Below are 283308 nucleotides of genomic sequence, written 5' to 3' on the forward strand. Positions count from 1 at the left end.
TCTGGACTCTTCAGCCAGGGGAAGCAGCCTTTTGGCATTTACCTTGTCAAGCCCTTTCAGAATCTTATATGTTTCAATGAGATCATCTCTCATTCCTCGAAACTCCAGAGAGTATCGGCCCATTGTACTCAATCTCTCATCATTGGACAACCCTCTCATCCCAGGAATCAATCTAGTGAACCTTCGCTGCACCATCCCCAGGGCAAGTATATCCTTCCTGAGGGAAGGAGGCCAAAACTGCACACAGTATTCCAGGTGAGGTCTCCATAAGCCCTTCTACAATTGTAGCAAGACTTCCTCACTCTTGGACTCCAACCCCCTTTGCAATAAAGGCCAACATACCATTTGTCTTCCTAATTGCTTGTTGTACCGGCATGTTAACTTCCTGTGTTTTGTATACCAGGACACCCAATTCTCTCTGAACATCAACATTTAATAGTTTCTCTCCATTTAAAAATTTTCTGTTTTTCTATTCTTCCGACCAAAGTGAATAACCTCACATTTCTCCACATTATAATCCATCTGCCACCTTCTTGCCCACTCACTTAACCTCTCTATATCCCTTTTTGTGCCCTCCTCACAGCTGACTTTGCCCCAACTACTCCTTGTGGGAGCAAATTCCACAGAAGTAACAGATGTCAGGGCAGCAATCTGACTCCCAACGGTACTAAAATCAAGTAAAGCAATGACCCTCCGTTCCCCTCTCCCTCTATCCAGGAGTCTGTCCTGCACCAGCTTAAGTTCGTACCGGCAAAGTGAGACCCTGCCCGTTCCTCTCTCCCTCAGTCCAGGAATCTGTTCCGCACCAGCTTGAGTTTGTACCGGCTGCTATCATTTCCACCTGATGCAAAACAGCATTTTAAAACATCCGAGATCTTTTTAAACATTCTGTGGAATCTTTTTAATTTTAGGAGGAAGCAAACACTCCCATTCACTCCCTCCCTATCATTAAAAATTAACTGGGAGAAAGTGGAGCTCTGCACCAGCATCCATCCAGACATGCACAGTACTCCTTTACAGCTGATATCAGTGTAACTTTGGTCTGGCGACTCTGTACCGCACTCGGCAGAGACTGGTAGCTGCAGCATATCTGCAGCCTTAGTGATGAAAGGTAAAGTAAAAGGCAAATTTACCACTGATATCAGGGAGTTCAAAGAGTGATCAACAGATGGAATGAATTCCCAGATCCGGTAGATGGGACGAAAATCCGAGGAATCATTTAAATAGCAACTGAATGCAACAATGGGGTGGAGATTTGGGAGTTTTCTGGATGGGCCGAGTGGCCTGCCTCGTAATTATCTTGTGTGTACATTAAATTTGATAACATTGTACGACTGCGTCACATTTGTCTTGAATTCCTCTGAGCATCAGTCAACTGTGATATTAACCCACTTATTTTGTGCCTGAGTTAAAATAGAGCGAAATACCTTCAAGAAAGAACTTGCATTTATATAGCACCTTTCATGCCCTCAGGACATCTCAAGTCAATTTGCAGACAATGAATAACTTTTTGAAGTGGAGTCACTGTCTTTTTGTCGGCAAAATTTCGGCCACCTATTTTGTTCACCGCCGAGGTCCAACAAACAGCAAATGAGATAAATAACCAGTTATAAATGAGTCCTGGTCAAATTCTATCCCTCAACCAACACCGAAACAAAAACCAGATTATCTGGTCATTTATTTTATTGCTGTTTGCGCGAGCTGACCGTGTGCAAATTGGCTGTCGCTTTTCCTACCTTTACAACAGTGATTACGCTTCATGAGCACTTCATTGGCTGTGAACAACAATAACAACTTGCATTGAAATAGCGCCTTTAATGTAGTAAAACGTCCCAGGATGCTTCACAAGAGCGATTATCAAACAAAATTTGAGATATAGCCACATAAGGAGATATTAGGACAGGTAACTAAAAGCTCGGTCAATGAGGTAGTTTTTTTGATTCGTTCATTCGGTGTGGGCGTCGCTGGCCAGGCCAGCATTTATTGCCCATCCCTAATTGCCCTTGAGAAGGTGGTGGTGAGCCGCCTTCTTGAACCGCTGCAGTCCGTGTGGTGAAGGTTCTCCCACAGTGCTGTCAGGTGGGAAGTTCCAGGATTTTGACCCAGCGACGATGAAGTCACAGTGATATATTTCCAAGTCGGGATGGTGTGTGACTTGAAGGGGAACGTGCAGGTGGTGTTGTTCCCATGTGCCTGATGCCCTTGTCCTTCTCGGTGGTAGAGTTCGCGGGTTTGGGAGGTGATGTCGATGAAGCCTTGGTGAGTTGCTGCTGTGCATCCTGTAGACGGTACATACTGCAGCCACAGTGATGAAGGGAGTGAATGTTTAGGGTGGTGGATGGGGTGGCAGTCAAACAGGTTGCTGTGTCCTGGATGGTGTCGAGCTTCTTGAGTGTTGTTGGAGCTACACTCATCCAGGCAAGTGGAGATTATTCCATCACACTCCTGACTCGTGTCTTGTAGATGGTGGAAAGGCTTTGGGGAGTCAGAAGGTGAGTCACTCGCTGGAGTGTCTTCAAGGAGGAGAGAGAGGGAGAGAGGCAAAAAGGCTGAGGGAGGGAATTCCAGAGCTTAAGGCCGAGGCAGCTGAAGGCATGGCCGCCAGTGGTGGAGCGATTAAAATCGGGGATGCGCAAGAGTCCAGAATTGGAGGAACACAGAGTTGTCGGAGGGTTGTATAGCTGGAGGCATTTGCAGAGATAGGGAGGGGAGAGGCCATGGTGGGATTTGAAACAAGGATGATTGTAAAGGTTAGAAACGCGGCAGCCAATTCGCGCACAGTAAGATCCCGCAAACAGCAATAAAATTAATGACCAAATAATCTGGTTTACATTTCGTTGTTGGTTGAGGGATAGATTTTAAATTCGAGGTGTCGGTGGACTGGGAACCAATGTAGGTCAGCGAGCACAGGTGTGATTGGTGAATGGGAATTGGTGTGAGTTAGGATACGGGCAGCAGAGTTCTGGATGAGCTCAAGGTTTTGGAGGGTGGAAGATGAGAGGCCGGTGGGGCAGCATTGGAATAGTCAATTCTTGAGGTATCAAAGGCATGGATGAGGATTTCAGCAGCAGATGAGCTGAGGCAGGGTCGGAGAAGGCAACGTTATGGAGGTGGATGTAGGCAGTCTTGGTGATGGAGAGGATTTGTGGTCAGAAGCTCATATCAGGGTCAAATAGGACTCCAAGTTTGCAAACGGTCTGGTTCAGCCTCAAACTGTGGTCATGGAGAGGGATGAAGCACTTTGAGACATTCTGAGGTCATGAAAGGCGCTAAAAAATGCAAGTTCATTCTTTTTCCTTTATTAGTTTCTCTGTTTGCTGTTGGCCAAGATTTGGAGGAAGGGGGAGAAGAGAACGTCCCTGTAAATGTTGCATTTCAGAGTATGAAGATTGTGTCAACATTTCACGATTGCCACATCCACCAACACAGAGAGAGAGAGAGAGAGACTCAGGAGGTGTCATCATCAGTCACATCCGGGTGGATGTAAATAAATGATCTTGCTGCATCTGGTGGATCTTCATATCGGGCAGAGCTCAGGCGGAGAGGATGCGCTGGAGTTTGGAATTGGTGCAGGCCCTGGTCGTGCTCGTGCTGTGGGTCTGCTGCGGCTCTGGGACTGGCTGTCCATGTTCGGATCGGATTCTGTGCGAACCCGTGACCGTGGAGCATGAGTTCGAGGTGGGTGTTCGGGGCTTGGGGTGGGTGTTTGGGGGCTGGGGGTGGGTGTTCGGGGGCTGGGGGTGGGTGTTCGGGGGCCGGGGGTGGGTGTTCGGGGGCTGGGGGATGGTGTTTGGGGGCCGAGGGTTGGTGTTCGTGGGTCGTGGGTGGGTGTTCGGAACAGTCTGAGGGGTGTGGGTCAGGGTGAGGGACAGGTGGAGCTATTGGGATGGGGGTAGAGTCGGGGGGGGGAATGTCCGATTATTGTTGAAATGCAAAGTGTCTCATATTATAATACGTATGTTAAAGTGTTAATATTGGTACAGTTACAGTTTGTATAAAATAGGACGAACAGTAGTATTGAGCAGTGCAAAGATATTTTAACAAGTGCAGCTTCCATAAAATGTGTTTTTTAAATATATTTCTCCAATGTGCAGAGTCTTAAATGATGTGTGATCTAACTCCTGCAGTGTGTCTGTCTAATACCATGGTTAAGGTCACCAGTTTGTTGTTTCCACAGAATATTGAAAATCCTGGAATCTCATGTCATAAAAATGACATTTGACTTTTTCACTCATTGTAAAACTGGGACCTTGGCCACGATTAAACTGAATACAACATAACAGATCTTTAAAAAATACATTGGTTGCAAAATGACTCTGTAACTGCTGACTGTATTGATGAGGTCAGTATTTACTTCAGAGCAATGTTACTAAGTGGGCAGTGTGGCAGCAACAAGAGCACCACCAATATAACCTGCAGGCTCGATGTGTTCATTCTGCTTTTATCCCACTTCCCCCACCTTCCCACCAACAAAACATTCTTCTGACAGATGGGTGGGATAAAAGTTTCCTCTGTCTGTTGGTTCCAAGAATGAATAAACTTGAATTTATGTCGCACCTCATGTCCTCAGGATGTCCCAAAGAACTTCACATGAAATGAATTACTTTTTGAAGTGTTGTCGGCAAACTCAGCGGCAATTTTTAAAAATTTGTTCATGGGATGTGGGCGTCGCTGGCAATGCCAGCATTTATTGCCCATCCCGAATTGCCCTTGAGAAGGTGGTGGTGAGCCGCCTTCTTGAACCGCTGCAGTCCGTGTGGTGAAGGTTCTCCCACAGTGCTGTTAGGTAGGGAGTTCATGATTTTGATCCAGCGACGATGAAGGAATGGCGATATAATTCCAAGTTGGGATGGTGTGTGACTTGGAGGGGAACGTGCATGTGGTGTTGTTCCCATGTGACTGCTGCCCTTGTCCTTCTAGGTGGTAGAGGTGGCGGGTTTGGGAGGTGCTGTCGAAGAAGCCTTGGACAGTTGCGACAATGCATCCCGTGGATGGTACACACTGCAGCCACTGTGCGCCGGTGGTGAAGGGAGTGAATGTTTAGGGTGGTGGATGGGGTACCAATCAAGCGGGCTGCATTGTCCTGGATGGTGTGGAGTTCTTGAGTGTTGTTGGAGCTGCACTCATCCAGGCAAGTGGAGAGTATTCCATCACACTCCTGACTCGTGCCTTGTAGATGGTGGAAAGGTTTTGGGAGTCAGGAGGTGAGTCAATCACCACAGAATACCCAACCTCTGACTTGCTCTTGTAGCCACCGAATTTATATGGCTGGTCCAGTTCAGTTTCTGGTCAATGGTGACCCCCAGGATGTTGATGATAATGCCGTTGAATGTCAAGGGGAGGTGGTTAGACTCTCTCTTGTTGGAGGTGGTCATTGCCTGGCACTTGTCTGGCGTGAATGTTACTTGCCACTATTCAGCCCAAACCTGGATGTTGTCCAGGTCTTGCTGCATTGGGGCTCGGACTGCTTCATTATCTGAGGGGTTGAGAATGGAACTGAACACTGTGCAATATTCAGTGAACATCCCCATTTCTGACCATATGATGGAGGGAAGATCATTGATGAAGCAGCTGAAGATGGTTGGGCCTTGGTCACTGCCCTGAGGAACTCCTGCAGCAATGTCTTGGGGCTGAGATGATTGTCCTCCAACAAGCACTACCATCTTCCTTTGTGCTAGGTATGACTCTAGCCACTGGAGAGATTTCCCCCTGATTCCCATTGACTTCAATTTTACTCGGGCTCCTTGGTGCCACACTCGGTCAAATACTGCCTTGATTTCAAGGGCTGTCACTCTCACCTCACCTCTGGAATTCAGCTCTTTTGTCCATGTTTGGACCTAGGCTGTAATGAGGTCTGGAGGCGGGAACCAAACTGAGCATCGGTGAGCAGGTTAATGGTGAGTAAGTGTCGTTTGATAGCATTGTCGATGACACCTTCCATCACTTTGCTAATGATTGAGAGTAGACTGATGGGGCAGTAATTGGCCGGATTGGATTTGTCCTGCTTTTTGTGGACAGGACGTACCTGGACAATTTTCCACATTGTTGGATAGATGCCAGTGTTGTAGTTTCACTGGAACAGTTTGGCTGGAGGCGTCGCGAGTCCTGGAGCACGAGTCTTCAGCACTACAGTCGGGATGTTGCCGGGGCCCATAACCTTTGATGTATGCAATGCACTCAGCTGTTTCTTGATATCACGTGGAGTGAATCGAATTGGCTGAAGACTGTCTTCTGTGATGGTGGGGATGTCAGGAGGAGGTTGAGATGGATCATCTACTTGGCACTTTTTGCTGAAGATGGTTGCAAATTCTTCAGCCTTGTCTTTTGCACTCACGTGTTGGACTCCGCCATCATTGAAGATGGGCATGTTTACAGAGCCTCCTCCTCCCGTTAGTTGTTCAATTGTCCACCACATTTCATGACTGGGTGTGGCAAGACTGCAGAGCTTTGATCTGAACCGTTGGTTGTTGTGGAATCTCTTATCTATGTGTATAGCATGTTGCTTCCGCTGTTTAGCATGCATGTAGTCCTGTGTTGCAGCTGCACCCAGTTGGCACCTCATTTTTAGGTACGCCTGGTGCTGCTCCTGACATGCTCTTCTGCACTCCTCAATGAATCAGGGTTGATCCCCTGGCTTTTTGATAATGGTAGAGAGTGGAATATGCCGGGCTATGAGGTTACAGATTGTGCTGGAATACAATTCTGCTGATATGTGCAGAGCAAGGTCCCACAAACAGCAAGTTGCATGAATGAACAGTTAATGTGTTTCTGCTGATGTTGGTTGAGAGATAATTGTTGGCCAGGACACCAAGAGAACTCCCTGCTCTTCAATATTGCCAGCGTTCTATTAGATCCACTTTAACATCTCATCCAAAAGACAACCCCTCCAACAATGCAGCACTCTCTCATTACTGCACAAAAGTGTCAGCTCAGATGATGCATGTTTGATAGTCTCAGTCCAACTCAAAGGGCCCAAATCACAAAACTGTGATGAACTAAACTGCAGCACTAAACAGGCAGTCTCATTTGAGAACACAGGATGGTTGGTGTGGGAAATGGAAAAATGTCACACTGGTGCAGTATGCGCTGTTTCTCTTTCTCGGGAACTATATTCTGATCTAGTCTTGCTGGTCTCATGGTAGAAATGCTTGATTTGACACCAGGTACCTTGAATGCAAAATTTTTTAAACTGGAACACTAAAATCCCTTGTATAAAGAGTTTATTTAGTTTAAGTTGTCCTTTTGAAGTGTATTGAGCACCAACACTTGGAATGGAGTATTGGGATGTGAGCTCCGTTTCCTCATGTTGTTCAGTTCCTCTCACCTGCACTATTGTGGAGATGGAAGTTCTGAGAGGTTGTTGCTCTTTAGCATATTCTTTTTTTCTGGTGGCTGCATTTAGATCGACATTGGTGGTAACCTGAGAATCAGTTCACCAGCCGTTCCTTACCCCGTAACCTGGGGAAATGATAATGGGCCAAATTTTGCTCTAACAGGGCATCTAACGGTGCTTGCCGTTACTTGGACCTGCCCTTGCACGTTTTTGAGTGGCAAGTTGCTGAAAGTGCGAACTGATAACGGGGCAGTGAGTGAAACAGGGCATTTGGGAGCTGAGTGAACAGGCCAAGAAACAGGGTATCTCCTTAACCAATGAGATTGAAGGTAGTGAAATTAACAGTGCAAGGATTGAGAAGTGAGTGAAAGGGGAAGTGAAAAAAAGTTTTAATTTTAAAATTGACATTTTTAAAATCTCCAACAGCAATTAAATCCTGAAGGAATGAGACTCCACTCTTGTAATAGTTAATTATCAGTGCCAGAGATCTTGATTGCCGATAATGAACACATTCACCGTCGTTAAAAAGTTACTTAGACTGGAATGGAAAAGACGTAACTTTCCATGGCGAGTTCAGTTTGAATCTCCTGCACAAATACATGAACTTCACGTCGTTCAATGCATTTTAAGGTTGAGCAAGATAGCTGGATGCTGTTTTCGTGAAGCTAACAGCGGAGCAGCCCAACTCGGTCAGCAACTTGTGGATGTTTGAGTTTAACTGCGTATCTGCCCCTCGCCTGAAGTTGCTGTACCATTTACACATAAATAAAACGAGCCCCATTCGCCTCACCGTTATTTTGTCAACAAAATCTGGGCCATTGATTGTGAAAATATCTATTTTTAAATGGCAGTTTTCTGCCCTTCATTACTGCAATTGACTGCTTTATTTTGTACTAGGTCTTTGTCTTTGATGTTGGAGGAAAGGATTGGAAGTATTATGACTGGTTTAAGGTCACGACTATTGCAGCCTTTGGACCATACGATCCTGAGCTTTTGTGTTATGCTCATGCGAATCAAGTTCGAGTTGTCCTGAGAGGTAAGTAATTTTATCACAGAAAAAACAAATGTCCTTCTGTCTTCCAATGCAAGCTGTATTATTGAAAACCACATAAAAGGACATTCAGTGCACAGCCTTGAATTGCTATTTTTGACATTACAGTGCTGAAATTCCCCTCCAGCTCCGGTACAGCTCTCGCAAATTATTCTACATTCCATCTATTGCATGTGAAAAATCTTATATCCACACACACCTCCTGTCAACAAAACCTTACTTTCTGTTCTCAAGTTTTTCACACTTTTGTTGCAACTTTTTCCATTTATAAATTCCTCTGTCCACATTTATAATGGGAACTGTCTCCGTAAACTTGATGCACTGTAATTACATCCTCCCCACCAGTGGTGGCACTGTAGCACCTCTGTTTTGCATCTTTCAGCTCAAATTGCCATTTAAATAAAAATTACAATTGATCAAAGTATTATATTAAATATCAGGACAAAATTCATGATTTCACAATGGGGACTGAGTTACATCTGAACACCCTGGTTGAATTATCCCCCACACTCCAATCCTGCTTCATCTGAATACTACACAAGTCAGGACTCTCTTTGTCCATTGCCATGGGAGATTGACTGGTGATGTATTTTTATTCTACTTTTCACCTCCCAAACTTGCTGGATTCGTGAGCACTGAGTGGGAGTCTTCTGATCTAGGAGTAGGGGAGGGGGAGAATTCTGAGGAGGGAGATTGTGGGATCCAGCAAGGACTCAGGAGATGGTCAGGGATTGCTGGGATCTGGCAGTATTGGGGAGATCGGGGAATGGAGGGTCTAACATGTCTTGTTGGGGAGGAGGGTGGTCTAATGGAATGCGACCAAACTGCTATTGACATCTTTGGAAGCATCAGTCCCTCACCCCTCACATGTTCCTGCAAGTTCGGTGCCCGAACCACCGCTTCCCTCATCGTCGCCCTATTCCGATCTTCTGTACTTGCCTGGAGCATTTCAGCAGAAATGCTTGGTTAAGAAAGCCGTAAAAAGCACAAACAAATCATTGGGATTCATTTCTGGAGGAAAATAATTCACAGCAGAGAAGTTATGTTAATCATGTATAGGTCCTTGGTTAGAAAACACTGAGAGTACTGTGCACAGTTCTGGTCTCCATACTACAAAAAGATACAGAAGTACTGGAGAAAGTGCAAAAAGGATTTACAAGGATTATATCAGAACTGAGAGAGTATAACTATCAGGAAAGACTGAACAGGCTGGGGCTCTTTTCTCTAGAAAAGGGAAGACTGAGTGGTGATCTGATAGAGGTCTTTAAAATTATGAATTGGCAAGATGTAACGAGTGCCACAGGAATCAGTGTCCGAGTACATGAATCACAAAAAGTTAGTATGCAGGTACAGCAAGTGATTAGGAAGGCAAATGGAATATTGTCATTTATTGCAAGGGGAATGGAATATAAAAGTAGAGATGTTTTGCTACAGTTGTACAGGGCATTGGTGAGACCACATCTCAAATACTGTGTGCAGTTTTGGTCTTCTTATTTAAGAAAGGAAATAATTGCTTGGAGGTAGTTCAGAGAAGGTTCACTCGACTGATTCCTCAGATGAGGGGGTTATCTTTTGAGGAAAGGTTGGATAAGTTGGGCCTGCATACACTGGAATTTAGAAGAACGAGAGGTTATCTTATTGAAACATATGAGATCCTGAGGGGACTAGAAGGGTAGATGATGAGAGGAGGTTTCCCTTTGTGGGAGATACTAGAACTAGGGGCCACCAGTTTAAAAATAATGGGTCTCCCATTTAAGACGGAGGTGTGGAGGAATTTTTTCTCTCAGAGGGTCGTGAGTCTGTCGAACTCCCTTGCCAGGGAGCGGTGGAGGCAGGGTCATTGACTATTTCTAAGGCTGGGTTAGATAGACTCCTGATTAACAAGGGAGTCAAAGGTTATAGTCGGTAGACAGGTAAGTGGGGTTGAGGTCACAATCAGATCAATCATGATCTTACCAAATAGCAGAGCAGGCTCGAGGAGCCGAATGGCCTACCCCAGCTCTCGTATGTTCATATGTTCATAATTTTCCATTTGTGGGCAAGTCGAAAACTAGAGGTCATCCAAAACTATAAGATAGTCACAAATAAATCCAATAGGGAATTCAGGAAAAACTTCTTTCGTCAGTGAGTGGTAAGAATGTGGAACTTGCAACCACATGGAGTGGCTGATGCAAATGACATAGATGCATTTAAGGGGAAGCTGCAGAAGTATATGAGGGAGAAGGATATGTCCAGGCTTTGGAGACAGGCTGAGGCCTTCAAATAAAAACTGTTCACACCATCACTTGATGGCCGTCGTGTGGAACTATATAACCACAGGCCACATTATAGGCAAAATTCAATTACAAAGGTGACAGGACGGGCGTCACCAGATGTGAACACAATTAAAATAGAAAAACAAAAGATACTGTTGACAAAGAATTTTTGAACAGAAAGATGACAGGACATACTGTTTTTAATAACCTATAAATAGATAGGTGGAACTTTTATTCCCTGGCACAGCAGCAGTCTGCCACTGATGCCAGGATTTAGAATGAAGAATGCAGTTTAATGAAAGCCCGACCCAATTGTGTCCAGAGCCCAGCACACACGCTCCATTCTTCCGACTCTGGGCCGCTGAGATTTCTCCTCTTCCTCCATCAATGGCAGAACCTTCAGCTGTGACCCTCTTGAACTCCAGATTCTTCTTCTTCAACCTCTTTGTCTTGCTATTTCTCTTCCTATCTTCGAAAGCCTCATCAAAACCGACCTGTTTGACTGCGCCTTTGGTCTCTTCCCTCACGTGTCAGCATGGCTCAGCTTTAGCACTGTGTCTCTCCTCCTGGGTCAGAAGGTTTTGGGTTTACTCCAGGACTTGACACATAAGTGCAGTACTGAGGGAATGCTGCATTGCCAGAGGTGCTGTTGTAAACAATTTTACAACACCAAGTGAAAATTGGAACCAAGTCCAACGATTTTATTTGAAAATCACAAGCTTTCGGAGGCTTCCTCCTTCCTCAGGTGAATGTTTCAGAGGTGCTGTGATTCAGATGAGACCTTAAACAAGGGCTCCACCTGCCTATTCTGTTGGATGTAAAAGATCCCATTGGCACAATTCAAAGAACAGGGAGTTCTCCTGGTGTCCTGGACAACATTCATCCCTCAACCTACATCACCAAATCAGATGAACTGGCCATTTATCTAATTTCCTATTTGTGGGGCCTCTCTGGGTACAAATTAGCGACCACATCTGCTTACAAAGCAACAGTGATTATGCTTCAAAAATAATTAATTGGCGATGAAGCATTTAAGGACATCCTGAGGATGTGTCAGGCACTATGTAAATACAAATTCGAGCTAAATCTTTCTCTACTACTTCCTACCTGATGTTGGCAATTCTGTCCTGCAAAGTGTCTTGGGACACAATGTTGTGCGAATGATGCTCTATAATTGGAAGTTGTTTCTTCACCCTTCACCAGGAGTTTTTTCACTATGGAACACTGTATACAAACAACGCCGAGAAAAGTGGGTCGATAAGCAATTGCAGTTGGCAAAAAGGCAATTTATGGATGGAATCAATTTGGATGTGAACATTGCTGTTAAAAAACCATCTCGAGGTTATTTCAAGATCCCTCAACTGGTTTCCGAAACCATGGATGTGTTCCACCGTGAAATACCTGGGTCTCAGGTAAAGAAGCCATTTTTTAAATTAAATGGGGATAAGCAATTTACTTTCTACTTAATCATAAAGGAAGATTGATATTTTTCTGGATAAGTGAATTGAAATCATGATTTTTCGCTGCTGTTTATCAGTGCATCATCTTGTTACAAAGCTGCTTTGACAATTGCTGAGGTTAGAAATTTTAGATTGAATCAGTTTAAGCTGGATATACAGCAAACTTGATGCTGCATCACTTGTAGCCCAGAATGATACAAGTGACTTGAGTTCCAGCTTCCATGGATGGCATAGTTCGAACTGTAATTTTCACATAGGTTCTCAGAAGGTTCCAGCACAGTAGGAGGCCGTTCGGCCCAGCGTGCCTGTGTTGGCTCTTTGAAAGAGCTATCCAATTAATCCCACTCCCCTGTTCATAAGAACATAAGAACATAGCCCTGGAATTTTTTCCCCTTCAAGTATTTATCCAATTCCCTTTTGAAAGTTACTGTTGAATCTGCTTCCACCACCCTTTCTGGTTTTATATTCCAGATCATAACAACTCTCTGTGTAAAAAAAATTCTCCTCATCTCCCCTCTCATTCTTTTGCCAATCTCCTGAAAGCTGTGTCCTCTGGCTATCAACCCTCCTGCCACTGGGAACATTTTCTCCTTATTTACTCCGTCAAAACACTTCTTCAAAGGAAGAAATGTTTGTCTTAATGTCAAGCCCTATAACATCCTTCAGAAATGTCCCACAGTTTATATCTAATGAGTTACTTTGAAATAAAGGGACCATTAAGTAGGCAAAAAAGGAAATCACTCTCTGCATTTTTATTGGGTAAAGTTTGAAGCAGACTTTCACTGCTGAGAAGTTTGCACATAACGGACTTTGCTAACTCAGATTACAGTGATTTAATTCTTGACCTGAGGCTCCCGAATGCCTTCTTGTTCAGGCAGTGACTACATGAGCCATGCAAATCCTGGTTCGTGCTGAGTTATCTGATTTCAGCTGGGATGTTGGAGGGCACAATTTACCCCGAGTGCCACTGGGTCGGGGAAGGTCAAATGAACCATCTGATCATTATCTGGAAACCTCCCACTGGAAGTGTGACCGTGCAGATGGCCACCAATTGGGTTAGTCCCCCCACCCATGTTAAAATTGCCTGCCAGCACTCAATGTCTGGCCTCGCGTAAAAGAACTTTGGCCACTTTGACTCGGTATTGGAGTGTGGCTGGCCCTTTTGGGACTACAATTTGGTTACAACTTAATGCCTTTTGGAGAGGAGGAGAGAAAACTGACAGAAAATTGGAGGAAGAAGGTGAGTGAGCAGTGGGGAATTGAACCTGATTAATATTTGATAACCGAGGATCCTATTAATTCTAACTCACAATTTGCCCCAACTTTATCCTGTTCCTTTTTATACAGTCATGAACACTGTCGAACTCCTAACCTGTTAAATTCACAGTTCCCATGGACCATGTGCGAGTGCATATAAAAACCATATAACTACTAGTGATATCCAACATAAGGTATGAGATGAAACTAACTTCTTCTTGTTACTCTTTGGCCCTTAGGTCACATTTAACATGCCTTGGTCTCCAGACTGCATTGATGGCCGATGCTATGACTTTTTGAGAATTGCAAATTCCTGTGACTTTTTATTTGTGATGTCCTATGATATGCAGAGTCAAATGTGGGACAATTGCTTTGCAAAGGCAAATGCTCCCTATTACCAGACTTTATCAGGTATGTACAATAAGACCATCTGGTTCAGGGTCTACCTGCCCGATATCAATGTGAGTCTAAGACCCTCATTATTTTTTTTCGCCATTTAGGTTACTCCGCTTATATCAATCTGGGAATTGATTCCAGAAAGCTCGTGTTGGGAGTTCCATGGTATGGTTATGACTATCCTTGCACACAGTTTTTTGAGGTAAGGTTTTGTCATTATCTGGCTTTCAGTAATCCGAATTATTTAGAATAGACTATTGTAAACCATTACAAAAGAGCCAGAGGTGATCTGGGGAAACATTTTTTTTACGCAGCGAGTTGTTATGATCTGGAATGCACTGCCTGAAAGGGTGGTGGAAGCAGATTTAATATTCACTTTCAAAAGGGAATTGGATAAATACTTGAGGGGAAAAATTTACAGGGCGATGGGGAAAGAGCAGAGGAATGGGACTAATTGGATAGTTCTTGTGACGAGCCAGCACAGGCATGATGGGCCGAATGACCTCCTCCCTTGCTGTACTTACTATGATACTATGATGTTATGATTGTCTTGTTGCTGTGCAAAATATCCCATTGATTCACTGTTCTGGAGAAATTATTTGTTTGCAGTGCTTGCTCTCTGGGCTTACCTTATCTGTGCTATTTAACATTTTATTCCACTGAGGCCTCCCCTTAACTGCATTCTTCTCGGCTGTAAATCTTAAGCTTCTCTAATCTTTTCTCAAAGCTCATCCTTTTAACACAAGGGATCATAAGAACATAGGAACAGGAGGAGGCCATTCAGCCTCTCAAGCTGTTCCGCCATTCAATTAGATCATGTCTGATCTGTATCTTCATTCCATCTACACACCTTGGTTCCATAACCCTTAATACCCTTCCCTAACAAAAATCTATCAATTTCAGTTTTGAAGTTTTCAATTGACCGAGCCTCAACAGCTTTTTGGGGGAGAGAATTCCAGATTTCCACGGCCCTTTTCGTGAAGAAGTGCTTCCTGACATCACCCCTGAACAGCCTTGCTCTAATTTTAAGCTGATGTCCCCTTGTTCTGGACTCTCCCACCAGAGGAAATACTTTCTCTCTATCTACCCTATCAACTGCTTTGATCATCTTAAACACGTCAATTAGATCACTCCGTAATCTTCTATATTCAGTCTTGTTGCTGTCTATTTGAAATTACAACCTTGTCCTTGTCTATAAATGTACTATTTAATTTTATATATTTCAGTGAGAGACCCTCCTGTCCAAATTGTAAAGCTTATTTTTCTCTAATTGTTCCTCTTTACACTTAGAGATCAGTCATGTTGTTACTGCATTTTTGAAGTTCCCAAAGTAACTATATTTTCATCCTTTTGTATTTTCAGACTGGTAGGTGTGTATTGGAAAAGATTCCTTTCCGAGGTGCCCCTTGCAGTAATGCAGCTGGACGTCAGGTCCCATACAAAGAGATCGTACAGCATGTGCACAAATCAATTACTGGCAGATATTGGGATGATGAGCAGAAAGTCCCGTCTTATATCTACATGGTAAGACTATCAATCAAAACACAATGGAGAGTTGTGCATTGTCCATTCTTTGCAGAATGCAAAGCTTGCAGTATTTCATGATTCAATATTCCCTGTGTACAGGATTCAGCACAGTTCAGAATGTACAGTTTATACAGTAGAAAATGTGTGTAGTTGGAGAATAGCCAAGAAAATGGGAGTTGACAGACAAAGCACCAAACCCAGTTCCGTTTGTTAAGACATTGTGTATGACCAGTTGCAAAAAATGAGATGAGCTGTGGTCTTTTCAAATCGATCACTTTGCACAACCCATATTGACCCTCCTGTGAAAATTAGCGATTGTTTGGTTTGTGAAATGTGTGCCCCTGTCTCCCATTTGATGATCAATTTAGCACAAAAGATTGACGGTAGCGTGCCCTGTACATAAGAAAACTGCACAGTAGCAAATACCACACACTCTCGACCTACTGCGTTCTAATGTCCTTCAGGAAAGGAAACCTGCCGTCCTTACCCGGTCTGGCCTATATGTGACTCCAGACCCACAGCAATGTGGTTGATTCTTAATTGCCCTCTGAAATGGCCTCGCAAACCACTCAGTTGTAAAATCCAGATACGAAAAGTCATAATGAGAATAAAACCGGATGGACCACCCGGCATCGGACCACTAGGCACCGGACACGACAACGGCAAACCAAGCCCAGTCGACCCTGCAAAGTCCTCCTCACTCACATCTGGGGACTTGTGCCAAAATTGGGAGCGCTGTCCCACAGACTAGTCAAGCAACAGCCTGACACAGCCATACGCACATATCTTTCAACCAACTTCCCAGACTCTTCCATCACCATCCCTGGGTATGTCCTGTCTTCATCAATGACCTTCCCTCCATCATAAGGTCAGAAATGGGGATGTTCGCTGATGATTGCACAGTGTTCAGTTCCATTCGCAACCCCTCAAATAATGAAGCAGTCTGATCCCGCACGCAGCAAGACCTGGACAACATCCAGGCTTGGGCTCATAAGTGGCAAGTAACATTCGCGCCAGATAAGTGACAGGCAATGCCCATCTCCAACAAGAGAGGCTCCAACCACCTCCCCTTGACATTCAACGGCATTACCATCACCAAATCCCCCACCATCAACATCCTGGGGGTCACCATTGACCAGAAACTTAACTGGACCAGCCATATAAATACTGTGGCTACGAGAGCAGGTCAGAGGCTGGGTATTCTGCGGCGAGTGACTCACCTCCTGACTCTCCAAAGCCTTTCCACCATCTACAAGGCACAAGTCAGGAGTGTGATGGAATACTCTCCACTTGCTTGGATGAGTGCAGCTCCAACAACACTCAGGAAGCTCGACACCATCCAAGATAAAGCAGCCGCTTGATTGGTTCCACCACCCTAAACATTCACTCCCTTCACCACCGGCGCACAGTGGCTGCAGTGCGTACTATCCACAGGATGCACTGCAGCCACTCGCCAAGGCTTCTTCGACAGCACCTCCCAAACCCGCGACCTCTACCATCTCGAAGGACAAGAGCAGCAGGCACATGGAAACAACACCACCTGTATGTTCCCTTCCAAGTCACATACCATCCCGACTTGGAAATATATCGCCGTTCCTTCATCGTCGCTGGGTCAAAATCCTGGAACTCCCTTCCTAACAACACTGTGGGAGAACCGTCACCACACGGACTGCAGCAGTTCAAGAAGGCGGCTCACCACCACCTTCTCAAGGGCAATGAGGGATGGGCAATAAATGCCGGCCTCGCCAGCGACGCCCACATCCCATGAACGAATATAAAAAAATACCTAGTCACATGTCTAATTGACGTTGGCCAAGTTTGCTGAGATACTTGATGCACTGCAGTCAAAGGCTGTGATGCTTGAGCTTTCAGCAGTAACATTGAAATCATGTTTTCCACCTTTCGATTGCAATATTTTGTTACTTTGAGCAATTTGAAAAGATTATTTTGAAATGATAGAATGTTCCACATTGAGTTAAATCAGACCTTGGATAATTCGATTTATTTTTTTAAATCATTTTCTCTGGAGGCCCATGCTAACTCTGACTTGCAAGTCATCTATCTCTTTCTATTTCCCCCAAATCATTTTTTTCCCAATCAAACACCATAATCTTTTGACTTGTTGCATCCGAATTGACATCTGGGCTGTTCATGTGGATTTTTCGAAGTTGCTGTACTGAGGGAGTGCTGCACTGTCGGAGGTGCCGTCCTTCAGATGACACGTTAAACTGAGGTCCCGTCTGTGCTTTCAATGTGTGCCTTATGTTCATGTGTTGCACAGCATCCAGATGAGTTAATTGGTTTGGGTGTTAAAAAAGATAGACTTGGAGCTGCTCCTGCTCCGTTCCCGTTACTTGTGTGGACGTGCAGCGGAAAACCGCGTTTGTGCACGGAAATGGAGTTTCTGCCGATGGTCAGGGGACGGAGTGGGAGAAGCCCTGAGGAAATTGCCGGCCGTAGCCGTAAGTCCCTAATTTTTGAGATTGTTTTGCTCATTTGTCATTGTGCATTTTCTCATCGTACATTTCAGTCCATTCTGTCTTCTGCTGATGAAGATTTTCAGCATAGTGTCTCGAACTGAGCATTGACCCAAACCCCTCGCTCCTATCTGTGTAACTCTTTATTTTTTTATGGCAGGTTAATAATACATTTCATGAGGTCTGGTATGACGATCCACAGAGCATTTCAATTAAGTCAGCGATCATGAAGAAATTGAGACTCCGTGGCATAGGCATGTGGAATGGAAATATGCTGAACTACAGTGATGATCATTTCATAGTAAAGCAAACTGAAGACATGTGGAATGCTCTTTGCCCTTTGTGAGGAAAACGGCGACGTTGAACCATCTCATCTTAACAGAATGTAATCATTTAATTTTGCAAGTAAACTCAGCAAAAAGTGAGCTAGCTTCCAACATTAGAAATTAAAGATAACGCAGATCTAGGGAACAGATTTAACATTTTGTCGAGCTAACGAATTTCTATTCAATGAAAAGAAAATGTACGAATACAATTTGTACTCCAAGATCTGGTCACTTCAGGCATCTCAAGTTGTTTACAAAATGCATCAAATCTGTATTGACTTTCATAATGCTTAATGATAGTGCAGGTTAAAACATCTCGCCGCTAATTATTTACAATTCAGAAAACAAGTCAGCTTTCCCGTTGGGTAATAATCCAATTCTGATATGCACACGCGTGTTGTCTGTTTTATGCACATCTTAATTCTTGACAATGATTTTGATGATTTTATTTTGATTGGTTATCATTTTGAACCAAGATAACTTTAATTTTCAACTTTCCTCCATTAAGGGGGGGTGAACGGACCAGATAATAGTATCCTGTGTACTGCTAGTATTTTTATTTAATTGTAATATTACAAGACAATGTAACCATTTGAATTTTATTCCACCTGAGTGCTTTACAATTGTCTATTCTTGAAAGGCAATTTAAATTTTTACGGGAACACGTATTTCACAAAATAAAATGTGATGTTTCCAAAGTAAGTGTTTTAGTTGTGTTGCTCCAGGAAAGTGGGGTTTGTGTAAATATAAAACAGTTGTGGTACCGGTTAAAAAAATTCCCCTCAAGTCTAATCTTGGCACATATATTTAGTAGTCCTTAGTCAATCACTTGCCCTCCTCGTTGCCAACATGTGAAACTCAGTGTTGGGGGGAGGGAGGTCTGTGTCCCATTTTATCTTTATTTACTTTGTAATATTACCCAGCAAGAATTGTCCTGGTCTTTATTCCTGACACAGTTTTCTTCATTCACAATATTGTTTGACGAACTCTGTGCGTGAGATTATGGTCTAACCATCTCATAGATGAAAATAATAAGACAAAGAAGGCAATAAAATTGGTGCTGTCATTAAATAATACGTAAGTAAGACCATACTTGATCTTTAATATCTTTAACTGATTTCTCGAGGTAAAGTGATCGTTTCGTCGAACAGGAAGCAAAGTTGTCAGAATGGGGGACGGCGAATCAGTCCACTGATCTAATCTTTCCATGTTAGCAGACTGGAGCCCGCTGGCAATTGTACCAATGGGCACAGGAACCAGTTTAGAGCAGGCACTGAATTGGCAATGCAGAGAGCTGTCAGGGAGATCACACTGCTCAATAGGACCCGTGAACATCATTAAAGCTGAAAGAGCTGGAAACATGACTTCATCTTATCAAGTTAATCATGGGCTGGGTGAGAAAAGGAAACTTTCTTTTTTTCTTTTCCCTTTTTTTCTTGAGAATGATAAGGCAAGTTCTTTCCTTTCTTTCCTTTCCTCTTTTTTCTTTTTCGATCTTTTCTCTTTTTCTTTTCTGTTCTCTTTTTTCTTTTCTTTCTTCTAGTTTCCGTTATCCTGTGCTCTCGAGCATTTCCAGCTGTTTCAATAGGATTTGTACGTTTGCTTTAAAACAAAAGCATTGAAGCAATTCCGACCCAAAATGGAATAAGACTCTTAGTTAATGGTGTAGAAAGACCTCTGAACCAGCAAGTTCCAAGTCCAAGTGATGAGTGGCCTTTCCACTCCTAAAGGGATATTGGTGACAGATTTACATTTCAGTAACCTCTTCACATTCCTGCAAACCCGTTAACTTGCCTATTCTGCATTACTTATCAGGTAACAAGCAATAAAGACTTCAGATCCTGAATTTCTTCTTTTACTTAATTTAGGATAAATGTTCGGATCATTTTAGAGTGGTGAATTGCACAAATAGAGTCATTTCTTTTCTACAAATGTATTTATTTGAGAAAATAGCGCAATATATATATGTGAGAATACTGAGAAAATCCGACTTCTGAGAAAGAGGAAAGGATATCACACCACGGTTTCCCGAATTTCCCTCTGTCGACGAGGGTTGGGCAGGTTGCTGAGGCCTAAGCAAGGTACATTCTTGGGGTCTGGGCAGAGGGAGAGTTGCCCACTACCGGGGCCCTGACCCTCCAAAAGAGGCTTCATCAGGTCTTCAGCTGCTGCCCAGGGAGAACCACCACCCCTCTCCTGGTGACCTCTGTGGTCAGCAGTGCTAGGTGGGTTGCATTACCAGTGGCAGTGCGGCCAAGGATCTGCTGGAGGCCTTCCCTGATGTGATGGGAGGTGGAGAGGGTGGGAATATCCAGGTCGCTGGGAATGCTGCAGTCGGCATCATCGCAAGATATTCCTTGATTCATTATTGTGCAACTCACTGCAGGCAGACTTTGAAAGTTGCTGCAACAAAATATAGTTCAGAATTTGTTAATATGTGACAGTGGAATACCCTAATATAGAATCATAGAAATTTACGGTACAGAAGGAGGCCATTCGGCCCATCATGTCTGTGCCGACCAATAAAGAGCCATCTCGCCTGATCCCACTTTCCAGTTCCTGTTCCATAGCCCTGTAGGTTGTGGCATTTCAAGTGCATATCCAAGTACCCTTTAAATGCAATGAGGGTTTCTGCCTCTACCACCCTTTCAGGCAGTGAGTTCCAGACCCTCACCACCCTCTGGATGAAAACATTTTTCTTCAACTCCCCTCTACCAATTACTTTAAATCTATGCCACCTGGTCATTGATCCCTCTGCTGAGGGAACGAGGTCCTTCCTATCCACTCTCGCTCGGCCCCTCATGATTTTATACACCTCATTTAAATCTCCCCTCAGCCTCCTCTGTTCCAAAGAAAACAACCCCAGCCTAACTAATTTTTCCTCTTAGCTAAAATTCTCCTGTCCTGGCAACATCCTCATAAATCTCCTCTGTACCCTCTCGAGTGCAATTACATCTTTCCTGTAATGTGATGAACAGAAATGTATGCAATACTCCAGCTGTGGCCTAACTAGTGTTTTATACAGTTCAAGCATAACCACCTTGCTCTTAAATTCTATGCCTCGGCCAATAAAGGAAAGTATCCCATTTGCCTTCTTTGCGAGAACCAGGCTGAATATAGAAAGTTCAGAGGGAAAGTGAGAAAGGAAATAAGAGGGGCAAAGAGAGAATATGAGAATAGATGGGCGGCCAACATAAATGGGAATGCAAAAGTCTTCTATAGGCATGTGAACAGTAAAGGGGTAGTAAGAGGAGGGGTGGGGCCATTAAGGACCATGAAGGAGAACCACTCATGGAGGTAGAGGGCATGGCTGAGGTACTAAATGAATACTTTGCATCTGCCTTTACCGAGGAAGAAGATGCTGCCAGGGTCTCAGTAATGGAAGACATAGTTGAGATACCAGATGGATTAAAAATTGATGAAGAAGAGGTACCAGAGAGGCTAGTGAAACTTAAAGTAAATAAGTCACCCGGTCTGGATGGGATGCACCCTACGTTGCTGAGGGAAGTAAGGGTGGAAATTGCGGAGGTACTGGCCATAATCTTCCAAACATCGTTAGATACGGTGGTGTTGCCAGAGGACTGGAGAATTGTAAATGTTCACCCTTGTTCAAAAAAGGGTGGAAGGATAAACCCAGCAACTATAGGCCAGTCAGTTTAACCTCGGTGGGGGGAAACTTTTAGAAACGATAATCTGGGACAGAATTAGCAGTCACTTGGACAAGTGTGGATTGATGAGGGGAAGCCAGCACAGATTTGTTAAAGGCAAATCGTGTTTAACTAACTTGATCGAGTTTTTTGATGAGGTAACAGAGAGGGTAGATGAGGGCAATGCAGTTGATGTGGTGTATATGGACTTTCAAAAGGCGTTTGATAAAGTGCCACATAACAGGCTCGTCATCAAAATTGAAGCCCATGGAATAAAAGGGGCAGTAGCAGCATGGATACAGAATTGGCGAAGTGACAGGAAACAGAGGATAGTGGTGAACGTTTATTTTTCGGATGGGAGGGAGGTATACAGTGGTGTTCCCCAGGGGTTGGTACGAGGACCACTGCTTTTCTTGATTATATTAATGACTTGGACTTGGGTATGGAGGGCACAGTTAAAAAATTTGCAGATGATACAAAACTTGGAAACGTAGTGAACAGTGAGGAGGATAGTTATAGACATCAAGAGGATATAGACAGGCTGGTGGAATGGGCGGACACGTGGCAGATGAAATTTAATGCAGAAAAATGCAAGGTGATACATTTTGGTAAGAAGAACGAGGAGCGGCAATATAAACCAAAGGACACAATTGTAAAAGGGGTGCATGAACAGAGAGATCTGGGGGAGTGTGCACACAAATCTTTGAAGGTGGCAGGGCAGGTTGAGAAAGTGGTTAAAAACCATATGGAGTCCTGGGCTTTATAAATAGAGGCATGGAGTACAAAAGCAAGGAAGTCATGATGAACCTTTATAAAACCCTGGTTCGGCCACAGCTGGAGTATTGTGTCCAGTTCTGGGCACCGCACTTTTGGAAAGATGTGAAAGCCTTCGAGAGGGAGCAGAAGAGATTTACTGGAATGATTCCAGGGATGAGGGACTTTAGTTACGTGGATAGACTGGGGAAGCTGGGGTTGTTCTCTTTGGAACAAAGAAGGTTGAGAGGAGATTTGATAGAGGTATTCAAAATCATGAAGGGTCTCGACAGAGTAGATAGGGTTGGCAGAAGGGTCAAGAACCAGAGGACATATATTTAAGGTGATTGGAAAAGAACCAAAGGTGACATGAGGAAAAGCTTTTTCACACAGCGAGTGGTTAGGATCGGGAATGCACTGCCCGAGGGGGTGGTGGAGGCAGATTCAATTATGGTCTTCAAAAGGGAATTGGAAAAGTACTTGAAAGGAAAATGTTTGCAGGGCTACGGGGATAAGGCGTGGGAGTGGGACGAACTGGATTGTTCTTATGTAGAGCCGGCACGGACTCAATGGGCTGAATGGCCTCTTCCATGCTATAACCTTTCTATGATGCTGTGATTCTCTGATTCTAACCACCTTATCTACCTGACCTACCTTCAGGGATCTGTAGACATGCACTCCAAGGCCCCTCTGTTCTTCTACACTTCTCAGTATCCTCCCATTTATTGTGTATTCCCTTGCCTTGTTTGCCCTCCACAAATGCATTACCTCACACTTCTCCGGATTGAATGCCATTTGACACTTCTTTGTCCACCTGACTGGTCCATTGATATCTTCCTGCAGTCTACAGCTTTCTTCCTCACCATCAACCACACGGCCAACGTTTGTGTCATCTGCAAACTTCTCAATCATACCCCCTACATTTCAGTCAAAATCATTGATATATACCAGAAAAAGCAATGGTCCTAGTGCTGAGTCCTACGGAACCCCACTGGAAAGAGCCTTCCAGTCACAAAAACACCCGTCGACCATTACTCTTTGCAACTCACCAAGGCTTCTTCGACAGCACCTCCCAAACCCGCGATCTCTACTACCGAGAAGGACAAGAGCAGCAGGCACATGGGAACAACACCACCTGCACGTTCTCTTCCAAGTCACACACCATCCCGACATGGAAATATATCGCCGTTCCATCATCGTCGCTGGGTCAAAATCCTGGAACTCCCTACCTAACACCACTGTGGGAGAAACTTCACCCCTCGGACTGCAGCGGTTAAAGAAGGTGGCTCACCACCACCTTCTCAAGGGCAATTAGGGATGGGCAATAAATGCTGGCTTTGCCAGCGATGCCCACATCCCATGAACGAATAAAAAAAAAGCCAATTCTGGATCCAACTTGCCACTGTCCCTTGGATCCCATGGGCTTTTACTTTTCTGACCAGTTTGCCATGTGAGATCTTGTCAATAGCCTTGATAAAATCCATGTGGACGATATCAAACATGCTACCCTCATAGACCCTCTTTGTTACCTCCTCAAAAAATTCGATCAAGTTGGTCTGACACGACCTTCCCTGAACAAATCCATGCTGACTGTCCTCGATTAATCCGTGCCTTTCTAAATGAGGTTAGGCTGACTGGTCTGTAATTACTCGGTCTATCCCTTTCTCCCGTTTTAAACAATGTTACAACGTTAGCAGTCCTCCAATCCTCCAGCACCAGGCCTGGAACCAGACAGGATTGGAAAATGATGGTCAGAGTCTCCGCTATTTCCTCCCTTGCTTCACGTAACAGCCTGGGATACATTTCATGCTGGCCTTGTGATTTATCTACTTTCAAGGATGCTAAACCCCTTAATATTTCCTCTCTCACGATGCTTATCCCGTCCAATATTTCACACTCCTCCTTAACTACAATGTCTGCATCGTCCCCCTCTTTTGTGAAGACAGACGCAAAGCATTCAGTCAGAGCCATGGCAGATGTCTTTGAGCCTCTCTCCTTGCATTTCTTTCAAGTCCATGCCAAAGTAAACAACTGTCCACTTTGACTGTGGAAAGTTTTCTGAACAAACATTTTTTTAAAAGCACAGCATAATAGACAGTCATCACCTGCTGACACATCACTGCAATCTGTGAGTCTGAGTTTTTTCCTCCATACATCACTCAATGTACAGATCTGTCCAGATACTTTCGAGGTGAAAATCATAACAATGGTATTGAAATGCAGAGGGGAAAATCATCACTTTTAAAAATATCTCCATTTTCTATCGTGGTTCTGTCATTAATCCCATATTTTTCTATTTACAGATTTCACCGTTCCTGACGTTACGATCTTCAATAAGAATTCTGTGGACCTCAGTCGCTCAGTAGATTCCCAGAGTGATTGTTTGTGCAGGTGTACTGAAGCATAAAGACATACGGCTACCTTGTCTTTAAGGAGGATGCAAAGTGTATACATTAACTTTATATTCATTTGTGAATTTAGAATAATGTGAAAATTCTGAACTACAGTGTTCATAACATGATGGACTAACTGTCCAGGAAATTCAACATTCTGAAATGTTCTTTCAAATAGGCCAATAAGTTTTTATTTCTTAGCAACAAATTGTTTGTGAATCATTTATGTCGATAGGAATAAACAATTACTGAAAGTATTCTGTCAGCAACTGAATATGACCCCGGATCTTTTTCTAGTTTCTCCCTTGTCTTCCCTCAAGCCCTTTCTGAGCCCATCTTGTCAACGAGACCCACCTCCTGCTCCATTTACCCCTAAACTGCTGACCACCCAATTTTACTTCATGGCCCCCATGCTAGCTGACATTGTAAATGGTTCCCTCTCCTCAGTTTACTGCCCCCACCCCGCTCCCTATCAAAACCAACATCATCACTCCTCCTTCTCAAAAACTCACCCTCGACCCCTCCGTCCTTGCAAACTACCACCCCATCTCCAACCCCTGCTTGATCTCCAAATTCCTTGAGCGTGTTGTTGCCTCTCAAATCTCAACTCACCTTTCACGCAACTCCATGGTTTAATCCCTTCAATCAGGTTTCCACTCCTGCCACAGCACAGAATCTGCTCTAATCAAAGTCACAAATAACACATAAATGCCGTGGCGACAAGAGCAGGTCAGATGGTGGGTAATTCAATTGAGGGATCTGTGTATTCTACTTTTTAAACTCGAGAAATGACCAGATGGTCCAAAATAGGCTTTTTCTCTCCTGTACATTCCTGTGTTCCTACAAGTAGAGTCCCACAAAGGTTGAATCCCTGTGTCCTGCCTCTGTACCATAATTGGTGAGCTTCATACAGTCTGTTGTGTCAGTGTGAGAAGAGCACTGTTCTTTATTGGTGGTTGTCATGGAACTTTCTGGGAGTCCTGCAGGGAAAGGAGAGGGTGGATCCGATCGGGTAGTCCCTGACCAGATGGTCGATACCATTTGGCAGAACCCCTTGTCACCAGAACTGACCAACATGCACCAAGATGTAGCCTGGATGGTGGTGAGAAGGGGCCTCCGAGTGCGGTCTTTCCAACACGCACGAAATCTCCGTGCCACCGCGAGCTGCCCTCGAGGATGCAGCGGGGACAAGACCGTCGTCAACCTCCTGATGGACTGCCCCTTCGCGCAGAAGGTATGGAGAGAGATGCGTTGGTATCTGTCCCGATTCATCCCCAACAGCTGGGTAATACAGGACGCTGTGCTCTATGGCCTGTTCCCAGGGACACACACCGAGACAGATATCAACTGCTGCTGGAAAACTATCAACTCGGTGAAGGAGGCCCTTTGGTTGGCCCGAAATCTGTTGGTCTTCCAGCTGAAGGAGCTGTCCACGACCGAGTGTTTCTGACAGGCACATTCCAAGGTCCAGGAGTAGATGCTGCGGGATGCACTGAAGCAAGTACAGCCCAAGCAAAGGCTCTATGGGGAAAGGCCACCGAGTAAGGCCATCCCACTTTGTATTGTACAAAATGTATTCGATGCTATGTACTGTGTTTTGAATTGTAATAATGAGATCATAGTGTGTACGATCAGCATTGTATTGGTTCGAACTACATTGATTGAAATTGTGTCTTTTTACGTTGAACTGTGTGTATCTTTAAATATGATGAAATAAAGTGTATTTTGAAATAGAAAAAAAATTGTCAAGTTTCTTAAAGTCTGTTGTGTCAGTGTGAGTGGAGCACTGTTCTTTATTGGTTTGATGGTTGATGAGGTCACTAAGGGAGTGAAGCTCTTCTCTGCTGCCGTCATTGGAGTTTTTCACAAACATTTCATTCATTATGCTCGATACAAAATTTCCCCGTAAACTGTGGATTCAGTATCTGTTGCCATTTTGTAACAACGTGAACTACTTTCAGTTGCATATCAACAAGGTTTTACATAGAATTACACACATAGAATGGACAGCACCGAAACAGGCCATTCGGCCCAAATGATCGATGCCTCCTCCCACCCCTCTTCATCTAACCCTATCAGTATATCCTTCTAGCGCTTTCCCCCATGCGTTTATCCAGCTTCCCATTAAATGCATCTATGCTATTTGAACATAAGAACATAAGAAATAGGAGCAGGACTAGGCCATGCAGCCCCTCGATCCTGCTCCGCCATTCAATAAGATCATGGCTGATCTTCGACCTCAACTCCACTTTCCGGCCCGATCCCCATATCCCTTGATTCCCCTCGATTCAAAAATCTATCCATCTCAGCCTTGAATGTACTCAACGACTGAGCATCCACAGTCCTCTGGGGTAGAGAATTCCAAAGATTCACAACCCTCGGAGCGAAGAAATTGCGCCTCATCTCAGTCCTGAATGGCTGACCCCTTATCCCGATATTGTGCCCTCAAGCTCTTGACTCTTCAGCCAGGGGAAGCAGCCTCTTAGCATTTACCTTGTCAAGCCCTCTCTGCATCTTATATGTTTCAATGAGATCATCTCTCATTCCTCTAAACTCCAGAGAGTATAGGCCCATTGTACTCAATCTCTCATCATAGCACAACCCTCTCATCCCAGGAATCAATCTAGTGAACCTTCGCTGCACCGTCCCCAGGGGTCAAGTATATCCTTCCTCAGGTAAGGAGGCCAAAACTGCACACAGTATTCCAGGTGTGGTCTCCATAAGCCCCTGTACAATTTGTAGGGGGTGGTGGTGTGTGTCAGCTTCGCCTCTGACTTTTGAGTGGTTTGAATCGCTCCCACTCCCTGGGTTCTCAACCTTGGACTTAGTTGTGACAAAGTGCAGCAGACAACTGGTTTTGGTGCAAGAAACATTGACCTTTATTCAAGAGAGAAAATACAACACAACAATCTTAACACTCTACTAAAATGGGGAACACTTCGGTACACATGAGGGAAATTACAGTGGAATGATACCTCACCCCTCCAAATCCCACTATACTAGCTAAGTTGGACACTAAAGGGCCAGAGTTTATGGTTGGTGGCAATATTCGGTTGGTTGTTTCGTAAGGCCCTTGTTGCCGCGAGGTGTCTGATGGTCACTGGGGCTGTTGCTCTGGTTTCTTCTTGTGTGTCAGCCTGCTTCTGGAGCTACTGACCTTCCCTGTCGAACTGCTTTCCTGTTGCCCCCTCGCCTTGTTGTTCGCTGAAGCTGCTCTTCCTTCTAGACACAGCCAGAACAAGACAAGCAGCACACAAGCGCCAGCAAGAACCAGAGAGAGAGAGAGAGAGAGGTTTTGAGTTTCCACTTCTATATCCCTCTCTTACAATGGTCTTCGTCACTTTAAAAAAAAACACTTCATGCCTGTTTAAACAGTTCTGACAAAGTCCTTAAGAATCTCTGATGGCTTTTTGATGGTCCCTCATCATGTTGCAATTGCTTCTCCCGATGGGTCATTGTTAATTCCAATTTTTCGAGCTTGTCACTCAAGGCTTCCTTTTGTATCCAACGTCCTAGAAATTGATCGGTTTTGCTTTAAAACAAAGACGTGGCCCCACCTAAGTCTGGAGCAGTTGCCTCTTTCAATGGCAGTGAGTGTTGACCACCTGCTGTAGGTTTTGCATTAAAACAGAGACATGTCTGAAGCAGTAATTCTCCCACATTCCACAGTGTTAGTTGTGGATTCGTCTGGTGACCTCTCACCTATCCTTCCATCTCAGGATTTTAGTCAATGGTCAAAGTTTTCCATACTCAGGGAAAAGATAAATTCCAAAGACCTTTTCTTTCGGGTTTTTCTCCGAGTTTTGGGAGATCTGTGAATTTTGAGAATCTTACAATTGTAGCAAGACTTCCTTACTCTTGGACTCCAAACCCCCTTGCAATAAAGGCCAACAGACCATTTGACTTCCTAATTGCTTGTTGTACCTGCATGTTAACTTCCTGTGTTTTGTGTACCAGGACACCCAATTCCCTCTGAACACCAACATTTTACAGTTTCTCTCCATTTCAAAAATATTCTGTTTTTCTATTCTTCCTATCAAAGTGAATAACCTCACATTTCTCCACATTATAATCCATCTGCCACCTTCTTGCCCACTCACTTAACCTCTCTATATCCCTTTTTGTGCTCTCCTCACAGCTTACTTTGCCCCAACTACTCCTTGTGGGAGCAAATTCCACAGAAGTAACAGATGTCAGGGCAGCAATCTGACTCCCAACGGTACTAAAATCAAGCAAAGCAATGACCCTCCGTTCCCCTCTCCCTCTATCCAGGAGTCCGTCCTGCACCAGCTTAAGTTCGTACCAGTAAAGTGAGACCCTTTCCGTTCCCCTCTCCCTCAGTCCAGGAATCTGTTCCGCACCAGCTTGAGTTTGTACCGGCTGCTATCATTTCCACCTGATGCAAAACAGCATTTTAAAACATCCGAGATCTTTTTAAACTTTCTGTGGAATCTTTTTAATTTGAGGAGGAAGCAAACACTCCCATTCATTCCCTCCCTATCATTAAAAATTAACTGGGAGAAAGTGGAGCTCTGCACCAGCATCCATCCAGACATGCACAGTACTCCTTTACAGCTGATATCAGTATAACTTTGGTCTGGCGACTCTGTACCGCACTCGGCAGAGACTGGTCGCTGCAGCATATCTGCAGCCTTAGTGATGAAAGGTAAAGTAAAAGGCAAATTTAGCACTGATATCAGGGAGTTCAAAGAGTGATCAACAGATGGAATAAATTCCCAGATCCGGTAGATGGGACGAAAATCCTAGGAATCATTTAAATAGCAACTGGATGCAACAATGGGGTGGGGATTTGGGAGATTTCTGGATGGGCCGAGTGGCCTCCCTCATCTGTAATTATCTTGTGTGTACATTAAATTTGATAACATTGTACGACTGCTTCACATTTGTCTTGATTTCCTCTGAGCATCAGTCAACTGTGATATTAACCCATTTATTTCAAGGGGAGTTAGTGCCTGAGTTAAAATAGAGCGAAATACCTTCAAGAAAGAACTTGCATTTATATAGCACCTTTCATGCCCTCAGGACATCTCAAGGCACTTTGCAGACAATGAATAAATTTTTGAAGTGGAGTCACTGGGCCCGATTTTACCAGGGGTGGGGGTTCCCTGCGGGTCGGCCTGCGGGCACGTACCAAACGCGCCCGGTGAAATCAGTGGGTTTTCCCCGTTATCGCAGCAGGCAATTCACTAATTGGATCCACTTACCTGCTCCTCCGGGTTCCGCGCTGCTGATCTGCGCGTCGGGTGGGCTGCGCATGCGCAGTGCGATCTGTCAGCTGGAGGCGCTCTATTTAAAGGGGCAGTCCTCCACTGACAGATGCTGCCACAAAAAGTAAAAATTACAGCATGGAGCAGCCCAGGGGGAAGGCTGCTCCCAGTTTAATGACGCCTCACCCCAGGTATCATTAGATGGGGTGAGGAGGAGGGGGAGGACAGAGATCTTCCCCCCAGCGGCCGGGAGGAAGCGGCCTGCCTCTGCCACCAAGAAGGCCTGGCCCGAGGTGGCAGAGGGGGTGAGCTGCGCCACCAACATATCGCCCACCTGCATACAGTGCAGGTGGCGCACCAATGACCTCAGTAGGTCAGCCACAGTGAGAACACGTAGTCTTTCCCCTGCACTCCGCCTGCCACATCACTGCCCCCACCCCACATCTCCTTCGGCACTGCCAACACTACTCTGTCACATCACCCTTCATACCCACTCAAACCCCATCCTCATCTTACCTGCACCTACTCACCTCGCGAGTACTCACCCCGCCACTACCACACAACCCAATCCTCATACAATCTCATGGCTCTATCCCATACTCACCCTCTCGTGCATCTCTCTCACGGCCAGCCTCACTCAACCTGCCACCACCTGTGCTGCAGCCACAGGGCATGCATCACATATGTGCAGTAGGCAGCGTAAGGCAAACGTGCCGTGAGCATGAAGGGGATGCACAAGGGTGTTTGAGGGTCTGTCATGGTTCGTACTTCTATTGAATTAAATAACAACTCACATCACACATTATATTGGCTCCACTAGTGCCATGTCTTCGCGAATCCTGTCCGGTTTGTGCAATAATGCCCGCTCCTGGGTATCCCTATGAGGACCCACCACTGATGCCACCCAGTGTGTCACTGCAGAGTGGGTGTAGGTGTATTTGCAGGGCTCATCCGCGCAGACGACTGAGAGACACCGGGGATGTCCCCGGTTGCAGCCTGGAAGGCTGTGGAGGTGCCCTCACGGGCACCGAAACACAGGGGGCGCCGGCCCAAAGCATCTACCAGGTCAGGGCATGAACAGGAGCAACCTGCCACCACCTCTGCTGGAGCCACAGGGGTAGCACCACGTAGGGGTACCAGGAAACGAGAACCCAAAGTTCTGTGAGCACACAGGGATTGCACCAGGGTGTTTGTCTATTTGTTATCTTTTTATTTCCAGTCTTTGAATGGCAACATGAAATAAAGTCACTTTTTCTCACCAATGCTGCCACCTCTTGTCCATAATTCTGCGGCTTGTGCAATATGTCCCTTCCGTGCGCCTCATCATCACGACGACCACCCCGTCCCACCCATTGGGCATAATACAGTGGGTGCAGGTGTACAGGCACCACTCTTCTGTGGAGGGAGCCTGTATGGACCCTTGTCTGTGCACGTTATGACATGTGAACGCCTCACACAGTGTGATGTTAGGAGAACCGTTGGCATATGAGTGCCTCCCTGGCCTGACGAGCACGCAGGTGAGCCGGTGTTCGGGCCATGGGTCGTTCCTCCTCCTTTCGCTCGTACTCCTCCTCTTCCTCCTCCCCCTCCTCCTCCTCCTCATTGTCGTCCTCAATGTGGGTGGCGGGTGTGCATGGGGCCTCCTCCAGCGGCACCCCTCTCTGTAGTGCCATGTTGTGCAGGGCACAGCAGACAACTATAATTCGTCCCACTCGGAGTGGCGTGTATTGGAGCGCTCCCTCGGAACGATCAAGGCACCTGAAGCGGATCTTGAGCAGCCCTGTGGCCTGCTCAATTGTAGACCTGGTAGCAATGTGGCTGTCATTATATCGACGATGCGGCTCGGTAATGGGGTTCCTCAGAGGTGTCATAAGCCACGTGTGCAGGGGATATCCCTTGTCGCCGAGGAGCCAGCCGTTGCCGGCGTTGGGTGCGTGGAAGAGGGGCGGGACGGTGGACTCCCTGAGGACGAAGGCATCGTGGCAGCTGCCAGGGTATCTGGCGCACACGTGTAGGAATCTCTGGCGGTGGTCACAAATGCGCTGAGCGTTCATGGAGTGATACCCTTTCCTGTTGATGAACAGCCCTGGCTCATGTGGAGGTGCCCGTATTGCTATGTGGGTGCAATCGATTACACCCTGCACCCGTGGGAAGCCAGCCACATCATGGAATCCCACCGCCCTCTCCATCTGGCTGCGCTCATCCATGGCGAAGTTGATGTAGGTCGAGGCCCTGCGGAACAGCCCATCGGTGACCTGCCTTATGCACTTGTGTGCAGACGACTGAGAGACCCCGGTGATGTCCCCCGTGGCACCCTGGAAGGATCCGGAGGCGAAGAAGTTGAGGGCAGTGGTGACTTTGACGGCAACGGGTAAGAAGATGCTGCTTGGTGCATCCGGGAGCAGCTCGTCATTAAGGAGGCTGCGGATGTCGGCGACGACCTGGCGAGTGACTCTGAGCCTCCGTATGCACTGCTGCTCAGAGAGGTCCATGAAGCTGAGCCTCGGTCTGTAGACCCTGTGCGGAGGGTAGTGCCTCCTGCGACGCATCTCTCTCTGCGGTTGCCCTCCCTCCTGCTGTGCAGGTGGGTGTGCCGCAGCAACGTGTTGGTGGGCTCCACGTCGATGAGGCGGACGGCGTGGACTGCGAGGCTGCTGGGGCTGGTGATGCTGTTCGTCCTCCGAGGATGTCGAAGCGGCATCAATCTGGCAGGTGTTGGTTTGAGGGGTTGTGCACGTAGGTCGGTGTTTCCTCGCACTGGGGCTGTGGTTCCACGTCGGGGTTTCCTCTGGCTCGGAGCAGGGTGGTGGAGGGCAGGCGTTGCCCTATGTGACGGAGTGGCCTCCTGCGTGGGTGAGGGGTCTCCCCACCCCCCCCCTGTGGAGTGCACCTTGGCAGCTGCCACAGGCTGCTGGCTGCAACACGTCCGGTTGAAGTGAGACTGTTTCCCCCAGTGTGTGAAACAGTCTGCGTTGAAGGTAAAATCCCACACTTCCGATTAAGACAGCTGAATCAGGTCATTTAATGACCTCAACAAGCAAGGTAAATACACTCAAGTGGCATCCCGCTGGCTTTAATTGCCTGCGGGATTCCCACCAGTGGGGCCTGCGCACGCAGCCCCGCACGTCAGCGTGGAACCCGGAATTGGCCGGGATCGAGGCGCGATCCGGTGACACACCTGGATATCGCGATTTTCGACGCTCCCCTGCCGGGAACGCACCCGGAACCCGCTGGTAAAATCGAGCCCACTGTCTTTTTGTCGGCAAAATGCAGCCACCTATTTTGTTCACCGCCGAGGTCCAACAAACAGCAAATGAGATAAATAACCAGTTATAAATGAGTCCTGGTCAAATTCTATCCCTCAACCAACACCGAAACAAAAACCAGATTATCTGGTCATTTATTTTATTGCTGTTTGCGCGAGCTGACCGTGTGCAAATTGGCTGTCGCTTTTCCTACCTTTACAACAGTGATTACGCTTCAAGAGTACTTCATTGGCTGTGAACAACAATAACAACTTGCATTTATTTTGCGCCTTTAATGTAGTAAAACGTCCCAGGACGCTTCACAAGAGCGATTATCAAACAAAATTTGACATTGAGCCACAGAAGGAGATATTAGGACAGGTAACTAAAAGCTCGGTCAAAGAGGTAGTTTTTTTTAATTCGATGTGGGCGTCACTGGCAAGGTCAGCATTTATTGCCCATCCCTTATTGACCTTGACAAGGTGGTGGTGAGCCGCCTTCTTGAACCGCTGCAGTCCGTGTGGTGAAGGTTCTCCCACAGTGCTGTTAGGTGGGGAGTTCCAGGATTTTGACCCAGCGACGATGAAGGCACGGTGATATATTTCCAAGTCGGGATGTTGTGTGACTTGAAGGGGAACGTGCAGGTGGTGTTGTTCCCATGTGCCTGATGCCCTTTTCTTTCCAGGTGGTAGAGTTCGGGGGTTTGGGAGGTGCTGTCGAAGAAGCCTTGGTGAGTTGCTGCAGTGCATCCTGTAGATGGTACACACTGCAGCCACAGTGATGAAGGGAGTGAATGTTTAGGGTGGTGGATGGGGTGGCAATCAAACGAGTTACTTTGTCCTGGATGGTGTCGAGCTTCTTGAGTGTTGTTGGAGCTACATTCATCCAGGCAAGTGGAGATTATTCCATCACACTCCTGCCTCGTGTCTTGTAGATGGTGGAAAGGCTTTGGGGAGTCAGGAGGTGAGTCACTCGCTGGAGTGTCTTCAAGGAGGAGAGAGAGGGAGAGAGGCAAAAAGGCTGAGGGAGGGAATTCCAGAGCTTAAGGCCGAGGCAGCTGAAGGCATGGCCGCCAGTGGTGGAGCGATTAAAATCGGGAATGCGCAAGAGTCCAGAAATGGAGGAACTCAGAGTTATCGGAGGGTTGTGCAGCTGGAGGCAGTTACAGAGATAGGGAGGGGAGAGGCCATGGTGGGATTTGAAACAAGGATGATTGTAAAGGTAGGAAACGCGGCAGCCAATTTGCGCACAGTAAGCTCCCGCAAACAGCAATAAAATAAATGACCAAATAATCTGGTTTACATTTAGTTGTTGGTTGAGGGATAGATTTTAAATTTGAGGTTTCGGTGGACTGGGAGCCAATGTAGGTCAACGAGCACAGGTGTGATTGGTGAATGGGACTTGGTGTGAGTTAGGATATGGGCAGCAGAGTTCTGGATGAGCTCAAGGTTTTGGAAGGTGGAAGATGAGAGGCTGGTGGGGGAGCATTGGAATAGTCAATTCTTGAGGTATCAAAGGCATGGATGAGGGTTTCAGTAGCAGATGAGCTGAGGCAGGTTGGAGATGGCAACGTTATGGAGGTGGATGTCGGCAGTCTTGGTGATGGAGAGGATTTGTGGTCAGAAGCTCATATCAGGGTCAAATAGGACTCCAAGTTTGCAAACGGTCTGGTTCAGCCTCAAACTGTGGTCATGGAGAGGGATGAAGCACTTTGAGACATTCTGAGGTCATGAAAGGCGGTTTGCAAATGCAAGTTCTTTCTTTTTCCTTTTTTAGTTGCTCTGTTTGGTGTTGGGCTGAGGGTTGGCCAAGATTTGGAGGAAGTGGGATAAGAGAACGTCCCTTTAAAAGTTGCATTTCAGAGTATGACGATTGTTTCAAAATTTCACTGTTGCCACATCCACCAACACACAGAGAGAGAGAGAGAGAGAGACTCAGGAGGTGTCATCATCAGTCACATCCGGGTGGATTTCAATAAATGATCTTGCTGCATCTGGTGGATCTTCATATCGGGAAGAGCTCAGGCGGAGAGGATGCGCTGGAGTTTGGAATTGGCGCAGGCCCTGGTCGTGCTCGTGCTGTGGGTCTGCTGCGGCTCCGGGACCGGCTGTCCATGTTCGGATCGGGCTCTGTGCTCACCCGTGACCGTGGAGCATAAGTTCGAGGTGGGTGTTCGGGGGCCGGGGGTGGGTGTTCGGGGAGCTGGGGTGGGTGTTCGGGTCCGGGGGTGGGTGTTCGGGGAGCGGGGGTGGGTGTTCGGGGGCCGGGGGTGGGGGCCCCTGCTCATGGGCTTGTTTACCACGGTGGGTGGTGTTTGTTAAAATATTGGAGCCAAAGGCGTCTGGGGAGTGAGGTGAATTTAAAGGTCACGGGCTGGGCTGAGTTGGGTTGGGGGACACGGGCTGGGCTGAGTTGGGTTGAGGGGCACAGCCTTTCTTGGAATTGGGGCACGGGCTGGGCTGGGGGCCGGCGGTGGAACAGAGAGCTGCAGCCTGGAGCATGGGTGAGAGATGGGCTGCAGAGGGGTCGTTGATATGGTCCAAATGTCAGGAACAGTCTGAGGGGTGTGGGTCAGGGTGAGGGACAGGTGGAGCTCTTGGGATGGGGATAGTGGGGGGAGGAATGTCCGATTATTGTTGAAATGCAAAGTGTATCATATTATAATCCGTATGTTAAAGTGTTAATGTTGGTGTAGTTACAGTTTGTATAAAATAGGACCAACCGTAGTATTGAGCAGTGCAAAGATATTTTAACAAGTGCAGCATCCATAAAATGTGTTTTTTAAAATATTTCTGCAATGTGCAGAGTCTTAAATGATGTGTGATCTAACTCCTGCAGTGTGTCTGTCTAATACCATGGTTGAGGTCACCGGTTTGTGGTTTTCACAGAATATTGATCCCCAAAACACCAGTTAAAAATCCTGGAATCCCATGTAATAAAAATGACATTTGAGTTTTTCACTCATTGTAAAACTGGGACCTTGGCCACGATTAAACTGAATACAACATAACAGATCTTTAAAAAATACATTGGTTGCAAAATGACTCTGTAACTGCTGACTGTATTGATGAGGTCAGTATTTACTTCAGAGCAATGTTACTAAGTAGGCAGTGTGGCAGCAACAAGAGCACCACCAATATAACCTGCAGGCTCGATGTGTTCATTCTGCTTTTATCCCACTTCCCCCACCTTCCCACCAACAAAACATTCTTCTGACAGATGGGTGGGATAAAAGTCTCCTCTGTCTGTTGGTTCCAAGAATGAATAAACTTGAATTTATGGAGCACCTCATGTCCTCAGGATGTCCCAAAGAACTTCACATGAAATGAATTACTTTTTGAAGTGTTGTCGGCAAACTCAGCGGCAATTTTCTTTTATTCGTTCATGGGATGTGGGCGTCGCTGGCAAGGCCAGCATTTATTGCCCATCCCTAATTGCCCTTGAGAAGGTGGTGGTGAGCCGCCTTCTTGAACCGCTGCCGTCCGTGTGGTGAAGGTTGTCCCACAGTGCTGTTCGGTCGGGAGTTCCATCATTTTGACCCAGCGATGATGAAGGAATGGCGATATATTTCCAAGTTGGGATGGTGTGTGACTTGGAGGGGAACTTGCAGGTGGTGTTGTTCCCATGTGACTGCTGCCCTTGTCCTTCTAGGTGGTAGAGGTCGTGGGTTTGTGTGGTGCTGTCGAAGAATCCTTGGTGAGTTGCTACAGTGCATCCTGTGGATGGTACACACTGCAGCCACTGTGCGCCGGTGGGGAAGGGAGTGAATGTTTCGTGTGGTGGATGGGGTACCAATGAAGCGGGCTGCATTGTCCTGGATGGTGTGGAGTTCTTGAGTGTTGTTGGAGCTGCACTCATCCAGGCAAGTGGAGAGTATTCCATCACACTCCTGATTCGTGCCTGGTAGATGGTGGAAAGGCTTTGGGGACTCAGGAGGTGAGTCACTCGCCACAGAATACCCAGCCTCTGACTTGCTCTTGTAGCCACAGAAATTATGTCACTGCTCCAGTTAAGTTTCTGGTCAATGGTGACCCCCAGGATGTTGATGGTGGGGGATTCGGCGGTGGTTATGCCGTTGAATGTCAAGGGAAGGTGGTTAGACTCTCTCTTGTTGGAGATGATCATTGCCTGGCAGTTATCTGGCACGAATGTTACTTGCCACTTATCAGTCCAAACCTGGATGTTGTCCAGGTCTTGCTGCATGCGGACACGGACTGCTTCATTATCTGAAGGGATGCGAATGGAACTGAACACTGTGCAATCATCAGTGAACGTCCCCATTTCTGACCTTATGATGGAGGGAAGGTCATTGATGAAGCAGCTGAAGATGGTTGGGCCTAGGACACTACCCTGAGGAACTACTGCAGCAATGTGTTGGGGCTGAGATGATTGGCCTCCAACAACCACTTCCACCTTCCTTTGTGCTCGGTATGGCTCCAGCCACTGGATAGTTTTCCCCCTGATTCCCATTGACTTCAAATTTACTAGGGATCCTTGGTGCCACACTCGGTCAAATGCTGCCTTGATGTCAAGGGCAGTCACTCTCACCTCACCTCTGGAATTCAGCTCTTTTGTCCATGTTTGGACCAAGGCTGTAATGATGTCTGGAGCCGAGTGGTCCTGGCGGAACCCAAACTGAGCATCGGTGAGCAAGTTTTGGTGAGTAAGTGTCGTTTGATAGCATGTCGACGACACCTTCCATCACTTTGCTAATGATTGAGAGCAGACTGATGGGGCAGTAATTGGCTGGATTGGATTTGTCCTGCATTTTGTGGACAGGACATACCTGAGCAATTTTCCACATTGTTGGATAGTTGCCAGTGTTGTAGCTGTACTGGAACAGTTTGGCTGGATGCATCGTTAGTCCTGGAGCACGAGTCTTCAGCACTAAAGTCAGGATGTTGTCGGGGCCCATAACCTTTGAGGTATCCAATGCACTCAGCTGTTTCTTGATATCACGTTGAGTGAATCGAATTAGCTGAAGACTGGCTTCTGTGATGGTGGGGATATCAGGAGGAGGCCGAGATGGATCATCTGCTCGGCACTTCTGGCTGAAGATGGTTGCAAACGCTTCATGCCTTGTCTTTTGCACTCACGTGCTGGACTCTGCCATCATTGAGGATGATGTGGAGATGCCGGTGATGGACTGGGGTGGACAAATGTATGGAATCTTACAACACCAGGTTATAGTCCAACAATTTTATTTTAAAATCACAAGCTTTCGGAGATTATCCCCTTCGTCAGGTGAATGAGTGAAAGATTCTCAAATTGCATATCTTATATTAGGCTGGGACAGCATCACACCAATCAAAAGGTGTCGTTGTTGTTCAAACAGGCCAGTCACAGAGAACAGCACATCCCAGTACACTGGATATTCATTGTGTCAATTGCACAGACAGAAAGAAAGAGACCCAAATGGCAGTGAGAGAGAGAGGGAATATTAAAACACATAACTTTTTTTCTTTTTTTGCTGGTGGGGTTACGTGTAGCGTGACATGAACCCAAGATCTCGGTTGAGGCCGTCCTCATGGGTGCGGAACCTGGCTATCAACTTCTGCTCGACGATTTTGCGTTGTCGTGTGTCTCGAAGGCCGCCTTGGAGAACGCTGACCCGAAGATCAGTGGCTGAATGTCCTTGACTGCTAAAGTGTTCCCCGACTGGGAGGGAACCCTCCTGTCTGGCGATTGTTGCGCGGTGTCCGTTCTTCCGTTGTCGCGGTGTCTGCATGGTCTCGCCAATGTACCATGCTCTGGGGCATCCTTTCCTGCAATGTATGAGGTAGACAACGTTGGCCGAGTCACAGGAGTATGAACCATGTACCTGGTGGGTGGTGTCCTCTCGTGTGATGGTGGTATCCGTGTCGATGATCTGGCATGTCTTGCAGAGGTTGCTGTGGCAAGGTTGTGTGGTGTCGTGGACGCTGTTCTCCTGAAAGCTGGGTAAATTGCTGCGAACGATGGTCTGTTTGAGGTTGGGTGGCTGTTTAAAGGTGTGTCGTGGAGGTGTGGGGATGGCCATAGCGAGGTGTTCGTCGTCATCGATAACATGTTGAAGGCTGCAGAGAACATGGCGTAATTTCTCCGCTCCGGGGAAGTCCTGGACGACGAAGGGTACTCTGTTGGTTGCGTCCCGTGTTTGTCTTATGCGATTTGAGAATCTTTCACTCATTCACCTGATGAAGGGGATAATCTCTGAAAGCTTGTGATTTTAAAATAAAATTGTTGGACTATAACCTGGTGTTGTAAGATGCCTATCATTGAGGATGGGGATATTTACAGAGCCTCCTCCTCCCGTTAGTTATTTAATTTTCCACCACCATTCACGATTGGATGTGGCAAGACTGCAGAGCTTTGATCTGATCCGTTGGTTGTTGTGGAATCACTTAGCTCTGTGTATAGCATGTTGCTTCCGCTGTTTAGCATGCATGTAGTCCTCTGTTGCAGCTTCACCCGGTTGGCAACTCATTTTTAGGTACGCCTGGTGCTGCTCCTGGCATGCTCTTCTGCACTCCTCAATCAACCAGGGTTGATCCCCTGGCTTGTTGGTAATGGTAGAGAGTGGAATATGCCGGGCTATGAGGTTACAGATTGTGCTGGAATACAATTCTGCTGATATGTGCAGAGCAAGGTCCCACAAACAGCAAGTTGCATGAATGAACAGTTAATGTGTTTCTGCTGATGTTGGTTGAGAGAAAAGTGTTGGCCAGGACACCAAGAGAACTCCCTGCTCTTCAATATTGCCAGTGGTCTATTAGATCCATTTTAACATCTCATCCAAAAGACAACCCCTCCAACAATGCAGCACTCTCTCATTACAGCACAAAAGTGCCAGCTGAGATGATGCATGTTTGATAGTCTCAGTCCAAATCAAAGGGCCCAAATCACAAAACTGTGATGAACTAAACTGCAGCACTAAACAGGCAGTCTCATTTGAGAACACAGGATGGTTGGTGTGGGAAATGGAAAAATGTCACACTGGTGCAGTATGGGCTGTTTCGCTTTCTCGGGAACTATATTCTGATCTAGTCTTGCTGGTCTCATGGTAGAAATGCTTGATTTGACACCAGGTACCTTAAATGGAAAAGTTTTTAAACTGTAACACGAAAGCCCCTTGTAAAAAGAGTTTATCTGCCCCTCGCCTGAAGTTGCTGTACCATTTACACATAAATAAAACGAGCACCATTAGCCTCACCGTTATTTTGTCAACAAAATCTGGGCCAATGATTGTGAAAATATAAATTTTTAAATGGCAGTTTTCTGCCCTTCATTACTGCAATTGACTGCTTTATTTTGTACTCGGTCTTTGTCTTTGATGTTGGAGGAAAGGATTGGAAGTATTATGACTGGTCTAAGGTCACGACTATTGCAGCCTTTGGACCTTACGATCCTGAGCTTTTGTGTTATGCTCATGCGAATCAAGTTCGAGTTGTCCTGAGAGGTAAATAATTTTATCACAGAAAAAACAAATGTCCTTCTGTCTTCCAATGCAAGCTGTATTATTGAGAACCACATAAAAGGACATTCAGTGCACAGCCTTGAATTGCTATTTTTGACATTACAGTGCTGAAATTCCCCTCCAGCTCCAGTACAGCTCTCGCAAATGATTCTACATTCCATCTATAGCATATGAAAAATCTTATATCCACACACACCTCCTGTCAACAAAACCTTACTTTCTGTTCTCAAGTTTTTCACACTTTTGTTGCAACTTTTTCCATTTATAAATTCCTCTGTCCACATTTATAATGGGAACTGTCTCCGTAAACTTGATGCACTGTAATTACATCCTCCCCACCAGTGGTGGCACTGTAGCACCTCTGTTTTGCATCTTTCCACTCAAGTTGCCATTTAAATAAAAATTATAATTGATCAAAGTATTATATTAAAAATTAGGACAAATTTCATGATTTCACAATGGGGACTGAGTTACATCTGAACACCCTGGTTGAATTATCCCCCACACTCTAATCCTGTTTCGTCTGAATACTACACAAGTCTGGACTCTCTTTGTCCATTGCCATGGGAGATTGACTGGTGATGTATTTTTATTCTACTTTTCACCTCCCAAACTTGCTGGGTTCGTGAGCACTGAGCGGGAGTCTTCTGATCTAGGAGTAGGGGAGGGGGAGAATTCTGAGGAGGGAGATTGTGGGATCCAGCAAGGACTCAGGAGATGGTCAGGGATTGCTGGGATCTGGCAGTATTGGGGAGGTCGGGGAATGCAGGGTCTAACATGTCTTGTTGGGGAGGAGGGGGGTCTAATGGAATGCGACCCAAACTGCTATTGACATCTTTGGAAGCATCAGTCCCTCACCCCTCACATGTTCCTGCAAGTTAGGTGCCCGAACCACCGCTTCCCTCATCGTCGCCCTATTCCGATCTTCTGTACTTGCCTTGAGCATTTAAGCAGAAATGCTTAGTTAAGAAAGCCTTAAAAAGCGCAAACAAAGCATTGGGATTCATTTCTGGAGGAAAATAATTCACAGCAGAGATGTTATGTTCATCTTGTATCGGTCCTTGGTTGGAAAACACTGAGAGGACTGTGCACAGTTCTGGTCTCCATATTACAAAAAGATACCGAAGCTCTGGAGAAAGTGCAAAAAGGATTTACAAGGATGATATCAGAACTGAGAGAGTGTAACTATCAGGAAAGACTGAACAGGCTGGGGCTCTTTTCTCTGGAAAAGAGAAGGCTGGGACGTGATCTGATAGAGGTATTTAAAATTATGAATTGGCAAGATGTAACGAGTGCCACAGGAATCAGTGTCCTAGTACATGAATCACAAAAAGTTAGTATGCAGAAACAGCAAGTGATTAGGAAGGCAAATGGAATATTGTCATTTATTGCAAGGGGAATGGAATATAAAAGTAGAGATGTTTTGCTACAGTTGTACAGGGCATTGGTGAGACCACATCTCGAATACTGTGTGCAGTTTTGGTCTTCTTATTTAAGAAAGGAAATTATTCCTTGGAGGTAGTTCAGAGAAGGTTCACTCGACTGATTCCTCAGATGAGGGGGTTATCTTTTGAGGGAAGGTTGGATAAGTTGGGCCTGCATACACTGGAATTTAGAAGAACGAGAGGTTATCTTATTGAAACATATGAGATCCTGAGGGGACTAGAAGGGGTAGATGATGAGAGGAGGTTTCCCTTTGTGGGAGATACTAGAACTCGGGGCCACCAGTTTAAAAATAATGGGTCTCCCATTTAAGACGGAGGTGAGGAGGAATTTTTTCTCTCAGAGGGTCCTGAATCTGTGGAACTCCCTTGCCAGGGAGCGGTGGAGGCAGGGTCATTGAATATTTCTAAGGCCGAGTTAGATCGACTCCTGATTAACAAGGGAGTCAAAGGTTATAGTCGGGAGACAGGTAAGTGGGGTTGAGGTCACAATCAGATCAATCATGATCTTACCAAATAGCAGAGCAGGCTCGAGGGGCTGAATGGCCGACTCCAGCTCTCGTATGTTCATATGTTTGTAATTTTCCATTTGTGGGCGAGTCCAAAACTAGAGGTAATCCAAATCTATAAGATAGTCATTAATAAATCCAATAGGGAATTCAGGAAATACTTCTTTAGTCAGTGAGTGGTGAGAATGTGGAACTTGCTCCCACATAGAGTGGCTGATGCTAATGACATAGATGCATTTAAGGGGAAGCTGCAGAAGTGCATGAGGGAGAAGGATATGTCCAGGCTTTGGAGACAGGCTGAGGCCTTCAAATAAAAACTTCACTTGTCTTCAATGTCTTCACTTCAAGCAAAGACACTGAAAGAAAATTCGGTGAATAAATATAAACATGTTATTGTGAAATGTCATTTTTTGAATTTGTATTTTATTTTAGAAACTCTTATTTTATAAATTAAATATTGCAGTTACTGAGGAAAAACATGGTCCATGAAAAACAGTTTCAGCTGCAGGTTGAGAAATCTGTACCACACCATCACTTGGTGGCCGTAGTGTGGAACTGCATCACCACAGGCCACATTATGGGCAAAATCCTATTGCAAAGGTGACAGGACGGGCGTCACTGGATGGGAACACAATTAAAATAGAAAAACAAAAGATAGTGTTGACACAGAATTTTTGAATAGAAAGATGACAGGACATAGTGTTTTTAATAACCTATAAATAGATAGGTGGAACTTTTATTCCCTGGCACAGCAGCAGTCTGCCACTGATGCCAGGATTTAGAATGAAGAATGCAGTTTAATGAAAGCTCCACCCAATTGTGTCCAGAGCCCAGCACACACGCTCCATTCTTCCGACTCTGGGCGACTGAGATTTCTCTTCTTCCACCATCAATGGCAGAACCTTCAGCTGTTACTGTCTTGAACTCCAGATTCTTCTTCTTCAACTTCTTTGTCTTGCTATTTCTCTTCCTATCTTCGAAAGCCTCATCAAAACCGACCTGTTTGACTGTGCCTTTGGTCACTTCCCTCAAGTGTCAGCTTGGCTCAGTGGTAGCACTGTGTCTCTCCTCCTGGGTCAGAAGGTTTTGGGTTTACTCCAAAACTTGACACATAAGTGCAGTACTGAGGGAATGCTGCATTGCCAGAAGTGCTGTGTTTCAGATGAGACCTTAAACAAAGGCTCCACCTGTCTGTTCAAGTGGATGTAAAAGACCCCATTGGCACAATTCAAAGAAGAGCGAGTTCTCCTGGTGTCCTGGACAACATTCATCCCTCAACCTCCATCACCAAAACAGATTAACTGGCCATTTATCTAATTTTCTATTTGTGGTGCCTTGCTGGGCACAAATTAGCTACCACATCTCCTTACAAAACAACAGTGATTACGTTTCCAAAATAATTAATTGGCTATGAAGCATTTAAGGACATCCTGAGGATGTGAAAGGCACGATGTAAATGTAAATTCTCGCTATATCTTCCTCTACTACTTCCTACTTGATGTTGGCAGTTCTGTCCTGTAAAGTGTCTTTGGACACAATGTTCTGTGAATGATGCTCTGTAAATGCTCTGTAAATCGACCTCCATCTGAACTTGCAGCACTCCGTTCTCTCAGTTCCAACCTTGACATTGTCATTAAACCTGCTGACAAGGGCGGCTCTATTGTAGTTTGGTGAACAGACCTCTACCTCGCAGAGGCTGAATGGCAACTCTCCAACACCTCCTCCTATCTCCCCCTGGACCATGACCCCACCGCCGAACATCAAGTCATACTTTCCCAGACTATGACTAACCTCATCTCCTCTAGAGATCTTCCCCCCATGGCCTCCAACCTCATAGTCCCCCAACTCTACACAACCCACTTCCACCTACTCCCCAAGATCCACAAACTGGCCTGCCCCGGTAGACCAATTGTTTCAGCCTGTTCTTGCCACATTGAACTTATTTCTTCCTCTTCCAATGTCCTCTGTAGCTTTAACAGTTTCCAGTTTCCCGGCCCTATCCATCTCTTTTTCACCCTGGGCGTCCAGTCCCTCAACACCTCCATCCCTCACCACGACGGCCTGCGGGCCCTCCGCTGCTTCCTTGAACGGAGACCCAATCAGTCCCCATCCACCACCACCCTCCTCAGCCTGGCTGAACTTGTTCTTATGTTGAACAACTTCTCCTTTGATTCCACTCACTTCCTCTAAATAAAAGGTGTTGCTATGGGAACTCATACGGGGGCTGGCTATGCCTGCCTTTTTGTCGGATATGTGGAATACTTTTGTTCCAGTCCCACTCAGGACCCCTCCCTCACCTCTTTTTCCGGTACATTGATGACTGTATCGGTGTTGTTTCCTGCTCCCGCCCTGAACTGGAATATTTGATCAACTTTGCTTCCAATTTCCAGCCTCCTCCTGCCTTCACATGGTCCATCTCTTTCCCTTCCTCGACTTCTCTATCTCCATTTCTGGGGATAGGCTGTCAACCAACATCTATTATAAGCCCACTGACTCCCACAGCTACCTTGATTACCTCTGACCACACTTCCTGTAAGAACTCTATTCATTCTCCTGGTTTCTCCGTCTCTGTTGCATCTGTTCTGACGATGCCACCTTCCACATCAGTGCTTCCGATAAGTCTTCCTTTTTCCTCAACCGAGGATTCCCCTCCACTCTAGTTAATGGCCCTCGACCATGTCCATCCCATTTCCCGTACTTCTGCCCTCACCCTTTCCCCTCCCTCCCAGAACCATGATAGGGTCCCCCTTGTCCTTACCTTTCACCCCTACTAGCCTCCACATTCACTGTATCATCCTCTGCCATTTCCACCACCTCCAGCGCGATCCCACCACCAAACGCATCTTCAACTCCCCCCTGTTTCAGCATTCTGAAGGGACCATTCCCTCTGCGACACCCTGGTCCCCTCTTCCATCATCCCCAAAACCCACTCCCCTTCCCACGGCACCTTCCCGTGCGAGCGCAGGAGATGCAACACCTGCACTTTCACCTCCTCCCTTCCCACCGTCCAGGGTCCCAAACACTCCTTCCAGGTGAAACAGCGATTTACTTGAACTTCTTTCAATTGAGTTCTCCATGCAGCAGAGAAGGTTGAGAGAAGATTTAATCGAAGCGTTCAAAATCCTGAAGAGTTTAGATAAAGTAAATAAGCAGAAAATGTTGCCATTGGCAAAAGGGTCAAGAACCAGAGGACACAGATTTAAGATGATTGGCAAAAGAACCGAAGGCGACATGAGGAAAAGCTTTTTTACGCAGCGAGTAGTTATGATCTGGAACGCTCTGCCTGAAAGGATGGTGGAAGCAGATTCAATCATGGCTTTCAAAAAGGAATTGGATAAATACTTGAACGGAAACTTTTGCAGGGCTACGAGAAAAAAGCAGGGAAATGGGACGAACGGGATTGCTCTTTCAATGAGCCGGCAGTGGCTCGATGGGCTGAATGGCCTCCTTCTGTGCTGTAACCATTCTATGATTCCATGATTGTATAGTATACTGTATTTGCTGCTCACGATGCAGTCTCCTCTACACTGGGGAGACCAAACGCATGTTGGGTGACCGCTTTGCTGAACACTTCCGCTCAGTCCGCAAACGTAACCCTGACCTTCCGGTCGCTTTCCTCTTTAATTCTCTGTCCCACTCCCACTCTGACCTCTCTGTCCTCGGCCCCTTACACTGTTCCAATGAAGTTCATAGAATGATAAGGGACAGGAGGAGGCCCTTCAGCCCATCGTGTCTTTACCTTTCCCATTCCCACCCTCCTTGACTTGCACCATCATCCCTTTTGTCATTTGATCTCTCTTGCCCTCCACCCATCACAGACCTTCCCTTTTGTTCTTTTGTCCCCTCCCCTTCCTTCCCCACCCCCCCTTTCTCTGCCTCTGCACTTGCTTAAAAACTGTTCAATCTCGAACTTCTTCCAGTTCTGAGGAAAGGTCATCGACCTGAAACATTAACTCTGTTTCTCTCTCCACAGATGTTGCCCGGATTGCTGAGTATTTTCAGCATTTTCTGTTTTTATTTCTGTATAAATGGACATTGTTTGTTCACCAGGAGTTCCAACATACAAAGACATTATGGACAGAAATCACCAAAGAAAATGGATCAATCACAGAGTCAACTCTGTAAAAAGACAATTTATGGATGGAATCAATTTGGACCTGAAGTTTTCTGCTGAAAATAATTCTGCCATCAAATTGTTGATAACTGACCTGGTTGCCGAAACCACGAAGAAATTTCACATTTTAATACCTGGGTCTCAGGTAAAGGAGCCGTTATTTATTAAATGGGGATAAGCAATTTAGTTTCTACTTAATTGTAAAGACCATTGATATTTTTCTGGATAAGTGAATTGAAATCCTGATTTTTAGCTGCTGTTTATCAGTGCATCATCTTGTTCCAAAGCTGCTTTAACCATTGCTGAGGTTAGAAATTTTAGATTGAATCAGTTTAAATGGATATACAGCAAACTTGATGCTGCACCACTTGTAGCCCAGAATGATACAAGTGACTTGAGGCCCGGCTTCCCGGACCAGCATTGTTCGAACTGTAATTTTAACATCGGTTCTTAGAATGTTACAGCACAGAAGGAGGCCATTCGGCCCATCATGCCTGTGCCAGCTCTTTGAAAGAGCGATCTAATTCGTCCCACTCCCCTGCTCTTTCTCCATTGACCTGCAATTTTTTCCCTTCAATTATTTATCCAATTCCCTTTTGAAAGTTACTATTGAATCTGCTTCCACCGCCCTTTCAGGCAGTGCATTCCAGATCATAACAATTCACTGTGTACGAGGACACCCAAGTCTCTCTGAACACCAACATTTAATAGTTTCTCACCATTTAAAAATATTCTGTTTTTCTATTCTTCCTACCAAAGTGAATAACCTTACATTTCCCCACACTGTACGCCACCTTGGATCACTATTATACTCTCTGGAGTTTAGAAGAGTGAGAGATGATCTCATTGAAACATATAAGATTATGAGGGGGCTTATGAGGTTGTTTCCCATGGCTGGAGAGTCTCGAACAAGGGGCATAGTCGCAGGATAAGGGGTCGGCCATTTCAGACTGAGATGAGTTGGAATTTTTTCATTCAGAGGGTTGTGAATCTTTGGAATTCTCTTCCCCAGAAGGCTGTGGATGCTGAGTTGTTGATTATATTCAAGGCTGAGATAAATAGATTTTTGGACTCTTGGCAGAATCAAGGGATATGGGGATTGGGCTGGAAAGTGGATTTGAGGTCAAAGATCAGCCACAATCTGTTTGAATGGCGGAGCAGGCTCAAGGTGCAATGTGGCCTCCTCCTGCTTCTGTTTCTTATGTTCTTCTGTTCTAAGACCTTGTTAACTCAGATTGCAGTGATTTAATTCTTGACCTTAAGTCCTACACTCAAATAGCCTGCCAGCACTCAATGTCTGGCCTCGTGTAAACAAACTTTGGCCAATTTGACTAGGTATTGGAGTGTGGCTGGCCCTTTTGGGACTGCAGTTTGGTCACAACTTAATGCCTTTTGAAGAGGAGGAGAGAAAACTGACAGAAAATTGGAGGAAGAAGGTGAGTGAGCAGTGGGGAATCGAACCTGATTAATATTTGATAACCGAGGATCCTATTAATTCTAACTCACTATTTGCCCCAACTTTATCCTGTTCCTTTTTATACAGTCATGAACACTGTCGAACTCCTAACCTGTTAAATTCACAGCTCCCATGGAGCCTGTGCGAGTGCATATAAAAACCATATAACTACTAGTGATATCCAACATAAGGTATGAGATGAAACTAACTTCTTCTTGTTACTCTTTGGCCCTTAGGTCACATTTAACGTGCCTTGGTCTCCAGACTGCATTGATGGCCGATGCTATGACTTTTTGAGAATTGCAAATTCCTGTGACTTTTTATTTGTGATGTCCTATGATATGCAGAGTCAAATGTGGGACATTTGCTTTTCAAAGCCAAATGCTCCCTATTACCAGACTTTATCAGGTATGTACAATAAGACCATCTGGTTCAGGGTCTACCTGCCCGATATCAATGTGAATCTAGGACCCTCATTATTATTTTCCCCATTTAGGTTACTCCGCTTATATCAATCTGGGAATTGATTCCAGAAAGCTCGTGCTGGGAGTTCCATGGTATGGTTATGACTATACTTGCAGGCAGTTGTTTGAGGTAAGGTGTTGTCATTATCTGGCTTTCAGATATCCTAATTATTGAGAATTAACTTTAGTAAACCGTTGTCTTGTTGCTGTGCAAACTATCCCATTGATTCCCTTTTCTGAGGAAATTAATTGTTTGCATTGCACAAGAAATGAGAGTGAAGTCAGTTCACCTGAAACTCATCCCTCTGGTACATTATCTGTCCGAACAGGGCATCGAATTATATTTTGGAACAGTCCAGTATTTTTGCCTCTGTTCACTTGCTTGTAGACTATTTCAAAAACTTCTCTTTACATAAAGAAGATTTTTGATATCTGTTCTATGTTTACTTTTCACTAATTTCCACATGCATCCATTGGCTGGGCTTACCTTACCCGTGCTATTCAACATTTTATTCCACTGAGGCCTCCCCTTAATTGCATTCTTCTGAGCTACAAATCTTAAGCTTCTGCTAATCTTTTCTCAAAACTCATTCCTTTACAATTTTTTTTATTTGTTCATGGGATGTGGGCATCACTGGTAAGGCCAGCATTTTTTGCCCATCCTTCACTGCCCTTGAGAAGGTGGTGGTAAGCCACCTTCTTGAACCGCTGCAGTCCGTAGCAAAGATTGTACAACTGAGTGGCTTGCTTGGCCAATTCAGAGGGTGATTAAAAATCAACTATATTGCTGTGGGTCTGGAGTCACATATCGGCCAGAGTGGATGAATTCGTGAACAGATGAAATACAACAATCCCATAGTCTCATGGCCACCATTACTGAAAATAGTTTTTTTAAATTTCAGATTTTATTTAGTTGAAATTAAATTTCCCAGCTGCTGTAGCAGAATTTGAACTCATGATTCCAGATTATTCGTCCAGGTATCTGGTTCATTCGTCCAGTAACATAACAACAATGCTACCATACCCAGTGGGAGACATTGGAATATAGGAACAGGAGTAGTCCATTCTGCCCCTCGAGCCTGTTCCACCAATCGATCATGGCTAATCTGGATCTTAACTCCATTTACCCACCTTGGTTCTGTAACCCTTAATACCCTTACCGAATAAAAATCTATCAGTCTCAGCTTTGAAATTTTCAATTGACCGAGCCTCAACAGCTTTTTGAGGTCCAGAGTTCCAGATTTCCACCACCCTTTGTGTGAAGAAGTGCTTCCTGACAACACCCCTGAATGGCCAAGCTCTAATTTTAAGGTTATGTCCCCTTGTTCTGGACTCTCCCACCAGAGGAAATAGTTTCTCTCTATCTACCCTATCAACTGCTTTGATCAATTCAAACACATCAATTAGATCACCCCTTAATCTTCGACATTCAGTCTTGTTGCTGTCTATTTCAAGTTACAACCTTGTCCTTATCTATAAATGTACTATTTAATTTATATATTTCTGTGAGAGACCCTCCTCTCTATATTGTAAAGCTTATGTTTCTCTAATTGTCCCTCATAGCCTTTACACTTAGAGACCAGTCATGCTGTTACTGCATTTTTGAAATGACCAAAGTAACTCTATTCACAAGTGTTATTTTTTCATCCTTTCGTACTTTTCAGGGTGGTAGGTGTGTATTGGAAAAGATTGCTTCCCGAGGTGCCCCTTGCAGTGGTGCAGCTGGACGTCAGGTCCCATACAAAGAGATCGTACAGCACGTGCACAAATCAATTACTGGCAGATATTGGGATGATGAGCAGAAAGCCCCATATTATATCTACATGGTAAGACTATCAATCAAAACACAATGGAGAGTTGTGCATTGTCCATTCTTTGTAGAATGCAAACATTGCAGTGTTTCATGATTCAATATTCTCTGTGTACAGGATTCAGCAAAGTTCAGAATGTACAGTTTCTACAGTACAAAATGTGTGTAGTTGGAGAATAGCCAAGAAAATGGGAGTTGACATACAAAGCACCAAACCAATTCCGAGCTGTGGACTTTTCAAATCGATCACTTTACACAACCCATATTGACCCTCCTGTGAAAATCATCATAGTTTAGTTCGTGAAATGTGTGCCCCTGTCTCCCATTTGATGATCAATTTAACACAAAAGATTGACGGTAGCGTGCCCTGTACATAAGAAAACTGCACAGTAGCAAATACCACACACTCTCGACCTACTGCATTCTACCTAGTCACATGTCTAATTGACATTGGCCAAATCTTGCTGAGATACTTGACGCACTGCAGTCAAAGGCTGTGATGCTTGAGCTTTCAGCAGTAACATTTAAATCATGTTTTCCACCTTTCGATTGCAATATTTTGTTACTTTGAGCAATTTGAAAAGATTATTTTGAGATGATAGAATGTTCCACATTGAGTTAAATCAGACCTTGGTTTATCCTATTGTTTTAAATTGTTTTCTCTGGAGGCCAATGCTAACTCTGACTTGCAAGTCATCTATCTCTTTCTATTTTCCCCCAAATCATTTTTTTCCCCAATCGAACACCATAATCTTTTGCCTTGTTGCATCTGAATTGACATCTGGGCTGTGCATTGGATTTTTCTAAGTTGCTGTACTGAGGGAGCGCTGCACTGTCGGAGGTGCCATCTTTCAGATGACACACTAAACTGAGGTCCCATCTGCGCTTTAAATGTGTGTCTTATGTTCATATGTTGCACAGCATCCAGATGAGTTAATTGATTTGAGTGTTAAAAATGATAGATTGGGATTTCCTTGGAGCTGCAGGGGCACAATTTCAAAATTTGCAGATGGCCCAAAACTTGGAAGTGTAATGAACAGTGAGGAGGTTAGTTATAGACTTCAAGAGGACATAGACAGGCTGGTGGAATGGGCGGACACGTGGCAGCTGAAATTCAACGCAGAAAAGTGTGAAGTCACACATTTCAGTCGGAAGAAAGGTGAGGCAATGTAAACTATGGGATGCAGGAAAGGAGAGATCTGGGGGTTGATGAGCACAAATCGTTAAAGGTGGCAGGGCAGGTTGAGAAAGCATACAGGATGCTGGGCTTTATAAATAGAGGCATAGATTACAAAAGCATGGAGGTTATGATGAATACTTATAAAATGCTGGTTCGGCCACAACTGGAGCATTGTGCCAGTTCTGGGCACCGCACTTTTGGAAGGATGTGAAGGCCTTAGAGGGGGTGCAGAAGAGATTTATGTGAATGATTCGAGGGATGAGGGACTTCAGTTACGTGCATAGACTGGAGAAGCTGGGGTTGTTCTCCTTCGAGCAGAGAAGGTTGAGAGGAGATTTGATAGAGGTGTTCAAAATCATGAAGGGTCTGGAGAGAGTAGATAGAGAGAAACTGTTCCCATTGGTGGAGGAGTCAAGAATGAGGACATAGATTTCAGGTGATTGGCAAAAGAACCAAAGGTGATATGAGAAAAAACTTTTTTACAAAGCGAGTGGTCGTGGTCTGGAATGCACTGCCTGAAGATGTGGTGGAGCAGATTCAATAGTGGCTTTCAAAAGTGAATTCGATATAATATCGCCATTCCTTCATCGTCGCTGGGTCAAAATCCTGGAACTCCCTACCTACAGCACTGTGGGAGAACCTTCACCACACGGACTGCAGCGTTTCAAGAAGGCGGCTCACCACCACCTTCTCAAGGGTAATTAGGGATGGACAATAAAGCTGGCCTTGCCAGCGATGCCTACATCCCATGAACGAATAAAAAAAAACTTTCAAAAGGGAATTCGATACGTACTTGAAAGGAAAAGCTTTCCAGAGCAAAGGGGCGAGGGCGGGGGAATGGGACTAGCTGGATTGCTCTTGCAGGGAGCTGGCATGGATGTGACGGGCTGTATGGCCTCCTTCCGTGTTGTAACCATTCTATGATACTATGATTCTGCATCTTCAGCAAAGCTAATCCACTGTAATCAGAAATGTGTGCTTGAGTGTGAAGCATTGTTTCCGACATAGACTGTTGGATTTCATATTAAAAATTAAGCTGACAGTTTGGGCAATTTGGCTTGAATCTAAGACGGAGATCCTCTTTTTGATGCTTTCCTGTCAGGACACCTGTATTTAAATGTCAAGCCCATGGAGGAACTTCGGCTCATTTTCAAAGCTTCGTTGTTTGAACAGAGAGTTAGTCCACAATGACAAAACGTTGGAATTTTAAAAACAAAATCTCTACACTACAGGTAGGAAATAAAAAGCCGGTATCAGTAAAAGTTAAAGAATGGCATTTATATTGTGCTTTATCGATTGTCTCTCTGAATCGTCCCAAAGTGCTTCTCACAATAAGTTACTTTGAAGTGCAGTAACATCGTTATATCACTGACTTGAAATTAAGCTGTGGGATGTTAACGGATGAACGCTTAATTCAATCAGTGAACAGTCTCACGATATTTTAATGATGACATTAACCTATTAAATCATTTGTACTCTATCCCACGCTGTCATTTTTAGAACAACATTTTCATTGATTTTTCCAATTTTAGTAATTTAAAGAATTCAAAAAGTTGACATTTATTCAGATTCGATGTTCTGTTATCATAGTGAAGGCTCAGTGGTCAGATTCTTTCTAAAATTAGTTTCTATTTTGATTCCTAATCAGGTGTGATGTGTAAATGTACTCAGACACTTTACAGATTACTTACAGTTCATGTAATGTTACAGTGCTTTTCACAATCCGTTTCAACTAAGGTTTGGAACAATCCACCTCTTTACCTTTCTTCTCCTCAGCCCACCTGAGCTTGTCTTTTCATGCAAGCATTTTAAATAGTGCTGCTGAAGATTTTCAGCACTGTGTCTCGAACTGTGCATTGACCTAAACCGCTCGCTCCTATCTGTGTAACTCTCTTTTGTTTTCTTATGGCAGGTTAACAATACTTATCATCTGGTCTGGTATGACGATCCGCAGAGCATTTCAATTAAGTCTGCAATCATGAAGAAATTGAGACTTCGTGGCATAGGCATGTGGAATGGAAATATGCTGAACTACAGTGATGATCATTTCATAGTAAAGCAAACTGAAGACATGTGGAATGCTCTTTGCCCTTTGTGAGGAAAATGGCAACCTTGAACCATCTCACCTTAACATAATGTAATCATTTCATTTTGCAAATAAACTCAGCGAAAAGTGAGCTAGCTTCCAACATTAGAAATTAAAGATAACGCAGATCGAGGGAACAGATTTAAAATTTTATCTAGCTAACGATTTCCAATTCAATGAGAAACAAATGTACTAATGTGATTTGTACCACAAGATCTGGTCGCTTCAGGCTTCTTAAGTTGCTAACAAAGTGCGCCAAACCTGTATTGACTATCATAATGCTTAATGATAGTGCAGGCTAAAACTTCTTGCCACTAAATACTTAATATTCAGGGAACAATTCAGCTTTCCCGTTGGGTAATTATGCAGTTCTGACATGCACATGTGTGCTGTCTGTTTTATGCACATTTTAATTCCTGAATGTTCATTTTTATGATTTTTTTGTCTTGGGTTCTCATTTTTAAGAAAGGAGAGAGAGGGAAACCAGGGAATTATAGACCAGTTAGCCTAACATCTGTTGTGGGGAAAATGCTGGAGTCTATAATTAAGGATAGGGTGACTGAACACCTCGAGAATTTTCAGTTAATCAGAGAGAGCCAGCATGGATTTGTGAAAGGTAGGTCGTGCCTGACAAACCTGATTGAATTTATTGAAGAGGTGACTAAAGTAGTGGACAGGGGAATGTCAATGGATGTTATTTATATGTGCTTACAGAAAGCATTTGATAAGGTCCCACCTCAGAGACTGTTAGCAAAGATAGAAGACAATGGAATCGAGGGAAAAGTACGGACTTGGTTCAGAAGTTGGCTGAGCGAAAGGCGACAGAGAGTAGGGATAATGGTAAGGTACTCACATTGGCAGGATGTGACCAGTGGAGTCCCGCAGTGATCTGTCTTGGGGCCTCAATTATTCACAATATTTATCAACGACTTAGATGAAGGCATAGAAAGTCTCATATCTAAGTTTGCCGATGACACAAAGATTGGTGGCATTGTTAGCAGTGTAGATGAAAACATAAAATTACAAAGTGATATTGATAGATTCGGTGAATGGGCAAGACTGTGGCAAATGGAATTCAATGTAGACAAATGTGAGGTCATCCACTTTGGATCAAAAAAGTATAGAACAGGGTACTTTCTAAATGGTAAAAAGTTGAAAACAGTGGATGTCCAAAGGGACTTCGGGGTTCAGGTACATCGATCATTAAAGTGTCATGAACAGGTGCAGAAAATAATCAATAAGGCAAATGGAATGCTGGCCTTTTTATCGAGAGGACTAGAGTACAAGGGGGCAGAAATTATGCTGCAGCTATACAAAACTCTGGTTAGACCGCACCTGGAGTACTGTGAGCAGTTCTGGGCTCCGCACCTTTGGAAGGACATATTGGCCTTGGAGCGAGTGCAGCGTAGGTTTACTAGAATGACACGCGGACTTCAAGGGTTAAGTTACGAGGCTCTAAGCTCTGGAATTCCCTCCCTAGACATGTCTGCCTCTCCAACTCTCTCACCTCCTTTAAGGTGCTCCTTAAAACCTACCTCTTTGACCAAGCTATTCGTCACCTGTCCTAATATCTCCTTATGTGGCTCAGTGTCAAATTTTGTTTGATAATCGCTCCTGTGAGTACTTTGGGACTTTTTACTACATTAAAGGCACTATATAAATGCAAGTTGTTGTTGTTATTCATAGACAATGAATCACTTTTGTAGTGCAGTCGCTGTTGTAAAGATGGGAAACGCAGAAGCCAATTTGTGCACAGCAAGCTCCCGCAAACAGCAATGAAATAAATGACCAGATAATCTGGATCATGTTTAGTTGTTGGTTGAGGGATCGACGTTGACCAGGACACATTGAGAACTGGTTATTTATCTCACTTGCTGTTTGTTGGACCTCGGCTGTGCGCAAAATTGGTGGCTGCATTTTGCCTGCATAACAACAGTGACTCCACTTCAAAAAGTTATTCATTGGCTGCAAAGTGCCAAGGGCATGAAAGGTGCTATAGAAATGCAAGTTCTTTCTTGAAGGCATTTAGCTCTATTTTAACACAGGCACTAACCCCTTTTAAAATAAGTGGGTGAATATCACAGTTGACTGATGGTCAGAAGAATTCGCTACAAATATGAAGCATTCGTACAATGTTATCAAATTTAATGTACACAAAAGAGAATTGCAGATGAGAGAGGCCACTCGGGCCATCCAGAAAACCCTCAAATCCCGACCCCATTATTGCATCCAGTTGCTACTCAAATGAATCCAAGGATTTTGTCCCAGCTACTGGATCTGGGAATCCATTGCCTCTGTTGATCACTCTTTGAACTCCCTGATACCAGTGCTAATCCCTTTTACTTTGCATCTCATTACTAAGGCTGCAGATATGCTGCAGCTACCAGTCTCTGCCCAGTGCGGTACAGAGTCGGCACCCCAAAGTTATATTGAGTTCAGCCGTAAAGGAGTCCTGTGCATGTCTGGATGGATGCTGGTGCAGAGCTCCACTTTCTGCCAGCTAATGTGTAATGATAGGGAGGGAGTGAATGGGAGCTCCTGCTTCTTCCTAACATTAAAAAAATTCCACAGAAAGTTTGAAAAGTTCTCCGGAGTTTTAAAAAGCTGTTTTGCATCAGGCTGAAATTGTAGAGCAGCCGGTACGAACTTAAGCTGGTGCAGGACGGTCCCCTGGACTGAGGGAGAGGGGACCGGTGGGGGTCTCACTTTACTTGCTTTAAGTACCGTTGGGAGTCAGATTGCTGGCCTGACATCTGAGTTATGCGACTACTACTGTGGATCTTGCTATCACAAGGAGTAGTTGAGGTGAATACCACAGATGCATTTAAGGGGAAGCTGGATAAACACATGAGGGAGAAAGGAATAGAAGGAAATGCTGTTAGGGTTAGATGAGGAGGGGTGGGAGAAGGCACCTGTGGAGCATAAACAGGGGCATGGACCAGATGGGCCGAATGGCCTGTTTCGGTGCTGTACATTCTATGTATGTAATTCTATGTAATACCTTGTTGATATTCATCTGAAAGTGGTTCACATTTTAGCAAAATGGCATCAGATACTGAATCCATAGTTTACGGGTATATTTTGTATCGAGAATAATGAATGAAATGTTTGTGAAAAACTTCATTGACGGCAGCAGATAAGAGCTCGAATTATTGGCCGCTCAAGACCTTGAGCCACGTGAGTAAGTTCCTCTCGTCCCCCCTCCCCTTCACTCCCTTAGTGACCTCATCAACCATCAAACCAATAAAGAACAGTGCTCAACTCACACTGACACAACAGACTGTCAGGAACTTGACAATTTTTTTTGATATTTGAAAATAGACTTTATTTTATCAAATTTAAAGATACACACAGTTCAATGTAAAAAGACACAATTTCAAGCATTGCAGTTCGAACCAATACAGTGCAGATCGTACACACTATGATCCCATTATTAGAAAACACAGTTTTTTTTTTATTCGTTCATGGGATGCAGGCATCGCTGGCGAGGCCGGCATTTATTGCCCATTCCTAATTGCCCTTGAGAAGGTGGTGGTGAGCCGCCTTCTTGAACCGCTGCAGTCCGTGTGGTGACGGTTCTCCCACAGTGCTGTTAAGAAGGGAGTTCCAGGATTTTGACCCAGCGACGATGAAGGAACGGCGATATATTTCCAAGTCGGGATGGTGTGTGACTTGGAGGGGAACGTGCAGGTGGTGTTGTTCCCATGTGCCTGCTGCTCTTGTCCTTCTAGGTGGTAGAGGTCGCGGGTTTGGGGGGTGCTGTCGAAGAAGCCTTGCCGAGTTGCTGCAGTGCATCCTGTGGATGGTACACACTGCAGCCACTGTGCGCCGGTGGTGAAGAGAGTGAATGTTTAGGGTGGTGGATGGTGTGCCAATCAAGCGGGCTGTTTTATCTTGGATGGTGTCGAGCTTCTTGAGTGTTGTTGGAGCTGCACTCATCCAAGCAAGTGGAGAGTATTCCATCACACTCCTGACTTATGCCTTGTAGATGGTGGAAAGGCTTTGGGGAGTCAGGAGGTGAGTCACTCACCGCAGAATACCCAGCCTCTGACCTGCTCTCGTAGCCACAGTATTTATATGGCTGGCCCAGTTAAGTTTCTGGTCAATGGTGACCCCCAGGATGTTGATGGTGGGGGATTCGGTGATGGTAATGCCGTTGAATGTCAAGGGGAGGTGGTTAGACTCTCTCTTGTTGGAGATGGTCATTGCCTGGCACTTATCTGGCACGAATGTTACTTGCCACTTATGAGCCCAAGCCTGGATGTTGTCCAGGTCTTGCTGCATGCAGGGTCGGACTGCTTCATTATTTGAGGGGTTGCGAATGGAAGTGAAGACTGTGCAATCATCAGCGAACATCCCCATTGCTGACCTTATGATGGAGGGAAGGTCATTGATGAAGCAGCTGAAGATGGTTGGGCCTAGGAAACTGCCTTGAGGAACTCCTGCAGCAATGGCCTGGGGCTGAGATGATTGGCCTCCAACAACCACTACTATCTTCCTTTGTGCTAGGTATGACTCCAGCAAATGGAGATTTTTCCCCCTGATTCCCATTGACTTCAATTTTCCTCGGGCTCCTTGGTGCCACACTCGGTCAAATGCTGCCTCGATGTCAAGGGCAGTCACTCTCACCTCACCTCTGGAATTCAGCTCTTTTGTCCATGTTTGGACCAAGGCTGTAATGAGGTCTGGAGCTGAGTGGTCCTGGCGGAACCCAAACTGAGCATCGGTGAGCAGGTTATTGGTGAGTAAGTGCCGCTTGATGGCACTGTCGACGAAACCTTCCATCACTTTGCTGATGATTGAGAGTAGGCTGATGGGGCGGGAATTGGCCGGATTGGATTTGTCCTGCTTTTTGTGGACAGGACATACCTGGGCAATTTTCCACATTGTCAGGTAGATGCCAGTTTTGTCGCTGTACTGGAACAGCTTGGCTAGAGGCGCAGCTAGTTCTGGAGCACAAGTCTTCAGCACGACAGCTGGGATGTTGTCGGGGCCCATAGCCTTTGCTGGATCCAGTGCACTCAGCCGTTTCTTGATATCACGTGGAGTGAATTGAATTGGCCGAAGACTGGCTTCTGTGATGGTGGGGATATCGGGAGGAGGCCGAGATGGATCATCCACTCGGCACTTCTGGCTGAAGATGGTTGCAAACGCTTCAGCCTTGTCTTTTGCACTCATGTGCTGGACTCGACCATCATTGAGGAAGGGGATGTTTGCAGAGCCTCCTCCTCCCGTTAGTTGTTTAATTGTCCACCACCATTCACGACTGGATGTGGCAGGACTGCAGAGCTTTGATCTGATCCGTTGGTTGTGGAATCGCTTCGCTCTGTCTGCAGCATGTCGCTTCCGCTGTTCAGCATGCATGTAGTCTTGAGTGGTTGCTTCACCAGGTTGGCACCTCATTTTTTGGTACGCCTGGTGCTGCTCCTGGCATGCTCTTCTACACTCCTCATTGAACCAGGGTTGATCCCCTGGCTTGTTGGTAATGGTAGAGTGAGGAATATGCCGGGCCATGAGGTTACAGATTGTGCTGGAATACAATTCTGCTGCCAGCAGATTTCATGAGGTCCAGAGTCAATGTTGAGGACTCCCAGGGCCACTCCCTCCTGACTGTGTGTCACTGTACCGCCACCTCTGGTGGGTCTGACCTGCTGGTGGGACAGGACATCCCCAGGGATGGTGATGGAAGAGTCTGGGACGTTGGCTGAAAGGTATGATTCTGTAAGTTTGGCTATGTCAGGCTGTTGCTTGACTGGTCTGTGGGACAGCTCTCCCAATTTTGGCACAAGTCCCCAGATGTTCGTCAGGAGGACCTTGCAGGGTCGACTGGGCTTGGTGTTTTTTTGCCGTTGTCGTGTCCGGTGCCGAGTGGTCCGTCCGGTTTTATTCTTGTCATGACTTTTCGTAGCGAGATTTTACAACTGAGTGGCTTGCTGGGCCATTTCAGAGGGCAATTAAGAATCAACCACATTGCTGTGGGTCTGGAGTCACATGTCGGCCAGACCGGGTAAGGACGGCAGGTTTCCTTCCCGAAAGGACATTAGTGAACCAGATGGGTTTTTAGGACAATCCGGTAGTTTCATGGCCATTATTACTGATACTCGTATTTTAATTCCAGATTTTTATTTAATTAATTAAATTTAATTAATTGAATTTAAATTCACCAGCTGCCGTGGCGGGATTTGAACTAATGATTCTGGATTTTAATCCAGGCCTCCGGATTACTAGTCCAGTAACATAACCACTATGCTACCGTACACATTGTGGTAACAAGTTCCACATTCTTACCACTCACTGACTAAAGAAGTTTTTCCTGAATTCCCTATTGGATTTATTTGTGACTATCTTATAGTTTTGGATTACCTCCAGTTTGGCACTCGGCCACAAGCGGAAAATTACGAACATATGAAGATACGAGAGCTGAAGTAGGCCATTCAGCCCCTCGAGCCTGCTCTGCTATTTGGTAAGGTCATGATTGATCTGATTGTGACCTCAACCCCACTTACCTGTCTACCGACTATAACCTTTGACTCCCTTGTTAATCAGGAATCTATCTTCCTCAGCCTTAGAAATATTCAATGACCCTGCCTCCACCGCTCTCTGGCAAGGGAGTTCCACAGACTCACGACCCTCTGAGAGAAAAAATTCCTCCTCACCTCCGTCTTAAATGGGAGACCCATTATTTTTAAACTGGTGGCCACTAGTTCCAGTATCTCCCACAAAGGGAAACCTCCTCTCATCATCTACCCCTTCTAGTCCCCTCAGGACCTTGTATGTTTCAATAAGATAACCTCTCGTTCTTCTAAACTCCAGTGTATACAGGCCCAACTTATCCAACCTTTCCTCAAAAGATCACCCCCTCCTCTGAGGAATCAGTCGAGTGAACCTTCTCTGAACTACCTCCAAGCAATTATTTCCTTGCAGCATATGCTAAAGAGGAACAACCTCTCAGAACTTCCATCTCCACAATAGTGCAGGTGAGAGGAACTGAACAACATGAGGAAACGGAGCTCACATCCCAATACTCCATTCCAAGTGTTGGTGCTCAATACACTTCAAAGGACAACTTAAACTAAATAAACTCTTATTACATGCAACTTTAGAGTTACAGTTTAAAAAAATTTCCATTCAAGGTACCTGGTGTCAAATCAAGCATTTCTACCATGAGACCAGCAAGACTAGATCAGAATATAGTTCCTGAGAAAGAGAAACAGCCCATACTGCACCAGTGTGACATTTTTCCGTTTCCCACACCAACCATCCTGTGTTCTCAAATGAGACTGCCTATTTAGTGCTGCAGTTTAGTTCATCACAGTTTTGTGATTTGGGCCCTTTGAGTTGGACTGAGACTATCAAACATGCATCATCCAAGCTGACACTTTTGTGCAGTAATGAGAGAGTGCTGCATTGTTGGAGGGGTTGTCTTTTGGATGAGATGTTACAGTGGATCTAATAGAACGCTGGCAATATTGAAGATCAGGGAGTTCTCTTGGTGTCCTGGCCAACACTTTTCTCTCAACCAACATCAGCAGAAACACATTAACTGTTCATTCATGCAACTTGCTGTTTGTGGGACCTTGCTCTGCACATATCAGCAGAATTGTATTCCAGCACAATCTGTAACCTCAGAGCCCGGCATATTCCACTCTCTACCATTACCAACAAGCCAGGGGATCAACCCTGGTTCATTGAGGAGTGCAGAAGAGCTTGTCAGGAGCAGCACCAGGCGTACCTAATAATGAGGTGCCAACCGGGTGAAGCTACAACACAGGACGACATGTATGCTAAACAGCAGAAGCAACATGCTATACACAGAGCTAAGTGATTCCACAACAACCAACGGATCAGATCAAAGCTCTGCAGTCTTGCCACATCCAGTCGTGAATGGTGGTGGACAATTAAACAACTAACGGGAGGAGGAGGCTCTGTAAACATCCCCATCCTCAATAATGGCAGAGACCAGCACGTGAGTGCAAAAGACAAGGCATGAAGCGTTTGCAACCATCTTCAGCCAGAAGTGCCGAGTAGATGATCCATCTCGGCCTCCTCCTGATATCCCCACCATCACAGAAGACAGTCTTCAGCTATTTCGATTCACTCAACGTGATATCAAGAAACAGCTGAGTGCATTGGATACATCAAAGTTTATGGACCCCGACAACATTCTGACTGTAGTGCTGAAGACTCGTGCTCCAGGACTAACGACGCCTCCAGCCAAACTGTTCCAGTACAGCTACAACACTGGCAACTAACCAACAATGTGGAAAATTGCTCAGGTATGTCCTGTCCATAAAAAGCAGGACAAATCCAATCCGGCCAATTACTGCCCCATCAGTCTGCTCTCAATCATTAGCAAAGTGATTGAAGGTGTCGTCGACAATGCTCTCAAACGACATTACTCACCAAAACTTGCTCACCGATGCTCAGTTTGGTTCCCGCCAGGACTACTCAGCTCCAGACCTCATCACAGCCTTGGTCCAAACATGGACAAAAGAGCTGAATTCCAGAGGTGAGGTGAGAGTGACTGCCCTTGACATCAAGGCAGCATTTGACCGAGTGTGGCACCAAGGATCCCGAGTAAATTTGAAGTCAATGGGAATCAGGGGGAAAACTATCCAGTGGCTGGAGTCATACCTTGCACAAAGGAAGGTGATAGTGGTTGTTGGAGGCCAATCATCTGAGCCCCAAGACATTGCTGCAGGAGTTCCTCAGGGCAGTGTCCATGGCCCAGCCATCTTCAGCTGCTTCATCAATGACCTACCCTCCATCATAAGGTCAGAAATGGGGATATTCACTGTTGATTGCACAGTGTTCAGTTCCATTCGCAACCCTTCAGATAATGAAGCAGTCCTGGACAACATCCAGGTTTGGGATCATAAGTGGCAAGTAATATTTGTGCCAGATAAGTGCCAGGCAATGACCATCTCCAACAAGAGAGAGTCTAACCACCTCCCCTTGGCATTCAACTGCATTACCATCGCGAAATCCACCACCATCAGCATCCTGGGGGTCAGCATTGACCAGAAACTTAACTGGACCAGCAACATAATTTCTGTGGCTTCAAGAGCAAGTCAGAGGCTGGGTATTCTGTGGCAAGTGACTCACCTCCTGACTCCCCAAAGCCTTTCCACCATCGACCAGGCACGAGTCAGGAGTCTGATGGAATACTCTCCACTTGCCTGGATGAGTGCAGCGCCAACAACACTCAAGAACTCCACACCATCCAGGACAAAATGTTGGTGTTCAGAGGGAATTAGGTGTCCTGGTACACAAAACACAGGAAGTTAACATGCAGGTACAGAAAGCAATTGGTATGTTGGCCTTTCTTGCAAGGGGGATGGAGTCCAAGAGTAAGGAAGTCTTGCTACAATTGTAAGATTCTCAAAATTCACAGATCTCCCAAAACTCAGAGAAAAACCCTAAAGAAAAGGACTTTGGAATTTACCTTTTCCCTGAGTATGGAAAACTTTGACCATTGACTAAAATCCTAAGATGGAAGGATAGGTGAGAGGTCACCAGACGAATCCACAACACACACTGTGGAATGTGGGAGAATGACTGCTTCAGACATGTCTCTGTTTTAATGCAAAACCTACAGCAGGTGGTCAACACTCACTGCCATTGAAAGAGGCTACTGCTCCAGACATGGTGGGGCCACATCTTTGTTTTAAAGCAAAACCGATCAACACCTAGGATGTTGGATACAAAAGGAAGCCTTGAGTGACAAGCTCGAAAAATAGGAATTAACAATGACCAATTGGGAGAAGCAATTGCAACATGATGAGGGAGCATCAAAAAGCCATCAAAGATTCTTAAGGACTTTGTCAGAACTGTTTAAACAGGCATGAAGTGTTTTTTTCAAAGTGACGAAGGCCGTTGTAAGAGAGGGATATAGAAGTGGAAAATCGAAACCTCTCTCTCTCTCTCTGGTTCTTGCTGGCGCTTGTGTGCTGCTTGTCTTGTTCTGGCTGTCTCTGGAAGGAAGAGCAGCTTCAGCAAACAACAAGGCGAGGGGGCAACAGGAAAGCAGTTCGACAGGGAAGGTCAGTAGCTCCAGAAGCAGGCTGACACACAAGAAGAAACCAGAGCAACAGCCCCAGTGACCATCAGACACCTCGCGGCAACAAGGGCCTTACGAAACAACCAACCGAATATTGCCACTAACCATAACTCTGGCCCTTTAGAGTCCAACTTAGCTAGTATAGTGGGATTTGGAGGGGTGAGGTATCATTCTACTATAATTTCCCTCGTGTGTACCGAAGTGTTCCCCATTTTATTAGAGTGTTAAGATTGTTGTGTTGTATTTTCTCTCTTGAATAAAGGTCAAAGTTTCTTGCACCAAAACCAGTTGTCTGCTGCACTTTGTCACAACTAAGTCCAAGGTTGAGAACGCAGGGAGTGGGAGCGATTCGAACTGCTCAGAAGTCAGAGGCGAAGCTGACACACACCACCACCCCCTACAAATTGTACAGGGGCTTATGGAGACCACACCTGGAATACTGTGTGCAGTTTTGGACTCCTTACCTCAGGAAGGATATACTTGACCCCTGGGGATGGTGCAGCGAAGGTTCACTCCATTGATTCCTGGGATGAGAGGGTTGTCCTATGATGAGAGATTGAGTACAATGGGCCTATACTCTCTGGAGTTTAGAGGAATGAGAGATGATCTCATTGAAACATATAAGATACAGAGAGGGCTTGACAAGGTAGATGCTAAGAGGCTGCTTCCCCTGGCTGAAGAGTCAAGAGCTCGAGGGCACAATATCGGGATAAGGGGTCAGCCATTAAGGACTGAGATGAGGAGCAATTTCTTCGCTCCGAGGGTTGTGAATCTTTGGAATTCTCTACCCCAGAGGACTGTGGATGCTCAGTCGTTGAGTACATTCAAGGCTGAGATGGATAGATTTTTGAATCGAGGGGAATCAAGGGATATGGGGATCGGGCCGGAAAGTGGAGTTGAGGTCGAAGATCAGCCATGATCTTATTGAATGGCGGAGCAGGATCGAGGGGCTGCATGGCCTAGTCCTGCTCCTATTTCTTATGTTCTTATGTTCAAATAGCATAGATGCATTTAATGGGAAGCTGGATAAACGCATGGGGGAAAGCGCTAGAAGGATATACTGATAGGGTTAGATGAAGAGGGGTGGGAGGAGGCATCAATCATTTGGGCCGAATGGCCTGTTTTGGTGCTGTCCATTCTATGTGTGTAATTCTATGTAAAACCTTGTTGATATGCAACTGAAAGTGGTTCACATTGTTACAAAATGGCAACAGATACTGAATCCATCGTTTATGGGGAAATTTTGTATCGAGCATAATGAATGAAATGTTTGTGAAAAACTCCAATGACGGCAGCAGAGAAGAGCTTCACTCCCTTAGTGACCTCATCAACCATCAAACCAATAAAGAACAGTGCTCTACTCACACTGACACAACAGGCTGTAAGAAACTTGATAATTTTTTTTCTATTTCAAAATACACTTTATTTCATCATATTTAAAGATACACACAGTTCAACGTAAAAAGACACAATTTCAATCAATATAGTTCGAACCAATACAATGCAGATCGTACACACTATGATCTCATTATTACAATTCAAAACACAGTACATAGCATCGAATACATTTTGTACAATACAAAGTGGGATGGCCTTACTCGGTGGCCTTTCCCCATAGAGCCTTTGCTTGGGCTGCACTTGCTTCAGTGCATCCCGCAGCATCTACTCCTGGACCTTGGAATGTGCCTGTCAGAAACACTCGGTCGTGGACAGCTCCTTCAGCTGGAAGACCAACAGATTTCGGGCCAACCAAAGGGCCTCCTTCACCGAGTTGATAGTTTTCCAGCAGCAGTTGATATCTGTCTCGGTGTGTGTCCCTGGGAACAGGCCATAGAGCACAGCGTCCTGTATTACCCAGCTGTTGGGGATGAATCGGGACAGATACCAACGCATCTCTCTCCATACCTTCTGCGCGAAGGGGCAGTCCATCAGGAGGTTGACGACGGTCTTGTCCCCGCTGCATCCTCGAGGGCAGCTCGCGGTGGCACTGAGATTTCGTGCGTGTTGGAAGGACCGCACTCGGAGGCCCCTTCTCACCACCATCCAGGCTACATCTTGGTGCATGTTGGTCAGTTCTGGTGACAAGGGGTTCTGCCAAATGGTATCGACCATCTGGTCAGGGACTACCCGATCGGATCCACCCTCTCCTTTCCCTGCAGGACTCCCAGAAAGTTCCATGACAACCACCAATAAAGAACAGTGCTCTACTCACACTGACACAACAGACTGTATGAAGCTCACCAATTATGGTACAGAGGCAGGACACAGGGATTCAACCTTTGTGGGATTCTACTCGTAGGAACACAGGAATGTACAGGAGAGAAAAAGCCTATTTTGGACCATCTGGTCATTTCTCGAGTTTAAAAAGTAGAATACACAGATCCCTCAATTGAATTACCCACCATCTGACCTGCTCTTGTAGCCACGGCATTTATGTGTTATTTGTGACTTTGATTAGAGCAGATTCTGTGCTGTGGCAGGAGTGGAAACCTGATTGAAGGGATTAAACCATGGAGTTGCGTGAAAGGTGAGTTGAGATTTGAGAGGCAACAACACGCTCAAGGAGTTTGGAGATCAAGCAGGGGTTGGAGATGGGGTGGTAGTTTGCAAGGACGGAGGGGTCGAGGGTGAGTTTTTGAGAAGGAGGAGTGATGATGTTGGTTTTGATAGGGAGTGGGGTGGAGGCAGTAACCTGAGGAGAGGGAACCATTTACAATGTCAGCTAGCATGGGGGCCATGAAGTAAAATTGGGTGGTCAGCAGTTTCGGGGTAAATGGAGCAGGAGGTGGGTCTCGTTGACAAGATGGGCTCAGAAAGGGCTTGAGGGAAGACAAGGGAGAAACTGGAAAAAGATCCGGGGTCATATTCAGTTGCTGACAGAATACTTTCAGTAATTGTTTATTCCTATCGACATAAATGATTCACAAACAATTTGTTGCTAAGAAATAAAAACTTATTGGCCTATTTGAAAGAACATTTCAGAATGTTGAATTTACTGGACAGTTCGTCCATCTTGTTATGAACACTGTAGTTCAGAATTTTCACATTATTCTAAATTCACAAATGAATATAAAGTTAATGTATACACTTTGCATCCTCCTTAAAGACAAGGTAGCCGTATGTCTTTATGCTTCAGTACACCTGCACAAACAATCACTCTGGGAATCTACTGGGCGACTGAGGTCCACAGAATTCTTATTGAAGATCGTAACGTCAGGCACGGTGAAATCTGTAAATAGAAAAATATGGGATTAATGACAGAACCACGATGGAAAATGGAGATATTTTTAAAAGTGATGATTTTCCCCTCTGCATTTCAATACCATTGTTATGATTGTAACCTCGAAAGTATCTGGACAGATCTGTACATTGAGTGATGTATGGAGGAAAAAACTCAGACTCACAGATTGCAGTGATGTGTCAGCAGGTGATGACTGTCTATTATGCTGTGCTTTTAAAAAAATGTTTGTTCAGAAAACTTTCCACAGTCAAAGTGGGCAGTTGTTTACTTTGGCATTGACTTGAAAGAAATGCAAGGAGAGAGGCTCAAAGACATCTGCCATGGCTCTTCCTGAATGCTTTGCGTCTGTCTTCACAAAAGAGGGGGACGATGCAGACATTGTAGTTAAGGAGGAGTGTGAAATATTGGACGGGATAAGCATCGTGAGAGAGGAAATATTAAGGGGTTTAGCATCCTTGAAAGTAGATAAATCACAAGGCCAGCATGAAATGTATCCCAGGCTGTTACGTGAAGCAAGGGAGGAAATAGCGGAGACTCTGACCATCATTTTCCAATCCTGTCTGGTTCCAGGCCTGGTGCTGGAGGATTGGAGGACTGCTAACGTTGTAACATTGTTTAAAACGGGAGAAAGGGATAGACCGAATAATTACAGACCAGTCAGCCTAACCTCATTTAGAAAGGCACGGATTAATCGAGGACAGTCAGCATGGATTTGTTCAGGGAAGGTCGTGTCAGACCAACTTGATCGAATTTTTTGAGGAGGTAACAAAGAGGGTCTATGAGGGTAGCATGTTTGATATCGTCCACATGGATTTTATCAAGGCTGTTAACAAGATCTCACATGGCAAACTGGTCAGAAAAGTAAAAGCCCATGGGATCCAAGGGACAGTGGCAAGTTGGATCCAGAATTGGCTTTTTTTTTATTCGTTCATGGGATGTGGGCATCGCTGGCAAAGCCAGCATTTATTGCCCATCCCTAATTGCCCTTGAGAAGGTGGTGGTGAGCCACCTTCTTTAACCGCTGCAGTCCGAGGGGTGAAGTTTCTCCCACAGTGGTGTTAGGTAGGGAGTTCCAGGATTTTGACCCAGCGACGATGATGGAACGGCGATATATTTCCATGTCGGGATGGTGTGTGACTTGGAAGAGAACGTGCAGGTGGTGTTGTTCCCATGTGCCTGCTGCTCTTGTCCTTCTCGGTAGTAGAGATCGCGGGTTTGGGAGGTGCTGTCGAAGAAGCCTTGGTGAGTTGCAAAGAGTAATGGTCGACGGGTGTTTTTGTGACTGGAAGGCTCTTTCCAGTGGGGTTCCGTAGGACTCAGCACTAGGACCATTGCTTTTTCTGGTATATATCAATGATTTTGACTGAAATGTAGGGGGTATGATTGAGAAGTTTGCAGATGACACAAACGTTGGCCGTGTGGTTGATGGTGAGGAAGAAAGCTGTAGACTGCAGGAAGATATCAATGGACCAGTCAGGTGGACAAAGAAGTGTCAAATGGCATTCAATCTGGAGAAGTGTGAGGTAATGCATTTGTGGAGGGCAAACAAGGCAAGGGAATACACAATAAATGGGAGGATACTGAGAAGTGTAGAGGAACAGAGGGGCCTTGGAGTGCATGTCTACAGATCCCTGAAGGTAGGTCAGGTAGATAAGGTGGTTAGAATCAGAGAATCACAGCATCATAGAAAGGTTATAGCATGGAAGAGGCCATTCAGCCCATTGAGTCCGTGCCGGCTCCACACAAGAACAATCCAGTTCGTCCCACTCCCACGCCTTATCCCCGTAGCCCTGCAAACATTTTCCTTTCAAGTACTTTTCCAATTCCCTTTTGAAGACCATAATTGAATCTGCCTCCACCACCCCCTCGGGCAGTGCATTCCCGATCCTAACCACTCGCTGTGTAAAAAAGCTTTTCCTCATGTCACCTTTGGTTCTTTTCCAATCACCTTAAATATATGTCCTCTGGTTCTTGACCCTTCTGCCAACCCTATCTACTCTGTCGAGACCCTTCATGATTTTGAATACCTTTATCAAATCTCCTCTCAACCTTCTTTGTTCCAAGGAGAACAACCCCAGCTTCCCCAGTCTATCCACGTAACTAAAGTCCCTCATCCCTGGAATCATTCCAGTAAATCTCTTCTGCTCCCTCTCGAAGGCTTTCACATCTTTCCAAAAGTGCGGTGCCCAGAACTGGACACAATACTCCAGCTGTGGCCGAACCAGGGTTTTATAAAGGTTCATCATGACTTCCTTGCTTTTGTACTCCATGCCTCTATTTATAAAGCCCAGGACTCCATATGGTTTTTAACCACTTTCTCAACCTGCCCTGCCACCTTCAAAGATTTGTGTGCACACTCCCCCAGATCTCTCTGTTCATGCACCCCTTTTACAATTGTGTCCTTTAGTTTATATTGCCGCTCCTCGTTCTTCTTACCAAAATGTATCACCTTGCATTTTTCTGCATTAAATTTCATCTGCCACGTGTCCGCCCATTCCACCAGCCTGTCTATATCCTCTTGATGTCTATAACTATCCTCCTCACTGTTCACTACGTTTCCAAGTTTTGTATCATCTGCAAATGTTTTAACTGTGCCCTCCATACCCAAGTCCAAGTCATTAATATAATCAAGAAAAGCAGTGGTCCTCGTACCAACCCCTGGGGAACACCACTGTATACCTCCCTCCCATCCGAAAAATAAACGTTCACCACTATCCTCTGTTTCCTGTCACTTAGCCAATTCTGTATCCATGCTGCTACTGCCCCTTTTATTCCATGGGCTTCAATTTTGATGACGAGCCTGTTATGTGGCACTTTATCAAACGCCTTTTGAAAGTCCATATACACCACATCAACTGCATTGCCCTCATCTACCCTCTCTGTTACCTCATCAAAAAACTCCATCAAGTTAGTTAAACACGATTTGCCTTTAACAAATCTGTGCTGGCTTCCCCTCATCAATCCACACTTGTCCAAATGACTGCTAATTCTGTCCCAGATTATCGTTTCTAAAAGTTTCCCCACCACCGAGGTTAAACTGACTGGCCTATAGTTGCTGGGTTTATCCTTCCACCCTTTTTTGAACAAGGGTGAACATTTACAATTCTCCAGTCCTCTGGCAACACCACCGTATCTAACGATGTTTGGAAGATTATGGCCAGTACCTCCGCAATTTCCACCCTTACTTCCCTCAGCAACGTAGGGTGCATCCCATCCAGACCGGGTGACTTATTTACTTTAAGTTTCACTAGCCTCTCTGGTACCTCTTCTTCATCAATTTTTAATCCATCTGGTATCTCAACTATGTCTTCCATTACTGAGACCCTGGCAGCATCTTCTTCCTCGGTAAAGGCAGATGCAAAGTATTCATTTAGTACCTCAGCCATGTAGGTACCTACCTCCATGAGTGGTTCTCCTTCATGGTCCTTAATGGCCCCACCCCTCCTCTTACTACCCCTTTACTGTTCACATGCCTATAGAAGACTTTTGCATTCCCATTTATGTTGGCCGCCCATCTATTCTCATATTCTCTCTTTGCCCCTCTTATTTCCTTTCTCACTTTCCCTCTGAACTTTCTATATTCAGCCTGGTTCTCGCAAAGAAGGCAAATGGGATACTTTCCTTTATTGGCCGAGGCATAGAATTTAAGAGCAAGGTGGTTATGCTTGAACTGTATAAAACACTAGTTAGGCCACAGCTGGAGTATTGCATACATTTCTGTTCATCACATTACAGGAAAGATGTAATTGCACTCGAGAGGGTACAGAGGAGATTTATGAGGATGTTGCCAGGACAGGAGAATTTTAGCTAAGAGGAAAAATTAGTTCGGCTGGGGTTGTTTTCTTTGGAACAGAGGAGGCTGAGGGAAGATTTAAATGAGGTGTATAAAATCATGAGGGGCCGAGCGAGAGTGGATAGGAAGGACCTCGTTCCCTCAGCAGAGGGATCAATGACCAGGTGGCATAGATTTAAAGTAATTGGTAGAGGGGAGTTGAAGAAAAATGTTTTCATCCAGAGGGTGGTGAGGGTCTGGAACTCACTGCCTGAAAGGCTGGTCGAGGCAGAAACCCTCATTGCATTTAAAGGGTACTTGGATATGCACTTGAAATGCCACAACCTACAGGGCTATGGACCAGGAACTGGAAAGTGGGATCAGGCGAGATGGCTCTTTATTGGTCGGCACAGACATGATGGGCCGAATGGCCTCCTTCTGTACTGTAAATTTCTATGATTCTATATTAGGGTATTCCACTGTCACATATTAACAAATTCTGAACTATATTCGTCAAACAATATTGTGAAAGAAGAAAACTGTTTCAGGAATAAAGACCAGGACAATTCTTGCTGGTAATATTACAAAGTAAATAAAGATAAAATGAGACACAGACCTCCCTCCCCCCAACACTGAGTTTCACATGTTGGCAACGGGGAGGGCAAGTGATTAACTAAGGACTACTAAATATATGTGCCAAGATTAGACTTGAGGGGAATTTTTTTAACCGGTACCACAATTGTTTTATATTTACACAATCCCCACTTTCCTGGAGCAACACAACTAAAACACTTACTTTGGAAACATCACATTTTATTTTGTGAAATACGTGTTCCCGTAAAAATTTAAATTGCTTTTCAAGAATAGACAATTGTGAAGCACTCAGGTGGAATAAAATTCAAATAGTTACATTGTCTTGTAATATTACAATTAAATATAAATACTACCAGCACACAGGATACTATTATCTGGTCCGTTCACCCCCGCTTAATGGAGGAAAGATGAAAATTAAAGTTATCTTGGTTCAAAATGATAACTAAGCAAAATAAAATCATCAAAATCATTGTCAAGAATTAAGATGTGCATAAAACAGACAACACGCGTGTGCATATCAGAATTGGATTATTACCCAACGGGAAAGCTGACTTGTTTCCTGAATTGTAAATAATTAGCGGCGAGATGTTTTAACCTGCACTATCATTAAGCATTATGAAAGTCAATACAGATTTGATGCATTTTGTAAACAACTTGAGATGCCTGAAGTGACCAGATCTTGGAGTACAAATTGTATTCGTACATTTTCTTTTCATTGAATAGAAATTCGTTAGCTTGACAAAATGTTACATCTGTTTCCAAGATCTGCGTTATCTTTAATTTCTAATGTTGGAAGCTTGCTCACTTTTTGCTGAGTTTACTTGCAAAATTAAATGATTACATTCTGTTAAGATTAGATGGTTCAAGGTCGCTATTTTCCTCACAAAGGGCAAAGAGCATTCCACATGTCTTCAGTTTGCTTTACTATGAAATGATCATCACTGTAGTTCAGCATATTTCCATTCCACATGCCTATGCCACGGAGTCTCAATTTCTTCATGATCGCTGACTTAATTGAAATGCTCTGTGGATCGTCATACCAGACCTCATGAAATGTATTATTAACCTGCCATAAGAAAATAAAGAGTTACACAGATAGGAGCGAGGGGTTTGTGTCAATGCTCAGTTCGAGACACTATGCTGAAAATCTTCATCAGCAGAAGACAGAATGGACTGAAATGTACGATGAGAAAATGCACAATGACAAATGAGCAAAACAAACTCAAAAATTAGGGACTTACGGCTACGGCCGGCAATTTCCTCAGGGCTTCTCCCACTCCGTCCCCTGACCGTCGGCAGAAACTCCATTTCCGTGCACAAACGCGGTTTTCCGCTGCACGTCCACACAAGTAACGGGAACGGAGCAGGAGCAGCTCCAAGTCTATCTTTTTTAACACCCAAACCAATTAACTCATCTGGATGCTGTGCAACATATGAACATAAGGCACACATTGAAAGCACAGACGGGACCTCAGTTTAACGTGTCATCTGAAGGACGGCACCTCCGACAGTGCAGCACTCCCTCAGTACAGCAACTTCGAAAAATCCACATGAACAGCCCAGATGTCAACTCAGATGCAACAAGTCAAAAGATTATGGTGTTTGATTGGGAAAAAAATGATTTGGGGGAAATAGAAAGAGATAGATGACTTGCAAGTCAGAGTTAGCATGGGCCTCCAGAGAAAATGATTTAAAAAAATAAATCGAATTATCCAAGGTCTGATTTAACTCAATGTGGAACATTCTATCATTTCAAAATAATCTTTTCAAATTGCTCAAAGGAACAAAATATTGCAATCGAAAGGTGGAAAACATGATTTCAATGTTACTGCTGAAAGCTCAAGCATCACAGCCTTTGACTGCAGTGCATCAAGTATCTCAGCAAACTTGGCCAACGTCAATTCGACATGTGACTAGGTATTTTTTTATATTCGTTCATGGGATGTGGGCGTCGCTGGCGAGGCCGGCATTTATTGCCCATCCCTCATTGCCCTTGAGAAGGTGGTGGTGAGCCGCCTTCTTGAACTGCTGCAGTCCGTGTGGTGACGGTTCTCCCACAGTGTTGTTAGGAAGGGAGTTCCAGGATTTTGACCCAGTGACGATGAAGGAACGGCGATATATTTCCAAGTCGGGATGGTATGTGACTTGGAAGGGAACATACAGGAGGTGTTGTTTCCATGTGCCTGCTGCTCTTGTCCTTCGAGATGGTAGAGGTCGCGGGTCTGGGAGGTGCTGTCGAAGAAGCCTTGGCGAGTGGCTGCAGTGCATCCTGTGGATAGTACGCACTGCAGCCACTGTGCGCCGGTGGTGAAGGGAGTGAATGTTTAGGGTGGTGGAACCAATCAAGCGGCTGCTTTATCTTGGATGGTGTCGAGCTTCCTGAGTGTTGTTGGAGCTGCACTCATCCAAGCAAGTGGAGAGTATTCCATCACACTCCTGACTTGTGCCTTGTAGTTGGTGGAAAGGCTTTGGAGAGTCAGGAGGTGAGTCACTCGCCACAGAATACCCAGCCTCTGACCTGCTCTCGTAGCCACAGTATTTATATGGCTGGTCCAGTTAAGTTTCTGGTCAATGGTGACCCCCAGGATGTTGATGGTGGGGGATTTGGTGATGGTAATGCCGTTGAATGTCAAGGGGAGGTGGTTGGACCCTCTCTTGTTGGAGATGGGCATTGCCTGTCACTTATCTGGCGCGAATGTTACTTGCCACTTATGAGCCCAAGCCTGGATGTTGTCCAGGTCTTTCTGCGTGCGGGATCAGACTGCTTCATTATTTGAGGGGTTGCGAATGGAACTGAACACTGTGCAATCATCAGCGAACATCCCCATTTCTGACCTTATGATGGAGGGAAGGTCATTGATGAAGACAGGACATACCCAGGGATGGTGATGGAAGAGTCTGGGAAGTTGGTTGAAAGATATGTGCATATGGCTGTGTCAGGCTGTTGCTTGACTAGTCTGTGGGACAGCGCTCCCAATTTTGGCACAAGTCCCCAGATGTGAGTGAGGAGGACTTTGCAGGGTCGACTGGGCTTGGTTTGCCGTTGTCGTGTCCGGTGCCTAGTGGTCCGATGCCGGGTGGTCCATCCGGTTTTATTCTTATTATGACTTTTCGTATCTGGATTTTACAACTGAGTGGTTTGCTAGGCCATTTCAGAGAGCAATTAAGAATCAACCACATTGCTGTGGGTCTGGAGTCACATATAGGCCAGACCGGGTAAGGACGGCAGGTTTCCTTCCCTGAAGGACATTAGAATACAGTAGGTCGAGAGTGTGTGGTATTTGCTACTGTGCAGTTTTCTTATGTACAGGGTACGCTACCGTCAATCTTTTGTGCTAAATTGATCATCAAATGGGAGACAGGGGCACACATTTCACAAACGAAACAATCGCTAATTTTCACAGGAGGGTCAATATGGGTTGTGTAAAGTGATCGATTTGAAAAGACCACAGCTCATCTCATTTTTTGCAACTGGTCATACACAATGTCTGAACAAACGGAACTGGGTTTGGTGCTTTGTCTGTCAACTCCCATTTTCTTGGCTATTCTCCAACGACACACATTTTCTACTGTATAAACTGTACATTCTGAACTGTGCTGAATCCTGCACACAGGGAATATTGAATCATGAAATACTGCAAGGTTTGCATTCTGCAAAGAATGGACAATGCACAACTCTCCATTGTGTTTTGATTGACAGTCTTACCATGTAGATATAAGACGGGACTTTCTGCTCATCATCCCAATATCTGCCAGTAATTGATTTGTGCACATGCTGTACGATCTCTTTGTATGGGACCTGACGTCCAGCTGCATTACTGCAAGGGGCACCTCGGAAAGGAATCTTTTCCAATACACACCTACCAGTCTGAAAATACAAAAGGATGAAAATATAGTTACTTTGGGAACTTCAAAAATGCAGTAACAACATGACTGATCTCTAAGTGTAAAGAGGAACAATTAGAGAAACATAAGTTTTACAATTTAGACAGGAGGGTCTCTCACTGAAATATATAAAATTAAATAGTACATTTATAGACAAGGACAAGGTTCTAATTTCAAATAGACAGCAACAAGACTGAATATAGAAGATTACGGAGTGATGTAATTGATGTGTTTGAGATGATCAAAGCAGTTGAAAGGGTAGATAGAGAGAAAGTATTTCCTCTGGTGTGAGAGTCCAGAACAAGGGGACATAACCTGAAAATTAGAGCAAGGCTGTTCAGGGGTGATGTCAGGAAGCACTTCTTCACGAAAAGGGCCGTGGAAATCTGGAATTCTCTCCCCCAAAAAGCTGTTGAGGCTCGGTCAATTGAAAACTTCAAAACTGAAATTGATAGATTTTTGTTCGGGAAGGGTATTAAGGGTTATGGAACCAACGTGTGTAGATGGAATGAAGATACAGATCAGACATGATCTAATTGAATGGTGGAACAGCTTGAGAGGCTGAATGGCCTCCTCCTGTTCCTATGTTCTTATGATCCCTTGTGTTAAAGGGATGAGCTTTGAGAAAAGATTAGAGAAGCTTAAGATTTACAGCCGAGAAGAATGCAGTTAAGGGGAGGCCTCTGTGGAATAAAATGTTAAATAGCACAGATAAGGTAAGCCCAGAGAGCAAGCACTGCAAACAAATAATTTCTCCAGAACAGTGAATCAATGGGATATTTTGCACAGCAACAAGACAATCATAACATCATAGTATCATAGTAAGTACAGCAAGGGAGGAGGTCATTCGGCCCATCATGCCTGTGCTGGCTCGTCACAAGAACTATCCAATTAGTCCCATTCCTCTGCTCTTTCCCCATCGCCCTGTAAATTTTTCCCCTCAAGTATTTATCCAATTCCCTTTTGAAAGTGAATATTAAATCTGCTTCCACCACCCTTTCAGGCAGTGCATTCCAGATCATAACAACTCGCTGCGTAAAAAAAATGTTTCCCCAGATCACCTCTGGCTCTTTTGTAATGGTTTACAATAGTCTATTCTAAATAATTCGGATTACTGAAAGCCAGATAATGACAAAACCTTACCTCAAAAAACTGTGTGCAAGGATAGTCATAACCATACCATGGAACTCCCAACACGAGCTTTCTGGAATCAATTCCCAGATTGATATAAGCGGAGTAACCTAAATGGGGAAAATAATAATGAGGGTCTTAGATTCACATTGATATCGGGCAGGTAGACCCTGAACCAGATGGTCTTATTGTACATACCTGATAAAGTCTGGTAATAGGGAGCATTTGCCTTTGCAAAGCAATTGTCCCACATTTGACTCTGCATATCATAGGACATCACAAATAAAAAGTCACAGGAATTTGCAATTCTCAAAAAGTCATAGCATCGGCCATCAATGCAGTCTGGAGACCAAGGCACGTTAAATGTGACCTAAGGGCCAAAGAGTAACAAGAAGAAGTTAGTTTCATCTCATACCTTATGTTGGATATCACTAGTAGTTATATGGTATTTATATGCACTCGCACATGGTCCATGGGAACTGTAAATTTAACAGGTTAGGAGTTCGACAGTGTTCATGACTGTATAAAAAGGAACAGGATAAAGTTGGGGCAAATTGTGAGCTAGAATTAATAGGATCCTCGGTTATCAAATATTAATCAGGTTCAATTCCCCACTGCTCACTCACCTTCTTCCTCCAATTTTCCATCAATTTTCTCTCCTCCTCTCCAAAAGGCATTAAGTTGTGACCAAATTGTAGTCCCAAAAGGGCCAGCCACACTCCAATACCGAGTCAAAGTGGCCAAAGTTCTTTTATGTGAGGCCAGACATTGAGTGCTGGCAGGCTATTTTAACATGGGTGGGGGGACTAACCCAATTGGTGGCCATCTGCACGGTCACACTTCCAGTGGGAGGTTTCCAGATAATGATCAGATGGTTCATTTGACCTTCCCCGACCCAGTGGCACTAGGCGTAAATTGTGCCCTCCAACATCCCAGCTGAAATCAGATAACTCAGCACGAACCAGGATTTGCATGGCTCATGTAGTCACTGCCTGAACAAGAAGGCATTCGGGAGCCTCAGGTCAAGAATTATATCACTGTAATCTGAGTTATCAAAGTCCGTTATGTGCAATCTTCTCAGCAGTAAAAGTCTGCTTCAAACTTTACCCAATAAAAATGCAGCGAGTGATTTCTTTTTTTGCCTCCTTAATAGTCCCTTTATTTCAAAGTAACTCATTGGATATGAACTGTGGGACATTTCTGAAGGATGTCAAAGGGATCTCCATTAAGACAAGTTTTTCTTCCTTTGAAGAAGGGTTTTGATGGAGTAAATAAGGAGAAAATGCTCCCAGTGGCAGGAGGGTTGATAGCCAGAGGACACAGGTTTAAGGAGATTGGCAAAAGAATGAGAGGGGAGATGAGGAGAATTTTTTTTACACAGAGAGTTGTTATGATCTGGAATGCAAAACCAGAAAGGGTGGTGGAAGCAGATTCAACAGTAACTTTCAAAAGGGAATTGGATAAATAATTGAAGGGGAAAAAATTCCAGGGCCGTTGGGAAAGAACAGGGGAGTGGGATTAATTAGTTAGCTCTTTCAAAGAGCCAGAACAGGCACGCTGGGCCAAATGGCCTCCTACTGTGCTGTAACCTTCTGAGAACCTATGTGAAAATTACAGTTCGAACCATCCCATGCATGGAAGCTGGAACTCAAGTCACTTGTATCATTCTGGGCTACAAGTGATGCAGCATCAAGTTTGCTGCATATCCAGCTTAAACTGATTCAATCTCAAATTTCTAACCTCAGCAATTGTCAAAGCAGCTTTGTAACAAGATGATGCACTGATAAACAGCAGCGAAAAATCATGATTTCAATTCACTTATCCAGAAAAATATCAATCTTCCTTCATAATTAAGTAGAAAGTAAATTGCTTATCCCCATTCAATGAAAAAAATGGCTCCTTCACCTGAGACCCAGGTATTTCACAGTGGAACACACCCATGGTTTCAGAAACCAGTTGAGGCATGAAGAAATAGCCGACAGATGCATTTCCAGCAGCAATGTTCACACAGGTAGGTTTTGATGAGGCTTTCGAAGATAGGAAGAGAAATAGCAAGACAAAGAAGTTGAAGAAGAAGAATCTGGAGTTCAAGACAGTAACAGCTGAAGGTTCTGCCATTGATGGTGGAAGAGGAGAAATCTCATTAGCCCAGAGTCGGAAGAATGGAGCGTGTGTGCTGGGCTCTGGACACAATTGGGTCGGGCTTTCATTAAACTGCATTCTTCATTCTAAATCCTGGCATCAGTGGCAGACTGCTGCTGTGCCAGGGAATAAAAGTTCCACCTATCTATTTATAGGTTGTTAAAAACAGTATGTCCTGTCATCTTTCTATTCAAAAGTTCTGTGTCAACAGTGTCTTTTGTTTTTCTATTTTAATTGTGTTCCCATCCAGTGACGCCCGTCCTGTCTCCTTTATAATAGGATTTTGCCCAGAATGTGGCCTGTGGTTATGCAGTTCCACACTACGGCCACCAAGTGATGGTGTGGAACAGATTTCTCTGCCTGCAGCTGAAACTGTTTTTCATGGACCATGTTTTTCCTCAGTAACTGCAATATTTAATTTATAAAATAAGAGTTTCTAAAATAAAATACAAATTCAAAAAATGACATTTCACAATAACATGTTTAAATTTATCCAACTCATTTTCTTTTGTGTCTTTTCGTGTCTTTGCTTGAAGCAAAGACTTTAAAGACAAGTGAAGTTTTTATTTGAAGGCCTCAGCCTGTCTCCAAAGCCTGGACATATCCTTCTCCCTCATATACTTCTGCAGCTTCCCATTAAATGCATCTATGTCATTAGCATCAGCCACTCCATGTGGTAGCAAGTTCCACATTCTTTCCACTCACTGACGAAAGAAGTTTTTCCTGAATTCCCTTTTGGATTTATTTGTGACTATCTTATTGATTTGGATTACCTCTAGTTTTGGACTCGCCCACAAATGGAAAAATACGAACATATGAACATACGAGAGCTGGAGTAGGCCATTCAGCCCCTCGAGCCTGCTCTGCTATTTGGTAAGGTGATGATTGATCTGATTGTGACCTCAACCCTACTTACCTGTCTACCTACTACAACCTTTGACTCCCTTGTTAATCAGGAATCTATCGCACTCAGCCTTAGAAATATTCAATGACCCTGCCTCCACCGTTCTCTGGCAAGGGAGTTCCACAGACTCACGACCCTGTGAGAGAAAAAATTCCTCCTCATTTCCGTCTTAAATGGGAGACCCATAATTTATAAACTGGTGGCCACTAGTTCTAGTATCTCCCACAAAGGGAAACATCCTCTCATCATCTACCCCTTCTCGTCCCCTCAGGACCTTGTATGTTTCAATATGATAACCTCTCGTTCTTCTAAACTCCAGTGTATACAGGCCCAACTTGTTCAACCTTTTCTCTCAAGATACCCCCTCTTCTGAGGAATCAGTTGAGTGAACCTTCTCTGAACTACCTCCAAAGCAATTATGTCCTTTCTTAAATAAGAAGACCAAAACTGCACACAGTATTCCAGATGTGGTCTCACCAATGCCCTGCACAACTGGAGCAAAACATCTCTACTTTAAGATTCCATTCCCCTTGCAATAAATGACAATATTCCATTTGCCTTCCTAATCACTTGCTGTACCTGCATACTAACTTTTTGTGATTCATGTACTAGGACACTGATTCCTGTGGCACTCGTTACATCTTGCCAATTCTTCTCTCCATATGCCCGATCGAACCCATTCATAATTTTAAATACCTCTATCAGATCACGTCCCAGCCTTCTCTTTTCCAGAGAAAAGAGCCCCAGCCTGTTCAGTCTTTCCTGATAGTTATACTCTCTCAGTTCTGATATCATCCTTGTAAATCCTTTTTGCACTTTCTCCAGTACTTCTGTATCTTTTTGTAGTATGGAGTCCAGAACTGTGCACAGTCCTCTCAGTGTTTTCTAACCAAGGACCTATACAAGATTAACATAACTTCTCTGCTGTGAATTATTTTCCTCTAGAAATGAACCCCAGTGATTTGTTTGCGCTTTTTAAGGCTTTCTTAACCAAGCATTTCTGCTTAAATGCTCAAGGCAAGTACAGAAGATCGGAATAGGGCGACAATGAGGGAAGCGGTGGTTCGGGCACCTAACTTGCAGGAACATGTGAGGGGTGAGGGACTGATGCTTCCAAAGATGTCAATAGCAGTTTGGGTCCCATTCCATTAGAACCCACTCCTCCCCAACAAGACATGTTAGACCCTCCATTCCCTCATCTCCCCAATACTGCCAGATCCCAGCAATCCCTGACCATCTCCTGAGTGCTTACTGGATCCCACAATCTCCCTCCTCAGAATTCTTCCCCTCCCCTACTCCTAGATCAGAAGACTCCCGCTCAGTGCTCACGAATCCAGCAAGTTTGGGAGGTGAAAAGTAGAATAAAAATACATCACCAGTCAATCTCCCATGGCAATGGACAAAGAGAGTCCAGACTTGTGTCGTATTCAGACGAAGCAGGATTGGAGTGTGGGGGATAATTCAACCAGGGTGTTCAGATGTAACTCAGTCCCCATTGTGAAATCATGAATTTTGTCCTAATTTTTAATATAATACTTTGATCAATTATAATTTTTATTTAAATAGCATTTTGAGCTGAAAGATGCAAAACAGAGGTGCGACAGTGCCACCACTGGTGGGGAGGGTGTAATTACAGCGCATCAAGTTTACGGAGACAGTTCCCATTATAAATGTGTAATTTCAAATAAAATTGCTGGACTATAACTTGGTGTTGTAAAATTGTTTACAATTGTCAACCCCAGTCCATCACCGGCATCTCCACATCATTATAAATGTGGACAGAGGAATTTATAAATGGAAAAAGTTGCCACAAAAGTGTGAAAAACTTGACAATAGAAAGTAAGGTTTTGTAGACAGGAGGTGTGTGTGTGGATGTAAGATTTTAATATATTATAGATGGAATGTGGAATTATTAGCTCGAGTTGTGCAGGAGCTGTAGAGGAATTTCAGCACTGTAAGGTCGCAATTCAAGGCTGTGCACTGAATGTCCTTTTATGTGGTTTTCAATAATACAGCTTGCATTGGAAGACAGAAGGACATTTGTTTTTTCTGTGATAAAATTATTTACCTCTCAGGACAACTCGAACTTGATTCGCATGAGCATAACACAAAAGGTCAGGATCGTATGGTCCAAAGGCTGCAATAGTCGTGACCTTAGACCAGTCATAATACTTCCAATCCTTTCCTCCAACATCAAAGACAAAGACCTAGTACAAAATAAAGCAGTCAATTGCAGTAATGAAGGGCAGAAAACTGCCATTTAAAAATATATATTTTCACAATCAATGGCCCAGATTTTGTTGACAAAATAACGGTGAGGCTAATGGCGCTCGTTTTATTTATGTGTAAATGGTACAGCAACTTCAGGCGAGGGGCAGATACGCAGTTAAACTCAAACATCCACAAGTTGCTGACCGAGTTGGGCTGCTCCGCTGTTAGCTTCATGAAAACAGCATCTCGCTATCTTGCTCACCGTTAAAATTCATTGAACGACGTAAAGTTCATGTATTTGCGCAGGAGATTCAAACTGAACTCGCCATGGAAAGTTACGTCTTTTCCATTCCAGTCTAAGTACCTTTTTAACGACGGTGAATGTGTTCATTATCGGCAATCAAGATCTCTGGCACTGAAAATTAACTATTACAAGAGTGGAGTCTCATTCCTTCAGGATTTAATTGCTGTTGGAGATTTAAAAATGGAAATTTAAAATTCAAACTTTTTTTTACTTCCCCTTTCACTCACTTTTTTCTCTCTCTTTTAATCCAATCTTTCTTTTCCTCTCTTTATTTCTCTTTCTGTACCTGATTTGACATTGAATTCGCCCACTCTAATTTACACTTCCTTCTCAATCCTTGCGCTGTTAATTTCACAATCCTTCAATCTCATTGGTTAAGGAGATACCCTGTTTCTTGTCCTGTTCACTCAGCTTCCAAATGCCCTGTTTCACTCACTGCCCCGTTATCAGTTCGCACTTTCAGCAACTTGCCACTCAAAAACGTGCAAGGGCAGGTCCAAGTAACGGCAAGCACCGTGAGATGCCCTGTTAGAGTAAAATTTGGCCCATTATCATTTCCCCAGGTTACGGGGTAAGGAACGGCTGGTGAACTGATTCTCAGGTTACCACCATTGTCGATCTAAATGCAGCCACCAGAGAAAAGAATATGCTAAAGAGAAACAACCTCTCAGAACTTCCATCTCCACAATAGTGCAGGTGAGAGGAACTGAACAACATGAGGAAACGGAGCTCACATCCCAATACTCCATTCCAAGTGTTGGTGCTCAATACACTTCAAAAGGACAACTTAAACTAAATAAACTCATATTACAAGCAACTTTAGAGTTACAGTTTTAAAACTTTTCCATTTAAGGTACCTGGTGTCAAATCAAGCATTTCTACCATGAGACCAGCAAGACTAGATCAGAATATAGTTCCCTCGAAAGAGAAACAGCCCATACTGCACCAGTGTGACATTTTTCCGTTTCTCACACCAACCATCCTGTGTTCTCAAATGAGACTGCCTGTTTAGTGCTGCAGTTTCGTTCATCACAGTTTTGTGATTTGGGCCCTTTGATTTGGACTGAGACTATCAAACATGCATCATCCAAGCTGGCACTTTTGTGCAGTAATGAGAGAGTGCTGCATTGTTGGAGGGGTTGTCTTTTGGATGAGATGTTAAAGGGGATCTAATAGACCGCTGGCAATATTGAAGAGCAGGGAGTTCTCTTGGTGTCCTGGCCAACACTTTTCTCTCAACCAACATCAGCAGAAACACATTAACTGTTCATTCATGCAACTTGCTGTTTGTGGGACCTTGCTCTGCACATATCAGCAGAATTGTTTTCCAGCACAATCTGTAACCTCATAGCCCGGCATATTCCTCTCTCTACCATTACCAACATGCCAGGGGATCAACCCTGGTTGATTGAGGAGTGCAGAAGAGCATGCCAGGAGCAGCACCAGGCGTACCAAAAAATGAGGTGCCAACCAGGTGAAGCTACAACACAGGACGACATGCATGCTAAACAGCGGAAGCAACATGCTATACACAGAGCAAAATGATTCCACAACCAACGGATCAGATCAAAGCTCTGCAGTCTTGCCACACCCAGTCGTGAATGGTGGTGGACAATTAAACAACTAACGGTGTGGAGGAGGCTCTGTATAGATGCTCATCCTCAATGATGGCAGAGTCCAGCATGTAAGTGCTAAACAAGGCTGATGTGTTTGCAACCATCTTCAGCAAGAAGTGCCAAGTTATGGGCCCCGACAACATCCCGACTGTAGTGCTGATTCGTGCTCCAGGACTAGCAATGCCTCCAGCCAAACTGTTCCAGTGCAGCAACAACACTGGCATCTATCCAACAATGTGGAAAATTGCTCAGGTATGTCCTGTCTACAAAAAGCAGGACAAATCCAATCCGGCCAATTACTGCCCCAGCAGTCTACTCTCAATCATTAGCAAAGTGATGGAAGGTGACATCGACAAAGCTATCAAACGACACTTACTCACCAATAACCTGCTCACCGATGCTCAGTTTGGTTCCCGCCTCCAGACCTCATTACAGCCTTGGTCCAAACATGGCCAAAAGAGCTGAATTCCAGAGGTGAGGTGAGAGTGACAGCCCTTGAAATCAAGGCAGTATTTGACCGAGTGTTGCACCAAGGAGCCCGAGTAAAATTGAAGTCAATGGGAATCAGGGGAAAAACTCTCCAGTGGCTGGAGTCATACCTAGCACAAAGGAAGATGGTAGTGCTTGTTGGAGGCCAATCATCTCAGCCCCAAGACATTGCTGCAGGAGTTCCTCAGGGCAGTGTCCAAGGCCCAACCATCTTCAGCTGCTTCATCAATGACCTTCCCTCCATCATAAGGTCAGAAATGGGGATTTTCACTGAATATTGCACAGTATTCAGTTCCATTCGCAACCCCTCAAATAATGAAGCAGTCCGTGCCCGTATGTGACATGACCTGGACAACATCCAGGTTTGGGCTGATAAGTGGCAAGTAACATTCACGCCAAGTGCCAGGCAATGTCCATTTCCAATGTGAGAGAGTCTAACCACCTCCCCTTGATATTCAACGACATTATCATCAACATCCTGGAGGTCACCATTGACCAGAAACTTGACTGGACCAGCCATATAAATTCTGTGGCTACAAGAGCAAGTCAGAGGCTGGGTATTCTGTGGCGACTGACTCACCTCCTGACTCCCCAAAGCCTTTCCACCATCTACAAGGCACGAGTCAGGAGAGTGTGATGGAATACTCTCCACTTGCCTGGATGAGTGCAGCTCCAACAAGACTCAAGAAATCCACACCATCCAGGACAAAGCAGCCCGCTTGATTGCTACCCCATCCACCACCCGAAACATTCAATCCCTTCACCACCGGAGCACAGTGGCTGCAGTGTGTCCCATCCATGGGATGCATTGTCGCAACTCACCAAGGCTTCTTCGACAGCGCCACACAAACCCGCAAACTCTACCAACTCGAAGGACAAGGGCAGCAGGCACATCGGAACAACACCATATGCACGTTCCCCTCCAAGTCACACACCATCTCAACTTGGAAATATATCAACGTTCCTTCATCGTCGCTTGTCAAAATCATGGAACTCCTTACCTAACAGCACTGTGGGAGAACCTTCACCACACGGACTGCAGCGGTTCAAAAAGGCGGCTCACCACCACCTTCTCAAGGGCAATTAGGGATGGGCAATAAATGCTGGCCTTGCCAGCGACGCCCACATCCCATGAACGAATTTTTAAAAATTGCTGTTGAGTTTGCCGACAACACTTCAAAAAGTAATTCATTTCATGTGAAGTTCTTTGGGACATCCTGAGGACATGAGGTGCTCCATAAATTCAAGTTTATTCATTCTTGGAACCAACAGGCAGAGGAAACTTTTATCCCACCCATCTGTCAGAAGAATGTTTTGTTTGTGGGAAGGTGGGGGAAGTGGGATAAAAGCAGAATGAACACATCGAGCCTGCAGGTTATATTGGTGGTGCTCTTGTTGCTGCCACACTGCCCACTTAGTCACATTGCTCTGAAGTAAATACTGACCTCATCAATACAGTCAGCAGTTACAGAGTCATTTTGCAACCAATTTATTTTTTAAAGATCTGTTACGTTGTATTCAATTTAATCGTGGCCAAGGTCCCAGTTTTACAATGAGTGAAAAATGTCATTTTTATTGCATGAGATTCCAGGATTTTCAATATTCTGTGAAAACCACAAACCGGTGACCTTAACCATGGTATTAGACAGACACACTGCAGGAGTTAGATCACACATCATTTAAGACTCTGCACATTGGAGAAATATATTTAAAAACACATTTTATGGAAGCTGCACTTGTTAAAATATCTTTGCACTGCTCAATACTACTGTTTGTCCTATTTTATACAAACTGTAACTATACCAATATTAACACTTTAACATACGGATTATAATATGATACACTTTGCATTTCAACAATAATCGGACATTCCCCCCCCCACGACCCCCATCCCAATAGCTCCACCTGTCCCTCACCCCGACCCACACCCCTCAGACTGTTCAGAACACCCACCCACGACCCACGAACACCCACCCTCGGCCCCCAAACACCATCCCCCAGCCCCCGAACACCCACCCCCGGCCCCCGAACACCCACCCCCAGCCCCCGAACACCCACCTCGAACTCATGCTCCACGGTCACGGGTTCGCACAGAGCCCGATCCGAACACGGGCAGCCAGTCCCGGAGCCGCAGCAGACCCACAGCACGAGCACGACCAGGGCCTGCGCCAATTCCAAACTCCAGCGCATCCTCTCCGCCTGAGCTCTGCCCGATATGAAGATCCACCAGATGCAGCAAGATCATTTATTTACATCCACCCGGATGTGACTGATGATGACACCTCCTGAGTCTCTCTCTCTCTCTCTCTCTCTCTGTGTTGGTGGATGTGGCAATAGTGAAATGTTGAAACAATCTTCATACTCTGAAATGCAACATTTAAAGGGACGTTCTCTTCTCCCCCTTCCTCCAAATCTTGGCCAACAGCAAACAGAGAAACTAATAAAGGAAAAAGAAAGAACTTGCTTTTGTATAGCGCCTTTCATGACCTCAGAATGTCTCAAAGTGCTTCATCCCTCTCCATGACCACTGTTTGAGGATGAACCAGACCGTTTGCAAACTTGGAGTCCTATTTGACCCTGATATGAGCTTCTGACCACAAATCCTCTCCATCACCAAGACTGCCTACATCCACCTCCATAACGTTGCCTTCTCTGACCCTGCCTCAGCTCATCTGCTGCTGAAATCCTCATCCATGCCTTTGATACCTCAAGACTTGACTATTCCAATGCTGCCCCACCGGCCTCTCATCTTCCACCCTCCAAAACCTTGAGCTCATCCAGAACTCTGCTGCCCGTATCCTAACTCACACCAAGTCCCATTCACCAATCACACCTGTGCTCGTTGACCTACATTGGCTCCCAGTCCACCAACACCTCGAATTTAAAATATATCCCTGAACCAACAACTAAATGTAAATCAGATTATCTGGTCATTTATTTTATTGCTGGTTGCGGGAGCTTTCTGAGCGCAAATTGGCTGCCGTGTTTCCTACCTTTACAATCATCCTTGTTTCAAATCCCTCCATGGCCTCGCCCCTCCCTATCTCTGTAACTTCCTCCAGCTGTACAACCCTCCGACAACTCTGAGTTCCTCCAATACTGGACTCTTGCGCATCCCCGGTTTTAATCGCTCCACCACTGGAGGCCGTGCCTTCAGCTGCCTCGGCCTTAAGCTCTGGAATTCCCTCCCTCAGCCTTTTTGCCTCTTTCCCTCTCTCTCCTCCATTAAGACACTCCGGCGAGTGACTCACCTCCTGATTCCCCAAAGCCTTTCCACCATCTACAAGGCAAGAATCAGGAGTGTGATGGAATACTCTCCACTTGCCTGGATGAGTGCAGCTCCAATAACACTCAAGAAACTCGACACCATCCAGGACAAATCAGCCCGTTTGATTGGCACCCCATCCACCACCCTAAACATTCATTCCCTTCATCACCGGTGCACCTTGGCTGCAGTGTGTACCATCTACAGGATGCACTGCAGCAACTCGCCAAGGCTTCTTCGACAGCAGCTCCTGAACCCGCGACCTCTACCACCTAGAAGGACAAGGACTGCAGTCAGATGGGAACAACACCACCTGCACGTTCCCCTCCAAGTCACGCACCATCTCGACTTGGAAATATATCACCGTGCCTTCATCGTCGCTTGGTCAAAATCCTGGAACTCCCCACCTAACAACACTGTCGGAGAATCTTCACCTCACGGACTGCAGCGGTTCAAGAAGGCGGCTCACCATCATCTTCTCAAGGGCAATTAGGGATGGGCAATAAATGCTGACCTTGCAAGTGACACCTGAAAGAGGAGATGGTGTTTGTCAGCTTCACCTCTGACTTCTGAGCGGTTCGAATCGCTCCCACTCCCTGGGTTCGAGACCTTGGACTTAGTTGGGGGTTGTGACAAAGTGCAGCAGACAACTGGTTTTGGTGCAAGAAACTTTGACCTTTATTCAAGAGAGAAAATACAACACAACAATCTTAACACTCTAATAAAATGGGGAACACTTCGGTACACACGAGGGAAATTACAGTAGAAAGATACCTCACCCCTCCCAATCCCACTTTACTAGCTAAGTTGGACTTCTAAAGGACCAGAGATAATGCTCACCAAATGAATCCTTGGCAGTAATTCACCCAGATGTAAGTCAGGAATAGATCGTAGAGTGGAAACTTTGCGGATCTTCGATTATCTCCCGAGTTGGTTTTCTTTGGTCGCGGTGGCTCAATATTACCCGGTTGATTGGTGGCAATATTCGGTTGGTTGTTTCGTAAGGCCCTTGTTGCCGCGAGGTGTCTGATGGTCACTGGGGCTGTTACTCTGGTTTCTTCTTGTGTATCGGCCTGCTTCTAGAGCTGCTGACCTTCTCTCTGTTGCCCCTCGCCCAGTTGAACTGTCGCCTCCCGAGCTGTCGAACTCCTGGCTGAACTGAACTGAACAATCCTTTGCACTGGAAGGTCTGGCTGAGCGTTTCTCTCACGTAGGGTTCGTTGGTTTCACTGGAAGCTGCTCTCCTTCCAGAGACAGGCAGAACAAGAGAAGCAGAACACAAGAGCCAGCAAGAGCCAGAGAGAGCGAGAGAGGTTTCGAGTTTCCACTTCTATATCCCTCTCTTACAATGGTCCTCGTCACTTAAAAAGAAAGCACTTCATGTCTGTTTAAACAGTTCTTACAAATTCCTTAACAACCTTTGATGACTTTTGATGGTCCATCATCATGTTGCAATTGCTTCTCCCGATGGGTCATTGTTTTAATTCCGATTTTCTGATCACCTGGTATACAGGCTTCAATTAGTATCCAACGTCCTAGGTGTTGATCGGTTTTGCTTCAAAACAAAGACATGGCCCCATCATGTCTGGAGCAGTTGCCTCTTTCAATGGCCTACTGCCTTTCGAATTAGTGCTGAGTGTTGACCACCTGCTGTAGGTTTTGCATTAAAACAGAGACATGTCTGAAGTAGTAATTCTCCCACATTCCACAGTATGTGTTGTTGATTCCTCTGGTGACGTCTCACCTATCCTTCCATCTTAGGATTTTAGTCAATGGCCAAAGTTTTCCATACTCAGGGAAAAGGTGAATTCCCAGAAATCTTACAGTCGCCCCTACGAGGAAGCGAGTCCCTTAAAGGACGTGGATTCCTCAAAAAGTACTTTTCCCTGTTGATGCTTCCTGGTGTGGCGCGTGTGTGAGTTGTCCCAATATTTCATCACCCTGAAATGGTTAGAAAAGAGTCCAAAGTCCTTTTCTTTAGGGTTTCTTTTTTCCTCCGAGTTTTTGGGGGATCTGTGAATTTTGAGAATCTTACACTCCCCACTGTGATACTTTACTTGCTAGAGAATCATACTGGGTGAGCAAAATTCTCGATCCTCGAGAGTCAACCTTCCCCTGTAGTTTACCTATCTAAGACCTGAAACATTCATTCCCCTTTAGGTGCAGTGTTCAGATGCAGGCACAGGTAAGAATTAACATTCACCACCAAGCACGGAGGGGGTCCAACACCCCTGCACCACTTGGAAAATATGGTACACACATAGAAAAATAATACACGGTCACAAAACTTTATCGACCTCGACTCAATACAAACACTCTTCAACAATAATACTGAAACTACCAACCACCTTGTTTAAAATGTAACTAAAACACCCAAACTTAACAATCTGAAAATTAAATAACAGAAGCTATGTGCATCCGCCTCCCGTCCCCGGGGGGCCAGGCTAATCCCTGTTCGGGCTACAGCACACTACTCCCTTCGGTCTGGCCGCCCTGTCCTTTACCTTTGGATCCTCGCAGCCTGCGGCTGCTGGCTGGGGACCTCTGTCCTCAGATCGATCCCTGACTTGAGGGGCTGCCCTGATAAACTGGGGAGACGGTGACCACGGTTTCTTTGGCCGTGGCGTTCGTGGGGACCTTTTAGGGACTCTGGCTGGTGGGGGTTTTCTGGCTGGTGGGTCTTCAACCCGAGCCACTGTCCCCTCTTGTGCTGTCTGTGGAATCTCCACTGCTGCTGGCTGGGGATTTCTATCCTCAGGCTGTACCTCTTCTAAACCTGTGTCAGAGGCAGGTAACTCTCTGCCCTCAAGTCCCACCTCGTCTGAGTCCCAGATGAGCGGGGGAGTGTCCCAAACGGTGGGTGGGATGGCCCTTCCCTTAAAACAAGCCACTGCACCTGCTTGTGCAGTCTGTGAGTTTGCTCCTGCTGCAGTCTGAGGATTTTTAATCTCAGACCTTCCCCCAACTGTCTGTTCCCTTCTCTCGGATTTAAACAACTTACATTGTCCCATCTTACATTGGTCAGAGAGGGACTGGAAGAGCTTACTCTCCAGGGAGAATAGCAGCATTTTGGCCTGTTCAGCATCATTACACTCGTTGATGCTTGCTGCTTGTTCCACTTCCCTGAAGTGGACCGAGGGGGTCCCCATTTCCGCAAGTTTAGTTAAATGGCTTACCATGGCCCTAAACTGTTGGGTGCCGTGGGGAACTAAGAACTGGTTTTGGAGGGCTCCCTCATCCCCGTTATCAGCGGGCAGGCCGAACCTTTGCTGCCGGGCCGCGCACATCGGCCCCGGTCCCAGCCTCTCTTGCTGGGGGTTTTCCTCCTCAGCTTCTGCCCCTAATTCCACCCCCCACTCCTGCCAGATTTCGCTAAAGCTTGGCGCTACGGGTGGTGGTCGTGGGCCTTCCTGCTCCTCAACCGGGTCGTCCCTTTGGCACTACCTGTGGTGTCTGAACCGTTCTCCCCAGGTTCCCTGTGAAGTTGACCTGGGCTGCCTTCGGGCTTATGAGGCACACCATGCCTTTTCCCGTCCTTCGAGCAAGGTTCAGACTCTCTATCTGCTTCTGGCAGGGGCCATGGTCTGCATCCTCAAACCCCTGTGCGCTCACTATCTTATAGGCTGCCTGTAAGCCTTTTACTTTCTCCTCCTGCTCTCTTACTTGTCTTGCTAGGCGGGCATTCTTTTCCCGCAACCTCAGCTCATTGTTCTTGGCCTCGGTGACCTGACACTGTAAATATTCCTGCCGGGTCTTATGCTCCCCCACTAACTGCACCCTTTCCTGGTTCAGAGCCTGCAATGCTAACAGTAACTTCTCCCCTACTAGGGCCTTTGTTTGGACTTCCAGGGCTGACTCCTGAATCTCAGCTGCCTGTGCTTCAACGAGCCTGTCCAAAAGCTGGATCTGTTTCTTGAAGCACATCAGCCAGACTGCCTTTTCTATGGATTTTTTATGATCCTTCCCTTCTGTCCATTTCTCTGCAGCATCTACCGGGCGCCCAGCCTTTAACAGATCAGTGACCCATTTTTTTTCCATATTCACCTTACTGAACACATCATCTGAAATCCTCTCTTCCATTACAGTGTGTCAGCTTCACCTCTGACTTCTGAGCGGTCCGAATCGCTCCCACTCCCTGGGTTCGAGACCTTGGACTTATTTGGTGGTTGCAACAAAGTGCAGCAGACAACTGGTTTTGGTGCACGAAAAACTGGGTTTATTGAAGTCACAAACTTGTAACATTCGGTTTACACTGAGATTATACAGAACTACAAAAGTACACTTAGTTAAGAATGGGGAACACACGGCATAATGAGGGAAAATCACGCTACTAATCCCCTTACCCTTGTCCCACCCCCAAAACCTAACTAAATTGAACTAGGAGAGGTCAGGGATCATGCTCACCAACCAGGGTTCCTTGACAGTTCGAAATCCAGCCAGGTAAGCCGGTTGCAGTTTTGGGATACGCTCTTTGTGTCCTTTGGGGCCTGCCGTCCCCACGTGGTCCTGGTCTGTGGAATCTGCGAAGGTTCTTCTGTTGGGTGGAGTTCGCTGATGCGGTAAGGCGCGGTTGTGGGTGGTCGATCTTCGTGGAGGGCTGCGGTTGCGGCCTTGTTGTCTTCGGTTGAGCCTGCCACACCGTGCCCCTCGCCGTGATGTTGCCTGCGGGCCTGCGAACCTCTGGATCTCCTTCCTCCGCTCAGCTCAGCTATCTCTCCCTGCTTAAACTCTGCTTAAAACTGCTTAAAACCTGCTTAAAACCTGCCCCCTTCGTAACTGGTGGCCCATTTATTCTGTTTTTTAAAAATTTCTTATCTGAGCGCCAAATCAAGGTTCGTTCTTTGTCTGATTTAGGTGGGCTTCTTGAGGTGATTATATTTTTTCACCTTAACTGATTTTGGGGCAGTTGTCTCGTTGTTTTTAATGGGCTCTCATAATGTTTATCGTTGCCTTCCTGCCCCCGGAACTAGTCTTGAACTGAAAGCCATTGTATATGTGAAGTCTTGATGGGCTTGCATAATTGCTCCATTGTTGCCTTCCTGCCTTAGTGATTATTTATGCAAGGTTTTGATGGGCTTTAGTTTCGTGTAAGATGAAGTCTTTCTCTGGGTTGATTGTTTTAAAGGGACGAATGCATATTCTGTCTCCTCTCGTTGTCTGGTTTCAGGCAACAATCCACACTGCACCCAACAAGCCCGGGCATGTCAAGTCCCAGGCCCTCATGGGCCTAACCTCCTGTCTGCAGGGTTCCACATTTAACCCAGCAGTTGGGTCCTCTGCCATTAAAGTCCAAAAGTCATATCCTTGTTGATGATATGAAAAATGTGGGAATTTTGAGAACCCTTCAACCACCAAAAGAAACTGGCCCAGAAATTGCAATGAGTGGAGAGTGAACCTCGCCCACTGCTCGTTAGTTATAAATTCGCCCACTTGCTTTAACGGTGAGCTGCAAAAAGTGCAGTGGGCTTTCCCGGGCTTCTTTGAGGTGTGAGAGTGGGGAAAGGATCTATTTTTCCCCCAACCTATCAGTTTGAAGCGTCCTTGACAAGCTGCGCAGTCAGAACCAGAGAGTGAAAGCTCCAACAGTGAATTAATTTTAAAATCAGTTAGAGAGAGCGAGATAAAGAGAGGGTAAGAAATATCGAATTAAAAGCCAGAGATAAAAGAGACAGATAGAAAAAGTTTCAAACATTATAAATGTCCAACAACAATTAAAATCGGAAGTAATGAAACTCCTCATTTTTAAACATTAATTTTCAGTGCCAGCGAGATTTGTTGGCAGACATTAAGACTTCCCACACTGCTAAAAGTTAGTTTAGGCCTAAAAAACACAGCGTACCTTTTTTATGGAGAGATTAGTTTGTTTCCAGTTGGGCAGTGCAGCAAGTTCACGCTGGTCCATTTATTCAGCCGACGAGCTGTCTCTCCCGCGCAGCTTTCAAGCGAACAGGGCAAACGGGAGAGCAATTTCCAGATTTCCGCGGTTAACTGCGCATGTACGCTCGCCGGAACTTGCTCTTCTACTTGGCCTGAAATTACGGTGAGACCTGTTACCCTCGCCATTATTTCATGTGCAATTTCCAGGGCCATTCGCTGATAATTTATCTCACTGCAGTTTGTAGGACTTTGCTGTGACGACATTGGCTGCTGTATTTGTCTCCATAACATTAGTGAGTGCATTTCAAGAGTAATTCTCTGGCTGTGAAGTGCTCTGGGAAGTCCTGAGGATGTCAAAGGCACGATGTTAATGTTCATTTGTTCTTTCTTTCTTACGGGATGGAGCTCAAAAGAGGAAATACATGGATAGATTGGATTGAACAATTCCACACATAGAGTGATAAATGTTTGGAATGGACTGCCCAAGACTGGTAACATGATCAATTTTAAGAGGAGGTTGGAGAGGCAGATGGTGAGAAATCCAATTGAGGGATCTGCGTATTCTACTTTTTAAACTCTAGAAATGGCCAGAAGGATCAACATGGGCTTTTTCTCTCCTGTACATTCCTGTGTTTCTACGAGTAGAGTCCCACAAAGGTTGTATCCCTGTGTCCTGTCTCTGTACCATAATTGGTAAGTTTCTTCCAGTCTGTTGTGTCAGTGTGAGTAGAGCACTGTTCTTTATTGGTTTGATGGTTGATGAGGTCACTAATTCGAGCTCTTATCTGCTGCCGTCATTGGAGTTTTTCACAAACGTTTCATTCATTGTGCTAGATACAAAATATACCCGTAAACTATGGATTCAATATCTGATGCCATTTTGTAACAAAGTGAACCACTTTCGGGTGAATATCAACAAGGTATTACATAGAATTACATTCATAGAATGTACAGCACAGAAACAGGTCATTCGGCCCATCGAGTCTGTGCCGGTGTTTCTGCTCCACACGAACCTCCTCTCACCCCTCTTCATCCAATCCAATCAGCATTTCCTTCTATTCCTTTCTCCCTCATGTGTTTATCCATCTTCCCCTTAAATGCTTCAATGATATTCACCTCAACGACTCCATGTGATCGCGAGTTCCACAGTAGCAGCCGCATAACTCAGATGCCAGGCCAGCAATCTGACTCCCAACGGTACTAAAATCAAGTAAAATGAGACCTCCCTCCCTTCCCCTCTCCCTCAGTCCAGGAGTCTGTCCCGAACCTTTTTGAGTTCGTATCGGTAAAGTGAGACCCCCTCCATTCCCCTCTCCCTCAGTCCAGGAGTCTGTCCCTAACATAGGAACATAGGAACAGGAGTAGGCCATTCAGCCCCTCATGCCTGCTCCGCCATTTGATAAGATCATGGCTGATCTGTGATCTAGCTCCATAAACCTGCCTTTGGCCCATATCCCTTAATACCTTTGATTGCCAAAAAGCTATCTATCTCAGATTTAAATTTAGCAATTGAGCTAGTATCAATTGCTGTTTGCGGAAGAGAGTTCCAAACTTCTACCATCCTTTGTATGCAGAAATGTTTTCTAATCTCACTCCTGAAAGGTCTGGCTCTAAATTTTTGACTGTGCCCCCTGCTCCTAGAATCCCCAACCAGCGGAAATAGTTTCTCTCTATCAACCCTATCTGTTCTCCTTAATATCATATAAACTTCGATCAGATCACCCCTTAACCTTCGAAACTCCAGAGAATACAACCCCAATTTGTGGAATCTCTCCTCGTAACTTCACCCTTGAAGTCCAGGTATCATTCTAGTAAACCTACGCTGCACTCCCTCCAAGGCCAATATGTCCTTCCCAAGGTGCAGAGCCCAGAACTGCTCACAGTACTCCAGGTGCGGTCTAACCAGGGTTTTGTGTAGCTGCAGCATAACTTCTGCCCCCTTTACTCCAGTCCTCCAGATATAAAGGCCAGCATTCCATTTGCCTCATTGATTATTTTCTGCACCTGTTCATGACACTTCAATGATCTATGTACCTGAACCCCTAAGTCCCTTTGGACATCCACTGTTTTTAACTTTTTACCATTAAGAAAGTACCCTGTTCGATCCTTTTTTGATCCAAAGTGGATGACCTCACATTTGTGTACATTGAATTCCATTTGCGACAGTTTTGCCCATTCACCGAATCTATCAAGATCACTTTGTAATTTTATGTTTTCATCTACACTGCTTACAATGCCACCAATCTTTGATGTGGACAACAACCCGGACGTCCTATCGTATCAGGCAATGGAACCCTGTGTGAGAACCTCTCTGGATGCATCGAGGGCATCCTGAAACCCATCGTGCAGGGAACCCCCAGCTTCTGTCGCGACACTACAGACTTTCTACAAAAACTCAGTACCCACGGACCTGTTGAACCATGAACACTTCTCACCACGATGGACGTCTCGGCACTCTACACCAGTATCCCCCACGATGACGGCATCGCTGCAACAGCATCAATACTCAACACCAACAACAGCCAATCTCCAGTCGCCATCCTACAACTCATCCGCTTCTTCCTGGATCACAATGTCTTCACCTTCAAAAACCAGTTCTTTACCCAAACACACGGAACAGCCATGGGGACCAAATTCGCACCCCAATACGCCAACATTTTCATGCACAAGTTCGAGCAGGACTTCTTCACTGCACAGGACCTCCAACCAACGCTATACACCAGATACATCGACGACATTTTCTTTCTATGGGCCCACGGTGAGGAATCACTAAAGAGACTACACGATAACATCAACAAATTCGATCCCACCATCAAGCTCACCATGGACTACTCCTCAGAATCAGTTTCTTTCTTGGACACACGAATCTCCATCAAAGACGGGCACCTCAGCACCTCACTCTACCGCAAGCCCACGGACAACCTCACGATGCTCCACTTTTCCAGCTTCCACCCTAACCACGTCAAAGAGGCCATCCCCTATGGACAGGCCCTGCGAATACACAGGGTCTGCTCAGACGAGGAGGAACGCGATGGACACCTACAGACGCTGAAAGACGCCCTAGTAAGAACGGGATATGATGCTCGACTCATCGATCGACAGTTCCGACGGGCCACAGCGAAAAATCGCGTAGACCTCCTCAGAAGACTAACACGGGACGCAACCAACAGAGAACCCGTCGTCATCCAGTACTTCCCCGGAGCGGAGAAACTACGCCATGTTCTCCGCAGCCTTCAACATGTCATCAATGATGACGAACACCTCGCTATGGCCATCCCCACACCTCCACTACTCGCCTTTAAACAGCCACCCAACCTCAAACAAACCATCGTTCGCAGCAAATTACCCAGCCTTCAGGAGAACAGCGTCCACGACACCACACAACCCTGCCACGGTAACCTCTGCAAGACATGCCAGATCATCGACACAGATACCACCATCACACGAGAGGACACCACCCACCAGGTGCATGGTTCATACTCCTGTGACTCGGCCAACGTTGTCTACCTCATACGTTGCAGGAAAGGATGCCCCAGAGCATGGTACATTGGCGAGACCATGCAGACGCTGCGACAACGGATGAACGGACACCGCGCAACAATCGCCAAACAGGAGGGTTCTCTCCCTGTCGGGGAACACTTCAGCAGTCAGGGACATTCAGCCACCGACCTTCGGGTAAGCGTTCTCCAAGGCGGCCTTCGAGACACAAGATAACGCAAAATCGTCGAGCAGAAATTGATAGCCAAGTTCCGCACCCATGAGGACGGCCTCAACCGGGATCTTGGGTTCATGTCACACTACACGTAACCCCACCAGCGAACAAATGTTATCTGTTTTTAATATAACGGGTCATTGACTGTCTTCCTTATCTCTCTCTCTCTCTTTTTTTGGGGGTTTGTATATTCGGTGGCCTTTTTAGGTGACACCTTTCTGTCTGCTCACTGTGATTGCCTTGGCAACGGGCCGTAATCACCAGGCATTGTTCTGCATTTTTAAAATGCGAAGGATTCGAAAATGTCATTTCCACACCGCCTGAGGAAGGAGGAAGCCTCCGAAAGCTTGTGGGATTAAAAATAAAATTGTTGGACTATAACTTGGTGTTGTAAAATTGTTTACAATTACCAATCTTTGTGTCATTGGCAAACTAAGATATGAGACTTTCTATGCCTTCATCTAAGTCGTTAATAAATATTGAGAATAATTGAGGCCCCAAGACAGATCCAAGACAGGTCTGGCTCTAAAAATTAGAGCCAGACCTTTCAGGAGCGAGATTATCCTATCCAATATTTCACATTTCTCCTCCTTAACTACAATCTTTGCATCGTCCCCCTCCTTTGTGAAGACAGACGCAGACAGGGTACAATTTCAAAATTTGCAAATGACACAAAACTTGGAAGTGTAGTGAACAGTGAGGAGGATAGTGATAGACTTCAAGAGGATATAGACAGGCTGGAGGAATGGGCTGACACGTGGCAGATGAAATTTAACGCAGAGAAGTGCGAAGTGATACATTTTGGCAGGAAGAACGAGGAGAGGATATGCTAAATGGTTCGATTCTAAAGGGGGTGCAGGAACAGAGTGACCTGGTGGTATATGTGAACAAATCTTTGAAGGTGGCAGGACAGGTTGAGAAAATGGTTGAAAAAGCATATGGGATTCTGGGCTTTATAAATAGAGGCATAGAGCACAAAAGCAAGGAAGTTATGGTGAACCATTATCAAACTATGGTTCGGCTACAACAGGAGTGTTGTGTCCAATTCTGGGCACCGCACTTAAGGAAGGATGTGAAGACCACAGAGAGGGTGCAGAAAAGATTTATTAGAATGGTTCCAGGAATGAGGGACTTTGGTTACGTGGATAGACTGGAGAAGCTGGTATTGTTCTCTTTAGAGCAGAGAAGGTTGAGAGGAGATTTGATAGAAGTGTTCAAATCATGAAGGGTTTAGGTAAAGTAAATAAAGAGAAACTGTTCCAATTGGTAGAAGGGTCGAGAACAAGAGAACACAGATTTAAGGTGATTGGCAAAAGAACCAACGGCAACATGAGGAAAAACTTTTTGACGCAGCGAACAGATATGATCTGGAATGCGCTGCCTGAAAGGGTGGGAGAAGCAGATTCAATTGTGTCTTTCACAAAGGAATTGGATGAATACCAGAAGAGAAAAAATTTGCAGGGCTACGGGGAAAGAGTGGAGGAATGGGACTAACTGGATTGCTCTTACAAAGAGTCAGCGCGGGCTCGATGGGCCGAATGGCCTCCTTCTGTGTTCTAACCATTCTATGATTCCATGATCTAAACAACCGCAAACGTAACACCCCAATTCAAGAAGGGAGTGAGACAGAACGTAGGTAACTATCGACAAGTTAGCCTAAAATCTGTCATTGGGAAAATGCTAGAATCCATTATTAAGGAAGTACTAGCAGGACATTTGGAGACTCAGAATACAATCAAGGAGAGTCAACATGGTTTTATGAAGGGGAAATCATGTCTGACAAATTTATTCGAGTTCTTTGAGGAAGTAATGGTCAGGGTGGATAAAGGGGAACCAATGGATGCAGTATATTTGGATTTCCAAAAGGCATTCGAGAAGGTGCCACTTAAAAGATTACTGCACAAGATAAGAGCTCATGGTGTTGGGGGTAATATACTGGCATGGATAGAGGATTGGCTAACTAACAGAAAACAAAGAGTCGGGATAAAAGAGTCATTTTCAAAATGGCAATCTGTAACTAGTGGGATGCTGCAGGGATCAGTGCTGGGGCCTCAACTATTTACAATATATATCAATGACTTGGATGAAGGAACAGAGTGTCTTGTGGCCAAATTTGCTGACGATACAAAAATAGGTGGAAAAGCAAGTTGCGATGAGGACACAAAGTGTCTGCAAAGGGATATTGACAGGTTAAGTGAATGAGCAAAAATTTGGCAGATGGAATACAATGTGGGAAAATGTGAAGTCATCCATTTTGGGAGGAAAAATAAAAAAGCAAAATATTATTTGAATGGAGAAACAACACAAAATGCTGCGGTACAGAGGGATCTGGGTGTCCTCGTACATGAAACACAAAAAGTCAACATACAGGTGCAGCAGGTAATTCGGAAGGCAAACGGAATATTGGCCTTTCTTTCTAGGGGGATGGAGTATAAAAGCCGGGAAGTCATGCTACAACTGTACAGGGTGCTGGTGAGACCACACCTGGAGTACTGCGTACAGTTCTGGTGCCCTTATTTAAGGAAAGACATACTTGCATTGGAGGCACTTCAGAGAAGGATCACAAGGTTGATTCCGGGTATGAAAGGGTTGTCTTATGAGGAAAGATTGAACAGGTTGGGTCCGTACTCATTGGAGTTTAGAAGAATGAGAGGAGATCTTATTGAAACATACAAGATTCTGAGGGGACTCGATCGGGTAGATGCTGAGAGGATGTTACCCCTCATGGGGGAATCTAAAACTAGGGGGCATAGTCTCAGAATAACGGGTCGCACGTTTAAGACGGAAATGAGGATGAATTTCTTCTCCCAGAGGGTCGTGAATCTTTGGAATTCTTTACACCAAAAAGCTGTGGAGGCTGAGTCATTGAATCCATTCAAGACTGTGTTCGACAAATTTTTGATCAGCAAGGGAGTCAAATGGATATGGGCAAAGGGCGGGAAAGTGGAGTTGAGGTAAAAATCAGATCAGCCATGATCTCATAAAATGGCGGAGCAGGTACGAGGGGCCGAATGGCCTACTCCTGCTCCTATCTCTTATGGTTCACAGGAGGGTCAATATGGTTTGTGTAAATTGATCTATTTGAAAAGTTCACAGCTCATCTCATTTTTCTGCAAATGTTCATGCACAATGTTTTAACAAACAGAACTGGGTTTGGTGCTTTGTATGTCAGCTCCCATTTTTTGGCAATTCTCCAACTACACATATTTTCTACCATACAAACCATACGCACCGTACAAACCGACTGCAGTTATACGGCGCCTTGGTGAGACCACACCTGGAGTATTGTGTTCAGTTTTGGTCTCCTTACCTTCGAAAGGATATGCTTGCCACAGAGGGAGTGCAGTGAAGGTTCACCAGATTGATTCCTGGGATGGCAGGACTGTCGTATGAGGAGAGATTGGGTCGACTCGGCCTGAATTCACTCGAGTTTAGAAGAATAAGAGGGGATCTCATGGAAACATATAAAATTCTGACAGGGCTAGACAGACTGGATGCAGGGAGGATGTTTCCCTTGGCTGGGGGGTCGAGAACGAGGGGTCACAGTCTCAGGGTACGGGGTAGGATATTTAGGACTGAGATGAGGAGAAATTTCTTCACTCAGAGGGTGATGAACCTGTGGAATTCTCTACCACAGAAGGCTGTGGAGGCCAAGTCACTGAATATATTTAAGATGGAGCTAGATAGATTTCTAGACACAAAAGGCATCAAGGGGTATGGGGAGAGAGCGGGAATATGCTATTGAGATAGAGGATCAGCCATGATCATATTGAATGTTGGAGCAGGCTCGAAGGGCCGAATGGCCTACTCCTGCTCTTATTTTCGATGTTTCTATGTTCTGAACTTTGCTGAATCCTGTACACAGAGAATATTGAATCATGAAACACTGCAAAGTTTGCATTCTACAAAGAATGGACAATGCACAGCTCTCCATTGTGTTTTGATTGATAGTCTTACCATGTAGATATAATACGGGGCTTTCTGATCATCATCCCAAGATCTGCCAGTAATTGATTTGTGCACTTGCTGTATGATCTCTTTGTCTGGGACCTGATGTCCAGCTGCATCACTGCAAGGGGCACCTCTGAAAGGAATCTTTGGCAATGCACATCGACCAGCCTGAAAAATACAAAAGGATGAAAATATAGTACTTGTGAATATAGTTACATTGGCAACTTCAAAATTGCAGTCACAGCATGACTGATCTCGAAGAGTCAAGGCTGAAGAAACATAAGCTTTACAATTTAGAGAGGAGGGTCTCTCACTGAAATATATAAATTAAATAGTACATTTACAGGTAAGGACAAACAGACAGCAACAAGACTGAATATAAAAGATTAAGGGGTGATCTAATTGATGTGTTTAAAATGATTAATGGAATTGATAGGGTGGATGGAGAGAAAGTAATTCCTCTGGTGGGAGAGTCCAGAACAAGGGGGCATAACCTTAAAATTAGAGCTGGGCCATTCAGGGGTGATGTCAGGAAGCTACAAGTGTGGTGCCGGAGGATTGGAGGACTTTTAATGTTGTACGGTTGTTTAACAAGGGAGAAAAGGATAGACCGAGTCATTACAAGCCAGTCAGTCTGACCTCGGTGGTGGGCAAATTACTGGAAACAATTCTGAAGGACAGCTTTAATCGTCATTTAGAAAGGCACGGATTAATCAAGGACAGTCAGCATGGATTTGTGAAGGGAAAGTCGTGTCTGACTAACTTGATTGAAATTTTTGAGAAGGCAACAAGGAGTTTGATGAGGGTAACGCATTTGATGTCGTCTACATGGATTTTAGCAAGGCTTTTGACAAGTTCGCACATGGCAGACTGCTCAGAAAAGTAAAAGTCCATGGGATCCAAGGGAAAGTGGCAAGTTGGATCCAAAATTGGCTCAGTGGCAGGAAGCAAAGGGTAATGGTCAACGGGTGTTTTTGTGACTGGAAGGCTGTTTCCAGTGGGGTCAGTACTAGGTCAGTAGGTCTCAGTACGAGGTCTCTTGCTTTTTCTGGTACATATCAATGATTTAGACTTAAATGTAGGGGACGTGATTAAGAAGTTTGCAGATGATACAAAAATTGGCCGTGTGGTTGATGGTAAGGAGGAAAGTGATAGACTACAGGAAGATATCAATGGACTGGTCAGGTGGGCAGAAAAGTGTCAAATGGAATTCAATCCAGAGAAGTGTGAGGTAATGCATTTGGGGAGGACAAGCAAGGCAAGGGAGTACACAATAAATGGTAGGATACTAAGAAGTGTAGAGAAACAGAGGGACCTTGGAGTGCATGTCCACAGATCCCTGATGATAGCAGGACAGGTAGATAAGGTGGTTAAAAAGGCATAAGAGATACTTTCCTTTATTAGCCAAGGCACAGAATATAGGAGCAGGGAGGTTCTGCTCGAACTCCATAAAACATTGGTTAGTCCACAACTTGAGTACTGCATGCAGTTCTGGTCACCACATTACAGGAAAGATCTGATTGCATTGGAGAGGGTACAGAGGAGATTTATGAGGATATTGCCAGGACTGGAGAATTTTAGCCATGAGGAAAGATTGGATAGGCTGGGGTTGTTTTCTTTGGAACAGAGAAGGCTGAGGGGTGATTTAATTGAGGTGTATAAAATTTTGAGTGGCCTCGATAGAGTGACAATTGTAAACAATTTTACAACACCAAGTTATAGTCCAACGATTTTTATTTGAAATCTACAAGCTTTCGGAGGTTTCCTCCTTCCTCAGGTAAATGTTCAGGAGCTCCTTGAAGCCTACGCATTTATACATCACAGAACAATACATGGTGTTTACAGACTGCCCCTGCAACTGCCCGTTGCCAAGGCAATCACCGTGTTCAGACAGAGAGGTGTCACCTACAGAACCCCCGAATACACATTCAACAAAAAAACAAACAGGAAAAAAAAACAGAGAGAGAGAGGCAGAAACATCCGGAAGGCAGAGAAAGCCAGCAAATGACCCATTATATTAAAAACAGATAGCTTTTGTTCGCTAGTGGGGTAATGTGTAGCGTGACATGAACCCAAGATCCCGGTTGAGGCCGTCCTCATGGGTGCGGAACTTGGCTATCAATTTCTGCTCGACGATTTTGCATTGTCGTGTGTCTCGAAGGCCGCCTTGGAGAACGCTTACCCGAAGATCGGTGGCTGAATGTCCCTGACTGCTGAAGTGTTCTCCGACTGGGAGGGAACACTCCTGTCTGGCGATTGTTGCGCGGTGTCTGTTCATCCGTTGTCGCAGTGTCTGCATGGTCTCGCCAATGTACCATGCTCCGGGGCATCCTTTCCTGCAGCGTATGAGGTAGACAACGTTGGCCGAGTCACAGGAGTATGAACCATGCACCTGGTGGGTGGTGTCCTCTCGTGTGATGGTGGTATCTGTGTCGATGATCTGGCATGTCTTGCAGAGGTTACTGTGGCAGGGTTTTGTGGTGTCGTGGACGCTGTTCTCCTGAAAGCTAGGTAATTTGGTGTGAACGATAGTATGTTTGAGGTTGGGTGGCTGTTCAAAGGCGAGTAGTGGAGGTGTGGGGATGGTCATAGCGAGGTGTTCGTCGTCATTGATGACATGTTGAAGGCTGCAGAGAACATGGCGTCGTTTCTCCGCTCCGGGGAAGTACTGGACGACGAAGGGTACTCTGTTGGTTGCGTCCCGTGTTAGTCTTCTGAGGAGGTCTATGCGATTTTTCGCTGTGGCCCGTCGGAACTGTCGATCGATGAGTCGAGCGTCATATCCCGTTCTTACCAGGGCGTCTTTCAGAGTCTGTAGGTGTCCACCCCGTTCCTCCTCGTCTGAGCAGACCCTGTGTATTCGCAGGGCCTGTCCATAGGGGATGACCTCTTTGACGTGGTTTGGGTGGAAGCTGGAAAAGTGGAGCATCGTGAGCTTGTCCGTGGGCTTGTGGTAGATTGAGGTGCTGAGGTGCCCGTCTTTGATGGAGATTCGTGTGTCCAAGAAAGAAACTGATTCTGAGGAGTAGTCCATGGTGAGCTTGATGGTGGGATCGAACTTGTTGATGTTATCGTGTAGTCTCTTTAGTGATTCCTCACCGTGGGTCCATCGAAAGAAAATGTCGTCGATGTATCTGGTGTATAGCGTTGGTTGGAGGTCCTGTGCAGTGAAGAAGTCCTGCTCGAAATTGTGCATGAAAATGTTGGCGTATTGGGGTGCAAATTTGGTCCCCATGGCTGTTCCGTGTGTTTGGGTAAAGAACTGGTTGTTGAAGGTGAAGACATTGTGATCCAGGATGAAGAGGATGAGTTGTAGGATGGCGTTTGGAGATTGGCTGTTGTTGGTGTTGAGTATTGATGCTGTCGCAGCGATGCCGTCATCGTGGGGGATACTGGTGTAGAGTGCCGAGACGTCCATCGTGGTGAGAAGTGTTCCTGGTTCAACTGGTCCGTGGGTACTGAGTTTTTGTAGGAAGTCTGTAGTGTCGCGACAGAAGCTGGGGGTTCCTTGTGTACAGGGAAGAGTATAGAGTGTACAGGAAGGATCTGTTTCCCTTAGCAGAGAGGTCAATAACCAGGAGACATAGATTTAAAGTAATTGGTAGAAGAATTAGAGGGGAGATGAGGAGAAATCTTTTCACCCAGAGGGTGGTGGGGGTCTGGAACTCACTTCCTGAAAGGGTGGTAGAGGCAGAAACCCTCATCGCATTTAAAAAGTACTTGGATATGCACTTGAAGTACCGTAACCTACAAGGCCACAGACCAAGAGCTGGAAAGTGGGATTAGGCTGGATAGCTCTTTTTCAGACTGCACAGACACGATGGTTCGAATGGCCTCATTCTATGCCTTAATTTTCGATGATTCGATGCATTGTGATTTTCACATTGAACTGTGTGTATCTTTAAACTTGATGAAATAAAGTACATTTTGTAATTTAAAAAAATGATTGGAAACTTTCTTCGAGTCAGTGTGAGTGGAGCACTGTTCTTTATTGGTTTGATGGTTGATGAGGTCACTAAGGGAGTGAAAGGGGAGGGGGGACGAGAGGGACTTACTCACGTGGCTCAAGGTCTTGAGCGGCCAATAATTCGAGCTCTTATCTGCTGCCGTCATTGGAGTTTTTCACAAACATTTCATTCATTATGCTCGATACAAAATATACCCGTAAACTGTGGATTCAGTATCTGTTGCCATTTTGTAACAACGTGAACCACTTTCAGTTGCATATTAACAAGGTTTTACATAGAATGACAAACAGAGAATGTACAGCACAGAAACAGGCCATTCGGCCCAAATGATCTCTGCCTCCTCGCACCCCTCATCATCTAACCCTATCAGTATATCTTTCTCGTGCTTTCTCCCCCATGCGTTGATCCAGCTTCCCCTTAAATGCATCTATGCTATTTGAACATAAGAACATAAGAAATAGGAGCAGGACTAGGCCAGACGGCCCCTCGATCCTGCTCCGCCATTCAATAAGATCATGGCTGATCTTCGACCTCAACTCCACTTTCCCGCCTGATCCCCATATCCCTTGATTCCCCTAGATTCCAAAAATCTATCCATATCAGCCTTGAATGTACTCAACGACTGAGCATCCACAGTCCTCTGGGGTAGAGAAATCCAAAGATTCACAACCCTCAGAGTGAAGAAATTGCTCCTCATCTCAGTCCGAAATGGCTGACCCTTTATCCCGATATCAGAGCCAGACCTTTCAGGAGTGAGATTGGAAAACATTTCGACACACAAAGGGTCGTAGAAGTTTGGAACTCTCTTCCACAAACGGCAATTGATACTAGCTCAATTGCTAAATGTAAATGTGAGATGGATAGCTTTTTGTCAACCAAAGGTATTAAGGGATATGGTCCAAAGGCAGGTCTCTGAAGCTGGATCACAGATCAGCCATGATCTTATCAAATTGTGGAGCAAGCATGAGGGGCTGAATGGCCTACTCCTGTTCCTATGTTCCTATATTGTGCCCTCTAGCTCTGGACTCTTCAGCCAGTGGAAGCAGCCTTTTGGCATTTACCTTGTCAAGCCCTTTCAGAATCTTATATGTTTCAATGAGATCATCTCTCATTCCTCGAAACTCCAGAGAGTATCGGCCCATTGTACTCAATCTCTCTTCATTGGACAACCCTCTCATCCCAGGAATCAATCTAGTGAACCTTCGCTGCACCATCCCCAGGGCAAGTATATCCTTCCTGAGGGAAGGAGGCCAAAACTGCACACAGTATTCCAGGTGTGGTCTCCATAAGCCCCTGTACAATTGTAGCAAGACTTCCTCACTCTTGGACTCCAACCCCCTTTGCAATAAAGGCCAACATACCATTTGTCTTCCTAATTGCTTGTTGTACCGGCATGTTAACTTCCTGTGTTTTGTATACCAGGACACCCAATTCTCTCTGAACATCAACATTTAATAGTTTCTCTCCATTTAAAAATTTTCTGTTTTTCTATTCTTCTGACCAAAGTGAATAACCTCACATTTCTCCACATTATAATCCATCTGCCACCTTCTTGCCCACTCACTTAACCTCTCTATATCCCTTTTTGTGCCCTCCTCACAGCTGACTTTGCCCCAACTACTCCTTGTGGGAGCAAATTCCACAGAAGTAACAGATGTCAGGGCAGCAATCTGACTCCCAACGGTACTAAAATCAAGTAAAGCAACGACCCTCCGTTCCCCTCTCCCTCTATCCAGGAGTCTGTCCTGCACCAGCTTAAGTTCGTACCGGTAAAGTGAGACCCTGCCCGTTCCTCTCTCCCTTAGTCCAGGAATCTGTTCCGCACCAGCTTGAGTTTGTACCGGCTGCTATCATTTCCACCTGATGCAAAACAGCATTTTAAAACATCCGAGATCTTTTTAAACTTTCTGTGGAATCTTTTTAATTTGAGGAGGAAGCAAACACTCCCATTCATTCCCTCCCTATCGTTAAAAATTAACTGGGAGAAAGTGGAGCTCTGCACCAGCATCCATCCAGACATGCACAGTACTCCTTTACAGCTGATATCAGTATAACTTTGGTCTGGCGACTCTGTACCGCACTCGGCAGAGACTGGTAGCTGCAGCATATCTGCAGTCTTAGTGATGAAAGGTAAAGTAAAAGGCAAATTTACCACTGATATCAGGGAGTTCAAAGAGTGATCAACAGATGGAATAAATTCCCAGATCCGGAAGATGGGACGAAAATCCGAGGAATCATTTAAATAGCAACTGAATGCAACAATGGGGTGGAGATTTGGGAGTTTTCTGGATGGGCCGAGTGGCCTCCCTCATCTGTAATTATTTTGTGTGTACATTAAATTTGATAACATTGTACGACTGCTTCACATTTGTCTTGAATTCCTCTGAGCATCAGTCAACTGTGATATTAACCCACTTATTTTGTGCCTGAGTTAAAATCGAGCGAAATACCTTCAAGAAAGAACTTGCATTTATATAGCACCTTTCATGCCCTCAGGACATCTCAAGTCAATTTGCAGCCAATGAATAACTTTTTGAAGTGGAGTCACTGTCTTTTTGTCGGCAAAATGCGGCCACCTATTTTGTTCACCGCCGAGGTCCAACAAACAGCAAATGAGATAAATAACCAGTTATAAATGTGTCCTGGTCAAATTCTATCCCTCAACCAACACCGAAACAAAAACCAGATGATCTGGTCATTTATTTTATTGCTGTTTGCGCGAGCTGACCGTGTGCAAATTGGCTGTCGCTTTTCCTACCTTCACATCAGTGATTAAGCTTCATGAGCACTTCATTGACTGTGAACAACAATAACAACTTGCATTGAAATAGCGCCTTTAATGTAGTAAAACGACCCAGGATGCTTCACAAGAGCGATTATCAAACAAAATTTGACATTGAGCCACATAAGGAGATATTAGGACAGGTAACTAAAAGCGCGGTCAAAGACGTCGTTTTTTTTTATTCGTTCATTCGATGTGGGCATCGCTGGCAAGGTCAGCATTTATTGCCCATCCCTAATTGCCCTTGAGAAGGTGGTGGTGAGCCGCCTTCTTGAACCTCTGCAGTCCGTGTGGTGAAGGTTCTCTCACAGTGCTGTTAGGTGGGGAGTTCCATGATTTTGACCCAGCGACGATGAAGTCATGGTGATATATTTCCAAGTCGGGATGTTGTGTGACTTGAAGGGGAACGTGCAGGTGGTGTTGTTCCCATGTGCCTGATGCCCTTTTCCTTCGAGGTGGTAGAGTTCGGGGTGCTTGGGAGGTGCTGTCGAAGAAGCTTTGGTGAGTTGCTGCAGTGCATCCTGTAGATGGTACACACTGCAGCCACGGTGATGAAGGGATTGAATGTTTAGGGTGGTGGCTGGTGTGGCAGTCAAACGGGTTGCTTTGTCCAGGATGGTGTCGAGCTTCTTGAGTGTTGTTGGAGCTACACTCATCCAGGCAAGTGGAGATTATTCCATCACACTCCTGACTCGTGTCTTGTCGATGGTGGAAAGGCTTTGGGGAGTCAGGAGGTGAGTCACTCACTGGAGTGTCTTCAAGGAGGAGAGAGAGGTAGAGAGGCAAAAAGGCTGAGGGAGGGAATTCCAGAGCTTAAGGCCGAGGCAGCTGAAGGCATGGCCGCCAGTGGTGGAGCGATTAAAATCGGGGATGCGCAAGAGTCCAGAATTGGAGGAACTCAGAGTTATCGGAGGGTTGTACAGCTGGAGGCAGTTACAGAGATAGGGAGGGGAGAGGCCATGGTGGGATTTGAAACAAGGATGATTGTAAAGGTAGGAAACGCGGCAGCCAATTTGCGCTCAGTGAGCTCCCGCAAACAGCAATAAAATAAATGACCAAATAATCTGTTCACATTTCGTTGTTGGTTGAGGGATAGATTTTAAATTCGAGGTGTTGGTGGACTGGGAGCCAATGTAGGTCATCGAGCACAGGTGTGATTGGTGAATGGGACTTGGTGTGAGTTAGGATACGGGCAGCAGAGTTCTGGATGAGCTCAAGGTTTTGGAGGGTGGAAGATGAGAGGCCAGTGGGGGAGCATTGGAATAGTCAAGTCTTGAGGTATCAAAGGCATGGATGAGGATTTCAGCAGCAGATGAGCTGAGGCAGGGTTGGAGAAGACAATGTTATGGAGGTGGATGCAGGCAGTCTTGGTGATGGAGAGGATTTGTGGTCAGAAGCTCATATCAGGGTCAAATAGGACTCCAAGTTTGCAAACGGTCTGGTTCAGCCTCAAACTGTGGTCATGGAGAGGGATGAAGCACTTTGAGACATTCTGAGGTCATGAAAGGCGCTAAAAAATGCAAGTTCTTTCTTTTTCCTTTATTAGTTTCTCTGTTTGCTGTTGCCAAGATTTGGAGGAAGGGGGAGAAGAGAACATCCCTTTAAATGTTGCATTTCAGAGTATGAAGATTGTAACAACATTTCACTATTGCCACATCCACCAACACAGAGAGAGAGAGAGAGAGAGACTCAGGAGGTGTCATCATCAGTCACATCCGGGTGGATTTCAATAAATGATCTTGCTGCATCTGGTGGATCTTCATATCGGGCAGAGCTCAGGCGGAGAGGATGCGCTGGAGTTTGGAATTGGTGCAGGCCCTGGTCGTGCTCGTGCTGTGGGTCTGCTCCGGCTCTGGGTCCGGCTGTCCATGTTCGGATCGGGCTCTGTGCGAACCCGTGACCGTGGAGCATGAGTTCGAGGTGGGTGTTCGGGGGCCGGGGGTGGGTGTTCGGGGGCCGGGTGTGGGTGTTCGGGGGCCGGGGGTGGATGTTCGGGGGCCGGGGGTGGGTGTTCGGGGGCCGGGGGTGGGTGTTCGGGGGCCGGGGGTGGGTGTTGGGGGGCCGGGGGTGGGTGTTCGGCGGCCGGGGGTGGGTGTTTGGAGTCAAAGGTGCCTGGGGAGTGAGGTGAATTTAAAGGTCATGGGCTGGGTTGATTTGGGTTGGGGGACACGGGCTGGGCTGAGTTGGGTTGAGGGGCACAACCTTCGTTGGATTGGGGGTGTGTGCTGGACTGGGGTGGAGGGAGCATCCGCAGGGCTCGGGGCCGGCGGTGGAACAGAGAGCTCCAGCCTGGAGCATGGGTGAGAGATGGGCTGCAGAGGGGTCGTTGATATGGTCCAAATGTCAGGAACAGTCTGAGGGGTGTGGGTCAGGGTGAGGGACAGGTGGAGCTATTGGGATGGGGATAGTTGGGGGGAGGATTGTCCGATTATTGTTGAAATGCAAAGTGTATCATATTATAATCCGTATGTTAAAGTGTTAATGTTGGTATAGTTACAGTTTGTATAAAATAAGACCAACCGTAGTATTGAGCAGTGCAAAGATATTTTAAGAAGTGCAGTATTCATAAAATGTGTTTTTTAAAATATTTCTCCAATGTGCAGAGTCTTAAATGATGTGTGATCTAACTCCTGCAGTGTGTCTGTCTAATACCATGGTTGAGGTCACCAGTTTGTGGTTTTCACAGAATATTGAAAATCCTGGAATCTCATGTCATAAAAATTATATTTGACTTTTTCACTCATTGTAAAACTGGGACCTTGGCCACGATTAAACTGAATACAACGTAACAGATCTTTAAAAAAATACATAGGTTGCAAAATGACTCTGTAACTGCTGACTGTATTGATGAGGTCAGTATTTACTTCAGAGCAATGTTACTAAGTGGGCAGTGTGGCAGCAACAAGAGCACCACCAATATAACCTGCAGGCTCGATGTGTTCATTCTGCTTTTATCCCACTTCCCCCACCTTCCCACTCACAAAACATTCTTCTGACAGATGGGTGGGATAAAAGTTTCCTCTGTCTGTTGGTTCCAAGAATGAATAAACTTGAATTTATGGAGCACCTCATGTCCTCAGGATGTCCCAAAGAACTTCACATGAAATGAATTACTTTTTGAAGTGTTGTCGGCAAACTCAGCGGCAATTTTCTTTTATTCGTTCATGGGATGTGGGCATCGCTGACAAGGCCAGCATTTATTGCCCATCCCTAATTGCCCTTGAGAAGGTGGTGGTGAGCTGCCTTCTTGAACCGCTGCCGTCCGTGTGGTGAAGGTTCTCCCACAGTGCTGTTTGGTCGGGAGTTCCATCATTTTGACCCAGCGATGATGAAGGAATGGCGATATATTTCCAAGTTGGGATGGTGTGTGACTTGGAGGGGAACATGCAGGTGGTGTTGTTCCCATGTGACTGCTGCCCTTGTCCTTCTAGCTGATAGAGGTCGTGGGTTTGGGAGGTGCTGTCGAAGAATCCTTGGTGAGTTGCTACAGTGCATCCTGTGGATGGTACACACTGCAGCCACTGTGCGCCGGTGGGGAAGGGAGTGAATGTTTCGTGTGGTGGATGGGGTACCAATGAAGCGGGCTGCTTTGTCCTGGATGGTGTGGAGTTCTTGAGTGTTGTTGGAGCTGCACTCATCCAGGCAAGTGGAGAGTATTCCATCACACTCCTGACTTGTGCCTGGTAGATGGTGGAAAGGCTTTGAGGACTCAGGAGGTGAGTCACTCGCCACAGAATACCCAGCCTCTGACTTGCTCTTGTTGCCACAGAAATTATGTCACTGGTCCAGTTAAGTTTCTGGTCAATGGACCCCCAGGATGTTGATGGTGGGGGATTCGGCGGTGGTTATGCCGTTGAATGTCAAGGGATGGTGGTTAGACTCTCTCTTATTGGAGATGATCATTGCCTGGCAGTTATCTGGCACGAATGTTACTTGCCACTTATCAGTCCAAACCTGGATGTTGTCCAGGTCTTGCTGCATGCGGACACGGACTGCTTCATTATCTGAAGGGATGTGAATGGAACTGAACGCTGTGCAATCATCAGTGAACGTCCCCATTTCTGACCTTATGATGGAGGGAAGGTCATTGATGAAGCAGCTGAAGATGGTTGGGCCTTGGACACTGCCCTGAGGAACTCCTGCAGCAATGTGTTGGGGCTGAGATGATTGGCCTCCAACAACCACTAACATCTTCCTTTGTGCTCGGTATGGCTCCAGCCACTGGATAGTTTTCCCCCTGATTCCCATTGACTTCAAATTTACTCGGGATCCTTGGTGCCACACTCGGTCAAATACTGCCTTGATGTCAAGGGCAGTCACTCTCACCTCACCTCTGGAATTCAGCTCTTTTGTCCATGTTTGGACCAAGGCTGTAATGATGTCTGGAGCCGAGTGGTCCTGGCGGAACCCAAACTGAGCATCGGTGAGCAAGTTTTGGTGAGTAAGTGTCGTTTGATAGCATGTCGACGACACCTTCCATCACTTTGCTAATGATTGAGAGCAGACTGATGGGGCAGTAATTGGCTGGATTGGATTTGTCCTGCATTTTGTGGACAGGACAGACCTGAGCAATTTTCCACATTGTTGGATAGTTGCCAGTGTTGTAGCTGTACTGGAACAGTTTGGCTGGAGGCATCGTTAGTCCTGGAGCACGAGTCTTCAGCACTACAGTCAGGATGTTGTCGGGGCCCATAACCTTTGAGGTATCCAATGCACTCAGCTGTTTCTTGATATCACGTTGAGTGAATCGAATTAGCTGAAGACTGGCTTCTGTGATGGTGGGGATATCAGGAGGAGGCCGAGATGGATCATCTGCTCGGCACTTCTGGCTGAAGATGGTTGCAAACGCTTCATGCCTTGTCGTTTGCACTCACGTGCTGGACTCTGCCATCATTGAGGATGATGTGGAGATGCCGGTGATGGACTGGGGTGGACAAATGTATGGAATCTTACAACACCAGGTTATAGTCCAACAATTTTATTTTTAAATCACAAGCTTTCGGAGATTATCCCCTTCATCAGGTGAATGAGTGAAAGATTCTCAAATTGCATATCTTATATTAGGCTGGGACAGCATCACACCAATCAAAAGGTGTCGTTGTTGTTCAAACAGGCCAGTCACAGAGAACAGCACGTCCCAGTACACTGGATATACATTGTGTCAATTGTACAGACAGAAAGAAAGAGACCCAAATGGCAGTGAGAGAGAGAGGGAATATTAAAACACATAACTTTTTTTCTTTTTTTGCTGGTGGGGTAATGTGCAGCGTGACATGAACCCAAGATCCCGGTTGAGGCCGTCCTCATGGGTGCGGAACCTGGCTATCAACTTCTGCTCGACGATTTTGCGTTGTCGTGTGTCTCGAAGGCCACCATGGAGAACGCTGACCCGAAGATCAGTGGCTGAATGTCCTTGACTGCTAAAGTGTTCTCCGACTGGGAGGGAACCCTCCTGTCTGGTGATTGTTGCGCGGTGTCCGTTCTTCCGTTGTCGCGGTGTCTGCATGGTCTCGCCAATGTACCATGCGCTGGGGCATCCTTTCCTGCAACGTATGAGGTAGACAACGTTGGCCGAGTCACAGGAGTATGAACCATGTACCTGGTGGGTGGTGTCCTCTCGTGTGATGGTGGTATCCGTGTCGATGATCTGGCATGTCTTGCAGAGATTGCTGTGGCAAGGTTGTGTGGTGTCGTGTACGCTGTTCTCCTGAAAGCTGGGTAATTTGCTGCGAACGATGGTCTGTTTGAGGTTGGGTGGCTGTTTGAAGGCGAGTAGTGGAGGTGTGGGGATGGCCATAGCGAGGTGTTCGTCATCATCGATGACATGTTGAAGGCTGCGGAGAACATGTTGTAGTTTCTCCGCTCCGGGGAAGTACTGGACGACGAAGGGTACTCTGTTGGTTGCGTCCCGTGTTTGTCTCATGCGATTTGAGAATCTTTCACTCATTCACCTGATGAAGGGGATAATCTCTGAAAGCTTGTGATTTTAAAATAAAATTGTTGGACTATAACCTGGTGTTATAAGATGCCTATCATTGAGGATGGGGATATTTACAGAGCCTCCTCCTCCCGTTAGTTGTTTAATTGTCCACCACCATTCACGACTGGATGTGGCAAGACTGCAGAGCTTTGATCTGATCCGTTGGTTCTTGTGGAATCACTTAGCTCTGTGTATAGCATGTTGCTTCCGCTGTTTAGCATACATGTCGTCCTGTGTTGTAGCTTCACCCGGTTGGCAACTCATTTTTAGGTATGCCTGGTGCTGCTCCTGGCATGCTCTTCTGCACTCCTCAATGAACCAGGGTTGATCCCCTGGCTTGTTGGTAATGGTAGAGAGTGGAATATGCCGGGCTATGAGGTTACAGATTGTGCTGGAATACAATTCTGCTGATATGTGCAGAGCAAGGTCCCACAAACAGCAAGTTGCATGAATGAACAGTTAATGTGTTTCTGCTCATGTTGGTTGAGAGAAAAGTGTTGGCCAGGACACCAAGAGAACTCCCTGCTCTTCAATATTGCCAGTGGTCTATTAGATCCACTTTAACATCTCATCCAAAAGACAACCCCTCCAACAATGCAGCACTCTCTCATTACTGCACAAAAGTGCCAGCTTGAATGATGCATGTTTGATAGTCTCAGTCCAAATCAAAGGGCCCAAATCACAAAACTGTGATGAACTAAACTGCAGCACTAAACAGGCAGTCTCATTTGAGAACACAGGATGGTTGGTGTGGGAAATGGAAAAATGTCACACTGGTGCAGTATGGGCTGTTTCTCTTTCGAGGGAACTATATTCTGATCTAGTCTTGCTGGTCTCATGGTAGAAATGCTTGATTTGACACCAGGTACCTAAAATGGAAAAGTTTTTAAACTGTAACACGAAAGTCCCTTGAAAAAAGAGTTTATCTGCCCCTCGCCTGAAGTTGCTGTACCATTCACACATAAATAAAACGAGCACCATTAGCCTCACCGTTATTTTGTCAACAAAATCTGGGCCAATGATTGTGAAAATATAAATTTTTAAATGGCAGTTTTCTGCCCTTCATTACTGCAATTGATTGCTTTATTTTGTACTAGGTCTTTGTCTTTGATGTTGGAGGAAAGGATTGGAAGTATTATGACTGGTCTAAGGTCACGACTATTGCAGCCTTTGGACCTTACGATCCTGAGCTTTTGTGTTATGCTCATGCGAATCAAGTTCGAGTTGTCCTGAGAGGTAAGTAATTTTATCACAGAAAAAACAAATGTCCTTCTGTCTTCCAATGCAAGCTGTATTATTGAGAACCACATAAAAGGACATTCAGTGCACAGCCTTGAATTGCTATTTTTGACATTACAGTGCTGAAATTCCCCTCCAGCTCCAGTGCAGCTCTCGCAAATGATTCTACATTCCATCTATAGCATATGAAAAATCTTATATCCACACACACCTCCTGTCAACAAAACCTTACTTTCTGTTCTCAAGTTTTTCACACTTTTGTGGCAAATTTTTCCATTTATAAATTCCTCTGTCCGCATTAATAATGGGAACTGTCTCCGTAAACTTGATGCACTGTAATTACATCCTCCCCACCAGTGGTGGCACTGTAGCACCTCTGTTTTGCATCTTTCCACTCAAATTGCCATTTAAATAAAAATTACAATTGATCAAAGTATTATATTAAATATTAGGACAAAATTCATGATTTCACAATGGGGACTGAGTTACATCTGAACACCCTGGTTGAATTATCCCCCACACTCCAATCCTGCTTCGTCTGAATACTACACAAGTCTGGACTCTCTTTGTCCATTGCCATGGGAGATTGACTGGTGATGTATTTTTATTCTACTTTTCACCTCCCAAACTTGCTGGATTCGTGAGCACTGAGCGGGAGTCTTCTGATCTAGGAGTGGGGGAGGGGGAGAATTCTGAGGAGGCAGATTGTGGGATCCAGCAAGGACTCAGGAGATGGTCATGGATTGCTGGGATCTGGCAGTATTGGGGAGATCGGGGAATGGAGGGTCTAACATGTCTTGTTGGGGAGGAGGGGGGTCTAATGGAATGCGACCCAAACTGCTATTGACATCTTTGGAAGCATCAGTCCGTCACCCCTCACATGTTCCTGCAAGTTAGGTGCCCGAACCACCGCTTCCCTCATCGTCGCCCTATTCCGATCTTCTGTACTTGCCTGGAGCATTTAAGCAGAAATGCTTAGTTCAGAAAGCCTTAAAAAGCACAAACAAATCATTGGGGTTCATTTCTAGAGGAAAATAATTCACAGCAGAGATGTTATGTTCATCTTGTATCGGTCCTTGGTTGGAAAACACTGAGAGGACTGTGCACAGTTCTGGTCTCCATATTACAAAAAGATACCGAAGCTCTGGAGAAAGTGCAAAAAGGATTAACAAGGATGATATCAGAACTGAGAGAGTATAACTATCAGGAAAGACTGAACAGGCTGGGGCTCTTTTCTCTGGAAAAGAGAAGGCTGGGACGTGATCTGATAGAGGTATTTAAAATTATGAATTGGCAAGATGTAACGAGTGCCACAGGAATCAGTGTCCTAGTACATGAATCACAAAAAGTTAGTATGCAGAAACAGCAAGTGATTAGGAAGGCAAATGGAATATTGTCATTTATTGCAAGGGGAATGGAATATAAAAGCAGAGATGTTTTGCTACAGTTGTACAGGGCATTGGTGAGACCACATCTCGAATACTGTGTGCAGTTTTGGTCTTCTTATTTAAGAAAGGAAATAATTGCTTGGACGTAGTTCAGAGAAGGTTCACTCGACTGATTCCTCAGATGAGGGGGTTATCTTTTGAGGGAAGGTTGGATAAGTTGGGCCTGCATACACTGGAATTTAGAAGAACGAGAGGTTATCTTATTGAAACATATGAGATCCTGAGGGGACTAGAAGGGTAGATGATGAGAGGAGGTTTCCCTTTGTGGGAGATACTAGAACTGGGGGCCACCAGTTTAAAAATAATGGGTCTCCCATTTAAGACGGAGGTGAGGAGGAATTTTTTCTCTCAGAGGGTCCTGAATCTGTGGAACTCCCTTGCCAGAGAGCAGTGGAGGCAGGGTCATTGAATATTTCGAAGGCCGAGTTAGATCGACTCCTGATTAACAAGGGAGTCAAAGGTTATAGTCGGTAGACAGGTAAGTCGGGTTGAGGTCACAATCAGATCAATCATGATCTTACCAAATAGCAGAGCAGGCTCGAGGGGCCGAATGGCCGACTCCAGCTCTCGTATGTTCATATGTTTGTAATTTTCCATTTGTGGGCGAGTCCAAAACTAGAGGTAATCCAAATCTATAAGATAGTCACAAATAAATCCAATAGGGAATTCAGGAAAAACTTCTTTCGTCAGTGAGTGGTAAGAATGTGGAACTTGCTACCACATGGAGTGGCTGATGCAAATGGCATGGATGCATTTAAGGGGAAGCTGCAGAAGTATATGAGGGAGAAGGATATGTCCAGGCTTTGGAGACAGGCTGAGGCCTTCAAATAAAAACTTCACTTGTCTTCAATGTCTTCACTTCAAGCAAAGACACTGAAAGAAAATTAGGTGAATAAATATAAACATGTGATTGTGAAATGTCATTTTTTGAATTTGTATTTTATTTTAGAAACTCTTATTTTGTAAATTGAATATTGCAGTTACTGAGGAAAAACATGGTCCATGAAAAACAGTTTCAGCTGCAGGTTGAGAAATCTGTTCCACACCATCACTTGGTGGCCGTAGTGTGGAACTGCATCACCACAGGCCACATTATGGGCAAAATCCTATTATAAAGGTGACAGGACGGGCGTCACTGGATGGGAACACAATTAAAATAGAAAAACAAAAGATAGTGTTGACACAGAATTTTTGAATAGAAAGATGACAGGACATAGTGTTTTTAATAACCTATAAATAGATAGGTGGAACTTTTATTCCCTGGCACAGCAGCAGTCTGCCACTGATGCCAGGATTTAGAATGAAGAATGCAGTTTAATGAAAGCCCGACCCAATTGCGTCCAGAGCCCAGCACACACGCTCCATTCTTCCGACTCTGGGCGACTGAGATTTCTCCTCTTCCACCATCAATGGCAGAACCTTCAGCTGTTACTGTCTTGAACTCCAGATTCTTCTTCTTCAACTTCTTTGTCTTGCTATTTCTCTTCCTATCTTCGAAAGCCTCATCAAAACCGACCTGTTTGACTGTGCCTTTGGTCACTTCCCTCAAGTGTCAGCTTGGCTCAGTGGTAGCACTGTGTCTCTCCTCCTGGGTCAGAAGGTTTTGGGTTTACTCCAGGACGTGACACATAAGTGCAGTACTGAGGGAATGCTGCATTGCCAGAGGTGCTGTGTTTCAGATGAGACCTTAAACAAAGGCTCCACCTGCCTGTTCAGGTGGATGTAAAAGACCCCATTGGCACAATTCAAAGAACAGGGAGTTCTCCTGGTGTCCTGGACAACATTCATCCCTCAACCTACATTACCAAAACAGATTAACTGGCCATTTATCTAATTTCCTATTTGTGGGGCCTTGCTGGGCACAAATTAACTACCACATCTCCTTACAAAACAACAGTGATTACGTTTCCAAAATAATTAATTGGCTATGAAGCATTTAAGGACATCCTGAGGATGTGAAAGGCACTATGTGAATGCAAATTCTAGCTAAATCTTCCTCTACTACTTCCTACTTGATGTTGGCAGTTCTGTCCTGTAAAGTGTCTTTGGACACAATGTTCTGTGAATGATGCTCTGTAAATGCTCTGTAAATCGACCTCCATCTGAACTTGCAGCACTCCGTTCTCTCAGTTCCAACCTTGACATTGTCATTAAACCTGCTGACAAGGGCGGCTCTATTGTAGTTTGGTGAACAGACCTCTCCCTCGCAGAGGCTGAATGGCAACTCTCCAACACCTCCTCCTATCTCCCCCTGGACCATGACCCCACCGCTGAACATCAAGTCATACTTTCCCAGACTATGACTAACCTCATCTCCTCTGGAGATCTTCCCCCCATGGCCTCCAACCTCATAGTCCCCCAACTCTACACAACCCGCTTCGACCTACTGCCCAAGATCCACAAACTGGACTGCCCCGGTCGACCAATTGTTTCAGCCTGTTCTTGCCCCACGGAATTTATTTCTTCCTCTTCCAATGTCCTCCGTAACTTTAACAGTTTCCAGTTTCCCGGCCCTATCCATCTCCTTTTCACCCTGGATGCCCAGTCCCTCTACACCTCCATCCCTCACCACGACGGCCTGCGGGCCCTCCGCTGCTTCCTTGAACGGAGACCCAATCAGTCCCCATCCACCACCACCCTCCTCAGCCTGGCTGAACTTGTTCTTACGTTGAACAACTTCTACTTTGACTCCACTCACTTCCTCCAAATAAAAGGTGTTGCTATGGGAATTCATACGGGGGCGAGCTATGCCTGCCTTTTTGTCGGATGTGTGGAATACTTTTGTTCCAGTCCCACTCAGGACTCCTCCCTCACCTCTTTTTCCGGTACATTGATGACTGTATCGGTGTTGTTTCCTGCTCCCGCCCTGAACTGGAATATTTAATCAACTTTGCTTCCAATTTCTAACCTTCTCCCGCCTTCACATGGTCCATCTCTTTCCCTTCCTCGACTTCTCTATCTCCATTTCTGGGGATAGGCTGTCAACCAACATCTATTTTAAGCCTACTGACTCCCACAGCTACCTTGATTACCTCTGACCACACTTCCTGTAAGGACTCTATTCATTCTCCTGGTTTCTCCGTCTCTGTTGCATCTGTTCTGACGATGCCACCTTCCACATCAGTGCTTCCGATAAGTCTTCCTTTTTCCTCAACCGAGGATTCCCCTCCACTGCAGTTAATGGCCCTCGACCATGTCCATCCCATTTCCCGTACTTCTGCCCTCACCCTTTCCCCTCCCTCCCAGAACCATGATAGGGTCCCCCTTGTCCTTACCTTTCACCCCTACTAGCCTCCATATTCAATGTATCATCCTCTGCCATTTCCACCACCTCCAGCGTGATCCCACCACCAAACACATCTTCAACTGCCCCCCCTTTCAGCATTCTGAAGGGACCATTCCCTCTGCGACACCCTGGTCCCCTCTTCCATCATCCCCAAAACCCACTCCCCTTCCCACGGCACCTTCCCGTGCGAGCGCAGGAGATGCAACACCTGCACTTTCACCTCCTCCCTTCCCACCGTCCAGGGCCCCAAACACTCCTTCCAGGTGAAATAGCGATTTACTTGTACTTCTTTCAATTGAGTTCTCCTTGGAGCAGAGAAGGTTGAGAGAAGATTTAATCGAAGCGTTCAAAATCCTGAAGAGTTTAGATAAAGTAAATAAACAGAAAATGTTGCCATTGGCAGAAGGGTCAAGAACCAAAGGACACAGATTTAAGATGATTGGCAAAAGAACCGAAGGCGACATGAGAAAAAGCTTTTTTACGCAGCGAGTCGTTATGATCTGGAACCCTCTGCCTGAAAGGATGGTGGAAGCAGATTCAATCATGGCTTTCAAAAAGGAATTGGATAAATACTTGAAGGGAATCATTTGCAGGGCTACGAGGAAAAAGCAGGGAAATGGGACTAACTGGATTGCTCTTTCAATGAGCCGGCACAGGCTCGAAGGACTGAATGGCCTCCTTCTGTACTATAACCATTCTATGATTCCATGATTGTATAGTGTACTGTATTTGCTGCTCATGATGCAGTCTCCTCTACACTGGGGAGACCAAACGCATGTTGGGTGATCGCTTTGCTGAACACTTCCGCTCAGTCCGCAAACGTGACTCTGACCTTCCGGTCGCTTTCCTCTTTAATTCTCTGTCCCACTCCCACTCTGACCTCTCTGTCCTCGGCCCCTTACACTGTTCCAATGAAGTTCATGGAATGATACAGCACAGGAGGAGGCCCTTCAGCCCATCGTGTCTGTGCCGGCTCTTTGAAAGAGCTATCCAATTAGTCCCACTCCCTTGCCCCAAGTCACAAATGCAAAATTTTATGACCAGCTGCCAGTGATTTTAATTCTCCTCTAATGTCACTCCTCCATTAATTAGACCTCTAACCTCTGAATACATGAGTCTGTCAAATTAATCAAAGTCAAGCATCACCTTTTAATCTCAAATCAACGGCAGCGGCAAAGACCACAGAGAAAATGAAATGAAAAAAAAATTCTAATTCGAAGCATCCAAAATTTTCTACGCAAATCAAGCTTCTGAATTAGATCATGTAATTCAGTAATAAAAGAAATAACTAGTTTATCCTTCCACATCTGCATATGAAATATATCATGAAAACAGAATTGATACAGAATTTGTCCAGATGCTGTCAATGTCAACTTAGCAAAAGAGATAGAGAGAGACAGAGTGAGGCAGCGAGAGAGCGAGCGAGCGAGACAGACAGAGAGCGAGCGAGCCAGACAGAGAGCGAGCGAGTGAGCCAGACAGACAGGGAGCAAGCGAGCGAGCGAGCCAGACAGACAGAGAGCGAGTGAGCGGGTGAGACAGAGAGCAAGCGAGCAAGCGAGCCAGACAAGAGAGCGAGCCAGCCAGACCGACAGAAAGCAAGTGAGCCAGCCAGACAGACAGACAGAGAGTGAGTGAGCAAGCCAGTCAGGCAGAAAGTTAGAGAGCGAGCGAGCCAGCCTGCCAGCAAGCCAGAGAGCGAGGGAGCCGGTGAGCGAGCCAGACAGAGAGCGAGCCAGACAGAGAGCGAGCCAGACAGAGAGCGAGCGAGCCAGAGGAACAGCACCTCACCTTTCGACTCGGCACCTTACAACCTTTCAGACTCAAGAGTGATTTCAATAACTTCAGATCATATCCACTCCTCCCATTTTTTCGGACAGCAGGAGCTGGTGTTGGTTCTGCTGTTACCAGTTACCGTTCCTCGAGACCCATCTTTTGTTTCTTTACCTGTCCCATTCCCACCCTCCTTGACTTGCACCATCATCCCTTTTGTCATTTGATCTCTCTTGCCCTCCACCCATCACAGACCTTCCCTTTTGTTCTTTTGTCCCCTCCCCTTCCTTCCCCACCCCCCCCTTTCTCTGCCTCTGCACTTGCTTAAAAACTGTTCAATCTCGAACTTCTTCCAGTTCTGAGGAAAGGTCATCGACCTGAAACATTAACTCTGTTTCTCTCTCCACAGATGTTGCCCGGATTGCTGAGTATTTTCAGCATTTTCTGTTTTTATTTCTGTATAAATGGACATTGTTTGTTCACCAGGAGTTCCAACATACAAAGACATTATGGACAGAAATCGCCGAAGAAAATGGATCAATCACAGAGTCAACTCTGTAAAAAGACAATTTATGGATGGAATCAATTTGGACCTGAAGTTTTCTGCTGAAAATAATTCTGTCACCAAATTGTGGATATCTCAACTGGTTGCCGAAACTACGGAGATGTTCAACAATTTAATACCTGGGTCTCAGGTAAAGGAGCCGTTATTTATTAAATGGGGATAAGCAATTTAGTTTCTACTTAATTGTAAAGACCATTGATATTTTTCTGGATAAGTGAATTGAAATCATGATTTTTAGCTGCTGTTTATCAGTGCATCATCTTGTTCCAAAGCTGCTTTGACCATTGCTGAGGTTAGAAATTTTAGATTGAATCAGTTTAAACTGGATATACAGCAAACTTGATGCTGCACCACTTGTAGCCCAGAATGATACAAGTGTCTCGAGGCCCGGCTTCCCGGACCAGCATTGTTCGAACTGTAATTTTCACATCGGTTCTTAGAATGTTACAGCACAGAAGGAGGCCATTCGGCCCATCGTGCCTGTGCCGGCTCTTTGAAAGAGCGATCTAATTAGTCCCATTCCCCTGCTCTTTCCCCATAGCCCTGCAATTGTTTCCCTTCAAGTATTTATCCAATGCCCTTTTGAAAGTTACCATTGAATCTGCTTCCACCACCCTTTCAGGCAGTGCATTCCAGATCATAACAAATCACTGCGTAAAAAAAAAATCCTCATCTCACCTCAGGCTCTTTTGCCAATTACCTGAAATCTGTGTCCTCTGGTCACTGACCCTCCTGCCACTGGGAAGGTTTTCTCCTTATTTACTGTCAAAACCCTTCTTAAGGGGAAGAAAAACTTGGATTAATGTAGAGCCCTAAAACATCCTTCAGAAATGTCCCACAGTTTACATCCAAGGAGTTACTTTGAAATAAAGGGACCATTAAGTGGCCAAAAAAGAAATCACTCACTGCATTTTTATTGGGTAATGTTTGAAGGAGACTTTTATTGTTGAGAAGTTTGCACATGACAGCCCTCTGGGTTAGAGATTTCCAAAGATTCACAACCTTGTGCTGATTGTCCAAGTTTGCTGATGACACAAAGCGAGGTGGGAAAGTAAGCTGTCAGGAGGATAAAAGGCTCCGATATTAGTGTGGAGGGGAGATGGCAGTGGTGGGGGGGTCGGGGGTGTGAATGGGCGCGTGGGTAACCCGAACAATAAAAGATGTCCGTTTCCCACGCGATCTCAATTCAATTGGTGCCACTTAACGTGGATTACGGATTTGCCGTCAGAAAGCTGCGCAGCGGGCGGACTGCGCACTTCCATCACGGGCTGTCAGCTGCAGGAGCTCGATTCAAAGGGCCATTGCACCAAAGGCTTTTGCTGGAGCAAAGATCCTGAAACCACAATGGAGCAGCACAGGGGCAAGGCTGCTCAACGGTTCAATGGTGCCTCACTCCAGGAGGAAGTGCCCTGCCTCTGCCACCAAGAAAGCCTGGCTCAAGGTGGCAGAGGAGGTCACCAGCAGCAGCAACAGTGGGTGTATGTGTAGTTGTAGGACTGTTTTGTGCAGGGAGGAGTGGTGAGGCTGATGATGTTACTCGTCCTCGGATGTAGTGGTGAATGGAGCCATGGCACTCCCCATCCTGATGGTGTGAGTTTGAGGCGGTCCGAATAGTTGTTCAATATGTGTGAACAGGAGAACTGTGAGTGGAAAGTAAGAATTTTCAGTGAAAACACAAAGATCTCGCAGCCAAAAGTTTGTGTGAAAGAACTCACCTTTTATCCCCATCTGTCAAACAAGAATTTGAATGTCCAATAGGACAACCCTCTCATCCCAGGAATTAATCCAGTAAACCTTCGCTGCACCGCCTCGAAGGCAAGTGCATCTTTCCTTCGATAAAGAGACCAAAACTGTACGCAGTACTCCAAGTGAGGTCTCACCAGAGCCCTGTACAATCGTAGTAAGACTTCCTTACTTTTGTACTCCAACACCCTTGCAATAAAGGCAAACATTCCATTTGACTTCCGAATTGCTTGCAGTACCTGCGTGCTAACTTTTTGTGTTTCTTGTACGAGGACACCCAAGTCTCTCTGAACACAAACATTTAATAGTTTCTCAACATTTAAAAATATTCTGTTTTTCTGTTCTTCCTACCAAAGTGAATAACCTCACATTTCCCCACACTGTACGCCATCTTGGATCACTATTATACTCTCTGGAGTTCAGAAGAGTGAGAGATGATCTCATTGAAACATATAAGATTATGAGGGGACTTATGAGGTTGTTTCCCATGGCTGGAGAGTCCAGAACTAGGGGCATTGTCGCAGGGTAAGGGGTCGGCCATTTAAGACTGAGATGAGCAGGAATTTTTTCATTCAGAGGGTTGTGAATCTTTGGAATTCCAGAGGGCTGTAGATGCTGAGTTGTTGAGTATATTCAAGGCTGAGATAGATCGATTTTTGGACTCTCGGGGGAATCAAGGGATATGGGGATTGAGCAGGAAAGTGGATTTGAGGTCAAAGATCAGCCACGATCTGTTTGAATGGCGGAGCAGGCTCAAGGTGCAATGTGGCCTACTCCTGCTTCTGTTTCTTATGATGTGGAGATGCCGGTGATGGACTGGGGTTGACAATTGTAAACAATTTTACAACACCAAGTTATAGTCCAGCAATTTTATTTTAAATTCACAAGCTTTCGGAGGCTTCCTCCTTCCTCAGGTGAACGTTGTTGGAAATGAAATCCTCGAAATGAAATCGCATTTATAAATCACAGAACAATGCTTGGCGATTACAGACAGTTTTTTCAACTGCCCGTTGCCAAGGCAATCAGTGTGCAGACAGACAGGTGTTACCTGCAAGGTCTCCGAATATAGAAATCACCAAAAAAAAACAAAAAAAAAACTGAGATAGAGAGGTAGAAACATAGAAAAGACAGCAACTGACCCGTTATATTAAAAACAGATAACATTTGTTCGCTGGTGGGGTAACGTGCAGCGTGACATGAACCCAAGATCCCGGTTGAGGCCGTCCTCATGGGTGCGGAACTTGACTATCAATTTCTACTCGACGATTTTGCGTTGTCGTGTGTCTCGAAGGCCGCCTTGGAGTACGCTTACCCGAAGGTCGGTGGCTGAATGTCCTTGACTGCTGAAGTGTTCCCCGACTGGGAGGGAACCCTCCTGTTTGGTGATTGTTGCGCGGTGTCCGTTCATCCGTTGTCGCAGCTTCTGCATGGTCTCGCCAATGTATCATGCTCTGGGGCATCCTTTCCTGCAACGTATGAGGTAGACAACATTGGCCAAGTCACAGGAGTATGAACCATGCACCTGGTGGGTGGTGTCCTCTCGTGTGATGGTGGTATCTGTGTCGATGATCTGGCATGTCTTGCAGAGGTTACCGTGGCAGGGTTGTGTGGTGTCGTGGACGCTGTTCTCTTGAAAGCTAGGTAATTTGCTGCGAACGATGGTCTGTTTGAGGTTGGGTGGCTGTTTAAAGGAGAGTAGTGGAGGTGTGGGGATGGCCATAGCGAGGTGTTCGTCGTCATTGATGAGATGTTGAAGGCTGCGGAGAACATGGCGTAGTTTCTCCGCTCCGGGGAAGTACTGGACGACAAAGGGTACTCTGTTGGTTGCGTCCCGTGTTAGTCTCCTGAGGAGGTCTATGCGATTTTTCGCTGTGGCCCGTCGGAACTGTCGATCGATGAGTCGAGCGTCATATCCCGTTCTTACTAGCGTCATATCCCGTTCTTCCAGATTCTGTTTCTTATGTTCCTATGTTCTTAGAACTTGTTAACTCAGATTGCAGTGATTTAATTCTTGACCTTCGGCCCGACAGTCAAATAGCCTGCCAGCACTCAATGTCTGGCCTCGTGCAAACAAACTTTGGGCACTTTGACTCGGTATTGGAGTGGGGCTGGCCCTTTTGGGACTGCAGTTTGGTCACAACTTAATGCCTTTTGAAGAGGAGGAGAGAAAACTGACAGAAAATTGGAGGAAGAAGGTGAGTGAGCAGTGGGGAATTGAACCTGATTAATATTTGATAACCGAGGATCCTATTAATTCTAACTCACTATTTGCCCCAACTTTATCCTGTTCCTTTTTATACAGTCATGAACACTGTCGAACTCCTAACCTGTTAAATTCACAGCTCCCATGGACCATGTGCGAGTGCATATAAAAACCATATAACTACTAGTGATATCCAACATAAGGTATGAGATGAAACTAACTTCTTCTTGTTACTCTTTGGCCCTTAGGTCACATTTAACGTGCCTTGGTCTCCAGACTGCATTGATGGCCGATGCTATGACTTTTTGAGAATTGCAAATTCCTGTGACTTTTTATTTGTGATGTCCTATGATATGCAGAGTCAAATGTGGGACATTTGCTTTTCAAAGCCAAATGCTCCCTATTACCAGACTTTATCAGGTATGTACAATAAGACCATCTGGTTCAGGGTCTACCTGCCCGATATCAATGTGAATCTAGGACCCTCATTATTATTTTCCCCATTTAGGTTACTCCGCTTATATCAATCTGGGTATTGATTCCAGAAAGCTTGTGCTGGGAGTTCCTTGGTATGGTTATGACTATACTTGCAGGCAGTTGTTTGAGGTAAGGTGTTGTCATTATCTGGCTTTCAGATATCCTAATTATTGAGAATTAACTTTAGTAAACCGTTGCCTTGTTGCTGTGCAAACTATCCCATTGATTCCCTTTTCTGAGGAAATTATTTGTTTGCATTGCACAAGAAATGAGAGTGAAGTCAGTTCACCTGAAACTCATCCCTCTCGAGATTGTAAAGCTTATGTTTCTCTAATTGTCCCTCATAGCCTTTGCACTTCGAGATCAGTCATGCTGTTACTGCATTTTTGAAATTACCAAAGTAACTCTATTCACAAGTATTATTTTTTTCATCCTTTCGTACTTTTCAGGGTGGTAGGTGTGTATTGGAAAAGATTGCTACCCGAGGTGCCCCTTGCAGTGGTGCAGCTGGACGTCAGGTCCCATACAAAGAGATCGTACAGCACGTGCACAAATCAATTACTGGCAGATATTGGGATGATGAGCAGAAAGCCCCGTATTATATCTACATGGTAAGACTATCAATCAAAACACAATGGAGAGTTGTGCATTGTCCATTCTTTGCAGAATGCAAACATTGCAGTGTTTCACGATTCAATATTCTCTGTGTACAGGATTCAGCAAAGTTCAGAATGTACAGTTTATACAGTAGAAAATGTGTGTAGTTGGAGAATAGCCAAGAAAATTGGAGTTGACATACAAAGCACCAAATCAATTCCGAGCTGTGGTCTTTTCAAATAGATCACTTTACACAACCCATATTGACCCTCCTGTGAAAATTAGCGATTGTTTGGTTCGTGAAATGTGTGCCCCTGTCTCCCATTTGATGATCAATTTGACACAAAAGATTGACGGTAGCGTGCCCTGTACATAAGAAAACTGCACAGTAGCAAATACCACACACTCTCGACCTACTGTATTCTACCTAGTCACATGTCTAATTGACATTGGCCAAATCTTGCTGAGATACTTGATGCACTGCAGTCAAAGGCTGTGATGCTTGAGCTTTCAGCAGTAACATTTAAATCGTGTTTTCCACCTTTCGATTGCAATATTTTGTTACTTTGAGTAATTTGAAAAGATTATTTTGAAATGATAGAATGTTCCACATTGAGTTAAATCAGACCTTGGTTTATCCTATTTATTTTTGAAAATTGTTTTCTCTGGAGGCCAATGCTAACTCTGACTTGCAAGTCATCTATCTCTTTCTATTTTCCCCCAAATCATTTTTTCCCCAATCGAACACCATAATCTTTTGCCTTGTTGCATCTGAATTGACATCTGGACTGTGCATTGGATTTTTCTAAGTTGCTGTACTGAGGGAGTGCTGCACTGTCGGAGGTGCCATCTTTCAGATGACACGCTAAACTGAGATCCCGTCTGCGCTTTAAATGTGTGTCTTATGTTCATATGTTGCACAGCATCCAGATGAGTTAATTGATTTGAGTGTTAAAAAAGATGGACTGGGATTTTCTTGGAGCTGCAGGGGCACAATTTCAAAATTTGCAGATGGCCCAAAACTTGGAAGTGTAATGAACAGTGAGGAGGTCAGTTACAGACTTCAAGAGGACATAGACAGGCTGGTGGAATGGGCGGACACGTGGCAGCTGAAATTCAACGCAGAAAAGTGTGAAGTCACACATTTCAGTCGGAAGAACAAGGTGAGGCAATATAAACTATGGGATGCAGGAAGGGAGAGATCTGGGGGTTGATGAGCACAAATCGTTAAAGGTGGCAGGGCAGGTTGAGAAAGCATACAGGATGCTGGGCTTTATAAATAGAGGCATAGATTACAAAAGCATGGAGGTTATGATGAATACTTATAAAATGCTGGTTCGGCCACAATTGGAGCATTGTGCCAGTTCTGGGCACCGCACTTTCGGAAGGTTGTGAAGGCCATAGAGAGGGTGCAGACGAGATTTATCTGAATGATTCGAGGGATGAGGGACTTCAGTTACGTGCATAGACTGGAGAAGCTGGGGTTATTCTCCTTCGAGCAGAGAAGGTTGAGAGGAGATTTGATAGAGGTGTTCAAAATCATGAAGGGTCTGGACAGAGTAGATAGAGAGAAACTGTTCCCATTGGTGGAGGAGTCAAGAATGAGGACATAGATTTCAGGTGATTGGCAAAAGAACCAAAGGTGATATGAGAAAAAACTTTTTTACACAGCGAGTGGTCGTGGTCTGGAATGCACTGCCTGAAGATGTGGTGGAGCAGATTCAATAGTGGCTTTCAAAAGTGAATTCGATATAATATCGCCGTTCCTTCATCATCGCTGTGTCAAAATCCTGGAACTCCCTACCTACAGCACTGTGGGAGAACATTCACCACACGGACTGCAGCGGTTCAAGAAGGCGGCTCATCACCACCTTCTCAAGGGCAATTAGGGATGGGCAATAAATGCTGGCCTTGCCAGCGATGCCTACATCCCATGAACGAATCAAAATAAACTTTCGAAAGGGAATTTGATAAGTACTTGAAAGGAAAAACTTTCCAGAGCTAAGGGGCTAGGGCGGGGGAATGGGACTAGCTGGATTGGTCTTGCAGGGAGCTGGCACGGACTTGACGGGCCGTATGGCCTCCTTCCGTGTTGTAACCATTCTATGATTCTATGATTCTGCAGCCTCAGCAAAGCTAATCCACTATATTCAGAAATGTGTGCTTGAATGTGAAGCATTGTTTTGACATAGCTTAATTTTTGATATGAAATCCAACAGTCTGACAGTTTGGGCAATTTGGCTTGAATCTAAGACGGAGATCCTCTTTTTGATGCTTTCCTGTCAGGACACCTGTATTTAAATGTCAAGCCCATGGAGGAACTTCGGCTCATTTTCAAAGCTTCGTTGTTTGAACAGAAAGTTCGTCCACAATGACAAAACGTTGGAATTTTAAAAACAAAATCTCTACACTACAGGTAGGAAATAAAAAGCCGGTGTCAGTAAAAGTTAAAGAATGGCATTTATATTGTGCTTTATCGATTGTCTCTCTGAATCGTCCCAAAGTGCTTCTCACAATAAGTTACTTTGAAGTGCAGTAACATCGTTATATCACTGACTTGAAATTAAGCTGTGGGATGTTAACGGATGAACGCTTAATTCAATCAGTGAACAGTCTCACGATATTTTAATGATGACATTAACCTATTAAATCATTTGTACTCTATCCCACGCTGTCATTTTTAGAACAACATTTTCATTGATTTTTCCAATTTTAGTAATTTAAAGAATTCAAAAAGTTGACATTTATTCAGATTCGATGTTCTGTTATCATCGTGAAGGCTCAGTGGTCAGATTCTTTCTAAAATTAGTTTCTATTTTGATTCCTAATCAGGTGTGATGTGTAAATGTACTCAGACACTTTACAGATTACTTACAGTTCATGTAATTGTAAACAATTTTACAACACCAAGTTATAGTCCAGCAATTTTATTTTAAATTCACAAGCTTTCGGAGACTTCCTCCTTCCTCAGGTAAATGTTCAGGAGCTCCTTGAAGCCTACGCATTTATACATATAGAACAATACATGGTGTTTACAGACTGCCCCTGCAACTGCCCGTTGCCAAGGCAATCACCGTGTTCAGACAGAGAGGTGTCACCTGCAGAACCCCCGAATACACATTCAACAAAAAAACAAACAGGGAAAAAAAACAGAGAAGAAAAACAGAGAGAGGCAGAAACATCCGGAAGGCAGAGAGAGCCAGCAAATGACCCATTATATTAAAAACAGATAACATTTGTTCGCTGGTGGGGTAACGTGTAGCGTGACATGAACCCAAGATCCCGGTTGAGGCCGTCCTCATGGGTGCGGAACTTGGCTATCAATTTCTGCTCGACGATTTTGCGTTGTCGTGTGTCTCGAAGGCCGCCTTGGAGTACGCTTACCCGAAGGTCGGTGGATGAATGTCCATGACTGCTGAAGTGTTCCCCGACTGGGAGGGAACCCTCCTGTTTGGCGATTGTTGCGCGGTGTCCGTTCATCCGTTGTCGCAGCGTCTGCATGGTCTCGCCAATGTACCATGCTCTGGGGCATCCTTTCCTGCAACGTATGAGGTAGACAACGTTGGCCGAGTCACAGGAGTATGAACCATGCACCTGGTGGGTGGTGTCCTCTCGTGTGATGGTGGTATCTGTGTCGATGATCTGGCATGTCTTGCAGAGGTTACCGTGGCAGGGTTGTGTGGTGTCGTGGACGCTGTTCTCCTGAAAGCTAGGTAATTTGCTGCGAACGATGGTCTGTTTGAGGTTGGGTGGCTGTTCATGTAATGTTACAGTGCTTTTCACAATCCGTTTCAACTAAGGTTTGGAACAATCCACCTCTTTACCTTTCTTTTCCTCAGCCCACCTGAGCTCGTCTTTTCATGCAAGCATTTTAAATCGAGCTGCTGAAGATTTTCAGCACTGTGTCTCGAACTGTGCATTGACCTAAACCGCTCGCTCCTATCTGTGTAACTCTCTTTTGTTTTCTTATGGCAGGTTAACAATACTTATCATCTGGTCTGGTATGACGATCCGCAGAGCATTTCAATTAAGTCTGCGATCATGAAGAAATTGAGACTTCGTGGCATAGGCATGTGGAATGGAAATATGCTGAACTACAGTGATGATCATTTCATAGTAAAGCAAACTGAAGACATGTGGAATGCTCTTTGCCCTTTGTGAGGAAAATGGCAACCTTGAACCATCTAACCTTAACATAATGTAATCATTTCATTTTGCAAATAAACTCAGCAAAAAGTGAGCTAGCTTCCAACATTAGAAATTAAAGATAACGCAGATCGAGGGAACAGATTTAAAATTTTATCTAGCTAACGATTTCCAATTCAATGAGAAACAAATGTACTAATGTGATTTGTACCACAAGATCTGGTCGCTTCAGGCATCTTAAGTTGCTAACAAAGTGCGCCAAACCTGTATTGACTATCATAATGCTTAATGATAGTGCAGGCTAAAACTTCTTGCCACTAAATACTTAATATTCAGGGAACAATTCAGCTTTCCCGTTGGGTAATTATGCAGTTCTGACATGCACATGTGTGCTGTCTGTTTTATGCACATTTTAATTCCTGAATGTTCATTTTTATGATTTTTTTGTCTTGGGTTCTCATTTTTAAGAAAGGAGAGAGAGGGAAACCAGGGAATTATAGACCAGTTAGCCTAACATCTGTTGTGGGGAAAATGCTGGAGTCTATAATTAAGGATAGGGTGACTGAACACCTCGAGAATTTTCAGTTAATCAGAGAGAGCCAGCATGGATTTGTGAAAGGTAGGTCGTGCCTGACAAACCTGATTGAATTTATTGAAGAGGTGACTAAAGTAGTGGACAGGGGAATGTCAATGGATGTTATTTATATGCGCTTACAGAAAGCATTTGATAAGGTCCCACATCAGAGACTGTTAGCGAAGATAGAAGCCCATGGAATCGAGGGAAAAGTACGGACTTGGTTCAGAAGTTGGCTGAGCGAAAGGCGACAGAGAGTAGGGATAATGGTAAGGTACTCACATTGGCAGGATGTGACCAGTGGAGTCCCGCAGTGATCTGTCTTGGGGCCTCAATTATTCACAATATTTATCAACGACTTAGATGAAGGCATAGAAAGTCTCATATCTAAGTTTGCCGATGACACAAAGATTGGTGGCATTGTTAGCAGTGTAGATGAAAACATAAAATTACAAAGTGATATTGATAGATTCGGTGAATGGGCAAGACTGTGGCAAATGGAATTCAATGTAGACAAATGTGAGGTCATCCACTTTGGATCAAAAAAGTATAGAACAGGGTACTTTCTAAATGGTAAAAAGTTGAAAACAGTGGATGTCCAAAGGGACTTCGGGGTTCAGGTACATCGATCATTAAAGTGTCATGAACAGGTGCAGAAAATAATCAATAAGGCAAATGGAATGCTGGCCTTTTTATCGAGAGGACTGGAGTACAAGGGGGCAGAAATTATGCTGCAGCTATACAAAACTCTGGTTAGACCGCACCTGGAGTACTGTGAGCAGTTCTGGGCTCCGCACCTTTGGAAGGACATATTGGCCTTGGAGCGAGTGCAGCGTAGGTTTACTAGAATGACACGCGGACTTCAAGGGTTAAGTTACGAGGCTCTAAGCTCTGGAATTCCCTCCCTAGACCTGTCTGCCTCTCCAACTCTCTCACCTCCTTTAAGGTGCTCCTTAAAACCTACCTCTTTGACCAAGCTATTCGTCACCTGTCCTAATATCTCCTTATGTGGCTCAGTGTCAAATTTTGTTTGATAATCGCTCCTGTGAGTACTTTGGGACTTTTTACTACATTAAAGGCACTATATAAATGCAAGTTGTTGTTGTTATTCATAGACAATGAATCACTTTTGTAGTGCAGTCGCTGTTGTAAAGATGGGAAACGCAGAAGCCAATTTGTGCACAGCAAGCTCCCGCAAACAGCAATGAAATAAATGACCAGATCATCTGGATCATGTTTAGTTGTTGGTTGAGGGATCGACGTTGACCAGGACACATTGAGAACTGGTTATTTATCTCACTTGCTGTTTGTTGGACCTCGGCTGTGCGCAAAATTGGTGGCTGCATTTTGCCTGCATAACAACAGTGACTCCACTTCAAAAAGTTATTCATTGGCTGCAAAGTGCCAAGGGCATGAAAGGTGCTATAGAAATGCAAGTTCTTTCTTGAAGGCATTTAGCTCTATTTTAACACAGGCACTAACCCCTTTTAAAATAAGTGGGTGAATATCACAGTTGACTGATGGTCAGAAGAATTCGCTACAAATATGAAGCATTCGTACAATGTTATCAAATTTAATGTACACAAAAGAGAATTGCAGATGAGAGAGGCCACTCGGGCCATCCAGAAAACCCTCAAATCCCGACCCCATTATTGCATCCAGTTGCTACTCAAATGAATCCAAGGATTTTGTCCCAGCTACTGGATCTGGGAATCCATTGCCTCTGTTGATCACTCTTTGAACTCCCTGATACCAGTGCTAATCCCTTTTACTTTGCATCTCATTACTAAGGCTGCAGATATGCTGCAGCTACCAGTCTCTGCCCAGTGCGGTACAGAGTCGGCACCCCAAAGTTATATTGAGTTCAGCCGTAAAGGAGTCCTGTGCATGTCTGGATGGATGCTGGTGCAGAGCTCCACTTTCTGCCAGCTAATGTGTAATGATAGGGAGGGAGTGAATGGGAGCTCCTGCTTCTTCCTAACATTAAAAAAATTCCACAGAAAGTTTGAAAAGTTCTCCGGAGTTTTAAAAAGCTGTTTTGCATCAGGCTGAAATTGTAGAGCAGCCGGTACGAACTTAAGCTGGTGCAGGACGGACCCCTGGACTGAGGGAGAGGGGACCGGTGGGGGTCTCACTTTACTTGCTTTAAGTACCGTTGGGAGTCAGATTGCTGGCCTGACATCTGAGTTATGCGACTACTACTGTGGATCTTGCTATCACAAGGAGTAGTTGAGGTGAATACCACAGATGCATTTAAGGGGAAGCTGGATAAACACATGAGGGAGAAAGGAATAGAAGGAAATGCTGTTAGGGTTAGATGAGGAGGGGTGGGAGAAGGCACCTGTGGAGCATAAACAGGGGCATGGACCAGATGGGCCGAATGGCCTGTTTCGGTGCTGTACATTCTATGTATGTAATTCTATGTAATACCTTGTTGATATTCATCTGAAAGTGGTTCACATTTTAGCAAAATGGCATCAGATACTGAATCCATAGTTTACGGGTATATTTTGTATCGAGAATAATGAATGAAATGTTTGTGAAAAACTTCATTGACGGCAGCAGATAAGAGCTCGAATTATTGGCCGCTCAAGACCTTGAGCCACGTGAGTAAGTTCCTCTCGTCCCCCCTCCCCTTCACTCCCTTAGTGACCTCATCAACCATCAAACCAATAAAGAACAGTGCTCAACTCACACTGACACAACAGACTGTCAGGAACTTGACAATTTTTTTTGATATTTGAAAATAGACTTTATTTTATCAAATTTAAAGATACACACAGTTCAATGTAAAAAGACACAATTTCAAGCATTGCAGTTCGAACCAATACAGTGCAGATCGTACACACTATGATCCCATTATTAGAAAACACAGTTTTTTTTTTATTCGTTCATGGGATGCAGGCATCGCTGGCGATGCCGGCATTTATTGCCCATTCCTAATTGCCCTTGAGAAGGTGGTGGTGAGCCGCCTTCTTGAACCGCTGCAGTCCGTGTGGTGACGGTTCTCCCACAGTGCTGTTAAGAAGGGAGTTCCAGGATTTTGACCCAGCGACGATGAAGGAACGGCGATATATTTCCAAGTCGGGATGGTGTGTGACTTGGAGGGGAACGTGCAGGTGGTGTTGTTCCCATGTGCCTGCTGCTCTTGTCCTTCTAGGTGGTAGAGGTCGCGGGTTTGGGGGGTGCTGTCGAAGAAGCCTTGCCGAGTTGCTGCAGTGCATCCTGTGGATGGTACACACTGCAGCCACTGTGCGCCGGTGGTGAAGAGAGTGAATGTTTAGGGTGGTGGATGGTGTGCCAATCAAGCGGGCTGTTTTATCTTGGATGGTGTCGAGCTTCTTGAGTGTTGTTGGAGCTGCACTCATCCAAGCAAGTGGAGAGTATTCCATCACACTCCTGACTTATGCCTTGTAGATGGTGGAAAGGCTTTGGGGAGTCAGGAGGTGAGTCACTCACCGCAGAATACCCAGCCTCTGACCTGCTCTCGTAGCCACAGTATTTATATGGCTGGCCCAGTTAAGTTTCTGGTCAATGGTGACCCCCAGGATGTTGATGGTGGGGGATTCGGTGATGGTAATGCCGTTGAATGTCAAGGGGAGGTGGTTAGACTCTCTCTTGTTGGAGATGGTCATTGCCTGGCACTTATCTGGCACGAATGTTACTTGCCACTTATGAGCACAAGCCTGGATGTTGTCCAGGTCTTGCTGCATGCAGGGTCGGACTGCTTCATTATTTGAGGGGTTGCGAATGGAAGTGAAGTCTGTGCAATCATCAGCGAACATCCCCATTGCTGACCTTATGATGGAGGGAAGGTCATTGATGAAGCAGCTGAAGATGGTTGGGCCTAGGAAACTGCCTTGAGGAACTCCTGCAGCAATGGCCTGGGGCTGAGATGATTGGCCTCCAACAACCACTACTATCTTCCTTTGTGCTAGGTATGACTCCAGCAAATGGAGATTTTTCCCCCTGATTCCCATTGACTTCAATTTTCCTCGGGCTCCTTGTTGCCACACTCGGTCAAATGCTGCCTCGATGTCAAGGGCAGTCACTCTCACCTCACCTCTGGAATTCAGCTCTTTTGTCCATGTTTGGACCAAGGCTGTAATGAGGTCTGGAGCTGAGTGGTCCTGGCGGAACCCAAACTGAGCATCGGTGAGCAGGTTATTGGTGAGTAAGTGCCGCTTGATGGCACTGTCGACGAAACCTTCCATCACTTTGCTGATGATTGAGAGTAGGCTGATGGGGCGGGAATTGGCCGGATTGGATTTGTCCTGCTTTTTGTGGACAGGACATACCTGGGCAATTTTCCACATTGTCGGGTAGATGCCAGTTTTGTCGCTGTACTGGAACAGCTTGGCTAGAGGCGCAGCTAGTTCTGGAGCACAAGTCTTCAGCACTACAGCTGGGATGTTGTCGGGGCCCATAGCCTTTGCTGGATCCAGTGCACTCAGCCGTTTCTTGATATCACGTGGAGTGAATCGAATTGGCCGAAGACTGGCTTCTGTGATGGTGGGGATATCGGGAGGAGGCCGAGATGGATCATCCACTCGGCACTTCTGGCTGAAGATGGTTGCAAACGCTTCAGCCTTGTCTTTTGCACTCATGTGCTGGACTCGACCATCATTGAGGAAGGGGATGTTTGCAGAGCCTCCTCCTCCCGTTAGTTGTTTAATTGTCCACCACCATTCACGACTGGATGTGGCAGGACTGCAGAGCTTTGATCTGATCCGTTGGTTGTGGAATCGCTTCGCTCTGTCTGCAGCATGTCGCTTCCGCTGTTTAGCGTGCATGTAGTCCTGAGTTGTAGCTTCACCAGGTTGGCACCTCATTTTTTGGTACGCCTGGTGCTGCTCCTGGCATGCTCTTCTACACTCCTCATTGAACCAGGGTTGATCCCCTGGCTTGTTGGTAATGGTAGAGTGAGGAATATGCCGGGCCATGAGGTTACAGATTGTGCTGGAATACAATTCTGCTGCCAGCAGATTTCATGAGGTCCAGAGTCAATGTTGAGGACTCCCAGGGCCACTCCCTCCTGACTGTGTGTCACTGTGCCGCCACCTCTGGTGGGTCTGACCTGCTGGTGGGACAGGACATCCCCAGGGATGGTGATGGAAGAGTCTGGGACGTTGGCTGAAAGGTATGATTCTGTAAGTTTGGCTATGTCAGGCTGTTGCTTGACTGGTCTGTGGGACAGCTCTCCCAATTTTGGCACAAGTCCCCAGATGTAAGTCAGGAGGACCTTGCAGGGTCGACTGGGCTTGGTGTTTTTTTGCCGTTGTCGTGTCCGGTGCCGAGTGGTCCGTCCGGTTTTATTCTTGTCATGACTTTTCGTAGCGAGATTTTACAACTGAGTGGCTTGCTGGGCCATTTCAGAGGGCAATTAAGAATCAACCACATTGCTGTGGGTCTGGAGTCACATGTCGGCCAGACCGGGTAAGGACGGCAGGTTTCCTTCCCGAAAGGACATTAGTGAACCAGATGGGTTTTTAGGACAATCCGGTAGTTTCATGGCCATTATTACTGATACTCGTATTTTAATTCCAGATTTTTATTTAATTAATTAAATTTAATTAATTGAATTTAAATTCACCAGCTGCCGTGGCGGGATTTGAACTAATGATTCTGGATTTTAATCCAGGCCTCCGGATTACTAGTCCAGTAACATAACCACTATGCTACCGTACACATTGTGGTAACAAGTTCCACATTCTTACCACTCACTGACTAAAGAAGTTTTTCCTGAATTCCCTATTGGATTTATTTGTGACTATCTTATAGTTTTGGATTACCTCCAGTTTGGCACTCGGCCACAAGCGGAAAATTACGAACATATGAAGATACGAGAGCTGGAGTAGGCCATTCAGCCCCTCGAGCCTGCTCTGCTATTTGGTAAGGTCATGATTGATCTGATTGTGACCTCAACCCCACTTACCTGTCTACCGACCATAACCTTTGACTCCCTTGTTAATCAGGAATCTATCTTCCTCAGCCTTAGAAATATTCAATGACCCTGCCTCCACCGCTCTCTGGCAAGGGAGTTCCACAGACTCACGACCCTCTGAGAGAAAAAATTCCTCCTCACCTCCGTCTTAAATGGGAGACCCATTATTTTTAAACTGGTGGCCACTAGTTCTAGTATCTCCCACAAAGGGAAACCTCCTCTCATCATCTACCCCTTCTAGTCCCCTCAGGACCTTGTATGTTTCAATAAGATAACCTCTCGTTCTTCTAAACTCCAGTGTATACAGGCCCAACTTATCCAACCTTTCCTCAAAAGATAACCCCCTCCTCTGAGGAATCAGTCGAGTGAACCTTCTCTGAACTACCTCCAAGCAATTATTTCCTTGCAGCATATGCTAAAGAGGAACAACCTCTCAGAACTTCCATCTCCACAATAGTGCAGGTGAGAGGAACTGAACAACATGAGGAAACGGAGCTCACATCCCAATACTCCATTCCAAGTGTTGGTGCTCAATACACTTCAAAGGACAACTTAAACTAAATAAACTCTTATTACATGCAACTTTAGAGTTACAGTTTAAAAAAATTTCCATTCAAGGTACCTGGTGTCAAATCAAGCATTTCTACCATGAGACCAGCAAGACTAGATCAGAATACAGTTCCTGAGAAAGAGAAACAGCCCATACTGCACCAGTGTGACATTTTTCCGTTTCCCACACCAACCATCCTGTGTTCTCAAATGAGACTGCCTATTTAGTGCTGCAGTTTAGTTCATCACAGTTTTGTGATTTGGGCCCTTTGAGTTGGACTGAGACTATCAAACATGCATCATCCAAGCTGACACTTTTGTGCAGTAATGAGAGAGTGCTGCATTGTTGGAGGGGTTGACTTTTGGATGAGATGTTACAGTGGATCGAATAGAACGCTGGCAATATTGAAGATCAGGGAGTTCTCTTGGTGTCCTGGCCAAGACTTTTCTCTCAACCAACATCAGCAGAAACACATTAACTGTTCATTCATGCAACTTGCTGTTTGTGGGACCTTGCTCTGCACATATCAGCAGAATTGTATTCCAGCACAATCTGTAACCTCAGAGCCCGGCATATTCCACTCTCTACCATTACCAACAAGCCAGGGGATCAACCCTGGTTCATTGAGGAGTGCAGAAGAGCTTGTCAGGAGCAGCACCAGGCGTACCTAATAATGAGGTGCCAACCGGGTGAAGCTACAACACAGGACGACATGTATGCTAAACAGCAGAAGCAACATGCTATACACAGAGCTAAGTGATTCCACAACAACCAACGGATCAGATCAAAGCTCTGCAGTCTTGCCACATCCAGTCGTGAATGGGGGTGGACAATTAAACAACTAACGGGAGGAGGAGGCTCTGTAAACATCCCCATCCTCAATAATGGCAGAGACCAGCACGTGAGTGCAAAAGACAAGGCATGAAGCGTTTGCAACCATCTTCAGCCAGAAGTGCCGAGTAGATGATCCATCTCGGCCTCCTCCTGATATCCCCACCATCACAGAAGACAGTCTTCAGCTATTTCGATTCACTCAACGTGATATCAAGAAACAGCTGAGTGCATTGGATACATCAAAGTTTATGGACCCCGACAACATTCTGACTGTAGTGCTGAAGACTCGTGCTCCAGGACTAACGACGCCTCCAGCCAAACTGTTCCAGTACAGCTACAACACTGGCAACTAACCAACAATGTGGAAAATTGCTCAGGTATGTCCTGTCCATAAAAAGCAGGACAAATCCAATCCGGCCAATTACTGCCCCATCAGTCTGCTCTCAATCATTAGCAAAGTGATTGAAGGTGTCGTCGACAATGCTCTCAAACGACATTACTCACCAAAACTTGCTCACCGATGCTCAGTTTGGTTCCCGCCAGGACTACTCAGCTCCAGACCTCATCACAGCCTTGGTCCAAACATGGACAAAAGAGCTGAATTCCAGAGGTGAGGTGAGAGTGACAGCCCTTGACATCAAGGCAGCATTTGACCGAGTGTGGCACCAAGGATCCCGAGTAAATTTGAAGTCAATGGGAATCAGGGGGAAAACTATCCAGTGGCTGGAGTCATACCTTGCACAAAGGAAGGTGATAGTGGTTGTTGGAGGCCAATCATCTGAGCCCCAAGACATTGCTGCAGGAGTTCCTCAGGGCAGTGTCCATGGCCCAGCCATCTTCAGCTGCTTCATCAATGACCTACCCTCCATCATAAGGTCAGAAATGGGGATGTTCACTGTTGATTGCACAGTGTTCAGTTCCATTCGCAACCCTTCAGATAATGAAGCAGTCCTGGACAACATCCAGGTTTGGGATCATAAGTGGCAAGTAATATTTGTGCCAGATAAGTGCCAGGCAATGACCATCTCCAACAAGAGAGAGTCTAACCACCTCCCCTTGGCATTCAACTGCATTACCATCGCGAAATCCACCACCATCAGCATCCTGGGGGTCAGCATTGACCAGAAACTTAACTGGACCAGCAACATAATTTCTGTGGCTTCAAGAGCAAGTCAGAGGCTGGGTATTCTGTGGCAAGTGACTCACCTCCTGACTCCCCAAAGCCTTTCCACCATCGACCAGGCACGAGTCAGGAGTCTGATGGAATACTCTCCACTTGCCTGGATGAGTGCAGCGCCAACAACACTCAAGAACTCCACACCATCCAGGACAAAATGTTGGTGTTCAGAGGGAATTAGGTGTCCTGGTACACAAAACACAGGAAGTTAACATGCAGGTACAGAAAGCAATTGGTATGTTGGCCTTTCTTGCAAGGGGGATGGAGTCCAAGAGTAAGGAAGTCTTGCTACAATTGTAAGATTCTCAAAATTCACAGATCTCCCAAAACTCAGAGAAAAACCCTAAAGAAAAGGACTTTGGAATTTACCTTTTCCCTGAGTATGGAAAACTTTGACCATTGACTAAAATCCTAAGATGGAAGGATAGGTGAGAGGTCACCAGACGAATCCACAACACACACTGTGGAATGTGGGAGAATGACTGCTTCAGACATGTCTCTGTTTTAATGCAAAACCTACAGCAGGTGGTCAACACTCACTGCCATTGAAAGAGGCTACTGCTCCAGACATGGTGGGGCCACATCTTTGTTTTAAAGCAAAACCGATCAACACCTAGGACGTTGGATACAAAAGGAAGCCTTGAGTGACAAGCTCGAAAAATAGGAATTAACAATGACCAATTGGGAGAAGCAATTGCAACATGATGAGGGAGCATCAAAAAGCCATCAAAGATTCTTAAGGACTTTGTCAGAACTGTTTAAACAGGCATGAAGTGTTTTTTTCAAAGTGACGAAGGCCGTTGTAAGAGAGGGATATAGAAGTGGAAAATCGAAACCTCTCTCTCTCTCTCTGGTTCTTGCTGGCGCTTGTGTGCTGCTTGTCTTGTTCTGGCTGTCTCTGGAAGGAAGAGCAGCTTCAGCAAACAACAAGGCGAGGGGGCAACAGGAAAGCAGTTCGACAGGGAAGGTCAGTAGCTCCAGAAGCAGGCTGACACACAAGAAGAAACCAGAGCAACAGCCCCAGTGACCATCAGACACCTCGCGGCAACAAGGGCCTTACGAAACAACCAACCGAATATTGCCACTAACCATTAACTCTGGCCCTTTAGAGTCCAACTTAGCTAGTATAGTGGGATTTGGAGGGGTGAGGTATCATTCTACTATAATTTCCCTCGTGTGTACCGAAGTGTTCCCCATTTTATTAGAGTGTTAAGATTGTTGTGTTGTATTTTCTCTCTTGAATAAAGGTCAAAGTTTCTTGCACCAAAACCAGTTGTCTGCTGCACTTTGTCACAACTAAGTCCAAGGTTGAGAACGCAGGGAGTGGGAGCGATTCGAACTGCTCAGAAGTCAGAGGCGAAGCTGACACACACCACCACCCCCTACAAATTGTACAGGGGCTTATGGAGACCACACCTGGAATACTGTGTGCAGTTTTGGACTCCTTACCTAAGGAAGGATATACTTGACCCCTGGGGACGGTGCAGCGAAGGTTCACTCCATTGATTCCTGGGATGAGAGGGTTGTCCTATGATGAGAGATTGAGTACAATGGGCCTATAGTCTCTGGAGTTTAGAGGAATGAGAGATGATCTCATTGAAACATATAAGATACAGAGAGGGCTTGACAAGGTAGATGCTAAGAGGCTGCTTCCCCTGGCTGAAGAGTCAAGAGCTCGAGGGCACAATATCGGGATAAGGGGTCAGCCATTAAGGACTGAGATGAGGAGCAATTTCTTCGCTCCGAGGGTTGTGAATCTTTGGAATTCTCTACCCCAGAGGACTGTGGATGCTCAGTCGTTGAGTACATTCAAGGCTGAGATGGATAGATTTTTGAATCGAGGGGAATCAAGGGATATGGGGATCGGGCCGGAAAGTGGAGTTGAGGTCGAAGATCAGCCATGATCTTATTGAATGGCGGAGCAGGATCGAGGGGCTGCATGGCCTAGTCCTGCTCCTATTTCTTATGTTCTTATGTTCAAATAGCATAGATGCATTTAATGGGAAGCTGGATAAACGCATGGGGGAAAGCGCTAGAAGGATATACTGATAGGGTTAGATGAAGAGGGGTGGGAGGAGGCATCAATCATTTGGGCCGAATGGCCTGTTTTGGTGCTGTCCATTCTATGTGTGTAATTCTATGTAAAACCTTGTTGATATGCAACTGAAAGTGGTTCACATTGTTACAAAATGGCAACAGATACTGAATCCATCGTTTATGGGGAAATTTTGTATCGAGCATAATGAATGAAATGTTTGTGAAAAACTCCAATGACGGCAGCAGAGAAGAGCTTCACTCCCTTAGTGACCTCATCAACCATCAAACCAATAAAGAACAGTGCTCTACTCACACTGACACAACAGACTTTAAGAAACTTGATAATTTTTTTTCTATTTCAAAATACACTTTATTTCATCATATTTAAAGATACACACAGTTCAACGTAAAAAGACACAATTTCAATCAATATAGTTCGAACCAATACAATGCAGATCGTACACACTATGATCTCATTATTACAATTCAAAACACAGTACATATCATCGAATACATTTTGTACAATACAAAGTGGGATGGCCTTACTCGGTGGCCTTTCCCCATAGAGCCTTTGCTTGGGCTGCACTTGCTTCAGTGCATCCCGCAGCATCTACTCCTGGACCTTGGAATGTGCCTGTCAGAAACACTCGGTCGTGGACAGCTCCTCCAGCTGGAAGACCAACAGATTTCGGGCCAACCAAAGGGCCTCCTTCACCGAGTTGATAGTTTTCCAGCAGCAGTTGATATCTGTCTCGGTGTGTGTCCCTGGGAACAGGCCATAGAGCACAGCGTCCTGTATTACCCAGCTGTTGGGGATGAATCGGGACAGATACCAACGCATCTCTCTCCATACCTTCTGCGCGAAGGGGCAGTCCATCAGGAGGTTGACGACGGTCTTGTCCCCGCTGCATCCTCGAGGGCAGCTCGCGGTGGCACGGAGATTTCGTGCGTGTTGGAAGGACCGCACTCGGAGGCCCCTTCTCACCACCATCCAGGCTACATCTTGGTGCATGTTGGTCAGTTCTGGTGACAAGGGGTTCTGCCAAATGGTATCGACCATCTGGTCAGGGACTCCCCGATCAGATCCACCCTCTCCTTTCCCTGCAGGACTCCCAGAAAGTTCCATGACAACCACCAATAAAGAACAGTGCTCTACTCACACTGACACAACAGACTGTATGAAGCTCACCAATTATGGTACAGAGGCAGGACACAGGGATTCAACCTTTGTGGGATTCTACTTGTAGGAACACAGGAATGTACAGGAGAGAAAAAGCCTATTTTGGACCATCTGGTCATTTCTAGAGTTTAAAAAGTAGAATACACAGATCCCTCAATTGAATTACCCACCATCTGACCTGCTCTTGTAGCCACGGCATTTATGTGTTATTTGTGACTTTGATTAGAGCAGATTCTGTGCTGTGGCAGGAGTGGAAACCTGATTGAAGGGATTAAACCATGGAGTTGCGTGAAAGGTGAATTGAGATTTGAGAGGCAACAACACGCTCAAGGAGTTTGGAGATCAAACAGGGGTTGGAGATGGGGTGGTAGTTTGCAAGGACGGAGGGGTCGAGGGTGAGTTTTTGAGAAGGAGGAGTGATGATGTTGGTTTTGATAGGGAGCGGGGTGGGGGCAGTAACCTGAGGAGAGGGAACCATTTCCAATGTCAGCTAGCATGGGGGCCATGAAGGAAAATTGGGTGGTCAGCAGTTTAGGGGTAAATGGAGCAGGAGGTGGGTCTTGTTGACAAGATGGGCTCAGAAAGGGCTTGAGGGAAGACAAGGGAGAAACTAGAAAAAGATCCGGGGTCATATTCAGTTGCTGACAGAATACTTTCAGTAATTGTTTATTCCTATCGACATAAATGATTCACAAACAATTTGTTGCTAAGAAATAAAAACTTGTTGGCCGATTTGAAAGAACATTTCAGAATGTTGAATTTCCTGGACAGTTAGTCCATCTTGTTATGAACACTGTAGTTCAGAATTTTCACATTATTCTAAATTCACAAATGAATATCAAGTTAATGTGTACACTCTGCATCCTCCTTCAAGACAAGGTAGCCGTGTGTCTTTCTGCTTCAGTACACCTGCACAAACAATCACTCTGGGAATCTACTGAGCGACTGAGGTCCACAGAATTCTTATTGAAGATCGTAACGTCAGGCACGGTGAAATCTGTAAATAGAAAAATATGGGATTAATGACAGAACCACGATAGAAAATGGAGATATTTTTAAAAGTGATGATTTTCCCCTCTGCATTTCAATACCATTGTTATGATTGTAACCTCAAAAGTATCTGGACAGATCTGTACATTGAGTGATGTATGGAGGAAAAAACTCAGACTCACAGATTGCAGTGATGTGTCAGCAGGTGATGACTGTCTATTATGCTGTGCTTTTAAAAAAATGTTTGTTCAGAAAACTTTCCACAGTCAAAGTGGACAGTTGTTTACTTTGGCATTGACTTGAAAGAAATGCAAGGAGAGAGGCTCAAAGACATCTGCCATGGCTCTTCCTGAATGCTTTGCGTCTGTCTTCACAAAAGAGGGGGACGATGCAGACATTGTAGTTAAGGAGGAGTGTGAAATATTGGACGGGATAAGCATCGTGAGAGAGGAAATATTAAGGGGTTTAGCATCCTTGAAAGTAGATAAATCACAAGGCCAGCATGAAATGTATCCCAGGCTGTTACGTGAAGCAAGGGAGGAAATAGCGGAGACTCTGACCATCATTTTCCAATCCTGTCTGGTTCCAGGCCTGGTGCTGGAGGATTGGAGGACTGCTAACGTTGTAACATTGTTTAAAACGGGAGAAAGGGATAGACCGAGTAATTACAGGCCAGTCAGCCTAACCTCATTTAGAAAGGCACGGATTAATCGAGGACAGTCAGCATGGATTTGTTCAGGGAAGGTCGTGTCAGACCAACTTGATCGAATTTTTTGAGGAGGTAACAAGGAGGGTCTATGAGGGTAGCATGTTTGATATCGTCTACATGGATTTTATCAAGGCTTTTGACAAGATCTCACATGGCAAACTGGTCAGAAAAGTAAAAGCCCATGGGATCCAAGGGACAGTGGCAAGTTGGATCCAGAATTGGCTTTTTTTTTATTCGTTCATGGGATGTGGGCATCGCTGGCAAAGCCAGCATTTATTGCCCATCCCTAATTGCCCTTGAGAAGGTGGTGGTGAGCCACCTTCTTTAACCGCTGCAGTCCGAGGGGTGAAGTTTCTCCCACAGTGGTGTTAGGTCGGGAGTTCCAGGATTTTGACCCAGCGACGATGATGGAACGGCGATATATTTCCAAGCCGAGATGGTGTGTGACTTGGAAGGGAACGTGCAGGTGGTGTTGTTCCCATGTGCCTGCTGCCCTTGTCCTTCTCGGTAGTAGAGATCGCGGGTTTGGGAGGTGCTGTCGAAGAAGCCTTGGTGAGTTGCTGCAGTGCATCGAAGCAAAGGGTAATGGTCGACGGGTGTTTTTATGACTGGAAGACTGTTTCCAGTGGGGTTCCGTAGGACTCAGCACTAGGACCATTGCTTTTTCTGGTATATATCAATGATTTTGACTGAAATGTAGGGGGTATGATTGAGAAGTTTGCAGATGACACAAACGTTGGCCGTGTGGTTGATGGTGAGGAAGAAAGCTGTAGACTGCAGGAAGATATCAATGGACCAGTCAGGTGGACAAAAAAGTGTCAAATGGCATTCAATCCGGAGAAGTGTGAGGTAATGCATTTGTGGAGGGCAAACAAGGCAAGGGAATACACAATAAATGGGAGGATACTGAGAAGTGTAGAGGAACAGAGGGGCCTTGGAGTGTATGTCTACAGATCCCTGAAGGTAGGTCAGGTAGATAAGGTGGTTAGAATCAGAGAATCACAGCATCATAGAAAGATTATAGCATGGAAGATGCCATTCAGCCCATTGAGTCCGTGCCGGCTCTGCATCAGAACAATCCAGTTCGTCCCTCTCCCACGCCTTATCCCCGTAGCCCTGCAAACATTTTCCTTTCAAGTACTTTTCCAATTCCCTTTCGAAGACCATAATTGAATCTGCCTCCACCACCCCCTCGGGCAGTTCATTCCCGATCCTAACCACTCGCTGTGTGAAAAAGCTTTTCCTCATGTCACCTTTGGTTCTTTTCCAATCACCTTAAATATATGTCCTCTGGTTCTTGACCCTTCTGCCAACCCTATCTACTCTGTCGAGACCCTTCATGATTTTGAATACCTCTATCAAATTTCCTCTCAACCTTCTTTGTTCCAAAGAGAACAACCCCAGCTTCTCCAGTCTATCCACGTAACTAAAGTCCCTCATCCCTGGAATCATTCCAGTAAATCTCTTCTGCTCCCTCTCGAAGGCTTTCACATCTTTCCAAAAGTGCGGTGCCCAGAACTGGACACAATACTCCAGCTGTGGCCGAACCAGGGTTTTATAAAGGTTCATCATGACTTCCTTGCTTTTGTACTCCATGCCTCTATTTATAAAGCCCAGGATTCCATATGGTTTTTAACCACTTTCTCAACCTGCCCTGCCACCTTCAAAGATTTGTGTGTATACACCCCCAGATCTCTCTGTTCATGCACCCCTTTTACAATTGTGTCCTTTAGTTTATATTGCCGCTCCTCGTTCTTCTTACCAAAATGTATCACCTTGCATTTTTCTGCATTAAATTTCATCTGCCACGTGTCCGCCCATTCCACCAGCCTGTCTATATCCTCTTGATGTCTATAACTATCCTCCTCACTGTTCACTACATTTCCAAGTTTTGTGTCATCTGCAAATTTTTTAACTGTGCCCTCTATACCCAAGTCCAAGTCATTAATATAATCAAGAAAAGCAGTGGTCCTCATACCAACCCCTGGGGAACACCACTGTATACCTCCCTCCCATCCGAAAAAATAAACGTTCACCACTATCCTCTGTTTCCTGTCACTTAGCCAATTCTGTATCCATGCTGCTACTGCCCCTTTTATTCCATGGGCTTCAATTTTGATGACGAGCCTATTATGTGGCACTTTATCAAACGCCTTTTGAAAGTCCATATACACCACATCAACTGCATTGCCCTCATCTATCCTCTCTATTACCTCATCAAAAAACTCGATCAAGTTAGTTAAACACGATTTGCCTTGAACAAATCTGTGCTGGCTTCCCCTCATCAATCCACATTTGTCCAAGTGACTGCTAATTCTGTCCCAGATTATCATTTCTAAAAGTTTCCCCCCACCGAGGTTAAACTGACTGGCCTATAGTTGCTGGGTTTATCCTTCCACCCTTTTTTGAACAAGGGTGAACATTTACAATTCTCCAGTCCTCTGGCACCGCCACCGTATCTAACGATGTTTGGAAGATTATGGCCAGTACCTCCGCAATTTCCACCCTTACTTCCCTCAGCAACGTAGGGTGCATCCCATCCAGACCGGGTGACTTATTTACTTTAAGTATAACTCGCCTCTCTGGTACCTCTTCTTCAACAATTTTTAATCCATCTGGTATCTCAACTATGTCTTCCATTACTGAGACCCTGGCAGCATCTTCTTCCTCGGTAAAGGCAGATGCAAAGTATTCATTTAGTACCTCAGCCATGCCCTCTACCTCCATGAGTGGTTCTCCTTCATGGTCCTTAATGGCCCCACCCCTCCTCTTACTACCCCTTTACTGTTCACATGCCTATAGAAGACTTTTGCATTCCCATTTATGTTGGCCGCCCATCTATTCTCATATTCTCTCTTTGCCCCTCTTATTTCCTTTCTCACTTTCCCTCTGAACTTTCTATATTCAGCCTGGTTCTCGCTAAGAAGGCAAATGGGATACTTTCCTTTATTGGCCGAGGCATAGAATTTAAGAGCAAGGTGGTTATGCTTGAACTGTATAAAACACTAGTTAGGCCACAGCTGGAGTATTGCATACATTTCTGGTCATCACATTACAGGAAAGATGTAATTGCACTCGAGAGGGTACAGAGGAGATTTATGAGGATGTTGCCAGGACAGGAGAATTTTAGCTAAGAGGAAAAATTAGTTCGGCTGGGGTTGTTTTCTTTGGAACAGAGGAGGCTGAGGGAAGATTTAAATGAGGTGTATAAAATCATGAGGGGCCGAGCGAGAGTGGATAGGAAGGACCTCGTTCCCTCAGCAGAGGGATCAATGACCAGGTGGCATAGATTGAAAGTAATTGGTAGAGGGGAGTTGAAGAAAAATGTTTTCATCCAGAGGGTGGTGAGGGTCTGGAACTCACTGCCTGAAAGGGTGGTAGAGGCAGAAACCCTCATTGCATTTAAAGGGTACTTGGATATGCACTTGAAATGCCACAACCTACAGGGCTATGGACCAGGAACTGGAAAGTGGGATCAGGCGAGATGGCTCTTTATTGGTCGGCACAGACATGATGGGCCGAATGGCCTCCTTCTGTACCGTAAATTTCTATGATTCTATATTAGGGTATTCCACTGTCACATATTAACAAATTCTGAACTATATTTTGTTGCAGCAACTTTCAAAGTCTGCCTGCAGTGAGTTGCACAATAATGAATCAAGGAATATCTTGCGATGATGCCGACTGCAGCATTCCCAGCGACCTGGATATTCCCACCCTCTCCACCTCCCATCACATCAGGGAAGGCCTCCAGCAGATGCTTGGCCGCACTGCCACTGGTAATGCAACCCACCTAGCACTGCTGACCACAGAGGTCACCAGGAGAGGGGTGGTGGTTCTCCCTGGGCAGCAGCTGAAGACCTGATGAAGCCTCTTTTGGAGGGTCAGGGCCCCGGTAGAGGGCACCTCTCCCTCGACCCAGACCCCAAGAATGTACCTTGCTTAGGCCTCAGCAACCTGCCCAACCCTCGTCGACAGAGGGAAATTCGGGAAACCGTGGTGTGATATCCTTTCCTCTTTCTCAGAAGTCGGATTTTCTCAGTATTCTCACATATATATATTGCGCTATTTTCTCAAATAAATACATTTGTAGAAAAGAAATGACTATATTTGTGCAATTCACCACTCTAAAATGATACGAACATTTATCCTAAAGTAAGTAAAAGAAGAAATTCAGGATCTGAAGTCTTTATTGCTTGTTACCTGATAAGTAATGCAGAATAGGCAAGTTAACAGGTTTGCAGGAATGTGAAGAGGTTACTGAAATGTAAATCTGTCACCAATATCCCTTTAGGAGTGGAAAGGCCACTCATCACTTGGACTTGGAACTTGCTGGTTCAGAGGTCTTTCTACACCATTAACTAAGAGTCTTATTCCATTTTGGATAGGAATTGCTTCAATGCTTTTGTTTGATAGCAAACGTACAAATCCTATTGAAAGAGCTGGAAATGCTCGAGAGCACAGGATAACGGAAACTAGAAGAAAGAAAAGAAAAAGGAGAACAGAAAAGAAAAAGAGAAAAGATCGAAAAAGAAAAAAGAGGAAAGCAAAGAAAGGAAAGAACTTGCCTTATCATTCTCAAGAAAAAAAGGGAAAAGAAAAAAAGTGTCCTTTTCTCACCCAGCCCATGATTAACTTGATAAGATGAAGTAATGTTTCCAGCTCTTTCAGCTTTAATGATGCTCACGGGTCCTATTGAGCAGTGTGATATCCCTGACAGCTCTCTGCATTGTCAATTCAGTGCCTGCTCGAAACTGGTTCCTGTGCCCATTGGTACAATTGCCAGCGGGCTCCAGTCTGCTAACATGGAAAGATTAGATCAGTGGACTGATTCGCCGTCCCCCATTCTGACAACTTTGCTTCCTGTTCGACGAAACGATCACTTTACCTCGAGAAATCAGTTAAAGATATTAAAGATCAAGTATGGTCTTACTTACGTATTATTCAATGACAGCACCAATTTTATTGCCTTCTTTGTCTCATCATTTTCATCTATGAGATGGTTGGACCATAATCTCACGCACAGAGTTCGTCAAACAATATTGTGAAAGAAGAAAACTGTGTCAGGAATAAAGAGCAGGACAATTCTTGCTGGGTAATATTACAAAGTAAATAAAGATAAAATGGGACACAGACCTCCCTCCCCCCAACACTGAGTTTCACATGTTGGCAACGGGGAGGGCAAGTGATTAACTAAGGACTACTAAATATATGTGCCAAGATTAGACTTGAGGGGAGTTTTTTTAACCGGTACCACAATTGTTTTATATTTACACAATCCCCACTTTCCTGGAGCAACACAACTGAAACACTTACTTTGGAAACATCACATTTTATTTTGTGAAATACGTGTTCCCGTAAAAATTTAAATTGCTTTTCAAGAATATACAATTGTGAAGCACTCAGGTGGAATAAAATTCAAATGGTTACATTGTCTTGTAATATTACAATTAAATAAAAATACTAGCAGTACACAGGATACTATTATCTGGTCCGTTCACCCCCCCTTAATGGAGGAAAGTTGAAAATTAAAGTTATCTCGGTTCAAAATGATAACCAATCAAAATAAAATCATCAAAATCATTGTCAAGAATTAAGATGTGCATAAAACAGACAACACGCGTGTGCATATCAGAATTGGATTATTACCCAACGGGAAAGCTGACTTGTTTTCTGAATTGTAAATAATTAGCGGCAAGATGTTTTAACCTGCACTATCATTAAGCATTATGAAAGTCAATACAGATTTGATGCATTTTGTAAACAACTTGAAATGCCTGAAGCGACCAGATCTTGGAGTACAAACTGTAGCAGTACATTTTCTTTTCATTGAATAGAAATTCGTCAGCTCGACAAAATGTTAAATCTGTTTCCAAGATCTGCGTTATCTTTAATTTCTCATGTTGGAAGCGAGCTCACTTTTTGCTGAGTTTACTTGCAAAATTAAATGATTACATTCTGTTAAGATGAGATGGTTCAACGTCGCCGTTTTCCTCACAAAGGGCAAAGAGCATTCCACATGTCTTCAGTTTGCTTTACTATGAAATGATCATCACTGTAGTTCAGCATATTTCCATTCCACATGCCTATGCCACGGAGTCTCAATTTCTTCATGATCGCTGACTTAATTGAAATGCTCTGTGGATCGTCATACCAGACCTCATGAAATGTATTATTAACCTGCCATAAAAAAATGAAGAGTTACACAGATAGGAGCGAGGGGTTTGGGTCAATGCTCAGTTCGAGACACTATGCTGAAAATCTTCATCAGCAGAAGACAGAATGGACTGAAATGTACGATGAGAAAATGCACAATGACAAATGAGCAAAACAAACTCAAAAATTAGGGACTTACGGCTACGGCCGGCAATTTCCTCAGGGCTTCTCCCACTCCGTCCCCTGACCGTCGGCAGAAACTCCATTTCCGTGCACAAACGCGGTTTTCCGCTGCACGTCCACACAAGTAACGGGAACGGAGCAGGAGCAGCTCCAAGTCTATCTTTTTTAACACCCAAACCAATTAACTCATCTGGATGCTGTGCAACATATGAACATAAGGCACACATTGAAAGCACAGACGGGACCTCAGTTTAACGTGTCATCTGAAGGACGGCACCTCCGACAGTGCAGCACTCCCTCAGTACAGCAACTTAGAAAAATCCACATGAACAGCCCAGATGTCAATTCGGATGCAACAAGTCAAAAGATTATGGTGTTTGATTGGGAAAAAAATGATTTGGGGGAAATAGAAAGAGATAGATGACTTGCAAGTCAGAGTTAGCATGGGCCTCCAGAGAAAATGATTTAAAAAAATAAATCGAATTATCCAAGGTCTGATTTAACTCAATGTGGAACATTCTATCATTTCAAAATAATCTTTTCAAATTGCTCAAAGTAACAAAATATTGCAATCGAAAGGTGGAAAACATGATTTCAATGTTACTGCTGAAAGCTCAAGCATCACAGCGTTTGACTGCAGTGCATCAAGTATCTCAGCAAGACTTGGCCAATGTCAATTAGACATGTGACTAGGTATTTTTTTTTATTCGTTCATGGGATGTGGGCGTCGCTGGCGAGGCCGGCATTTATTGCCCATCCCTCATTGCCCTTGAGAAGGTGGTGGTGAGCCGCCTTCTTGAACTGCTGCAGTCCGTGTGGTGACGGTTCTCCCACAGTGTTGTTAGGAAGGGAGTTCCAGGATTTTGACCCAGCGACGATGAAGGAACGGCGATATATTTCCAAGTTGGGATGGTATGTGACTTGGAAGGGAACATACAGGTGGTGGTGTTTCCATGTGCCTGCTGCTCTTGTCCTTCGAGATGGTAGAGGTCGCGGGTTTGGGAGGTGCTGTCGAAGAAGCCTTGGCGAGTTGCTGCAGTGCATCCTGTGGATAGTACGCACTGCAGCCACTGTGCGCCGGTGGTGAAGGGAGTGAATGTTTAGGGTGGTGGAACCAATCAAGCGGCTGCTTTATCTTGGATGGTGTCGAGCTTCCTGAGCGTTGTTGGAGCTGCACTCATCCAAGCAAGTGGAGAGTATTCCATCACACTCCTGACTTGTGCCTTGTAGATGGTGGAAAGGCTTTGCAGAGTCAGGAGGTGAGTCACTCGCCACAGAATACCCAGCCTCTGACCTGCTCTCGTAGCCACAGTATTTATATGGCTAGTCCAGTTAAGTTTCTGGTCAATGGTGACCCCCAGGATGTTGATGGTGGGGGATTTGGTGATGGTAATGCCGTTGAATGTCAAGGGGAGGTGGTTGGACCCTCTCTTGTTGGAGATGGGCATTGCCTGTCACTTATCTGGCGCGAATGTTACTTGCCACTTATGAGCCCAAGCCTGGATGTTGTCCAGGTCTTGCTGCGTGCGGGATCAGACTGCTTCATTATTTGAGGGGTTGCGAATGGAACTGAACACTGTGCAATCATCAGCGAACATCCCCATTTCTGACCTTATGATGGAGGGAAGGTCATTGATGAAGACAGGACATACCCAGGGATGGTGATGGAAGATTCTGGGAAGTTGGTTGAAAGATCTGTGAGTATGGCTGTGTCAGGCTGTTGCTTGACTAGTCTGTGGGACAGCGCTCCCAATTTTGGCACAAGTCCCCAGATGTGAGTGAGGAGGACTTTGCAGGGTCGACTGGGCTTGGTTTGCCGTTGTCGTGTCCGGTGCCCAGTGGTCCGATGCCGGGTGGTCCATCCGGTTTTATTCTTATTATGACTTTTCGTATCTGGATTTTACAACTGAGTGGTTTGCTAGGCCATTTCAGAGGGCAATTAAGAATCAACCACATTGCTGTGGGTCTGGAGTCACATATAGGCCAGACCGGGTAAGGACGGCAGGTTTCCTTCCCTGAAGGACATTAGAATGCAGTAGATCAAGAGTGTGTGGTATTTGCTACTGTGCAGTTTTCTTATGTACAGGGTACGCTACCGTCAATCTTTTGTGCTAAATTGATCATCAAATGGGAGACAGGGGCACACATTTCACAAACCAAACAATCGCTAATTTTCACAGGAGGGTCAATATGGGTTGTGTAAAGTGATCGATTTGAAAAGACCACAGCTCATCTCATTTTTTGCAACTGGTCATACACAATGTCTGAACAAACGGAACTGGGTTTGGTGCTTTGTCTGTCAACTCCCATTTTCTTGGCTATTCTCCAACTACACACATTTTCTACTGTATAAACTGTACATTCTGAACTGTGCTGAATCCTGTACACAGGGAATATTGAATCATGAAATACTGCAAGGTTTGCATTCTGCAAAGAATGGACAATGCACAACTCTCCATTGTGTTTTGATTGATAGTCTTACCATGTAGATATAAGACGGGACTTTCTGCTCATCATCCCAATATCTGCCAGTAATTGATTTGTGCACATGCTCTGCGATCTCTTTGTATGGGACCTGACGTCCAGCTGCATTACTGCAAGGGGCACCTCGGAAAGGAATCTTTTCCAATACACACCTACCAGTCTGAAAATACAAAAGGATGAAAATATAGTTACTTTGGTAACTTCAAAAATGCAGTAACAACATGACTGATCTCTAAGTTTAAAGAGGAACAATTAGAGAAAAATAAGTTTTACAATTTGGACAGGAGGGTCTCTCACTGAAATATATAAAATTAAATAGTACATTTATAGACAAGGACAAGGTTGTAATTTCAAATAGACAGCAACAAGACTGAATATAGAAAATTACGGAGTGATGTAATTGACGTGTTTAAGATGATCAAAGCAGTTGAAAGGGTAGATAGAGAGAAAGTATTTCCTCTGGTGGGAGAGTCCAGAACAAGGGGACATAACCTGAAAATTAGAGCAAGGCTGTTCATGGGTGATGTCAGGAAGCACTTCTTCACGAAAAGGGCCGTGGAAATCTGGAATTCTCTCCCCCAAAAAGCTGTTGAGGCTCGGTCAATTGAAAACTTCAAAACTGAAATTGATAGATTTTTGTTAGGGAAGGGTATTAAGGGTTATGGAACCAAGGTGTGTAGATGGAATGAAGATACAGATCAGACATGATCTAATTGAATGGCGGAACAGCTTGAGAGGCTGAATGGCCTCCTCCTGTTCCTATGTTCTTATGATTCCTTGTGTTAAAAGGATGAGCTTTGAGAAAAGATTCGAGAAGCTTAAGATTTACAACCTAGAAGAATGCAGTTAAGGGGAGGCCTCAGTGGAATAAAATGTTAAATAGCACAGATAAGGTAAGCCCAGAGAGCAAGCACTGCAAACAAATAATTTCTCCAGAACAGTGAATCAATGGGATATTTTGCACAGCAACAAGACAATCATAACATCATAGTATCATAGTAAGTACAGCAAGGGAGGAGGTCATTCGGCCCATGATGCCTGTGCTGGCTCGTCACAAGAACTATCCAATTAGTCCCATTCCTTTGCTCTTTCCCCATCGCCCTGTAAATTTTTCCCCTCAAGTATTTATCCAATTCCCTTTTGAAAGTGAATATTAAATCTGCTTCCACCACCCTTTCAGGCAGTGCATTCCAGATCATAACAACTCGCTGCGTAAAAAAAATGTTTCCCCAGATCACCTCTGGCTCTTTTGTAATGGTTTACAATAGTCTATTCTAAATAATTCGGATTACTGAAAGCCAGATAATGACAAAACCTTACCTCAAAAAACTGTGTGCAAGGATAGTCATAACCATACCATGGAACTCCCAGCACGAGCTTTCTGGAATCAATTCCCAGATTGATATAAGCGGAGTAACCTAAATGGGGAAAATAATAATGAGGGTCTTAGATTCACATTGATATCGGGCAGGTAGACCCTGAACCAGATGGTCTTATTGTACATACCTGATAAAGTCTGGTAATAGGGAGCATTTGCCTTTGCAAAGCAATTGTCCCACATTTGACTCTGCATATCATAGGACATCACAAATAAAAAGTCACAGGAATTTGCAATTCTCAAAAAGTCATAGCATCGGCCATCAATGCAGTCTGGAGACCAAGGCACGTTAAATGTGACCTAAGGGCCAAAGAGTAACAAGAAGAAGTTAGTTTCATCTCATACCTTATGTTGGATATCACTAGTAGTTATATGGTTTTTATATGCACTCGCACATGGTCCATGGGAACTGTGAATTTAACAGGTTAGGAGTTCGACAGTGTTCATGACTGTATAAAAAGGAACAGGATAAAGTTGGGGCAAATTGTGAGTTAGAATTAATAGGATCCTCGGTTATCAAATATTAATCAGGTTCAATTCCCCACTGCTCACTCACCTTCTTCCTCCAATTTTCCATCAATTTTCTCTCCTCCTCTCCAAAAGGCATTAAGTTGTAACCAAATTGTAGTCCCAAAAGGGCCAGCCACACTCCAATACCGAGTCAAATTGGCCAAAGTTCTTTTATGTGAGGCCAGACATTGAGTGCTGGCAGGCTATTTTAACATGGGTGGGGGGACTAACCCAATTGGTGGCCATCTGCACGGTCACACTTCCAGTGGGAGGTTTCCAGATAATGATCAGATGGTTCATTTGACCTTCCCCGACCCAGTGGCACTAGGCGTAAATTGTGCCCTCCAACATCCCAGCTGAAATCAGATAACTCAGCACGAACCAGGATTTGCATGGCTCATGTAGTCACTGCCTGAACAAGAAGGCATTCGGGAGCCTAAGGTCAAGAATTGTATCACTGTAATCTGAGTTATCAAAGTCCGTTATGTGCAAACTTCTCAGCAGTAAAAGTCTGCTTCAAACTTTACCCAATAAAAATGCAGCGAGTGATTTCTTTTTTTGACTCCTTAATAGTCCCTTTATTTCAAAGTAACATCCAAATTGATTCCATCCATAAATTGCCTTTTTGCCAACTGCAATTGCTCATCGATCCAATTTGCTCGGCGTTGTCTGTATACAATGTTCCATAGCATAAAAACTCCTGGTGAAGGGTGAAGAAACAACTTCCAATTATAGAGCATGTTTCGCACAACATTGTGTCCCAAGACACTTTGCAGGACAGAACTGCCAACATCAAGTCGGAAGTAGTAGAGGGAGATTTAGCTCGAATTTGCATTGACATCATGCCTGACACATCCTCAGGATGTCCTGAAATGCTTCATTGCCAATTAATTATTTTTGAAGCGTAATCACTGTTGCTTTGCAAGCAGATGTGATAGTTAATTTGTGCCCAGAAAGGCCCCCAAACAGGAAATTAGATAAATGGCCAGTTAATCTGTTTTGGTGATGTCGGTTGAGGGATGAATGTTGTCCAGGACACCAGGAGAACTCCCTGTTCTTTGAATTGTGCCAATGGGGTCTTTTACATCCACCTGAACAGGCAGGTGGAGCCTTTGTTTAAGGTCTCATCTGAAACACAGCACCTCTGGCAATGCAGCATTCCCTCAGTACTGCACTTATATGTCAAGTCCTGGAGTAAACCCAAAATCTTCTGATCCAGGAGGAGAGACACAGTGCTACCACTGAGCCATGCTGACACTTGAGGGAAGTGACCAAAGGCACAGTCAAACAGGTAGGTTTTGATGAGGCTTTCGAAGATAGGAAGAGAAATAGCAAGACAAAGAGGTTGAAGAAGAAGAATCTGGAGTTCAAGACAGTAACAGCTGAAGGTTCTGCCATTGATGGTGGAAGAGGAGAAATCTCAGTCGCCCAGAGTCGGAAGAATGGAGCGTGTGTGCTGGGCTCTGGACACAATTGGGTCGGGCTTTCATTAAACTGCATTCTTCATTCTAAATCCTGGCATCAGTGGCAGACTGCTGCTGTGCCAGGGAATAAAAGTTCCACCTATCTATTTATAGGTTGTTAAAAACAGTATGTCCTGTCATCTTTCTATTCAAAAGTTCTGTGTCAACAGTGTCTTTTGTTTTTCTATTTTAATTGTGTTCGCATCCAGTGACGCCCGTCCTGTCTCCTTTATAATAGGATTTTGCCCATAATGTGGCCTGTGGTGATGCAGTTCCACACTACGGCCACCAAGTGATGGTGTGGAACAGATTTCTCAACCTGCAGCTGAAACTGTTTTTCATGGACCATGTTTTTCCTCAGTAACTGCAATATTTAATTTATAAAATAAGAGTTTCTAAAATAAAATACAAATTCAAAAAATGACATTTCACAATAACATGTTTGTATTTGTCCAACTAATTTTCTTTTGTGTCTTTTAGTGTCTTTGCTTGAAGCAAAGACTTTAAAGACAAGTGAAGCTTTTATTTGAAGGCCTCAGCCTGTCTCCAAAGCCTGGACATATCCTTCTCCCTCATATACTTCTGCAGCTTCCCCTTAAATGCATCTATGTCATTAGCATCAGCCACTCCATGTGGTAGCAAGTTCCACATTCTTTCCACTCACTGACTAAATAAGTTTTTCCTGAATTCCCTGTTGGATTAATTTGTGACTATCTTATTGATTTGGATTACCTCTAGTTTTGGACTCGCCCACAAATGGAAAAATACGAACATATGAACATACAAGAGCTGGTGTAGGCCATTCAGCCCCTCGAGCCTGCTCTGCTATTTGGTAAGGTCATGATTGATCTGATTGTGACCTCAACCCAACTTACCTGTCTGCCTACTACAACCTTTGACTCCCTTGTTAATCAGGAATCTAGCGTACTCAGCCTTAGAAATATTCAATGACCCTGCCTCCACCGCTCTCTGGCAAGGGAGTTCCACAGACTCACGACCCTGTGAGAGAAAAAATTCCTCCTCATCTCCGTCTTAAATGGGAGACCCATTATTTTTAAACTGGTGGCCACGAGTTCTAGTATCTCCCACAAAGGGAAACATCCTCTCATCATCTACCCCTTCTCGTCCCCTCAGGACCTTGTATGTTTCAATATGATAACCTCTCGTTCTTCTAAACTCCAGTGTATACAGGCCCTACTTGTTCAACCTTTTCTCTCAAGATACCCCCTCTTCTGAGGAATCAGTTGAGTGAACCTTCTCTGAACTGCCTCCAAAGCAATTATGTCCTCTCTTAAATAAGAAGACCAAAACTGCACACAGTATTCCAGATGTGGTCTCACCAATGCCCTGCACAACTGTAGCAAAACATCTCTACTTTAAGATTCCATTCCCCTTGCAATAAATGACAATATTCCATTTGCCTTCCTAATCACTTGCTGTACCTGCATACTAACTTTTTGTGATTCATGTACTAGGACACTGATTCCTGTGGCACTCGTTACATCTTGCCAATTATTCTCTCCATATGCCCGATCGAACCCATTCATAATTTTAAATACCTCTATCAGATCACGTCCCAGCCTTCTCTTTTCCAGAGAAAAGAGCCCCAGCCTGTTCAGTCTTTCCTGATAGTTATACTCTCTCAGTTCTGATATCATCCTTGTAAATCCTGTTTGCACTTTCTCCAGTCCTTCTGTATCTTTTTGTAGTATGGAGACCAGAACTGTGCACAGTCCTCTCAGTGTTTTCTAACCAAGGACCTATACAAGATTAACATAACTTCTCTGCTGTGAATTATTTTCCTCTAGAAATGAACCCCAGTGATTTGTTTGCGCTTTTTAAGGCTTTCTTAACCAAGCATTTCTGCTTAAATGCTCCAGGCAAGTACAGAAGATCGGAATAGGGCGACGATGAGGGAAGCGGTGGTTCGGGCACCTAACTTGCAGGAACATGTGAGGGGTGAGGGACTGATGCTTCCAAAGATGTCAATAGCAGTTTGGATCCCATTCCATTAGAACCCACTCCTCCTCAACAAGACATGTTAGACCCTCCATTCTCTCATCTCCCCAATACTGCCAGATCCCAGCAATCCCTGACCATCTCCTGAGTCCTTGCTGGATCCCACAATCTCCTTCCTCAGAATTCTCCCCCTCCCCCACTCCTAGATCAGAAGACTCCCGCTCAGTGCTCACGAACCCAGCAAGTTTGGGAGGTGAAAAGTAGAATAAAAATACATCACCAGTCAATCTCCCATGGCAATGGACAAAGAGAGTCCAGACTTGTGTAGTATTCAGACGAAGCAGGATTGGAGTGTGGGGGATAATTCAACCAGGGTGTTCAGATGTAACTCAGACCCCATTGTGAAATCATAAATTTTGTCCTAATTTTTAATACAATACTTTGATCAATTATAATTTTTATTTAAATGCCAATTTGAGCTGAAAGATGCAAAACAGAGGTGCTACAGTGCCACCACTAGTGGGGAGGATGTAATTACAGTGCATCAAGTTTACGGAGACAGTTCCCATTATAAATGTGTAATTTCAAATAAAATTGCTGGACTATAACTTGGTGTTGTAAAATTGTTTACAATTGTCAACCCCAGTCCATCACCGGCATCTCCACATCATTATAAATGTGGACAGAGGAATTTATAAATGGAAAAAGTTGCCACAAAAGTGTGAAAAACTTGAAAATAGAAAGTAAGGTTTTGTAGACAGGAGGTGTGTGTGTGGATGTAAGATTTTAATATATTATAGATGGAATGTGGAATTATTAGCTCGAGTTGTGCAGGAGCTGTAGAGGAATTTCAGCACTGTAAGGTCGCAATTCAAGGCTGTGCACTGAATGTCCTTTTATGTGGTTCTCAATAATACAGCTTGCATTGGAAGACAGAAGGACATTTGTTTTTTCTGTGATAAAATTACTTACCTCTCAGGACAACTCGAACTTGATTCGCATGAGCATAACACAAAAGCTCAGGATCGTAAGGTCCAAAGGCTGCAATAGTCGTGACCTTAGACCAGTCATAATACTTCCAATCCTTTCCTCCAACATCAAAGACAAAGACCTAGTACAAAATAAAGCAGTCAATTGCAGTAATGAAGGGCAGAAAACTGCCATTTAAAAATATATATTTTCACAATCAATGGCCCAGATTTTGTTGACAAAATAACGGTGAGGCTAATGGCGCTCGTTTTATTTATGTGTAAATGGTACAGCAACTTCAGGCGAGGGGCAGATACGCAGTTAAACTCAAACATCCACAAGTTGATGACCGAGTTGGGCTGCTCCACTGTTAGCTTCACGAAAACAGCATCTCGCTATCTTGCTCACCGTTAAAATTCATTGAACGACGTAAAGTTCATGTATTTGCGCAGGAGATTCAAACTAAACTCGCCATGGAAAGTTACGTCTTTTCCATTCCAGTCGAAGTACCTTTTTAACGACGGTGAATGTGTTCATTATCGGCAATCAAGATCTCTGGCACTGAAAATTAACTATTACAAGAGTGGAGTCTCATTCCTTCAGGATTTAATTGCTGTTGGAGATTTTAAAAAATAATTTAAAATTCAAACTTTTTTTTACTTCCCCTTTCACTCGCTTTTTTCTCTCTCTTTTAATCCAATCTTTCTTTTCCTCTCTTTATTTCTCTTTCTGTACCTGATTTGACATTGAATTCGCCCACTCTAATTTACACTTCCTTCTCAATCCTTGCGCTGTTAATTTCACAATCCTTCAATCTCATTGGTTAAGGAGATACCCTGTTGCTTGTCCTGTTCACTCGGCTCCCAAATGCCCTGTTTCACTCACTGCCCCGTTATCAGTTCGCACTTTCAGCAACTTGCCACTCAAAAACGTGCAAGGGCAGGTCCAAGTAACGGCAAGCACCGTTAGATGCCCTGTTAGAGCAAAATTTGGCCCATTATCATTTCCCCAGGTTACGGGGTAAGGAACGGCTGGTGAACTGATTCTCATGTTACCACCAATGTCGATCTAAATGCAGCTACCAGAGAAAAGAATATGCTAAAGAGGAACAACCTCTCAGAACTTCCATTTCCACAATAGTGCAGGTGAGAGGAACTGAACAACATGAGGAAAAGGAGCTCACATCCCAATACTCCATTCCAAGTGTTGGTGCTCAATACACTTCAAAAGGACAACTTAAACTAAATAAACTCATATTACAAGCAACTTTAGAGTTACAGTTTAAAAACTTTTCCATTTAAGGTACCTGGTGTCAAATCAAGCATTTCTACCATGAGACCAGCAAGACTAGATCAGAATATAGTTCCCGAGAAAGAGAAACAGCCCATACTGCACCAGTGTGACATTTTTCCATTTCCCACACCAACCATCCTGTGTTCTCAAATGAGACTGCCTGTTTAGTGCTGCAGTTTAGTTCATCACAGTTTTGTGATTTGGGCCCTTTGATTTGGACTGAGACTATCAAACATGCATCATCCAAGCTGGCACTTTTGTGCAGTAATGAGAGAGTGCTGCATTGTTGGAGGGGTTGTCTTTTGGATGAGATGTTAAAGTGGATCTAATAGACTGCTGGCAATATTGAAGAGCAGGGAGTTCTCTTGGTGTCCTGGCCAACACTTTTCTCTCAACCAACATCAGCAGAAACACATTAACTGTTCATTCATGCAACTTGCTGTTTGTGGGACCTTGCTCTGCACATATCAGCAGAATTGTATTCCAGCACAATCTGTAACCTCATAGCCCGGCATATTCCTCTCTCTACCATTACCAACAAGCCAGGGGATCAACCCTGGTTGATTGAGGAGTGCAGAAGAGCATGCCAGGAGCAGCACCAGGCGTTCCAAAAAATGATGTGCCAACCAGGTCAAGCTACAACACAGGACGACATGCATGCTAAACAGCGGAAGCAACATGCTATGCACAGAGCGAAATGATTCCACAACCAACGGATCAGATCAAAGCTCTGCAGTCTTGCCACACCCAGTCGTGAATGGTGGTGGACAATTAAACAACTAACGGTGTGGAGGAGGCTCTGTATAGATGCTCATCCTCAATGATGGCAGAGTCCAGCACGTAAGTGCTAAAGACAAGGCTGATGTGTTTGCAACCATCTTCAGCAAGAAGTGCCAAGTTATGGGCCCCGACAACATCCCGACTGTAGTGCTGATTCGTGCTCCAGGACTAGCAATGCCTCCAGCCAAACTGTTCCAGTGCAGCTACAACACTGGCATCTATCCAACAATGTGGAAAATTGCTCAGGTATGTCCTGTCTACAAAAAGCAGGACAAATCCAATCCGGCCAATTACTGCCCCATCAGTCTACTCTCAATCATTTGCAAAGTGATGGAAGGTGTCATCGACAATGCTATCAAACGACACTTACTCACCAATAACCTGCTCACCGATGCTCAGTTTGGTTCCCGCCACCAGACCTCATTACAGCCTAGGTCCAAACATGGACAAATGAGCTGAATTCCAGAGGTGAGGTGAGAGTGACAGCCCTTGAAATCAAGGCAGTATTTGACCGAGTGTGGCACAAAGGAGCCCGAGTAAAATTGAAGTCAATGGGAATCAGGGGGAAAACTCTCCAGTGGCTGGAGTCATACCTAGCACAAAGGAAGATGGTAGTGCTTGTTGGAGGACAATCACCTCAGCCCCAAGACATTGCTGCAGGAGTTCCTCAGGGCAGTGTCCAAGGCCCATCCATCTTCAGCTGCTTCATCAATGACCTTCCCTCCATCATAAGGTCAGAAATGGGGATTTTCACTGAATATTGCACAGTATTCAGTTCCATTCGCAACCCCTCAAATAATGAAGCAGTCCGTGCCCGTATGCAACAAGACCTGGACAACATCCAGGTTTGGGCTGATAAGTGGCAAGTAACATTCACGCCAAGTGCCAGGCAATGTCCATTTCCAATGTGAGAGAGTCTAACCACATCCCCTTGACATTCAACGGCATTACCATCAACATCCTGGGGGTCACCATTGACCAGAAACTTAACGGGACCAGCCATATAAATTCTGTGGCAACAAGAGCAAGTCAGAGGTTGGGTATTCTGTGGCAATTGAGTCACCTCCTGACTCCCCAAAACCTTTCCACCATCTACAAGGCACGAGTCAGGAGTGTGATGGAATACTCTCCACTTGCCTGGATGAGTGCAGCTCCAACAACACTCAAGAACTCCACACCATCCAGGACAAAGCAGCCCGCTTGATTGCTGCCCCATCCACCACCCGAAACATTCAATCCCTTCACCACCGGAGCACAGTGGCTGCAGTGTGTACCATCCATGGGATGCATTGTCGCAACTCACCAAGGCTTCTTCGACAACGCCTCACAAACCCGCAAACTCTACCACCTAGAAGGACAAGGGCAGCAGGCACATGGGAACAACACCACATGCACGTTCCCCTCCAAGTCACATACCATCTCAACTTTGAAATATATCAACGTTCCTTCATCGTCGCTGGTCAAAATCATGGAACTCCTTACCTAACAGCACTGTGGGAGAACCTTCACCACACGGACTGCAGCGGTTCAAGAAGGCGGCTCACCACCACCTTCTCAAAGGCAATTAGGGATGGGCAATAAATGCTGGCATTGCCAGCGACGCCCACATCCCATGAACACATTTTTAAAAATTGCTGCTGAGTTTGCCGACAACACTTCGAAAAGTGATTCATTTCATGTGAAGTTCTTTGGGACATCCTGAGGACATGAGGTGTGACATAAATTCAAGTTTATTCATTCTTGGAACCAACAGGCAGAGGAGACTTTTATCCCACCCATCTGTCAGAAGAATGTTTTGTTGGTGGGAAGGTGGGAGAAGTGGGATAAAAGCAGAATGAACACATCGAGCCTGCAGGTTATATTGGTGGTGCTCTTGTTGCTGCCACACTGCCCACTTAGTAACATTGCTCTGAAGTAAATACTGACCTCATCAATACAGTCAGCAGTTACAGAGTCATTTTGCAACTAATGTATTTTTTAAAGATCTGTTACGTTGTGTTCAGTTTAATCGTGGCCAGGGTCCCAGTTTTACAATGAGTGAAAAAGTCAAATGTCATTTTTATGACATGAGATTCCAGGATTTTTAACTGGTGTTTTGGGGATCAATATTCTGTGGAAACCACAAACCGGTGACCTCAACCATGGTATTAGACAGACACACTGCAGGAGTTAGATCACACATCATTTAAGACTCTGCACATTGGAGAAATATTTTTAAAAACACTTTTTATGGAAGCTGCACTTGTTAAAATATCTTTGCACTGCTCAATACTACTGTTCGTCCTATTTTATACAAACTGTAACTAGACCAATATTAACACTTTAACATACGGATTATAATATGAGACACTTTGCATTTCAACAATAATCGGACATTCCCCCCCGCCCCACTACCCCCATCCCAATAGCTCCACCTGTCCCTCACCCTGACCCACACCCCTCAGACTGTTCCTGACAGTTGGACCATATCAACGACCCCTCTGCAGCTCACCTCTCACCCATGCTCCAGGCTGGAGCTCTCTGTTCCACCGCTGGCCCCCAGCCCTGCGGATGCTCCCTCCACCCCAGTCCAGCCCACACCCCCAATCCAACGAAGGTTGTGCCCCCCAACCCAACTCAGCCCAGCCTCAGCCCCTAACCCAACTCAGCCCAGCCCGTGCCCCCCAACGCAACTCAGCCCAGCCCGTGCCCTTTAAATTCACCTCACTCCCCAGGTGCCTTTTGCTCCAATACTTTAACAACCTCCACCCACCGTGGTAAAGAAGCCCATGAGCCAGGGGCCCCCACCCCCAGCACCGAACACCCACCCCCGGCCCCAAAACAACCACCCCCGGCCGGCAAACACCCACCCCCGGCACCCAAACACCCACCCCCGGCACCCAAAACAACCACCCCCGGCCCCCGAACACCCACCCCCGGCCCCCGAACACCCACCCCCAGCACCGAACACCCACCCCCGGCCCCAAAACAACCACCCCCGGCCCCCGAACACCCACCCCCGGCCCCCGAACACCCACCCCCGGCACCCAAACACCCACCCCCGGCACCCAAACACCCACCCCCGGCACCCAAACACCCACCCCCGGCACCCAAACACCCACCCCCGGCCCCCGAACACCGACCCCCCGGCACCCAAACACCGACCCCCCGGCCCACGAACACCCACCCCCGGCCCCCGAACACCCACCTCGAACTCATGTTCCACGGTCACGGGTTCGCACAGAGCCCGATCCGAACATGGACAGCCGGTCCCGGAGCCGCAGCAGACCCACAGCACGAGCACGACCAGGGCCTGCGCCAATTCCAAACTCCAGCGCATCCTCTCCGCCTGAGCTCTGCCCGATATGAAGATCCACCAGATGCAGCAAGATTATTTATTTACATCCACCCGGATGTGACTGATGATGACACCTCCTGAGTCTCTCTCTCTCTCTCTCTCTCTGTGTTGGTGGATGTGGCAATCGTGAAATGTTGTTACAATCTTCATACTCTGAAATGCAACTTTTAAAGGGACGTTCTCTTCTCCCCCTTCCTCCAAATCTTGGCCAACAGCAAACAGAGAAAATAATAAAGGAAAAAGAATGAACTTGCATTTATATAGCGCCTTTCATGACCTCAGAATGTCTCAAAGTGCTTCATCCCTCTCCATGACCACAGTTTGAGGCTGAACCAGACCGTTTGCAAATTGGAGTCCTATTTGACCCTGATATGAGCTTCTGACCACAAATCCTCTCCATCACCAAGACTGCCTACATCCACCTCCATAACGTTGCCTTCTCCGACCCTGCCTCAGCTCATCTGCTGCTGAAATCCTCATCCATGCCTTTGATACCTCAAGACTTGACTATTCCAATGCTCCCCCACCGGCCTCTCATCTTCCACCCTCCAAAACCTTGAGCTCATCCAGAACTCTGCTGCCCGTATCCTAACTCACACCAAGTCCCATTCACCAATCACACCTGTGCTCGCTGACCTACATTGGCTCCCAGTCCACCGACACCTCGAATTTAAAATCTATCCCTCAACTAACAACTAAATGTAAACCAGATTATCTGGTCATTTATTTTATTGCTGTTTGCGGGAGCTTACTGTGCGCAAATTGGCTGCCGCGTTTCCTACCTTTACAATCATCCTTGTTTCAAATCCCTCCATGGCCTCGCCCCTCCCTATCTCTGTAACTTCCTCCAGCTGTACAACGCTCCGACAACTCTACATTCCTCCAATACTGGACTCTTGCGCATCCCCGATTTTAATCGCTCCACCACTGGAGGCCGTGCCTTCAGCTGCCTCGGCCTTAAGCTCTGGAATTCCCTCCCTAAGTCTTTTTGACTCTTTAAGTCTCTCTCCTCCTTTAAGACACTCCGGCGAGTGACTCACCTCCTGATTCCCCAAAGCCTTTCCACCATTTACAAGGCGCGAATCAGGAGTGTGATGGAATACTCTCCACTTGCCTGGATGGGTGCAGCTCCAATAACACTCAAGAAACTCGACACCATCCAGGACAAAGCAGCCTGTTTGATTGGCACCCCATCCACCACCCTAAACATTCACTCCCTTCATCACCGGTGCACCTTGGCTGCAGTGTGTACCATCTACAGGATGCACTGCAGCAACTCGCCAAGGCTTCTTCGACAGCACCTCCTGAACACGCGAACTCTACCACCGAGAAGGACAAGGACTGCAGGCAGATGGGAACAACACCACCTGCACGTTCCCCTCCAAGTCACACACCATCCCGACTTGGAAATATATCAACGTGCCTTCATCGTCGCTGGGTCAAAATCCTGGAACTCCCCACCTAACAACACTGTCGGAGAATCTTCACCACATGGACTGCAGCGGTTCAAGAAGGCGGCTCACCATCATCTTCTCAAGGGCAATTAGGGATCGGCAATAAATGCTGACCTTGCCAGTGACATCTGAAAGAGGAGGTCGTGTTTGTCAGCTTCACCTCTGACTTCTGAGCGGTTCGAATCGCTCCCACTCCCTGGGTTCTAACCCTTGGACTTATTTGGGGGTTGTGACAAAGTGCAGCAGAGAACCGCTTTTGGTGCAAGAAACTTTGACCTCTCACGTGGGGTTCGTTGGTTTCGCTGGAAGCTGCTCTCCTTCCAGAGACAGGCAGAACAAGAGAAGCAGAACACAAGAGCCAGCAAGAGCCAGAGAGAGCGAGAGAGGTTCCGAGTTTCCACTTCTATATCCCTCTCTTACAATGGTCCTCGTCACTTAAAAAGAAAGCACTTCATGTCTGTTTAAACAGTTCTTACAAAGTCCTTAACAATCTATGGTGGCTTTTGATGGTCCTTCATCATGTTGCAATTGCTTCTCCCGATGGGTCATTGTTTTAATTCCGATTTTCTGATCACCTGGTATACAGGCTTCAATTTGTATCCAACGTCCTAGGTGTTGATCGGTTTTGCTTCAAAACAAAGACATGGCCCCACCAAGTCTGGAGCAGTTGCCTCTTTCAATGGCCGACTGCCTTTCGAATTAGTGCTGAGTGTTGACCACCTGCTGCAGGTTTTGCATTAAAACAGAGACATGTCTGAAGTAGTAATTCTCCCACATTCCACAGTATGTGTTGTTGATTCCTCTGGTGACGTCTCACCTATCCTTCCATCTTAGGATTTTAGTCAATGGCCAAAGTTTTCCATACTCAGGGAAAAGGTGAATTCCCAGAAATCTTACAGTCGCCCCGACGAGGAAGCGAGTCCCTTAAAGGACGTGGATTCCTCGAAAAGTACTTTTCCCTGGTTGATGCTTCCTGGTGTGGCGCGTGTGTGAGTCGTCCCAATATTTCATCACCCTGAAATGGTTAGAAAAGAGTCCAAAGTCCTTTTCTTTAGGGTTTCTTTTTTCCTCCGAGTTTTTGGGGGATCTGTGAATTTTGAGAATCTTACACTCCCCACTGTGATACTTTACTTGCTAGAGATTCATACTGGGTGAGCAAAATTCTCGATCCTCGAGAGTCAACCTTCCCCTGTAGTTTACCTATCTAAGACCCGAAACATTCATTCCCCTTTAGGTGTAGTGTTCAGATACAGACACAGGTAAGAATTAACATTCACCACCAAGCACGGAGGGGGTCCAACACCCCTGCACCACTTGGAAAATATGGTACACACTTAGAAAAATAATACACGGTCACAAAACTTTATCGACCTCGACTCAATACAAACACTCATAAACAATAATACTGAAACTACCAACCACCTTGTTTAAAATGTAACGAAAACACCGAAACTTAACAATCTCAAAATTAAATAACAGAAGCTATGTGCATCCGCCTCCCGTCCTCGGGCGGTCAGGCTAATCCGTGTTCGGACTACAGCACACTACTCCCTTCGGTGTGGCCGCCCTGTCCTGTACCTTTGGACCCTCGCAGCCTGCGGCTGCTGGCTGGGGACCTCTGTCCTCAGATCGATCCCTGACTTGAGGGGCTGCCCTGTTAAACTGGGAAGCCGGTGACCACGGTTTCTTTGGCCGTGGCGTTCGTGGGGACCTTCTCGGGACTCTGGCTGGTGGGGGTTTTCTGGCTGGTGGGTCTTCAACCCGAGCCACTGTCCCCTCTTGTGCGGTCTGTGGAATCTCCACTGCTGCTGGCTGGGGATTTCTATCCTCAGGCTGTACCTCTTCTAAACCTGTGTCAGAGGCAGGTAACTCTCTGCCCTCAAGTCCCACCTCGTCTGAGTCCCAGATGAGCGGGGGAGTGTCCCAAACGGTGGGTGGGATGGCCCTTCCCTTAAAACAAGCCACTGCACCTGCTTGTGCAGTCTGTGAGTTTGCTCCTGCTGCAGGCTGAGGATTTTTAATCTCAGACCTTCCCCCAACTGTCTGTTCCCTTTTCTCGGATTTAAACAACTTACATTGTCCCATCTTACATTGGTCAGAGAGGGACTGGAAGAGCTTACTCTCCAGGGAGAATAGCAGCATTTTGGCCTGTTCAGCATCATTACACTCGTTGATGCTTGCTGCTTGTTCCACTTCCCTGAAGTGGACCGAGGGGGTCCCCATTTCCGCAAGTTTAGTTAAATGGCTTACCATGGCCCTAAACTGTTGGGTGCTGTGGGGAACTAAGAACTGGTTTTGGAGGGCTCCCTCATCCCCGTTATCAGCGGGCGGGCCGAACCTTTGCTGCCGGGCCGGGCACATCGGCCCCGGTCCCAGCCTCTCTTGCTGGGGGTTTTCCTCCTCAGCTTCTGCCCCTAATTCCACCCCCCACTCCTGCCAGATTTCGCTAAAGCTTGGCGCTACGGGTGGTGGTCGTGGGCCTTCCTGCTCCTCAACCGGGTCGTCCCTTTGGCACTACCTGTGGTGTCTGAACCGTTCTCCCCAGGTTCCCTGTGAAGTTGACCTGGGCTGCCTTCGGGCTTATGAGGCACACCATGCCTTTTCCCGTCCTTCGAGCAAGGTTCAGACTCTCTATCTGCTTCTGGCAGGGGCCATGGTCTGCATCCTCAAACCCCTGTGCGCTCACTATCTTATAGGCTGCCTGTAAGCCTTTTACTTTATCCTCCTGCTCTCTTACTTGTCTTGCTAGGCGGGCATTCTTTTCCCGCAACCTCAGCTCATTGTTCTTGGCCTCGGTGACCTGACACTGTAAATATTCCTGCCGGGTCTTATGCTCCCCCACTAACTGCACCCTTTCCTGGTTCAGAGCCTGCAATGCTAACAGTAACTTCTCCCCTGCTAGGGCCTTTGTTTGGACTTCCAGGGCTGACTCCCGAATCTCAGCTGCCTGTGCTTCAACGAGCCTGTCCAAAAGCTGGATCTGTTTCTTGAAGCACATCAGCCAGACTGCCTTTTCTATGGATTTTTTATGATCCTTCCCTTCTGTCCATTTCGCTGCAGCATCAACCGGGCGCCCAGCCTTTAACAGATCAGTGACCCATTTTTTTTCCATATTCACCTTACTGAACACATCATCTGAAATCCTCTCTTCCATTACAGTGTGTCAGCTTCACCTCTGACTTCTGAGCGGTCCGAATCGCTCCCACTCCCTGGGTTCTAGACCTTGGACTTATTTGGTGGTTGCAACAAAGTGCAGCAGACAACTGGTTTTGGTGCACGAAAAACTGGGTTTATTGAAGTCACAAACTTGTAACATTCGGTTTACACTGAGATTATACAGAACTACAAAAGTACACTTAGTTAAGAATGGGGAACACACGGCATAATGAGGGAAAATCACGCTACTAATCCCCTTACCCTTGTCCCACCCCCAAAACCTAACTAAATTGAACTAGGAGAGGTCAGGGATCATGCTCACTAACCAGGGTTCCTTGACAGTTCGAAATCCAGCCAGGTAAGCCGGTTGCAGTTTTGGGATACGCTCTTTGTGTCCTTTGGGGCCTGCCGTCCCCACGTGGTCCTGGTCTGTGGAATCTGCGAAGGTTCTTCAGTTGGGTGGAGTTCGCTGATGCGGTAAGGCGCGGTTGTGGGTGGTCGATCTTCGTGGAGGGCTGCGGTTGCGGCCTTGTTGTCTTCGGTTGAGCCTGCCACACCGTGCCCCTCGCCGTGATGTTGCCTGCGGGCCTGCGAACCTCTGGATCTCCTTCCTCCGCTCAGCTCAGCTATCTCTCCCTGCTTAAACTCTGCTTAAAACTGCTTAAAACCTGCTTAAAACCTGCCCCCTTCGTAACTGGTGGCCCATTTATTCTGTTTTTTAAAAATTTCTTATCTGAGCGCCAAATCAAGGTTCGTTCTTTGTCTGATTTAGGTGGGCTTCTTGAGGTGATTATATTTTTTCACCTTAACTGATTTTGGGGCAGTTGTCTCGTTGTTTTTAATGGGCTCTCATAATGTTTATCGTTGCCTTCCTGCCCCCGGAACTAGTCTTGAACTGAAAGCCATTGTATATGTGAAGTCTTGATGGGCTTGCATCATTGCTCCATTGTTGCCTTCCTGCCTTAGTGATTATTTATGCAAGGTTTTGATGGGCTTTAGTTTCGTGTAAGATGAAGTCTTTCTCTGGGTTGATTGTTTTAAAGGGACGAATGCATATTCTGTCTCCTCTCGTTGTCTGGTTTCAGGCAACAATCCACACTGCACCCAACAAGCCCGGGCATGTCAAGTCCCAGGCCCTCATGGGCCTAACCTCCTGTCTGCAGGGTTCCACATTTAACCCAGCAGTTGGGTCCTCTGCCATTAAAGTCCAAAAGTCATATCCTTGTTGATGATATGAAAAATGTGGGAATTTTGAGAACCCTTCAACCACCAAAAGAAACTGGCCCAGAAATTGCAATGAGTGGAGAGTGAACCTCGCCCACTGCTCGTTAGTTATAAATTCGCCCACTTGCTTTAACGGTGAGCTGCAAAAAGTGCAGTGGGCTTTCCCGGGCTTCTTTGAGGTGTGAGAGTGGGGAAAGGATCTATTTTTCCCCCAACCTATCAGTTTGAAGCGTCCTTGACAAGCTGCGCAGTCAGAACCAGAGAGTGAAAGCTCCAACAGTGAATTAATTTTAAAATCAGTTAGAGAGAGCGAGATAAAGAGAGGGTAAGATATATCGAATTAAAAGCCAGAGATAAAAGAGACAGACAGAAAAAGTTTCAAACATTATAAATGTCCAACAACAATTAAAATCGGAAGTAATGAAACTCCTCATTTTTAAACATTAATTTTCAGTGCCAGAGAGATTTGTTGGCAGACATTAAGACTTACCACACTGCTAAAAGTTAGTTTAGGCCTAAAAAAACACAGCGTACCTTTTTTATGGAGAGATTAGTTTGTTTCCAGTTGGGCAGTGCAGCAAGTTCACGCTGGTCCATTTATTCAGCCGGAACTTGCTCTTCTACTTGGCCTGAAATTACGGTGAGACCTGTTACCCTCGCCGTTATTTCATGTGCAATTTCCAGGGCCATTTGCTGATAATTTATCTCACTGCAGTTTGTAGGACTTTGCTGTGACGACATTGGCTGCTGTATTTGTCTCCATAACATTAGTGAGTGCATTTCAAGAGTAATTCTCTGGCTGTGAAGTGCTCTGGGAAGTCCTGAGGATGTGAAAGGCACGATGTTAATGTTCATTTGTTCTTTCTTTCTTACGGGATGGAGCTCAAAAGAGGAAATACATGGATAGATTGGATTGAACTATTTCATACATAGAGTGATAAATGTTTGGAATGGACTGCCCAAGACTGGTAACATGATCAATTTTAAGAGGAGGTTGGAGAGGCAGATGGTGAGAAATCCAATTGAGGGATCTGCGTATTCTACTTTTTAAACTCGAGAAATGGCCAGAAGGATCAACATGGGCTTTTTCTCTCCTGTACATTGCTGTGTTTCTACGAGTTGAGTCCCACAAAGGTTGCATCCCTGTGTCCTGTCTCTGTACCATAATTGGTAAGTTTCTTCCAGTCTGTTGTGTCAGTGTGAGTTGAGCACTGTTCTTTATTGGTTTGATGGTTGATGAGGTCACCAAGGGAGTGAAGGGGAGGGGGGACGAGAGGAACTTACTCACGTGGCTCAAGGTCTTGAGCGGCCAATAATTCGAGCTCTTATCTGCTGCCGTCATTGGAGTTTTTCACAAACGTTTCATTCATTGTGCTAGATACAAAATATACCCGTAAACTATGGATTCAATATCTGATTCCATTTTGTAACAAAGTGAACCACTTTCGGGTGAATATCAACAAGGTATTACATAGAATTACATGCATAGAATGTACAGCACCGGACCAGGCCATTCGGCCCATCTGGTCCGTGCCGGTGTTTCTGCTCCACACGAACCTCCTCTCACCCCTCTTCATCCAATCCAATCAGCATTTCCTTCTATTCCTTTCTCCCTCATGTGTTTATCCAGCTTCCCCTTCAATGCTTCGATGATATTCACCTCAACGACTCCATGTGACAGCGAGTTCCACAGTAGTAGCCGCATAATACAAATACAGAAAGGGCAAAAGAGTAACTAGGGAGAGAGTAGGGCCTCTTAAGGATCAACAAGGTCATCTATGTGCGGAACCACAAGAGATGGGTGAGATCCTGAATGAATATTTCACATCGGTATTTACGGTTGAGAAAGGCATGGATGTTAGGGAACTTGGGGAAATAAATAGTGATGGCTTGAGGAGTGTACATATTACAGAGAGGGAGGTGCTGGAAGTCTTAACGCGCATCAAGGTAGATAAATCTCCGGGACCTGATGAAATGTATCCCAGGACGTTATGGGAGGTTAGCGAGGAAATTGCCGATCCCCTAGCAGAGATATTTGAATCATCCACCGCTACAGGTGAGGTGCCTGAAGATTGGAAGGTAGCAAATGTTGTGCCTTTGTTGAAGAAGGGCGGCAGGGAAAAGCCTGGGAACTACAGACCGGTGAGCCTGACATCTGTAGTGGGTAAGTTGTTGGAGGGTATTCTGAGGGACAGGATCTGCAGGCATTTGGAGAGGCAGGGACTGATTAGGAACAGTCAGCATGGTTTTGTGAGAGGAAAATCATGTCTCACGAATTTGATTGAGTTTTTTGAAGGGGTAACCAAGAAGATAGATGAGGGCTGTGCAGTAGACGTGGTCTACATGGACTTCAGCAAAGCCTTTGACAAGGTACCGCATGGTAGGTTGTTACATAAGGTTAAATCTCATGGGATCCAAGGTGAGGTAGCCAATTGGATACAAAATTGGCTTGACGACAGAAGACAGAGGGTGGTTGTAGAGGGTTGTTTTTCAAACTGGATGCCTGTGTCCAGCGGTGTGCCTCAGGGATCGGTGCTGGGTCCGCTGTTATTTGTTATTTATATTAATGATTTGGATGAGAATTTAGGAGGCATAGTTAGTAAGTTTGCAGATGACACCAAGATTGGTGGCATTGTGGACAGTGAAGAAGGTTATCTAGGATTGCAACGGGTTCTTGATAAATTGGGCCAGTGGGCTGATGAATGGCAGATGGAGTTTAATTTAGATAAATGTGAGGTGATGCATTTTGGTAGATCGAATCGGGCCAGGACCTACTCCATTAATGGTAGGGCGTTGGGGAGAGTTATAGAACAAAGAGATCTAGGAGTACAGGTTCATAGCTCCTTGAAAGTGGAGTCACAGGTGGATAGGGTGGTGAAGAAGGCATTCGGCATGCTTGGTTTCATTGGTCAGAACATTGAATGCAGGAGTTGGGATGTCTTGTTGAAGTTGTACAGGGCATTGGTGAGGCCACACTTGGAATACTGTGTACAGTTCTGGTCACCCTATTATAGAAAGGATATTATTAAACTAGAAAGAGTGCAGAAAAGATTTACTAGGATGCTACCGTGACTTGATGGTTTGACTTATAGGGAGAGGTTGGACAGACTGGGACTTTTTTCCCTGGAGAGTAGGAGGTTAAGGGGTGATCTTATAGAAGTCTATAAAATAATGAGGGGCATAGATAAGGTCGATAGTCAAAATTTTTTCCCAAAGGTAGGGGAGTCTATAACGAGGGGGCATAGATTTAAGGTGAGAGGGGAGAGATACAAAAGGGTCCAGAGGGGCAATTTTTTCACTCAAAGGGTGGTGAGTGTCTGAAACGAGCTGCCAGAGGCAGTAGTAGAGGCGGGTACAATTTTGTCTTTTAAAAAGCATTTGGACAGTTACATGGGTAAGATGGGTATTGAGGGATATGGGCCAAGTGCAGGCAATTGGGACGAGCTTCGTGGTATCAACTGGGCGACATGGACATGTTGGGCCGAAGGGCCTGTTTCCATGTTGTAACTTCTATGATTCTATGATGATAACTCAGATGCCAGGCCAGCAATCTGACTCCTAACAGGACTAAAATCAAGTAAAGTGAGACCCCCTCCGTTCCCCTCTCCCTCAGTCCAGGAGTCTGTCCCTAACATAGGAACATAGGAACTTCGGAACAGGAGTAGGCCATTCAGCCCCTTGTGCCTGCTCCGCCATTTGATAAGATCATGGCTGATCTGTGATCTATCTCCATAAACCTGCCTTTGGCCCATATCCCTTAATACCTTTGGTTGCCAAAAAGCTATCTATCTCAGATTTAAATTTAGCAATTGAGCTCGTATCAATTGCCGTTTGCAGAAGAGAGTTCCAAACTTCTACCATCCTTTGTGTGTAGAAATGTTTTCTAATCTCACTCATGAAAGGTCTGGCTCTAAATTTTAGACTGTGCCCCCTACTCCTAGAATCCCCAACCAGCGGAAATAGTTTCTCTCTATCCACCCTATCTGTTCTCCTTAATATCATATAAACTTCGATCAGATCACCCCTTAACCTTCGAAACTCCAGAGAATACAACCCCAATTTGTGCAATCTCTTCTCGTAACTTAACCCTTGAAGTCCAGGTATCATTCTAGTAAACCTACGCTGCACTCCCTCCAAGGCCAATATGTCCTTCCGAAGGGGCAGAGCCCAGAACTGCTCACAGTACTCCAGGTGCGGTCTAACCAGGGTTTTGTATCGCTGCAGCATAACTTCTGCCCCCTTTACTCCAGTCCTCTAGATATAAAGGCCAGCATTCCATTTGCCTTATTGATTATTTTCGGCACCTGTTCATGACACTTCAATGATCTATGTACCTGAACCCTTCGGTCCCTTTGGACATCCACTGTTTTTAACTTTTTACGATTCAGAAAGTACCCTGTTCTATCCTTTTTTGATCCAAAGTGGATGACCTCATATTTGTCTACATTGAATTCCATTTGCCACAGTTTTGCCCATTCACCTAATCTGTCAAGATCACTTTGTAATTTTATGTTTCCATCTACACTGCTTACAATGCCACCAATCTTTGTGTCATTGGCAAACTTAGATATGAGACTTTCTATGCCTTCATCTAAGTCGTTCATAAATATTGAGAATAATTGAGGCCCCAAGACAGATCAGGAGCGAGATTATCCGATCCAATATTTCACATTTCTCCTCCTTAACTACAATCTCTGCATCGTCCCCCTCCTTTGTGAAGACAGACGCATACAGGGCACAATTTCAAAATTTGCAGATGACACAAAACTTGGAAGTGCAGTGAACAGTGAGGAGGATAGTGATAGACTTCAAGAGGATATCGACAGGCTGGAGGAATGGGCTGATACGTGGCAGATGAAATTTAACGCAGAGAAGTGTGAAGTGATACATTTTGGCAGGAAGAACGAGGAGAGGATATGCTAAATGGTTCGATTCGAAAGGAGGTGTCGGAACCGAGTGACCTGGTGGTATATGTGCACAAATCTTTGAAGGTGGCAGGACAGGTTGAGAAAACGGTTGAAAAAGCATATGGGATTCTGGGCTTTATAAATAGAGGCATAGAGTACAAAAGCAAGGAAGTTATGGTGAACCATTATCAAACTATGGTTCGGCTACAACAGGAGTGTTGTGTCCAATTCTGGGCACCGCACTTAAGGAAGGATGTGAAGACCACAGAGAGGGTGCAGAAAAGATTTATTAGAATGGTTCCAGGGATGAGGGACTTCGGTTACGTGGATAGACTGGAGAAGCTGGGGTTGTTCTCTTTAGAGCAGAGAAGGTTGAGAGGAGATTTGATAGAAGTGTTCAAATCATGAAGGGTTTCGGTAAAGGAAATAAAGAGAAACTGTTCCAATTGGTAGAAGGGTCGAGAACAAGAGAACACAGATTTAAGGTGATTGGCAAAAGAACCAACGGCAACATGAGGAAAAACTTTTTGATGCAGCGAATAGATATGATCTGGAATGCGCTGCCTGAAAGGGTGGGAGAAGCAGATTCAATTGTGGCTTTCACAAAGGAATTGGATGAATACCAGAAGAGAAAAAATTTCAGGGCTACGGGGAAAGAGTGGAAGAATGGGACTAACTGGATTGCTCTTACAAAGAGTCAGCGCGGGCTCGATGGGCCGAATGGCCTCCTTCTGTGTTCTAACCATTCTATGATTCCATGATCTAAACATTCGCAAATGTAACACCCCAATTCAAGAAGGGAGTGAGACAGAACGTAGGTAACTATCGACAAGTTAGCCTAAAATCTGTCATTGGGAAAATGCTAGAATCCATTATTAAGGAAGTACGAGCAGGACATTTGGAGACTCAGAATACAATCAAGGAGAGTCAACATGGTTTTATGAAGGGGAAATCATGTCTGACAAATTTATTCGAGTTCTTTGAGGAAGTAATGGGCAGGGTGGATAAAGGGGAACCAATGGATGCAGTATATTTGGATTTCCAAAAGGCATTCGAGAAGGTGCCACATAAAAGATTACTGCACAAGATAAGAGCTCATGGTGTGGGATGAAGGAACAGAGTGTCTTGTGGCCAAATTTGCTGACGATACAAAGATAGGTGGAAAAGCAAGTTGCGATGAGGACACAAAGTGTCTGCAAAGGGATATTGACAGGTTAAGTGAATGAGCAAAAATTTGGCAGATGGAATATAATGTGGGAAAATGTGAAGTCATCCACTTTGGGAGGAAAAATAAAAAAGCAAAATATTATTTGAATGGTGAAATACTACAAAATGCTGCGGTACAGAGGGATCTGGGTGTCCTCGTACATGAAACACAAAAAGTCAACATACAGGTGCAGCAGGTAATCCGGAAAGCAAACGGAATATTGGCCTTTCTTTCTAGGGGGATGGAGTATAAAAGCAGGGAAGTCATGCTACAACTGTACAGGGTGCTGGTGAGACCACACCTGGAGTACTGAGTACAGTTCTGATGCCCTTAATTAAGGAAAGACATACTTGCGTTGGAGGCAGTTCAGAGAAGGTTAACTAGCTTGATTCAGGGCATGAAAGGATTGTCTTATGAAGAAAGATTGAACAGGTTGGGTCTATACTCATTGGAGTTTAGAAGAATGAGAGGAGATCTTATTGAAACATACAAGATTCTGAGGGGACTCGATCGGGTAGATGCTGAGAGGATGTTACCCCTCAAGGATATGGGCAAAGGGTGGGAAAGTGAGTTGAGGTAAAAATCAGATCAGCCATGATCTCATAAAATGGTGGAGCAGGTACGAGGGGCCGAATGGCCTACTCCTGCTCCTATCTCTTATGGTTCACAGGAGGGTCAATATGGTTTGTGTAAAGTGATCGATTTGAAAAGTTCACAGATCATCTCATTTTTCTGCAAATGTTCATGCACAATGTTTTAACAAACGGAACTGGGTTTGGTGCTTTGTATGTCAGCTCCCATTTTTTGGCAATTCTCCAACTGCACACATTTTCTACCATAAAAACCGGACAAATCGACTGCAGTTATACGGCGCCTTGGTGAGACCACACCTGGAGTATTGTGTTCAGTTTTGGTCTCCTTACCTTCGAAAGGATATGCTTGCCATAGAGGGAGTGCAGTGAAGGTTCACCAGATTGATTCCTGGGATGGCAGGACTGTCGTATGAGGAGAGATTGGGTCGACTCGGCCTGAATTCACTCGAGTTCAGAAGAATAAGAGGGGATCTCATGGAAACATATAAAATTCTGACAGGGCTAGACAGACTGGATGCAGGGAGGATGTTTCCCTTGGCTTGGGGGTCGAGAACGAGGGGTCACAGTCTCAGGGTACGGGGTAGGATATTTAGGACTGAGATGAGGAGAAATTTCTTCACTCAGAGGGTGATGAACCTGTGGAATTCTCTACCACAGAAGACTGTGGAGGCCAAGTCACTGAATATATTTAAGATGGAGCTAGATAGATTTCTAGACACAAAAGGCATCAAGGGGTATGGGGAGAGAGCAGGAATATGCTATTGAGATAGAGGATCAGCCATGATCATATTGAATGTTGGAGCAGGCTCGAAGGGCCGAATGGCCTACTCCTGCTCTTATTTTTGATGTTTCTATGTTCTGAACTTTGCTGAATCCTGTACACAGAGAATATTGAATCATGAAACACTGCAATGTTTGCATTCTACAAAGAATGGACAATGCACAGCTCTCCATTGTGTTTTGATTGATAGTCTTACCATGTAGATATAATACGGGGCTTTCTGATCATCATCCCAAGATCTGCCAGTAATTGATTTGTGCACTTGCTGTATGATCTCTTTGTCTGGGACCTGATGTCCAGCTGCATCACTGCAAGGGGCACCTCTGAAAGGAATCTTTGGCAATGCACATCGACCAGCCTGAAAAATACAAAAGGATGAAAATATCGTACTTGTGAATATAGTTACATTGGCAACTTCAAAATTGCAGTCACAGCATGACTGATCTCGAAGAGTCAAGGCTAAAGAAACATAAGCTTTACAATTTAGAGAGGAGGGTCTCTCACTGAAATATATAAATTAAATAGTACATTTATAGATAAGGACAAGGTTGTAACTTCAAATAGACAGCAACAAGACTGAATATAAAAGATTAAGGGGTGATCTAATTGATGTGTTTAAAATGATTAATGGAATTGAGAGGGTAGATGGAGAGAAAGTAATTCCTCTGGTGGGAGAGTCCAGAACAAGGGGGCATAACCTTAAAATTAGAGCTGGGCCATTCAGGGGTGATGTCAGGAAGCTACAAGTGTGGTGCCGGAGGATTGGAGGACTTTTAATGTTGTACGGTTGTTTAACAAGGGAGAAAAGGATAGACCGAGTAATTACAAGCCAGTCAGTCTGACCTTGGTGGTGGGCAAATTACTGGAAACAATTCTGAAGGACAGCTTTAATCGTCATTTAGAAAGGCACGGATTAATCAAGGACAGTCAGCATGGATTTGTGAAGGGAAAGTCGTGTCTGACTAACTTGATTGAAATTTTTGAGGAGGCAACAAGGAGTTTGATGAGGGTAACGCATTTGATGTCGTCTACATGGATTTTAGCAAGGCTTTTGACAAGTTCGCACATGGCAGACTGCTCAGAAAAGTAAAAGCCCATGGGATCCAAGGGAAAGTGGCAAGTTGGATCCAAAATTGGCTCAGTGGCAGGAAGCAAAGGGTAATGGTCAACGGGTGTTTTTGTGACTGGAAGGCTGTTTCCAGTGGGGTCAGTACAAGGTCAGCAGGGCTCAGTACGAGGTCTCTTGCTTTTTCTGGTACATATCAATGATTTAGACTTAAATGTAGGGGACGTGATTAAGAAGTTTGCAGATGATACAAAAATTGGCCGTGTGGTTGATGGTAAGGAGGAAAGTGATAGACTGCAGGAAGATATCAATGGACTGGTCAGGTGGGCAGAAAAGTGTCAAATGGAATTCAATCCAGAGAAGTGTGAGGTAATGCATTTGGGGAGGACAAGCAAGGCAAGGGAGTACACAATAAATGGTAGGATACTAAGAAGTGTAGAGAAACAGAGGGACCTTGGAGTGCATGTCCACAGATCCATGATGATAGCAGGACAGGTAGATAAGGTGGTTAAAAAGGCATAAGAGATACTTTCCTTTATTAGCCAAGGCACAGAATATAGGAGCAGGGAGGTTCTGCTAGAACTCCATAAAACATTGGTTAGTCCACAACTTGAGTACTGCATGCAGTTCTGGTCACCACATTACAGGAAAGATGTGATTGCATTGGAGAGGGTACAGAGGAGATTTATGAGGATATTGCCAGGACTGGAGAATTTTAGCCATGAGGAAAGATTGGATAGGCTGGGGTTGTTTTCTTTGGAACAGAGAAGGCTGAGGGGTGATTTAATTGAGGTGTATAAAATTTTGAGTGGCCGAGATAGAGTGACAATTGTAAACAATTTTACAACACCAAGTTATCGTCCAACGATTTTTATTTGAAATCTACAAGCTTTCGGAGGTTTCCTCCTTCCTCAGGTAAATGTTCAGGAGCTCCTTAAAGCCTACGCATTTATGCATCACAGAACAATACATGGTGTTTACAGACTGCCCCTGCAACTGCCCGTTGCCAAGGCAATCACCGTGTTCAGACAGAGAGGTGTCACCAACAGAACCCCCGAATACACATTCAACAAAAAAACAAACAGGGATAAAAAACAGAGAGAGAGAGAGGCAGAAACATCTGGAAGGCAGAGAAAGCCAGCAAATGACCCATTATATTAAAAACAGATAGCTTTTGTTCACTAGTGGGGTAATGTGTAGCGTGACATGAACCCAAGATCCCGGTTGAGGCCGTCCTCATGGGTGCGGAACTTGGCTATCAATTTCTGCTCGACGATTTTGCGTTGTCGTGCGTCTCGAACGCCGCCTTGGAGAACGCTTACCCGAAGATCGGTGGCTGAATGTCCCTGACTGCTAAGTGTTTCCCGACTGGGAAGGAACCCTCCTGTCTGGCGATTGTTGCGCGGTGTCCGTTCATCCGTTGTCGCAGTGTCTGCATGGTCTCGCCAATGTACCATGCTCCGGGGCATCCTTTCCTGCAGCGTATGAGGTAGACAACGTTGGCCGAGTCACAGGAGTATGAACCATGCACCTGGTGGGTGGTGTCCTCTCGTGTGATGGTGGTGTCTGTGTCGATGATCTGGCATGTCTTGCAGAGGTTACCGTGGCAGGGTTGTGTGGTGTCGTGGACGCTGTTCTCCTGAAAGCTGGGTAATTTGCTGCGAACGATAGTCTGTTTGAGGTTGGGTGGCTGTTTAAAGGCGTGTCGTGGAGGTGTGGGGATGGCCAGAGCGAGGTGTTCGTCGTCATTGATGACATGTTGAAGGCTGCAGAGAACATGGCGTCGTTTCTCCGCTCCGGGGAAGTACTGGACGACGAAGGGTACTCTGTTGGTTGCGTCCCGTGTTAGTCTTCTGAGGAGGTCTATGCGATTTTTCGCTGTGGCCCGTCGGAACTGTCGATCGAAGAGTCGAGCGTCATATCCCATTCTTACCAGGGCGTCTTTCAGAGTCTGTAGGTGTCCATCCCGTTCCTCCTCGTCTGAGCAGACCCTGTGTATTCGCAGGGCCTGTCCATAGGGGATGGCCTCTTTGACGTGGTTAGAGTGGAAGCTGGAAAAGTGGAGCATCGTGAGGTTGTCCGTGGGCTTGCGGTAGATTGAGGTGCTGAGGTGCCCGTCTTTGATGGAGATTCGTGTGTCCAAGAAAGAAACTGATTCTGAGGAGTAGTCCATGGTGAGCTTGATGGTAGGATGGAACTTGTTGATGTTATCGTGTAGTCTCTTTAGTGATTCTTCGCCGTGGGTCCATAGAAAGAAAATGTCGTCGATGTATCTGGTGTATAGCGTTGGTTGGAGGTCCTGTGCAGTGAAGAAGTCCTGCTCGAACTTGTGCATGAAAATGTTGGCGTATTGGGGTGCAAATTTGGTCCCCATGGCTGCTCTGTGTGTTTGGGTAAAGAACTGGTTGTTGAAGGTGAAGACATTGTGATCCAGGATGAAGAGGATGAGTTGTAGGATGGCGTTTGGAGATTGGCTGTTGTTGGTGTTGAGTATTGATGCTGTCGCAGCGATGCCGTCATCGTGGGGGATACTGGTGTAGAGTGCCGAGACGTCCATCGTGGTGAGAAGTGTTCCTGGTTCAACTGGTCCGTGGGTACTGAGTTTTTGTTGGAAGTCTGCAGTGTTGCGACAGAAGCTGGGGGTTCCCTGTGTACAGGGAAGAGTATAGAGTGTACAGGAAGGATCTGTTTCCCTTAGCAGAGAGGTCAATAACCAGGGGACATAGATTTAAGGTAATTGGTAGAAGAATTAGAGGGGAGATGAGGAGAAATCTTTTCACCCAGAGGGTGGTGGGGGTCTGGAACTCACTTCCTGAAAGGGTGGTAGAGGCAGAAACCCTCATCGCATTTAAAAAGTACTTGGATATGCACTTGAAGTACCGTAACCTACAAGGCCACAGACCAAGAGCTGGAAAGTGGGATTAGGCTGGATAGCTCTTTTTCAGACTGCACAGACACGATGGTTCGAATGGCCTCATTCTATGCCTTAATTTTCGATGATTCTATACATTGTGATTTTCACATTGAACTGTGTGTATCTTTAAACTTGATGAAATAAAGTACATTTTGTAATTTAAAAAAATGATTGGAAACTTTCTTCGAGTCAGTGTGAGTGGAGCACTGTTCTTTATTGGTTTGATGGTTGATGAGGTCACTAAGGGAGTGAACGGGGAGGGGGGACGAGAGGGACTTACTCACGTGGCTCAAGGTCTTGAGCGGCCAATAATTCGAGCTCTTATCTGCTGCCGTCATTGGAGTTTTTCACAAACATTTCATTCATTATGCTCGATACAAAATATACCCGTAAACTGTGGATTCAGTATCTGTTGCCATTTTGTAACAACGTGAACCACTTTCAGTTGCATATTAACAAGGTTTTACATAGAATGACAAACAGAGAATGTACAGCACAGAAACAGGCCATTCGGCCCAAATGATCTCTGCCTCCTCACACCCCTCTTCATCTAACCCTATCAGTATATCTTTCTCGTGCTTTCTCCCCCATGCGTTGATCCAGCTTCCCCTTAAATGCATCTATGCTATTTGAACATAAGAACATAAGAAATAGGAGCAGGACTAGGCCAGACGGCCCCTCGATCCTGCTCCGCCATTCAATAAGATCATGGCTGATCTTCGACCTCAACTCCACTTTCCCGCCTGATCCCCATATCCCTTGATTCCCCTAGATTCCAAAAATCTATCCATATCAGCCTTGAATGTACTCAACGACTGAGCATCCACAGTCCTCTGGGGTAGAGAAATCCAAAGATTCACAACCCTCAGAGTGAAGAAATTGCTCCTCATCTCAGTCCGAAATGGCTGACCCTTTATCCCGATATCAGAGCCAGACCTTTCAGGAGTGAGATTGGAAAACATTTCGACACACAAAGGGTCGTAGAAGTTTGGAACTCTCTTCCACAAACGGCAATTGATACTAGCTCAATTGCTAAATGTAAATGTGAGATGGATAGCTTTTTGTCAACCAAAGGTATTAAGGGATATGGTCCAAAGGCAGGTCTCTGAAGCTGGATCACAGATCAGCCATGATCTTATCAAATTGTGGAGCAAGCATGAGGGGCTGAATGGCCTACTCCTGTTCCTATGTTCCTATATTGTGCCCTCTAGCTCTGGACTCTTCAGCCAGGGGAAGCAGCCTTTTGGCATTTACCTTGTCAAGCCCTTTCAGAATCTTATATGTTTCAATGAGATCATCTCTCATTCCTCGAAACTCCAGAGAGTATCGGCCCATTGTACTCAATCTCTCATCATTGGACATCCCTCTCATCCCAGGAATCAATCTAGTGAACCTTCGCTGCACCATCCCCAGGGCAAGTATATCCTTCCTGAGGGAAGGAGGCCAAAACTGCACACAGTATTCCAGGTGTGGTCTCCATAAGCCCTTGTACAATTGTAGCAAGACTTCCTCACTCTTGGACTCCAACCCCCTTTGCAATAAAGGCCAACATACCATTTGTCTTCCTAATTGCTTGTTGTACCGGCATGTTAACTTCCTGTGTTTTGTGTACCAGGACACCCAATTCTCTCTGAACATCAACATTTAATAGTTTCTCTCCATTTAAAAATTTTCTGTTTTTCTATTCTTCCGACCAAAGTGAATAACCTCACATTTCTCCACATTATAATCCATCTGCCACCTTCTTGCCCACTCACTTAACCTCTCTAATCCCTTTTTGTGCCCTCCTCACAGCTGACTTTGCCCCAACTACTCCTTGTGGGAGCAAATTCCACAGAAGTAACAGATGTCAGGGCAGCAATCTGACTCCCAACGGTACTAAAATCAAGTAAAGCAACGACCCTCCATTCCCCTCTCCCTCTATCCAGGAGTCTGTCCTGCATCAGCTTAAGTTCGTACCGGTAAAGTGAGACCCTGCCCGTTCCTCTCTCCCTCAGTCCAGGAATCTGTTCCGCACCAGCTTGAGTTTGTACCGGCTGCTATCATTTCCACCTGATGCAAAACAGCATTTTAAAACATCCGAGATCTTTTTAAACATTCTGTGGAATCTTTTTAATTTTAGGAGGAAGCAAACACTCCCATTCACTCCCTCCCTATCGTTAAAAATTAACTGGGAGAAAGTGGAGCTCTGCACCAGCATCCATCCAGACATGCACAGTACTCCTTTACAGCTGATATCAGTATAACTTTGGTCTGGCGACTCTGTACCGCACTCGGCAGAGACTGGCAGCTGCAGCATATCTGCAGTCTTAGTGATGAAAGGTAAAGTAAAAGGCAAATTTACCACTGATATCAGGGAGTTCAAAGAGTGATCAACAGATGGAATGAATTCCCAGATCCGGTAGATGGGACAAAAATCCGAGGAATCATTTAAATAGCAACTGGATGCAACAATGGGGTGGGATTTGGGAGTTTTCTGGATGGGCCGAGTGGCCTCCCTCGTAATTAACTTGTGTGTACATTAAATTTGATAACATTGTACGACTGCGTCACATTTGTCTTGAATTCCTCTGAGCATCAGTCAACTGTGATATTAACCCACTTATTTTAAGGGGAGTTAGTGCCTGAGTTAAAATAGAGCGAAATACCTTCAAGAAAGAACTTGCATTTATATAGCACCTTTCATGCCCTCAGGACATCTCAAGTCAATTTGCAGCCAATGAATAACTTTTTGAAGTGGAGTCACTGTCTTTTTGTCGGCAAAATGCAGCCACCTATTTTGTTCACCGCCGAGGTCGAACAAACAGCAAATGAGATAAATAACCAGTTATAAATGTGTCCTGGTCAAATTCTATCCCTCAACCAACACCGAAACAAAAACCAGATTATCTGGTCATTTATTTTATTGCTGTTTGCGCGAGCTGACCGTGTGCAAATTGGCTGTCGCTTTTCCTACCTTTACAACAGTGATTACGCTTCAAGAGTACTTCAATGGCTGTGAACAACAATAACAACTTGCATTGAAAGAGCGCCTTTAATGTAGTAAAACGTCCCAGGACGTTTCACAAGAGCGATTATCAAACAAAATTTGAGATACAGCCACATAAGGAGATATTAGGACAGGTAACTAAAAGCTCGGTCAATGAGGTAGTTTTTTTGATTCGTTCATTCGGTGTGGGCGTCGCTGGCAAGGTCAGCATTTATTGCCCATCCCTAATTGCCCTTGAGAAGGTGGTGGTGAGCCGCCTTCTTGAACCGCTGCAGTCCGTGTGGTGAAGGTTCTCCCACAGTGCTGTCAGGTGGGAAGTTCCAGGATTTTGACCCAGCGACGATGACGGCACGGTGATATATTTCCAAGTCGGGATGGTGTGTGACTTGAAGGGGAACGTGCAGGTGGTGTTGTTCCCATCTGCCTGATGCCCTTGTCCTTCTAGGTGGTAGAGTTCGCGGGTTTGGGAGGTGATGTCGATGAAGCCTTGGTGAGTTGCTGCAGTGTATCCTGTAGATGGTACATACTGCAGCCACAGTGATGAAGGGAGTGAATGTTTAGGGTGGTGGATGGGGTGACAATCAAACGGGTTGCTGTGTCCTGGATGGTGTCGAGCTTCTTGAGTGTTGTTGGAGCTACACTCATCCAGGCAAGTGGAGATTATTCCATCACACTCCTGACTCGTGTCTTGTAGATGGTGGAAAGGCTTTGGGGAGTCAGAAGGTGAGTCACTCGCTGGAGTGTCTTCAAGGAGGAGAGAGAGGGAGAGAGGCAAAAAGGCTGAGGGAGGGAATTCCAGAGCTTAAGGCCGAGGCAGCTGAAGGCATGGCCGCCAGTGGTGGAGCGATTAAAATCGGGGATGCGCAAGAGTCCAGAATTGGAGGAACGCAGAGTTGTCGGAGGGTTGTATAGCTGGAGGCATTTGCAGAGATAGGGAGGGGAGAGGCCATGGTGGGATTTGAAACAAGGATGATTGTAAAGGTTAGAAACGCGGCAGCCAATTCGCGCACAGTAAGATCCCGCAAACAGCAATAAAATTAATGACCAAATAATCTGGTTTACATTTCGTTGTTGGTTGAGGGATAGATTTTAAATTCGAGTTGTCGGTGGACTGGGAACCAATGTAGGTCAGCGAGCACAGGTGTGATTGGTGAATGGGAATTGGTGTGAGTTAGGATACGGGCAGCAGAGTTCTGGATGAGCTCAAGGTTTTGGAGGGTGGAAGATGAGAGGCCGGTGGGAGAGCATTGGAATAGTCAATTCTTGAGGTATCAAAGGCATGGATGAGGATTTCAGCAGCAGATGAGCTGAGGCAGGGTCAGAGAAGGCAACGTTATGGAGGTAGATGTAGGCAGTCTTGGTGATGGAGAGGATTTGTGGTCAGAAGCTCATCTCAGGGTCAAATAGGACTCCAAGTTTGCAAACGGTCTGGTTCAGCCTCAAACTTTGGTTATGGAGAGGGATGAAGCACTTTGAGACATTCTGAGGTCATGAAAGGCGCTAAAAAATGCAAGTTCATTCTTTTTCCTATATTAGTTTCTCTGTTTGCTGTTGGCCAAGATTTGGAGGAAGGGGGAGAAGAGAACGTCCCTGTAAATGTTGCATTTCAGAGTATGAAGATTGTAACAACATTTCACGATTGCCACATCCACCAACACAGAGAGAGAGAGAGAGAGAGAGACTCAGGAGGTGTCATCATCAGTCACATCCGGGTGGATTTCAATAAATGATCTTGCTGCATCTGGTGGATCTTCATATCGGGCAGAGCTCAGGCGGAGAGGATGCGCTGGAGTTTGGAATTGGTGCAGGCCCTGGTCGTGCTCGTGCTGTGGGTCTGCTGCGGCTCTGGGTCCGGCTGTCCATGTTCGGATCGGATTCTGTGCGAACCCGTGACCGTGGAGCATGAGTTCGAGGTGGGTGTTCGGGGCTTGGGGTGGGTGTTTGGGGGCTGGGGGTGGGTGTTCGGGGGCTGGGGGTGGGTGTTCGGGGGCCGGGGGTGGGTGTTCGTGGGCTGGGGGATGGTGTTTGGGGGCCGAGGGTGGGTGTTCGTGGGTCGTGGGTGGGTGTTCGTGGGTCGTGGGTGGGTGTTTGGGGGCTGGGGGATGGTGTTTGGGGGCCGAGGGTGGGTGTTCGTGGGTCGTGGGTGGGTGTTCGGAACAGTCTGAGGGGTGTGGGTCGGGGTGAGGGACAGGTGGAGCTATTGGGATGGGGGTAGTGGGGGGAGGAATGTCTGATTATTGTTGAAATGCAAAGTGTCTCATATTATAATACGTATGTTAAAGTGTTAATATTGGTATAGTTACAGTTTGTATAAAATAGGACGAACAGTAGTATTGAGCAGTGCAAAGATATTTTAACAAGTGCAGCTTCCATAAAATGTGTTTTTTAAATATATTTCTGCAATGTGCAGAGTCTTAAATGATGTGTGATCTAACTCCTGCAGTGTGTCTGTCTAATACCATGGTTAAGGTCACCAGTTTGTGGTTTCCACAGAATATTGAAAATCCTGGAATCTCATGTCATAAAAATGACATTTGACTTTTTCACTCATTGTAAAACTGGGACCTTGGCCACGATTAAACTGAATACAACGTAACAGATCTTTAAAAAATACATTGGTTGCAAAATGACTCTGTAACTGCTGACTGTATTGATGAGGTCAGTATTTACTTCAGAGCAATGTTACTAAGTGGGCAGTGTGGCAGCAACAAGAGCACCACCAATATAACCTGCAGGCTCGATGTGTTCATTCTGCTTTTATCCCACTTCCCCCACCTTCCCACCAACAAAACATTCTTCTGACAGATGGGTGGGATAAAAGTCTCCTCTGTCTGTTGGTTCCAAGAATGAATAAACATGAATTTATGTCGCACCTCATGTCCTCAGGATGTCCCAAAGAACTTCACATGAAATGAATCACTTTTTGAAGTGTTGTCGGCAAACTCAGCGGCAATTTTTTTTTATTTGTTCATGGGATGTGGGCGTCGCTGGCAATGCCAGCATTTATTGCCCATCCCGAATTGCCCTTGAGAAGGTGGTGGTGAGCCGCCTTCTTGAACCGCTGCAGTCCGTGTGGTGAAGGTTCTCCCACAGTGCTGTTAGGTGGGGAGTTCATGATTTTGATCCAGCGACGATGAAGGAATGGCGATATAATTCCAAGTTGGGATGGTGTGTGACTTGGAGGGGAACGTGCATGTGGTGTTGTTCCCATGTGACTGCTGCCCTTGTCCTTCTAGGTGGTAGAGGTGGCGGGTTTGGGAGGTGCTGTCGAAGAAGCCTTGGACAGTTGCGACAATGCATCCCGTGGATGGTACACACTGCAGCCATTGTGCGCCGGTGGTGAAGGGAGTGAATGTTTAGGGTGGTGGATGGGGTACCAATCAAGCGGGCTGCATTGTCCTGGATGGTGTGGAGTTCTTGAGTGTTGTTGGAGCTGCACTCATCCAGGCAAGTGGAGAGTATTCCATCACACTCCTGACTCGTGCCTTGTAGATGGTGGAAAGGTTTTGGGAGTCAGGAGGTGAGTCAATCACCACAGAATACCCAACCTCTGACTTGCTCTTGTAGCCACCGAATTTATATGGCTGGTCCAGTTCAGTTTCTGGTCAATGGTGACCCCCAGGATGTTGATGATAATGCCGTTGAATGTCAAGGGGAGGTGGTTAGACTCTCTCTTGTTGGAGGTGGTCATTGCCTGGCACTTGTCTGGCGTGAATGTTACTTGCCACTATTCAGCCCAAACCTGGATGTTGTCCAGGTCTTGCTGCATTGGGGCTCGGACTGCTTCATTATCTGAGGGGTTGAGAATGGAACTGAACACTGTGCAATATTCAGTGAACATCCCCATTTCTGACCATATGATGGAGGGAAGATCATTGATGAAGCAGCTGAAGATGGTTGGGCCTTGGTCACTGCCCTGAGGAACTCCTGCAGCAATGTCTTGGGGCTGAGATGATTGTCCTCCAACAAGCACTACCATCTTCCTTTGTGCTAGGTATGACTCTAGCCACTGGAGAGATTTCCCCCTGATTCCCATTGACTTCAATTTTACTCGGGCTCCTTGGTGCCACACTCGGTCAAATACTGCCTTGATTTCAAGGGCTGTCACTCTCACCTCACCTCTGGAATTCAGCTCTTTTGTCCATGTTTGGACCTAGGCTGTAATGAGGTCTGGAGGCGGGAACCAAACTGAGCATCGGTGAGCAGGTTAATGGTGAGTAAGTGTCGTTTGATAGCATTGTCGATGACACCTTCCATCACTTTGCTAATGATTGAGAGTAGACTGATGGGGCAGTAATTGGCCGGATTGGATTTGTCCTGCTTTTTGTGGACAGGACGTACCTGGACAATTTTCCACATTGTTGGATAGATGCCAGTGTTGTAGTTTCACTGGAACAGTTTGGCTGGAGGCGTCGCGAGTCCTGGAGCACGAGTCTTCAGCACTACAGTCGGGATGTTGCCGGGGCCCATAACCTTTGATGTATGCAATGCACTCAGCTGTTTCTTGATATCACGTGGAGTGAATCGAATTGGCTGAAGACTGTCTTCTGTGATGGTGGGGATGTCAGGAGGAGGTTGAGATGGATCATCTACTTGGCACTTTTTGCTGAAGATGGTTGCAAATTCTTCAGCCTTGTCTTTTGCACTCACGTGTTGGACTCCGCCATCATTGAAGATGGGCATGTTTACAGAGCCTCCTCCTCCCGTTAGTTGTTCAATTGTCCACCACATTTCATGACTGGGTGTGGCAAGACTGCAGAGCTTTGATCTGAACCGTTGGTTGTTGTGGAATCTCTTATCTATGTGTATAGCATGTTGCTTCCGCTGTTTAGCATGCATGTAGTCCTGTGTTGCAGCTGCACCCAGTTGGCACCTCATTTTTAGGTACGCCTGGTGCTGCTCCTGACATGCTCTTCTGCACTCCTCAATGAATCAGGGTTGATCCCCTGGCTTTTTGATAATGGTAGAGAGTGGAATATGCCGGGCTATGAGGTTACAGATTGTGCTGGAATACAATTCTGCTGATATGTGCAGAGCAAGGTCCCACAAACAGCAAGTTGCATGAATGAACAGTTAATGTGTTTCTGCTGATGTTGGTTGAGAGATAATTGTTGGCCAGGACACCAAGAGAACTCCCTGCTCTTCAATATTGCCAGCGTTCTATTAGATCCACTTTAACATCTCATCCAAAAGACAACCCCTCCAACAATGCAGCACTCTCTCATTACTGCACAAAAGTGTCAGCTCAGATGATGCATGTTTGATAGTCTCAGTCCAACTCAAAGGGCCCAAATCACAAAACTGTGATGAACTAAACTGCAGCACTAAACAGGCAGTCTCATTTGAGAACACAGGATGGTTGGTGTGGGAAATGGAAAAATGTCACACTGGTGCAGTATGCGCTGTTTCTCTTTCTCGGGAACTATATTCTGATCTAGTCTTGCTGGTCTCATGGTAGAAATGCTTGATTTGACACCAGGTACCTTGAATGCAAAATTTTTTAAACTGGAACACTAAAATCCCTTGTATAAAGAGTTTATTTAGTTTAAGTTGTCCTTTTGAAGTGTATTGAGCACCAACACTTGGAATGGAGTATTGGGATGTGAGCTCCGTTTCCTCATGTTGTTCAGTTCCTCTCACCTGCACTATTGTGGAGATGGAAGTTCTGAGAGGTTGTTGCTCTTTAGCATATTCTTTTTTTCTGGTGGCTGCATTTAGATCGACATTGGTGGTAACCTGAGAATCAGTTCACCAGCCGTTCCTTACCCCGTAACCTGGGGAAATGATAATGGGCCAAATTTTGCTCTAACAGGGCATCTAACGGTGCTTGCCGTTACTTGGACCTGCCCTTGCACGTTTTTGAGTGGCAAGTTGCTGAAAGTGCGAACTGATAACGGGGCAGTGAGTGAAACAGGGCATTTGGGAGCTGAGTGAACAGGGCAAGAAACAGGGTATCTCCTTAACCAATGAGATTGAAGGTAGTGAAATTCACAGTGCAAGGATTGAGAAGTGAGTGAAAGGGGAAGTGAAAAAAAGTTTTAATTTTAAAATTGACATTTTTAAAATCTCCAACAGCAATTAAATCCTGAAGGAATGAGACTCCACTCTTGTAATAGTTAATTATCAGTGCCAGAGATCTTGATTGCCGATAATGAACACATTCACCGTCGTTAAAAAGTTACTTAGACTGGAATGGAAAAGACGTAACTTTCCATGGCGAGTTCAGTTTGAATCTCCTGCACAAATACATGAACTTCACGTCGTTCAATGCATTTTAAGGTTGAGCAAGATAGCTGGATGCTGTTTTCGTGAAGCTAACAGCGGAGCAGCCCAACTCGGTCAGCAACTTGTGGATGTTTGAGTTTAACTGCGTATCTGCCCCTCGCCTGAAGTTGCTGTACCATTTACACATAAATAAAACGAGCCCCATTCGCCTCACCGTTATTTTGTCAACAAAATCTGGGCCATTGATTGTGAAAATATCTATTTTTAAATGGCAGTTTTCTGCCCTTCATTACTGCAATTGACTGCTTTATTTTGTACTAGGTCTTTGTCTTTGATGTTGGAGGAAAGGATTGGAAGTATTATGACTGGTTTAAGGTCACGACTATTGCAGCCTTTGGACCATACGATCCTGAGCTTTTGTGTTATGCTCATGCGAATCAAGTTCGAGTTGTCCTGAGAGGTAAGTAATTTTATCACAGAAAAAACAAATGTCCTTCTGTCTTCCAATGCAAGCTGTATTATTGAAAACCACATAAAAGGACATTCAGTGCACAGCCTTGAATTGCTATTTTTGACATTACAGTGCTGAAATTCCCCTCCAGCTCCGGTACAGCTCTCGCAAATTATTCTACATTCCATCTATTGCATGTGAAAAATCTTATATCCACACACACCTCCTGTCAACAAAACCTTACTTTCTGTTCTCAAGTTTTTCACACTTTTGTTGCAACTTTTTCCATTTATAAATTCCTCTGTCCACATTTATAATGGGAACTGTCTCCGTAAACTTGATGCACTGTAATTACATCCTCCCCACCAGTGGTGGCACTGTAGCACCTCTGTTTTGCATCTTTCAGCTCAAATTGCCATTTAAATAAAAATTATAATTGATCAAAGTATTATATTAAATATCAGGACAAAATTCATGATTTCACAATGGGGACTGAGTTACATCTGAACACCCTGGTTGAATTATCCCCCACACTCCAATCCTGCTTCGTCTGAATACTACACAAGTCTGGACTCTCTTTGTCCATTGCCATGGGAGATTGACTGGTGATGTATTTTTATTCTACTTTTCACCTCCCAAACTTGCTGGATTCGTGAGCACTGAGTGGGAGTCTTCTGATCTAGGAGTAGGGGAGGGGGAGAATTCTGAGGAGGGAGATTGTGGGATCCAGCAAGGACTCAGGAGATGGTCAGGGATTGCTGGGATCTGGCAGTATTGGGGAGATCGGGGAATGGAGGGTCTAACATGTCTTGTTGGGGAGGAGGGTGGTCTAATGGAATGCGACCAAACTGCTATTGACATCTTTGGAAGCATCAGTCCCTCACCCCTCACATGTTCCTGCAAGTTCGGTGCCCGAACCACCGCTTCCCTCATCGTCGCCCTATTCCGATCTTCTGTACTTGCCTGGAGCATTTCAGCAGAAATGCTTGGTTAAGAAAGCCGTAAAAAGCACAAACAAATCATTGGGATTCATTTCTGGAGGAAAATAATTCACAGCAGAGAAGTTATGTTAATCATGTATAGGTCCTTGGTTAGAAAACACTGAGAGTACTGTGCACAGTTCTGGTCTCCATACTACAAAAAGATACAGAAGTACTGGAGAAAGTGCAAAAAGGATTTACAAGGATTATATCAGAACTGAGAGAGTATAACTATCAGGAAAGACTGAACAGGCTGGGGCTCTTTTCTCTAGAAAAGGGAAGACTGAGTGGTGATCTGATAGAGGTCTTTAAAATTATGAATTGGCAAGATGTAACGAGTGCCACAGGAATCAGTGTCCGAGTACATGAATCACAAAAAGTTAGTATGCAGGTACAGCAAGTGATTAGGAAGGCAAATGGAATATTGTCATTTATTGCAAGGGGAATGGAATATAAAAGTAGAGATGTTTTGCTACAGTTGTACAGGGCATTGGTGAGACCACATCTCAAATACTGTGTGCAGTTTTGGTCTTCTTATTTAAGAAAGGAAATAATTGCTTGGAGGTAGTTCAGAGAAGGTTCACTCGACTGATTCCTCAGATGAGGGGGTTATCTTTTGAGGAAAGGTTGGATAAGTTGGGCCTGCATACACTGGAATTTAGAAGAACGAGAGGTTATCTTATTGAAACATATGAGATCCTGAGGGGACTAGAAGGGTAGATGATGAGAGGAGGTTTCCCTTTGTGGGAGATACTAGAACTAGGGGCCACCAGTTTAAAAATAATGGGTCTCCCATTTAAGACGGAGGTGTGGAGGAATTTTTTCTCTCAGAGGGTCGTGAGTCTGTCGAACTCCCTTGCCAGGGAGCGGTGGAGGCAGGGTCATTGAATATTTCTAAGGCTGAGTTAGATAGACTCCTGATTAACAAGGGAGTCAAAGGTTATAGTCGGTAGACAGGTAAGTGGGGTTGAGGTCACAATCAGATCAATCATGATCTTACCAAATAGCAGAGCAGGCTCGAGGAGCCGAATGGCCTACCCCAGCTCTCGTATGTTCATATGTTCATAATTTTCCATTTGTGGGCAAGTCGAAAACTAGAGGTCATCCAAAACTATAAGATAGTCACAAATAAATCCAATAGGGAATTCAGGAAAAACTTCTTTCGTCAGTGAGTGGTAAGAATGTGGAACTTGCAACCACATGGAGTGGCTGATGCAAATGACATAGATGCATTTAAGGGGAAGCTGCAGAAGTATATGAGGGAGAAGGATATGTCCAGGCTTTGGAGACAGGCTGAGGCCTTCAAATAAAAACTGTTCACACCATCACTTGATGGCCGTCGTGTGGAACTATATAACCACAGGCCACATTATAGGCAAAATTCAATTACAAAGGTGACAGGACGGGCGTCACCAGATGTGAACACAATTAAAATAGAAAAACAAAAGATACTGTTGACAAAGAATTTTTGAACAGAAAGATGACAGGACATACTGTTTTTAATAACCTATAAATAGATAGGTGGAACTTTTATTCCCTGGCACAGCAGCAGTCTGCCACTGATGCCAGGATTTAGAATGAAGAATGCAGTTTAATGAAAGCCCGACCCAATTGTGTCCAGAGCCCAGCACACACGCTCCATTCTTCCGACTCTGGGCCGCTGAGATTTCTCCTCTTCCTCCATCAATGGCAGAACCTTCAGCTGTGACCCTCTTGAACTCCAGATTCTTCTTCTTCAACCTCTTTGTCTTGCTATTTCTCTTCCTATCTTCGAAAGCCTCATCAAAACCGACCTGTTTGACTGCGCCTTTGGTCTCTTCCCTCACGTGTCAGCATGGCTCAGCTTTAGCACTGTGTCTCTCCTCCTGGGTCAGAAGGTTTTGGGTTTACTCCAGGACTTGACACATAAGTGCAGTACTGAGGGAATGCTGCATTGCCAGAGGTGCTGTTGTAAACAATTTTACAACACCAAGTGAAAATTGGAACCAAGTCCAACGATTTTATTTGAAAATCACAAGCTTTCGGAGGCTTCCTCCTTCCTCAGGTGAATGTTTCAGAGGTGCTGTGATTCAGATGAGACCTTAAACAAGGGCTCCACCTGCCTATTCTGTTGGATGTAAAAGATCCCATTGGCACAATTCAAAGAACAGGGAGTTCTCCTGGTGTCCTGGACAACATTCATCCCTCAACCTACATCACCAAATCAGATGAACTGGCCATTTATCTAATTTCCTATTTGTGGGGCCTCTCTGGGTACAAATTAGCGACCACATCTGCTTACAAAGCAACAGTGATTATGCTTCAAAAATAATTAATTGGCGATGAAGCATTTAAGGACATCCTGAGGATGTGTCAGGCACTATGTAAATACAAATTCGAGCTAAATCTTCCTCTACTACTTCCTACCTGATGTTGGCAATTCTGTCCTGCATCGTGTCTTGGGACACAATGTTGTGCGAATGATGCTCTATAATTGGAAGTTGTTTCTTCACCCTTCACCAGGAGTTTTTTCACTATGGAACACTGTATACAAACAACGCCGAGAAAAGTGGGTCGATAAGCAATTGCAGTTGGCAAAAAGGCAATTTATGGATGGAATCAATTTGGATGTGAACATTGCTGTTAAAAAACCATCTCGAGGTTATTTCAAGATCCCTCAACTGGTTTCCGAAACCATGGATGTGTTCCACCGTGAAATACCTGGGTCTCAGGTAAAGAAGCCATTTTTTTAATTAAATGGGGATAAGCAATTTACTTTCTACTTAATCATAAAGGAAGATTGATATTTTTCTGGATAAGTGAATTGAAATCATGATTTTTCGCTGCTGTTTATCAGTGCATCATCTTGTTACAAAGCTGCTTTGACAATTGCTGAGGTTAGAAATTTTAGATTGAATCAGTTTAAGCTGGATATACAGCAAACTTGATGCTGCATCACTTGTAGCCCAGAATGATACAAGTGACTTGAGTTCCAGCTTCCATGGATGGCATAGTTCGAACTGTAATTTTCACATAGGTTCTCAGAAGGTTCCAGCACAGTAGGAGGCCGTTCGGCCCAGCGTGCCTGTGTTGGCTCTTTGAAAGAGCTATCCAATTAATCCCACTCCCCTGTTCATAAGAACATAAGAACATTGCCCTGGAATTTTTTCCCCTTCAAGTATTTATCCAATTCCCTTTTGAAAGTTACTGTTGAATCTGCTTCCACCACCCTTTCTGGTTTTATATTCCAGATCATAACAACTCTCTGTGTAAAAAAAATTCTCCTCATCTCCCCTCTCATTCTTTTGCCAATCTCCTGAAAGCTGTGTCCTCTGGCTATCAACCCTCCTGCCACTGGGAACATTTTCTCCTTATTTACTCCGTCAAAACACTTCTTCAAAGGAAGAAATGTTTGTCTTAATGTCAAGCCCTATAACATCCTTCAGAAATGTCCCACAGTTTATATCTAATGAGTTACTTTGAAATAAAGGGACCATTAAGTAGGCAAAAAAGGAAATCACTCTCTGCATTTTTATTGGGTAAAGTTTGAAGCAGACTTTCACTGCTGAGAAGTTTGCACATAACGGACTTTGCTAACTCAGATTACAGTGATTTAATTCTTGACCTTCGGCTCCCGAATGCCTTCTTGTTCAGGCAGTGACTACATGAGCCATGCAAATCCTGGTTCGTGCTGAGTTATCTGATTTCAGCTGGGATGTTGGAGGGCACAATTTACCCCGAGTGCCACTGGGTCGGGGAAGGTCAAATGAACCATCTGATCATTATCTGGAAACCTCCCACTGGAAGTGTGACCGTGCAGATGGCCACCAATTGGGTTAGTCCCCCCACCCATGTTAAAATAGCCTGCCAGCACTCAATGTCTGGCCTCGCGTAAAAGAACTTTGGCCACTTTGACTCAGTATTGGAGTGTGGCTGGCCCTTTTGGGACTACAATTTGGTTACAACTTAATGCCTTTTGGAGAGGAGGAGAGAAAACTGACAGAAAATTGGAGGAAGAAGGTGAGTGAGCAGTGGGGAATTGAACCTGATTAATATTTGATAACCGAGGATCCTATTAATTCTAACTCACAATTTGCCCCAACTTTATCCTGTTCCTTTTTATACAGTCATGAACACTGTCGAACTCCTAACCTGTTAAATTCACAGTTCCCATGGACCATGTGCGAGTGCATATAAAAACCATATAACTACTAGTGATATCCAACATAAGGTATGAGATGAAACTAACTTCTTCTTGTTACTCTTTGGCCCTTAGGTCACATTTAACGTGCCTTGGTCTCCAGACTGCATTGATGGCCGATGCTATGACTTTTTGAGAATTGCAAATTCCTCTGACTTTTTATTTGTGATGTCCTATGATATGCAGAGTCAAATGTGGGACAATTGCTTTGCAAAGGCAAATGCTCCCTATTACCAGACTTTATCAGGTATGTACAATAAGACCATCTGGTTCAGGGTCTACCTGCCCGATATCAATGTGAATCTAAGACCCTCATTATTTTTTTTCCCCATTTAGGTTACTCCGCTTATATCAATCTGGGAATTGATTCCAGAAAGCTCGTGTTGGGAGTTCCATGGTATGGTTATGACTATCCTTGCACACAGTTTTTTGAGGTAAGGTTTTGTCATTATCTGGCTTTCAGTAATCCGAATTATTTAGAATAGACTATTGTAAACCATTACAAAAGAGCCAGAGGTGATCTGGGGAAACATTTTTTTTACGCAGCGAGTTGTTATGATCTGGAATGCACTGCCTGAAAGGGTGGTGGAAGCAGATTTAATATTCACTTTCAAAAGGGAATTGGATAAATACTTGAGGGGAAAAATTTACAGGGCGATGGGGAAAGAGCAGAGGAATGGGACTAATTGGATAGTTCTTGTGACGAGCCAGCACAGGCATGATGGGCCGAATGACCTCCTCCCTTGCTGTACTTACTATGATACTATGATGTTATGATTGTCTTGTTGCTGTGCAAAATATCCCATTGATTCACTGTTCTGGAGAAATTATTTGTTTGCAGTGCTTGCTCTCTGGGCTTACCTTATCTGTGCTATTTAACATTTTATTCCACTGAGGCCTCCCCTTAACTGCATTCTTCTCGGCTGTAAATCTTAAGCTTCTCTAATCTTTTCTCAAAGCTCATCCTTTTAACACAAGGGATCATAAGAACATAGGAACAGGAGGAGGCCATTCAGCCTCTCAAGCTGTTCCGCCATTCAATTAGATCATGTCTGATCTGTATCTTCATTCCATCTACACACCTTGGTTCCATAACCCTTAATACCCTTCCCTAACAAAAATCTATCAATTTCAGTTTTGAAGTTTTCAATTGACCGAGCCTCAACAGCTTTTTGGGGGAGAGAATTCCAGATTTCCACGGCCCTTTTCGTGAAGAAGTGCTTCCTGACATCACCCCTGAACAGCCTTGCTCTAATTTTCAGGTTATGTCCCCTTGTTCTGGACTCTCCCACCAGAGGAAATACTTTCTCTCTATCTACCCTATCAACTGCTTTGATCATCTTAAACACGTCAATTAGATCACTCCGTAATCTTCTATATTCAGTCTTGTTGCTGTCTATTTGAAATTACAACCTTGTCCTTGTCTATAAATGTACTATTTAATTTTATATATTTCAGTGAGAGACCCTCCTGTCCAAATTGTAAAACTTATTTTTCTCTAATTGTTCCTCTTTACACTTAGAGATCAGTCATGTTGTTACTGCATTTTTGAAGTTCCCAAAGTAACTATATTTTCATCCTTTTGTATTTTCAGACTGGTAGGTGTGTATTGGAAAAGATTCCTTTCCGAGGTGCCCCTTGCAGTAATGCAGCTGGACGTCAGGTCCCATACAAAGAGATCGTACAGCATGTGCACAAATCAATTACTGGCAGATATTGGGATGATGAGCAGAAAGTCCCGTCTTATATCTACATGGTAAGACTATCAATCAAAACACAATGGAGAGTTGTGCATTGTCCATTCTTTGCAGAATGCAAAGCTTGCAGTATTTCATGATTCAATATTCCCTGTGTACAGGATTCAGCACAGTTCAGAATGTACAGTTTATACAGTAGAAAATGTGTGTAGTTGGAGAATAGCCAAGAAAATGGGAGTTGACAGACAAAGCACCAAACCCAGTTCCGTTTGTTAAGACATTGTGTATGACCAGTTGCAAAAAATGAGATGAGCTGTGGTCTTTTCAAATCGATCACTTTGCACAACCCATATTGACCCTCCTGTGAAAATTAGCGATTGTTTGGTTTGTGAAATGTGTGCCCCTGTCTCCCATTTGATGATCAATTTAGCACAAAAGATTGACGGTAGCGTGCCCTGTACATAAGAAAACTGCACAGTAGCAAATACCACACACTCTCGACCTACTGCGTTCTAATGTCCTTCAGGAAAGGAAACCTGCCGTCCTTACCCGGTCTGGCCTATATGTGACTCCAGACCCACAGCAATGTGGTTGATTCTTAATTGCCCTCTGAAATGGCCTCGCAAACCACTCAGTTGTAAAATCCAGATACGAAAAGTCATAATGAGAATAAAACCGGATGGACCACCCGGCATCGGACCACTAGGCACCGGACACGACAACGGCAAAACAAGCCCAGTCGACCCTGCAAAGTCCTCCTCACTCACATCTGGGGACTTGTGCCAAAATTGGGAGCGCTGTCCCACAGACTAGTCAAGCAACAGCCTGACACAGCCATACGCACATATCTTTCAACCAACTTCCCAGACTCTTCCATCACCATCCCTGGGTATGTCCTGTCTTCATCAATGACCTTCCCTCCATCATAAGGTCAGAAATGGGGATGTTCGCTGATGATTGCACAGTGTTCAGTTCCATTCGCAACCCCTCAAATAATGAAGCAGTCTGATCCCGCACGCAGCAAGACCTGGACAACATCCAGGCTTGGGCTCATAAGTGGCAAGTAACATTCGCGCCAGATAAGTGACAGGCAATGCCCATCTCCAACAAGAGAGGCTCCAACCACCTCCCCTTGACATTCAACGGCATTACCATCACCAAATCCCCCACCATCAACATCCTGGGGGTCACCATTGACCAGAAACTTAACTGGACCAGCCATATAAATACTGTGGCTACGAGAGCAGGTCAGAGGCTGGGTATTCTGTGGCGAGTGACTCACCTCCTGACTCTCCAAAGCCTTTCCACCATCTACAAGGCACAAGTCAGGAGTGTGATGGAATACTCTCCACTTGCTTGGATGAGTGCAGCTCCAACAACACTCAGGAAGCTCGACACCATCCAAGATAAAGCAGCCGCTTGATTGGTTCCACCACCCTAAACATTCACTCCCTTCACCACCGGCGCACAGTGGCTGCAGTGCGTACTATCCACAGGATGCACTGCAGCCACTCGCCAAGGCTTCTTCGACAGCACCTCCCAAACCCGCGACCTCTACCATCTAGAAGGACAAGAGCAGCAGGCACATGGAAACAACACCACCTGTATGTTCCCTTCCAAGTCACATACCATCCCGACTTGGAAATATATCGCCGTTCCTTCATCGTCGCTGGGTCAAAATCCTGGAACTCCCTTCCTAACAACACTGTGGGAGAACCGTCACCACACGGACTGCAGCAGTTCAAGAAGGCGGCTCACCACCACCTTCTCAAGGGCAATGAGGGATGGGCAATAAATGCCGGCCTCGCCAGCGACGCCCACATCCCATGAACGAATATAAAAAAATACCTAGTCACATGTCTAATTGACGTTGGCCAAGTTTGCTGAGATACTTGATGCACTGCAGTCAAAGGCTGTGATGCTTGAGCTTTCAGCAGTAACATTGAAATCATGTTTTCCACCTTTCGATTGCAATATTTTGTTACTTTGAGCAATTTGAAAAGATTATTTTGAAATGATAGAATGTTCCACATTGAGTTAAATCAGACCTTGGATAATTCGATTTATTTTTTTAAATCATTTTCTCTGGAGGCCCATGCTAACTCTGACTTGCAAGTCATCTATCTCTTTCTATTTCCCCCAAATCATTTTTTTCCCAATCAAACACCATAATCTTTTGACTTGTTGCATCCGAATTGACATCTGGGCTGTTCATGTGGATTTTTCGAAATTGCTGTACTGAGGGAGTGCTGCACTGTCGGAGGTGCCGTCCTTCAGATGACACGTTAAACTGAGGTCCCGTCTGTGCTTTCAATGTGTGCCTTATGTTCATGTGTTGCACAGCATCCAGATGAGTTAATTGGTTTGGGTGTTAAAAAAGATAGACTTGGAGCTGCTCCTGCTCCGTTCCCGTTACTTGTGTGGACGTGCAGCGGAAAACCGCGTTTGTGCACGGAAATGGAGTTTCTGCCGATGGTCAGGGGACGGAGTGGGAGAAGCCCTGAGGAAATTGCCGGCCGTAGCCGTAAGTCCCTAATTTTTGAGATTGTTTTGCTCATTTGTCATTGTGCATTTTCTCATCGTACATTTCAGTCCATTCTGTCTTCTGCTGATGAAGATTTTCAGCATAGTGTCTCGAACTGAGCATTGACCCAAACCCCTCGCTCCTATCTGTGTAACTCTTTATTTTTTTATGGCAGGTTAATAATACATTTCATGAGGTCTGGTATGACGATCCACAGAGCATTTCAATTAAGTCAGCGATCATGAAGAAATTGAGACTCCGTGGCATAGGCATGTGGAATGGAAATATGCTGAACTACAGTGATGATCATTTCATAGTAAAGCAAACTGAAGACATGTGGAATGCTCTTTGCCCTTTGTGAGGAAAACGGCGACGTTGAACCATCTCATCTTAACAGAATGTAATCATTTAATTTTGCAAGTAAACTCAGCAAAAAGTGAGCTAGCTTCCAACATTAGAAATTAAAGATAACGCAGATCTAGGGAACAGATTTAACATTTTGTCGAGCTAACGAATTTCTATTCAATGAAAAGAAAATGTACGAATACAATTTGTACTCCAAGATCTGGTCACTTCAGGCATCTCAAGTTGTTTACAAAATGCATCAAATCTGTATTGACTTTCATAATGCTTAATGATAGTGCAGGTTAAAACATCTCGCCGCTAATTATTTACAATTCAGAAAACAAGTCAGCTTTCCCGTTGGGTAATAATCCAATTCTGATATGCACACGCGTGTTGTCTGTTTGATGCACATCTTAATTCTTGACAATGATTTTGATGATTTTATTTTGATTGGTTATCATTTTGAACCAAGATAACTTTAATTTTCAACTTTCCTCCATTAAGGGGGGGTGAACGGACCAGATAATAGTATCCTGTGTACTGCTAGTATTTTTATTTAATTGTAATATTACAAGACAATGTAACCATTTGAATTTTATTCCACCTGAGTGCTTTACAATTGTCTATTCTTGAAAGGCAATTTAAATTTTTACGGGAACACGTATTTCACAAAATAAAATGTGATGTTTCCAAAGTAAGTGTTTTAGTTGTGTTGCTCCAGGAAAGTGGGGATTGTGTAAATATAAAACAGTTGTGGTACCGGTTAAAAAAATTCCCCTCAAGTCTAATCTTGGCACATATATTTAGTAGTCCTTAGTTAATCACTTGCCCTCCTCGTTGCCAACATGTGAAACTCAGTGTTGGGGGGAGGGAGGTCTGTGTCCCATTTTATCTTTATTTACTTTGTAATATTACCCAGCAAGAATTGTCCTGGTCTTTATTCCTGACACAGTTTTCTTCATTCACAATATTGTTTGACGAACTCTGTGCGTGAGATTATGGTCTAACCATCTCATAGATGAAAATAATAAGACAAAGAAGGCAATAAAATTGGTGCTGTCATTAAATAATACGTAAGTAAGACCATACTTGATCTTTAATATCTTTAACTGATTTCTCGAGGTAAAGTGATCGTTTCGTCGAACAGGAAGCAAAGTTGTCAGAATGGGGGACGGCGAATCAGTCCACTGATCTAATCTTTCCATGTTAGCAGACTGGAGCCCGCTGGCAATTGTACCAATGGGCACAGGAACCAGTTTAGAGCAGGCACTGAATTGGCAATGCAGAGAGCTGTCAGGGAGATCACACTGCTCAATAGGACCCGTGAACATCATTAAAGCTGAAAGAGCTGGAAACATGACTTCATCTTATCAAGTTAATCATGGGCTGGGTGAGAAAAGGAAACTTTCTTTTTTTCTTTTCCCTTTTTTTCTTGAGAATGATAAGGCAAGTTCTTTCCTTTCTTTCCTTTCCTCTTTTTTCTTTTTCGATCTTTTCTCTTTTTCTTTTCTGTTCTCTTTTTTCTTTTCTTTCTTCTAGTTTCCGTTATCCTGTGCTCTCGAGCATTTCCAGCTGTTTCAATAGGATTTGTACGTTTGCTTTAAAACAAAAGCATTGAAGCAATTCCGACCCAAAATGGAATAAGACTCTTAGTTAATGGTGTAGAAAGACCTCTGAACCAGCAAGTTCCAAGTCCAAGTGATGAGTGGCCTTTCCACTCCTAAAGGGATATTGGTGACAGATTTACATTTCAGTAACCTCTTCACATTCCTGCAAACCCGTTAACTTGCCTATTCTGCATTACTTATCAGGTAACAAGCAATAAAGACTTCAGATCCTGAATTTCTTCTTTTACTTACTTTAGGATAAATGTTCGTATCATTTTAGAGTGGTGAATTGCACAAATAGAGTCATTTCTTTTCTACAAATGTATTTATTTGAGAAAATAGCGCAATATATATATGTGAGAATACTGAGAAAATCCGACTTCTGAGAAAGAGGAAAGGATATCACACCACGGTTTCCCGAATTTCCCTCTGTCGACGAGGGTTGGGCAGGTTGCTGAGGCCTAAGCAAGGTACATTCTTGGGGTCTGGGCAGAGGGAGAGTTGCCCACTACCGGGGCCCTGACCCTCCAAAAGAGGCTTCATCAGGTCTTCAGCTGCTGCCCAGGGATAACCACCACCCCTCTCCTGGTGACCTCTGTGGTCAGCAGTGCTAGGTGGGTTGCATTACCAGTGGCAGTGCGGCCAAGGATCTGCTGGAGGCCTTCCCTGATGTGATGGGAGGTGGAGAGGGTGGGAATATCCAGGTCGCTGGGAATGCTGCAGTCGGCATCATCGCAAGATATTCCTTGATTCATTATTGTGCAACTCACTGCAGGCAGACTTTGAAAGTTGCTGCAACAAAATATAGTTCAGAATTTGTTAATATGTGACAGTGGAATACCCTAATATAGAATCATAGAAATTTACGGTACAGAAGGAGGCCATTCGGCCCATCATGTCTGTGCCGACCAATAAAGAGCCATCTCGCCTGATCCCACTTTCCAGTTCCTGTTCCATAGCCCTGTAGGTTGTGGCATTTCAAGTGCATATCCAAGTACCCTTTAAATGCAATGAGGGTTTCTGCCTCTACCACCCTTTCAGGCAGTGAGTTCCAGACCCTCACCACCCTCTGGATGAAAACATTTTTCTTCAACTCCCCTCTACCAATTACTTTAAATCTATGCCACCTGGTCATTGATCCCTCTGCTGAGGGAACGAGGTCCTTCCTATCCACTCTCGCTCGGCCCCTCATGATTTTATACACCTCATTTAAATCTCCCCTCAGCCTCCTCTGTTCCAAAGAAAACAACCCCAGCCTAACTAATTTTTCCTCTTAGCTAAAATTCTCCTGTCCTGGCAACATCCTCATAAATCTCCTCTGTACCCTCTCGAGTGCAATTACATCTTTCCTGTAATGTGATGAACAGAAATGTATGCAATACTCCAGCTGTGGCCTAACTAGTGTTTTATACAGTTCAAGCATAACCACCTTGCTCTTAAATTCTATGCCTCGGCCAATAAAGGAAAGTATCCCATTTGCCTTCTTTGCGAGAACCAGGCTGAATATAGAAAGTTCAGAGGGAAAGTGAGAAAGGAAATAAGAGGGGCAAAGAGAGAATATGAGAATAGATGGGCGGCCAACATAAATGGGAATGCAAAAGTCTTCTATAGGCATGTGAACAGTAAAGGGGTAGTAAGAGGAGGGGTGGGGCCATTAAGGACCATGAAGGAGAACCACTCATGGAGGTAGAGGGCATGGCTGAGGTACTAAATGAATACTTTGCATCTGCCTTTACCGAGGAAGAAGATGCTGCCAGGGTCTCAGTAATGGAAGACATAGTTGAGATACCAGATGGATTAAAAATTGATGAAGAAGAGGTACCAGAGAGGCTAGTGAAACTTAAAGTAAATAAGTCACCCGGTCTGGATGGGATGCACCCTACGTTGCTGAGGGAAGTAAGGGTGGAAATTGCGGAGGTACTGGCCATAATCTTCCAAACATCGTTAGATACGGTGGTGTTGCCAGAGGACTGGAGAATTGTAAATGTTCACCCTTGTTCAAAAAAGGGTGGAAGGATAAACCCAGCAACTATAGGCCAGTCAGTTTAACCTCGGTGGGGGGAAACTTTTAGAAACGATAATCTGGGACAGAATTAGCAGTCACTTGGACAAGTGTGGATTGATGAGGGGAAGCCAGCACAGATTTGTTAAAGGCAAATCGTGTTTAACTAACTTGATCGAGTTTTTTGATGAGGTAACAGAGAGGGTAGATGAGGGCAATGCAGTTGATGTGGTGTCTCTGGACTTTCAAAAGGCGTTTGATAAAGTGCCACATAACAGGCTCGTCATCAAAATTGAAGCCCATGGAATAAAAGGGGCAGTAGCAGCATGGATACAGAATTGGCGAAGTGACAGGAAACAGAGGATAGTGGTGAACGTTTATTTTTCGGATGGGAGGGAGGTATACAGTGGTGTTCCCCAGGGGTTGGTATGAGGACCACTGCTTTTCTTGATTATATTAATGACTTGGACTTGGGTATGGAGGGCACAGTTAAAAAATTTGCAGATGATACAAAACTTGGAAACGTAGTGAACAGTGAGGAGGATAGTTATAGACATCAAGAGGATATAGACAGGCTGGTGGAATGGGCGGACACGTGGCAGATGAAATTTAATGCAGAAAAATGCAAGGTGATACATTTTGGTAAGAAGAACGAGGAGCGGCAATATAAACCAAAGGACACAATTGTAAAAGGGGTGCATGAACAGAGAGATCTGGGGGAGTGTGCACACAAATCTTTGAAGGTGGCAGGGCAGGTTGAGAAAGTGGTTAAAAACCATATGGAGTCCTGGGCTTTATAAATAGAGGCATGGAGTACAAAAGCAAGGAAGTCATGATGAACCTTTATAAAACCCTGGTTCGGCCACAGCTGGAGTATTGTGTCCAGTTCTGGGCACCACACTTCAGGAAAGATGTGAAAGCCTTCGAGAGGGAGCAGAAGAGATTTACTGGAATGATTCCAGGGATGAGGGACTTTAGTTACGTGGATAGACTGGGGAAGCTGGGGTTGTTCTCTTTGGAACAAAGAAGGTTGAGAGGAGATTTGATAGAGGTATTCAAAATCATGAAGGGTCTCGACAGAGTAGATAGGGTTGGCAGAAGGGTCAAGAACCAGAGGACATATATTTAAGGTGATTGGAAAAGAACCAAAGGTGACATGAGGAAAAGCTTTTTCACACAGCGAGTGGTTAGGATCGGGAATGCACTGCCCGAGGGGGTGGTGGAGGCAGATTCAATTATGGTCTTCGAAAGGGAATTGGAAAAGTACTTGAAAGGAAAATGTTTGCAAGGCTACGGGGATAAGGCGTGGGAGTGGGACGAACTGGATTGTTCTTATGTCGAGCCGGCACGGACTCAATGGGCTGAATGGCCTCTTCCATGCTATAACCTTTCTATGATGCTGTGATTCTCTGATTCTAACCACCTTATCTACCTGACCTACCTTCAGGGATCTGTAGACATGCACTCCAAGGCCCCTCTGTTCCTCTACACTTCTCAGTATCCTCCCATTTATTGTGTATTCCCTTGCCTTGTTTGCCCTCCACAAATGCATTACCTCACACTTCTCCGGATTGAATGCCATTTGACACTTCTTTGTCCACCTGACTGGTCCATTGATATCTTCCTGCAGTCTACAGCTTTCTTCCTCACCATCAACCACACGGCCAACGTTTGTGTCATCTGCAAACTTCTCAATCATACCCCCTACATTTCAGTCAAAATCATTGATATATACCAGAAAAAGCAATGGTCCTAGTGCTGAGTCCTACGGAACGCCACTGGAAAGAGCCTTCCAGTCACAAAAACACCCGTCGACCATTCCTCTTTGCAACTCACCAAGGCTTCTTCGACAGCACCTCCCAAACCCGCGATCTCTACTACCGAGAAGGACAAGAGCAGCAGGCACATGGGAACAACACCACCTGCACGTTCTCTTCCAAGTCACACACCATCCCGACATGGAAATATATCGCCGTTCCATCATCGTCGCTGGGTCAAAATCCTGGAACTCCCTACCGAACACCACTGTGGGAGAAACTTCACCCCTCGGACTGCAGCGGTTAAAGAAGGTGGCTCACCACCACCTTCTCAAGGGCAATTAGGGATGGGCAATAAATGCTGGCTTTGCCAGCGATGCCCACATCCCATGAACAAATGAAAAAAAAGCCAATTCTGGATCCAACTTGCCACTGTCCCTTGGATCCCATGGGCTTTTACTTTTCTGACCAGTTTGCCATGTGAGATCTTGTCAACAGCCTTGATAAAATCCATGTGGACGATATCAAACATGCTACCCTCATAGACCCTCTTTGTTACCTCCTCAAAAAATTCGATCAAGTTGGTCTGACACGACCTTCCCTGAACAAATCCATGCTGACTGTCCTCGATTAATCCGTGCCTTTCTAAATGAGGTTAGGCTGACTGGTCTGTAATTACTCGGTCTATCCCTTTCTCCCGTTTTAAACAATGTTACAACGTTAGCAGTCCTCCAATCCTCCAGCACCAGGCCTGGAACCAGACAGGATTGGAAAATGATGGTCAGAGTCTCCGCTATTTCCTCCCTTGCTTCACGTAACAGCCTGGGATACATTTCATGCTGGCCTTGTGATTTATCTACTTTCAAGGATGCTAAACCCCTTAATATTTCCTCTCTCACGATGCTTATCCCGTCCAATATTTCACACTCCTCCTTAACTACAATGTCTGCATCGTCCCCCTCTTTTGTGAAGACAGACGCAAAGCATTCAGTCAGAGCCATGGCAGATGTCTTTGAGCTTCTCTCCTTGCATTTCTTTCAAGTCAATGCCAAAGTAAACAACTGTCCACTTTGACTGTGGAAAGTTTTCTGAACAAACATTTTTTTAAAAGCACAGCATAATAGACAGTCATCACCTGCTGACACATCACTGCAATCTGTGAGTCTGAGTTTTTTCCTCCATACATCACTCAATGTACAGATCTGTCCAGATACTTTCGAGGTGAAAATCATAACAATGGTATTGAAATGCAGAGGGGAAAATCATCACTTTTAAAAATATCTCCATTTTCCATCGTGGTTCTGTCATTAATCCCATATTTTTCGATTTACAGATTTCACCGTGCCTGACGTTACGATCTTCAATAAGAATTCTGTGGACCTCAGTCGCTCAGTAGATTCCCAGAGTGATTGTTTGTGCAGGTGTACTGAAGCATAAAGACACACGGCTACCTTGTCATCAAGGAGGATGCAGAGTTTATACATTAACTTTATATTCATTTGTGAATTTAGAATAATGTGAAAATTCTGAACTACAGTGTTCATAACATGATGGACTAACTGTCCAGTAAATTCAACATTCTGAAATGTTCTTTCAAATCGGCCAATAAGTTTTTATTTCTCAGCAACAAATTGTTTGTGAATCATTTATGTCGATAGGAATAAACAATTACTGAAAGTATTCTGTCAGCAACTGAATATGATCCCGGATCTTTTTCTAGTTTCTCCCTTGTCTTCCCTCAAGCCCTTTCTGAGCCCATCTTGTCAACGAGACCCACCTCCTGCTCCATTTACCCCTAAACTGCTGACCACCCAATTTTACTTCATGGCCCCCATGCTAGCTGACATTGGAAATGGTTCCCTCTCCTTAGGTTACTGCCCCCACCCCGCTCCCTATCAAAACCAACATCATCACTCCTCCTTCTCAAAAACTCACCCTCGACCCCTCCGTCCTTGCAAACTACCACCCCATCTCCAACCCCTGTTTGATCTCCAAACTCCTTGAGCGTGTTGTTGCCTCTCAAATCTCAACTCACCTTTCACGCAACTCCATGGTTTAATCCCTTCAATCAGGTTTCCACTCCTGCCACAGCACAGAATCTGCTCTAATCAAAGTCACAAATAACACATAAATGCCGTGGCTACAAGAGCAGGTCAGATGGTGGGTAATTCAATTGAGGGATCTGTGTATTCTACTTTTTAAACTCTAGAAATGACCAGATGGTCCAAAATAGGCTTTTTCTCTCCTGTACATTCCTGTGTTCCTACGAGTAGAATCCCACAAAGGTTGAATCCCTGTGTCCTGCCTCCGTACCATAATTGGTGAGCTTCTTACAGTCTGTTGTGTCAGTGTGAGTAGAGCACTGTTCTTTATTGGTGGTCGTCATGGAACTTTCTGGGAGTCCTGCAGGGAAAGGAGAGGGTGGATCTGATCGGGTAGTCCCTGACCAGATGGTCGATACCATTTGGCAGAACCCCTTGTCACCAGAACTGACCAACATGCACCAAGATGTAGCCTGGATGGTGGTGAGAAGGGGCCTCCGAGTGCGGTCCTTCCAACACGCACGAAATCTCCGTGCCACCGCGAGCTGCCCTCGAGGATGCAGCGGGGACAAGACCGTCGTCAACCTCCTGATGGACTGCCCCTTCGCGCAGAAGGTATGGAGAGAGATGCGTTGGTATCTGTCCCGATTCATCCCCAACAGCTGGGTAATACAGGACGCTGTGCTCTATGGCCTGTTCCCAGGGACACACACCGAGACAGATATCAACTGCTGCTGGAAAACTATCAACTCGGTGAAGGAGGCCCTTTGGTTGGCCCGAAATCTGTTGGTCTTCCAGCTGAAGGAGCTGTCCACGACCGAGTGTTTCTGACAGGCACATTCCAAGGTCCAGGAGTAGATGCTGCGGGATGCACTGAAGCAAGTGCAGCCCAAGCAAAGGCTCTATGGGGAAAGGCCACCGAGTAAGGCCATCCCACTTTGTATTGTACAAAATGTATTCGATGCTATGTACTGTGTTTTGAATTGTAATAATGAGATCATAGTGTGTACGATTTGCATTGTATTGGTTCGAACTACATTGATTGAAATTGTGTCTTTTTACGTTGAACTGTGTGTATCTTTAAATATGATGAAATAAAGTGTATTTTGAAATAGAAAAAAAATTATCGAGTTTCTTAAAGTCTGTTGTGTCAGTGTGAGTAGAGCACTGTTCTTTATTGGTTTGATGGTTGATGAGGTTACTAAGGGAGTGAAGCTCTTCTCTGCTGCCGTCATTGGAGTTTTTCACAAACATTTCATTCATTATGCTCGATACAAAATTTCCCCATAAACGATGGATTCAGTATCTGTTGCCATTTTGTAACAATGTGAACCACTTTCAGTTGCATATCAACAAGGTTTTACATAGAATTACACACATAGAATGGACAGCACCAAAACAGGCCATTCGGCCCAAATGATCGATGCCTCCTCCCACCCCTCTTCATCTAACCCTATCAGTACATCCTTCTAGCGCTTTCCCCCATGCGTTTATCCAGCTTCCCATTAAATGCATCTATGCTATTTGAACATAAGAACATAAGAAATAGGAGCAGGACGAGGCCATACAGCCCCTCGATCCTGCTCCACCATTCAATAAGATCATGGCTGATCTTCGACCTCAACTGCACTTTCCGGCCCGATCCCCATATCCCTTGATTCCCCTCGATTCAAAAATCTATCCATCTCAGCCTTGAATGTACTCAACGACTGAGCATCCACAGTCCTCTGGGGTAGAGAATTCCAAAGATTCACAACCCTCGGAGCGAAGAAATTGCTCCTCATCTCGGTCCTTAATGGCTGACCCCTTATCCCGATATTGTGCCCTCAAGCTCTTGACTCGTCAGCCAGGGGAAGCAGCCTCTTAGCATCTACCTTGTCAAGCCCTCTCTGCATCTTATATGTTTCAATGAGATCATCTCTCATTCCTCTAAACTCCAGAGAGTATAGGCCCATTGTACTCAATCTCTCATAAGAACATAAGAACATAAGAAATTGGAGCAGGAGTAGGCCAATCGGCCCCTCGAGCCTGCTCCGCCATTCAATAAGATCATGGCTGATCTGATCCCAACCACAAATCTAAAGAACACAAGAAGTCGGAGCAGGACCCGGCCACATAGCCCCTGGGCCCTCTCCGCCACCCACAGGGCATTGACCAACCCTCATCATTGGACAACCCTCTCATCCCAGGGATCAATCTAGTGAACCTTCGCTGCACCGTCCCCAGGGGTCAAGTATATCCTTCCTCAGGTAAGGAGGCCAAAACTGCACACAGTATTCCAGGTGTGGTCTCCATAAGCCCCTGTACAATTTGTAGGGGGTGGTGGTGTGTGTCAGCTTCGCCTCTGACTTCTGAGTGGTTTGAATCGCTCCCACTCCCTGGGTTCTCAACCTTGGACTTAGTTGTGACAAAGTGCAGCAGACAACTGGTTTTGGTGCAAGAAACTTTGACCTTTATTCAAGAGAGAAAATACAACACAACAATCTTAACACTCTAATAAAATGGGGAACACTTCGGTACACACGAGGGAAATTACAGTGGAATGATACCTCACCCCTCCTAATCCCACTATATTAGCTAAGTTGGACTCTAAAGGGCCAGAGTTAATGGTTGGTGGCAATATTCGGTTGGTTGTTTCGTAAGGCCCTTGTTGCCGCAAGGTGTCTGATGGTCACTGGGGCTGTTGCTCTGGTTTCTTCTTGTGTGTCAGCCTGCTTCTGGAGCTACTGACCTTCCCTGTTGAACTGCTTTCCTGTTGCCCCCTCGCCTTGTTGTTCGCTGAAGCTGCTCTTCCTTCCAGAGACAGCCAGAACAAGACAAGCAGCACACAAGCGCCAGCAAGAACCAGAGAGAGAGCGAGAGAGGTTTTGAGTTTCCACTTCTATATCCCTCTCTTACAACGGTCTTCGTCACTTTAAAAAAAACACTTCATGCCTGTTTAAACAGTTCTTACAAAGTCCTTAAGAATCTTTGATGGCTTTTTGATGGTCCCTCATCATGTTGCAATTGCTTCTCCCGATGGGTCATTGTTAATTCCAATTTTTCGAGCTTGTCACTCAAGGCTTCCTTTTGTATCCAACGTCCAAGGTGTTGATCGGTTTTGCTTTCAAACAAAGATGTGGTCCCATCATGTCTGGAGCAGTTGTCTCTTTCAATGGCAGTGAGTGTTGACCACCTGCTGTAGGGTTTGCATTAAAACAGAGACATGTCTGAAGCAGTAATTCTCCCACATTCCACAGTGTGTATTGTGGATTCGTCTGGTGACCTCTCACCTATCCTTCCATCTTAGGATTTCAGTCACTGGTCAAAGTTTTCCATACTCAGGGAAAAGGTAAATTCCAAAGTCCTTTTCTTTGGGGTTTTTCTCCGAGTTTTGGGAGATCTGTGAATTTTGAGAATCTTACAATTGTAGCAAGACTTCCTTACTCTTGGACTCCAACCCCCTTGCAATAAAGGCCAACAGACCATTTGCCTTCCTAATTGCTTTCTGTACCTGCATGTTGACTTCCTGTGTTTTGTGTACCAGGACACCCAATTATCTCTGAAAACCAACATTTTATAGTTTCTCTCCATTTCAAAAATATTCTGTTTTTCTATTCTTCCGACCAAAGTGAATAACCTCACATTTCTCCACATTATAATCCATCTGCCACCTTCTTGCCCACTCACTTAACCTCTCTATATCCCTTTTTGTGCCCTCCTCACAGCTTACTTTGCCCCAACTACTCCTTGTGGGAGCAAATTCCACAGAAGTAACAGATGTCAGGGCAGCAATCTGACTCCCAACGGTACTAAAATCAAGTAAAGCAATGACCCTCCATTCCCCTCTCCCTCTATCCAGGAGTCTGTCCTGCACCAGCTTAAGTTCGTACCGGTAAAGTGAGACCCTCTCCGTTCCCCTCTCCCTCAGTCCAGGAATCTGTTCCGCACCAGCTTGAGTTTGTACCGGCTGCTATCATTTCCACCTGATGCAAAACAGCATTTTAAAACATCCGAGATCTTTTTAAACTTTCTGTGGAATCTTTTTAATTTGAGGAGGAAGCAAACACTCCCATTCATTCCCTCCCTATCATTAAAAATTAACTGGGAGAAAGTGGAGCTCTGCACCAGCATCCATCCAGACATGCACAGTACTCCTTTACAGCTGATATCAGTATAACTTTGGTCTGGCGACTCTGTACCGCACTCGGCAGAGACTGGTAGCTGCAGCATATCTGCAGCCTGAGTGATGAAAGGTAAAGTAAAAGGCAAATTTGCCACTGATATCAGGGAGTTCAAAGAGTGATCAACAGATGGAATAAATTCCCAGATCCGGAAGATGGGACGAAAATCCGAGGAATCATTTAAATAGCAACTGAATGCAACAATGGGGTGGAGATTTGGGAGTTTTCTGGATGGGCCGAGTGGCCTTCCTCATCTGTAATTATTTTGTGTGTACATTAAATTTGATAACATTGTACGACTGCTTCACATTTGTCTTGAATTCCTCTGAGCATCAGTCAACTGTGATATTAACCCACTTATTTTGTGCCTGAGTTAAAATAGAGCGAAATACCTTCAAGAAAGAACTTGCATTTATATAGCACCTTTCATGCCCTCAGGACATCTCAAGGCAATTTGCAGCCAATGAATAACTTTTTGAAGTGGAGTCACTGTCTTTTTGTCGGCAAAATGCAGCCACCTATTTTGTTCACCGCCGAGGTCCAACAAACAGCAAATGAGATAAATAACCAGTTATAAATGTGTCCTGGTCAAATTCTATCCCTCAACCAACACCGAAACAAAAACCAGATTATCTGGTCATTTATTTTATTGCTGTTTGCGTGAGCTGACCGTGTGCAAATTGGCTGTCGCTTTTCCTACCTTTACAACAGTGATTACGCTTCAAGAGTACTTCATTGGCTGTGAACAACAATAAAAACTTGCATTTATATAGCGCCTTTAATGTAGTAAAACGACCCAGGATGCTTCACAAGAGCGATTATCAAACAAAATTTGACATTGAGCGAAATAAGGAGATATTAGGACAGGTAACTAAAAGCTCGGTCAAAGACGTCGTTTTTTTTTATTCGTTCATTCGATGTGGGCATCGCTGGCAAGGTCAGCATTTATTGCCCATCCCTAATTGCCCTTGAGAAGGTGGTGGTGAGCCGCCTTCTTGAACCTCTGCAGTCCGTGTGGTGAAGGTTCTCTCACAGTGCTGTTAGGTGGGGAGTTCCATGATTTTGACCCAGCGACGATGAAGTCATGGTGATATATTTCCAAGTCGGGATGGTGTGTGACTTGAAGGGGAACGTGCAGGTGGTGTTGTTCCCATGTGCCTGATGCCCTTTTCCTTCCAGATGGTAGAGTTCGGGGGTTTGGGAGGTGCTGTCGAAGAAGCCTTGGTGAGTTGCTGCAGTGCATCCAGTAGATGGTGCACACTGCAGCCACAGTGATGAAGGGAGTGAATGTTTAGGGTGGTGGATGGGGTGGCAATCAAACGGGTTGCTTTGTCCAGGATGGTGTCGAGCTTCTTGAGTGTTGTTGGAGCTACACTCATCCAGGCAAGTGGAGATTATTCCATCACACTCCTGACTCGTGTCTTGTAGATGGTGGAAAGGCTTTGGGGAGTCAGAAGGTGAGTCACTCGCTGGAGTGTCTTCAAGGAGGAGAGAGAGGTAGAGAGGCAAAAAGGCTGAGGGAAGGAATTCCACAGCTTAAGGCCGAGGCAGCTGAAGGCATGGCCGCCAGTGGTGGAGCGATTAAAATCGGGGATGCGCAAGAGTCCAGAATTGGAGGAACTCAGAGTTATCGGAGGGTTGTACAGCTGGAGGCAGTTACAGAGATAGGGAGGGGAGAGGCCATGGTGGGGTTTGAAACAAGGATGATTGTAAAGGTAGGAAACGCGGCAGCCAATTTGCGCACAGTAAGCTCCCGCAAACAGCAATAAAATAAATGACCAAATAATCTGTTTACATTTCGTTGTTGGTTGAGAGATAGATTTTAAATTCGAGGTGTTGGTGGACTGGGAGCCAATGTAGGTCAGCGAGCACAGGTGTGATTGGTGAATGGGACTTGGTGTGAGTTAGGATACGGGCAGCAGAGTTCTGGATGAGCTCAAGGTTTTGGAGGGTGGAAGATGAGAGGCCAGTGGGGGAGCATTGGAATAGTCAAGTCTTGAGGTATCAAAGGCATGGATGAGGATTTCAGCAGCAGATGAGCTGAGGCAGGGTCGGAGAACGCAACGTTATGGAGGTGGATGTAGGCAGTCTTGGTGATGGAGAGGATTTGTGGTCAGAAGCTCATATCAGGGTCAAATAGGACTCCAAGTTTGCAAACGGTCTGGTTCAGCCTCAAACTGTGGTCATGGAGAGGGATGAAGCACTTTGAGACATTCTGAGGTCATGAAAGGTGGTTTGCAAATGCAAGTTCATTCTTTTTCCTTTATTAGTTACTCTGTTCGGTGTTGGGCTGAAGGTTGGCCAAGATTTGGAGGAAGGGGGAGAAGAGAACGTCCCTTTAAAAGTTGCATTTCAGAGTATGAAGATTGTGTCAACATTTCACTATTGCCACATCCACCAACACAGAGAGAGAGAGAGAGAGAGAGAGACTCAGAAGGTGTCATCATCAGTCACATCCGGGTGGATATAAATAAATGATCTTGCTGCATCTGGCGGATCTTCATATCGGGCAGAGCTCAGGCGGAGAGGATGCGCTGGAGTTTGGAATTGGCGCAGGCCCTGGTCGTGCTCGTGCTGTGGATCTGCTCCGGCTCCGGGACAGGCTGTCCATGTTCGGATCGGGCTCTGTGCTCACCCGTGACCGTGGAGCATGAGTTCGAGGTGGGTGTTCGGGGTCTGGGGGTGGGTGTTCGGGGGCCGGGGGTGGATGTTCGGGGGCCGGGTGTGGGGGCCCCCTGCTCATGGGCTTGTTTACCACGGTGGGTGGTGTTTGTTAAAATATTGGAGCAAAAGGCGTCTGGGGAGTGAGGTGAATTTAAAGGTCACGGGCTGGGCTGATTTGGGTTGGGGACACGGGCTGGGCTGAGTTGGGTTGAGGGGCACAGCCTTTGTTGGAATGGGGGCACGGGCTGGGCTGGGGGCCGGCGGTGGAACAGAGAGCTCCAGCTTGGAGCATGGGTGAGAGATGGGCTGCAGAGGGGTCGTTGATATGGTCCAAATGTCAGGAACAGTCTGAGGGGTGTGGGTCAGGGTGAGGGACAGGTGGAGCTATTGGGAAGGGGGTAGTGGGGGGAGGATTGTCCGATTATTGTTGAAATGCAAAGTGTATCATATTATAATCCGTATGTTAAAGTGTTAATATTGGTGTAGTTACAGTTTGTATAAAATAGGACCAACCGCAGTATTGAGCAGTGCAAAGATATTTTAACAAGTGCAGCATCCATAAAATGTGTTTTTTAAAATATTTCTGCAATGTGCAGAGTCTTAAATGATGTGTGATCTAACTCCTGCAGTGTGTCTGTCTAATACCATGGTTGAGGTCACCGGTTTGCGGTTTTCACAGAATATTGATCCCCAAAACACCAGTTAAAAATCCTGGAATCCCATGTAATAAAAATGACATTTGAGTTTTTCACTCATTGTAAAACTGGGACCTTGGCCACGATTAAACTGAATACAACATAACAGATCTTTAAAAAATACATTGGTTGCAAAATGACTCTGTAACTGCTGACTGTATTGATGAGGTCAGTATTTACTTCAGAGCAATGTTACTAAGTGGGCAGTGTGGCAGCAACAAGAGCACCACCAATATAACCTGCAGGCTCGATGTGTTCATTCTGCTTTTATCCCACTTCCCCCACCTTCCCACCAACAAAACATTCTTCTGACAGATGGGTGGGATAAAAGTTTCCTCTGTCTGTTGGTTCCAAGAATGAATAAACTTGAATTTATGGAGCACCTCATGTCCTCAGGATGTCCCAAAGAACTTCACATGAAATGAATTACTTTTTGAAGTGTTGTCGGCAAACTCAGCGGCAATTTTCTTTTATTCGTTCATGGGATGTGGGCGTCGCTGGCAAGGCCAGCATTTATTGCCCATCCCTAATTGCCCTTGAGAAGGTGGTGGTGAGCCGCCTTCTTGAACCGCTGCCGTCCGTGTGGTGAAGGTTGTCCCACAGTGCTGTTCGGTCGGGAGTTCCATCATTTTGACCCAGCGATGATGAAGGAATGGCGATATATTTCCAAGTTGGGATGGTGTGTGACTTAGAGGGGAACTTGCAGGTGGTGTTGTTCCCATGTGACTGCTGCCCTTGTCCTTCTAGGTGGTAGAGGTCGTGGGTTTGTGTGGTGCTGTCAAAGAATCCTTGGTGAGTTGCTACAGTGCATCCTGTGGATGGTACACACTGCAGCCACTGTGCGCCGGTGGGGAAGGGAGTGAATGTTTCGTGTGGTGGATGGGGTACCAATGAAGCAGGCTGCTTTGTCCTGGATGGTGTGGAGTTCTTGAGTGTTGTTGGAGCTGCACTCATCCAGGCAAGTGGAGAGTATTCCATCAAACTCCTGACTCGTGCCTGGTAGATGGTGGAAAGGCTTTGGGGACTCAGGAGGTGAGTCACTCGCCACAGAATACCCAGCCTCTGACTTGCTCTTGTAGCCACAGAAATTATGTCGCTGCTCCAGTTAAGTTTCTGGTCAATGGACCCCCAGGATGTTGATGGTGGGGGATTCGGCGATGGTAATGCCGTTGAATGTCAAGGGAAGGTGGTTAGACTCTCTCTTGTTGGAGATGATCATTGCCTGGCAGTTATCTGGCACGAATGTTACTTGCCACTTATCAATCCAAACCTGGATGTTGTCCAGGTCTTGCTGCATGCGGACACGGACTGCTTCATTATCTGAAGGGATGCGAATGGAACTGAACACTGTGCAATCATCAGTGAATGTCCCCATTTCTGACCTTATGATGGAGGGAAGGTCATTGATGAAGCAGCTGAAGATGGTTGGGCCTAGGACACTACCCTGAGGAACTCCTGCAGCAATGTGTTGGGGCTGAGATGATTGGCCTCCAACAACCACTTCCACCTTCCTTTGTGCTCGGTATGGCTCCAGCCACTGGATAGTTTTCCCCCTGATTCCCATTGACTTCAAATTTACTCGGGATCCTTGGTGCCACACTCGGTCAAATGCTGCCTTGATGTCAAGGGCAGTCACTCTCACCTCACCTCTGGAATTCAGCTCTTTTGTCCATGTTTGGACCAAGGCTGTAATGATGTCTGGAGCCGAGTGGTCCTGGCGGAACCCAAACTGAGCATCGGTGAGCAAGTTTTGGTGAGTAAGTGTCGTTTGATAGCATGTCGACGACACCTTCCATCACTTTGCTAATGATTGAGAGCAGACTGATGGGGCAGTAATTGGCTGGATTGGATTTGTCCTGCATTTTGTGGACAGGACATACCTGAGCAATTTTCCACATTGTTGGATAGTTGCCAGTGTTGTAGCTGTACTGGAACAGTTTGGCTGGGTGCATCGTTAGTCCTGGAGCACGAGTCTTCAGCACTAAAGTCAGGATGTTGTCGGGGCCCATAACCTTTGAGGTATCCAATGCACTCAGCTGTTTCTTGATATCACGTTGAGTGAATCGAATTAGCTGAAGACTGGCTTCTGTGATGGTGGGGATATCAGGAGGAGGCCGAGATGGATCATCTGCTCGGCACTTCTGGCTGAAGATGGTTGCAAACGCTTCATGCCTTGTCTTTTGCACTCACGTGCTGGACTCTGCCATCATTGAGGATGATGTGGAGATGCCGGTGATGGACTGGGGTGGACAAATGTATGGAATCTTACAACACCAGGTTATAGTCCAACAATTTTATTTTAAAATCACAAGCTTTCGGAGATTATCCCCTTCGTCAGGTGAATGAGTGAAAGATTCTCAAATTGCATATCTTATATTAGGCTGGGACAGCATCACACCAATCAAAAGGTGTCGTTGTTGTTCAAACAGGCCAGTCACAGAGAACAGCACATCCCAGTACACTGGATATTCATTGTGTCAATTGCACAGACAGAAAGAAAGAGACCCAAATGGCAGTGAGAGAGAGAGGGAATATTAAAACACATAACTTTTTTTCTTTTTTTGCTGGTGGGGTTACGTGTAGCGTGACATGAACCCAAGATCTCGGTTGAGGCCGTCCTCATGGGTGCGGAACCTGGCTATCAACTTCTGCTCGACGATTTTGCGTTGTCGTGTGTCTCGAAGGCCACCTTGGAGAACGCTGACCCGAAGATCAGTGGCTGAATGTCCTTGACTGCTAAAGTGTTCCCCGACTGGGAGGGAACCCTCCTGTCTGGCGATTGTTGCGCGGTGTCCGTTCTTCCGTTGTCGCGGTGTCTGCATGGTCTCGCCAATGTACCATGCTCTGGGGCATCCTTTCCTGCAATGTATGAGACAACGTTGGCCGAGTCACAGGAGTATAAACCATGCACCTGGTGGGTGGTGTCCTCTCGTGTGATGGTGGTATCCGTGTCGATGATCTGGCATGTCTTGCAGAGGTTGCTGTGGCAAGGTTGTGTGGTGTCGTGGACGCTGTTCTCCTGAAAGCTGGGTAAATTGCTGCGAACGATGGTCTGTTTGAGGTTGGGTGGCTGTTTAAAGGTGTGTCGTGGAGGTGTGGGGATGGCCATAGCGAGGTGTTCGTCGTCATCGATAACATGTTGAAGGCTGCAGAGAACATGGCGTAGTTTCTCCGCTCCGGGGAAGTACTGGACGACGAAGGGTACTCTGTTGGTTGCGTCCCGTGTTTGTCTTATGCGATTTGAGAATCTTTCACTCATTCACCTGATGAAGGGGATAATCTCTGAAAGCTTGTGATTTTAAAATAAAATTGTTGGACTATAACCTGGTGTTGTAAGATGCCTATCATTGAGGATGGGGATGTTTACAGAGCCTCCTCCTCCCGTTAGTTATTTAATTTTACACCACCATTCACGATTGGATGTGGCAAGACTGCAGAGCTTTGATCTGATCCGTTGGTTGTTGTGGAATCACTTAGCTCTGTGTATAGCATGTTGCTTCCGCTGTTTAGCATGCATGTAGTCCTGTGTTGCAGCTTCACCCGGTTGGCAACTCATTGTTAGGTACGCCTGGTGCTGCTCCTGGCATGCTCTTCTGCACTCCTCAATCAACCAGGGTTGATCCCCTGGCTTGTTGGTAATGGTAGAGAGTGGAATATGCCGGGCTATGAGGTTACAGATTGTGCTGGAATACAATTCTGCTGATATGTGCAGAGCAAGGTCCCACAAACAGCAAGTTGCATGAATGAACAGTTAATGTGTTTCTGCTGATGTTGGTTGAGAGAAAAGTGTTGGCCAGGACACCAAGAGAACTCCCTGATCTTCAATATTGCCAGTGGTCTATTAGATCCATTTTAACATCTCATCCAAAAGACAACCCCTCCAACAATGCAGCACTCTCTCATTACTGCACAAAAGTGCCAGCTGAGATGATGCATGTTTGATAGTCTCAGTCCAAATCAAAGGGCCCAAATCACAAAACTGTGATGAACTAAACTGCAGCACTAAACAGGCAGTCTCATTTGAGAACACAGGATGGTTGGTGTGGGAAATGGAAAAATGTCACACTGGTGCAGTATGGGCTGTTTCTCTTTCTCGGGAACTATATTCTGATCTAGTCTTGCTGGTCTCATGGTAGAAATGCTTGATTTGACACCAGGTACCTTAAATGGAAAAGTTTTTAAACTGTAACACGAAAGTCCCTTGTAAAAAGAGTTTATCTGCCCCTCGCCTGAAGTTGCTGTACCATTTACACATAAATAAAACGAGCACCATTAGCCTCACCGTTATTTTGTCAACAAAATCTGGGCCAATGATTGTGAAAATATAAATTTTTAAATGGCAGTTTTCTGCCCTTCATTACTGCAATTGACTGCTTTATTTTGTACTAGGTCTTTGTCTTTGATGTTGGAGGAAAGGATTGGAAGTATTATGATTGGTCTAAGGTCACGACTATTGCAGCCTTTGGACCTTACGATCCTGAGCTTTTGTGTTATGCTCATGCGAATCAAGTTCGAGTTGTCCTGAGAGGTAAGTAATTTTATCACAGAAAAAACAAATGTCCTTCTGTCTTCCAATGCAAGCTGTATTATTGAGAACCACATAAAAGGACATTCAGTGCACAGCCTTGAATTGCTATTTTTGACATTACAGTGCTGAAATTCCCCTCCAGCTCCAGTACAGCTCTCGCAAATGATTCTACATTCCATCTATAGCATATGAAAAATCTTATATCCACACACACCTCCTGTCAACAAAACCTTACTTTCTGTTCTCAAGTTTTTCACACTTTTGTTGCAACTTTTTCCATTTATAAATTCCTCTGTCCACATTTATAATGGGAACTGTCTCCGTAAACTTGATGCACTGTAATTACATCCTCCCCACCAGTGGTGGCACTGTAGCACCTCTGTTTTGCATCTTTCCACTCAAGTTGCCATTTAAATAAAAATTACAATTGATCAAAGTATTATATTAAAAATTAGGACAAATTTCATGATTTCACAATGGGGACTGTGTTACATCTGAACACCCTGGTTGAATTATCCCCCACACTCTAATCCTGTTTCGTCTGAATACGACACAAGTCTGGACTCTCTTTGTCCATTGCCATGGGAGATTGACTGGTGATGTATTTTTATTCTACTTTTCACCTCCCAAACTTGCTGGGTTCGTGAGCACTGAGCGGGAGTCTTCTGATCTAGGAGTAGGGGAGGGGGAGAATTCTGAGGAGGGAGATTGTGGGATCCAGCAAGGACTCAGGAGATGGTCAGGGATTGCTGGGATCTGGCAGTATTGGGGAGGTCGGGGAATGCAGGGTCTAACATGTCTTGTTGGGGAGGAGGGGGGTCTAATGGAATGCGACCCAAACTGCTATTGACATCTTTGGAAGCATCAGTCCCTCACCCCTCACATGTTCCTGCAAGTTAGGTGCCCGAACCACCGCTTCCCTCATCGTCGCCCTATTCCGATCTTCTGTACTTGCCTTGAGCATTTAAGCAGAAATGCTTAGTTAAGAAAGCCTTAAAAAGCGCAAACAAAGCATTGGGGTTCATTTCTAGAGGAAAATAATTCACAGCAGAGATGTTATGTTCATCTTGTATCGGTCCTTGGTTGGAAAACACTGAGAGGACTGTGCACAGTTCTGGTCTCCATATTACAAAAAGATACCGAAGCTCTGGAGAAAGTGCAAAAAGGATTTACAAGGATGATATCAGAACTGAGAGAGTATAGCTATCAGGAAAGACTGAACAGGCTGGGGCTCTTTTCTCTGGAAAAGAGAAGGCTGAGAGGTGATCTGATAGAGGTATTTAAAATTATGAATTGGCAAGATGTAACGAGTGCCACAGGAATCAGTGTCCTAGTACATGAATCACAAAAAGTTAGTGTGCAGAAACAGCAAGTGATTCGGAAGGCAAATGGAATATTGTCATTTATTGCAAGGGGAATGGAATATAAAAGCAGAGATGTTTTGCTGCAGTTGTACAGGGCATTGGTGAGACCACATCTCGAATACTGTGTGCAGTTTTGGTCTTCTTATTTAAGAAAGGAAATAATTGCTTGGAGGTAGTTCAGAGAAGGTTCACTCGACTGATTCCTCAGATGAAGGGGTTATCTTTTGAGGAAAGGTTGGATAAGTTGGGCCTGCATACACTGGAATTTAGAAGAACGAGAGGTTATCTTATTGAAACATACAAGGTCCTGAGGGGACTAGAAGGGGTAGATGATGAGAGGAGGTTTCCCTTTGTGGGAGATACCAGAACTAAGGGCCTCCAGTTTAAAAATAATGGGTCTCCCATTTAAGACGGAGGTGAGGAGGAATTTTTTCTCTCAGAGGGTCCTGAATCTGTGGAACTCCCTTGCCAGAGAGCAGTGGAGGCAGGGTCATTGATTATTTCGAAGGCCGAGTTAGATCGACTCCTGATTAACAAGGGAGTCAAAGGTTATAGTCGGTAGACAGGTAAGTAGGGTTGAGGTCACAATCAGATCAATCATGATCTTACCAAATAGCAGAGCAGGCTCGAGGGGCCGAATGGCCGACTCCAGCTCTCGTATGTTCATATGTTTGTAATTTTCCATTTGTGGGCGAGTCCAAAACTAGAGGTAATCCAAATCAATAAGATAGTCACAAATAAATCCAACAGGGAATTCAGGAAAAACTTCTTTAATCAGTGAGTGGTGAGAATGTGGAACTTGCTACCACATGGAGTGGCTGATGCAAATAACATAGATGCATTTAAGGGGAAGCTGCAGAAGTGTATGAGGGAGAAGGATATGTCCAGGCTTTGGAGACAGGCTGAGGCCTTCAAATAAAAGCTTCACTTGTCTTTAATGTCTTCACTTCAAGCAAAGACACTGAAAGAAAATTAGGTGAATAAATATAAACATGTTATTGTGAAATGTCATTTTTTGAATTTGTATTTTATTTTAGAAACTCTTATTTTGTAAATTAAATATTGCAGTTACTGAGGAAAAACATGGTCCATGAAAAACAGTTTCAGCTGCAGGTTGAGAAATCTGTTCCACACCATCACTTGGTGGCCGTAGTGTGGAACTGCATCACCACAGGCCACATTATGGGCAAAATCCAATTACAAAGGTGACAGGACGGGCGTCACCAGATGTGAACACAATTAAAATAGAAAAACAAAAGATAGTGTTGACACAGAATTTTTGAATAAAAAGATGACAGGACATACTGTTTTTAATAACCTATAAATAGATAGGTGGAACTTTTATTCCCTGGCACAGCAGCAGTCTGCCACTGATGCCAGGATTTAGAATGAAGAATGCAGTTTAATGAAAGCCCGACCCAATTGCGTCCAGAGCCCAGCACACACGCTCCATTCTTCCGACTCTGGGCGACTGAGATTTCTCCTCTTCCACCATCAATGGCAGAACCTTCAGCTGTTACTGTCTTGAACTCCAGATTCTTCTTCTTCAACTTCTTTGTCTTGCTATTTCTCTTCCTATCTTCGAAAGCCTCATCAAAACCGACCTGTTTGACTGTGCCTTTGGTCACTTCCCTCAAGTGTCAGCTTGGCTCAGTGGTAGCACTGTGTCTCTCCTCCTGGGTCAGAAGATTTTGGGTTTACTCCAGGACGTGACACATAAGTGCAGTACTGAGGGAATGCTGCATTGCCAGAGGTGCTGTGTTTCAGATGAGACCTTAAACAAAGGCTCCACCTGCCTGTTCAGGTGGATGTAAAAGACCCCATTGGCACAATTCAAAGAACAGGGAGTTCTCCTGGTGTCCTGGACAACATTCATCCCTCAACCGACATCACCAAAACAGATTAACTGGCCATTTATCTAATTTCCTATTTGTGGGGCCTTGCTGGGCACAAATTAACTACCACATCTCCTTACAAAACAACAGTGATTACGTTTCCAAAATAATTAATTGGCTATGAAGCATTTAAGGACATCCTGAGGATGTGAAAGGCACTATGTGAATGTAAATTCTAGCTAAATCTTCCTCTACTACTTCCTACTTGATGTTGGCAGTTCTGTCCTGTAAAGTGTCTTTGGACACAATGTTCTGTGAATGATGCTCTGTAAATGCTCTGTAAATCGACCTCCATCTGAACTTGCAGCACTCCGTTCTCTCAGTTCCAACCTTGACATTGTCATTAAACCTGCTGACAAGGGCGGCTCTATTGTAGTTTGGTGAACAGACCTCTACCTCGCAGAGGCTGAACGCAACACTCCAACACCTCCTCCTATCTCCCCCTGGACCATGACCCCACCGCTGAACATCAAGTCATACTTTCCCAGACTATGACTAACCTCATCTCCTCTGGAGATCTTCCACCCATGGCCTCCAACCTCATAGTCCCCCAACTCTACACAACCCGCTTCGACCTACTTCCCAAGATCCACAAACTGGACTGCCCCGGTCGACCAATTGTTTCAGCCTGTTCTTGCCCCACGGAATTTATTTCTTCCTCTTCCAATGTCCTCCGTAACTTTAACAGTTTCCAGTTTCCCGGCCCTATCCATCTCCTTTTCACCCTGGATGCCCAGTCCCTCTACACCTCCATCCCTCACCACGACGGCCTGCGGGCCCTCCGCTGCTTCCTTGAACGGAGACCCAATCAGTCCCCATCCACCACCACCCTCCTCAGCCTGGCTGAACTTGTTCTTATGTTGAACAACTTCTCCTTTGAATCCACTCACTTCCTCTAAATAAAAGGTGTTGCTATGGGAATTCATACGGGGACGAGCTATGCCTGCCTTTTTGTCGGATATGTGGAATACTTTTGTTCCAGTCCCACTCAGGACCCCTCCCTCACCTCTTTTTCCGGTACATTGATGACTGTATTGGTGATGTTTCCTGCTCCCGCCCTGAACTGGAATATTTAATCAACTTTGCTTCCAATTTCTAACCTTCTCCCGCCTTCACATGGTCCATCTCTTTCCCTTCCTCGACTTCTCTATCTCCATTTCTGGGGATAGGCTGTCAACCAACATCTATTTTAAGCCCACTGACTCCCACAGCTACCTTGATTACCTCTCACCACACTTCCTGCAAGGACTCTATTCATTCTCCTGGTTTCTCCGTCTCTGTTGCATCTGTTCTGACGATGCCACCTTCCACATCAGTGCTTCCGATAAGCCTTCCTTTTTCCTCAACCGAGGATTCCCCTCCACTGTAGTTAATGGCCCTCGACCATGTCCATCCCATTTCCCGTACTTCTGCCCTCACCCTTTCCCCTCCCTCCCAGAACCATGATAGGGTCCCCCTTGTCCTTACCTTGCACCCCTACTCGCCTCCACATTCAATGTATCATCCTCTCCATTTCCACCACCTCCAGCGCGATCCCACCACCAAACGCATCTTCAACTCCCCCCCGTTTCAGCATTCTGAAGGGACCATTCCCTCTGCGACACCCTGGTCCCCTCTTCCATCATCCCCAAAACCCACTCCCCTTCCCACGGCACCTTCCCGTGCGAGCGCAGGAGATGCAACACCTGCACTTTCACCTCCTCCCTTCCCACCGTCCAGGGCCCCAAACACTCCTTCCAGGTGAAACAGCGATTTACTTGAACTTCTTTCAATTGAGTTCTCCTTGGAGCAGAGAAGGTTGAGAGAAGATTTGATCGAAGCGTTCAAAATCCTGAAGAGTTTAGATAAAGTAAATAAACAGAAAATGTTGCCATTGGCAGAAGGGTCAAGAACCAAAGGACACAGATTTAAGATGATTGGCAAAAGAACCGAAGGCGACATGAGAAAAAGCTTTTTTACACAGCGAGTAGTTATGATCTGGAATGCTCTGCCTGAAAGGATGGTGGAAGCAGATTCAATCATGGCTTTCAAAAAGGAATTGGATAAATACTTGAACGGAAAAATTTGCAGGGCTACGAGGAAAAAGCAGGGAAATGGGACCAACTGGATTGCTCTTTCAATGAGCCGGCACAGGCTCGATGGACTGAATGGCCTCCTTCTGTGCTATAACCATTTATGATTCCATGATTGTATAGTGTACTGTATTTGCTGCTCACGATGCAGTCTCCTCTACACTGGGGAGACCAAACGCATGTTGGGTGACCGCTTTGCTCAGTCCGCAAACGTGACTCTGACCTTCCGGTCGCTTTCCTCTTTAATTCTCTGTCCCACTCCCACTCTGACCTCTCTGTCCTCGGCCCCTTACACTGTTCCAGTGAAGTTCATGGAATGATACAGCACAGGAGGAGGCCCTTCAGCCCATCGTGTCTGTGCCGGCTCTTTGAAAGAGCTATCCAATTAGTCCCACTCCCTTGCCCCAAGTCACAAAGGCAAAATTTTATGACCAGCTGCCAGTGATTTTAACTCTCTTCTAATGTCACTCCTCCATTAATTAGACCTCTAACCTCTGAATACATGAGTCTGTCAAATTAATCAATGTCAAGCATCACCTTTTAATCTCAAATCAATGGCAGCGGCAAAGACCACAGAGAAAATGAAATGAAAGAAAAATTCTAATTCGAAGCATCCAAAATTTTCTACGCAAATCAAGCTTCTGAATTAGATCATGTAATTCAGTAATAAAAGAAATAACTAGTTTATCCTTCCGCATCTGCATATGAAATATATCATGAAAACAGAATTGATACAGAATTTGTCCAGATGCTGTCAACGTCAACTTAGCAAAAGAGATAGAGAGAGACAGAGTGAGGCAGCGAGAGAGCGAGCGAGCGAGACAGACAGAGAGCGAGCGAGCCAGACAGAGAGCGAGCGAGTGAGCCAGACAGACAGGGAGCAAGTGAGCGAGCCAGCCAGCCAGACAGAGAGCGAGCGAACGGGTGAGACAGAGAGCAAGCGAGCAAGCGAGCCAGACAAGAGAGCGAGCGAGTGAGCGGGTGAGACAGAGAGCAAGCGAGCAAGCAAGCCAGACAAGAGAGCGAGCCAGCCAGACAGACAGAAAGCAAGTGAGCCAGACAGCCAGACAGAGAGTGAGTGAGCAAGCCAGTCAGCCAGCAAGTTAGAGAGCGAGCGAGCCAGCCTGCCAGCAAGCCAGAGAGCGAGTGAGCCAGCGAGCCAGCCAGACAGAGAGCGAGACAGACAGAGAGCGAGCCACACAGAACGAGCCAGACAGAGAGCGAGCCAGACAGAGAGCGAGCCAGACAGAGAGCGAGCCAGACAGAGAGCGAGCGAGCCAGAGGAACAGCACCTCACCTTTCGACTCGGCACCTTACAACCTTTCAGACTCAAGAGTGATTTCAATAACTTCACATCATAACCACTCCTCCCATTTTTTCGGACAGCAGGAGCTGGTGTTGGTTCTGCTGTTACCAGTTACCGTTCCTCGAGACCCATCTTTTATTTCTTCACCTGTCCCATTCCCACCCTCCTTGACTTGCACCATCATCCCTTTTGTCATTTAATCTCTCTTGCCCTCCACCCATCACAGACCTTCCCTTTTGTTCTTTTGTCCCCTCCCCTTCCTTCCCCACCCCCCCTTTCTCTGCCTCTGCACTTGCTTAAAAACTGTTCAATCTCGAACTTCTTCCAGTTCTGAGGAAAGGTCATCGACCTGAAACATTAACTCTGTTTCTCTCTCCACAGATGTTGCCCGGATTGCTGAGTATTTTCAGCATTTTCTGTTTTTATTTCTGTATAAATGGACATTGTTTGTTCACCAGGAGTTCCAACATACAAAGACATTATGGACAGAAATCACCAAAGAAAATGGATCAATCACAGAGTCAACTCTGTAAAAAGACAATTTATGGATGGAATCAATTTGGACCTGAAGTTTTCTGCTGAAAATAATTCTGTCACCAAATTGTGGATATCTCAACTGGTTGCCGAAACTACGGAGATGTTCAACATTTTAATACCTGGGTCTCAGGTAAAGGAGCCGTTATTTATTAAATGGGGATAAGCAATTTAGTTTCTACTTAATTGTAAAGACCATTGATATTTTTCTGGATAAGTGAATTGAAATCCTGATTTTTAGCTGCTGTTTATCAGTGCATCATCTTGTTCCAAAGCTGCTTTGACCATTGCTGAGGTTAGAAATTTTAGATTGAATCAGTTTGAACTGGATATACAGCAAACTTGATGCTGCACCACTTGTAGCCCAGAATGATACAAGTGACTTGAGGCCCGGCTTCCCGGACCAGCATTGTTCGAACTGTAATTTTCACATCGGTTCTTAGAATGTTACAGCACAGAAGGAGGCCATTCGGCCCATCATGCCTGTGCCAGCTCTTTGAAAGAGCGATCTAATTCGTCCCACTCCCCTGCTCTTTCTCCATTGCCCTGCAATTTTTTCCCTTCAATTATTTATCCAATTCCCTTTTGAAAGTTACTATTGAATCTGCTTCCACCGCCCTTTCAGGCAATGCATTCCAGATCATAACAATTCACTGTGTACGAGGACACCCAAGTCTCTCTGAACACCAACATTTAATAGTTTCTCACCATTTAAAAATATTCTGTTTTTCTATTCTTCCTACCAAAGTGAATAACCTCACATTTCCCCACACTGCAAGCCACCTTGGATCACTATTATACTCTCTGGAGTTTAGAAGAGTGAGAGATGATCTCATTGAAACATATAAGATTATGAGGGGGCTCATGAGGTTGTTTCCCATGGCTGGAGAGTCTCGAACTAGGGGCATAGTCGCAGGATAAGGGGTCGGCCATTTAAGACTGAGATGAGTTGGAATTTTTTCATTCAGAGGGTTGTGAATCTTTGGAATTCTCTTCCCCAGAAGGCTGTGGATGCTGAGTTGTTGATTATATTCAAGGCTGAGATAAATAGATTTTTGGACTCTTGGCAGAATCAAGGGATATGGGGATTGGGCAGGAAAGTGGATTTGAGGTCAAAGATCAGCCACAATCTGTTTGAATGGCGGAGCAGGCTCAAGGTGCAATGTGGCCTACTCCTGCTTCTGTTTCTTATGTTCTTCTGTTCTTAGACCTTGTTAACTCAGATTGCAGTGATTTAATTCTTGACCTTAAGCCCTACACTCAAATAGCCTGCCAGCACTCAATGTCTGGCCTCGTGTAAACAAACTTTGGCCAATTTGACTCGGTATTGGAGTGTGGCTGGCCCTTTTGGGACTGCAGTTTGGTCACAACTTAATGCCTTTTGAAGAGGAGGAGAGAAAACTGACAGAAAATTGGAGGAAGAAGGTGAGTGAGCAGTGGGGAATCGAACCTGATTAATATTTGATAACCGAGGATCCTATTAATTCTAACTCACAATTTGCCCCAACTTTATCCTGTTCCTTTTTATACAGTCATGAACACTGTCGAACTCCTAACCTGTTAAATTCACAGCTCCCATGGACCATGTGCGAGTGCATATAAAAACCATATAACTACTAGTGATATCCAACATAAGGTATGAGATGAAACTAACTTCTTCTTGTTACTCTTTGGCCCTTAGGTCACATTTAACGTGCCTTGGTCTCCAGACTGCATTGATGGCCGATGCTATGACTTTTTGAGAATTGCAAATTCCTGTGACTTTTTATTTGTGATGTCCTATGATATGCAGAGTCAAATGTGGGACATTTGCTTTTCAAAGCCAAATGCTCCCTATTACCAGACTTTATCAGGTATGTACAATAAGACCATCTGGTTCAGGGTCTACCTGCCCGATATCAATGTGAATCTAGGACCCTCATTATTATTTTCCCCATTTAGGTTACTCCGCTTATATCAATCTGGGTATTGATTCCAGAAAGCTCGTGCTGGGAGTTCCATGGTATGGTTATGACTATTCTTGCAGGCAGTTGTTTGAGGTAAGGTGTTGTCATTATCTGGCTTTCAGATATCCTAATTATTGAGAATTAACTTTAGTAAACCGTTGTCTTGTTGCTGTGCAAACTATCCCATTGATTCCCTTTTCTGAGGAAATTAATTGTTTGCATTGCACAAGAAATGAGAGTGAAGTCAGTTCACCTGAAACTCATCCCTCTGGTACATTATCTGTCCGAACAGGGCATCGAATTATATTTTGGAACAGTCCAGTATTTTTGCCTCTGTTCACTTGCTTGTAGACTATTTCAAAAACTTCTCTTTACATAAAGAAGATTTTTGATATCTGTTCTATGTTTACTTTTCACTAATTTCCACATGCATCCATTGGCTGGGCTTACCTTACCCGTGCTATTCAACATTTTATTCCACTGAGGCCTCCCCTTAATTGCATTCTTCTGAGCTACAAATCTTAAGCTTCTGCTAATCTTTTCTCAAAACTCATTCCTTTACAATTTTTTTTATTTGTTCATGGGATGTGGGCATCACTGGTAAGGCCAGCATTTTTTGCCCATCCTTCACTACCCTTGAGAAGGTGGTGGTAAGCCACCTTCTTGAACCGCTGCAGTCCGTAGCAAAGATTGTACAACTGAATGGCTTGCTTGGCCAATTCAGAGGGTGATTAAAAATCAACTATATTGCTGTGGGTCTGGAGTCACATATCGGCCAGAGTGGATGAATTCGTGAACAGATGAAATACAACAATCCCATAGTCTCATGGCCACCATTACTGAAAATAGTTTTTTTAAATTTCAGATTTTATTTAGTTGAAATTAAATTTCCCAGCTGCTGTAGCAGAATTTGAACTCATGATTCCAGATTATTCGTCCAGGTATCTGGTTCATTCGTCCAGTAACATAACAACAATGCTACCATACCCAGTGGGAGACATTGGAATATAGGAACAGGAGTAGTCCATTCTGCCCCTCGAGCCTGTTCCACCAATCGATCATGGCTAATCTGGATCTTAACTCCATTTACCCACCTTGGTTCTGTAACCCTTAATACCCTTACCGAACAAAAATCTATCAGTCTCAGCTTTGAAATTTTCAATTGACCGAGCCTCAACAGCTTTTTGAGGTCCAGAGTTCCAGATTTCCACCACCCTTTGTGTGAAGAAGTGCTTCCTGACAACACCCCTGAATGGCCAAGCTCTAATTTTAAGGTTATGTCCCCTTGTTCTGGACTCTCCCACCAGAGGAAATAGTTTCTCTCTATCTACCCTATCAACTGCTTTGATCAATTCAAACACATCAATTAGATCACCCCTTAATCTTCGACATTCAGTCTTGTTGCTGTCTATTTCAAGTTACAACCTTGTCCTTATCTATAAATGTACTATTTAATTTATATATTTCTGTGAGAGACCCTCCTCTCTATATTGTAAAGCTTATGTTTCTCTAATTGTCCCTCATAGCCTTTACACTTAGAGACCAGTCATGCTGTTACTGCATTTTTGAAATGACCAAAGTAACTCTATTCACAAGTGTTATTTTTTCATCCTTTCGTACTTTTCAGGGTGGTAGGTGTGTATTGGAAAAGATTGCTTCCCGAGGTGCCCCTTGCAGTGGTGCAGCTGGACGTCAGGTCCCAAACAAAGAGATCGTACAGCACGTGCACAAATCAATTACTGGCAGATATTGGGATGATGAGCAGAAAGCCCCATATTATATCTACATGGTAAGACTATCAATCAAAACACAATGGAGAGTTGTGCATTGTCCATTCTTTGTAGAATGCAAACATTGCAGTGTTTCATGATTCAATATTCTCTGTGTACAGGATTCAGCAAAGTTCAGAATGTACAGTTTCTACAGTACAAAATGTGTGTAGTTGGAGAATAGCCAAGAAAATGGGAGTTGACATACAAAGCACCAAACCAATTCCGAGCTGTGGACTTTTCAAATCGATCACTTTACACAACCCATATTGACCCTCCTGTGAAAATCATCATAGTTTAGTTCGTGAAATGTGTGCCCCTGTCTCCCATTTGATGATCAATTTAACACAAAAGATTGACGGTAGCGTGCCCTGTACATAAGAAAACTGCACAGTAGCAAATACCACACACTCTCGACCTACTGCATTCTACCTAGTCACATGTCTAATTGACATTGGCCAAATCTTGCTGAGATACTTGACGCACTGCAGTCAAAGGCTGTGATGCTTGAGCTTTCAGCAGTAACATTTAAATCATGTTTTCCACCTTTCGATTGCAATATTTTGTTACTTTGAGCAATTTGAAAAGATTATTTTGAGATGATAGAATGTTCCACATTGAGTTAAATCAGACCTTGGTTTATCCTATTGTTTTAAATTGTTTTCTCTGGAGGCCAATGCTAACTCTGACTTGCAAGTCATCTATCTCTTTCTATTTTCCCCCAAATCATTTTTTTCCCCAATCGAACACCATAATCTTTTGCCTTGTTGCATCTGAATTGACATCTGGGCTGTGCATTGGATTTTTCTAAGTTGCTGTACTGAGGGAGCGCTGCACTGTCGGAGGTGCCATCTTTCAGATGACACGCTAAACTGAGGTCCCATCTGCGCTTTAAATGTGTGTCTTATGTTCATATGTTGCACAGCATCCAGATGAGTTAATTGATTTGAGTGTTAAAAATGATAGATTGGGATTTCCTTGGAGCTGCAGGGGCACAATTTCAAAATTTGCAGATGGCCCAAAACTTGGAAGTGTAATGAACAGTGAGGAGGTTAGTTATAGACTTCAAGAGGACATAGACAGGCTGGTGGAATGGGCGGACACGTGGCAGCTGAAATTCAACGCAGAAAAGTGTGAAGTCACACATTTCAGTCGGAAGAACAAGGTGAGGCAATGTAAACTATGGGATGCAGGAAAGGAGAGATCTGGGGGTTGATGAGCACAAATCGTTAAAGGTGGCAGGGCAGGTTGAGAAAGCATACAGGATGCTGGGCTTTATAAATAGAGGCATAGATTACAAAAGCATGGAGGTTATGATGAATACTTATAAAATGCTGGTTCGGCCACAACTGGAGCATTGTGCCAGTTCTGGGCACCGCACTTTTGGAAGGATGTGAAGGCCTTAGAGGGGGTGCAGAAGAGATTTATGTGAATGATTCGAGGGATGAGGGACTTTAGTTACGTGCATAGACTGGAGAAGCTGGGGTTGTTCTCCTTCGAGCAGAGAAGGTTGAGAGGAGATTTGATAGAGGTGTTCAAAATCATGAAGGGTCTGGAGAGAGTAGATAGAGAGAAACTGTTCCCATTGGTGGAGGAGTCAAGAATGAGGACATAGATTTCAGGTGATTGGCAAAAGAACCAAAGGTGATATGAGAAAAAACTTTTTTACAAAGCGAGTGGTCGTGGTCTGGAATGCACTGCCTGAAGATGTGGTGGAGCAGATTCAATAGTGGCTTTCAAAAGTGAATTCGATATAATATCGCCGTTCCTTCATCGTCGCTGGGTCAAAATCCTGGAACTCCCTACCTACAGCACTGTGGGAGAACCTTCACCACACGGACTGCAGCGTTTCAAGAAGGCGGCTCACCACCACCTTCTCAAGGGTAATTAGGGATGGACAATAAAGCTGGCCTTGCCAGCGATGCCTACATCCCATGAACGAATAAAAAAAAACTTTCAAAAGGGAATTCGATAAGTTCTTGAAAGGAAAAGCTTTCCAGAGCTAAGGGGCGAGGGCGGGGGAATGGGACTAGCTGGATTGCTCTTGCAGGGAGCTGGCATGGATGTGACGGGCCGTATGGCCTCCTTCCGTGTTGTAACCATTCTATGATACTATGATTCTGCATCTTCAGCAAAGCTAATCCACTGTAATCAGAAATGTGTGCTTGAGTGTGAAGCATTGTTTCCGACATAGACTGTTGGATTTCATATTAAAAATTAAGCTGACAGTTTGGGCAATTTGGCTTGAATCTAAGACGGAGATCCTCTTTTTGATGCTTTCCTGTCAGGACACCTGTATTTAAATGTCAAGCCCATGGAGGAACTTCGGCTCATTTTCAAAGCTTCGTTGTTTGAACAGAGAGTTAGTCCACAATGACAAAACGTTGGAATTTTAAAAACAAAATCTCTACACTACAGGTAGGAAATAAAAAGCCGGTATCAGTAAAAGTTAAAGAATGGCATTTATATTGTGCTTTATCGATTGTCTCTCTGAATCGTCCCAAAGTGCTTCTCACAATAAGTTACTTTGAAGTGCAGTAACATCGTTATATCACTGACTTGAAATTAAGCTGTGGGATGTTAACGGATGAACACTTAATTCAATCAGTGAACAGTCTCGCGATATTTTAATGATGACATTAACCTATTAAATCATTTGTACTCTATCCCACGCTGTCATTTTTAGAACAACATTTTCATTGATTTTTCCAATTTTAGTAATTTAAAGAATTCAAAAAGTTGACATTTATTCAGATTCGATGTTCTGTTATCATAGTGAAGGCTCAGTGGTCAGATTCTTTCTAAAATTAGTTTCTATTTTGATTCCTAATCAGGTGTGATGTGTAAATGTACTCAGACACTTTACTGATTACTTACAGTTCATGTAATGTTACAGTGCTTTTCACAATCCGTTTCAACTAAGGTTTGGAACAATCCACCTCTTTACCTTTCTTCTCCTCAGCCCACCTGAGCTTGTCTTTTAATGCAAGCATTTTAAATCGAGCTGCTGAAGATTTTCAGCACTGTGTCTCGAACTGTGCATTGACCTAAACCGCTCGCTCCTATCTGTGTAACTCTCTTTTGTTTTCTTATGGCAGGTTAACAATACTTATCATCTGGTCTGGTATGACGATCCGCAGAGCATTTCAATTAAGTCTGCGATCATGAAGAAATTGAGACTTCGTGGCATAGGCATGTGGAATGGAAATATGCTGAACTACAGTGATGATCATTTCATAGTAAAGCAAACTGTGGAATGCTCTTTGCCCTTTGTGAGGAAAATGGCAACCTTGAACCATCTAACCTTAACATAATGTAATCATTTCATTTTGCAAATAAACTCAGCGAAAAGTGAGCTAGCTTCCAACATTAGAAATTAAAGATAACGCAGATCGAGGGAACAGATTTAAAATTTTATCTAGCTAACGATTTCCAATTCAATGAGAAACAAATGTACTAATGTGATTTGTACCACAAGATATGGTCGCTTCAGGCATCTTAAGTTGCTCACAAAGTGCGCCAAACCTGTATTGACTATCATAATGCTTAATGATAGTGCAGGCTAAAACTTCTTGCCACTAAATACTTAATATTCAGGGAACAATTCAGCTTTCCCGTTGGGTAATTATGCAGTTCTGACATGCACATGTGTGCTGTCTGTTTTATGCACATTTTAATTCCTGAATGTTCATTTTTATGATTTTTTTGTCTTGGGTTCTCATTTTTAAGAAAGGAGAGAGAGGGAAACCAGGGAATTATAGACCAGTTAGCCTAACATCTGTTGTGGGGAAAATGCTGGAGTCTATAATTAAGGATAGGGTGACTGAACACCTCGAGAATTTTCAGTTAATCAGAGAGAGCCAGCATGGATTTGTGAAAGGTAGGTCGTGCCTGACAAACCTGATTGAATTTATTGAAGAGGTGACTCAAGTAGTGGACAGGGGAATGTCAATGGATGTTATTTATATGCGCTTACAGAAAGCATTTGATAAGGTCCCACATCAGAGACTGTTAGCGAAGATAGAAGAAAATGGAATCGAGGGAAAAGTACGGACTTGGTTCAGAAGTTGGCTGAGCGAAAGGCGACAGAGAGTAGGGATAATGGTAAGGTACTCACATTGGCAGGATGTGACCAGTGGAGTCCCGCAGTGATCTGTCTTGGGGCCTCAATTATTCACAATATTTATCAACGACTTAGATGAAGGCATAGAAAGTCTCATATCTAAGTTTGCCGATGACACAAAGATTGGTGGCATTGTTAGCAGTGTAGATGAAAACATAAAATTACAAAGTGATATTGATAGATTCGGTGAATGGGCAAGACTGTGGCAAATGGAATTCAATGTAGACAAATGTGAGGTCATCCACTTTGGATCAAAAAAGTATAGAACAGGGTACTTTCTAAATGGTAAAAAGTTGAAAACAGTGGATGTCCAAAGGGACTTCGGGGTTCAGGTACATCGATCATTAAAGTGTCATGAACAGGTGCAGAAAATAATCAATAAGGCAAATGGAATGCTGGCCTTTTTATCGAGAGGACTGGAGTACAAGGGGGCAGAAATTATGCTGCAGCTATACAAAACTCTGGTTAGACCGCACCTGGAGTACTGTGAGCAGTTCTGGGCTCCGCACCTTTGGAAGGACATATTGGCCTTGGAGCGAGTGCAGCGTAGGTTTACTAGAATGACACGTGGACTTCAAGGGTTAAGTTACGAGGCTCTAAGCTCTGGAATTCCCTCCCTAGACCTGTCTGCCTCTCCAACTCTCTCACCTCCTTTAAGGTGCTCCTTAAAACCTACCTCTTTGACCAAGCTATTCGTCACCTGTCCTAATATCTCCTTATGTGGCTCAGTGTCAAATTTTGTTTGATAATCGCTCCTGTGAGTACTTTGGCACTTTTTACTACATTAAAGGCACTATATAAATGCAAGTTGTTGTTGTTATTCATAGACAATGAATCACTTTTGTAGTGCAGTCGCTGTTGTAAAGATGGGAAACGCAGAAGCCAATTTGTGCACAGCAAGCTCCCGCAAACAGCAATGAAATAAATGACCAGATAATCTGGATCATGTTTAGTTGTTGGTTGAGGGATCGACGTTGACCAGGACACATTGAGAACTGGTTATTTATCTCACTTGCTGTTTGTTGGACCTCGGCTGTGCGCAAAATTGGTGGCTGCATTTTGCCTGCATAACAACAGTGACTCCACTTCAAAAAGTTATTCATTGGCTGCAAAGTGCCAAGGGCATGAAAGGTGCTATAGAAATGCAAGTTCTTTCTTGAAGGCATTTAGCTCTATTTTAACACAGGCACTAACCCCTTTTAAAATAAGTGGGTGAATATCACAGTTGACTGATGGTCAGAAGAATTCGCTACAAATATGAAGCATTCGTACAATGTTATCAAATTTAATGTACACAAAAGAAAATTGCAGATGAGAGAGGCCACTCGGGCCATCCAGAAAACCCTCAAATCCCGACCCCATTATTGCATCCAGTTGCTACTCAAATGAATCCAAGGATTTTGTCCCAGCTACTGGATCTGGGAATCCATTGCCTCTGTTGATCACTCTTTGAACTCCCTGATACCAGTGCTAATCCCTTTTACTTTGCATCTCATTACGAAGGCTGCAGATATGCTGCAGCTACCAGTCTCTGCCCAGTGCGGTACAGAGTCGGCACCCCAAAGTTATATTGAGTTCAGCCGTAAAGGAGTCCTGTGCATGTCTGGATGGATGCTGGTGCAGAGCTCCACTTTCTGCCAGCTAATGTGTAATGATAGGGAGGGAGTGAATGGGAGCTCCTGCTTCTTCCTAACATTAAAAAAATTCCACAGAAAGTTTGAAAAGTTCTCCGGAGTTTTAAAAAGCTGTTTTGCATCAGGCTGAAATTGTAGAGCAGCCGGTACGAACTTAAGCTGGTGCAGGACGGACCCCTGGACTGAGGGAGAGGGGACCGGTGGGGGTCTCACTTTACTTGCTTTAAGTACCGTTGGGAGTCAGATTGCTGGCCTGACATCTGAGTTATGCGACTACTACTGTGGATCTTGCTATCACAAGGAGTAGTTGAGGTGAATACCACAGATGCATTTAAGGGGAAGCTGGATAAACACATGAGGGAGAAAGGAATAGAAGGAAATGCTGTTAGGGTTAGATGAGGAGGGGTGGGAGAAGGCACCTGTGGAGCATAAACAGGGGCATGGACCAGATGGGCCGAATGGCCTGTTTCGCTGCTGTACATTCTATGTATGTAATTCTATGTAATACCTTGTTGATATTCATCTGAAAGTGGTTCACATTTTAGCAAAATGGCATCAGATACTGAATCCATAGTTTACGGGTATATTTTGTATCGAGAATAATGAATGAAATGTTTGTGAAAAACTTCATTGACGGCAGCAGATAAGAGCTCGAATTATTGGCCGCTCAAGACCTTGAGCCACGTGAGTAAGTTCCTCTCGTCCCCCCTCCCCTTCACTCCCTTAGTGACCTCATCAACCATCAAACCAATAAAGAACAGTGCTCAACTCACACTGACACAACAGACTGTCAGGAACTTGACAATTTTTTTTGATATTTGAAAATAGACTTTATTTTATCAAATTTAAAGATACACACAGTTCAATGTAAAAAGACACAATTTCAAGCATTGCAGTTCGAACCAATACAGTGCAGATCGTACACACTATGATCCCATTATTAGAAAACACAGTTTTTTTTACATTCGTTCATGGGATGCAGGCATCGCTGGCGATGCCGGCATTTATTGCCCATTCCTAATTGCCCTTGAGAAGGTGGTGGTGAGCCGCCTTCTTGAACCGCTGCAGTCCGTGTGGTGACGGTTCTCCCACAGTGCTGTTAAGAAGGGAGTTCCAGGATTTTGACCCAGCGACGATGAAGGAACGGCGATATATTTCCAAGTCGGGATGGTGTGTGACTTGGAGGGGAACGTGCAGGTGGTGTTGTTCCCATGTGCCTGCTGCTCTTGTCCTTCTAGGTGGTAGAGGTCGCGGGTTTGGGGGGTGCTGTCGAAGAAGCCTTGCCGAGTTGCTGCAGTGCATCCTGTGGATGGTACACACTGCAGCCACTGTGCGCCGGTGGTGAAGGGAGTGAATGTTTAGGGTGGTGGATGGTGTGCCAATCAAGCGGGCTGTTTTATCTTGGATGGTGTCGAGCTTCTTGAGTGTTGTTGGAGCTGCACTCATCCAAGCAAGTGGAGAGTATTCCATCACACTCCTGACTTATGCCTTGTAGATGGTGGAAAGGCTTTGGGGAGTCAGGAGGTGAGTCACTCACCGCAGAATACCCAGCCTCTGACCTGCTCTCGTAGCCACAGTATTTATATGGCTGGCCCAGTTAAGTTTCTGGTCAATGGTGACCCCCAGGATGTTGATGGTGGGGGATTCGGTGATGGTAATGCCGTTGAATGTCAAGGGGAGGTGGTTAGACTCTCTCTTGTTGGAGATGGTCATTGCCTGGCACTTATCTGGCACGAATGTTACTTGCCACTTATGAGCCCAAGCCTGGATGTTGTCCAGGTCTTGCTGCATGCAGGGTCGGACTGCTTCATTATTTGAGGGGTTGCGAATGGAAGTGAAGACTGTGCAATCATCAGCGAACATCCCCATTGCTGACCTTATGATGGAGGGAAGGTCATTGATGAAGCAGCTGAAGATGGTTGGGCCTAGGAAACTGCCTTGTGGAACTCCTGCAGCAATGGCCTGGGGCTGAGATGATTGGCCTCCAACAACCACTACTATCTTCCTTTGTGCTAGGTATGACTCCAGCAAATGGAGATTTTTCCCCCTGATTCCCATTGACTTCAATTTTCCTCGGGCTCCTTGGTGCCACACTCGGTCAAATGCTGCCTTGATGTCAAGGGCAGTCACTCTCACCTCACCTCTGGAATTCAGCTCTTTTGTCCATGTTTGGACCAAGGCTGTAATGAGGTCTGGAGCCGAGTGGTCCTGGCGGAACCCAAACTGAGCGTGGGTGAGCAGGTTATTGGTGAGTAAGTGCCGCTTGATAGCACTGTCAACGACACCTTCCATCACTTTGCTGATGATTGAGAGTAGACTGATGGGGCGGGAATTGGCCGGATTGGATTTGTCCTGCTTTTTGTGGACAGGACATACCTGGGCAATTTTCCACATTGTCGGGTAGATGCCAGTTTTGTAGCTGTACTGGAACAGCTTGGCTAGAGGCGCAGCTCGTTCTGGAGCACAAGCCTTCAGCACGACAGCTGGGATGTTGTCGGGGCCCATAGCCTTTGCTGGATCCAGTGCACTCAGCCGTTTCTTGATATCACGTGGAGTGAATCGAATTGGCCGAAGACTGGCTTCTGTGATGGTGGGGATATCGGGAGGAGGCCGAGATGGATCATCCACTCGGCACTTCTGGCTGAAGATGGTTGCAAACGCTTCAGCCTTGTCTTTTGCACTCATGTGCTGGACTCGACCATCATTGAGGAAGGGGATGTTTGCAGAGCCTCCTCCTCCCGTTAGTTGTTTAATTGTCCACCACCATTCACGACTGGATGTGGCAGGACTGCAGAGCTTTGATCTGATCCGTTGGTTGTGGAATCGCTTCGCTTTGTCTGCAGCATGTCGCTTCCGCTGTTCAGCATGCATGTAGTCTTGAGTGGTTGCTTCACCAGGTTGGCACCTCATTTTTTGGTACGCCTGGTGCTGCTCCTGGCATGCTCTTCGACACTCCTCATTGAACCAGGGTTGATCCCCTGGCTTGTTGGTCATGGTAGAGTGAGGAATATGCCGGGCCATGAGGTTACAGATTGTGCTGGAATACAATTCTGCTGCCAGCAGATTTCATGAGGTCCAGAGTCAATGTTGAGGACTCCCAGGGCCACTCCCTCCTGACTGTGTGTCACTGTACCGCCACCTCTGGTGGGTCTGTCCTGCTGGTGGGACAGGACATCCCCAGGGATGGTGATGGAAGAGTCTGGGACGTTGGCTGAAAGGTATGATTCTGTAAGTTTGGCTGTGTCAGGCTGTTGCTTGACTGGTCTGTGGGACAGCTCTCCCAATTTTGGCACAAGTCCCCAGATGTTAGTCAGGAGGACCTTGCAGGGTCGACTGGGCTTGGTGTTTTTTTGCCGTTGTCGTGTCCGGTGCCGAGTGGTCCGTCCGGTTTTATTCTTGTCATGACTTTTCGTAGCGAGATTTTACAACTGAGTGGCTTGCTGGGCCATTTCAGAGGGCAATTAAGAATCAACCACATTGCTGTGGGTCTGGAGTCACATGTCGGCCAGACCGGGTAAGGACAGCAGGTTTCCTTCCCGAAAGGACATTAGTGAACCAGATGGGTTTTTACGACAATCCGGTAGTTTCATGGCCATTATTACTGATACTCGTATTTTAATTCCAGATTTTTATTTAATTAATTAAATTTAATTAATTGAATTTAAATTCACCAGCTGCCGTGGCGGGATTTGAACTAATGATTCTGGATTTTAATCCAGGCCTCCGGATTACTAGTCCAGTAACATAACCACTATGCTACCGTACACATTGTGGTAAAATGTTCCACATTCTTACCACTCACTGACTAAAGAAGTTTTTGCTGAATTCCCGATTGGATTTATTTGTGACTGTCTCATAGTTTTGGATTACCTCCAGTTTGGCACTTGGCCACAAGCGGAAAATTACGAACATATGAAGATACGAGAGCTGGAGTAGGCCATTCAGCCCCTCGAGCCTGCTCTGCTATTTGGTAAGGTCATGATTGATCTGATTGTGACCTCAACCCCACTTACCTGTCTACCGACTATAACCTTTGACTCCCTTGTTAATCAGGAATCTATCTTCCTCAGCCTTAGAAATATTCAATGACCCTGCCTCCACCGCTCTCTGGCAAGGGAGTTCCACAGACTCACGACCCTCTGAGAGAAAAAATTCCTCCTCACCTCCGTCTTAAATGGGAGACCCATTATTTTTAAACTGGTGGCCCCTAGTTCCAGTATCTCCCACAAAGGGAAACCTCCTCTCATCATCTACCCCTTCTAGTCCCCTCAGGACCTTGTATGTTTCAATAAGATAACCTCTCGTTCTTCTAAACTCCAGTGTATACAGGCCCAACTTATCCAACCTTTCCTGAAAAGATAACTCCCTCATCTGAGGAATCAGTCGAGTGAACCTTCTCTGAACTACCTCCAAGCAATTATTTCCTTGCAGCATATGCTAAAGAGGAACAACCTCTCAGAACTTCCATCTCCACAATAGTGCAGGTGAGAGGAACTGAACAACATGAGGAAAAGGAGCTCACATCCCAATACTCCATTCCAAGTGTTGGTGCTCAATACAATTCAAAAGGACAACTTAAACTAAATAAACTCTTATTACATGCAACTTTAGAGTTACAGTTTTAAAAAATTTCCATTCAAGGTACCTGGTGTCAAATCAAGCATTTCTACCATGAGACCAGCAAGACTAGATCAGAATATAGTTCCTGAGAAAGAGAAACAGCCCATACTGCACCAGTGTGACATTTTTCCGTTTCCCACACCAACCATCCTGTGTTCTCAAATGAGACTGCCTATTTAGTGCTGCAGTTTAGTTCATCACAGTTTTGTGATTTGGGCCCTTTGAGTTGGACTGAGACGATCAAACATGCATCATCCATGCTGACACTTTTGTGCAGTAATGAGAGAGTGCTGCATTGTTGGAGGGGTTGTCTTTTGGATGAGATGTTACAGTGGATCTAATAGACCGCTGGCAATATTGAAGAGCAGGGAGTTCTCTTGGTGTCCTGGCCAACACTTTTCTCTCAACCAACATCAGCAGAAACACATTAACTGTTCATTCATGCAACTTGCTGTTTGTGGGACCTTGCTCTGCACATATCAGCAGAATTGTATTCCAGCACAATCTGTAACCTCATAGCCCGGCATATTCCACTCTCTACCATTACCAAAAAGCCAGGGGATCAACCCTGGTTCATTGAGGAGTGCAGAAGAGCTTGTCAGGAGCAGCACCAGGCGTACCTAATAATGAGGTGCCAACCGGGTGAAGCTACAACACAGGACTACATGTATGCTAAACAGCAGAAGCAACATGCTATACACAGAGCTAAGTGATTCCACAACAACCAACGGATCAGATCAAAGCTCTGCAGTCTTGCCACATCCAGTCGTGAATGGTGGTGGACAATTAAACAACTAACGGGAGGAGGAGGCTCTGTAAACATCCCCATCCTCAATAATGGCAGAGACCAGCACGTGAGTGCAAAAGACAAGGCATGAAGCGTTTGCAACCATCTTCAGCCAAAAGTGCCGCGTAGATGATCCATCTCGGCCTCCTCCTGATATCCCCACCATCACAGAAGACAGTCTTCAGCTATTTCGATTCACTCAACGTGATATCAAGAAACAGCTGAGTGCATTGGATACATCAAAGTTTATGGACCCCGACAACATTCTGACTGTAGTGCTGAAGACTCGTGCTCCAGGACTAACGACGCCTCCAGCCAAACTGTTCCAGTACAGCTACAACACTGGCAACTAACCAACAATGTGGAAAATTGCTCAGGTATGTCCTGTCCATAAAAAGCAGGACAAATCCAATCCGGCCAATTACTGCCCCATCAGTCTGCTCTCAATCATTAGCAAAGTGATTGAAGGTGTCGTCGACAATGCTCTCAAACGACATTACTCACCAAAACTTGCTCACCGATGCTCAGTTTGGTTCCCGCCAGGACTACTCAGCTCCAGACCTCATCACAGCCTTGGTCCAAACATGGACAAAAGAGCTGAATTCCAGAGGTGAGGTGAGAGTGACAGCCCTTGACATCAAGGCAGCATTTGACCGAGTGTGGCACCAAGGATCCCGAGTAAATTTGAAGTCAATGGGAATCAGGGGGAAAACTATCCAGTGGCTGGAGTCATACCTTGCACAAAGGAAGGTGATAGTGGTTGTTGGAGGCCAATCATCTCAGCCCCAAGACATTGCTGCAGGAGTTCCTCAGGGCAGTGTCCATGGCCCAGCCATCTTCAGCTGCTTCATCAATGACCTACCCTCCATCATAAGGTCAGAAATGGGGATGTTCACTGTTGATTGCACAGTGTTCAGTTCCATTCGCAACCCTTCAGATAATGAAGCAGTCCTGGACAACATCCAGGTTTGGGATCATAAGTGGCAAGTAATATTTGTGCCAGATAAGTGCCAGGCAATGACCATCTCCAACAAGAGAGAGTCTAACCACCTCCCCTTGGCATTCAACTGCATTACCATCGCGAAATCCACCACCATCAGCATCCTGGGGGTCAGCATTGACCAGAAAATTAACTGGACCAGCAACATAATTTCTGTGGCTTCAAGAGCAAGTCAGAGGCTGGGTATTCTGTGGCAAGTGACTCACCTCCTGACTCCCCAAAGCCTTTCCACCATCGACCAGGCCCGAGTCAGGAGTTTGATGGAATACTCTCCACTTGCCTGGATGAGTGCAGCGCCAACAACACTCAAGAACTCCACACCATCCAGGACAAAATGTTGGTGTTCAGAGGGAATTAGGTGTCCTGGTACACAAAACACAGGAAGTTAACATGCAGGTACAGAAAGCAATTGGTATGTTGGCCTTTCTTGCAAGGGGGTTGGAGTCCAAGAGTAAGGAAGTCTTGCTACAATTGTAAGATTCTCAAAATTCACAGATCTCCCAAAACTCAGAGAAAAACCCTAAAGAAAAGGACTTTGGAATTTACCTTTTCCCTGAGTATGGAAAACTTTGACCATTGACTAAAATCCTAAGATGGAAGGATAGGTGAGATGTCACCAGACGAATCCACAACACACACTGTGGAATGTGGGAGAATGACTGCTTCAGACATGTCTCTGTTTTAATGCAAAACCTACAGCAGGTGGTCAACACTCACTGCCATTGAAAGAGGCTACTGCTCCAGACATGATGGGGCCACATCTTTGTTTTAAAGCAAAACCGATCAACACCTAGGACGTTGGATACAAAAGGAAGCCTTGAGTGACAAGCTCGAAAAATAGGAATTAACAATGACCAATTGGGAGAAGCAATTGCAACATGATGAGGGAGCATCAAAAAGCCATCAAAGATTCTTAAGGACTTTGTAAGAACTGTTTAAACAGGCATGAAGTGTTTTTTTCAAAGTGACGAAGGCCGTTGTAAGAGAGGGATATAGAAGTGGAAAATCGAAACCTCTCTCTCTCTCTCTGGTTCTTGCTGGCGCTTGTGTGCTGCTTGTCTTATTCTGGCTGTCTCTGGAAGGAAGAGCAGCTTCAGCGAACAACAAGGCGAGGGGGCAACAGGAAAGCAGTTCAACAGGGAAGGTCAGTAGCTCCAGAAGCAGGCTGACACACAAGAAGAAACCAGAGCAACAGCCCCAGTGACCATCAGACACCTCGCGGCAACAAGGGCCTTACGAAACAACCAACCGAATATTGCCACTAACCATTAACTCTGGCCCTTTAGAGTCCAACTTAGCTAGTATAGTGGGATTTGGAGGGGTGAGGTATCATTCTACTATAATTTCCCTCGTGTGTACCGAAGTGTTCCCCATTTTATTAGAGTGTTAAGATTGTTGTGTTGTATTTTCTCTCTTGAATAAAGGTCAAAGTTTCTTGCACCAAAACCAGTTGTCTGCTGCACTTTGTCACAACTAAGTCCAAGGTTGAGAACGCAGGGAGTGGGAGCGATTCGAACTGCTCAGAAGTCAGAGGCGAAGCTGACACACACCACCACCCCCTACAAATTGTACAGGGGCTTATGGAGACCACACCTGGAATACTGTGTGCAGTTTTGGACTCCTTACCTAAGGAAGGATATACTTGACCCCTGGGGACGGTGCAGCGAAAGTTCACTCCATTGATTCCTGGGATGAGAGGGTTGTCCTATGATGAGAGATTGAGTACAATGGGCCTATACTCTCTGGAGTTTAGAGGAATGAGAGATGATCTCATTGAAACATATAAGATGCAGAGAGGGCTTGACAAGGTAGATGCTAAGAGGCTGCTTCCCCTGGCTGAAGAGTCAAGAGCTCGAGGGCACAATATCGGGATAAGGGGTCAGCCATTAAGGACTGAGATGAGGAGCAATTTCTTCGCTGCGAGGGTTGTGAATCTTTGGAATTCTCTACCCCAGAGGACTGTGGATGCTCAGTCGTTGAGTACATTCAAGGCTGAGATGGATAGATTTTTGAATCGAGGGGAATCAAGGGATATGGAGATCGGGCCGGAAAGTGGAGTTGAGGTCGAAGATCAGCCATGATCTTATTGAATGGCGGAGCAGGATCGAGGGGCTGCATGGCCTAGTCCTGCTCCTATTTCTTATGTTCTTATGTTCAAATAGCATAGATGCATTTAATGGGAAGCTGGATAAACGCATGGGGGAAAGCGCTAGAAGGATATACTGATAGGGTTAGATGAAGAGGGGTGGGAGGAGGCATCGATCATTTGGGCCGAATGGCCTGTTTTGGTGCTGTCCATTCTGTGTGTGTAATTCTATGTAAAACCTTGTTGATATGCAACTGAAAGTGGTTCACATTGTTACAAAATGGCAACAGATACTGAATCCATCGTTTATCGGGAAATTTTGTATCGAGCATAATGAATGAAATGTTTGTGAAAAACTCCAATGACGGCAGCAGAGAAGAGCTTCACTCCCTTAGTGACCTCATCAACCATCAAACCAATAAAGAACAGTGCTCTACTCACACTGACACAACAGACTTTAAGAAACTTGATAATTTTTTTTCTATTTCAAAATACACTTTATTTCATCATATTTAAAGATACACACAGTTCAACGTAAAAAGACACAATTTCAATCAATATAGTTCGAACCAATACAATGCAGATCGTACACACTATGATCTCATTATTACAATTCAAAACACAGTACATAGCATCGAATCCATTTTGTACAATACAAAGTGGGATGGCCTTACTCGGTGGCCTTTCCCCATAGAGCCTTTGCTTGGGCTGCACTTGCTTCAGTGCATCCCGCAGCATCTACTCCTGGACCTTGGAATGTGCCTGTCAGAAACACTCGGTCGTGGACAGCTCCTTCAGCTGGAAGACCAACAGATTTCGGGCCAACCAAAGGGCCTCCTTCACCGAGTTGATAGTTTTCCAGCAGCAGTTGATATCTGTCTCGGTGTGTGTCCCTGGGAACAGGCCATAGAGCACAGCGTCCTGTATTACCCAGCTGTTGGGGATGAATCGGGACAGATACCAAAGCATCTCTCTCCATACCTTCTGCGCGAAGGGGCAGTCCATCAGGAGGTTGACGACGGTCTTGTCCCCGCTGCATCCTCGAGGGCAGCTCGCGGTGGCACTGAGATTTCGTGCGTGTTGGAAGGACCGCACTCGGAGGCCCCTTCTCATCACCATCCAGGCTACATCTTGGTGCATGTTGGTCAGTTCTGGTGACAAGGGGTTCTGCCAAATGGTATCGACCATCTGGTCAGGGACTACCCGATCGGATCCACCCTCTCCTTTCCCTGCAGGACTCCCAGAAAGTTCCATGACAACCACCAATAAAGAACAGTGCTCGACTCACACTGACACAACAGACTGTAAGAAGCTCACCAATTATGGTACAGAGGCAGGACACAGGGATTCAACCTTTGTGGGATTCTACTTGTAGGAACACAGGAATGTACAGGAGAGAAAAAGCCTATTTTGGACCATCTGGTCATTTCTCGAGTTTAAAAAGTAGAATACACAGATCCCTCAATTGAATTACCCACCATCTGACCTGCTCTTGTAGCCACGGCATTTATGTGTTATTTGTGACTTTGATTAGAGCAGATTCTGTGCTGTGGCAGGAGTGGAAACCTGATTGAAGGGATTAAACCATGGAGTTGCGTGAAAGGTGAATTGAGATTTGAGAGGCAACAACACGCTCAAGGAGTTTGGAGATCAAACAGGGGTTGGAGATGGGGTGGTAGTTTGCAAGGACGGAGGGGTCGAGGGTGAGTTTTTGAGAAGGAGGAGTGATGATGTTGGTTTTGATAGGGAGCGGGGTGGGGGCAGTAACCTGAGGAGAGGGAACCATTTCCAATGTCAGCTAGCATGGGGGCCATGAAGGAAAATTGGGTGGTCAGCAGTTTAGGTGTAAATGGAGCAGGAGGTAGGTCTCGTTGACAAGATGGGCTCAGAAAGGGCTTGAGGGAAGACAAGGGAGAAACTAGAAAAAGATCCGGGGTCATATTCAGTTGCTGACAGAATACTTTCAGTAATTGTTTATTCCTATCGACATAAATGATTCACAAACAATTTGTTGCTAAGAAATAAAAACTTGTTGGCCGATTTGAAAGAACATTTCAGAATGTTGAATTTCCTGGACAGTTAGTCCATCTTGTTATGAACACTGTAGTTCAGAATTTTCACATTATTCTAAATTCACAAATGAATATCAAGTTAATGTGTACACTCTGCATCCTCCTTGAAGACAAGGTAGCCGTGTGTCTTTATGCTTCAGTACACCTGCACAAACAATCACTCTGGGAATCTACTGAGCGACTGAGGTCCACAGAATTCTTATTGAAGATCGTAACGTCAGGCACGGTGAAATCTGTAAATAGAAAAATATGGGATTAATGACAGAACCACGATAGAAAATGGAGATATTTTTTAAAGTGATGATTTTCCCCTCTGCATTTCAATACCATTGTTATGATTGTAACCTCAAAAGTATCTGGACAGATCTGTACATTGAGTGATGTATGGAGGAAAAAACTCAGACTCACAGATTGCAGTGATGTGTCAGCAGGTGATGACTGTCTATTATGCTGTGCTTTTAAAAAAATGTTTGTTCAGAAAACTTTCCACAGTCAAAGTGGACAGTTGTTTACTTTGGCATTGACTTGAAAGAAATGCAAGGAGAGAGGCTCAAAGACATCTGCCATGGCTCTTCCTGAATGCTTTGCGTCTGTCTTCACAAAAGAGGGGGACGATGCAGACATTGTAGTTAAGGAGGAGTGTGAAATATTGGACGGGATAAGCATAGTGAGAGAGGAAATATTAAGGGGTTTAGCATCCTTGAAAGTAGATAAATCACAAGGCCAGCATGAAATGTATCCCAGGCTGTTACGTGAAGCAAGGGAGGAAATAGCGGAGACTCTGACCATCATTTTCCAATCCTGTCTGGTTCCAGGCCTGGTGCTGGAGGATTGGAGGACTGCTAACGTTGTAACATTGTTTAAAACGGGAGAAAGGGATAGACCGAGTAATTACAGGCCAGTCAGCCTAACCTCATTTCGAAAGGCACGGATTAATCGAGGACAGTCAGCATGGATTTGTTCAGGGAAGGTCGTGTCAGACCAACTTGATCGAATTTTTTGAGGAGGTAACAAGGAGGGTCTATGAGGGTAGCATGTTTGATATCGTCTACATGGATTTTATCAAGGCTTTTGACAAGATCTCACATGGCAAACTGGTCAGAAAAGTAAAAGCCCATGGGATCCAAGGGACAGTGGCAAGTTGAATCCAGAATTGGCTTTTTTATTATTCGTTCATGGGATGTGGGCACTAGGACTCAGCACTAGGACCATTGCTTTTTCTGGTATATATCAATGATTTTGACTGAAATGTCGGGGGTATGATTGAGAAGTTTGCAGATGACACAAACGTTGGCCGTGTGGTTGATGGTGAGGAAGAAAGCTGTAGACTGCAGGAAGATATCAATGGACCAGTCAGGTGGACAAAAAAGTGTCAAATGGCATTCAATCCGGAGAAGTGTGAGGTAATGCATTTGTGGAGGGCAAACAAGGCAAGGGAATACACAATAAATGGGAGGATACTGAGAAGTGTAGAGGAACAGAGGGGCCTTGGAGTGTATGTCTACAGATCCCTGAAGGTAGGTCAGGTAGATAAGGTGGTTAGAATCAGAGAATCACAGCATCATAGAAAGGTTATAGCATGGAAGATGCCATTCAGCCCATTGAGTCCGTGCCGGCTCTGCATCAGAACAATCCAGTTCGTCCCTCTCCCACGCCTTATCCCCGTAGCCCTGCAAACATTTTCCTTTCAAGTACTTTTCCAATTCCCTTTCGAAGACCATAATTGAATCTGCCTCCACCACCCCCTCGGGCAGTGCATTCCCGATCCTAACCACTCGCTGTGTGAAAAAGCTTTTCCTCATGTCACCTTTGGTTCTTTTCCAATCACCTTAAATATATGTCCTCTGGTTCTTGACCCTTCTGCCAACCCTATCTACTCTGTCGAGACCCTTCATGATTTTGAATACCTCTATCAAATCTCCTCTCAACCTTCTTTGTTCCAAAGAGAACAACCCCAGCTTCTCCAGTCTATCCACGTAACTAAAGTCCCTCATCCCTGGAATCATTCCAGTAAATCTCTTCTGCTCCCTCTCGAAGGCTTTCACATCTTTCCAAAAGTGCGGTGCCCAGAACTGGACACAATACTCCAGCTGTGGCCGAACCAGGGTTTTATAAAGGTTCATCATGACTTCCTTGCTTTTGTACTCCATGCCTCTATTTATAAAGCCCAGGATTCCATATGGTTTTTAACCACTTTCTCAACCTGCCCTGCCACCTTCAAAGATTTGTGTGTATACACCCCCAGATCTCTCTGTTCATGCACCCCTTTTACACTCCTCGTTCTTCTTACCAAAATGTATCACCTTGCATTTTTCTGCATTAAATTTCATCTGCCACGTGTCCGCCCATTCCACCAGCCTGTCTATATCCTCTTGATGTCTATAACTATCCTCCTCACTGTTCACTACATTTCCAAGTTTTGTGTCATCTGCAAATTTTTTAACTGTGCCCTCTATACCCAAGTCCAAGTCATTAATATAATCAAGAAAAGCAGTGGTCCTCATACCAACCCCTGGGGAACACCACTGTATACCTCCCTCCCATCCGAAAAAATAAACGTTCACCACTATCCTCTGTTTCCTGTCACTTAGCCAATTCTGTATCCATGCTGCTACTGCCCCTTTTATTCCATGGGCTTCAATTTTGATGACGAGCCTATTATGTGGCACTTTATCAAACGCCTTTTGAAAGTCCATATACACCACATCAACTGCATTGCCCTCATCTATCCTCTCTATTACCTCATCAAAAAACTCGATCAAGTTAGTTAAACACGATTTGCCTTGAACAAATCTGTGCTGGCTTCCCCTCATCAATCCACACTTGTCCAAGTGACTGCTAATTCTGTCCCAGATTATCGTTTCTAAAAGTTTCCCCCCACCGAGGTTAAACTGACTGGCCTATAGTTGCTGGGTTTATCCTTCCACCTTTTTTTGAACAAGGGTGAACATTTACAATTCTCCAGTCCTCTGGCACCACCACCGTATCTAACGATGTTTGGAAGATTATGGCCAGTACCTCCGCAATTTCCACCCTTACTTCCCTCAGCAACGTAGGGTGCATCCCATCCAGACCGGGTGACTTATTTACTTTAAGTATAACTAGCCTCTCTGGTACCTCTTCTTCAACAATTTTTAATCCATCTGGTATCTCAACTATGTCTTCCATTACTGAGACCCTGGCAGCATCTTCTTCCTCGGTAAAGGCAGATGCACAGTATTCATTTAGTACCTCAGCCATGCCCTCTACCTCCATGAGTGGTTCTCCTTCATGGTCCTTAATGGCCCCACCCCTCCTCTTACTACCCCTTTACTGTTCACATGCCTATTGAAGACTTTTGCATTCCCATTTATGTTGGCCGCCCATCTATTCTCATATTCTCTCTTTGCCCCTCTTATTTCCTTTCTCACTTTCCCTCTGAACTTTCTATATTCAGCCTGGTTCTCGCTAAGAAGGCAAATGGGATACTTTCCTTTATTGGCCGAGGCATAGAATTTAAGAGCAAGGTGGTTATGCTTGAACTGTATAAAACACTAGTTAGGCCACAGCTGGAGTATTGCATACATTTCTGGTCATCACATTACAGGAAAGATGTAATTGCACTAGAGAGGGTACAGAGGAGATTTATGAGGATGTTGCCAGGACAGGAGAATTTTAGCTAAGAGGAAAAATTAGTTAGGCTGGGGTTGTTTTCTTTGGAACAGAGGAGGCTGAGGGAAGATTTAAATGAGGTGTATAAAATCATGAGGGGCCGAGCGAGAGTGGATAGGAAGGACCTCGTTCCCTCAGCAGAGGGATCAATGACCAGGTGGCATAGATTGAAAGTAATTGGTAGAGGGGAGTTGAAGAAAAATGTTTTCATCCAGAGGGTGGTGAGGGTCTGGAACTCACTGCCTGAAAGGGTGGTAGAGGCAGAAACCCTCATTGCATTTAAAGGGTACTTGGATATGCACTTGAAATGCCACAACCTACAGGGCTATGGACCAGGAACTGGAAAGTGGGATCAGGCGAGATGGCTCTTTATTGGTCGGCACAGACATGATGGGCCGAATGGCCTCCTTCTGTACAGTAAATTTCTATGATTCTATATTAGGGTATTCCACTGTCACATATTAACAAATTCTGAACTATATTTTGTTGCAGCAACTTTCAAAGTCTGCCTGCAGTGAGTTGCACTATAATGAATCAAGGAATATCTTGCAATGATGCCGACTGCAGCATTCCCAGCGACCTGGATATTCCCACCCTCTCCACCTCCCATCACATCAGGGAAGGCCTCCAGCAGATCCTTGGCCGCACTGCCACTGGTAATGCAACCCACCTAGCACTGCTGACCACAGAGGTCACCAGGAGAGGGGTGGTGGTTATCCCTGGGCAGCAGCTGAAGACCTGATGAAGCCTCTTTTGGAGGGTCAGGGCCCCGGTAGTGGGCAACTCTCCCTCTGCCCAGACCCCAAGAATGTACCTTGCTTAGGCCTCAGCAACCTGCCCAACCCTCGTCGACAGAGGGAAATTCGGGAAACCGTGGTGTGATATCCTTTCCTCTTTCTCAGAAGTCGGATTTTCTCAGTATTCTCACATATATATATTGCGCTATTTTCTCAAATAAATACATTTGTAGAAAAGAAATGACTCTATTTGTGCAATTCACCACTCTAAAATGATACGAACATTTATCCTAAAGTAAGTAAAAGAAGAAATTCAGGATCTAAAGTCTTTATTGCTTGTTACCTGATAAGTAATGCAGAATAGGCAAGTTAACAGGTTTGCAGGAATGTGAAGAGGTTACTGAAATGTAAATCTGTCACCAATATCACTTTAGGAGTGGAAAGGCCACTCATCACTTGGACTTGGAACTTGCTGGTTCAGAGGTCTTTCTACACCATTAACTAAGAGTCTTATTCCATTTTGGGTAGGAATTGCTTCAATGCTTTTGTTTTAAAGCAAACGTACAAATCCTATTGAAACAGCTGGAAATGCTCGAGAGCACAGGATAACGGAAACTCGAAGAAAGAAAAGAAAAAAGAGAACAGAAAAGAAAAAGAGAAAAGATCGAAAAAGAAAAAAGAGGAAAGGAAAGAAAGGAAAGAACTTGCCTTATCATTCTCAAGAAAAAATTACAAAGTAAATAAAGATAAAATGGGACACAGACCTCCCTCCCCCCAACACTGAGTTTCACATGTTGGCAACGAGGAGGGCAAGTGATTAACTAAGGACTACTAAATATATGTGCCAAGATTAGACTTGAGGGGAATTTTTTTAACCGGTACCACAATTGTTTTATATTTACACAATCCCCACTTTCCTGGAGCAACACAACTAAAACACTTACGTTGTAAACATCACATTTTATTTTGTGAAATACGTGTTCCCGTAAAAATTTAAATTGCCTTTCAAGAATAGACAATTGTGAAGCACTCAGGTGGAATAAAATTCAAATGGTTACATTGTCTTGTAATATTACAATTAAATATAAATACTAGCAGTACACAGGATACTATTATCTGGTCCGTTCACCCCCCCTTAATGGAGGAAAGTTGAAAATTAAAGTTATCGAGGTTCAAAATGATAACCAATCAAAATAAAATCATCAAAATCATTGTCAAGAATTAAGATGTGCATAAAACAGACAACACGCGTGTGCATATCAGAATTGGATTATTACCCAACGGGAAAGCTGACTTGTTTTCTGAATTGTAAATATTTAGCGGCAAGATGTTTTAACCTGCACGATCATTAAGCATTATGAAAGTCAATACAGATTTGATGCATTTTGTAAACAACTTGAGATGCCTGAAGTGACCAGATCTTGGAGTACAAATTGTATTCGTACATTTTCTTTTCATTGAATAGAAATTCGTTAGCTCGACAAAATGTTAAATCTGTTCCCTCGATCTGCGTTATCTTTTATTTCTAATGTTGGAAGCTTGCTCACTTTTTGCTGAGTTTACTTGCAAAATTAAATGATTACATTCTGTTAAGATGAGATGGTTCAACGTCACCGTTTTCCTCACAAAGGGCAAAGAGCATTCCACATGTCTTCAGTTTGCTTTACTATGAAATGATCATCACTGTAGTTCAGCATATTTCCATTCCACATGCCTATGCCACGGAGTCTCAATTTCTTCATGATCGCTGACTTAATTGAAATGCTCTGTGGATCGTCATACCAGACCTCATGAAATGTATTATTAACCTGCCATAAAAAAATAAAGAGTTACACAGATAGGAGCGAGGGGTTTGGGTCAATGCTCAGTTCGAGACACTATGCTGAAAATCTTCATCAGCAGAAGACAGAATGGACTGAAATGTACGATGAGAAAATGCACAATGACAAATGAGCAAAACAAACTCAAAAATTAGGGACTTACGGCTACGGCCGGCAATTTCCTCAGGGCTTCTCCCACTCCGTCCCCTGACCGTCGGCAGAAACTCCATTTCCGTGCACAAACGCGGTTTTCCGCTGCACGTCCACACAAGTAACGGGAACGGAGCAGGAGCAGCTCCAAGTCTATCTTTTTTAACACCCAAACCAATTAACTCATCTGGATGCTGTGCAACATATGAACATAAGGCACACATTTAAAGCACAGACGGGACCTCAGTTTAACGTGTCATCTGAAGGACGGCACCTCCGACAGTGCAGCACTCCCTCAGTACAGCAACTTAGAAAAATCCACATGAACAGCCCAGATGTCAATTCGGATGCAACAAGTCAAAAGATTATGGTGTTTGATTGGGAAAAAAATGATTTGGGGGAAATAGAAAGAGATAGATGACTTGCAAGTCAGAGTTAGCATGGGCCTCCAGAGAAAATGATTTTAAAAAATAAATCGAATTATCCAAGGTCTGATTTAACTCAATGTGGAACATTCTATCATTTCAAAATAATCTTTTCAAATTGCTCAAAGTAACAAAATATTGCAATCGAAAGGTGGAAAACATGATTTCAATGTTACTGCTGAAAGCTCAAGCATCACAGCCTTTGACTGCAGTGCATCAAGTATCTCAGCAAACTTGGCCAACGTCAATTAGACATGTGACTAGGTATTTTTTTTTATTCGTTCATGGGATGTGGGCGTCGCTGGCGAGGCCGGCATTTATTGCCCATCCCTCATTGCCCTTGAGAAGGTGGTGGTGAGCCGCCTTCTTGAACTGCTGCAGTCCGTGTGGTGACGGTTCTCCCACAGTGTTGTTAGGAAGGGAGTTCCAGGATTTTGACCCAGCGACGATGAAGGAACGGCGATATATTTCCGAGTCGGGATGGTATGTGACTTGGAAGGGAACATACAGGTGGTGTTGTTTCCATGTGCCTGCTGCTCTTGTCCTTCTAGATGGTAGAGGTCGCGGGTTTGGGAGGTGCTATCGAAGAAGCCTTGGCGAGTTGCTGCAGTGCATCCTGTGGATAGTACGCACTGCAGCCACTGTGCGCCGGTGGTGAAGGGAGTGAATGTTTAGGGTGGTGGAACCAATCAAGCGGCTGCTTTATCTTGGATGGTGTCGAGCTTCCTGAGTGTTGTTGGAGCTGCACTCATCCAAGCAAGTGGAGAGTATTCCATCACACTCCTGACTTGTGCCTTGTAGATGGTGGAAAGGCTTTGGAGAGTCAGGAGGTGAGTCACTCGCCACAGAATACCCAGCCTCTGACCTGCTCTCGTAGCCACAGTATTTATATGGCTGGTCCAGTTAAGTTTCTGGTCAATGGTGACCCCCAGGATGTTGATGGTGGGGGATTTGGTGATGGTAATGCCGTTGAATGTCAAGGGGAGGTGGTTGGACCCTCTCTTGTTGGAGATGGGCATTGCCTGTCACTTATCTGGCGCGAATGTTACTTGCCACTTATGAGCCCAAGCCTGGATGTTGTCCAGGTCTTGCTGCGTGCGGGATCAGACTGCTTCATTATTTGAGGGGTTGCGAATGGAACTGAACACTGTGCAATCATCAGCGAACATCCCCATTTCTGACCTTATGATGGAGGGAAGGTCATTGATGAAGACAGGACATACCCAGGGATGGTGATGGAAGAGTCTGGGAAGTTGGTTGAAAGATATGTGCGTATGGCTGTGTCAGGCTGTTGCTTGACTAGTCTGTGGGACAGCGCTCCCAATTTTGGCACAAGTCCCCAAATGTGAGTGAGGAGGACTTTGCAGGGTCGACTGGGCTTGGTTTGCCGTTGTCGTGTCCGGTGCCTAGTGGTCCGATGCCGGGTGGTCCATCCGGTTTTATTCTTATTATGACTTTTCGTATCTGGATTTTACAACTGAGTGGTTTGCTAGGCCATTTCAGAGGGCAATTAAGAATCAACCACATTGCTGTGGGTCTGGAGTCACATATAGGCCAGACCGGGTAAGGACGGCAGGTTTCCTTCCCTGAAGGACATTAGAATACAGTAGGTCGAGAGTGTGTGGTATTTGCTACTGTGCAGTTTTCTTATGTACAGGGTACGCTACCGTCAATCATTTGTGCTAAATTGATCAACAAATGGGAGACAGGGGCACACATTTCACAAACGAAACAATCGCTAATTTTCACAGGAGGGTCAATATGGGTTGTGTAAAGTGATCGATTTGAAAAGACCACAGCTCATCTCATTTTTTGCAACTGGTCATACACAATGTCTGAACAAACGGAACTGGGTTTGGTGCTTTGTCTGTCAACTCCCATTTTCTTGGCTATTCTCCAACTACACACATTTTCTACTGTATAAACTGTACATTCTGAACTGTGCTGAATCCTGTACACAGGGAATATTGAATCATGAAATACTGCAAGGTTTGCATTCTGCAAAGAATGGACAATGCACAACTCTCCATTGTGTTTTGATTGACAGTCTTACCATGTAGATATAAGACGGGACTTTCTGCTCATCATCCCAATATCTGCCAGTAATTGATTTGTGCACATGCTGTCCGATCTCTTTGTATGGGACCTGACGTCCAGCTGCATTACTGCAAGGGGCACCTCGGAAAGGAATCTTTTCCAATACACACCTACCAGTCTGAAAATACAAAAGGATGAAAATATAGTTACTTTGGTAACTTCAAAAATGCAGTAACAACATGACTGATCTCTAAGTGTAAAGAGGAACAATTAGAGAAAAATAAGTTTTACAATTTGGACAGGAGGGTCTCTCACTGAAATATATAAAATTAAATAGTACATTTATAGACAAGGACAAGGTTGTAATTTCAAATAGACAGCAACAAGACTGAATATAGAAGATTACGGAGTGATGTAATTGACGTGTTTAAGATGATCAAAGCAGTTGATAGGGTAGATAGAGAGAAAGTATTTCCTCTGGTGGGAGAGTCCAGAACAAGGGGACATAACCTGAAAATTAGAGCATGGCTGTTCAGGGGTGATGTCAGGAAGCACTTCTTCACGAAAAGGGCCGTGGAAATCTGGAATTCTCTCCCCCAAAAAGCTGTTGAGGCTCGGTCAATTGAAAACTTCAAAACTGAAATTGATAGATTTTTGTTCGGGAAGGGTATTAAGGGTTATGGAACCAAGGTGTGTAGATGGAATGAAGATACAGATCAGACATGATCTAATTGAATGGCGGAACAGCTTGAGAGGCTGAATGGCCTCCTCCTGTTCCTATGTTCTTATGATCCCTTGTGTTAAAAGGATGAGCTTTGAGAAAAGATTCGAGAAGCTTAAGATTTACAACCTAGAAGAATGCAGTTAAGGGGAGGCCTCAGTGGAATAAAATGTTAAATAGCACAGATAAGGTAAGCCCAGAGAGCAAGCACTGCAAACAAATAATTTCTCCAGAACAGTGAATCAATGGGATATTTTGCACAGCAACAAGACAATCATAACATCATAGTATCATAGTAAGTACAGCAAGAGAGGAGGTCATTCGGCCCATCATGCCTGTGCTGGCTCATCACAAGAACTATCCAATTAGTCCCATTCCTCTGCTCTTTCCCCATATCCCTGTAAATTTTTCCCCTCAAGTATTTATCCAATTCCCTTTTGAAAGTGAATATTAAATCTGCTTCCACCACCCTTTCAGGCAGTGCATTCCAGATCATAACAACTCGCTGCGTAAAAAAAATGTTTCCCCAGATCACCTCTGGCTCTTTTGTAATGGTTTACAATAGTCTATTCTAAATAATTCGGATTACTGAAAGCCAGATAATGACAAAACCTTACCTCAAAAAACTGTGTGCAAGGATAGTCATAACCATACCATGGAACTCCCAACACGAGCTTTCTGGAATCAATTCCCAGATTGATATAAGCGGAGTAACCTAAATGGGGAAAATAATAATGAGGGTCTTAGATTCACATTGATATCGGGCAGGTAGACCCTGAACCAGATGGTCTTATTGTACATACCTGATAAAGTCTGGTAATAGGGAGCATTTGCCTTTGCAAAGCAATTGTCCCACATTTGACTCTGCATATCATAGGACATCACAAATAAAAAGTCACAGGAATTTGCAATTCTCAAAAAGTCATAGCATCGGCCATCAATGCAGTCTGGAGACCAAGGCATGTTAAATGTGACCTAAGGGCCAAAGAGTAACAAGAAGAAGTTAGTTTCATCTCATACCTTATGTTGGATATCACTAGTAGTTATATGGTTTTTACATGCACTCGCACATGGTCCATGGGAACTGTGAATTTAACAGGTTAGGAGTTCGACAGTGTTCATGACTGTATAAAAAGGAACAGGATAAAGTTGGGGCAAATAGTGAGTTAGAATTAATAGGATCCTCGGTTATCAAATATTAATCAGGTTCAATTCCCCACTGCTCACTCACCTTCTTCCTCCAATTTTCCATCAATTTTCTCTCCTCCTCTCCAAAAGGCATTAAGTTGTAACCAAATTGTAGTCCCAAAAGGGCCAGCCACACTCCAATACCGAGTCAAAGTGGCCAAAGTTCTTTTATGTGAGGCCAGACATTGAGTGCTGGCAGGCTATTTTAACATGGGTGCGGGTATAACCCAATTGGTGGCCATCTGCACGGTCACACTTCCAGTGGGAGGTTTCCAGATAATGATCAGATGGTTCATTTGACCTTCCCCGACCCAGTGGCACTCGGCGTAAATTGTGCCCTCCAACATCCCAGCTGAAATCAGATAACTCAGCACGAACCAGGATTTGCATGGCTCATGTAGTCACTGCCTGAACAAGAAGGCATTCGGGAGCCTAAGGTCAAGAATTGTATCACTGTAATCTGAGTTATCAAAGTCCGTTATGTGCAAACTTCTCAGCAGTAAAAGTCTGCTTCAAACTTTACCCAATAAAAATGCAGCGAGTGATTTCTTTTTTTGACTCCTTAATAGTCCCTTTATTTCAAAGTAACATCCAAATTGATTCCATCCATAAATTGCCTTTTTGCCAACTGCAATTGCTCATCGATCCAATTTGCTCGGCGTTGTCTGTATACAATGTTCCATAGCATAAAAACTCCTGGTGAAGGGTGAAGAAACAACTTCCAATTATAGAGCATGTTTCGCACAACATTGTGTCCCAAGACACTTTGCAGGACAGAACTGCCAACATCAAGTCGGAAGTAGTAGAGGGAGATTTAGCTCGAATTTGCATTGACATAGTGCCTGACACATCCTCAGGATGTCCTTAAATGCTTCATTGCCAATTAATTATTTTTGAAGCGTAATCACTGTTGCTTTGCAAGCAGATGTGATAGTTAATTTGTGCCCAGAAAGGCCCCCAAACAGGAAATTAGATAAATGGCCAGTTAATCTGTTTTGGTGATGTCGGTTGAGGGATGAATGTTGTCCAGGACACCAGGAGAACTCCCTGTTCTTTGAATTGTGCCAATGGGGTCTTTTACATCCACCTGAACAGGCAGGTGGAGCCTTTGTTTAAGGTCTCATCTGAAACACAGCACCTCTGGCAATGCAGCATTCCCTCAGTACTGCACTTATATGTCAAGTCCTGGAGTAAACCCAAAATCTTCTGACCCAGGAGGAGAGACACAGTGATCCCACTGAGCTAAGCTGACACTTGAGGGAAGTGACCAAAGGCACAGTCAAACAGGTAGGTTTTGATGAGGCTTTCGAAGATAGGAAGAGAAATAGCAAGACAAAGAGGTTGAAGAAGAAGAATCTGGAGTTCAAGACAGTAACAGCTGAAGGTTCTGCCATTGATGGTGGAAGAGGAGAAATCTCAGTAGCCCAGAGTCGGAAGAATGGAGCGTGTGTGCTGGGCTCTGGACACAATTGGGTGGAGCTTTCATTAAACTGCATTCTTCATTCTAAATCCTGGCATCAGTGGCAGACTGCTGCTGTGCCAGGGAATAAAAGTTCCACCTATCTATTTATAGGTTGTTAAAAACAGTATGTCCTGTCATCTTTCTATTCAAAAGTTCTGTGTCAACAGTGTCTTTTGTTTTTCTATTTTAATTGTGTTCACATCTGGTGACGCCCGTCCTGTCTCCTTTATAATAGGATTTTGCCCATAATGTGGCCTGTGGTGATGCAGTTCCACACTACGGCCACCAAGTGATGGTGTGGAACAGATTTCTCAACCTGCAGCTGAAACTGTTTTTCATGGACCATGTTTTTCCTCAGTAACTGCAATATTTAATTTATAAAATAAGAGTTTCTAAAATAAAATACAAATTCAAAAAATGACATTTCACAATAACATGTTTGTATTTGTCCAACTAATTTTCTTTTGTGTCTTTTAGTGTCTTTGCTTGAAGCAAAGACTTTAAAGACAAGTGAAGCTTTTATTTGAAGGCCTCAGCCTGTCTCCAAAGCCTGGACATATCCTTCTCCCTCATATACTTCTGCAGCTTCCCCTTAAATGCATCTATGTCATTTGCATCAGCCACTCCATGTGGTAGCAAGTTCCACATTCTTTCCACTCACTGAGTAAATAAGTTTTTCCTGAATTCCCTGTTGGATTGATTTGTGACTATCTTATTGATTTGGATTACCTCTAGTTTTGGACTCGCCCACAAATGGAAAAATACGAACATATGAACATACGAGAGCTGGAGTAGGCCATTCAGCCCCTCGAGCCTGCTCTGCTATTTGGTAAGGTCATGATTGATCTGATTGTGACCTCAACCCAACTTACCTGTCTACCTACTACAACCTTTGACTCCCTTGTTAATCAGGAATCTATCGTACTCAGCCTTAGAAATATTCAATGACCCTGCCTCCACCGCTCCCTGGCAAGGGAGTTCCACAGACTCACGACCCTCTGAGAGAAAAAATTCCTCCTCATCTCCGTCTTAAATGGGAGACCCATTATTTTTAAACTGGTGGCCACTAGTTCTAGTATCTCCCACAAAGGGAAATATCCTCTCATCATCTACCCCTTCTCGTCCGCTCAGGACCTTGTATGTTTCAATATGATAACCTCTCGTTCTTCTTAACTCCAGTGTATACAGGCCCTACTTGTTCAACCTTTTCTCTCAAGATACCCCCTCTTCTGAGGAATCAGTTGAGTGAATCTTCTCTGAACTGCCTCCAAAGCAATTATGTCCTCTCTTAAATAAGAAGACCAAAACTGCACACAGTATTCCAGATGTGGTCTCACCAATGCCCTGCACAACTGTAGCAACACATCTCTACTTTAAGATTCCATTCCCCTTGCAATAAATGACAATATTCCATTTGCCTTCCTAATCACTTGCTGTACCTGCATACTAACTTTTTGTGATTCATGTACTAGGACACTGATTCCTGTGGCACTCGTTACATCTTGCCAATTCTTCTCTCCATATGCCCGATCGAACCCATTCATAATTTTAAATACCTCTATCAGATCACGTCCCAGCCTTCTCTTTTCCAGAGAAAAGAGCCCCAGCCTGTTCAGTCTTTCCTGATAGTTATACTCTCTCAGTTCTGATATCATCCTTGTAAATCCTTTTTGCACTTTCTCCAGTACTTCTGTATCTTTTTGTAGTATGGAGACCAGAACTGTGCACAGTACTCTCAGTGTTTTCTAACCAAGGACCTATACAAGATTAACATAACTTCTCTGCTGTGAATTATTTTCCTCTAGAAATGAACCCCAGTGATTTGTTTACGCTTTTTAAGGCTTTCTTAACCAAGCATTTCTGCTTAAATGCTCAAGGCAAGTACAGAAGATCGGAATAGGGCGACGATGAGGGAAGCGGTGGTTCGGGCACCTAACTTGCAGGAACATGTGAGGGATGAGGGACTGATGCTTCCAAAGATGTCAATAGCAGTTTGGGTCCCATTCCATTAGAACCCACTCCTCCCCAACAAGACATGTTAGACCCTCCATTCCCTCATCTCCCCAATACTGCCAGATCCCAGCAATCCCTGACCATCTCCTGAGTCCTTGCTGGATCCCACAATCTCCCTCCTCAGAATTCTTCCCCTCCCCTACTCCTAGATCAGAAGACTCCCGCTCAGTGCTCACGAACCCAGCAAGTTTGGGAGGTGAAAAGTAGAATAAAAATACATCACCAGGCAATCTCCCATGGCAATGGACAAAGAGAGTCCAGACTTGTGTAGTATTCAGACGAAGCAGGATTGGAGTGTGGGGGATAATTCAACCAGGGTGTTCAGATGTAACTCAGACCCCATTGTGAAATCATAACTTTTGTCCTAATTTTTAATATAATACTTTGATCAATTATAATTTTTATTTAAATGGCAGTTTGAGCTGAAAGATGCAAAACAGAGGTGCTACAGTGCCACCACTGGTGGGGAGGATGTAATTACAGCGCATCAAGTTTACGGAGACAGTTCCCATTATAAATGTGTAATTTCAAACAAAATTGCTGGACGATAACTTGGTGTTGTAAAATTGTTTACAATTGTCAACCCCAGTCCATCACCGGCATCTCCACATCATTATAAATGTGGACAGAGGAATTTATAAATGGAAAAAGTTGCCACAAAAGTGTGAAAAACTTGACAACAGAAAGTAAGGTTTTGTAGACAGGAGGTGTGTGTGTGGATGTAAGATTTTAATATATTATAGATGGAATGTGGAATTATTAGCTCGAGTTGTGCAGGAGCTGTAGAGGAATTTCAGCACTGTAAGGTCGCAATTCAAGGCTGTGCACTGAATGTCCTTTTATGTGGTGCTCAATAATACAGCTTGCATTAGAAGACAGAAGGACATTTGTTTTTTCTGTGATAAAATTATTTACCTCTCAGGACAACTCGAACTTGATTCGCATGAGCATAACACAAAAGCTCAGGATCGTAAGGTCCAAAGGCTGCAATAGTCGTAACCTTAGACCAGTCATAATACTTCCAATCCTTTCCTCCAACATCAAAGACAAAGACCTGGGACAAAATAAAGCAGTCAATTGCAGTAATGAAGGGCAGAAAACTGCCATTTAAAAATATATATTTTCACAATCAATGGCCCAGATTTTGTTGACAAAATAATGGTGAGTCTAATGGCGCTCGTTTTATTTATGTGTAAATGGTACAGCAACTTCAGGCGAGGGGCAGATACGCAGTTAAACTCAAACATCCACAAGTTGATGACCGAGTTGGGCTGCTCCACTGTTAGCTTCACGAAAACAGCATCTCGCTATCTTGCTCACCGTTAAAATTCATTGAACGACGTAAAGTTCATGTATTTGCGCAGGAGATTCAAACTAAACTCGCCATGGAAAGTTAAGTCTTTTCCATTCCAGTCTCAGTACCTTTTTAACGACGGTGAATGTGTTCATTATTGGCAATCAAGATCTCTGGCACTGAAAATTAACTATTACAAGAGTGGAGTCTCATTCCTTCAGGATTTAATTGCTGTTGGAGATTTAAAAATGGAAATTTAAAATTCAAACTTTTTTTAGTTCCCCTTTCACTCGCTTTTTTCTCTCTCTTTTAATCCAATCTTTCTTTTCCTCTCTTTATTTCTCTTTCTGTACCTGATTTGACATTGAATTCGCCCACTCTAATTTACACTTCCTTCTCAATCCTTGCGCTGTTAATTTCACAATCCTTCAATCTCATTGGTTAAGGAGATACCCTGTTTCTTGCCCTGTTCACTCAGCTCCCAAATGCCCTGTTTCACTCACTGCCCCGTTATCAGTTCGCACTTTCAGCAACTTGCCACTCAAAAACGTGGAAGGGCAGGTCCAAGTAACGGCAAGCACCGTGAGATGCCCTGTTAGAGCAAAATTTGGCCCATTATCATTTCCCCAGGTTACGGGGTAAGGAACGGCTGGTGAACTGATTCTCAGGTGGCCACCATTGTCGATCTAAACGCAGCCACCAGAAAAAAAGAATATGCTAAAGAGGAACAACCTCTCAGAACTTCCATCTCCACAATAGTGCAGGTGAGAGGAACTGAACAACATGAGGAAAAGGAGCTCACATCCCAATACTCCATTCCAAGTGTTGGTGCTCAATACACTTCAAAAGGACAACTTAAACTAAATAAACTCTTTTTACAAGGGACTTTAGAGTTACAGTTTAAAAACTTTTCCATTTAAGGTACCTGGTGTCAAATCAAGCATTTCTACCATGAGACCAGCAAGACTCGATCAGAATATAGTTCCCGAGAAAGAGAAACAGCCCATACTGCACCAGTGTGACATTTTTCCATTTCCCACACCAACCATCCTGTGTTCTCAAATGAGACTGCCTGTTTAGTGCTGCAGTTTAGTTCATCACAGTTTTGTGATTTGGGCCCTTTGATTTGGACTGAGACTATCAAACATGCATCATCCAAGCTGGCACTTTTGTGCAGTAATGAGAGAGTGCTGCATTGTTGGAGGGGTTGTCTTTTGGATGAGATGTTAAAGGGGATCTAATAGACCACTGGCAATATTGAAGAGCAGGGAGTTCTCTTGGTGTCCTGGCCAACACTTTTCTCTCAACCAACATCAGCAGAAACACATTAACTGTTCATTCATGCAACTTGCTGTTTGTGGGACCTTGCTCTGCACATATCAGCAGAATTGTATTCCAGCACAATCTGTAACCTCATAGCCCGGCATATTCCTCTCTCTACCATTACCAACAAGCCAGGGGATCAACCCTGGTTGATTGAGGAGTGCAGAAGAGCATGCCAGGAGCAGCACCAGGCGTACCAAAAAATGAGGTGCCAACCAGGTCAAGCTACAACACAGGACGACATGCATGCTAAACAGCGGAAGCAACATGCTATACACAGAGCGAAATGATTCCACAACCAACGGATCAGATCAAAGCTCTGCAGTCTTGCCACACCCAGTCGTGAATGGTGGTGGACAATTAAACAACTAACGGTGTGGAGGAGGCTCTGGATAGATGCTCATCCTCAATGATGGCAGAGTCCAGCACGTAAGTGCTACAGACAAGGCTGATGTGTTTGCAACCATCTTCAGCAAGAAGTGCCAAGTTATGGGCCCCGACAACATCCCGACTGTCGTGCTGATTCGTGCTCCAGGACTAGCAATGCCTCCAGCCAAACTGTTCCAGTGCAGCTACAACACTGGCATCTATCCAACAATGTGGAAAATTGCTCAGGTATGTCCTGTCTACAAAAAGCAGGACAAATCCAATCCGGCCAATTACTGGCCCATCAGTCCACTCTCAATCATTAGCAAAGTGAAGGAAGGTGTCATCGACAATGCTATCAAACGACACTTACTCACCAATAACCTGCTCACCGATGCTCAGTTTGGTTCCCGCCTCCAGACCTCATTACAGCCTAGGTCCAAACATGGACAAAAGAGTTGAATTCCAGAGGTGAGTTGAGAGTGACAGCCCTTGAAATCAAGGCAGTATTTGACCGAGTGTGGCACCAAGGAGCCCGAGTAAAATTGAAGTCAATGGGAATCAGGGGGAAAACTCTCCAGTGGCTGGAGTCATACCTAGCACAAAGGAAGATGGTAGTGCTTGTTGGAGGCCAATCACCTCAGCCCCAAGACATTGCTGCAGGAGTTCCTCAGGGCAGTGTCCAAGGCCCATCCATCTTCAGCTGCTTCATCAATGACCTTCCCTCCATCATAAGGTCAGAAATGGGGATTTTCACTGAATATTGCACAGTATTCAGTTCCATTCGCAACCCCTCAAATAATGAAGCAGTCCGTGCCCGTATGTAACACGACCTGGACAACATCCAGGTTTGGGCTGATAAGTGGCAAGTAACATTCACGCCAAGTGCCAGGCAATGTCCATTTCCAATGTGAGAGAGTCTAACCACCTCCCCTTGACATTCAACGGCATTATCATCAACTTCCTGGGGGTGACCATTGACCAGAAACTTAACTGGACCAGCCATATAAATTCTGTGGCTACAAGAGCAAGTCAGAGGCTGGGTATTCTGTGGCGACTGACTCACCTCCTGACTCCCCAAAGCCTTTCCATCATCTACAAGGCACGAGTCAGGAGAGTGTGATGGAATACTCTCCACTTGCCTGGATGAGTGCAGCTCCAACAACACTCAAGAAATCCACACCATCCAGGACAAAGCAGCCCGCTTGATTGCTACCCCATCCACCACCTGAAACATTCAATCCCTTCACCACCGGAGCACAGTGGCTGCAGTGTGTACCATCCATGGGATGCATTGTCGCAACTCACCAAGGCTTCTTCCGACAGCGCCACACAAACCTGCAAACTCTACCAACTCGAAGGACAAGGGCAGCAGGCACATCGGAACAACACCATATGCACGTTCCCCTCCAAGTCACACACCATCTCAACTTGGAAATATATCAACGTTCCTTCATCGTGGCTTGTCAAAATCATGGAACTCCTTACCTAACAGCACTGTGGGAGAACCTTCCCCACACGGACTGCAGCGGTTCAAGAAGGCGGCTCACCACCACCTTCTCAAGGGCAATTAGGGATGGGCAATAAATGCTGGCCTTGCCAGCGACGCCCACATCCCATGAACGAATTTTTAAAAATTGCTGCTGAGTTTGCCGACAACACTTCAAAAAGTAATTCATTTCATGTGAAGTTCTTTGGGACATCCTGAGGACATGAGGTGTGACATAAATTCAAGTTTATTCATTCTTGGAACCAACAGGCAGAGGAAACTTTTATCCCACCCATCTGTCAGAAGAATGTTTTATTAGTGGGAAGGTGGGGGAAGTGGGATAAAAGCAGAATGAACACATCTAGCCTGCAGGTTATATTGGTGGTGCTCTTGTTGCTGCCACACTGCCCACTTAGTAACATTGCTCTGAAGTAAATACTGACCTCATCAATACAGTCAGCAGTGACAGAGTCATTTTGCAACCAATGTATTTTTTAAAGATCTGTTACGTTGTATTCAGTTTAATCGTGGCCAAGGTCCCAGTTTTACAATGAGTGAAAAATGTCATTTTTATGACATGAGATTCCAGGATTTTTAACTGGTGTTTTGGGGATCAATATTCTGTGGAAACCACAAACCGGTGACCTTAACCATGGTATTAGACAGACACACTGCAGGAGTTAGATCACACATCATTTAAGACTCTGCACATTGTAGAAATATTTTTTAAAACACATTTTATGGATGCTGCACTTGTTAAAATATCTTTGCACTGCTCAATACTACGGTTGGTCCTATTTTATACAAACTGTAACTGCACCAATATTAACACTTTAACATACGGATTATAATATGAGACACTTTGCATTTCAACAATAATCGGACATTCCCCCCCCGACTCTACCCCCATCCCAATAGCTCCACCTGTCCCTCACCCCGACCCACACCCCTCAGACTGTTCCGAACACCCACCCACGACCCACGAACACCCACCCCCGGCCCCCGAACACCCACCCCCGGCCCCCGAACACCCACCCCCGGCCCCCGAACACCCACCCCCGGCCCCCGAACACCCACCCCCGGCCCCCGAACACCCACCCCCGGCCCACGAACACCCACCCCCAGCCCACGAACACCCACCCCCAAGCCCCGAACACCCACCTCGAACTCATGCTCCACGGTCACGGGTTTGCACAGAGCCCGATCCGAACATGGACAGCCGGTCCCGGAGCCGCAGCAGACCCACAGCACGAGCACGACCAGGGCCTGCACCAATTCCAAACTCCAGCGCATCCTCTCCGCCTGAGCTCTGCCCGATATGAAGATCCACCAGATGCAGCAAGATCATTTATTGACATCCACCCGGATGTGACTGATGATGACACCTCCTGAGTCTCTCTCTCTCTCTCTCTCTCTGTGTTGGTGGATGTGGCAATAGTGAAATGTTGTTACAATCTTCATACTCTGAAATGCAACATTTACAGGGACTTCTCTTCTCCCCCTTCCTCCAAATCTTGGCCAACAGCAAACAGAGAAACTAATAAAGGAAAAAGAAAGAACTTGCTTTTGTTTTGCGCCTTTCATGACCTCAGAATGTCTCAAAGTGCTTCATCCCTCTCCATGACCACTGTTTGAGGATGAACCAGACCGTTTGCAAACTTGGAGTCCTATTTGACCCTGATATGAGCTTCTGACCACAAATCCTCTCCATCACCAAGACTGCCTACATCCACCTCCATAACGTTGCCTTCTCTGACCATGCCTCAGCTCATCTGCTGCTGAAATCCTCATCCATGCCTTTGATACCTCAAGACTTGACTATTCCAATGCTCCCCCACCATCCTCTCATCTTCCACCCTCCAAAACCTTGAGCTCATCCAGAACTCTGCTGCCCGTATCCTAACTCACACCAAGTCCCATTCACCAATCACACCTGTGCTCGCTGACCTACATTGGCTCCCAGTCCACCGACACCTCGAATTTAAAATCTATCCCTCAACCAACAACTAAATGTAAATCAGATTATCTGGTCATTTATTTTATTGCTGGTTGCGGGAGCTCACTGAGCGCAAATTGGCTGCCGCGTTTCCTACCTTTACAATCATCCTTGTTTCAAATCCCTCCATGGCCTCGCCCCCCGCTATCTCTGTAACTTCCTCCAGCTGTACAACCCTCCGACAACTCTGAGTTCCTCCAATACTGGACTCTTGCGCATCCCCGGTTTTAATCGCTCCACCACTGGAGGCCGTGCCTTCAGCTGCCTCGGCCTTTAGCTCTGGAATTCCCTCCCTAAGTCTTTTTGACGCTCTACGTCTCTCTCCTCCTTTAAGACACTCCGGCGAGTGACTCACCTCCTGATTCCCCAAAGCCTTTCCACCATCTACAAGGCAAGAATCAGGAGTGTGATGGAATACTCTCCACTTGCCTGGATGAGTGCAGCTCCAATAACACTCAAGAAACTCGACACCATCCAGGACAAATCAGCCCGTTTGATTGGCACCCCATCCACCACCCTAAACATTCACTCCCTTCATCACCGGTGCACCTTGGCTGCAGTGTGTACCATCTACAGGATGCACTGCAGCAACTCGCCAAGGCTTCTTCGACAGCAGCTCCTGAACCCGCGACCTCTACCACCTAGAAGGACAAGGACTGCAGGCAGATGGGAACAACACCACCTGCACGTTCCCCTCCAAGTCACGCACCATCCCGACTTGGAAATATGTCACCGTGCCTTCATCGTCGCTGGGTCAAAATCCTGGAACTCCCCACCTAACAACACTGTCGGAGAATCTTCACCACACGGACTGCAGCGGTTCAAGAAGGCGGCTCACCATCATCTTCTCAAGGGCAATTAGGGATGGGCAATAAATGCTGACCTTGCAAGTGACACCTGAAAGAGGAGATGGTGTTTGTCAGCTTCACCTCTGACTTCTGAGCGGTTTGAATCGCTCCCACTCCCTGGGTTCGAGACCTTGGACTTAGTTGGGGGTTGTGACAAAGTGCAGCAGACAACTGGTTTTGGTGCAAGAAACTTTGACCTTTATTCAAGAGAGAAAATACAACACAACAATCTTAACACTCTAATAAAATGGGGAACACTTCGGTGCACACGAGGGAAATTACAGTAGAATGATACCTCACCCCTCCCAATCCCACTTTACTAGCTAAGTTGGACTTCTAAAGGACCAGAGATAATGCTCACCAAATGAATCCTTGGCAGTAATTCACCCAGATGTAAGTCAGGAATAGATCGTAGAGTGGAAACTTTGCGGATCTTCGATTATCTCCCGAGTTGGTTTTCTTTGGTCGCGGTGGCTCAATATTACCCGGTTGATTGGTGGTAATATTCGGTTGGTTGTTTCGTAAGGCCCTTGTTGCCGCGAGGTGTCTGATGGTCACTGGGGCTGTTACTCTGGTTTCTTCTTGTGTATCGGCCTGCTTCTAGAGCTGCTGACCTTCTCTCTGTTGCCCCTCGCCTAGTTGAACTGTCGCCGCCCGAGCTGTCGAACTCCTGGCTGAACTGAACTGAACAATCCTTTGCACTGGAAGGTCTGGCTGAGCGTTTCTCTCACGTAGGGTTCGTTGGTTTCACTGGAAGCTGCTCTCCTTCCAGAGACAGGCAGAACAAGAGAAGCAGAACACAAGAGCCAGCAAGAGCCAGAGAGAGCGAGAGAGGTTTCGAGTTTCAACTTCTATATCCCTCTCTTACAATGGTCCTCGTCACTTAAAAAGAAAGCACTTCATGTCCGTTTAAACAGTTCTTACAAATTCCTTAACAACCTTTGATGGCTTTTGATGGTCCTTCATCATGTTGCAATTGCTTCTCCCGATGGGTCATTGTTTTAATTCCGATTTTCTGATCACCTGGTACACAGGCTTCAATTTGTATCCAACGTCCTAGGTGTTGATCGGTTTTGCTTTAAAACAAAGACATGGCCCCATCATGTCTGGAGCAGTTGCCTCTTTCAATGGCCTACTGCCTTTCGAATTAGTGCTGAGTGTTGACCACCTGCTGTAGGTTTTGCATTAAAACAGAGACATGTCTGAAGTAGTAATTCTCCCACATTCCACAGTATGTGTTGTTGATTCCTCTGGTGACGTCTCACCTATCCTTCCATCTTAGGATTTTAGTCAATGGCCAAAGTTTTCCATACTCAGGGAAAAGGTGAATTCCCAGAAATCTTACAGTCGCCCCTACGAGGAAGCGAGTCCCTTAAAGGACGTGGATTCCTCAAAAAGTACTTTTCCCTGTTGATGCTTCCTGGTGTGGCGCGTGTGTGAGTCGTCCCAATATTTCATCACCCTGAAATGGTTAGAAAAGAGTCCAAAGTCCTTTTCTTTCGGGTTTCTTTTTTCCTCCGAGTTTTTGGGGGATCTGTGAATTTTGAGAATCTTACACTCCCCACTGTGATACTTTACTTGCTAGAGAATCATACTGGGTGAGCAAAATTCTCGATCCTCGAGAGTCAACCTTCCCCTGTAGTTTACCTATCTAAGACCCAAAACATTCATTCCCCTTTAGGTGTTGTGTTCAGATGCAGGCACAGGTAAGAATTAACATTCACCACCAAGCACGGAGGGGGTCCAACACCCCTGCACCACTTGGAAAATATGGTACACACATAGAAAAATAATACACGGTCACAAAACTTTATCGACCTCGACTCAATACAAACACTCTTCAACAATAATACTGAAACGACCAACCACCTTGTTTAAAATGTAACTAAAACACCCAAACTTAACAATCTCAAAATTAAATGACAGAAGCTATGTACATCCGCTGCCCGTCCTCGGACGGCCAGGCTTATCCCTGTTCGGGCTGCAGCACACTGCTCCCTTCGGTGTGGCCGCCCTGTCCTTTACCTTTGGACCCTCGCAGCCTGCGGCTGCTGGCTGGGGACCTCTGTCCTCAGATCGATCCCTGACTTGAGGGGCTGCCCTGTTAAACTGGGGAGCCGGTGACCACGGTTTCTTTGGCCGTGGCGTTCGTGGGGACCTTCTAGGGACTCTGGCTAGTGGAGGTTTTCTGGCTGGTGGGTCTTCAACCCGAGCCACTGTCCCCTCTTGTGCTGCCTGTGGAATCTCCACTGCTGATGGCTGGGGATTTCTATCCTCAGGCTGCACCTCTTCTAAACCTGTGTCAGAGGCAGGTAACTCTCTGCCCTCAAGTCCCACCTCGTCTGAGTCCCAGATGAGCGGGGGAGTGTCCCAAACGGTGGGTGGGATGGCCCTTCCCTTAAAACAAGCCACTGCACCTGCTTGTGCAGTCTGTGAGTTTGCTCCTGCTGCAGGCTGAGGATTTTTAATCTCAGACCTTCCCCCAACTGTCTGTTCCCTTTTCTCGGATTTAAACAACTTACATTGTCCCATCTTACATTGGTCAGAGAGGGACTGGAAGAGCTTACTCTCCAGGGAGAATAGCAGCATTTTGGCCTGTTCAGCATCATTACACTCGTTGATGCTTGCTGCTTGTTCCACTTCCCTGAAGTGGACGGAGGGGTCCCCATTTCCGCAAGTTTAGTTAAATGGCTTACCATGGCCCTAAACTGTTGGGTGCCGTGGGGAACTAAGAACTGGTTTTGGAGGGCTCCCTCATCCCCGTTATCAGCGGGCGGGCCGAACCTTTGCTGCCAGGCCGGGCACATCGGCCCCAGTCCCAGCCTCTCTTGCTGGGGGTTTTCCTCCTCAGCTTCTGCCCCTAATTCCACCCCCCACTCCTGCCAGATTTCGCTAAAGCTTGGCGCTACGGGTGGTGGTCGTGGGCCTTCCTGCTCCTCAACCGGGTCGTCCCTTTGGCACTACCTGTGGTGTCTGAACCGTTCTCCCCAGGTTCCCTGTGAAGTTGACCTGGGCTGCCTTCGGGCTTATGAAGCACACCATGCCTTTTCCCATCCTTCGAGCAAGGTTCAGACTCTCTATCTGCTTCTGGCAGGGGCCATGGTCTGCATCCTCAAACCCCTGTGCGCTCACTATCTTATAGGCTGCCTGTAAGCCTTTTACTTTCTCCTCCTGCTCTCTTGCTTGTCTTGCCAGGCGGGCATTCTTTTCCCGCAACCTCAGCTCATTGTTCTTGGCCTCGGTGACCTGACACTGTAAATATTCCTGCCGGGTCTTATGCTCCCCCACTAACTGCACCCTTTCCTGGTTCAGAGCCTGCAATGCGAACAGTAACTTTTCCCCTACTAGGGCCTTTGTTTGGACTTCCAGGGCTGACTCCCGAATCTCAGCTGCCTGTGCTTCAACGAGCCTGTCCAAAAGCTGGATCTGTTTCTTGAAGCACATCAGCCAGACTGCCTTTTCTATGGATTTTTTATGATCCTTCCCTTCTGTCCATTTCGCTGCAGCATCTACCGGGCGCCCAGCCTTTAACAGATCAGTGACCCATTTTTTTTCCATATTCACCTTACTGAACACATCATCTGAAATCCTCTCTTCCATTACAGTGTGTCAGTTTCACCTCTGACTTCTGAGCGGTCCGAATCGCTCCCACTCCCTGGGTTCGAGACCTTGGACTTATTTGGTGGTTGCAACAAAGTGCAGCAGACAACTGGTTTTGGTGCACGAAAAACTGGGTTTATTGAAGTCACAACTTGTAACATTCGGTTTACACTGAGATTATACAGAACTACAAAAGTACACTTAGTTAAGAATGGGGAACACACGGCATAATGAGGGAAAATCACGCTACTAATCCCCTTACCCTTGTCCCACCCCCAAAACCGAACTAAATTGAACTAGGAGAGGTCAGGGATCATGCTCACCAACCAGGGTTCCTTGACAGTTCGAAATCCAGCCAGGTAAGCCGGTTGCAGTTTTGGGATACGCTCTTTGTGTCCTTTGGGGCCTGCCGTCCCCACGTGGTCCTGGTCTGTGGAATCTGCCAAGGTTCTTCAGTTGGGTGGAGTTCGCTGATGCGGTAAGGCGCGGTTGTGGGTGGTCGATCTTCGTGGAGGGCTGCGGTTGCGGCCTTGTTGTCTTCGGTTGAGCCTGCCACACCGTGCCCCTCGCCGTGATGTTGCCTGCGGGCCTGCGAACCTCTGGATCTCCTTCCTCCGCTCAGCTCAGCTATCTCTCCCTGCTTAAACTCTGCTTAAAACTGCTTTAAACCTGCTTAAAACCTGCCCCCTTCGTAACTGGTGGCCCATTTATTCTGTTTTTTAAAAATTTCTTATCTGAGCGCCAAATCAAGGTTCGTTCTTTGTCTGATTTAGGTGGGCTTCTTGAGGTGATTATATTTTTTCACCTTAACTGATTTTGGGGCCGTTGTCTCGTTGTTTTTAATGGGCTCTCATAATGTTTATCGTTGCCTTCCTGCCCCCGGAACTAGTCTTGAACTGAAAGCCATTGTATATGTGAAGTCTTGATGGGCTTGCATAATTGCTCCATTGTTGCCTTCCTGCCTTAGTGATTATTTATGCAAGGTTTTGATGGGCTTTAGTTTCGTGTAAGATGAAGTCTTTCTCTGGGTTGATTGTTTTAAAGGGACGAATGCATATTCTGTCTCCTCTCGTTGTCTGGTTTCAGGCAACAATCCACACTGCACCCAACAAGCCCGGGCATGTCAAGTCCCAGGCCCTCATGGGCCTAACCTCCTGTCTGCAGGGTTCCACATTTAACCCAGCAGTTGGGTCCTCTGCCATTAAAGTCCAAAAGTCATATCCTTGTTGATGATATGAAAAATGTGGGAATTTTGAGAACCCTTCAACCACCAAAAGAAACTGGCCCAGAAATTGCAATGAGTGGAGAGTGAACCTCGCCCACTGCTCGTTAGTTATAAATTCGCCCACTTGCTTTAACGGTGAGCTGCAAAAAGTGCAGTGGGCTTTCCCGGGCTTCTTTGAGGTGTGAGAGTGGGGAAAGGATCTATTTTTCCCCCAACCTATCAGTTTGAAGCGTCCTTGACAAGCTGCGCAGTCAGAACCAGAGAGTGAAAGCTCCAACAGTGAATTAATTTTAAAATCAGTTAGAGAGAGCGAGATAAAGAGAGGGTAAGATATATCGAATTAAAAGCCAGAGATAAAAGAGACAGACAGAAAAAGTTTCAAACATTATAAATGTCCAACAACAATTAAAATCGGAAGTAATGAAACTCCTCATTTTTAAACATTAATTTTCAGTGCCAGAGAGATTTGTTGGCAGACATTAAGACTTACCACACTGCTAAAAGTTAGTTTAGGCCTAAAAAAACACAGCGTACCTTTTTTATGGAGAGATTAGTTTGTTTCCAGTTGGGCAGTGCAGCAAGTTCACGCTGGTCCATTTATTCAGCCGACGAGCTGTCCCTCCCGCGCAGCTTTCAAGCGAACAGGGCAAACGGGAGAGCAATTTCCAGATTTCCGCGGTTAACTGCGCATGTACGCTCGCCGGAACTTGCTCTTCTACTTGGCCTGAAATTACGGTGAGACCTGTTACCCTCGCCGTTATTTCATGTGCAATTTCCAGGGCCATTCGCTGATAATTTATCTCACTGCAGTTTGTAGGACTTTGCTGTGACGACATTGGCTGCTGTATTTGTCTCCATAACATTAGTGAGTGCATTTCAAGAGTAATTCTCTGGCTGTGAAGTGCTCTGGGAAGTCCTGAGGATGTGAAAGGCACGATGTTAATGTTCATTTGTTCTTTCTTTCTTACGGGATGGAGCTCAAAAGAGGAAATACATGGATAGATTGGATTGAACTATTTCATACATAGAGTGATAAATGTTTGGAATGGACTGCCCAAGACTGGTAACATGATCAATTTTAAGAGGAGGTTGGAGAGGCAGATGGTGAGAAATCCAATTGAGGGATCTGCGTATTCTACTTTTTAAACTCGAGAAATGGCCAGAAGGATCAACATGGGCTTTTTCTCTCCTGTACATTCCTGTGTTTCTACGAGTTGAGTCCCACAAAGGTTGCATCCCTGTGTCCTGTCTCTGTACCATAATTGGTAAGTTTCTTCCAGTCTGTTGTGTCAGTGTGAGTAGAGCACTGTTCTTTATTGGTTTGATGGTTGATGAGGTCACTAAGGGAGTGAAGGGGAGGGGGGACGAGAGGAACTTACTCACGTGGCTCAAGGTCTTGAGCGGCCAATAATTCGAGCTCTTATCTGCTGCCGTCATTGGAGTTTTTCACAAACGTTTCATTCATTGTGCTAGATACAAAATATACCCGTAAACTATGGATTCAGTATCTGATGCCATTTTGTAACAAAGTGAACCACTTTCGGGTGAATATCAACAAGGTATTACATAGAATTACATGCATAGAATGTACAGCACCGGACCAGGCCATTCGGCCCATCTGGTCCATGCCGGTGTTTCTGCTCCACACGAACCTCCTCCCAACCCTCTTCATCCAATCCAATCAGCATTTCCTTCTATTCCTTTCTCCCTCATGTGTTTATCCAGCTTCCCCTTAAATGCTTCGATGATATTCACCTCAACGACTCCATGTGACAGCGAGTTCCACAGTAGTAGCCGCATAATACAAATACAGAAAGGGCAAAAGAGTAACTAGGGAGAGAGTAGGGCCTCTTAAGGATCAACAAGGTCATCTATGTGCGGAACCACAAGAGATGGGTGAGATCCTGAATGAATATTTCACATCGGTATTTACGGTTGAGAAAGACATGGATGTTAGGGAACTTGGGGAAATAAATAGTGATGTCTTGAGGAGTGTACATATTACAGAGAGGGAGGTGCTGGAAGTCTTAACGCGCATCAAGGTAGATAAATCTCCGGGACCTGATGAAATGTATCCCAGGACGTTATGGGAGGTTAGCGAGGAAATTGCCGATCCCCTCGCAGAGATATTTGAATCATCCACCGCTACAGGTGAGGTGCCTGAAGATTGGAGGGTAGCAAATGTTGTGCCTTTGTTTAAGAAGGGCGGCAGGGAAAAGCCTGGGAACTACAGACCGGTGAGCCTGACATCTGTAGTGGGTAAGTTGTTAGAGGGTATTCTGAGGGACAGGATCTGCAGGCATTTGGAGAGGCAGGGACTGATTAGGAACAGTCAGCATGGTTTTGTGAGAGGAAAATCATGTCTCACGAATTTGATTGAGTTTTTTGAAGGGGTAACCAAGAAGATAGATGAGGGCTGTGCAGTAGACGTGGTCGACATGGACTTCAGCAAAGCCTTTGACAAGGTACCGCATGGTAGGTTGTTACATAAGGTTAAATCTCATGGGATCCAAGGTGAGGTAGCCAATTGGATACAAAATTGGCTTGACGACAGAAGACAGAGGGTGGTTGTAGAGGGTTGTTTTTCAAACTGGATGCCTGTGTCCAGCGGTGTGCCTCAGGGATCGGTGCTGGGTCCGCTGTTATTTGTTATTTATATTAATGATTTGGATGAGAATTTTGGAGGCATAGTTAGTAAGTTTGCAGATGACACCAAGATTGGTGGCATTGTGGACAGTGAAGAAGGTTATCTAGGATTGCAACGGGTTCTTGATAAATTGGGCCAGTGGGCTGATGAATGGCAGATGGAGTTTAATTTAGATAAATGTGAGGTGATGCATTTTGGTAGATCGAATCGGGCCAGGACCTACTCCATTAATGGTAGGGCGTTGGGGAGAGTTATAGAACAAAGAGATCTCGGAGTACAGATTCATAGCTCCTTGAAAGTGGAGTCACAGGTGGATAGGGTGGTGAAGAAGGCATTCGGCATGCTTGGTTTCATTGGTCAGAACATTGAATGCAGGAGTTGGGATGTCTTGTTGAAGTTGTACAGGGCATTGGTGAGGCCACACTTGGAATACTGTGTACAGTTCTGGTCACCCTATTATAGAAAGGATATTATTAAACTAGAAAGAGTGCAGAAAAGATTTACTAGGATGCTACCGTGACTTGATGGTTTGACTTATAGGGAGAGGTTGGACAGACTGGGACTTTTTTCCCTGGAGAGTAGGAGGTTAAGGGGTGATCTTATAGAAGTCTATAAAATAATGAGGGGCATAGATAAGGTCGATAGTCAAAATTTTTTCCCAAAGGTAGGGGAGTCTATAACGAGGGGGCATAGATTTAAGGTGAGAGGGGAGAGATACAAAAGGGTCCAGAGGGGCAATTTTTTCACTCAAATGGTGGTGAGTGTCTGAAACGAGCTGCCAGAGGCAGTAGTAGAGGCGGGTACAATTTTGTCTTTTAAAAAGCATTTGGACAGTTACATGGGTAAGATGGGTATTGAGGGATATGGGCCAAGTGCAGGCAATTGGGACGAGCTTCGTGGTATCAACTGGGCGACATGGACATGTTGGGCCGAAGGGCCTGTTTCCATGTTGTAACTTCTATGATTCTATGATGATAACTCAGATGCCAGGCCAGCAATCTGACTCCCAACAGGACTAAAATCAAGTAAAGTGAGACCCCCTCCGTTCCCCTCTCCCTCAGTCCAGGAGTCTGTCCCTAACATAGGAACATAGGAACTTCGGAACAGGAGTAGGCCATTCAGCCCCTTGTGCCTGCTCCGCCATTTGATAAGATCATGGCTGATCTGTGATCTATCTCCATAAACCTGCCTTTGGCCCATATCCCTTAATACCTTTGGTTGCCAAAAAGCTATCTATCTCAGATTTAAATTTAGCAATTGAGCTAGTGTCAATTGCCGTTTGCAGAAGAGAGTTCCAAACTTCTACCATCCTTTGTGTGTAGAAATGTTTTCTAATCTCACTCCTGAAAGGTCTGGCTCTAAATTTTAGACTGTGCCCCCTACTCCTAGAATCCCCAACCAGCGGAAATAGTTTCTCTCTATCCACCCTATCTGTTCTCCTTAATATCATATAAACTTTGATCAGATCACCCCTTAACCTTCGAAACTCCAGAGAATACAACCCCAATTTGTGCAATCTCTTCTCGTAACTTAACCCTTGAAGTCCAGGTATCATTCTCGTAAACCTACGCTGCACTCCCTCCAAGGCCAATATGTCCTTCCGAAGGGGCAGAGCCCAGAACTGCTCACAGTACTCCAGGTGCGGTCTAACCAGGGTTTTGTATCGCTGCAGCATAACTTCTGCCCCCTTTACTCCAGTCCTCTCGATATAAAGGCCAGCATTCCATTTGCCTTATTGATTATTTTCGGCACCTGTTCATGACACTTCAATGATCTGTGTGCCTGAACCCTTCGGTCCCTTTGGACATCCACTGTTTTTAACTTTTTACCATTCAGAAAGTACCCTGTTCTATCCTTTTTTGATCCAAAGTGGATGACCTCACATTTGTCTACATTGAATTCCATTTGCCACAGTTTTGCCCATTCACCTAATCTGTCAAGATCACTTTGTAATTTTATGTTTCCATCTACACTGCTTACAATGCCACCAATCTTTGTGTCATTGGCAAACTTAGATATGAGACTTTCTATGCCTTCATCTAAGTCGTTCATAAATATTGAGAATAATTGAGGCCCCAAGACAGATCAGGAGCGAGATTATCCGATCCAATATTTCACATTTCTCCTCCTTAACTACAATCTCTGCATCGTCCCCCTCCTTTGTGAAGACAGACGCATACAGGGCACAATTTCAAAATTTGCAGATGACACAAAACTTGGAAGTGCAGTGAACAGTGAGGAGGACAGTGATAGACTTCAAGAGGATATAGACAGGCTGGAGGAATGGGCTGATACGTGGCAGATGAAATTTAACGCAGAGAAGTGTGAAGTGATACATTTTGGCAGGAAGAACGAGGAGAGGATATGCTAAATGGTTCGATTCGAAAGGAGGTGTAGGAACAGAGTGACCTGGTGGTATATGTGCACAAATCTTTGAAGGTGGCAGGACAGGTTGAGAAAACGGTTGAAAAAGCATATGGGATTCTGGGCTTTATAAATAGAGGCAAAGAGTACAAAAGCAAGGAAGTTATGGTGAACCATTATCAAACTATGGTTCGGCTACAACAGGAGTGTTGTGTCCAATTCTGGGCACCGCACTTAAGGAAGGATGTGAAGACCACAGAGAGGGTGCAGAAAAGATTTATTAGAATGGTTCCAGGGATGAGGGACTTCGGTTACGTGGATAGACTGGAGAAGCTGGTATTGTTCTCTTTAGAGCAGAGAAGGTTGAGAGGAGATTTGATAGAAGTGTTCAAATCATGAAGGGTTTCGGTAAAGTTAATAAAGAGAAACTGTTCCAATTGGTAGAAGGGTCGAGAACAAGAGAACACAGATTTAAGGTGATTGGCAAAAGAACCAACGGCAACATGAGGAAAAACTTTTTGACGCAGCGAATAGATATGATCTGGAATGCGCTGCCTGAAAGGGTGGGAGAAGCAGATTCAATTGTGTCTTTCACAAAGGAATTGGATGAATACCAGAAGAGAAAAAATTTGCAGGGCTACGGGGAAAGAGTGGAAGAATGGGACTAACTGGATTGCTCTTACAAAGAGTCAGCGCGGGCTCGATGGGCCGAATGGCCTCCTTCTGTGTTCTAACCATTCTATGATTCCATGATCTAAACATTCGCAAATGTAACACCCCAATTCAAGAAGGGAGTGAGACAGAACGTAGGTAACTATCGACAAGTTAGCCTAAAATCTGTCATTGGGAAAATGCTAGAATCCATTATTAAGGAAGTACTAGCAGGACATTTGGAGACTCAGAATATAATCAAGGAGAGTCAACATGGTTTTATGAAGGGGAAATCATGTCTGACAAATTTATTCGAGTTCTTTGAGGAAGTAATGGGCAGGGTGGATAAAGGGGAACCAATGGATGCAGTATATTTGGATTTCCAAAAGGCATTCGAGAAGGTGCCACATAAAAGATTACTGCACAAGATAAGAGCTCATGGTGTGGGATGAAGGAACAGAGTGTCTTGTGGCCAAATTTGCTGACGATACAAAGATAGGTGGAAAAGCAAGTTGCGATGAGGACACAAAGTGTCTGCAAAGGGATATTGACAGGTTAAGTGAATGAGCAAAAATTTGGCAGATGGAATATAATGTGGGAAAATGTGAAGTCATCCATTTTGGGAGGAAAAATAAAAAAGCAAAATATTATTTGAATGGTGAAATACTACAAAATGCTGCGGTACAGAGGGATCTGGGTGTCCTCGTACATGAAACACAAAAAGTCAACATACAGGTGCAGCAGGTAATCCGGAAAGCAAACGGAATATTGGCCTTTCTTTCGAGGGGGATGGAGTATAAAAGCAGGGAAGTCATGCTACAACTGTACAGGGTGCTGGTGAGACCACACCTGGAGTACTGAGTACAGTTCTGGTGCCCTTTATTAAGGAAAGACATACTTGCGTTGGAGGCAGTTCAGAGAAGGTTAACTCGCTTGATTCAGGGCATGAAAGGATTGTCTTATGAGGAAAGCTTGAACAGGTTGGGTCTATACTCATTGGAGTTTAGAAGAATGAGAGGAGATCTTATTGAAACATACAAGATTCTGAGGGGACTCGATCGGGTAGATGCTGAGAGGATGTTACCCCTCAAGGGGGAATCTAAAACTAGGAGGCATAGTCTCAGAATAACGGGTCGCCAGTTTAAGATGGAAATGAGGAGGAATTTCTTCTCCCAGAGGGTCGTTAATCTTTGGAATTCTTTACACCAAAAAGCTGAGGATGAGTCATTGAATACATTCAAGACTGTGTTAGACAAATTTTTGATCAGCAAGGGAGTCAAAGGATATGGGCAAAGGGTGGGAAAGTGAGTTGAGGTAAAAATCAGATCAGCCATGATCTCATAAAATGGCGGAGCAGGTACGAGGGGCCGAATGGCCTACTCCTGCTCCTATCTCTTATGGTTCACAGGAGGGTCAATATGGTTTGTGTAAAGTGACCGATTTGAAAAGTTCACAGCTCATCTCAGTTTTCTGCAAATGTTCATGCACAATGTTTTAACAAACGGAACTGGGTTTGGTGCTTTGTGTGTCAGCTCCCATTTTTTGGCAATTCTCCAACTCCACACATTTTCTACCATCCAAACCGGACAAACCGACTGCAGTTATACGGCGCCTTGGTGAGACCACACCTGGAGTATTGTGTTCAGTTTTGGTCTCCTTACCTTCGAAAGGATATGCTTGCCATAGAGGGAGTGCAGTGAAGGTTCACCAGATTGATTCCTGGGATGGCAGGACTGTCGTATGAGGAGAGATTGGGTCGACTCGGCCTGAATTTACTCGAGTTTAGAAGAATAAGAGGGGATCTCATGGAAACATATAAAATTCTGACAGGGCTAGACAGACTGGATGCAGGGAGGATGTTTCCCTTGGCTGGGGGGTCGAGAACGAGGGGTCACAGTCTCAGGGTACGGGGTAGGATATTTAGGACTGAGATGAGGAGAAATTTCTTCACTCAGAGGGTGATGAACCTGTGGAATTCTCTACCACAGAAGGCTGTGGAGGCCAAGTCACTGAATACATTTAAGATGGAGCTAGATAGATTTCTAGACACAAAAGGCATCAAGGGGTATGGGGAGAGAGCGGGAATATGCTATTGAGATAGAGGATCAGCCATGATCATATTGAATGTTGGAGCAGGCTCGAAGGGCCGAATGGCCTACTCCTGCTCTTATTTTCGATGTTTCTATGTTCTGAACTTTGCTGAATCCTG

At 45.1% G+C, this 283308-nt stretch overlaps 7 protein-coding genes across 7 annotated transcripts; 4 read left to right on the forward strand and 3 right to left on the reverse strand.

Moving 5' to 3' along the window:
* The first annotated feature begins 3546 nt into the window (after positions 1 to 3546).
* LOC137325596 (di-N-acetylchitobiase-like) lies at positions 3547 to 18107 on the forward strand. The gene is made up of 7 exons (XM_067990862.1): positions 3547 to 3678; positions 8231 to 8369; positions 11843 to 12051; positions 13596 to 13767; positions 13857 to 13954; positions 15115 to 15276; positions 17917 to 18107. The coding sequence occupies exons 1-7, from the start codon at positions 3547 to 3549 to the stop codon at positions 18100 to 18102; spliced, it is 1098 nt and encodes a 365-aa protein (XP_067846963.1). The 3' UTR covers positions 18103 to 18107.
* Positions 18108 to 35381: 17274 nt separating this feature from the next.
* Positions 35382 to 53877, forward strand: LOC137325597 (di-N-acetylchitobiase-like). The gene is made up of 7 exons (XM_067990863.1): positions 35382 to 35575; positions 40602 to 40786; positions 46806 to 47014; positions 48562 to 48733; positions 48822 to 48919; positions 50454 to 50615; positions 53692 to 53877. The coding sequence occupies exons 1-7, from the start codon at positions 35382 to 35384 to the stop codon at positions 53875 to 53877; spliced, it is 1206 nt and encodes a 401-aa protein (XP_067846964.1).
* Positions 53878 to 72412: 18535 nt separating this feature from the next.
* Positions 72413 to 106099, reverse strand: LOC137325598 (di-N-acetylchitobiase-like). The gene is made up of 10 exons (XM_067990864.1): positions 106049 to 106099; positions 101026 to 101187; positions 89984 to 90132; positions 86273 to 86420; positions 81663 to 81801; positions 78454 to 78575; positions 76747 to 76918; positions 76561 to 76658; positions 75239 to 75400; positions 72413 to 72598 (listed from the first exon to the last, which is right to left on the reverse strand). Exons 1-10 carry the CDS (start codon positions 106097 to 106099, stop codon positions 72413 to 72415), a joined length of 1389 nt encoding a protein of 462 aa, XP_067846965.1.
* Positions 106100 to 109557: 3458 nt separating this feature from the next.
* On the forward strand, positions 109558 to 149086 carry LOC137325599 (di-N-acetylchitobiase-like). Its single transcript, XM_067990865.1, has 8 exons — positions 109558 to 109689; positions 114847 to 114985; positions 121982 to 122190; positions 126255 to 126426; positions 126515 to 126612; positions 126933 to 127094; positions 131056 to 131237; positions 148837 to 149086. Exons 1-8 carry the CDS (start codon positions 109558 to 109560, stop codon positions 149084 to 149086), a joined length of 1344 nt encoding a protein of 447 aa, XP_067846966.1.
* Positions 149087 to 151215: 2129 nt separating this feature from the next.
* Positions 151216 to 165715, reverse strand: LOC137325601 (di-N-acetylchitobiase-like). The gene is made up of 7 exons (XM_067990866.1): positions 165584 to 165715; positions 160327 to 160465; positions 155818 to 155831; positions 155551 to 155722; positions 155365 to 155462; positions 154043 to 154204; positions 151216 to 151401 (listed from the first exon to the last, which is right to left on the reverse strand). Exons 1-7 carry the CDS (start codon positions 165713 to 165715, stop codon positions 151216 to 151218), a joined length of 903 nt encoding a protein of 300 aa, XP_067846967.1.
* A 22090-nt stretch (positions 165716 to 187805) lies between these two features.
* On the forward strand, positions 187806 to 204010 carry LOC137325602 (di-N-acetylchitobiase-like). The gene is made up of 9 exons (XM_067990867.1): positions 187806 to 187937; positions 192571 to 192709; positions 197370 to 197494; positions 197936 to 198107; positions 198197 to 198294; positions 199455 to 199616; positions 201938 to 202081; positions 202257 to 202397; positions 203966 to 204010. The coding sequence occupies exons 1-9, from the start codon at positions 187806 to 187808 to the stop codon at positions 204008 to 204010; spliced, it is 1158 nt and encodes a 385-aa protein (XP_067846968.1).
* A 51092-nt stretch (positions 204011 to 255102) lies between these two features.
* LOC137325603 (di-N-acetylchitobiase-like) lies at positions 255103 to 269061 on the reverse strand. The gene is made up of 7 exons (XM_067990868.1): positions 268930 to 269061; positions 264212 to 264350; positions 260049 to 260173; positions 259437 to 259608; positions 259251 to 259348; positions 257929 to 258090; positions 255103 to 255288 (listed from the first exon to the last, which is right to left on the reverse strand). The coding sequence occupies exons 1-7, from the start codon at positions 269059 to 269061 to the stop codon at positions 255103 to 255105; spliced, it is 1014 nt and encodes a 337-aa protein (XP_067846969.1).
* Between the last annotated feature and the right edge of the window lie 14247 nt (positions 269062 to 283308).

This window comes from Heptranchias perlo, chromosome 9 (assembly GCF_035084215.1).
Source record: "Heptranchias perlo isolate sHepPer1 chromosome 9, sHepPer1.hap1, whole genome shotgun sequence".
Lineage (NCBI taxonomy): Eukaryota > Metazoa > Chordata > Chondrichthyes > Hexanchiformes > Hexanchidae > Heptranchias > Heptranchias perlo.

Bases quoted from the DNA above. Each gene is read 5' to 3' on its own strand.
- LOC137325603 (XM_067990868.1), bottom strand. From the start codon at position 269,061: ATGCGCTGGAGTTTGGAATTGGTGCAGGCCCTGGTCGTGCTCGTGCTG. The intron at 259,349-259,436 runs GTATGTACAATA...TTCCCCATTTAG, and splicing joins CTATTACCAGACTTTATCAG to GTTACTCCGCTTATATCAAT. The intron at 255,289-257,928 runs GTAAGACTGTCA...TTTTTATGGCAG, and splicing joins TCCCGTCTTATATCTACATG to GTTAATAATACATTTCATGA.
- LOC137325599 (XM_067990865.1), top strand. From the start codon at position 109,558: ATGCGCTGGAGTTTGGAATTGGTGCAGGCCCTGGTCGTGCTCGTGCTG. The intron at 109,690-114,846 runs GTGGGTGTTCGG...ATTTTGTACTAG, and splicing joins CCGTGGAGCATGAGTTCGAG to GTCTTTGTCTTTGATGTTGG. The intron at 131,238-148,836 runs GTGAGGAAAATG...ATTTTGTTGCAG, and splicing joins TGGAATGCTCTTTGCCCTTT to CAACTTTCAAAGTCTGCCTG.
- LOC137325601 (XM_067990866.1), bottom strand. From the start codon at position 165,715: ATGCGCTGGAGTTTGGAATTGGCGCAGGCCCTGGTCGTGCTCGTGCTG. The intron at 160,466-165,583 runs GTGGGTGTTCGG...ATTTTGTACTAG, and splicing joins CCGTGGAACATGAGTTCGAG to GTCTTTGTCTTTGATGTTGG. The intron at 155,463-155,550 runs GTATGTACAATA...TTCCCCATTTAG, and splicing joins CTATTACCAGACTTTATCAG to GTTACTCCGCTTATATCAAT.
- LOC137325596 (XM_067990862.1), top strand. From the start codon at position 3,547: ATGCGCTGGAGTTTGGAATTGGTGCAGGCCCTGGTCGTGCTCGTGCTG. The intron at 12,052-13,595 runs GTAAAGAAGCCA...TTTGGCCCTTAG, and splicing joins GTGAAATACCTGGGTCTCAG to GTCACATTTAACATGCCTTG. The intron at 13,768-13,856 runs GTATGTACAATA...TTCGCCATTTAG, and splicing joins CTATTACCAGACTTTATCAG to GTTACTCCGCTTATATCAAT.
- LOC137325598 (XM_067990864.1), bottom strand. From the start codon at position 106,099: ATGAGAGATGATCTCATTGAAACATATAAGATTCTGAAAGGGCTTGAC. The intron at 90,133-101,025 runs GTAAGACTATCA...AACCCCCACCAG, and splicing joins CCCCGTATTATATCTACATG to CCAGAGTCCCTAAAAGGTCC. The intron at 76,919-78,453 runs GTGAAGGAGCCA...TTTGGCCCTTAG, and splicing joins GTGAAATACCTGGGTCTCAG to GTCACATTTAACGTGCCTTG.
- LOC137325602 (XM_067990867.1), top strand. From the start codon at position 187,806: ATGCGCTGGAGTTTGGAATTGGTGCAGGCCCTGGTCGTGCTCGTGCTG. The intron at 192,710-197,369 runs GTAAGTAATTTT...ATCTGATTTCAG, and splicing joins AGTTCGAGTTGTCCTGAGAG to CTGGGATGTTGGAGGGCACA. The intron at 198,295-199,454 runs GTAAGGTTTTGT...TTGTATTTTCAG, and splicing joins CTTGCACACAGTTTTTTGAG to ACTGGTAGGTGTGTATTGGA.
- LOC137325597 (XM_067990863.1), top strand. From the start codon at position 35,382: ATGCGCTGGAGTTTGGAATTGGCGCAGGCCCTGGTCGTGCTCGTGCTG. The intron at 35,576-40,601 runs GTGGGTGTTCGG...TTTAAATGGCAG, and splicing joins GTGGGTGTTCGGGTCCGGGG to TTTTCTGCCCTTCATTACTG. The intron at 50,616-53,691 runs GTAAGACTATCA...TTCTTATGGCAG, and splicing joins CCCCATATTATATCTACATG to GTTAACAATACTTATCATCT.